At 43.2% G+C, this 288,358-nt stretch overlaps 1 protein-coding gene across 1 annotated transcript; it reads left to right on the plus strand.

Moving 5' to 3' along the window:
• Positions 1 to 21,900: 21,900 nt before the first annotated feature.
• Positions 21,901 to 174,244, plus strand: LOC124805454 (gonadotropin-releasing hormone II receptor-like). The gene is made up of 5 exons (XM_047266017.1): positions 21,901 to 22,431; positions 105,630 to 105,691; positions 143,297 to 143,502; positions 170,193 to 170,413; positions 174,116 to 174,244. Exons 1-5 carry the CDS (start codon positions 21,901 to 21,903, stop codon positions 174,242 to 174,244), a joined length of 1,149 nt encoding a protein of 382 aa, XP_047121973.1.
• Positions 174,245 to 288,358: the final 114,114 nt, after the last annotated feature.

The following is a 288,358-nucleotide window of genomic DNA, read 5'->3' on the forward strand; positions in this document are numbered from 1 at the left end:
TTGTAATCGTGTCAGAAAAAGTACAGATCTTGGAAGAGCAATTGAATACTGTGACACCCGCAATAGCCCATTAAAAATAGTGCTGAACGGTGCTTAAAAATGTTATTAGGAAAGCAAAAAAGATATAACACGCAAATAGAATAGCAAATTCTCAGGATGAAATTAAAGCCATGTGGTCAGTCATGAAGCAAGTGTCTGACCAACAAGAAAATGTAGAATATATAAACTCAGTACGTAGTAAATATATTTTTATTGATGATAAGCGAAATACATGCACAGTATTTAACAAATAATTTCTTAATAGAGCTGGTGAACTGAATAAAAACTTGTTTTCTGTAAAGAATCATTTATCATTCTTAGAAAATATCTTTCCAAGATTGCTATCTCAAATAAACATTAGTCGGAGTGATTAGGGGGCTATTTTCAGTGAATAAATCGCTAAACACTAAGTACTGTCATGGTTTGATGGGGTTTGCAGCAGAAAACTAAAGCACTGTGCTGTATCTGTTAACACATTAATGGCCGACGTTTGCTATTTTTCCTTTAGGAATGGTCTGTTTTTTGAACGGTTAAGGTTGTAAATGGCGAAACCGTTTTATAAAACGTTGGATTTGACAATTTAGACATTTGTAGAGTTTTATCTATGCTCCTGGTGTTTGCTAAAGTTATTGAAAATAATGGATCCATAAGGTAATTTATCATTTCACTTCAAGTAATTTTCTGTCAAACATAGAGTTTGGTTTCAGAAGTGGTTTAACAACTTAAAATGCTACATTCTCCTGTTTATGTGAGGCGCTGGGCGGGTTAAGCAAAATGATGAGAACACTAGGCTTCTTCTTTGGTTTAAGTAGCCTTTTGATTGTTTTGATCACAAAACATTACTGCAGAAGTTGAAGTAGTATGGAAAAAAATGGTAGATCACAATTAGTTCCTCTGATGCTTTAAGAACCGATATAAAAAAGTCATTCTCCACATTAATGAGAACGACTACGTCGTTAATAATGACTGGAGCACAGTTAAATGGTGGGTGTCTCAAGGGTAATCGGTGGTACCACTAGTAGTATGTTATAACATGAAAGGTGATTTCAAAACATTTCTGATTTGATATGACACTAGAGTGACAGTGAAGGATGTTGAGTTTAACATAGGCACTGTATGAAATAGCACACTTCAAGACAAAAATTCATTGTTTCTAGAAAATAAAATTATGCTAAATCACAGTAAGACTTAGTTTCTAACACACAATTAAACTAAAACTAACGTTCGAATTACGAAGAATGGACATACGACTAGTCAGTCTGACAATCCAAGTTCCTATGTGTTCAGGAAGTTGGTAAATTGTTGTATTCAGAACCTTGTTCAGAAATTGAATGTCACTATATTTACCACAAGAACGTTGTCTGCAATAAGTGATACTGCACACGAGCATTATTCTGCTTTGCTAATTTTTATTCTCTTGTGGCTTACGTCACTATTTTTTATGTGGTAACTGCTCATAATTACAAAGGGCATTGTTTGTCCAGAAACTGGCAATTCGAGCAATATGTGGTGTAAGTTCACAAACCTCACTGTTCAGGAATATGGGAATTCAAATGGCTTTAAGCACTATGGGACTTAACATCAGTCATCAGTCCCCTAGACTTAGAACTACTTAAACCTAACCAACCTAAGGACATCACACACATCCATGCTCGAGGCAGGATTCGAACATGCGACCTTAGCAGCAGCGCGGTTGCGGACTGCAGCGCCTAGAACCACTCTGCCACAGAGGCCGGCTAATCTGGGAATTCTGTCGTTGGTCTCTCAACATATATTATCCTTAAAATCCGTTGTTGTTAACAATATGAAATTTTTCTGGAGAATTAGCAGCCAGCACCTACTTACAGTAGGAAATTATCCAACCTGCAATCGGCTCGCACCTCCCTCTCTCTTGTGCAAAAAGGCATGCATTATTCCGTTCAACTCATTTTCAGTAAGCCACCTCAAGAAATTAAAAATCTTAGTTGTAATTCACGCAGTTTTAAACCCAGGCTGAAGAAGTTCCTGATGGCTCACGCCTGCTGCATTACTGGGGATTTCGTTAAAATAAATTAAGCAGTTTACAGTTGTACGTTGTTGATTACGGTAGTCAGCAGCTTGTAATCTCCATAGGATTCGTATAAATTTAATTTAATCTACTATTAAATTTATGTATCATTAACTTTTATCTGTTTTATGTTATCTGTTATAACCTTTTATGTATTGACTCGTTCATGAGCATGGACAGTAGCTCCTCAGTTTGGTCCAGCGGAACTACACGTGTGAAATAAAATTAATTTGCAGATGAAAATCAGATATACACGATGTGAAACATAGTATTGGTAGCAAGAGTTTCAAACATGGCATAACATAGACTTCGAGCTCAGACTGGATGATAAGTACAGTGACGTAATTGCACGCTCTTGCTTCAGCTCTAGCACTGAATTAGCCAGTTTTAAGGTTTGGGGCCTGCTGGTGTGCCAGTCTCTTGCCAAACTTTCACCACACGTTTTAAATGGCTTAGAGGTATGGAAGACATAATGGCCAGAGAAACACTCGTACCAAAGAACTTCAGGACGCAATGGGCAAGATGCGGCCGTGTGATACCTTGGTGAACGGTATTGTCACGGAGATATCGATCAGAGGATGCATCCAGCAGCGTTAATGCGTCGGAAATATAGAGGCTTCTATCCGAATTAATGTATTGTGCACCGAATTGGGCCCTTTCTATCAAGCTGTGTCTGAGCCAGTGTGACGATTATAAATGTAATCTAGCAAGGTTCTCGGAGCTTTGATGCTGCATACAGGAACGGGCTCTGTATGAAAGACGACGACGTGGCGCCACTCCAGGGTTCAGCGTGTGGTTGGCCGATCCACTGCCACTGTGCTTCTCTTCGCTGCCGCACCGACGGAGGCAGAACAATGGTCAGTCGTCTGGTTCTCGCTGACAGTGAGCGGTGCTCCACATGTTATTGCAATCTCCACGTGGGCACTTCTCTTACTGCAAAGAAACCCAGTTCCTTCATGACTGTTTGTAATGTCACTGTATGATCCTGCATGTTCCAGCCAATTGCGGTGCAATGTCTCCCTTCAGGAGCTCTGGTTGCACGGGGCTGTTGAGGTCCTGTATGGCGTCTAGCATGACCCTCCAGAACCATTGGATCCCATATTTCCAAGAAGTCGCCAGTTCCTAACCAACGGGAACTGTAGTGTCTTGGAACTACACGGCTGAGTCACATTAATGTGACCACCACCATATGTTCGAGGTCAACGAGTAAGAACCACTCACACACAGCATGTGGAAGCACTAACATTGGTACATATAGTGTCGGGGGTGTGGATAGGGGGTGAGGGGGGGGGGGGCGGGGACGCGATAAACAGTGCAGTCGTTGCCGTTGCCGTAAAGCCGAAAGGGAGTGATTTATCTGACGTCAAACAGGATATGATCATCACGATTACTGACTTTTGGGTCAAGGTTGGAAGCACTGCCGAAACGGCTACGAGTGCCGCCGTGGTTAAAGTACATCACGCATGGCAAAAGGGCGCCACACGATACTGGCGTCGAGGCAACCATCGTGCATCACTGGCAATAGATGGCGGGCGTCAACGATGACTGTGGGACGTGTGTGGACGAATAGATTTGCACGTGTCGAGCAACTGACCGCCCAGATGAACCAAGGGGCTACCAGCTGACAGCTGCTCATCAGTGACGACTGCTGAGATTTGCACGTGCATGGCAATACCGCAACTGGATGTCAACTGAGTGACACTTTCAGATGACTCACGCTTTGTGCTCAGTAGGACAGATGATCGTTGGTGTTTATGGCGTAAAGCGGTGAAACGCTTGAAAGCAAATGCCCTACAAAAATCGTCAGAACGGTCCAGGCTTGGTGAGGGAGCGTTATGGTCTGGGAATAATTTCGTAGGATTCACTGGGAGATATCGTCATTCTCGAAGGCATCAGAATGCATCGGCTAACGTATGTATCTATCCATGTGGACCATGTCCACTCCTACATGCAGTTTGTTTTTCCTTGGCACGACGGCATCTACCAGCAGGGCAATGCACCATGTCATACCGCTCGCCGTGTACGTGCGTGGTCCAAAGAGCACTAGCCCCTGGCCACCAAATTCTCTGAATTTAAACTGTATCGAGGATTGGTGGAACCACCTCGATTAGGCTATTCGCGCCGCGGAAGCCTCAACCGAAAAACCTAGCACAACCTGCCACGGTACCGCAATCTGTATAGCTACACGTACCTGTCGGTGTCTTCCAGAACCTCACTGACTCTTTTCCTCCACGTCTAGGCGTTTCAGTCCGTAATCGCGCTGCTGCTACGGTCGCAGGTTCGAATCCTGCCTCTGGCATGGATGTGTGTGACGTCCTTAGGTTGGTTAGGTTTAAGTAGTTCTAATTCTAGGGGATTATGACCTCAGCTCTTAAGTCCCATAGTTCTTAGAGGTGGTTAGTGAGGAATCCGACAGGTGGTCGTATTGAAGTGACAGAACACTGTATAAATCACATTACGTAGTAATTATCCCGTTAGACCCGTCTGCATACAAACTGAAAAACACTATACAGGGTGATTCAAAAAGAATACCACAACTTTAAAAATGTCTATTTAATGAAAGAAACATAATATAACCTTCTGTTACAAAGACTATTTAAAAAGGTTTTTTTTTCACTCAAAAACAAGTTCAGAGATGTTCAATATGGCCCCCTCCAGACACACGAGCAATATCAACCCGATTCTCCAACTCGCTCCACACTCTCTGTAGCATATCAGGCGTAACAGTTTGGATAGCTGCTGTTATTTCTCGTTTCAAATCATCAATGGTGGCTGGGAGAGGTGGCCGAAACACAATATCCTTAACATACCCCCATAAGAAAAAATTGCAGGGGGTAAGATCAGGGCTTCTTGGAGGCCAGTGATGAAGTACTCTGTCACGGGCTGCCTGGCGGCCGATCCATCGCCTCGGGTAGTTGACGTTCAGGTAGTTACGGACAGATAAGTGCCACTGTGGTGGCGCTCCATCCTGCTGAAATATGAATTGTTGTGCTTCTTGTTCGAGCTGAGGGAACAGCCAATTCTCTAACATCTCCAGATACTGTAGTCCAGTTACAGTAGCACCTTCGAAGAAAAAGGGACCAAAAACTTTATTGGCTGAAATGGCACAGAAAACGTTCACCTTAGGCGAGTCACGTTCATACTGAGTTGTTTCCCGCGGATTCTCAGTGCCCCATATACAGACATTGTGACGGTTGAACAACTGTCGTCGATTCACTTCTGCCGTACTCAATAACACAAAAAGCTTTCTGTTGAGCGGTCGCCATCTTAGCATCAACTGACGCTGACGCCTAGTCAACAGCGCCTCAAGCGAACAAATGTACAACTAAATGAAACTTTATAGCTCCCTTAATTCGCCGACAGATAGTGCTTAGCTCTGCCTTTTGTGGTTGCAGAGTTTTAAATTCCTGAAGTTGTGGTATTATTTTTGAATCAACCTGTATTTATCACGCCACACGGGTTTAGAAATTATGTTTTGAAAGGCATCATCAGCGACAAGGTTTGTAGCTGTGTCTCTACGTTCTTGTTCCGGCTTTAGAATGAGCACTGTTATGCCATACACTACTGAAGCATCTAGAAGTCACTATAGCGTCGTGTCAACTGATACGAAATTCCTTGAATGTCATCGGAACTGCGAATAAGGACAACCATCAGCTGTGAATGGAATGACGAGAACGAAAATTTGTGCCTGACCGGCACTCGAACCCGGATTTCCCGCTTATCGCGAGCGATCGCCTTACTACTTGGCTATCCGTGCACGGCCCACAGCCAGCGCCAAACCTCCATATGTCGTCATCCTGCACTCGTACATCCATTATGTATACACCCGTACCAATCAGACGTTGTGCATGCCCAGTTTCGGCAGATGAAGACGATACAGCAGTGCCTGCGTTATTCTGATTACGAAGCAAAGTTCATGTGGACGTGCATGCATGCATGTTATCGTAATCAGAATTACAGAGGAACTGCGGTATCGTAGATAAGTAATTGTTTAGAGTTGCTATTCTTTGAGACAGGTAGCACATCTATCAGTACGTCAGTGTTGTTCATATTTAATGTTGTTACCTGGTGTGATAGGATATGTAATAGGCGTGATCACGGTGAACGACACTGAGGTGCCTATTGCTTATATGGGGGCACCGTTACCAGTGCATAACCCATTTTGTAAGGGCTCTCACTGTGAGCGACCAATTGGATGTATGGCTAGATCACTCAGTATATGAGGCATTCGGATGTGACAGTGACCCGTTACTGGACGGCACAAGTGTATGAGGGCAGGCATACCCACTGTCAAGACACCAGTCGTCAAAGTCTGATGACCACAGGACAGAATGGCCGTATCGCGCAGTAAGCACGTGGTAGTCTCTTCTGATCTGTGCCTGCCATCCGGGGACAGGCAATGGTCACTATGGAACGTTGTGTGTCACTCGGCAGCATTTAGCAACAGCCGGAGTAGGGAATGCATATCCTACTGTTAACACGATAACGTGAACGGCTGCGTCTGGCGTGGTGCCGAGACTGGGAATCGTGGACTGCTGATGAATGAAGTCGCACTGTGTTCAGCGACGAATCGCGGTTCAGCTGCACCTCGGATGATCACTGGTGGCGACAACAGCACGGCCCGGGGAGAGATCCCATTCTTCCAAGGTTTTCCGGAGTCACGGCCGTGTCACTCCTAGCATCTTGGCGTTGGAAGCCGTCTGTTATGAACTGAGGTCACGACTAAGGGTAATTCAGGGAACTTTGGCGACGCAGAGGAACGTCACGGAATTCCTATGTCCCCATGTGTTACCTCTCTTCTGATAGTATCGAGGTAGCATGTTTCAACAGGACAATGTTCGTTCAAATACGACACGTGCCTACACGAAGTGGCTGCGTGACACTGAAGTTCTACCGTGGCCAGCAAGATCCCCAGATCCGCCTCCGATAGAAAATTCGTGGGGCCAGCTCGGATATCAGCTTCGTCCCATTGGCAGAATCCAAGACATCAAGCACGAGTTAAAACAGCCCAGCTTGTGTCATCCATAGGCTTTGTGAGAAGTTCCCCAAGCGAAACGGTGCATACATTCACACCGGAGGCGACGCAACTTGGAACTTATAAATGGGCTCATACTTTCAAGTTTTTTCAAAATCTGACTCGATACTGGAGTCACTGAAGTGACGTCACTTACTCTCTCAATCCGCGAAGTTTCATTTCGTTTCCTCCTTGTGTTCTGGGTGCTTCACTAATTTTGTCAGGCAGTGTACTACATGGAAATTAGGACGACACGACGACGATAGTTTAAGGCGCTGATACATGAATCTATTTCTCACATGAGGAATGACACAATATTCTGGCATACGATCAACATTTGTACGCAATTTCTAGATGAGAAACCTTATCTCCGTTATTTTTCCTCATATACATAACTAGCTGAGCACCCAACGCCACCAGAGTACATATTTATTGCAATCTCTACTGGTCTATCTCCTCCTCCTCCTCCTCTCTCTGTGCACCTCCAACTTCTCCTCTCTGTGTACACCTCCACCTATTTCCGTCCATTTTCTTCTATCCTGTCCACCTCTTCCACCTTCATACATATTAATGCGTGCTAACATGTCCGTAAGTACAGCCCACACTTGAAAGCAGAAGCTGTGATACATTGTATGTGAATTTAAGGTGGAAGGGGGAGGGGGATAAACGGAAGGAAAGGGAAGGGATTATTAATGTCGGCGGTATCAGCTGTGACGAGTGAGAATGTGTACCCGACTGGGATCCTAGCCCAAGATCTCCTGCTCACTAGGCAGGTGCCTTAACCACTGCGCCATTCGAAACACAGTTTTGATCGCAACTGCGCTGACTATCTCGACACTCCTCACTGCCGACCCACACTCCCACCAAGCGCCACCTATCTGCAGTCCCTGTCCATTTCCTCCATGCTCGCTACTCTGAGATTCCCACAGGAGGTGGGACGTACTAGTGCAACCACACTGAAGAAGGTGGATCCATTGCCCATCTTGGCCAATCAGTTATATTAATACGTGGTGTCTGTTCTTTCGCCGCTGATTCCACATAATGACCCCACGTAGCTGACATCAATGACCCCTTCCCTTTCATTTCATCTGTATCCCACCTCCCCTGCCCCCCCCCCCCAACTCCGCCTACAGTTCATATAACGTATCGCCGCTGTGTATTCAGACATGTCCGAAAGAGTAGTCACCACACATTAATATAATTGATTCGCTTAGATGGGCAATGAATACACCTTCTTCAGTGAGGAGGCAAAAATACATCCGACCTCATGTCGGAATCTCAGAGTAGTGAGGATGGAGGAATTGGACAGGCACTGCAGATAGGTGGCGCTCGGTGGGAGTGTGGGTCGGCCGTGAGGCGTGCAGCGGGAATCGGCTCAGTTGCCAAAGCAGTTGCCAGGGTGGCGTAGTGATTACCCAACCTGCCTAGCAAGCAGGATAGCCTGGATTTTTTTCACTCGTCACTGCTGATACCGCGTGATGTCCTGAAACTGCCGACATTAGTAATCCCTTCTCTTTCCTTTCATTTCTTCCCCCTCGACCTTCAATTTACATATAGTCATCCACCTTTCTTTTTCTGCACATCTGTTCCTTTCCCCTCCGTCCACTTCCTCCTCCCTCTCTAACCCCATCCCGTCCTCATCTATCTACTTCTCCTTCATCAGTCCCCTCACCCTCACCCTCCCTGTCTACTCTTTCCCGCCTCTCGCAAACCTCCTCCTCCTCCTCCTCCTCCTATCCTCCTCTTTCCTCTCTGCACATCTCCCCCTTCGCTCTGTCAAATTTCCCCCTTTCCCCACTCTGTGCCCATTTCTTTCTCCACTCCTATTTGTATGTATAACCTCCTTCTCGGTCTGTGCCTGCCGAATCTTCCAACTTATTATCTCTCCACGATATCAACTCTACCCTAATAGAAGGCTAACATTGTTAACTCCACATAATTTCTGATCAGACAGTAAGTAGTATGTGTACCAAGTCTGACTGAAATAGATCCAGATATTTAGGAAGAACCTTTTACCCGCGGCTTTGCCTGTGTACGCACATGTTTACATTCAGGGTGATTATAATTAAAGTTAAAATTTCAAACCGCTGTAGACATAACACCATTGGTCAGAATGACGTCAAATTGCAACAGAATATCGTCGGAAAAGAGGGAAAACATACGGCAGAAGAAAAAGATATTGCAAAAATTGATCAATAGATGGCGCTGTTTGTGTGAGAATACGTAAGTGAAAACACCTGTCATGCGCACGACCCCAAGCTGTATTACAAGAATGATGACTGTGCACGCGTCGCTCTGCAGAAGTCCCGGACACTGAAGGGTCTGAAAAAAGGCGTTGGTCCAATGACTGCCGTGGGTCTGGAGAAAATGATTCGGAAAATGGAAAAGACGGGTTCCTTTGGTGTGCAACCTGGTAGAGGGAGGAAACGAATTGATTCGCCGTCACTGGAAGCAGTGCCCCGGCAATGCAGGAGGAGACGAGCGGTGGTGTGCAAACGTGTAGTGCACAGAGAATTGTCCGAACATTGGACATACCAGCGAGCACGGTGCGTAAAATCCTACGAAATATTCTTCTTTGCTATCCATTGAAAATTACCCATGTGCACGAGTTGCTTCCTGTTGACCTAACAGCAAGAGAGACCTTTGCTTTAGAATTTCTTGCTCGCATAGAAGTGGAAAATGATTGGCCGTGAAAGATTGTGCGGACAAACGAAACCCACTTCCATCTGACAGCACTTGTCAATACACAGAATTGTCGAATATGGGCAACGGAAAATCCACACGCAAATCAGTTACTACCACTTCATTCTGAAAAGCTGCGGGTTTGTGGCATCATTTATCGTAAGGCCATACTTTTTCGAAGAAACGTGTGATTCAGGTCCTGTTACCTTTACCCTCGCTGGTAAGCGCCATGGGCATCTTTTGCGCAACCACGTCATTCCAACTCTCCAACAGCGTGGATGTGTGAATGCGATCATTTTTGTGCAAGCTGGCGCACCTCCGCACATTGAAAATCCAGTTAAGCAGCTGCTGAAGCGTCATTTCGGAAATGCTATAATTATCAGCCGCCATTTCCTTACAGCCATGCCGTCCCGATCACCTGATCTTAATCTGTGACACTTACGGTTACGTGGCTATCTGAAAGATGTTGTGTTCAGTTTTCTGACTGAAAACTTAGCTGCATTGAAGGCACGCATGGCGCAACACGTTCTGAACGTGACCCCGGAGACACTTCGATCAGTCGTGGAACATACTGTTTCTCGATTTCAAATTTCTGCAGATACGGTGGACAGCATATTGAATCCGATTTGATTTTCCTTTTTATGCCTCAGGACAATTAAAAACCGATGTGGGTGATCCTTTGTATGCGGTTTTTGGCTTCAGGACAATTAAAAACCGATTAATCCCATCCGATGTGATATGACCTTGCCGTGTTGGATGGGCTTACGTAACTAACAGTATCACACCTCTACACCCATGCATACTGAGCAGAACAGTTTGTTTAACGTCAAACGTACAACTTATGCATTGTCGTATGATTCATTTGTCATTTGTGGTCGACCTCTATTAAATTATGATGCTTACAGCGCCATCAATTGCATCATTTTGTAACTATTTATTTTTCTTCTGCCATACGTTTTCTCCCTTCTCCGATAACATTCCGTTGCAGTTTGACGTCATTTTGACCAGTGGTGTTATTTCTACAGCGGTATAAAAGATTAAATTTAATTATAATCACCCCTGTATATTTCACACACATTTAACATATTTCACACATACTTATACACGTAATTCACCCGTTTCTCTACCGAATTTCTCACTGCAGTTTCCTTTCCACGCATCTCAATCTTTATGACGTCATATCTCTTGAACTATATGTCGTACAACGATATAATTTTGCCGACACCATCACAGGTATACAGGGGAGGGAGAACACAATATTTTGAGTAGAAAACCATGTACAGAAACGTAGTGTTTCCGTCATAAGCCGGTTGAAATTCACGTGTGTAACGCCTCCATGTCTGCTGAGGCAAGCCGGCCGCGGTGGTCTAGCAGTTCTAGGCGCTCAGTCCGGAACCGCGCGACTGCTACGGTCGCAGGTTCGAATCCTGCCTCGGGCATGGATGTGTGTGATGTCCTTAGGTTAGTTAGGTTTAAGTAGTTCTAAGTTCTAGGGGACTGATGACCACAGATGTTAAGTCCCATAGTGCTCAGAGCCATTTGGACTATTTGATTTGCTGAGGCAAAGGTAAATATGTCTGAGTTGCTTGTACTTACATGATATACGGTAGACAGGATGACACGTACTATGTCAGACGGTCACTTAATGTCACTTTACGTCCGCCTTACAAAGTTAAATTTACGAGATTCCTGTAGAGACAGAAAAAGTCGAACTGGCCCGAGTTATGTCAGCTGCACTAGAAACTGAAGGGACAACAGGTGGAATGGAGAGTATGTACGAGAACATGTTTCATAGGTACAATGTCTGTAACAACGTTGGTGGTTGCCACATGCGAGACGCTGTTGTAAAAGGTCAGTACTCTTCTGTAGGTGGATTCCTTTTTTGTTGTCCAGTAATGTCAACACGTAATGTTTAAATGTCGAGGCGAAAAAATGTACTTAAGTGATAAATGGATGTTTCGTTGTGTTTCCTTTCGAATTGTGCCCTAATAATTGAACTACGTCACAGATAATTCAATTCCTCTAGCAGAAGTGGAATGAGTTAAACATCTGAATAGGAACCGTCACAGAACGGAAACTGTACTTTTCCGAACAAGGGGTTGCTCTTCAATATATGCTGTACTCACACCCCTCCACAAGTCTTAGAAGTTTGTACGGCGAATTTCCCAACATCGTGTGTATGAATACTGTCTGCGAAATGTGTTGTGAATACAATTAGTAGTAAATCAGTTACAAATTGATACGTCTTGCCTGATGCCACTGCTGTACTGCATAAACAGCGAAAGAGTAGTAAGCAAAAAATTTGTTTCGTTTGATCATTTTATGGTGAGAAAGGTGGTTGCCACCCCTTAATAATTCTCTCCAGACAGAAAGTGATATGTGCACCAAGTTTAGTTGACATCGGTCCAGTGGTTTAGGAGAAGGTGTAGAACACGCACGCGTGAATAGGAACCCCCAAATTTTATTACATATTCGTGTAGTACGTAAAGAAATATGAATGTTTTAGGTGGACCACTTTTTTCGCACTGTGATCTATGGCGCTGTAATAGTCACAAACGTATAAGTACGTGGTATCAGGTAACATTCCGCCAGTGCGGACAGTATTTGTTTCGTGATACATTACCCGTGTTAAAATGGACCGTTTACCAATTGCGGAAAAGGTCGATATCGTGTTGATGTATGGCTATTGTGATCAAAATGCCCAACGGGCGTGTGCTATGTATGCTGCTCGGTATCCTGGACGAGATCATCCAAGTGTCCGGACCGTTCGCCGGATAGTTATGTTATTTAAGGAAACAGTAAGTGTTCAGCGACGTGTGAAACGTCAACCACGACCTGCAACGAATGATGATGCCCAAGTAGGTGTTTTAGCTGCTGTCGCGGCTAATCCGCACATCAGTAGCAGACCAATTGCGCGAGAATCGGGAACCTCAAAAACGTCGGTTGTGAGAATGCTGTTGTGATTTGGCAAGACAGCCAAGCCACTATGAGGTGACCGAAAGGCACGCGTTTAAGCTCACGCAGGCTGGCGTGAGGTCTGGAACAGTTAAAGGAGTTGAGTCTAGTAAAAAAGTACGTAGCTTCTGGAATACTTAACTTTAATCCATAATTGGTGAACATCGGTCTGACGGTACATGCATCACAAGATAAATAGCAATTGATAATGGCGCCTTGGTAGGTCGTAGCAAATGACGTAGCTGAAGGCTATGCTAACTATCGTCTCGGCAAAGGAGAGCGTAATTTGTCAGTGAACCATCGCTAGCAAAGTCGGCTGCAGAACTGGGGCGAGTGCTAGGAAGTCTCTCTAGACCTGCCGTGTGGCGGCGCTCGGTCTGCAATCACTGATAGTGGCGACACGCAGATCCGACGTATACTACCGGACCGCGGCCGATTTAAAGGCTACCACCTAGCAAGTGTGGTGTCTGGCGGTGACACCACAAATGCTACATAAACATCAACTGCACCAGTACCATATTCCTATACACCAGCAATTGCACGAGGACGACTTTGAACGTCGCGTACAGTTCTGCCACTGGGCACAAGAGAAATTACGGGAAGATGACAGATTTTTTTGCACACGTTCTATTTAGCGACGAAGCGCCATTCACCAACAGCGGTAACGTAAATTGGCATAATATCCACTACTGGGCAACGGAAAATCCACGATGGCTGCGACGAGTGGAACAACAGCGACCTTGGTTGGTTGAGGTTTAAGGGACCAAACAGCAAGGTCATCAGTCCCTTGTTTCAAATATGCGCCATTCCGCTAATGGGACAACTCATTAAAGTCAGAACAATAAAACGGAAAAAGGGAAAAAACGTAAAAAGGCAGTCATGTTGTCATTGGTAAAAAACAAAATGAGGGAAGTCGGCAAGAGAACGAACCCAACACTATGTTGAAGCAGCATAGGCAAGACCACCTGTGACTTAAAAGGTACAACTGCTATAATGTAGAAAGTACGTATGGGAATAGAAAGACTAACCAAGCCTTAAAAAAAAGGGTAAAAGCAGAGTAAAAGGGGAAGAAAAGAGGATTCCGGTCAGGGAGGTGAACCGGGAATCTCCGAACACTGCCTACAGTGGCAGACACCCAGACACTCACCGCCCTGCCAGAACACCAGAGAGGTTAAAAACCTTAAAACTGAGAATAAAAACCACTTTCCCGGAGGAAACCGAGAACCAGAGAGACCATCCGGGAATCGTCAGCCAACATCAAAGGTAAAGTGTTGGGGAGCCTGTACTTAGCACGCAGAGCCAAAAGAAGGGGGCATTCAACCAAAATGTGGGCCACTGACTGGAAGGCTCCACAACCACATAGTGGGGGTGGCTCATCACGCAAAAGAAAACCATGGGTCAACCGAGTATGGCCAATGCGGGGACGACACAGTGTGGTCGAGTCCTTTCGGGAGATGCGAAAGGAAGAACGCCACGGGCCTGGTGTCACCTTAATTGCACGAAGTTAATTAGACAGGGGAGTAGCCTCCCAAGAATTGGCCCATGACTGTGCGAAGTGGGATTTGATGTGAAGCCGTAAATCCGCTGCAGGAGGGGCTACAGAAAACGGGGGGTAAGTAACTGCTCCCCCAGCGGGGGGTAAGTAACTGCTCCCCCAGCCAAACGATCAGCGAGATCATTACCCGGGATACCCACATGGCCAGGGACCCAAAGGAAGTCAATAGAACAAGCAGCACGGTGAATATCAGCGAGATGGTCATGGATGGCAGAGACCAAGGGATGGCGCGTAAAACACCGGTCAATAGCAAGAAGGCCACTCATCGAGTCCGTGCATAACAAAACGCGGTTGTGTTGGGACTGTTTAATAAAGGTAAGGGCCTGGGAAATTGCCATCAATTGCGCTTTAAACACCCCACATGTAGGTGGCAGCAGATAACTTTCCGTTCCAACAGAGGACGTGAAGGCATACCCAACACGATCAGCAGATTTAGAGCCATCAGTGCAAAAAACAACAGCATCCCGAAACTCCCATAAAATTTGGCGGAAAAAGGAACGGAACACCACCGGGGGGATGGAATCTTTCGAACCGCGGCGGAGATCCATCCGAATTCGAGGCCGAGGAACTAACGAAGGAGGGGTGGAGGGGAGGGAGCGAGGAAGACAGGACAAAGAAGGAAGCTGAAAATCACGGCAAAGAGACGCAAGGCGCAGCCCAACCGGTAAACCCGCCCGAGGGCGAGAGTCGGGTGGGCGACGTCCATGGTCTGGGAACAGAATATAATAGGAAGGATGAGTTGGAGAGGAACGGATAGTGAGGGCATAAGACACCAGAAGCTGGGACCGCCGAACAGAAAGGGGGGGGGGGATCCCAGCTTCAACCAGGAGACTATCAACAGGGCTAGTAGGGAAGGCACCGATGGCCAAACGAATACCACGATGGTGGACTGGATCGAGCACGTGCAGTGTGGAAGGAGCAGCTGAACCATAAACCATAGTCCAAGCGAGACAGAACTAGAGCACGATAAAGACTGAGGAGGAGGGAACGGTTCGCACCCCAAGAGGAGTGGGCAAGGAAGCGAAGGACATTGAGTTTACGGAAACATCCTACCTTCAGGTGTCTGATATGGGGCAGCCAAGTGAGCTTGTTGTCGAAAAGAAGACCCTGGAAACGAAACTGTGGGACCACAGGCAATCGTTGTGCAGCGAGATAGAGCTCTGGATCAGGGTGGATCGTAGTACGGCGACAGAAGTGGACCACTCGCGATTTTAAAGGAGAGAATTGAAACCCGTGTGAGAGGGTCCATGCAGAGGCACGCCGTATAGCTACCTGGAGCTGCCGCTCTGCAGATGCCATCGAGGAGGAACTAACCCAAATGCAGAAATCATCCACATACAGGGCAGGGGCGACCAAGGGACCGACAGAGGCTACAAGTCCATCGATAGCAATGAGGAAAAGAAGGACACTCAAGACAGAACCCTGTGGGATGCCCGTCTCCTGGGTCCGTGGAGAACTAAAAGCAGTACCTACTCAAACTCGGAATGACCGATGGATCAGGAACTGGCGGACAAAAATCGGGAGTGGGCCCCGAAGACCCCACTGATGAAGGGTAAGTAAGATGTGATGGCGCCAGGCCGCGACGTAGGCCTTGCGAAGGTCAAAAAACACTGCAACCAAATGGCGGCGCTGGGAAAAAGCCTGCCGAACTGCGGATTTCAAGCGAAGTAAATGATCGATTGAAAACCGTCCCTCTCGAAAGCCACACTGGTAAGGCGACAATAGAGCCCGAGATTCGAGGACCCAATGGAGCCGACGGGCTGCCATCCGTTCAAGTAACTTACAAACAACATTGGTCAAACTAATTGGCCGATAGCTGTCAACAGTTAGGGGGTTCTTACCAGGCTTAAGGACAGGAACCACAATGCTATCCCTCCACTGAGAAGGGAAGTCACCCTGGAGCCAGATACGGTTAAACACCCGAAGAAGATGTTGCTGTTGTGGAGCACTGAGATGTTGAAGCAGTTGGTTATGAATGGAATCTGGGCCAGGGGCCGTATCATGAGAAGAAGATAGAGCAGAAAGAAATTCCCATTCAGTAAAAGGTTCGTTGTAAGATTCTGACTCACAAGGGGTGAAACATAAGGTGGAAGCTTCAGCCAGCTTTTTTTGATGAAGGAAAGCAGTTGGATAGGAGGCTGACGCTGACGCCACTGCAAAATGGGTCGCAAGACGTTCTGCAAGAACTAATGGGTCCGTACAAATGCCATCAGGGAGGTGAAGGCCTGGGAGGGTGGACTGCCGATGGCAACCTTGGAGAGAACGAAGTGTAGCCCATACCCGTGACAGAGGGACAGTAGAACCAAGGGAAGAAACGAATCGTTCCCAACATATCCGCTTACCCTGTTTGATTAAATGACGGGCTTTAGCACGGAGGCGTTTAAAGATAGTAAGGCTGGCTACGGATGGGTGCCTCTTAAAGTGTTGCAAAGCTCGACGGCGATCACGGATGGCAATGACAATGCCCGTACTCCACCACAGGACTTGCCGGCGACAAAATGGTCCAGATGAGCGCGGGACAGCAAGGCTAGCAGCACGAACAATCGCGTCAGACACGTCACGTAGGACGTCATCAATACAACCCGACAAAGAGGGAGAAAACTCGACCTGTGCAGTGTATAGAGGCCAACCGGCGCGGTGGAAAGACCAACGAGGTAACCTGTCCATCGGGGAGCGGGAAGGGAGCGTGATAATCAACGGGAAATGGTCACTATCACAAAGGTCGTCGTGTGGCGACCAGTGTAATGAAGGGAGGAGAGAGGGAGAAGAAAGAGAAAGATCAATGGCAGAAAAGGTACCATGACCGGCACTGAAATGAGTAGGGGAGCCATCATTAAGAAGGCACAGGTCGTGGTCTGCAATAAATTGATCTATAAGAAGACCTCGTCTAGATGGAAAGGCACTGCCCCACAAAGGATGATGAGCATTAAAATCCCCAAGGAGGAGGAAGGGAGGAGGAAGTTGCTGAAGAAGGGTGGTTAAGGCAGCAGGTGTAAGAGTCGTGTCAGGAGGGAGATAAAGATTGCAAACGGTGACTGCAGAGTCTAAGTGGACCCTAACAGCAACCGCTTCCAATGTAGTTTGGAGAGGATTCCACGAGCTAGCAATGTCTGTACGGACCATCGTACAAACGCCACCAGAAGCCCGCAAGGGTCCGACCCGATTTCGACAGAAAACACGGAACCCACGGAGGGTCGGTGAGTGAGCATCAGTAAAATGAGATTCCTGGAGAACCACACAAGCTGCAGAGTAGGACGAAAGAAGGGATTTCAATTCCGGAAGGTGACAATAATATCCATTACAATTCCATTGGAGAACCACAGAACGATGGTTTAAATGAGAACTGAACACGCTAAATCCAGTCATACCGCCGGGTCCCCACCCGTCACCGACAAGGAGGGGGCGACATCCATGAACGACGGGTCAGAATCCGGTTGTGAAGTCGGGGAAGGGACCTCCGGTGACACCAGAGGCTCTTTGTCCCGGGACTTATGCTTCTTCTTCCGTTCAGGCTGAGATCGAGGAGGGCTGTGTGGCATGAAGGAGCCAGCTGCAGCAAGATCAGGAACAGAAAGAGACCGGGCGACCTGGGGGCCGACAGACCGCGGCTCTCGCGGTCGTCGCGCGGCAGCAGACCTTTGACCTGGAAGGTGCCGGGAAGGGGCATCCCGGGAGAGGCGCCCTTGACCGGCAGACGCCGAAGGAGTGGGACACTTCCCCGGCTGGGGAGGGGGAGCAGCGCCCATAGGAGAAGGTGGGGGGGGGGGAGGAGAGGGGTCCGGGATGGGGGTAAGGAAGGGGGGGAAGGCGAACTACTCACTGTTGAGAGGAATGTCGTTACACGTATTGCCAAATGCTGACGGACATCATTTTGAGCATTTATTGCATTAATGTGGTATTTACGGGTAATTAAGCTGTAACAGCATGCGTTCACAGGAAAGATAAGTTCAAAAAGGTTCATGTATCATATTGGAACAACAGAAATAAAATGTTCAAACGTACGTACATTCTGTATTTTAATTTTAAAAAAACCTACCTGTTAGCAACTGTTCGTCTAAAATTGTGAGCCATATGTTTATGACTATTACAGTGCCATCTATCACAAAGCGAAAAAAGTGGTCTAACTAAAGCATTCATATTCATGTAATAAAAAATGGGGGTTCCTATTTTAAAAAACGCAGTTGATTTATCGTTTGACCTATGGCAGCGCCATCTATCGGCCCAACCATAGCGCCATCTGGTTTCCCCCTTCAAGCTACACAAGTTTCGTTCTTTGTAGTTTCTTTCGTTTGACGCTTATTTCGTGAGATATTTGGCCCGGTCACCCTGTATATATTGCTTAACCATTACATACTGTGGAGATGCTGTGAAATACTGATGATTTTGATGCGCAAGCATGTGGTAGACTTCGTTTAGCGTTCGTCAGTTGCTGTATTTATAGTATTGTAATTTCACTGGTCGTATTTTGAGTGATAATTTACTTCGCGGCTCCTAATTTGTTCGAGCCGGTGGTGTTCGTGACGTCAGCAGAATGCTCCGAGCCTCCGCCTGGTGCGAGGGCAGCACCGTCGGGCGAAGCGTCGGGGGCGCCGGTGGCAGCGTCGGCGGCGGCGTCGGTGGCGGCGTCAGCGGGCAGTGCGCGCCGGCCGCCCGTCGCGACGCCCGCACACCGCGACGCACCCGCGCACCGACGCACGGCCGCGAAGCCTGTCTCCGTCCGCCTTCAGCAGCCCGCGTGTGACTACTTGCCGCGCCGCGCCGCGCTGCAGACGCTGTCGGCGGCGTCTCGTCCACACTTAGCTGCCACCATCTGTCTGGAGTGCTGAGTGCACAGTTCAAGCAGCACTACGCGTGGGTGAAAGTGTAAGAACGATGTTGCGAGACCAGCAAACACACTTAGTGTGAACTGCATTTGAGTTCCGCAGCTCTCCTTGCGTAAGCTAAAAGATAGCGGCAACTGTTCCCAGTTATAAAACTCTTGTCACCGTGACAACTCTGCTAGCAAGTGAATATTTTTCCCGACTGTTAGCCTGTAAAATAAATACCCCGGGTCAGTTAATAAATACTACACCACTTCCACGTAGCTTTCGTTACCGATTTTGCTATTAATATTTCACATTCACTTTTGGTACACTTTTACGACTTCAGCTTAAGTAATTTGTGAACCACTGATGAACCATAAATGTTGCTCATCGATGACGAGAACATAGATGCAACGGAAGTGGTCCTTGTATTCCTAATGACCAAAATGATGAACTAGACCACTTTAGTAGTTCTCTCGTTCATTGCTACGGCTACAGACTACGTTGTTACATCCTTGTGGCATTGAAAATGGAGACCAACTCATTTCCGCAAGTTCTATGTACGAAGCAGAGCTGTTTTAAAATTTCTCAAATAGCTTTAAATCGATTGTAATGTCTGCCACAGAGTGTAGTCTTTGGGGAAATGACTCAACATTATACAGTATTAGCTTTCACTTCGTACTAATTAATGTAGGTGCGTAGTAAATTCCAGTTGCTTGTGCTACATTTCCTCCTCACTTTACCAACTAATCCAACCTCCCAATTAACTCTCCCATCCCATCTCTCTCTCTCTCTCTCTCTCTCTCTCTCTCTCTCTCTCTCTCACACACACACACACACACACACACGCACACACACACACACACACAGCTGATTTCAAGGCTATCGAACTGAATGCTTAAGAGCCATATCACAGTTTACGTCGTCCATAAACGTTCAGGTGAATCCGCAGTTCTACAAAAACTCGTCTAAGTCATGATTGTGTGATAGACAGCTATTCATATCTGGTACGTTCGAAACATCAGATTGCACCGCCACTTGCATATCCGTTTTTGTAATGATAGTAGTGTAATAATATCATCAAAGTAGAATAGAAACGTATAGCACTGTGTAATCACGTCCCTGACATCTAAAAACTTCTCACGCTCGGTTTTATACTCATTATGGCACTACAGACCAAGGTGTGTAACAGGAAGAGCGTATCGCTACTATTATCTCATTTCTTATAGTCATTACACTGCAAAATACATTGACGCATGCCTCTACAGAGAAGAAGATTAGCAAATTTTCACTCCCGCATCAGTTTCAAGAAATCATATGCTATCTTCCTGCTTAAGGACTCTGGCGTTAGTGGAGGTCTTGTAAAATGTGTCCCATGTTTAGTAGCAACTTCCTGTTTAACAATTTAGGGAAAATAGAGCGATAGGAATCGAAGATTTTTTCGACTGTTCCACTTGTTCATGGTAATGCTTTCCTGCAGAATGGCATGCAGTGCATTTACGTTATGTTGATAAAACACAAATACCTCTGTCCTTTCACTGAGATCAAACAATGAATCAGTTTTGTTCCAATTGGATACGTTTCGCAGATGTGAAACATACGTCGGACGCGTGATTTTTGTACTCTGTCATCATACTGCAGGAGGTAGTGTGGGTTACCTTCTTGTCATGTGAGTAACATGCTCTGATTCACGTTTGGTTTCTGTTAGGTGCACAAGTACGAGTCTTACTTATGGTGCGTAAGATCAAGGCGGCAAGGTAGTTTGTGGAGAGGGATACTATCTGTACTGTGTACACAAACATGATGCACATCTTTCTGACCCAGAGTAACTGTGGAATTTCATGCTCTAGGAGTATTTTATAGATACCATTGTGGGTTACCTTTCATTTGTATCCTGTAGAGTCATCTGTGATGTCATTGTGGCTACTGAGAGAGTACAAGCCCGAGTGATATATTTGGTGCATGAGAAAACCTCAGTACGATATCCTGTGGCAACGGACTCGTCAAGAGTGTTCGAAACCGTTTCAGTTGGTCATCAGGACAAAGAAAACATATTTCGCTGGACTGGATGTGCCCAAATTTCGGGTCCCGATGAGGTACCTCTCCTCAGAAAGCGGTGGCTGGAATATGGCACGGTAGGCTGCGGAAAGCGAGTTGCCAACCTAGTGAACACTCTTCTTTCTTTTCCTAGCATTCATCCCTTCTAGTGCGTGGTTCACCTTTCCACTATGTGGCAGAGATTTAGTTTTATTACTTAACTTTCTAGCCGGCTGGCATACCTGATGGCATGATCGTCAGTGTAGCCTAAGAGAGGGAAATCGTGTGGAGCATCTGTTTAAATCGTGTGAACTTTGTCCCCTGTATTATAGCATTTAAGTATTTGTGCGTCGTATTCTCTGAGGCGGAATTTGCAGCGCAGTCCAGCCTTTTCCTAAACGAGCGTCGGAGATGGCCTAGATACCATACTCAGGCTAGTTGGTTTACGAAACATGGTCGTTAAACCGTCTCGCATATCGGACACGGATCTGGCTTACCTCCTGGTCTCGCAAGCTTGGGCGCAGTGCGTTACACTATAGAAGCGGGTCAGGCGAGTGCAGTGTTGGAAATAATTCTGGTCTACAGGCGAGAGGAAGAAAACACGCCTTATCAGACATGGAAACGACCACGTTTCGGCCTCATACATGGAACCTGTCATCAAACTGCGGTAATAGGAACAGGACACGATAGCCTGTTGCTCTAGCGGGTGCGCAGTGTTTCGAACAATTTCGCTCCGTCATCAGGAGATAGAAAACGCATCTCACCAGACATGGAAGTGACGACGTTTCGGCCCGAGGTGTGGAACGTGTCGTCAGTGGGCGGCGGAGGAGGGAACTGGAGCTGCGAGCCGGCGCCGACGCTGACGCAGGCGTCGTGGGTGCGCGCGTGGGTGCTGTCGGCGATGGCGGCGCTGTCGCTGCTGGGCAACGCGGCAACCATCGCCAGCATCCGCCGGCGGCACTGGGCGGCCGCGCCCGGCAGCAGCCGCCACCAGCCCTCGGCGGTGTACGCGCTCATCCTGCACCTGTCGGCCGCCGACCTGCTGGTGACGGTCTTCTGCATCGCCGGCGAGGCCGCCTGGAGCTACGCCGTGCAGTGGCTGGCCGGCAACGCCGCCTGCAAGCTCTTCAAGTTCGCGCAGGTGTTCAGCCTCTACCTGTCCACCTTCATCCTGGTGCTCATCGGCATCGACCGCTTCGTCGCCGTGCGCTACCCCATGCGCGCGCTCGGCGCCGCCAACCGGCTGGGCCGCCTCGTCTCGGCCGCCTGGGGCCTCAGCGCCCTGCTCAGCCTCCCGCAGGTAAGTCCCACCACGTTCTCTGCAGACTGTGCTGCACTAGTCCAGTTTCTACCACTGTAGAATCGCAGATAGGATATGGCATCCAGGCTATTCCGGAACTATTCGCTTGGGTTACTACAGCACGTAGAGAACATCAGAATAAATATATTTAGTTATGGCACATATGGTCCTCGACGGTAATTTCTGATGCTAGGGACGATTAACACACACGGTAGATTTTTCTTTTATATTTGGGTTTTCAGTCTTCTGACTGGTTTGATGCGGCCCGCCACGAATTTCTGTCCTGTGCAGACCGCAGCTCATGGTCTAGTGGCTAGCGTTGCTGCCTCTGGATCATGGGGTCCCAGGTTCGATTTCCGGCCGAGTTAGGGATTTTCTCTGCCCGGGGACTGAGTGTGTTCTCCTTGTCATTTCAGCATCATCATCAACATTCGTGACAGTGGCTGGATTGGACTGTGTAAAAATTTGGAGTTTGTGCGGGTGCTGATGACCACGCAGCTGAGCGCCCCACAAACCAACCAAAACCATCATCATCATCTTCTTCTTCTTCTACACCAACCTCTTCATCTCAGACGTCCTCAATCATCTGTTGGATGTGTGTGAAATCTTATGGGACTTAACTGCTAAGGTCATCAGTCCCTAAGCTTACACACTACGTAACCTAAATTATCCTAAGGACAAACACACACACCCACGCCCGAGGGAGGACTCGAACCTCCGCTGGGACCAGCCGCACAGTCCATGACTGCAGCGCCCGAGACCGCTCGGCTAATCCCGCGCGGCTCTCTGTCTTCCCCTACAGTTTTTGCCATTCCCTCCAGTACCATGGAAGTAAGTCCACGTCTCAACAAATGTCCTATCATCCTGTCCCTTCTCCTTGTCAGTGTTTTGCACGTATTCATTTCCTCTGCGATTCTGCGCAGAACCTCGTGATTCCTTACCTTATCAGTCCACTTAATTTTCAACATTCGTCCGTAGCACCACATCTCAAATGCTTCGATTGACTTCAGTTCTGGTTCTCCCACAGTCCATGTTTCACTACTGCAGAATGCCGTGATCCAAACGTATATTCTGACAAATTTCTTCTTCAAATTAAGGCCTACGTTTGATATTAGTAGACTTCTCTTGGCCAGTAATGGTCTTGTTGCCAGTGCTAGTCTGCTTTTGATGTCTCCCTTGCTCCGTCCGTCATTGTTTATTTTGCTGCCTAGGTAACAGAATTTCTTAATTTCATCTATTTCTTGACCATTAATCCTGATGTTAAGTTTTTCGCTGTTCTTATTTCTGCTACTTCTGATTAATTTCGTCCTTCTTCTATTTACTCTTAATCTGCACTCAGTTTTCATTAGACTCTTCATTCCGTTCAGCAGACCATGTGATTCTTCTTCACTTTCATTCAGGATAGGAACGTCATCAGCGAATCGTATCATTGATACCCTTTCATCTTGAATTTTAATTCTAGTCCTGAACATTTCTTTTATTTCCATCATTGCTTCTTCGATGTACAGATTGAACAGTAGGGGCGAAAGAATACATCCCTGTCTTACGCTCTTTTTAATACGAGCACTTCGTTCTTGCTTGTCCACTATTAATATTCTCTTTTGGTTCATAAACTGACGTATATCACCCTTCCCTATAGCTTACCCATATTTTGCTCAGAATTTCGAACATCTTGCACTATTTCAAACTGACTGTCGATTTTTCTAGGTGGACAAATCCTATGAACTTATCTTGATTTTTCTTTAGTCTTGCTTCCTTTATCAACTTCAACGTCAGAATTGGCTCTCTGGTGCCTTTACCTTTTCTAAAACCAAGCTGACGGTACTTTAGCAAGCTAATTACAGCCGCTGCATCCACAGGAACTGCTCGATTGCGCTTCGAATGGCCTCTATTCACCCAGTACAACGTCGAACCATATTCGTGCGAATGTTTCAGGCATGAGCACAGTAGTACCAGAAGCGGCGGCAGTTCTAGGGACGAGATGCTCTTGTGTTTCTACAACAGTTTCATACCCCAGCTGTTTCATACGACTCCGAAGAAAGAAATCCAGACATGTGAGGTCAGGTGACCTGGGTGGCCATGCCACAGGGCCACCTCGGCGCATCCACTGATAACCTAAGGTGGTTCTCAGATGATTCCTCACAGCAATACTGAATTTGTCTAGAGCCCCATCGTGAATGCCGGCCCATACATTAATATCGAACCGCTGTTTATGAGCACAAGATCGAATACCTCATTGAGTCACGTGTCCCCGAACATGTGAATTGTTGATACTTGAATGTCAGCAAACATTCCCTGTCAGTGACACCAACACAATAGCTTACTTCAGCACCACTAAGAAAATATTCCCTAACATTACAAGCTGACTTCAGAGATCATATGTTCCTCGATGATATATATTTGTTTTGATGTTTTCAAACTCCTGTATTAATTTAAACATATAGTTTCTGAACACACTATACAGGGAAGTGGTGGTCGGAGTAGGGAAGGACATCGTCATATCGAAGGAAGGCGAGAAAGACCACATCTCAAAGAGCTCAGGCGCAGAGGACTGCAGTAAATGACCTAAAAAGAAAGACAAACTAAGAAAGAAAGGTAGTTTTAGAGTTAACCAGGATATGTATGTCAGTTCTTTAACCTTTGTTTCAACTATTTGCTTATGAAAAAGGCAATTTCCTTGCACTGCGACCGTAAATGCATGTTGTTTCCACAGAGTCATTTCGTTCACGTAACGTCGTAAAGGAACGGCTACTCCTGAAGAGATGTCTATGGTAATGTGGTTTATGTAGTTACACTGCACTCGGTTCACCCCGCTGTCGCTTATAGAGCTCTTCAAACAACGGAGTTTCTGCTGATACTTCGCTACGGTATTGGCTCGTAGGCCGGCGAGCGGTTGCTGAAGCAAATATGCTACATGACCCAAGCCTACCGCTTACTGCCGACTCTTGATCGGAAAGAGACGCGCCGGTGAAGCACATAAGCTGAAAACAGGGGGACAGCATATATAGTGTACTTGCCTCACCAGCCAGTACTTACAATTCTTACAATTCTAACAGCTTGTAAGATCTACACAAAAAAAACAATACTAAGCCTTCGGTTGTTGATTAATAATTTTACTAGAGTAGCTAGCGTATATGCCTATATACAACTGCAATCTATACATCGAAGCTGAATACTCGTTTAAACAGACGTAAGCTGTGTCATCGGTTTCAATTCTCAAGCACTTCGTTAATGCAGATTCCTACGGTACTCTATCCTGAACAGGCCTCTTCACCTCTGAACAACAACTGCAACCTTCATCCTTCTCAATCTGCTTTACGTTTTCGTATCTTGGTCTCCCTCTACAAATTTTACCCGTCCCCCCCCCCACCCCCCCCCTCAACCCTCTCTCTCTCTCTCTCTCTCTCTCTCTCTCTCTCTCTCTCTCTCTCTCTCACACACACACACACACACACACACACACACACGCGCGCGCGCGCGCGCACTCTTCCCCCCAATACTAGATTGGTGATACTTTGACGTGTCAGAATGTGTCCTATGAATCGACCCCTTCGTTTAGTCAAGTTGTGCGACAAATTTCTTGTCTCCCCGGTTCTATTCAGTATGTCTTAATTAGCTGCGTGATCTACCCATCTAACCTTCAACATTTTTCTGTAGCACAAAATTTCTAATTGATCTATTCTGTTCTTTGTTTATTGTCCATATTTCCCTTTCATAACACTTGAATCTACAGGGTGAGTCACTAACTATGGCCACCAAGAATAATTCCGACAGTATGATCGGAGCTGAAACCTTTGTTGGACGAAAGTTGCATGGGGCAACGGGGGCCATTATATGACGTTGGTTTTTTGTTGCTAGGTGGGATCGCATCAGAGATATGAAGGTCAGTTTTTTTAAATAGTGTGCTTTAGTTCGGTACTTATTTTCAGACAGCGGCTAGCGAGACGAATCCAATGATGTGTAGCAGTAAGGTCTTTGAAGGTCAACGACGGTCACAAAGGTGGCATGAACATCCATTTACAAAAGGTGTACGAGGTGATGACCATTGGTATCAATGCAGTGCTCCAATCTTCTTATTATGTTTTGAGTACTACTCCTTATCACATCGGCACTTACCGAAGCACATGCTCTGACAATTGTCTCTCACATATCTTCTGGTGTGTTGGAACGTGTTAATAAACAATGTCGTTTACTAATCCCTACAAGAATAAATCCAGAGGCGTTAAGTCTGGCGAACGAGCCAGCCACGACACATCTCCTCCGCATCCAGTCCAACGATTTGGGAACTGTCTCTGCAACTCATTTCTAGCCATCAGCGAAAAATGTGCCGAACACCCATGGTGTTGATACCATATTCTGTTCCTTGTTTCTAAAAGTGTTCCTTCCAATGACAGCCCTAATGTTTCTTGCAGGTATGTGGTGTACTTCCTACCATTAAGATTTCCTTCGATGAAATGGGGGCTTATAATTCTGTCCTCCATAATCCTACACCATACATTCACGACCGCGGTTTGTGGTGTGCAACTTGCTGCAGCCAACACGAATTTTCAGTTGCCCAATAATGTATATTATGCAAATTAACATTTATTTGGTTCGTGAATGTAGCCTCGTAAGTAAATAAAATCAAATTAATAAATGTTTCATGCCTCTGAATCTGAAGTTGAACCCAGCGGCAGAATTCACTGCGACGCAAACAATCCGTACCAGTTAATTCTTGCTGGAGACTGGTATAGTAAGGATGATATTCATGGCGATGCAGAACACGAACAACACTATTCTGGCTCATGCCAGATTCCCTTGCGATTTTACGCGAACTAACGTAATGGTCTCGAACCACAGTGGCAAAAGTACCAATTTCCGTTCCCTCGTTAGTAACTTTCATTTGCCGGATGTGTTTGCGATGCGTTAAAGAGCCAGTTGTTCTCAATTTATCATACACATATTTAAATGAACGACGTGTAGGGTGAGTACGTTGTGGATATCTTTCAGCGTATAAGTCTCTAGATCTTACTGAATTTCGTTTCCATTCTCGGTAAATGAGAAGCATATCGACTTGTTCTTCGAAGGAATAAATCATTCACATTCGCTTGATTCGACAGCACTAGTCTTACCTTTCCTATTACTGTTGTATTGCGAAACCGTTGAATGGTGTCTAGATGTCAATGGCACGTTAGGTGGATACGCCGTATTCGACGAATATTTACTATTTGCGCGATATACGAGAGTGAACTGACAGAGCACGTGCTTCGATAAGTGTCGAAGTGGAAAGGAATAGCACTCAATCCATGATGAAAAGATAGCAGCATTGCATTAATACCATTGGTGATAACTTCGAAGACCTTCTGTAAATGGACGTTCATGCCACCTTTGTGACCTTCGTTGACCTTCAGCGACCTTACTGTTACACATCATTGGATTCGTCTCGAGAGCCACTATCAGAAAATAAGTACCAAACTGTAGCATCCCATTTAAAAAAACAAAGTTGACCTTCATATCTCTGACGCGACCCCGTATAGAAACAAAAAACACGCGTTATATTATGGTCCCCGATGTCCCATGTAATATTTGTGCCTCAAACTTTTCATCTACTATCATACTTTCAGAGTTATTATCTAGGTGGCAATAGTTAGTGACTCACCCTTAATATACGATGTTAACAAATTTCTCTTCTTTAGAAACGCTTTTCTTGCCATTGCTATTCTAAATTTTATATTTTCTCTACTCCAACCATCCTGCCCAAACAACCAAACTCATCTACTGCTTTAAATGTCTTGTTTCCTAAGGTAATTCCCTCAGCATCACCTAATTGAATTCGACTACATTCCACCACCCTCGTCTTGATTTTGTTGATGTTTATTTTATATCCTCCTTTCAAGACACTGTACATTCCGTTCAGCTGCTCTTCCAAGTCTCTTGCTGCCTCTGACAGAATTACGATGTCATCGCCAAACTTCAGAATTTTTATTTCTCCTGACCCTGTTTCAATTCCTACTCCAAACTTTTCTTTGCTTTCCTTTATCACTTGGCCAACGTACAGACGGAGTAACATCAGGGATAGGCTAAAAACTTGTCCCACTCTCTTTTCAACCACTGCCTCCCTTTCATGCCCTCTAATTCTCATCATTGCCTACTGGTTTCTGTACAAGCTGTAAATAGTCTTTCACCCCCTGTATTTGTTGTTATTCTAGCGTGAATGAAACTCTGAAATGGGTTAAAACAAGAGAAATCTTATGTTTCATCGCCAATCACTGTGATAAACGAATAACCTGTAAAGTATGGGAATCACTGGAGAGACAGTTCTTTTGTGCTTAATTTTTATTTTTTAAAAATATATGTAGGCAGAATTGTAGAGACGTACTTTTAAGGTCGGTCCGCAGCTCGTGGTCTGTGGTAGCGTTCTCGCTTCCCGCGTGCGGGGTCCCAGCTTCGATTCCCGGCCGGGGATTTTCCCGGCCTCGAGATTACTGGGTGTTGTTGTGTCGTCTTCGTCATCATCATTCACTACGGTTGTAGGAAGGCAATGGCAAACCACCTCCTCTAGGACCTTGCTTAGTCGGCGGTGTGTTTCTCCCGCATCGTCACCTACGCTCCTCGGATTATGGGACCTCATCGTCATCACTTTTAAGGTCAGTGATGCGCGGGGCGCAGCAATCACCTCCGTGCCGTTCTGGGGGAGGGCACATTCGGGTGTATGTACTAATTGCTCCACCTGGATTCTATGTTCCGTGACAGCTTATCCAACCTTTCTTACAGGGAGAAGGACTTTCTGGATGTTCCGGTCATATTTGCCTGCTCGATGCTTTCATTATATAGATTCGACGGCGTTGAGGGTATCAACAGCAGGCGATGAATTCCTCAGTACTAATACTAGTACGCCCCCTCAAAACTGCACATCATCTCATGGAGATCTCCTGCATGTTTTATAATTCCTTTTTCGAGTCTCGGTCTTGTACATAGTTAAATCAGCCAGGAAGACCAGCTATAATTTTGTTCGTAGAAAAATGTCGCCAATTTTGTGGCAGAGATAGTGGCCTTAATTTTGAAAGCACCTTCAATAATGGCTTTATGGAACAACCAAAAGGTGCTGTTATGTACGTTTAAGTTACAGATTAACAGTACATGAAATCAAATGAACATCTTTTGCTGTCCAATACAAAATTAGTCTGCAGCCCAGATTCTATTATGGACCTTGTTTTTTTAATTACGTACTTGAATTTTGCAATAAAAAGTTACTTCCCAAACGTTAATTTCTTTTCTATCATATCTAGGATGGTGATGCAGTTTCCGCAACTGTAGTATTTTGAACAAAACGTCAGCTCGAGTCCAAATGTTACTGGCATTTTATGTAAAATCTCTGCACGTTCCCTGATAAGTAATGCGTTTGTTTCAACTCAAAAAACGACGCATCGTCTGAAAAAGAAAGTCCTGGTATAAAGTCAATATTAGTAAAGTGGACATCCGTCTCTGCCACAACTGGCCACTTCCTAACCAGCCGTCAATGTGTGGGCGGGGTATACTTTGTATTTCCTAATGAGAACCCGCATTTTTATTGCATAGTCGAATTCTACGCCAACAAATACGTACAGTTTACTCAAACGGTTCGTGGTACATGTTGCTGCAATCGAATTTCAAGTGTTAACCTTTGTTCTAACGGTTGACACTCACATTCAAACGTTATTAGTTTGCTGCAAATGTAATTGCACAATACAAATAATACGGCTAGACACTGACGTTCACTGAACGGAAGAGAAGTGGTTAGTAGGTGGCCAGATTTCTGCTTCACTAATATTAACTTTTCACCTAGAGCTTTTTTTTTGTTCAATGTATGTTTTAGAGATAGTAAGTCACCTCAACTTAATACAAGCAATCGTTATATTATGCAGATCTCTTACCTTCTGGTTCTCAGGAATGAACGGTCCTGTGTCCAGAGAATATCAGTCTGGTTTCAATATGTCTGATATCGCTGGTATTTTATATACAGGGTGTCCCATTTACCTTCACCACCCTTAGTAACTGTTTTAAATGGAACCCTGTATTTTTTATTCAGTAATTCATTTCCTCTCCTAAATGCCTATTCAAAAATGTATCACAGTGCACCATTCACTGAAACACAACTTTATTGATTACGTAACCCAACACTGACTTTGAGCCTGGGATCACAAACTCGTCCACTTGCTGGAGTTTTCAGAAAATAAATGAAAACCAAGTAAAAACACAACATAAAATTGACTTTGACTCCCCTGTACCACTGTCCAGGAGTAGAACATTCAAAGGTGCTCAAAGCGGTGACCCTGTACAAATGTTCAAATGTGTGTGAAATCTTATGCGACTTAACTGCTAAGGTCATCGGTCCCTAAGCTTACACACTACTTAACCTAAATTATCCTAAGGACAAACACACACACCCATGTCCGAGGGAGGACTCGAACCTCCGCCGAGACCAGCCGCACAGTCCATTGACCCCGTACACCGATACACTGTTGCACGCATTGAATGAAAGAATTATTTACTGCTTCCAGTGTTACCTGCTGAAGAGAATTACAAGCATGATACGTTCCTGCATGTCCTCTGAAGTTGTTGGAATATCGCGATAGGCAACGTCCTTAATGCATACCCAAAGAGAAAAGTCCAGAGGGTTTAAATCAGGAGACCTAGTAGGCCATGTAACTGTTGCTCCTCGACCCAGTCCATCTGGCAGGATATCTTCGGGTCAGTACACGACGTGCACGGAAACCATTATGTGCTGGGCACCCACCGTGTTGACACGACACAAGTATTCTGGTTCTTAGCAGCACTTCATCCAGAAGAGAAGGAAGAATTCGTCTGAGAAAGTTGGAATACGCTGTGACTACCATTGATGAAAAACGGGTCAATGATTGTAATACCAAGCATCCCACACCAGACGTTAACTCTCCATTCACACTGATATTCCATCTGTCTAAGCCATCGTGGGTTGTCACTGGACCAATAATGCATGTTTCTTGTATTTACCTGTCCCTTGTTTGAGAAGGAACATTCATTGCGAAATAGAACATCAGAGGAGACGTTCGGGTTCAAGAGGATTTGCTGCTGTGCCCAATGACAGAACTGTACACGATTCTGTAAATCATTCCAATGTAATTCTTGATGTACGTGTACATGGTAAGGATGGAACCGGTGACGTGTACGAAAACGATGCACACTGATTTTAGGAATGCCAATCTCGTGTTCAAGCTGTCGTGTGCTCACATGTGGATTCATAGCAACGACAACAGTAACTTCGGCAGCTTCGTCTGTGCTAGTGCTGCGACGACTGCGTTGTCGTGGGTTGAAACTTCCCGTTTGCTGAAGCGTCGCAACAAGACGAGAAAACATCCGTCGGGAAGGTGGATTCTTGTCAGGATATCGCTCTCTGTACAGCTCGGCTACCTCCGTAGCATTTCGCCTAACTTCAACAATAACAATAAAAGAAACGTTATGTCGATGCAGTTTGTAGGAAGGACAGCCTTTAGTGTATGCATACTCTACATAACACTATTTAAAAGGACTTAACTACTGTACTAAATGTACCCGTGTATAAGAAAACAGTATTGCAATTACTGTTCTGCTAACTTACATTCTCCATAGACGAGTAGCCATTCTGCCTTCTGTACGTTGGTGTACATTCTACTGACAATGGGTGACGGAATGACGTGTGTGCATTCTACTAAAGTTTACATTTGTCCTCCGTCAACGTCAGCATGTACTCTGAGTACCTGCACTAAGCGCTGGGAGCGTCAACGTCAATGTTGTGTTATGTTGTCTTTCAGTGAATGGTACACTGTGATACATTTTTGAATAGGTCCTTAGAAAAGGAAATGAAGTACTGAATAAAATATATAGGAGAGATTTAATAAAGTCATATCGCTGTTCATATCTTTGTAAAAAACAAAGCTACAACAAAGTCAATCATGGTAATTGATGTCCCTCTGACGGTTAAAGAACATTTGCTTGAAACATTTTGTAATTTGCAGCTGGACAAACAGTTATTTGGGGTGGACAAGATAAATGGGACACCTGTACCGCTTAACGTTAATAAAACAAGAAGAAACGTATTAAAAATTAAATCAGTGAGTAAACTAAGGAACATGAAACTGATAAAAATTCAGAACCAGTAACACTACCTCTAGAGAGCAAACAGTACCTTTCGCACATTCCATTATAATAGAAGAAGATAGGATCTCCGCAGTCGCGCCCAATCCCTGCACGTAGGACACTATAATTCACCTGAAAAAGCTGGCTGGATAAGGTACCAGCGGACAGGGCAATTCGGGGAAAAGCATTAGCGGAATGGGTAGGGAAGGATGCACGCTCTCAAAATACCATAGCTGAATGGGCCTGCTCCCCCCCCCCCCCCCCCAATCTCCCTCCTCCTCTGCAGTCATCCAAATTCCCTGTGCTTTCCCTAGTAATTTCCAAACTTCTTAGACCCTGTCTTACAAATCATGCTTGACTAGCACTCCGGGAACAAATAGTATCGCCGAGAAACTGCTTAACCGAAGCATAGAGCTTTGTTCTCAGAATTAATCTTTCAATAAGCTGCAAAATGTGTCTGCCTCGAATGCTCCTGGTAGACTGTTATTCTGTGCTGGACAAGGAACTGAACCCAGGACTTACCTTTCACTAGAAAAGCAAGAGAGAATTACAGACAGAAGAGAAGCTGTGACGGTGAGTCATGTCTCCTGCGTTTACAGCTCCGTCCCAAGGACCCGGGTTCGAGTCACAGTGCAACACACAGTTTCGATCTGACATGAAGTTTCATAATAGTGTACTCTTCACTCCTTAGCGAAACCTTCGTTCGTGAAAACTTTTGTGTGTAACTGACGACAGTGATCCAAATTTAACCCTTGCACGCCACTTCGAAACCATGAACACGAGTCCCGCTCTACATTTCCTAAGTTTCAGTTCTGGCTGTGTCTGTTCTTTACAAATCTTCCATTCTACAGTAACGGTTGCAGATATCGCTGATTACCTTCTTCCTATTTCCGTTGTGGTACGTACTACACCCTAAAACTAATAACTTTTTCTCTCTTTCATCCAGCAGGTAGGTGTATACAGTTATGGATCTTACTGACAGGATAATCGTGTGTCGAACATGGACACTTGACTTTCTTGCGCAATGCAGGAATTGATGAAATTAGTCAAGGACACACGATCCGCTTTCGCTGCGTTCGGACCGTTGTAGAGAGGTCGCCGCTAACTGAGGATATGAATAGGACTCTGAGGTTGCACCTGGAGAGCTTAGTTTATAGGAGCTTTAGCCGCAGAAAGACAAGTGCCTGAGTAGCAGCAAATTAGCACCACTATGAGATTTGACGACATTTCTGGGCTAAGTATGATTAAAGACGGGACAGTTATAGCTGTTTAATGAAGTGAAATTGTAACGGTGGTCTATTACCAACAGATACAGATTCAGCGCTCTGCAGTATACATTATTAGCAGGAATGAATCTGTCCAAAGAGATCGTCTACTTCAGTGTCACGAGGCTTTCACTGTCACACCCTAATTACACGATGGCCCCTCCACAACGCCTTCTTCCACCGCAAAATGGCGGATATAGCTAACTTTTCCTAGGCAATGGAGCCAGAAGGTCGTGGGTTCAAATCCCCTCATGTTCAGTTTCCTTTAATTTCATCTTTTTGGCACAAATTTCTAAACATTTAATGTGCGACAGAGTCTTAGCCCAAGTGGACGACTGTAATACGTGTACCTACCGTGCGCTATTTCTCCAGTTGTTTAAACAAAATGATGGACGCACAATTGTTTAAGTGACAGTCGTTGTGGTGGTTTGTTTAAATGGAAGTCGTCGTTGTGTTTATGGTGATTCGTGGGCACCTCCGATAGTTACCGGACCATATAGAGCAATTGAGCTACTAGAATTGTGCAAAGAGTCTTATGCACATTAAGTATGTCGAAGCTCGTGGAACACTCATCAAATTTAAGAAAATTAGCTATGATAGGACTCGAACTCATAACTTTCCGTCTCCATTTCCTACTATAAGGCGGCTTTATCATCGTCTTGTATAAAGGGAGGATGGGGAATGGGAGGAGGATGGGGAGAAGGGACATTGATGTAATTAGCGCGTGACATTGACGTAGACTGTCTATAACAAGTCTTCGGACTGTCTTACGTCCACTATTTGAGTTCTAAGTATGCATGCACAAAAGCAGACTTCATCATTTTGGCGAATTACTGTTGTTTGTGGAAACACTGCCAGACGGCTTCCTCAGCGTGCATGTATAATGGCTCCTTCAGATACAAAATTTCTATTGTGCCTGGGGATATTTCGCACATTAGCTCTAACTCGCTGCAATCAACGGAATGTACGACACTTCCGGTTTGCACAGACGAATATATCGACTTCGTATTACACGCAAAAACAGAAATGGAATGCAGAAATGTAGCTGTAGACGCGGAACTAGTTGTGTTCTAAGATTTAGTGGGTCACAACCGGAAATTACGTTAGAGTTTTCAGCAACCCATTACGCAGACGTAGGTGAAATATACGCTTAATATCGTGCCCTCAACCAAATCGTTCATGTTCGGTCCTCAATAAAAAAAAGCTTAAACAAAATGGCTCTAAATATTATGAGATATGGTACCTCAAAATTGCAGCGTGGCATATGACAGTGCCGGTTTGCAGAGACGAAGATATCCACGTTGTAACAAACGTAAAACGGAGATGAAATAATGTGATTATAGAAGCACTAGCGTTGAGGCATTGCGAATAAGAGTCGAAGTGACGTAATTATGTTCTATAAGAGAATATTGAAAAGAAAAGTACAAGTCACCATGTACATTTCATAACAGTTTTGCTAGGAGAACAAGCACCCGATCCATTTGTTGTGTGCTCCAGCCATGTAATACCACGTTCTTTAGCCAAGGGGGCCATAGACGTTTTCCTGTAGTCTGTAAGATGGTTACCAACACCGTTGTCGCTGTATATGCGAGATGTCGCCTCCAAGCGAACCTTACACGGCACCTAGCAAAAACTTTATATAGAACTACGAAAGCATGCTGGTTGCGTTAATGTAGATTCAAAGTGTAGTTTCGTGAAATAGAATCATATGTGAATCCTACGTGTGCTGTGCAAAGATTAATGACGTCGTAGTATACGCCACAAAAAATAGCAGCGAATAATCACGCAGTGGGATAATTGAATGGTAAGTACAGTGACTTGTGTTTGTGAGAGTATCCAATAGCGACAGACACTGGCGGTATTTTGGGGAGCAACGCTTCTCCTCTTTAAATACAGTGCTTTTGTCGGAGTCAGAGCCGCTTATCTCGTAGTCTGAACATAAACTGCTCTGACTCCGACAGATGCACTGTACTGAAATAGAACCGTTGCTATTGAAAATAGCATCAGTGGTTTAGTGGTAGTCTGTCAGCGGCTATTTGATACTCTCTCTCAAACACAAATCCCGCTACTTACCATTCAGTTACCTCACTGAGTTCCCATTCACCGCTATTTTGTTTGTTTGTTTGTAGAATATGCTATGACCCCATTAATTTTCACAGTGCACGTTTAGGATTCACATACGAGACTACACTTTAAATCTACTTTAGCTAAACCAGCATGCTTTGGTTATTTTAGAAAGCTTTTGCTACGTGGGGAAAATTTTGCATTACAATATATATATATATATATATATATATATATATATATATATATATATATATATATATATATATATATACGAATCTGTGAACTATGGAGTTTTGTATGTTGCCTAACCAAGAAAGTGCACTATCTGCTGCTTGGTGATACTGTCTTAATTAGGTTAAGTGAATACTCTGACTGTAGATGCTATAGATCTCCAACATGCAACACGTGAGAAAATGGAGAGCATAAACTGAACACAGACAGCGACGATGTGTCCACATGGATGAAACATTGAAGAAAATTTTACGCAGAGGGGTACCCTCAATTACCTGCTGTTCGAATGAAACTGCTTTCTTCGGAATATCTGCCTCCAGTTTAATATTCGAGACAACGTTTGCTGTACACTTTTCGTTCCACAGATAGTACGCACAAAGTCAACACCATTTACATAAACGAGTCACATACGTTTGCAGTACCACAGAGTGTGTAATGTCCGTGGATGACCCTCACCATGCTAATGTTTCATCATCGGTACCGCTGTAAAAATACACCGCTTCATTTAGCTCATCTGGTCAGTGCTCAGTTACAAGAGGGCGCTCATCGAAAGATGCTAATCTATCCTCCTGTGTGGTGTATTTAGGCCACAATGGTCCTGGCACAATTTCAGCTAAACTGCATTGACGTGTTGATTTCGGAAAGGAATTTGGATGTATTGTGGAAAGGAGTCTGGACGTACTCTAGAAAGGTATTTGGACGTATATCCATCGCGTGCTGGTGTACCTCCTACACACACACACACACACACACACACACACACACACACATACACACCAGACACACACACACACACACACACACACAGATACACACACGCACACGCACACGCACACGTGGGGAGAGGGGAGGGCTGTTCCCCCGGCCCTGGCATATGGCAATATGTCATGGAGATAAGGAAGCGCTGATGATGCTGTCAGAGAAATATGGCATCCACAATTGCCTCACCTGTCATGACACCTGTGACAAAGGTGTTGACAGATGCTGAATCAGTGTTTTCCGCCAGAGCAGACAGTGCAACCCTAACAAATATCAAGAAATACCGGTTATTAAGAACTAAATACTGGTATCGGTTTTACCGGTTGCTTTTTCTCATCCCTAGCACTATCTTGTACCACCGACCAAATAACATGTCCGTCCACTCGAGTGCTGGTCACGCAGGTCCTTTGAGACTCTCCTGGCATCATCAATTACATATTCGTACTTCAGTCGTCGAAGCCTAGCCCATACTAGCAGCAATATCGGGGAACAATAAAGCGCACCTCGGTAAGTCATAATGGCGTCACTGTCGATTTACGACACGCGATGGTTGACGTTTCTTCTTCTTACACGTCACATAAGGATCTTTTCACGAGCAACAAAATTTGAAATGCGATTTCTGAATGAGAAAACCTGTTGCATAATCTTAGTTTGTGCACTCTAGCGGTCGTGCATTTACAGACTGAAAAAAACAACAGGATTAAATATTACTTTACTTATTTCTCTGGTGGCTTAACAAAATGGCGAGGAGTCTTCTGACCTCAGTGACTAGTTTGGGCTGGCGTATCTCGCTACGTCAGCACTGTTCTCACGCTGGTGACTGGTGTGGAAGGCGTGCCACAGAGGTGACTACGGTGCGCTTGTCTCTCACGCGCTGTTCTGGGAGTATTCTGTCCCACGTCACATTCCCTGTTTTCCCTTCATATGGATCATGATGTTGGAAACCATGAGTCGTGTAGTATGGTGATCCTAGCCAGCCAGTTCGTTTAACCGTCTGACCCAAGCAATGATGAAGTTTAGACCAATTTCTGCCCCAGGCTGGAACAGTATTGGTAGGCCCCAGGAATGCCCATGAGTGGCCGCTGGTATATCTGTCATCCGTGGTCCACCTGCTTAGCTGGGTGGTAACGTGCACGCCTCCTACGCAAGCGGTCCCGGGTTCGATTCCTGGCCGGGCTGGAGATTTTTCTCCGCTCGGGAACTGGGTGTTGTGTTGTCCTCATCATCATTTCATCCTCATCACGGACGCGCAAGTCGCCCACTGTGGCGTCGACTGAGGTAAGACTTGCACTTGGCGGCCGAACTTCCCCGAATGGGGCCTCCCGGCCAACGATGCCATACCCTCATTTCCATTTTTGTCATCCGTGGTTATTTGTCTGTGGTCATCTCTTGTGGCAGCAAGAGTATGAACGGTACTGAAGCAATCTCATGCATACGATCCTACAATACAATCAACAGAGTATCGATCTGACTGACTGACTGACTCTAGCGAGGCGGAGTCGAGGAGAGGTACTGCTTTCTGACGTTATTCGTCAAAACGAAATCGGTTCTGCTCTTTACAAAATGCCAGCAATCTCTCGTTCTACTACATTTCCTTAACCAAATTGTTTCGGTGTCTTACCTACTTTGTCAAATCCGTGATGGGTGCTGTTGCGTCCTCCTTACGGTTTATTACATGAAGCTACGAGAGTACGGAGCCAGATTGGTCTGCACTCGTCGAACCGTTTTCTGCTCAGCTCGCTCGCACTCACACACGCCATGTCTTGGTGACCAACTAACCGTGTTCCAATGTTTATACCGAGAAGCTTGCTCCTGTTGATACGTCTGTGTACTTGAGCAATGCCGTCCTGTTCGGACTTTGAAAATTTTTCATTCCCGTCCCCTTACTTTGTTGAGGCGTAACAATGCAGACTGCGGACTGAGTTACTTATACCTAGTGTGTGCTGTTGTACTGATCTGACAATCATTTGCACACTCAGGATTGCAACCTCATGCAATTTTGACGTTTGCTGCATCCATATTCATATTGCTGTAATTTTAATGCTCAGTAAAGTATTTACCTTTTGAGTCAGGTCAAGGATTAGGCAAGATAAGGAAATTATGTTGTTACGGATTCTGTTCAAATGGTTCAAATGGCTCTGAGCAGTATGGGACTTCACATCTGAGGTCATCAGTCCCCAAGAGTTACGTGCGGTTCTAGGCGTTACAGTCTGGAGCCGAGCGACCGCTACGGTCGCAGGTCCGAATCCTGCCTCGGGCATGGATGTGTGTGATGTCCTGAGGTTAGTTAGGTTTAATTAGTTCTAAGTTCTAGGCGACTGATGACCTCAGACGTTAAGTCGCATAGTACTCAGTGCCACTTGAACCATTTTGAACCCTAGAGTTAGAACTACTTAAACCTAACTAACCTAAGGACATCACACACATCCATGCCCGAGGCATGATTCGAACCTGCGACTGTAGCAGCAGCGCGGTTCCGGACTCAAGTGCCTAGAACCGCTCGGTCACAGCGGCCGGCTTATGGATTCTGTACACATGTTATTGTTTCATTAAGGGAAATGCAAATAGTGTTTCTCCATGGCAGGAAAGAATAGTGACTGAAAAGTTTACTTTAGGTGTAAACGTTCATTTCAGACTTTGTACCAGGCAAAGGTACAAATTAAAGCTCCAGCACACATCCAAATCAATTGGTTGAATGTAACACATTCAGCGATACTGTCTACCTGTGAGTCTTTGGCAGAGTGAATTATTAGTAGTAAACATCACTGACATTACTTTCACATTAATCTCAGGAAGATAGTGACCCTCCTCCCCCTCTCCCAGCAGCCTCATGGTGCTCTGTGTCACACACTTGAAACAAACTTGATCGCCTTAATACTGGACCTGCGTAGCTTGTGTGGGCGAGAACGAAATTTTCATAAAACTGTGTTCCGGACCGGCGCGAGACGTCTGGCTTTCGCGGTCAAGTGCTCTGCCGACTGTGCTACGGAAACAAGACTCACTACCCGCTTTACTTCCTTCTCTACCTCATTTCCCATCTTCCACACTTCATAGAAGCTCTCCTGCGAATCTGTAAGTCTAGCAGTCATGGTAGAAAGGACAGCCAGAGTGATGTTTCCAGATTGAAATTTTCTTTCTGGAAACGTCCCCCAGACTGCTGCTAACCCATGTCGTCGCAATATCCTTTCCTCCAGCATTACTAGTATTCCAAGTTTCACAGAAGAGTATCTGTGAAGCTTAGAAGGTAGGTGACCAGGTACTGAGAAAGTAAAGCTGTCAGGAAGGATCGCGAGTTGTGCTTGGGTATCTCAGTCGGTAGCGCATTTGCCCATGAAAGGCAAAGTTCCCCCGTTCGAGTCCTGGCCCGGCACACAGTTATAATCTGCCGGAAGATTTCTTGTCTACAAGAACTTCTATCACGAATACACACTTCACCTCTAGTCTCCATAATCACCTAAAGTGTGTTTCGATAATACTCATGTGTATGTGCTTGCAATGCTACGCCATCAGGTGTGTAAAAGTTGTGGAAAAGGGTGCCAAGTACTTTCACAGATGACGACTACCGCATAACATGACGTTTTCGAAGCATAAATGACAATCAGATTTAATATCTATAAGTTGTTTGAAATCTGATCTAGCTCCGCTGATGTTTCTCAGTTTTCAGTATCTTTTCTCATAGTTAATGGTGCTTATTCTCTAATCTGTATTCTCTAATCTGTATATTCTCTAATCTGTATATTGAGCAACCAGTGAAGGAAACAAACGAAAAATTCGGAGTAGGTATTAAAGTCCATGGAGAAGAAATAAAAACTTTGAGGTTCGCCGATGACATTGTAATTCTGTCAGAGACAGCAAAGGACTTGGAAGAGCAGTTGAACGGAATAGTGTCTTGAAAGGAGGGTATAAGATGAACATCAACAAAAGCAAAACGAGGATAATGGAATGTAGTCGAATTAAGTCGGGTGATGCTGAGGGAATTAGATTAGGAAATGAGACACTTAAAGTAGTAAAGGAATTTTGCTATTTGGGGAGCAAAATAACTGATGATGGTCGAAGTAGACAGGATATAAAATGTAGACTGGCAATGGCAAGGAAAGCGTTTCTGAAGAAGAGAAATTTGTTAACATCGGGTATAGATTTAAGTGTCAGGAAGTCATTTCTGAAAGTATTTGCATGGAGTGTAGCCATGTATGCAAGTGAAACATGGACGATAAATAGTTTGGACAAGAAGAGAATAGAAGCTTTTGAAATGTGGTGCTACAGAAGAATGCTGAAGATTAGATGGGTAGATCACATAACTAATGAGGAAATATTGAATAGGATTGGGGAGAAGAGAAGTTTGTGGCACAACTTGACCAGAAGAAGGGATCGGTTGGTAGGACATGTGTCGAGGCATCAAGGGATCACCAATTTAGTATTGGAGGGTAGCGTGGAGGGTAAAAATCGTAGGGGGAGACCAAGAGATGAATACACTAAGCAGATTCAGAAGGATGTAGGTTGCAGTAGGTACTGGGAGATGAAGAAGATTGCACAGGATAGAGTAGCATGGAAAACTGCATCAAACCAGTCTCAGGACTGAAGACCACAACAACATTCTCTAACCTCAGAGACACGTATTCAGAAACATGAATTCTACTACGCGGATTGATCAATTTGCGACACATTCTGGTACTACTTCCCATACATCAGCACGGTAATTCAATCACTCTTTATATCTGAAAAGTCTTAAGCTTGAGTCACCACTATACTTTAAACATATCAGTTTGATTCTACGTTGGCATACCTCCAGTCCTGAAGAAATACTTCCGTGAGCATGTGGTATTTTCTTCTTGCTTATTTTAGGCACATTTCTCTTCTGGAAATGGTTGACGTATTTGTGTACTGCATAGGGTACAGACCTGTTCTCCGTCCTGAGCTAAAAGTAACTGCTGGAAAGAGCTTTCATAATTCATAAGTGATCGATACTTTTTGCAAGGTACTTTGCAGCTGCTTCACAGAGAGAATATATGTTTTGTTTTCTCTAGTTGCCCCACATAAGGCTCTAAGGCACACCCTGAGACATGAATCTACGTCTGTACTTCATCTACATCTACGTGATTACTCTGTTATTCACAATAAAGTGCCCGGCAGAGGGTTCAATGCGCCATCTTCAAGCTATCACTCAACCGTTCCCCTCTCGAACTGTGCGCGGGAAAAACGGGCACATCACTGTAACTTCTTGTCAGTAAACCAAATATTGTTCTGGAAAACAGTATTCTTGTTTGTTCACTCCTTTGTAATCAATAGTCTGTCAGTTTGATGGTCTTATTAGTGTGTGTTTTACGAGAAACGACGGATTATATTTCGCGTCTTTGGATGCCCTTCAGATTGTCTTTGCCGATGACTCGGAATTTAAGAGCTCTATCAGTCCCACTAGAAGTTCAAAACGACGAAGCGGGCTCCTTTTAAGTCTGTACGTACTACCGCTTCCTGGAGCTGCTGTAGCCAGACCTCGCCTCCCTCCACTTTCAGCGCAACTTTGACACTGCAGCCAATGGACGGCGCTTCGCGCCGATGGCCAACCCTGCCTACGGCTTTTCCTAACTTTGAAAGAGATTTTCTTCCATCATGAAAACGAAAAGATTAAGTCTTCCTCCCTTCTGCTGTCGACTTCTCCATTTTCATCCCAGACTGGGAGTGTATAAACTGAAAGCTTACGTGTATTACTATGTTATTTTAGTTCACGTCGTGCATATGAATAAATTGACTCCATGACGCTGGCGCGTTAACAGACGACAATCTTTGCGCTACCACTGGCCACTGAAACGTACCTCCACCGCTTGGCTCCGAACAGAATACCACGGGGTCCAGCGCCGGTGCACGGACATTGGTTGCTGATCTCGACAACAAAGCAAGGTAAAACGTAGACTTATCGATGTTACATTGGTAAGCATAAATTGAGCCATATGGTTTGTGAAGCCTCAGAACTAAAGTAGATCATGTCCACTGAAGCAAATTTTGAGTTAACTACTTGCACTCGTTGACCATGGTGTTTTACTCGTTTTCAGGGTTAAGATATGTTTGGTACGTGTTTTAAATGGACTACCAGGGTAGTCGACTCTGTGGAAGCTCACAGGAAGCAGCTAAGCTCGAAACTAATTACATGTACAACTTATGGAATCATCGTGTGGAGAGATATTAGATATAAGAAGGATTTGGATACAGATGGCATAGTCCAACAAGATAAGGCCCCTCACTGCACTTCATACTGCAGATGGCCTGAGAATCCTTGAGTGACTTGTCAATCACAGAACGTGTCTAGGATGCAGCACAAAGACGTATACCTTCATAAAAGCCTTCATGCAGCGGAGCATGTGTTTCCGGCATGGCAAGAAATTCCCCAAGATGTCACTCGGAGACGGAAATATTCGCGCATGAGACGAAAGAAAAGTCACTGTCCGCAATCTTCGGTGAGGTCCCTAAAATCCATTATCGTATTCTCCTGATCCTCTATCCACGGTTTTACCCTCTTTTCATTCTGATATTTTATTTCCAGTAAGGTTGTTGGACGTGTGGCCCAACAGAATATGTGACTAAATATGACAGTAGTTTGCACATGATATGCCCTTCTTCTGATCTTGCTGGATGCTACATCCTGAGAATACTTAAACCGGCGTCTTCTATTGCACCGTCGTTTGATATGCGCATATAAAGATATCTGCTGCTGCGGTTTACTTGCAACTGCCAGACGATATTCCGCTTTCTCCCATTTTCCGCCGCCAGGAACAATGTATACATCGAAACGTTCGTGGTGTAACTGAAACAGGCATTCATGAATGACACCGAAATTTGGAGGGTGCTGAATTTTGTTCGGGTATTAACAACGACGCAACAGAAACAGTTTTCTCTTGGTTTAGAAAGTTAGCGATGTTATCTCTTTACCAGCGTGACGCAATACCATTACACACGCACCTGATGTGTGCGATCCATCTCGACAAGAACATGTGCGTGTAAAGAGTACCCAGACAATAGCCAGTGCATACGGACTCAGTCCCCATGCTACGATGAGTATACATCCTTTTCACCTCGCCCTGGTTATTTTCGCATCTCTAAAGTGAGGGAGAGTAAATGAGATGTAAGCTCAGAAGAAATCTGAGAAAACGTGGTTCCATTAACTGCCTCCCGTCTGCTCCACTGGTAGCATGAACTGTTCTTCTCGTCAAACACCGGAAAAATTTACTACCTAATCAGTGGTATTTTATGCACTTTTGTTGTGACTTCCGCATGTATGGATGAATGAACACCAATGCAAAAATGACGTGACGACTGATTTATTGTGGTGCGATTTTTGTAATTATTTGCGCTCATCTAACAAAAACTCGATCTTAATCTCCGTCCAAAGAGGCCCCGGAATCCTCTACAGTACCTATCGACGGATGTTTCAGCCTCAGTATACAGGGGTCACTGGATGTGGATATGGAGGGGCATGTGGCCAGCACACGGCTCTTCCAGTCGTTGTCAGCTTTCGTGGGCGGAATCTGGTGCCATTTAGCTGCTCAAGAATCTAGTAACTCAATACGCATTATTATCGTGTAATCTGTAGCAGCGTAGTAATCTGATAATATTTTGGTACCAAAATACGAAACTTCTGCCGAAGAGATGCGATACGCCGGCGGCTGTGGCCGACCGGTTCTAGGCGCTTCGGTTCGGAACCGCACTGATGCTACGGTTGCAGATTCGAATCCTGCCTCGGGCATGGATGCGTGTGTTTAAGTAGTTCTAAATCTAGGGGACTGATGACCTCAGATGTTAAGTTCCATAGCGCCTAGAGACATTTGAACCATTTTTTAAATGCGATACGTCCTTTAGCGTACACAAAATATTTCCAGTTGATTCCAGATAGAGGAGAAACACCGTTTTGCTTTAAGGGCGCACCATATCACAATAAAAAAAGCAAAAAAAATATTGTTTGGGACCTTTTAAGTTATGAATTTGATGCAGAGGGTAAAAGACAGTAAATTATAATCTCAATTTATGGAGATCCTAAACCGGAGATTTCCTGAATTATTCTTTTATCACACATACATCATGATCAGTGGTGTTGGTACATCTCACTGTACCAAGAAAACAACGTCGTTTGCATTGGATTTTCGTGAAAGTATATGATAGTTTTAGTTCTGAAGAAACTCGTGTTGTTTTTAGATTGAGAAATTCACGACAGGAATCAGGAGAGAGCCACAAAGAGAACTATGGAGCACATTTAGAGCAGCCGACACAATCTAACCGTCAGGATACGCGTTCAGACTGCTGGTGGAATCCAGCCGCCGAATTTTCGCGAGGTAGTTTGATTGACACTCATTATTAATGTTGCTGCTTCTTAACTTTTCGTAATGCTCTCAGCCTTGTAATTTGCTACCGTTCTGCTGTTAGTTTTTACTTCACCGGTACATAGCTCAAGTCTTAATTAGTAAGAAAATTTAGCGTCGCTGAGTGGTCGCGCGTTTAGAGGGACCATGTCACGAACTGCGCGGCCCCTCCCGCCGGAAGTTCGAGTCCTCCCTCGCGCATGGGTGTGTGTTGTTCTTAACATAAGTTAGTTAAAGTAGTGTGCAAGTGTAGGGACCGATGACCTCAGCAGTTTGGTCCCTTAGGAATTCACGCACATTTGAACATTGAAGACAGTTTAATTTTAATTTATTCCCCTTTGCAAATTACCTCCACTGGCAAACAGTAAGTGTGCCCACTCCAGCACATAATAGACTGTAACGCGGAACAACTTAAAATACTATACGCCTTCAGCCCTAAACATTTTGACACATCCTCAATAGCTTACCGCGTACACCTGAACAAAACGCAGTAAATGATATCCACAACATCTTAACTGGGCTCTATCCACGCAGATAAAAAGGGTACGAAAATTGATCTGCTAGAACGACTGGACATATTGCAACACAGAGTTAAACGTTTAGAAAATGCGTTCATCATCATCACCTTGGACAGTTTCCAGCCTCTGGCCGCGTTTGTATGATGGAACAGAGGCCTGTATATCGTCTTTTGTCTTGCCACCATCTCTCCGTCTTCACCTTGGACGTCTTCACCTTGGTCCGATCTTCTCCTTTCTTCTGACCGCATTCTTCCATTCAACAATCTGTCTCTTCGTCTTCCTCTTGGTCTCTTTCCTTCCAATTTCGTCTCAAGTAACCTCCAGAATGTCTTCTTCTCCTCCATTCACTTAACGTGTCCATACTATCTCAACCTTGGTTTCTCTATCTCCTCCTGTAATGGTTCCATCTTGATTAACTCTCTGATCCTCTCACTTCTTAACCTGTCTATCTACTGTTTCTCAAGAACTTCATCTCACTAGCTTGTGTTTTGCTTTTCTCTCTTCCACCTTCATTAACTCTCCGATCCTCTCACTTCTTAACCTGCCTATCTACTGTTTCTCAAGAATTTCATCTCACTAGCTTCTACTTTGCATTTCCCTCTTCCTTTCATAACCCAGGTTTCTGATGCATATGTCAGGATCGGGACATATTTTGACCGGCATATAACCATTTTACTGAATTTGCTAAAATGAAAATGCGTTAAACGTGCAAACTGTTACTAGTCACGGTTTTGTTTCCTAAAAAAGCAAGAATTTTATAGTTGAAACCATGTTGAAACGTAAGTCACATTAGACAATTAAAGGAAAAAGTTTTTTTGTTAGTAAATATTAATTTGATAGCTGTACATCATCTTATATACACTGGAAGGCCAAACAAATTGGTACATCTGTCTAATTTCGTGTAGCCCCCATCCCGCACAACACGGTATGCGACATGGTATGGACTCGACTAATGTCTACTGTAGTGCTAGAGCGAACTGACACCTTGAATCCGTAAGAGTACGAAGGAGAGGAGATCTCTTCTGAACAGAATGTTGCAAGGCATCCCAGATATGCTGAATAATGTTCATGTCTGGGGAGTTTGGTGGCCAGCGGAAGCGTTTAAACTCAGAAGAGTGCTCCTCGAGCCGCGCTAACAATTCTGGACGTCTGTATTGTCGACGACATTGAAGGTATATTTAGGGGAAGGAAGAATTGATGAGATACCATTGCATTAAAGAGAATAATAGTTGACCAGGGTCTGACGCCTGTCACATTGTTGAGAGAGCATGCTCCTAGAACGACTTTTGAATCCAACAGATAACACGAAGTTTTTGCTTCTCAAGTAGGTCTCAAACAATATCAGTTTAAGTTGTCACATTTTTCTGATCAATATGATCAAGTTGAGTTTGCCTAACTACTCACTCAGTTTAAACACGAACAATTTATTCCACTGCTTTGGATACAGCGAATAGGACGTTGACTGGCTGGTATAAAGTGGTTGTGAAATTTCCTCCTAAGGGCACGCCCAGCGGGGTGATGCACTTGTTAGCACAGTGGAATTGCATTCGGGAGGGCGACGGTTCGAATCCGCGTCCGGCCGTCCAGATTTAGGCCTTACGTGATTATTCTAGATCAGTGCAGGCAAATGGCAGAATGGTTCCTTTGAAAGGGCACGGCCGATTTCCTTCCCATGAATCCAAGCTTCTACTCCGTCTCTAATGACCTCACTGTCCACGGGACGTTAAACCGTGGGCTGCCTTCTGTAGGGACAGGTTGGATTATGCCATTAACGAAAGAAAATTATCTTTCTTTAAGACAGGTAGTAAGCTTTAAGCGGCACTCACGATGATGATTATACCGATACCATCGTTGCCGATCTTTTGGGTAGATATTCTAGTAACTTCTTTACTTTTTTGCGTGTTATAATAAATATCAGTACCTCCTCACCTCCCACCACCGGTATTATACAGAATCGATGCCTAATGCATAAAACAGAACTTTAAATGTTTGTTAGAAATCGCTAAGGGGTGTCATTGCCAAACACAAGATGAATACAGTCTAGGTAATTTGCTCTGCTTTTGAAGAACAGTTTTTCACGCAGTGTCTGTAATGTCGTGTTTCTTGAACTATGTGTTCTACAGTGATATAATTTTGTAGGTACAATCAGCGGTATTAATGGATACTGCGTGCAAAATGCAGTAAATGTTACGAATAAAGTTAGTAGTAAAGAGTAATAAATTAAAATGTCATGTCTGATTCTGAAGTTTACTACATGAACAAGGTAAATGTAGCAAACCATAAACCTTTTTCCTTTCATTTTTTGTGAGGCCTCATAGAAATAAAATGTTTCCACATGGTTTGAAATTATACACGAAGTTTGCTGGAATTCGCTAAGTGCTCCCATTCTTAAATACTGGTTGAATATAGTCTTGGTAATTTACGCACTCTATGTCATACTAGCTCAAGAGATGTACACAGTTTCTAATTTCAGTATTTGACTTAGCATGTTAAGCTAAAATATGGCTAAATGGCTCCGAGCACTATGGGACTTAATTCTGAGTTCATCAGTCACCTAGAACTTAGAACTACTTAAACCTAACTAACCTAAGGACATCACACACATCCATGCCCAAGACAGGATTCGAACCTGCGACCGTAGCGGTCACGCGACCCCAGACTGTAGCGCCTAGAACCGCTCGGCCACCCCGGCCGGCGCATGTTAAGCATTTAACTTTATACCTCTTAATGAGTACATTATGAGAGCATTTTAAATTTCTGAATTTGGGCAATAGTTACATAAATACCTAAAATTAAATTTTTATTGTCCATAGAAGTTGTTTTATTGGAACCTGAAATTGGAAATGTATGACCTTTTTAGCTCCTTAGTAACATAAATTAGACGAAAAGTGCCATGAAATGATCGTGTGGAATTATTATTGGCTGGCAGACCTCATCTGTAGTAATTCGGTTGCTTGGTGCTGCTCTTTCTATTTGACACACTTTGGTGACTTGCCTGTCGATGGTGATGAGATTAAGTGATGAGAACAGGACGACAACACATTGCTCGAGCGAAGAAAATTCCTGACTTGACCGCGAATCGAACCCGGGACGTGCATCTACAGGCAGCGGCACTATTCACTTTTTCAAGGGCTCTGATGACTTTTATTTGTGTTCTGAGGATTCTTGCGGCGTTTTTTGCAGCAAGGGGGCGACTGCCGCCGAACAACGATCCATACAGTTCGCCAAGTGAGGCCTGAAAACCGCTTTTTGATTTTCTTTCCGATACCCAAGCTGCAGAGATTCTCACACAGAATCTCGGGGCTTCCATCGCTGTACGCAGAGGTACACGCTCTCCCGAGTTTTCAGCTTTACGAACGCATTTTACCCTGTTTTTCAGTTTTCCGTATTTACTGCAGCATTTGATTAGAAACTTCCGTGTACAGCATCACCGTTGTAGATCATTTGCCGCAATTGATGCCTGGAACAGGAAGTTTCATTACCCAGTTTGCTTGGATAGCAGTCTGTTCGTCGTAGAGAGCCGTGAGCGCCAGGTTCAAAAATTTTACCACCAACATTGGACGCCCTGCTCCACTGATCGCATTGGAGATCTGAACAGTCTGCTGGCAGAAATATATTCTTTGCATGTTTAATGTTCCAGCACGTGATTTGACGCCACACCAGCTTTGGAGACTGACCACTGGACACGAATACCATATAATGTGCTGGAAAGCCTGGGGACAAAGACTGTCCGATATCACTTACATTGTCAATATTTTCGTTCACCCCAAGTGGCGACGGAGAACATACACGATATGCAGAGTAAAATGTCAAAGCAGGTTTTAAGTAACCAGTTCGTTAAACTACATTACAAAATTATGGTGTAAAACATGGATGCAAAGCGGCATGTACAGTAAAGGAGACAAAACAGAACATCGTCGAAAAACTCTTTGCTTGTTCTGCTTGAAGTAATTCGGTCATTAGTCTTAGCCTTTCGTTCAATACGAAAGACAGTTGTGGATAAAGATACACGGAATGTCTTGATTTGAGATCTGGTAGCCAGAAGGGCTGGAAATACAATGTCATGTACGTTTTTGAAAACCATGAAAGAGATTAGACTGTGTACAAGCACACTACCAGCTATGAAGGGGCCTCGCAATTACTAGCCCAAAGGATCATGACTATTCCAAGAAGCTACATGTGTTGTTCACGTAGCTCGCTCGTTGGTGACGTTTAGCCGTTCGTCTCTGGTGGGGGTCTCCCCGCACGCGTGCACGACGAACTGCGCCCCGTCTGTCAGGCTCAGCTGCTCTGGGCCGTTCCTCTTGCAGCGGCTCTACACGGTCGGGAAGCAGCCTAGCTCCTCTCTCTCTCTCTCTCTCTCTCTCTCTCTCACACACACACACACACACACACACACAAACACACACACAAACGCCCACATTCCCTGCTGTGCGGAGAGGAATTTCCCTCTCCCTGCTCCTCTCCACCGAATCTGAAAGCGACAAAATAGTGTGGGTCTTCTTCTCTCCGACGGAGGATTTATGGGGTTTCCAAACGAGATTCGCGTATTTTATTGCATTTACGGTTTTAAACCCAGCGGCTTACTTCTGTTATTCGGCCGCCTATTCTACCCACCTCCCTTTCTATAAAGCTCAGACCGGGTACTAGTTGACACTAGTCTGGTTGACAGCAGCAATTACCAGTCGATCGACATATTTCTGCCCACTTCACTTCTGTATAGTAGTTCATATTTTGCTACCAGGTGCCGTTTAGTCACGGTGCTTCTCGTGTGCCCTTCGCACCACATTTGCTGGAGACAGAACTTGCCAATATTAGTTTAGTGCCAGGCTGCACACCTCGCACATTTTGAGAGTGAGCACTGTCGCTTGCTCCTGCTGTTGCTCGCGAGAGCAGCAGTTGAGGTATGCTAGGGCGCGAGGGAAATTACGCACGCCACACGTGGCCGCGACAACACTGGTGAAGCTCCAGCTGTGATTTACGAGAGGCGGTGCCATCTGACAGCAGCAAAGATGGGACCGCATTGTGTAAATTCGAATGCACTTCAATCGGCAATGCAAGAAATGTTATTTTATACAAAAACGTGGCATCCCAAAATGTTTAGTGCAACGGAAGCCATTGAATACTTTCGAGTAGTTCAATTTTCAAAGACACTGCATGGATTGTCAAGTCAATGTATTCGGAAACGGAATTGTGAAATATCTAGCGTCTACAACATATTGTAAAATGTAAAAGGCAGCTCTTTGAGGAAGAGGGAGAAAAATCAAGTGAATGTGCCGTTCAGATAGGCTATAAAACTGAACGACTTTTAGGAAAGTCCTAGCGCCGTGTTACGATTGGTGATTTAATAAGAGAATACTCTTACAAATGAAAAGTGCTACTTTGCTTCTGTTCTAGAGTATTACTTTTATTGTGTTAACCGATTTTCGGTTTACAGCACCATCTCCAAACATTTACTGACAGTTGTCGCCAAAGAAGTTACAAGGTTTGTAAGCGACATTCAAAGAGAAGTTACACGGCTAGACTGAATCAGAAACATACAGCAAATAACCATCTCTCTGACAGTGTGGTGATAATGCAATGTAAAAAGAAAAAGATGAACAGTAAAGAAATATAAACGGAGTAAACAGGAAAGCCTGCATAACACTTTACATTAATAAACGAAACCAATAAAATTAAACAAAATTAGTACTTGATAAACCTACTTCAGCAGATATAAAACACCAGTTAAAAGTAGAAAGAATTATCAGTGTAACTACAGAATATATACGGAACATAACCGATATCAGTAGGATAAACAGAAGTGAATAAATGCAGGAAAATGGAGGAGTGTGAGTGAACTTACGGTAAATGCCATCTGCGAGAGTGTGGTGCTACTGCATTTCAAAAAATAAAACGTTGAACCGCATAAAAGGAGAAAAAACTTCCAATACCAAACTCTCTCACGTCTGCAGCTAGAAGTAACTGATCTGCAGTGCGATAGGGAATATAAAACACCAGTACTCACTGCCCGCAGGCCAGGCCTCAGTGTCTGCTCGCGGAGTGCGTTTTCTGTGAAACAATGGCTCCGTGGAAACAACAGCCACTCCAGCTCCGGGAAAGTAACGATGGTCTGTATCTCTGACTGTAAGAGCCCCTCCTCACTGACTTCCTGGAACACGGCTCAGTAATTGGCGCACAGCGTTGCAGTGGACACTTTGCAAGAACTGAAGCGCGCCTGAAGTTCAGACGCCCAGGAATGTTGACGGACGGCATCAGTTTATTGCAGGATTGTCAGTGTGATTGTCAGTACTGACAAAAACATTTTAAGTAATTTAATGTACATGGTCGTATAATATGCAAACGACAGAGTTCATTTTATAATGTTCATCATTACTCGAAATGGAACAAAATGAGCGAATAAACAGCTACAGTTCTTTTTCTTCTAAGCAGTCGCCATTGAGTGCATTAATTTAAATGCTATCATCCTCATTATTTGCAATCACAGTTCGTCTGAACATTTTATTGACTCTTCATGCTTTATTGCTAATTTACCACAGGCCACACCTCTATAATGAAGTGTGGGCGATTCTCCCTTCCGGTTAGGTAGGTGAGCTACAGCAACCAGCTGGGTCTTACCGCAGCCGGAACCCATATTACCAGTTCGATTTCGAATTTGAGATACCTTCGGGTCCAACCGGGTTTCTTGACAACACACAATAAAACTTCCTATGTATGGTTAGTTCCAGGCCGCACCTAGCGAAGTAGCTTACAAACACAACGCAACTTTTTCGAATATTAACGTCCAGTTGCACCTCTAACGAATTTAATGACACATGTGATCATGTCTTGTTGCGCTCCTCCTTTTGCCAATCTGTAAGTATTACCAGCTCATTTCCCTTAATGTCTCGCTTCCTTCTAAATTTCTCTGCGAATCTTAGTTTCTGTTCTTAGTTTCTGTGTCAAAGGTTCTATCGAGTTCCTGCATTCAGCCTCAGTCATGCTGGTAACATGGTCCAAAATCGTGACAAAAGCTTCTGCCAGTTACTAATTACAGATCTTTTCCTTGAGTGTAGAAATTCTAAGTTAGTCTCCATGGCAGACAGAACAAAATGCATGTCTTCATGGCTAAGTAGATTGGCAGCAGATTAAAAATCCAAATGTTAAGAGTTTGAATCTCGACAACACCTAGCCGTTTTATTCTCAAATATCGCTTTTTTCAGCTCTGGTGGTGTTTTATATCAGTGAGAAATATCTAGCTGCCCCGTACTCCGAAGACGGCGATGATCTGCAGGTCCACACGGTTGGGTCAGCTTCTTCGAACGTCGCAGGCCGACAAGGGCGAACCATCTGACTTGGTAGCGTGTACAGTAAAGCCCTGCTGTATTCAGACCAACCTTCGCAATGATGATAGTTCCGCCTTATACAGTGAAGTGCCAAAGACATTGGTGCACCTGCCTAATATCGTGTGGGGCCCCACGAGCACGCAGAAGTGCAGCAACACAACGTGGCTTGGACTCGACTGATGTCTGAAGTAGTCCTGCAGGGAACTGACACCATGGATCTTGCAAGGCTCTCCAAAAGTCAGTAAGAGTAAGAGGGGGTGGAGGTGTCTTACGAACACCACGTTGCAGTGCATACCAGTTATGCTCAATGATGTCCATGTCTGGGAAGTCTGGTGGCCAACGGAAGCGTTTAAACTCATAAGAGTGTTCCTGGAGCCACACTGTAGCAATTCTGGACGTGTGGCGTGTCGCATTGTCCTGGTGGAATCGCCGAAGTCCGCCGGAATGCACAATGGACATGAATGGATGCAGGTGATCAGACACGATGTTTAGGTATGTGTCACCCGCCAGAGTCGTATCTAGACGGATCAGGGTCCCATATCACTCGAAGTGCATACGACCCACACCATTACAGCGATCACGAAAGCTGCCAAACAAGTACTAAGTATTACTTCACTCTTATGCCATCCATAGGACGACACAGTCAACTCAGCTACATTCCTGCATTCCAACAGACCTTTGGTCTGGTGCAAAACAGTACAGTACCTCTGTAACACCACAGTCAATATGGAAATGCCAGGGTACTAGTGGCTGAAAGGCAATGGTCGGAAACTAAGGCCCGCAACTTGACCAAAACACCATAAAATGTTACCGAAACCCAGAACGACTAAAGAGGTGATCAACATGCAAAGCTTAAACTAAACAGTCCTCCAACTTAGGTCAACTCGGAGGACGCAGCAAGTTATGCAGTCCACGGGTGGAGTTAATGATACACACACATTACCCCGAATATGTCAGAAAGTATCCACAGTAGAACACCAGGTGGGCCTCCAGATTATTTGGATCAACACACGGAAGAGCCAAAAAAACTGCTACACATGACTACCATCTTGTAGTGCCCCTGCGAACATGCAGAAGTGCCGCAACACGACGTGGCATGGACTCGACTAATGTCTGACGTATTGGAGGCAATTGACACCATGAACCCTGCAGAGCTGTTCATAAATCCGAAAGAGTACGAGGGGGTGGAGATCTCTTGTGAACTGCACGTTGCGATTTATCCAAGATATGCTCAATAATATGAATGCCTGGGGAGTCTGGTGACCAGCAGAAGTGTTTCAACTCAGAAGAGGGTTCCTGGAGCCATTCTGTAGTAATTCTGGACGTGTGGGTTGGTCGCATTATCCTGCTGGGATTGGATAAGTCCGTCGGAATGCACAATGGATGCAGGTGATCAGACAGGATGCCTACCTACGTGTCACCTGTCAGAGTAGTATCTAGACATATCAGGGGTCCCATATCACTCCAGCTGCACATATCCGATACCATTACAGAGCCTCCACCAACTTGAACAGTTCTTTGCTGATAAGCACGGTCCATGCATTCATGAGATCGTCTCCATACCCGTGCACGTCCATCTGCTCGATAGAATTGAAACGAGACTCGTCCTATGAGGCTTGAACAGTCCAATGTCGGTGTTGGCAGGCCCAGGCGAGGCGGAAAGCTTCGTGTCGCGTAGACACCATGGGTACACGAGTGGGCCTCTGCTCCGAAAGCCCATTTTATGTTTCGTTGAATGGGCAGCACAATGACACTTGTTGATGGCCCATCATTGAAATCTGCAGCAATTTGCGGAAGAGTTCTGCCACGTTAAACTATTATCTTCAGTTGTCGTTGGTCCGGTTCTCGCAGGATCTTTTTCCGGCCTCAGCGATGTCAGAGGTTTGACGTTTTACCGGAATCCTGATATTCACTGGTGAAAGAGTCGTCACGAGAAATCCCCACTTTATCGCTACCTCGCAGATACTGTGTCACATCTCTCGTCCGGCGATTATAACACCGCGTTCAAACTCAATTAAATCTGCATAACCTGCTATTGTAGCAGCAGTAACCGATCTAACAACTGTGCCCGACATTCTTTATGTTATATAGGCGTTGACGATCGCTGCGCCGCATTCTGCCTCTTTAGGTGTCCCTGCATTTGAATACGCATGCCTGTACCGCTTTCTTTGGCGCTTCAGTGTATAACAACCACAGGCAAGGCGACATTATCCAGGCGTATTGTTCCAGGAATACACAAAAGCAAAAGGCCAAACCACAAGTCAAGTTGGTCACTATGATCAAAAATCGTATTCTGGATCACATCATATGGCCACTCCACCGAATAACGGAAATTATAGGAGGTCACTAACAAGGGAACCTCCCAATCGCTAACCACGGGACCACGGCGCTTCTGAGCTCATGCTATCCTTGATGTTGCCTATCTTGGACTACTCAGTTTGTATATTTTGCTTATTTTTTTCGTAGTTCCACACAACTTCTTCCTGTTTTCTCGATTGATCTATCTTCAGTTTTTCAAGGCCTGTCCACTGTGCCAACTTATAACTAAATCTGATGGGGTTGCGATTGGGAGGTTCCCTTGGAAACAGGACCAGGGCGGGCGATGATCCCCTTCTACCGGACGCCAATACCTGTGGTCCTCGTTCTAGAAAACGATCGAGCCGTCTCCTGTTTGTACTGATGGTCGTGTCATAACTCCTCTTGCCACCTCCGTCCTGCCAGAGGTGTTCCACTCGGGCACCCTGCGTCGATCGTTCTGTCCGCCGTACTATCTATCGCCTCCTCTGCGGCCACCGTCGCTAAAATCGGGCTGTCGCTGCGGAGCGAGCGCCTCCACCAGACCAAGAACACCCCAGAAGCGAATAAACAAACCCGGGGGTACGAAGGAAGCTGAGCTGCACGGCGCACAAGTCTTTCTGCAGATTCGCAGCACGAACATCTAGTTTCTATTACACGACCTCGTTGAAACTCTGTGAGGTGTTGAGAATGGCGTCTTCGTCGCCTTAAAGGCGTTCTTGACTCATCAACTCATCATGTGCAATCTCAGAGATGTATTTAAAGGAAACCTGCAGCGCATCCTCATTGTAGCGCTACCAACGCCACTCTTGTGTGACTGGAACAAAATATGAGTTGACGTCATCTTTCAGATGTAGAAATACGCCTCCCAATATTCGTTAATGTCACACAATCCTTCTTGGGATTCCGATTTCTTTTTCCATCGGCGTAGTTACCTTGATGAATGTATTTGCTCTAATCTTATCCCGTACAGTCGCAGCAACTGCTTTTCTTAAATAAATTTTTAAATAGGAATTTCTTAGTTGGTCATTAGTTTAGCTGATGAAAGTAAAAACTATATTTTGCAAGGATGCAATACACTCGGGGGATAAACTGTACAGATACCAGTAAAAAGTTTCGGTGTATCTAGAGATGCACAGGGGATGTCTGTAGTACGACGCGCTTAACCCTTTCTGCGTCTGCGATACCAAATGGCATCATTAAGTATTCCTGGCTTTTTTGAGCTTCCCAACGCTTCACTGATACCGTTTGGCATCACTTCACGTACTTCCAGGTTTGGTCAACAGATCACAGTGGCGTTTGCTTTCATGACACACCGTTTGTTTGAAGTGCAGAACAGAGAAATGTCGTGAGTTGTGCTACTGCGTTTGTGAGTGAACAATAACTGTTGTGACTTTTCATGCTTTCCCGACGGATCTGTTGCAAATACGCTTCTCGGGTTTGCCGCCGGATCGTATTGCGTAAATCGCACAATATTTCTTCGATGAAACTCCTCGACATCATCAGGTGGTGGTAGCTGCTGCTGTCACTGCTGAAAGGCGCGACTGATGATAATCGCGCGGCGCCGTCGGGATTTATTATGACGGGAGCACATGGAGTCTCAGATGAGCTACAACACGTGAAAACGGTATTCCAACAGAATGGCTATTCCGTTAGGCATATACGCCTTGCATTCCGTTCTCAGCAAACTCGAAGCAGGGATGTAAATGAAGATGCGGAGGCGCCCACTGCAACAGCGTTCTTGCCCTATTTTTGGGGCGTGTCTTCGAGAATAGAAAGAATCCTCAAAAAGCACGACGTCAAGTGTATTTGTCGGCCACCAGCAAATCTGAGAAATTTATTGTGCTCTGTCAAAGACGACCTTGGGCTCAGAAAACGGGGCGTGTATAAAATCCCATGCCAATGTGGAAAATCTTATATTGGACAGACATGCAGAACCGTGCAAGAACGTTGCGTCGAACATATTCGTCATACACGCCTGGGGCAACCTGATAAATCAGTGGTAGCGGAACATTGCCTGGACACGGGACATCGTATGCTTTACGAACAGACGGAAATTTTATCCCCAGCGTCATCTTTCTGGGACTGTGTTATTAAGGACGCCATACATATTCGCACGGCGGACAATCTTATCAACAGGGATGCAGGTTTTCAACTGAGCGCCGCCTGGAATCCAGCACTGGCTGCCATTAAATCAAAAACAGGGAAAACAAGAACTTCCGTTTCCTCAAGTGACGCAACGCGGAGCTGAGATTTAGTTCATACTTTAACCGCAGGAGCGCCCGGCAGCACAGTTATTGCCCTTAGCGCACGCGCGGATGGCCTTTCTGCGGCTCCCAGTATGGGGCAGCAGGAGCGCCGCTTCCTCCAACTTTGAGCGTCTTCCCGCGCACGCGTAGTGCCTTCTCCCGTACAGAGCGAGGTGGCGCAGTGGTTAGCAAACTGGACTCGGATTCGGGAGGACGACGGTTCAATCCCGTCTCCGGCCATCCTGATTTAGGTTTTCCGTGATTTTCCTAAATCGTTTCAGGCAAATGCCGGGATGGTTCTTTCGAAAGGGCACGGCCGATTTCCTTCCCAATCCTTCCCTAACCCGAGCTTGCGCTCCGTCTCTAATGACCTCGTTGTCGACGGGACGTTAAACACTAACCACCACCACCACCACCACCTTCTCCCGTCGTGATAAATTCCGACGCCGCCGCGCGATCATCATCAGCCGCGCCTTTCAGCAGTGACAGCAGCAGCTACCACTACCTGATGATGTCGAGCAGTTGCATCGATGAAATATTGTGCGATTTACGCAATACGATCCGGCGGCAAACCCGAGAAGCGTATTTGCAATAACTGTTGTGTTCAGTATTATTCTGTGTATACTGAATTTCTTGGTTATGGAACCAACTTTACGTAGTTTCTCTAGGACAAGGGAAAGAAATACGGTAAGTTTACAATACAGTTATGAATGCATTTTTTTGAGTAATTATTACGTAATTTCTAATGATGCCATTTGGAATCATAATTTTATTTATTAAGCAATAGCTTCAAAAGAACTTTTGCAATGGATATGGCATATGTGCAACATATACAGTAAATATTCACCACAAATTTCGCCAATTTTTTCCGAAATGTGACGCACAAACGGTTAAAATCCGCGCATATGCGCAAGTTGGGACTTCAACCAGAAATGGCCACATTTGGACGATAATCGTCTATCAGGGAAGCTTGTTAGTTGAAGTTATGTTTACATACCTGAGGAAAGAGCCCTCATCGCTGTCTTGAATAGCGTCTGTTTCTCTCTTAACCCTGTGAAAGGAAAAGTACATTGTGGATCTACTCGATAGCAGGCGTGTTTCCCTCCACGTGGTGGACGTCGCCCTGCCAGTGGCAGTGAATGGCGCTGATAAGTCACAGCGCCCTCCTACGCAACGTAACTGTCGCGCCCGCCGACCGTAATGCTGCGAGTTACGACCGGAACCCGGGTCTGTCAACATAAAAGCGACCGACCGTTTGCAGAGCTGGTCCGATATCAGCAGTGAAGGCAGCCCTTCAGCGAGCAATAACCACCCGCAATATCAGCGGAGGCGGAATAGCAGCAAGCAAATTACGAAAATTCAACAAACTGATATAAAATGTAACATCAGCAAGCAGCCTACAGGTGATCGGGGCGCTGCATGGCGCAAAAGATGACGGTTGCGCGGTAAACGTAGTCTGTAAAAAGTCAAGCTACGACATCAGTACCGGCAAACCACGGTGGTTGCAGGCAGGATCGCACAAAGAGTAGTCTTCTGATGGCTTTATACGTTAACAGCCTTGTTCTGATGTGCTTTTTTCTTTTGACGAGATTCACTTTGTAACGATGATGTGCCCTAAAAGTCTCCTTAGGTACCGATTCCTTAGTAAGCATGGTACGTCTCTTACTACACTCATCTTCAGAGAAAGCAGGACACCTTGAACGAGTAGAGACAGGACGTTCATATTCACAGGACATGTACATCAGTACGCACGTGGGATTTAGGGGAAGGCAGGATTTGGTTTGGACGGGGCCTTACTCAGTTACCGTTGGTTGCTCAGTATTTTTTAAAATCACGTACACTTTGTTTGGAACCAATTGCAAGTGAGATTGACAATAAGGAACAATATCAAATTTGATTGCTAAGACACAATATCAATAAAAGTTCTTCAGCAAATTGTACTCATGGCTGAAGGCCTTATTGACCAGAAACTCAAATTATTTGTCGGCTGAAGGCCCCAATACTGGTAACTGAAAAAGAATTTCACAGCTGAAGGTCTGCATAACAAATTCTTAAAAACAGTTAAACTTCTCTAAGGAATACCAAAATTTAAAGAAAAAAAATTTCACTATTAAGAGACAATGTCTAACTACAAATTCTTAAGACAGATCGCATTTATGGCTGAAGGCCTTATTTGTCGGCTGAAGGTCCCAACTGTAATAAAACAAAAAATAATTTAACGGCAGAAGGCCTGGATAGTCGATTCTTAAGAACCGTTAAACTTCTCCAACAGATACTATAATATTAAAAAAAACACAATCATCAAAATTTCACTATTAAGAGACAATATCTAACTAAATATTCTTAAGACAAATTGCATTGACGGCTTAAGGCCTTACTGTCCAATTATTTGTTGGCTGAAGGTCCCAATAGTAATAACTCAAAATTAATTTTTTTTGTAAAAAAAAAACAATCATCACAATCTGATCAAACCAAGAGAGAAGTGGACCTCAGACAATGCTCCAAGGATCGGCCTGGGAAAGACACTCAACTTCGTAAACAATGAGACATGCAGCCAAGAGTTGTATTCACTTAACTGAATGGCTACTCAAACTAGTGACAGCTTAAACGCAGACCAACACCCTTGCAAAATCCCCCTAGCGTCTGGTAACCAACACAACAATGCAATAACACAGGCCAGGCGGAACTGGCGGACAGCACTGCGTCTTCAGAGTCCATTGTTTAGAACATCCAGAAGCAGAAGAAACCACTACGACCAAGTCAGTCAAAGAGAACAAAATATTCGAACCACAATCAAGGAGGTTGTCGAACTACACGCCTTACAGGAGAGCAGCGGCAAGGCGAGGAGAGGTACACTGCCGCGAAGATACGCTAACCTACAGGGCAGGTAACTCAGGCTTTAGCGGCCACTTTCGGAAAAGCATCATCCACACAATTCCGAAGACGGCAAGAGCTGGCAAGTGCGAGAATTATCGCACAATCAGCTTAACAGCTCATGCATGGAAGCTGCTTACAAGAATAATATACAGAAGAATGGAAAAGAAAATTGATAATGCGCTAGGTGACGATCAGTTTGGCTTAAGGTAAAGTAAAACGAGAGAAACAATTCTGACGTTACGGCTAATAATGGAAGCAAGGCTAAAGAAAAATCAAAACACTTTCATAGGATTTGTCGACCTGGAAAAAGCATTCGACAATATAAAATGGTGCAAGCTGTTCGAGATTCTGAAAAAAGTAGGGGTAAGCTATAGGGAGAGACGGGTCATATACAATATGTACAACAACCAAGAGGGAATAATAAGAGTGGACGATCAAGGACGAAGTGCTCGTATTAAGAAGGGTGTAAGACAAGGCTGTAGCCTTTCGCCCCTATTCTTCAATCTGTACATCGAGGAAGCAATGATGGAAATAAAAGAAAGGTTCAGGAGTGGAATTAAAATACAAGGTGAAAGGATATCAATGATACAATTCGCTGATGACATTGCTATCCTGAGTGAAAGTGAAGAAGAATGTAATGAGAAGTAGTAGAAATGAGAACAGCGAGAAACTTAACATCAGGATTGATGCTCACGAAGTCAATGAAGTTAAGGAATTCTGCTACCTAGGCAGTAAAATAACCAATGACGGACGGAGCAAGGAGGACATCAAAAGCAGACTCGCTATGGCAAAAAAGGCATTTATGGCCAAGAGAAGTCTACTAATATCAAATACCTGCCTTAATGTGAGGAAGAAATTTCTGAGAATGTACGTCTGGTGTACAGCATTGTATGGTAGTGAAACATGGACTGTGGGAAAACCGGAACAGAAGAGAATTGAAGCTTCCAAAGGTTCAAATGGCTCTGAGCACTATGTGACTCAACTGCTGTGGTCATAAGTCCCCTAGAACTTAGAACTTCTTAAACCTAACTAACCTAAGGACATCACACACATCCATGCCCGAGGCAGGATTCGAACCTGCGACCGTAGCGGTCGTGCGGTTCCAGACTGTAGCGCCTTTAACCGCTCGGCCACTCCTGCCGGCCAGAATTGAAGCATTTGAGATGTGGTGCTATTGACGAAAATTAGGTGAACTGATAAGGTAAGGAATGAGGAGGATCTACGCAGAATCGGAGAGGAAAGGAATATGTGGAAAACACTGATAAGGAGAAGGGACAGGATGATAGGACATCTGCTAAGACATGAGGGAATGACTTCCATGGTACTAGAGGGAGCTGTAGAGGGCAAAAACTGTAGAGGAAGACAGAGATTGGAGTACGTCAAGCAAATAATTGAGGACGTAGGTTGCTACTCTGAGGTGAAGAGGTTAACACAGGAAAGGAATTCGTGGCGGGTCGCATCAAACCAGTCAGTAGACTGATGACCAAAAACAAAAAAAACTCCACTCGTTGCTCTTCGTCTCAGCGACCCTGCGAGCAGCAACACGTGATAAACAGCTTGATCTCAAAATAGTGGAGGTTTGACTACTGGTTAATGCTCACTCAACTAAAACGTCCTCGGTCCGGTGGAGAACGAGATTGTCGCCATCACAACAGCCCCTCGATCTAGCAGTGCCTGTGTCCCGCCAGCGGTCCCGGCATGTCCTCGTGCTGTCGGACCTCACTGCTGCTCCGTCCCAACTGAACTACCCGACACACTCCTATCCGGATAACACTTGACGCCCTTCCAAAGATAGTACTAGGGTATTAGATATTGATAACTGCTGCTGCTGCCACTCACAGACAGACAACACGAACAAATGTAGTGGCACCGGTAAACACGAGAAGAAAACGAGACGCGACTACCCCTATTACACGATGCCAACCTACCAACGGCACCAACGCGAGCAGCAACGTGGCTCAGAAATGATTAGCATTTGAACAACATCGGCCTGTGGGTTCGAGGTCATCATCGATATCGCGGCGCAGCACCACCTACCGGTAAAATCTGCCTTTGCTCTCATTATCGCTATAAACCAATGGATCATTGTGACTTGAGCAGACATGCACGATGCCTGACAGACATACGCGCGAACCGTAGTGTCAAATCAGTGGGTTTGTAAGCGGGCTCATTATTGGCATAAAGGAATGTGATGCATCCATCCAAGAAACTGCTGCTCGCGTGGGACGAAGTGTTTCGGCTGTGCAACGCGTGTGAGCAGACTGGTTCACGGAAGGCAATGGAACATGATGAGATTGGTCAGGTCGCACCACACAGACCATTTACTCCCTGAGAAGAACGATACCTCATCCGAATGGTTTCGGAGGACAGATCTGTGTCCTCCTCGACTCTGGCGAAACAGTGTAACAGAAACATGCAGAAGCATACTAGGAGGCAATGGTGTATGGAACTACGCTACTGGGGACGGGAATGGCATCAAATAGTGTTTTCGGACGAATCCAGGTTCTGTTTGTTTGAAGATGACGACCGCATTTCGGTTCGCCACCGACAGAGGGAGCGGCGTCACGGTGACAGTATTCGCACAAGACACACGGCGTCGACTCAGAGCTTTATGCTGTGGGGTACTACTGGGTAGAACCACAAACCACAGCTGGCGCATCTCCAGGGACCTGTGACCAGTGTCCTACGTGCTGCCACCTGTAGCCATATCGTCTCTGCACAACGCCCCATACGCCATTTTTCATCAAGCCAATGCACGATCACATGTTGCTGCACGAACACGAGCCTTCTTGGTGTGACAGGATATCAACCCCTTGCCCTTGTCCAACAGATCATTAGTCTTGTGGCCAATCGAAAATGTGTGGAATGTGGTGAAACAACGGCTGCAGCACTGCCAACCACCACAGATGAACTCTGGAACCAGGTCAATGCACCATGGATAGCTATACTACAGGGCGCCTCGATGCCATCACGCGTGAAACAAGTTATCAGGGCCGATGATGGTCCCTATGCCTGCTAAGCAACAGGAAACACGCTGACCGAGGTGGCTGAAATGCTATTCATTTCTGCAGGACATACTAAACTACATGTCTGTGAATATGAACATCCTATCTCTAATCGACCTTTGCAGTATGTTTTTCTGAATATGAATGTATTTCGTAAGTTTCTCTACTTTTACACGTCATTTATAATTATGAAGAGTGTTGAGTTTTCATATTAACCGAAAGGCAATTTTCCGTTTATTTCAACAGATCAGTGTTACACACAGTAACGGTGGTGTTACGGCCAGCATTTCACTTAGGTACTGGTTCCTTAGTGTGCATGGTACGCTTTTTACTATAAACTATTTATATCTTTGTACTTTTTAAATTAATCTATGTTTCCGAAAAGTAGTGCATGCATTATCTGAAAAGCAATTGTCTTTTTATGTTTATAGATCTCGAAAATGGCTCTAAGCACTATAGGACTTAACATATGAGGTCATCATCAGTCCCTAACTAACCTAAGGACATCACACACAACCATGCCCGAGGCAGGATTCGAACCTGCAACCGTAGCAGCAACGCGGTTCCGGAGTGATGCACCTAGAACCTCTTGGCCACAGCGGCCGGCTTATCTCGGTGATTAGTCCGCAATTTCTGCCTGCCTTCAGCTGAGCTGAAAACAGCCATTCAGGCGGTCATCGACAGCATCGATGTTCCGACACTTCAGTGGGTCATGCAGAATTTCGGTATTCGTCTGCGCCATATCGTCGCCACTGATGGCAGGCATATCGGTCATGTCATAACCAAATCCGAATATCTGTAGTGACGTTTACATGTTGAATAAAGTCTGTGCGTGCCGTAGCTTGCAACTAATTCACGTTTTCTTTTTTTTCATTTAGTTCAATAATTGTCACCCTCTACAACGGCATACCGTAAAATTTAAAGTCCTCTCTCGCGTTCTTCAGTCTGTATGCTGTCGCTAATCCCAGAAATTACTTCAGGGATTTATATACGGTTTTCATTCATGTGTAGACAGACTCACGAGAAACGCTTGTTTGTATTACTAAGCATTACGAACAAGTCTTTCGGCTGTAGGCACTTAGTGGTACCATTGTAAAACTTTGAGGGGTCTCTCTTATTAAAGTACGCCCTTTCTTGTTTATAAGGACTCGACAAATTCCAGGATGTCAAAAATTAGTAGCGAAACCTGATACTGTTGAAAGCAGACGATAAGAGAATCAAAAACGTTTCAGTAAATGAGCTGTTTACAGGATAATTACGAATGGTCTTTTCGAGCTGCCATTGACTTCTCATACACATTACAAATGTATTTCACCCGTAACCTTTTCGATTAAGCACACATTTAATAAGACTCAAATTGTGCTCCTGGCCAGTGGTTGGGAAATGTCATAGATGTATGGTCAGGCAATGTCATATTTTCTTGCTGATAAAAGACAACATGTAACACACCTATAACGTCCAAGATGGATAAGTCGGGAAGCGCCCCAACCTTTGCCTCCGAGGTCACCTGACTTCAATCCTCCGAATTTTTTATCTGGGGTCATCTCAATCCTCTCAGCGTTTTGACTTGGGGTCATCTCAAAAGTGAAGCGTGCAGTAGTCCCACTGATACGGTTGAAGAGCTGCACCAGTCAATTAGACAATCAGTCAGGATTTAAGAGGTGATGTGTGATTGTTTCAAGGAAATCGTACTCATTCCAAAGAGAGGTGCAGAATAACATGCACGAACGTGGCAGTAGTAAACTGTACCATGTTACTTGTCAAGCAATAATGTATTTCCTGCAGAATCTTCGTGAAATTTAAGCCTAATTCTGAGTATATGGGCACCTACGCGAAAAATTTGAACTTACATACATTTCTGCTAGAAACCTTTCTAAGTGTCAGTGAACGATCTCGATGTAAATGTTGGACAGAGAGGGCAAAATAATGGAAAATTTGTTTTTTGTTTCCCGCGAATTACACTTTTAAGGGGTAAAAAACACACCGAATAATAATTTAGAGGGAATATCTTCGAAACGGTGATGTATAAAAATGTTTTGAATGTAAAAGTTCATATCTAATTAATGTTGTGGAAAAATGTAAAATACACTTTAGTAATAATTTGTAGTGTTGCAAAATATCCCACCACCATGAATTATTGCGGGAAATTAAAACTTTCGTTACAATGTAAAATAAAGAAGCTTTCAAGCCACATACATCCCTGTCTGATAGAGCTAGTTCCTGAAATACCATTTTTAGAAAATAAGATGTACACAGTGTGGTATCGAGGTATTTTCAGCATGACTAATTAAAGACATTCAACACTATTCTAATTATTTGTTTCAGTTAAGTTTGTTTTTACGTATTAAATTATTATAATACGTTTTACATTCCAGTTGTATTTTGTTTTCTAATTTACTGTGTACATACTTCGTTTGCAGAGTAAATTGTGCCAAATCTCTCAAATGTAGTTGCGGCAACGTTCTGCTGAATTGGGAGTATCATTTCTGGTGAAGACCTGAGTAATCCCCCGTCTCTGTATTCCACGGAGTCCTTCCTTTGGTTTTTTTTTATCGTCTCAGGACGACACTCGGCAGTTTTCTGGTTTGTCGATGTGTGCGTTCATGCAGCTCTAACATTTTCCAATTTGTCATATTCTGTGGCGCTCCTCACACTCACGAGTATCTTACATAGGGGCGAAGTCTGCACATGTCTGTCCCTGGTCATATCGTATATATTGCTCACAAAGAGTCCGGTGCTACTGGATGGGGGAAGCTTATCATCACTTGGTTGCAGGACGAAGCACTGAGAGTCTGCCATAAGACAGAGATCGAGTGCTATGTAGATTCTTTGGGAGATTAAATATGCAAGACCCAATACTGCAGGCACATTAATTAATAGTGCAAACATTATGAGAAGCCAAGCCAGGAACTACAGCTTTCATTTTAAGAGAAACTAAATTGCCTTTGAATTGAAGAAATCTGTCAGTACAACTTAACGAAATACAGTTCCTTTTACTCTTCCCAAAAGCGAACAGCTGCCCATTTGCTTGCAGCGTAAGAAATATATCAAATGAATACTACAAAATTTAATAAGACACAATATAAATCTTTGCTACGAAAGCCTCTACATTGAGCACAGTAATGTACCAGTAATGAGTTCGATTGGTGTCCTCACTTGTCACCAGTCCTAGAAGACGCGGAACTAACAATCAGCTCGGTCAGCATCAGGAGATGACATATATACTGATCGACCAACACATGCCTGCGCATTCGTTTTGAGACCGATTATAGAACGCGGTACATTCCCGCAACGAAATGGCTCTGAGCACTATGGGACTTAACTTCTGAGGTCATCAGTCCCCTAGAACTTAGAACTACTTAAACCTAACTAACCTAAGGACATAACACACATCCATGCCCGAGGCAGGATTCGAACCTGCAACCGTAGCGGTCGCGCGGTTCCAGGGTCGGCTTCCCACAAGCAGCCTCAACTAATCGAATACCAGCTGTACTGCTGATTCCCCTCCCCTATGCAGACGTAGTAGAGCACTGTGTTATGGCTCGCACCACAGACGTAACAATACTACGGTAACAGTATGGCTTCGTGGGTTGTCGCTTCGATGCACAGAGGTCCGCGTTTCATATACGACTCCTGTCCCATCAAGGCTGTGCGTGTCACACCGTCCACATGGGATGCTAGATGTCGGAACCTACAGGACCATACCGCCACTTCACCGGATCTCTGGAGACAAAGGCTGTGACGCGCTCTTCGTGGTATAACTTTCAAATAAAATCGGAACATTAATCAAGTAGAAGCATTCTGTTCCGAGGTACTCACCTTTGCATCTATTTGGAAATTAAAATTTATTCCTGGATAGAAATCTATACGGTACTGGTCCATCCCCGTGCATTGGATTCACCTTGGTCTACTTTCAAAAGGTAGCCGAGACTTTGCTGCACAGGTCTGCCCTCTCCCGTCAGCGGCCGCCATTAGAAAACCCATTGTGTTACGAGGGTTCCTGCAACAACGCAGTGCAAGTCAGGTCTCTTTCCAGGACGCTCAGTCGGGTGCTTACCTGTACATTTCCTGGGCCATTCCTTAAGCTTGGAGACAGGTGATTTTCGTTTTTTGTTTTTTTCAACACGACGTCATTGCGGGAATGCTGACTGTAGGGAGAATAGGTTGGAGGATACTGTTCCAGGCCTACACAGGTTTGAAACTATCCTCGATAGCGATGAGAAGCTTCTGACATCGGTACCTATTACCAATCAGTTACACGACTGACCGACATACCCGCTACACCCAGGGCACTACATGCATGTCGCGTGCATTGATACTTCACCACCTCCACAATCTTCCTTCTACGACGACCATTAGGAGACATACAAATTGTAAACTCCTCTGCAACACATATCTCTGCAACACCCTCCTTCGCACACCATGGTAAGGGAAGGTGAAAGTAGAAGGTGGGGGGGGGGGGGGGGGGGGAGGGAAAGGGCAGGTGGCTGCTAGAGTGTGAGTGGCGTACACAGGTGATCTTAATGGATACTTACGATATCGATTGCATCTTGTCTCGTTCGACACACGCTTCTCAGCAGATTCCTCAAGGGTAACGTTTTGTTGTATTTTCCTCGGGTTACCTACGAGCTGATGGGCGAAGGTGGAGGAAGGGGGCGAAGAGAAAATTGGCAGAAGGGGGAGAGTGATGGGCAGGATGTGTGGCGAGAAGGGGTTCGCCGAGGTAGGAGGGCGAGGAGACGATAGGCAGAAAGGCGGAGGACGAGATATGCCAAGAGAAGGAGGGGAACACACGTTTGCATTATATGTGACATACACAAACTTGGGCGAATCCACGAGAAAAGAGCTAGGATAAGATGGCCATTTTGCGGTGAAGGATGACATAGGCCGAGGTACGGGAGGTGCACATACGTAGGAGGAGAGGAGGACATAGACAATTATAAGGCACATGGACAGCGAAATAGGTTGGGAGAGATGGGTAGATAGACTCTACACGTATTACAACGGCTATTGACGCATGTATCATGGCGACCACATATCCCAATAGCAGAAACAGCGTAAGGAAGGTCCTCATAGTAGGGAACGCTTCGGACAGCTTCGAACTGCGAATCAATATCGACCACACAATCACACCGATACTCGTCAACATAGAACCTCCAACACTGAGGCGTTTCCATGCAAATGTAAACAAACAACGAGCAACATTTAGCAGTTTCCACAGAGACGTACAGTTTACAACTTCGCCACACCTGATGTCAAAAATGGCTCTGAGGACTATGGGACTTAACATCTGAGGTCATCAGTCCACTAGAACTTAGAACTACTTAAACCTAACTAACCTAAGGGCATCACACACATCCATGCCCGAGGCAGGATTCGAACCTGCGACCGTATCGGTCGCGCGGTGCCAGACTGAAGCGCCTAGAACCGCTCGGCCACACTGGCCGGCACACCTGACGTCGTGAGTCACATTCGCGAGGTTTTAACGCCCTGAAGACTGCATCCGTTCGTAAACAAACCACGAGCAACACTTGGGAGCTTCCACAGAGAAGTACACAACTTTGACACAACTGATGTCGTTAGTCACGCTCGCAAGGTTTCTTCGCGCTGCGGACTGCGTTGGCCCGTATTCGTCTCGCGGCGCCGCAGAAATAGAATTATGCGTATGTTACATACAAACGTATGTGACACTGTCGATGGTGATCCTTCTGTCGGATCGGGACTTTACGCCTGGCGGGCTACCTTGATGCTATTTGCTCGGAGCAGGCTGTGTGTCGGCATCGGGTATCACCCGCCCCATTCTCTCATAATCATCATACAACCCAAACATTTCACTGCAGTCCACAAACACACACACATACACACACACATTAAAACGGATTACTTATTTCCTTACTATAGATGATATACCTACAGGGACCGGCCGCGGTGGTCTCGCGGTTCTAGGCGCGCAGTCCGGAACCGCGCGACTGCTACGGTCGCAGTTTCGAATCCTGCCTCGGGCATAGATGTGTGTGATTTCCTTAGGTTAGTTAGGTTTAAGTAGTTCTAAGTTCTAGGGGACTGATGACCACAGCTGTTAAGTCCCATAGTGCTCAGAGCCATTTGAACCATTTTATACCTACAGAGGCGCTCTGCCAATTGCATGTTTATCTCCGTGATTAGTCCGCAATTTCTACCTGCAGTCTCGACTACAATGTACTTGACATTTTCTCGGTACGACGCTGCACACACAGGTCACACTATTTGTGTACCAGTTACAGATTGGAATATGTAAAAGCTCCACATCTCCTGCGCATAGAGACGGGGAGAGAAAGAGATGGACACAGAGAGAAGGGAGGAAGGCCTAGACAGTGTGAGAATGGACAGTTTCCGTCAGACTAGCGTAGCACATGGCGTTCGTAATATCGTCAGGAAAAACCTAACTAATTCTCATAATACTGTTAACTCCGACAGAAAACTAATTAATACGATGAATACCAAGCTTGTAGAAAAAGATGCTTTGGTAATGAGATCTGATAAGGATAATACCACTGTCATTGCTACTAAACAAGAATATGTTACAAAAACTCTGCAGTTCTTCGAGGAAAACGATATTTCCGCGCTACATGAGGACCACACGCGAACTTTGCAGAAAGATGTTAGAGCCGCAATTAACGATGCCAAACCTCTTCTTAACCCTTTCGGTCAGGATTTATTTTTTTCCTAAAACAATCATGGCTTTGCTATCCAGTTCTTCGAATTAAATTATGATTTTTCAGATGTATAAAATATTCCGAGGTGCCCCGCAGCCGGCCGCTGTGGCCGAGCGGTTCTAGGCGCTTCAGTCCGGAACCGCTCTGCTGCTACGGTCGCAGGTTCGAATCCTGCCTTGGGCATGGATGTGTGTGATGTCCTTAGGTTAGTTAGGTTCAAGTAGTTCTACGTCTACGAGACTGGTGACCTCAGATATTGAGTCCCATAGTGCTTAGAACTATTTGAACCATTTTGGTGGCCCGCAAAGGGGGATACAACGCGTCGCCAAATGAGGACATTGTGTTCAGGTGGGTGCAGTATAAGTCGAAAAGTCAAATTATTTTGACTATATTTCATCAAAATACGTAAATGACAAAGCTTACTTAATGATTAGATACATAAACTTTGATTTTACACTTGTGAAGAATGATAATCAAAGAAACAATTTTTTTTTTCTATCCAGGCGTAAGTGAATGTCACATTTTACACAGTAAAATGTGGTTTTACCTTTGCAATCCGGTTTCTTGCACATGTCAAATGATTTTTTTGTCTCTGACCACTGGAAGATACCTAACGTTGTCCAAACGAACATCAGGTTCTGGACAAAGTTCTGTATGGGCTCGTTTCGAAGTTCTTGGAAATGGTATTGGACTCTCGCAAGTGGAACGTTCCCTTTTCCCCTAAGTTGGCTTATCTATTTTTGTCAGTACTTTGGCCACACATGCCCTAAAGTGAAGGAATTAGGAACACCTAATTCTGATGCATTTTTTTTGTACTCAATCCATGCATTTACACATGCAGTATCAATTACATGTGCAAGCGTCCACTTTCGCGATCTGATGAAAGTTTATGATAAATTGTGATCAGAAAATCCATCTTGTCGACCCATCCCATGTACTGATTGTAAACTTGAATAACTTCTGGCCGGTCGATTTCAACATATTTCCCCAGGCACTATAACAAAAAATGCTATTACGAAAAGAAAAACTGTAAAAAACGTGCATCCGAGTAACCCAGATGAAAAAAGGCGCTAAATTCATTTTATTTAGATTTTGAGGGGAGCCACAGCAGTATAGATTTTTTCAGCGGCTAACTGATAAGTTTCAGGCTGCAAAACCGGCTAAAAACCGTCGAAATGGCTGTCGGAAATCGTGTTCGCTTTCAAAAGTAGCTAACGGCATGTTGTCTTCGGGTGCAAAGCCCGCTAAATGCCCTATAAGCGTGGCTGTCGCCCTGCCATGTCCGGAAGCAAAGCATGTGAACACTCAGACTTACCAATCTGGACGTTAAACGCTACCTTTCAGTCTGTTACGATTAGAATGGATATTTTTCTTATTCAGCTTTACGTTGGCTGCGCTGTAACAAATTCGCATGCAACAGTAACATTCTCCCTGTCAATGCATTGTCGTTTTCATGGGACGAGTGTTTCGTGATTACCTCAGTGTCACTTATCATGCAGTTAGCGGGCTATTTGTCTATGCTACTCAACTTACAGTATACAGTATGATATAAAACGTCTAACATTACCTCCATCATTGTCCTCGTTTTCAAAATTATCGCCAGGATCATCGGATAGGTCGTCAGTTTCAGATGAATTAAGGAGCTCTATAATTTCTTCTCCTTTAAGTGGACTTCGTCTATCTTGAACTCGGGGCATTGCGAAATCACCGGAAGATGACTAGAACGACAGCGAAATAATGTCCTAACTTTCTATGCTATTACAACCTTTCAATCACAATGTCCTCATTTGGAGAGATGTGTAAAGTTATAAATATGCCAGTTATTTTTCGTTCTGAAAGACACCTCTAGTTTTCACCTTCAAGAAGGCACCTTACTACGCACAAATGAATTTTTTTAACTAAACTCAAAGGATATTAACCGGGTGATGGGAGGTACAAAGATTACTGGGAAGCGCCCATGTAACTGTGCACATTCAGTTTTGTTTTGTGGTACCACAGATACACAAGAGATGTCGACACTGTTCTCAAATAAACTCTCTGCTTGTGACAATATCAGTACAATAATCACAAATGGTAAAATTTAATGAATTTTAATTTACTAAGCATTTATTTAGTATGTCCTTATATGAGAACCGAAAGGCTTAAGCCTTTCCCAAAAAAGCAGCTAATTAACATGAATCCTCAACCGCCTAAGTTACGAGCTCAGTTTAAAGCCCATAAAAAAAACATCCCATTCGCCCAATTTTCAACAGTATGAACAGTGCCTATCACGACTTAGTCAAATTTCTGCAAGACATATTGAAAATACGTTCGTTTTCCACAATAATTAAACTGGTTCCAGTAATCAGGATTTAGTCAACAAAATTCAACAGGTTCACTGTGACAGAGATACGAAATTACTTTCATTTCACGTTCAAAATCTCTACACAAATGTGTCAGTATTTGCCTTAGAAATTGTAGAAAAAAATTTATGTTCATTGAGAAAAACGTCTCCGGTGGGAAAATCATCGATTTTATGAATTTATTTCGTATCATAGTGAAATACAATTATTTTGAGTTCAATGGAAAGCTATATCAACAACCAGATGGCCTAGCAATGTGGAACCCCTTAGCAGAAATCCTTGCAGATGTATTAATTAATTCCTTAGAAGTAAAATTATTCAGTAATTTTCCGGCCAGAGTGGCCGTGCGTTTCTAGGCGCTACAGTCTGGAACCAAGCGACCGCTACGGTCGCAGGTTCGAATCCGGCCTCGGGCATGGATGTGTGTGAAGTCCTTAGGTTAGTTAGGTTTAATTAGTCCTAAGTTCTAGGCGACTGATGACCTCAGAAGTTAAGTCGCATAGTGCTCAGAACCATTTATTTATTCAGTAATTTCTCAGCATCAGCTGTAGGCATTCGTTCATACGCTAGATACGACGACGATATCTTGATCATTTACAAAGGACCTAACGACGGTATTGATCGACTTTTCAAATTTTTAACGACTTTGATGAAAATATTTCTTTCACTTGTGTACTTGAAAATGAGTTACGGCAGTTAAACTATCTAGATCATTCATACCATAGTAGACAACAAAATTAGCTTCAATATCTTCCGTAAAGAAACCAGTTGTGATCAAATTATACCTTTCACCTCAGTACATCTCATTCTCATAAGAAATGTTTTTTTTTCATTCAGCTATCCATAAAGCCACGTCCACCCCCACCCCCCATTCTAGTGAAAATCTCAAATCTGAAATCAGTCTGATTAAAACTATTGCAGTCAATAATGGCTATGACGCTTCCATAGTAGAGGATATGAAATTCATACATTAATAAGACAGTCACCACCCCTGGGAATTTCAGATAATGAACCTAACGAAAAGAAAAAAAATTTTCTCTATACCATTTCGTGGTCCAGTTTCTTACAAAATACAGCCTCTGCTTCAAAATAAGTATAACTGTAGAGTAGCCTTTTTGACTAATAATTCTTTTAAAAATATTATCATGCATAATTTGAAACCTATGCTTTCCCATTTGCAAAATTCTGGCGTTTATAAAATTATTTGAGACAACTGTCCCGCCTATTACGTAGGTCAAACAGGCCGAGCTATTTAGATAAGATTCATGGAACGCCTTCTAGGGAGAAAAGGCACCAATGTTCATAATTTAACTTTCACCTATCATTTATTAATCACAGGGAATAATCCTAAAGATCTAAAAGACGTTCAGGTCTTGCATTCAGAGAAAAAAGGCTTTAGGCTTAACATCTTAGAAGAGCTAGAAATTTTTAAACACCTATCTCTGAAGGATGGTCTCATTCTTAACGAACAGTTGCAATTACGCATTAAAATTGTTTTTCAAAGTACACAGCCGCTAATTAAAATTGTCTGAATGGCGATACTTTCCTCAGTGTAGTCTCCTAAACATCTTTTATCCTCCCAATCTTATGTTTACTTTGTACACTATCTGAACTGTATTTTCTTTTGTAAACAGACTGTTACACTGGTTCCTATTTGGTACCGGTAATGTTTAAAATTGCGCTTGAAATGTCTCGTTTGCTCTTAAGTTATCTGTATGTCGATTACGTCCTGCCAGATGGAGCGAATTTGTTTTCGTGTCGATCTCGTGGTTTCCTCGGCATGTTAGCCGTTTAGTCCAACAGTAGCTGCTGTATTATGCCCTTCTTGGCCGTAAGCGACCTTGTGGTTGTCATTATATTCCACAGAGTATTTTATCTGGTTGACAGTTATGTTATACTTTCACATTTTAGTTTTTATTCCTGTGACATTTCTGTTTGACGAGAGCACTTTTGCTCATACGTTTTAAAGTATGGTGTGATTACGTGTTAAGTACCTTCTGTTTGTACGTAATTTATGGAAGTAATGCTATTAAGTATATATTATTTCAATCCATGTCATTATATTTTTGGGCAACGGCCTTGCCGCAGTGGTTGCACCGGTTCCCGTGAGATCACCTAATTTAAGTGGCGTCGGGCGTGGTCTACACTTGGATGGGTGACCGTCCAGGCCTCCATTAACTGTTGCCATTTTTCGGGGTGCACTCAGCCTCGTGATGCCAATTGAGGAGCTACTCGACCGAACAGTATCGGATCCGGTCAAGAATACCATCATAACGACCGGGAGAGCGGTGTGCTGACCACACGTCCCTCCTATCCGCATCCTCCACTGAGGATGACACGGCGGTCGGATGATCCCGATGGGCTACTTGTGGCCTGTAGACGGAGTGTTTTTTATGACATTATATTTTTAGGTATTCCATGTCATTTTTTATTCTGATGAAGTTTGGCCTTGTGCAATCGAAACCGCGGTCAACTGACAAAATTTTGTGCAACCGTAGTGGCTGTGTATACGTTCTGTAATGTCTTAACAATAGATTATGAAATTACGTGATAAATTTAATTAATCTGCATATCAGTTTCATAACAAAAGTGGGGGATAACTCTTCTCTCTAGGGCACAGTTACATCAGGTTTTTCCATTCAGAGGTGTGCCGAACATCCGGAAGTAAAGTTTCTGAAACACATTTTCCTTGTGGCATCTTTCGCCTAACGTCTCATGTCGAAAGTGCGGGATGCAACTACTGACGCCGATGACATTGCAATGGAGTGGTAATACATGTCCTATACATTTCTGTGGAAATTCAACATTTAGTAGATACGATGAGAAACATGTACTGTGTAGAATGTAACGAACGCCTGATCTCAGCACACAAACATAGAGAACTGAATGTCTAGAGCTCTTATTTCTTCTCATATTACACTTTAGATAAACTGTTCTGCATCTCTCATGATTTATATACGGAAAGATTAGATTTCTCTGAGAATATTAGCTCTATGTGCAGTGCTCGATAATTGAGCAGACGATCATGTGTATATCAACTTGAACAAAGCACAGGAAAACAATACGCCTACGTAGCACGGAATGTAACCGCAGGGACTCTTTAGATGCAAACACATACTCAGTGATATAAATCGCCAGTGTGGACAATACGACACACTTGATTTTACTTACTCTAGAGAAACGGTAGGAGCCGGCCGTAGTGGCCCAGCGGTTCTAGGCGCTACAGTCTGGGGCCGCGCGACTGCTACGGTCGCAGGTTCGAATCCTGCCTCGGGCATGGATGTTTGTGATGTCCTTAGGTTAGTTAGGTTTAAGTAGTTCTAAGTTCTAGGGGACTGATGACCTCAGAAGTTAAGTTCCATAGTGCTCAGAGCCATTTGAACCATTTTGAGAAACGGTAGGTATATACAGAAAGGAAGGCGCAGGTGCCCTCTCGTGGTGACTCTGCAGCTAACGTGGCGTCGGCCCTTCTCCATGTTTATTCATAGAATGTGGCTGTGATTCTCAATTTACATAACAACAAAAGTATGTCAACCACGTCAATCGATGCATATCGTGTATCTGCCCTTTAGGTCCATGTAAAAATACTGACCGTTGGCGTTCAACCGATCAATATTTTCACGTAAATCATGTCTGAGAGACTTTTGTTAACTGAGAAGTGGAGAGCGTTGTACTTGGAGCACATAGAGTACTGAAGAACACACGATGCATTCTGAACAGTGTTTTGCTCTAACGACCAATTTTAGACTCACATGGAGGAAAACTCACTGAGGCTGCAATGAGCAGCTTCCTGCGTTTTCTACTGTTTTTGTTGTTGTGAGACTTGAGGTTGCATTCCGTGCGGCGTTTGATAACATTATGTGGCCGGCCGTGGTGGCCGAGCGGTTCTAGGCGCTTCAGTCTGGAACCGCGCGACCGCTACGGTCGCAGGTTCGAATCCTGCCTCGGACATGGATGTGTGTGATGTCCTTAGGTTAGTTAGGTTTAAGTAGTTCGTTCTAGGGGACTGATGACATCAGCTATTAAGTCCCATACCGCTCAGAGCCATTTGAACCATAATATTATGTGTTGTACATATTTATGTGCTCAATATCACTGCAATGGTATTTTTTATTATATTGTCGATTCTTCAGTTACAGAGTTTTGTGGTGAGTGAAATTCTGTACATTTTTAAAACTACCTCCGCCTCCATTTTGTTAGGTGGTCGAATAGTGCATCACCCAGACTTGGAGAGGTATTCGGATGTGGAACTCTTTTAGTGTTGGATTACATGGGAACATGAGGCCACGTACAATCGTTCTCAAAGTTCGGGTCGACCACGTCTTGCCACCACAAGCGAGGATCGGTGTAGTGCGCACCAAGCAAGCATATCGTAACTCCTTACGTGTACACCTGCCATCCGTTAAAATGTCACGTGCTCTCTGCAACGTTCTTTGTCATTCCACTCTTCGGGGACTAGCACCAGCCGCACTAGGAAGTTACATTCTTATGGGAATGCTGCCGTTAACACCGCAACACAAGCGCCTGAGCTGTAAATTACTGGTGACTTTTAGATTAGATTAGATTAGATTAGTACTTGTTCCCTAGATCATGAATACGACACTTTGTAATGATGTGGAACGTGTCAGGTTAATAAAAGGCGTCTATACAAGATATTACATTAGATAAAACATTACATGACACTCAATATTAATATTATTATTATTTTCTGGAGGTTGGGGAATTACCCACTTACTATATCCAAAAATTCATCTAATGAGTAGAAGGAGTTGCCATTAAGAAATTCTTTTAATTTCCTTTTAAATGCTATATGGCAATCTGTCAGACTTTTGATGCTATTAGGTAAGTGACGAAAGACTTTTGTGGCAGCACAGTTTACCCCCTTCTGAGCCAAAGTTAGATTTAACCTTGAGTAGTGATGATCATCCTTTCTCCTAGTGTTGTAGCCATGTACACTGCTATTACTTTTGAATTCGTTCTGATTGTTAATAACAAATTTCATAAGTGAATATATATATTGTGAGGCTCCAGTGAATATTTCTAGCTCTTTAAATAAGTGTCTGCAGGATGATCTTGGATGAGCTCCAGCAATTATTCTGATTACACGCTTTTGTGCAATGAATACTCTTTTACTCAATGATGAGTTACCCCAGAATATGATGCCATACGAAAGCAGAGAATGGAAATAGGCGTGGAAAGCTAATTTACTCAGATGTATATCACCAAAATTTGCAATGACCCTAATAGCATAAGTAGCTGAACTCAAACATCTCAGCAGATCCTCAGTGTGTTTTTCCAGTTCAACCCCTCATCAATGCTTACATCTAGAAATTTTGAATATTCTACCTTAGCTACCGATTTCTGATTGAAGTCTATATTTATTAATGGGGTCATTCCATTTACTATGTGGAACTGTGTATACTGTGTTTTGTCAAAGTTTAATGAGAGCCCATTTGCAGAGAACCACTTAATGATTTTCTGAAAAACATCATTTACAATTTCACGAGTTAATTATTGTCTGTCAGGTGTGATAGTTATACTTGTATCATCAGCAAAAAGTACCAGCTTTGCATCTTCGTGAATATAGGATGGCAAGTCATTAATATATATTAAGAACAGTAGAGGACCCAAGACTGAGCCTTGTGGCACCCCATTCTTGATTGTTCCCCAGTTTGAGAAATCACCAGTTTTTTGCATTTTATGTGAATTTATTTCAACTTTCAGCACTCTTCCCGTTAGGTATGACTTAAACCATTTGAGCACTTTCCCATTCATACCACAGTACTTGAGCTTATCTAGAAATATTCCATAATTTACACAGTCAAAAGCCTTTGATAGATCACAAAAAATCCCAATGGGTGACTTCCAGTTACTCAGAGCATTTAATATTTCATTAGTGAAAGTATATATAGCATTTTCCGTTGAAAAACCCTTCTGGAAACCAAACTGACATTTTGTTAAAACTTTATCTTCACAAAGGTGTGAAGCTACTCTACAATACATTACTTTTTCAAGAATTTTGGATAAGGCAGTCAGAAGAGAGATTAGGCAGTAGTTGTTGACATCAAACGTATCCACTTTTTTATGCAGTGGTATAATAATGGCATACTTCAGTCTATCTGGGAAAATACGCTGCTTCAGAGAGCTATTACATATGTGGCTAAGAATCCCACTTATTTCTTGGGAACAAGCTTTTATTATCCTGCTGGAAATGCCATCAATCCCATGTGAGCTTTTATTCTTGAGAGACTTTATTATCTTCCTAATTTCAGATGGAGAGGGGGTGGAATTTCAATTGTATCAAATGGTGTGGGTAAGGCCTCTCCCAGTAACTGTCTTGCTTCTTCTAATGAACATTTAGATCCTATTTTATCTACAACATTTAAAAAATGATTATTAAAAATTTTTTCATCTTCTGGCTTGTTGTTTATCAAGTTTCCATTCACTTTGATGGTGATGCCATCATCCTGTACTCTTGGTTGCCCTGTCTCCCTTGTAATAATATTCCAAATTGTTTTGATTTTGTTATCAGAGGTATTAATCTCAGACATGATGCACATGCTTCTGGACTTTTTAATTACCTTTGTTAATGTAGCACAGTAGTTTTTATAATATTTGGCTGTTTCTGGGTCATTACTCTGTCTTGTTGTTAGATATAGTTCGCTTTTGTGGTTACAAGATACTTTTAATCCTTTAGTAAGCCAAGGTTTTTTACATAGTTTCTTATAATTAGATTTAACTAGTTTCTTGGGGAAACAGTTTTCAAATTCTCTTACAAGTGTATCATGAAATAAGTTATATTTTAAATTAGCATTGGGTTCCTTGTACACCTCATCCCAGTCTAACTGCTGAAGATATTCTCTGAAATTTCTAATTGTTGAGTCATTAATTGAATGCACAACTTTGGAGGGTAGTTTTGAATTACTGAATGGAGCTATGTCATATACTGTAACTAGCTGATCATCATGATCAGAAAGCCCATTCTCAACACGACAAGAATTTATGTTTTTAAACCTATCTTGGTCTATAAAAGTGTTATCTATCAATGTGCTGCTGTCCTTTACTACCCAAGTAGGAAAATTAATAGCAGATGTCAAATTGAAAGAACCGAGCAAGACTTCCAGGTCATTCTTCCTATTACACTTCAGTCATAGCCTATTACAGTTCAGATAATATACAAAAAAAACATAAGATTGGGAGGATAAAAGATGTTTAGGAGACTACACTGAGGAAAGTATCGCCATTCAGACAATTTTAATTAGCGGCTGTGTACTTTGAAAAACAATTTTAATGCGTAATTGCAACTGTTCGTTAAGAATGAGACCATCCTTCAGAGATAGGTGTTTAAAAATTTCTAGCTCTTCTAAGATGTTAAGCCTAAAGCCTTTTTTTCTCTGAATGCAAGACCTGAACGTCTTTTAGATCTTTAGGATTATGCCCTGTGATTAATAAATGATAGGTGAAAGTTAAATTATGAACATTGGTGCCTTTTCTCCCTAGAAGGCGTTCCATGAATCTTATCGAAATAGCTCGGCCTGTTTGACCTACGTAATAGGCGGGACAGTTGTCTCGAATAATTTTATAAACGCCAGAATTTTGCAAATGGGAAAGCATAGGTTTCAAATTATGCATGATAATATTTTTAAAAGAGTTATTAGTCAAAAAGGCTACTCTACAGTTATACTTATTTTGAAGCAGAGGCTGTATTTTGTAAGAAACTGGACCACGAAATGGGATAGAGAAATTTTTTTTTCTTTTCGTTAGGTTCATTATCTGAAATGCCCAGGGGTGGTGACTGTCTTATTAGTGTATGAAATTCATATTCTCTACTATGGAAGCGTCATAGCCATTATTGACTGCAATAGTTTTAATCAGACTGATTTCAGATTTGAGATTTTCACTAGAATGGGGGGGGGGGGTGGACGTGGCTTTATGGATAGCTGAATGAAAAAAAACATTTCTTATGAGAATGAGATGTACTGAGGTGAAAGGTATAATTTGATCACAACTGGTTTCTTTACGGAAGATAGTGAAGCTAATTTTGTTGTCTACTATGGTATGAATGATGTAGATAGTTTAACTGCCGTAACTCATTTTCAAGTACACAAGTGAAAGAAATATTTTCATCAAAGTCGTTAAAAATTTGAAAAGTCGATCAATACCGTCGTTAGGTCCTTTGTAAATGATCAAGATATCGTCGTCGTATCTAGCGTATGAACGAATGCCTACAGCTGATGCTGAGAAATTACTGAATAAATAAATGGTTCTGAGCACTATGCGTCTTAACTTCTGAGGTCATCAGTCGCCTAGAACTTAGAACTAATTAAACCTAACTAACCTAAGGACATTCACAAATTATAATTTGCTTTCCCCTATCTGACAGATAGCACAACAAGTCATCCAAGTTTTCCAAGAATAAATGAAAGTTTCCTGAAGGGGACCTATATACTGTTACAATTATAAAAGAGCCCTCCTTCAGTTTAAGTTGACAGGCACATGCTTCTATATGTTGTTCTAGACAAAACGTTTTTGTATCTAAGCTTTCTACACAGTGATAACTTTTGATATATGTGGCAATTCCTCCTCCCACCTTATTCTCTCTACTCATATGTGCAGCTAGTTTATAACCACTGATATTTACCTTTTGCATATCAGACACAATGTGATGCTCAGACAGGCATAGTATATCTATTACATTATCAGATTCAATGTCATCTAAACAGGCCAGGAGCTCATCTACTTTATTCCTTAATACAAAATATTTTGGTGAAAAATGGTAACATTATTTTCTGCTTTACTTTTCTGCGAATCTACTTTTTTCTTTAATCCACCAATATTTTGGTTAAATATGGCAACATTATTATTTACTTTCCTGTTGTGAGAATTGTGTGAGTATTGGACCTCTTTAGCACCTGCCTGCCTGAACTTCTCATTGGACACTGATAGTAGCCTAAAAAGTGGTACATCCATGAGTACTAGTGTCCCCCCTAATGGATTTCGCTAACAATCCTGCCAGTTTATCCTTCTCTTTCCTATTGAGATGTAGGACATGCCTTTTGGAATCCCACCAATCAATAGCCTCGACAGGAGCCAATCCAACGTCTGACAGAGTGGCCACCCTACGCAACTGATCCAACCCCATATTTACCCTCCTGACAGAGCGGTTCAACTGGGGCTGACCATGCCGCACGAAAGCAGGAACCAGCCCAACACTGGTATGGGTCGTTGCTGAGGCTGTTTTCACCAGGTCACACTCAATGCTGTAGCCCTGATCCCAATCAATACTGTTTCCCACTCCACCCACTACAATCACATATTACTGCTTTGTGAATCCCTTGCACAAGGAACCTATATCCTCTACCATCTGGCTAAGACTTGCACTTGGCTTGAAAAGATTGTGACCTGGTACCTGTCACCTAATTTTTCCTGCAAAATCTGGCCCACACCTCTTCCATGGCTGCTACCTAGCAACAGAACTTTCCTCTTACTTTTTACTTTTTTTGAAACGGTTGGTTTCCTAGTGAAATTCTGTTGCATCTTAACTACATCTACTTCTACTGGAGCCTCTTCCTTACTTAACTGTGGTAACAAAGCAAATCTATTGGTTGTGCCAATTGGGTAACTGTCAGACACAGTCCTCTTTCTGTGGCCCTTGTTCCCAGCTACCACTTCCCACCGCTGTTTGCCCTCCTCCCCCCTTAACCTCTTCAGTTCCTCCCTCGCTCTGTCCAAATCAGCCTGAAGGGCTTTAATTTTCTCCTCCTGTTCAGCTATAATCCTATCTCTTGAGCAAACCCTGCAAGAGAATGGAAGAGTCTCGTTTGTTTCCCCAATTCCCACGCCGCTACAATTTCCCCAGTGAAACCACCTGTCACAATAGCTGCACAAAACCCCTGCACTAACTTTCCTACTGCAGCTCACACACTTAGTATCCATGGTAGTTTGGAAATTAGTTAAGAGATTTACTACGTGATAACAATACTATATTAAATACATATGCAAAAGGACACTAAATATGTTTTGGAAACTAATATGTAAGTAAGCTATTACCAAATGCACTCGAATTTGTGGTATAACACTAAATATGCACGATCAAAAATTAGGCCTAAACAGCCGAATGTAACCAAAACGAACTTTTTGCGATAAGTGGAAGAATACGTAAATAAAAGAAAAACCTTTAATGGCAAGCTTGAAGAACGCACTAATGAATGTATTTAATTAGTTAATCTATACCAAATGCATTTAAGATTGCGGTATAACGCTAAGTATGCACACTCGGAAAGTAAGGCAAAGCAGCGATCTTTTCGCGATTGCTGTAACAATACGCAAATAAAAGAAAAACCTTTAATGGTGAGCTTGAAAGGTACCCTAATGAACGTATTTGGCTCAAATGGCTCTGAGCACTATGGGACTTAACGTCTTAGGTCATCAGTCTTCTAGAACTTAGAACTACTTAAACCTAACTAACCTAGGGACATCACACACACCCATGCCCCAGGCAGGATTCGAACCTGCTACCGTAGATGTCGCGCGGTTCCAGACTGAAGCGTCTAGAATCGCTCGGCCACATCGGCCGGCTGAAAGTAAAGTACAGCAAATGCACTTCCAATTGCGTTATAATGCTAAATATGCACACTCGAAAAATTAGGCCTAAGCAGCAGTAAGTAAACAAACGAACTTCTCGCGATTACTAGAACACTACGCAAATAAGAGAAAAGCTTTTAATGGTGAGCTTGAAGAGTTCACTAAAGAACGTAATTAATTAGTTAAAAGTGTTCAACTACAATTAATTACAACCTAAATAACTTATCTTTCACGAGAGCTCTGTCTCCGTACGTGCGGCCTTGTGCAGGGCTGTTCGCATTGTGTTCAGCAAAGAATCACGTTTCTGAACTACCCCGAATGACCATGGTCTGCGAGCGCGACGGCGACTTGAGACGTCGTGTTCTTGCAGTGTTTTGGAGAGGCACAGCGGCGTCACTCTTCTTCTCGCAGTGTGGGGCGCCATCGTGTATGACTCCAGGTGGAGGCTGGGCGGTGCCTGGTGGTACGTCACGGACATCTCAGTCCCCATGCGTTACCTCTCGTGCGACACTGCTGTGGTGCCATTTTTCTGGAGGACAGATTTCGTTCACTCGTGGAACGATTTTCCATGAAGTGTTTGTGCGATGATGAGGTAGGCTGCTTCCGCTGCCAGCAAAACCCGCAGATCTGTCACCAATAGAACATCCGTGGATCCACCTCCTACATCGTCCCAGAGCCAGAATCGAGGACGTCAAGGAGGAGTTACAACAGCTGTGGGCCAGCTTGAGACAGGAGAGGCTACAACAGCTGTGTGATACCCTTCCCAGACTTCAGTGCTCGCATTCCGACCAGACTGAGTATATCACCGCATTGGTAACTGGGCTCATACTCCAAAGTTATTTGTAAATACAGTTAGATCTTGTGGCTGCTGAAGCAACTTCACATTCGCTTTTAGCCCACGACATTTTATTTTGTTTACTCCTTCCTTTCTAATTCCTTCTCTTTTTTGTCACGCAGTATAGGAGCAAAATACTTCCGGTGAACATTGGTCCGCCAACTTCACGTCTGCGAGACAACTGCGAATGTGTCGCAACGATCTGCCGCGGACTTCGGTATGGAATGTTGACCAAGTTACTACAAATGAATTTAAAATATAAACATTTCGATCAAGCTAAATTCTAATTCGGTTTATGTTACACGAATGGAATTTGGTTAGGGAACGTCTTAGACACCCTTTTTCTTTTGCTAATGTAAGCGGTCAGTGTTTGCGCCATTATATGACAAATGTACACCACTTGTCCTCATGTAGATGAAAAATTGGAGCAACAGGCAGTAATGACTAGTGAACACTTACGAGATGATCCGATGTTACTTGGAAGAATTCGAAGCTCACCGCAGAGACAAGGACGGTATTGCATGTGGATGCGACGACGCATCATGGAAAACCACAGGTATCAGTGTGCATTAAATTGCAACACGTAACATTCTGAATTGCAACTGTACTTTTTGTTAAGGTAGACCGTCAATCAAACTTGAGTCCAGGTACATGGGGATTGAACCAAAAAAGTTTGCATTTCAAACATATTTGCAGTAACTAGGTCAATATTTCATGTTGAAGCCAATGACGGCTCCTAAACAAGTTTCATAATTCTGTCTAAATTGTCTGTTTAGGGATCCACGTGTAAGGAGCCTTTCTCCTTTCGTATCCTTTAACCCTTCATCTTTCGCTATTAGTTACGATACGTCACTGAAGAAACTGCAAAGAGGGGACGGATTCGAATAAATTGAAAGTACTAGACGTTTTTAAAAGTTAGCAGAGGGAGCATTAGGGAACGATGGCCTGAAACAGGGGAAAAAAGAGTACAATAGAATATATCATGTCGCTCTACTAATCAGGCATTTTGTTACCAAACTGTTGCCATTTCTCCTTCCTCAGAATATTTTCCGCTGCTGACAAACGTTTTTCAACTCGCTAGCTTCATTTGACTCCTCGTAGGTTATCTGGCTGGTGCCTCTAAGGTCATCGATAGCTTCAGTCGGCCACTCAGGTGTGCCGCGCCAGACATTCGATCAGTCCATTTGCTCGCGCACGCTGCTACTACCGCCGTTGAAGTCGGCGAGCGCCGCCTGTGTCTTTGGGAACATCGTGGCAAGTAGCTTCTGGGCGAAGACAGCGAGCAGTGAATGTGCTCACTGGAGTGGTTTTTCGTGAAAATCGCCGAACAACCATCCACGGCGGCGACGACACAGCACTCACATACAGTTCCTGTGATCCTAGAGGTCCTCCTGCAGTGGATTTGCGTACTGCACCGAACTGTGTTATAAGGCGATGTAATAACATCAGTGATCTTGTCATCGGTGCATATGAGCATTGATCAGGAACTATGGCTGATTATTAATGTCAGAGAAGAACGCACTGGTCGCGAATTAAGAGCGTCCTCTACAATATACATAATGAAGTATTTCAATGGACATACGTATCTAGAAAAGTTTTGCTCAACCTGATCATCTTTTAATTTTCACTAAAAGCAATGAACTCTTCAGTACTCAAAAAACATTTGTCAAGTAACATTTTTCTCAGTCTTCTCTGCCGATGTGGATAATCATTGTAATATGTCTGGAGAAGTCTTTCACATTTACGAAATGAATATCTTTTCTGACTAATTACCTCGTAAGGTTCAAATGGTTCAAATGGCTCTGAGCACTATGGGACTTAACATCTATGGTCATCAGTCCCCTAGAACTTAGAACTACTTAAACCTAACTAACCTAAGGACATCACACAACACCCAGCCATCACGAGGCAGAGAAAATCCCTGGCCCCGCCGGGAATCGAACCCGGGAACCCCTCGTAAGGAAACAGACAAGTCATCGAGTACAAAGTTAGAACTATTGCGAGATTTAAAGCTTACCATGGGTAAAAAATATTCAGTAATGGTTTCACACTAATTTCTCGAACAACATTCTTAAAAAATAAATTTTAAATGTTTATGAGACTTAAACCTGATCATGTTACTAAAAGACTTCGCCTCGCCTATTTTCTTGAAATTAACACCACATTATAAGATTACGATGAAAGTGTAAGACTCACAGATAAATGTTCTCGTAGCATTTACGGAAAGCGGCCGTCGTGTATATTATTTCCAAACCTTTAAATCCTGTTTCGAGACCTGCATAAAAGATCAAATGCAGCGTTTTTACTAAATAAAGGTCGTTTCTCCTAGTCAACTGTACAACATTCTTAACTTTTACAGTTTCTATGATCTTATCTGTAAGCATTGTAAGCGCAAAGGACAAATAAATTTACTTCCTTTAATGCGGCTGTCCATTACGGTGTGACATCCTACACACCGCGTTGTCGGTCAACCAAACTACAGCACCATCGTCTTTAGTGGCCACTAAAGCCAACCATGGTCGTGACTCTTCAAGGCTGACGTAGCCCCATGTAAGTAGTATGAGGAGACTTTTCTCTGACTGCTTTCCTCTTCCCAATTGCAGTATACGCTCAAATCTCCTGGTGAGCATATTTTGAGAAAAATAAGGTGAAAATCCCTCTCCGTCGCTACTGCGTTAGGATTTCCAAAAAAACGTTTCAGTCACACATCTAGAAGCTTCTTCAAACGAGAATTCAGCTAGTGGGCAGATTCTAATGAGCTCTGTTCTGGACATCAACATTATTGTTCGCTGGTCTTTTGACTCTGGTGTACATATGGCCCTGTCTAAACAGGAACAGAAGCGGAATACAAATTGTCCTCCTGCAATTACTCAGTGTGAAATAATTGATTTGTACTTCTAAAACGCCCTGCTGATATACACTTTTGGTAAACGTATTATATGGTGTAGCAAATACAGCGCGTATCGAAATATTAATCTCACTTTCACATATTGTAATGGTATAAACGCTGGTTTAATAAATTATATAATCATATACTTAAAACCAGTGCTTGATTTATAAAAAAAAGATTCCGGTGCTGTGACCTTCCGAAGGAAGTTTTAGAAATTTAGACTTAGTAAAACGTTAACGATTTTAAGAGCATTTCAGAAGTGTGAATACAACATTAGTTTAACATCACTTCAACTGCAGAATAAGTTCTATCGTATCACATCTCAAAATCCGCAGCTATAATCATTTTTTTGCTTGAGTGTTACCGTTGCGTACTGTCACAAATCAGGCACTGCCTAATTAAAAAGAAAGAAAAAAATTCGTTTAGTAAATTAAGAAGAAATTTCGTAACATGTTTACGTTGTAGAGACAAAAATGAAACGCAAGAGCAAGGCGGGAGGCGGTGAAATCGTTAACTGAAGTCAAATTGCGTTCGCTCACTAAGAAAATTACCACATATCTACAGCGCGTGGGAAAGCGTCATTTCGCGGAAATATCGCGAAACGAAACGGTAAGTATTATGAGAAGGATCCCCATACCTAACCTAACCGAGCAAGGTGGCGCAGCTGTTAGCACACTCGACTCGCATTTTTGAGGACGACGGTTCAAACCCGCGTCCGGCCAACCTGATTTAGATTTTCCGAGATGTCCCTAAATCACTTAAGGCAAATGCCGGGGTGGTTCCTTCGAAAGGGCTCGGCCCCTTTTCTTCTCCCTTTCCCTAAACCGAGCTAGTGCTCACTCTCTAATGGCCTCGATGTTGACTGGACGTTAAACACTGAATCTTTTCCTCCGTCTAACATGCAGCTGCCTTTGCGTAAAGCTTGCTGCTAGAGGGATCGGTTGAATTTCTGGTCTCGGTTTCACTGACAGCAGAGCGTATACGACTCTCAACTAACCTATTGCGCATCTCTTATCGCGCAGATACCACATCTGCGCCAGCTGACGTCACTAGCACAGCCCAGAGGGAGATGAGGGAAGATCTGTGAGCCTTGCCTCAGTCAAGTTGGTCTGTCTCGGAGCGAGTGGGAAGCGACAGGAGGGGAGCGAGGACCGTGCTGAATGGCTGAGTCCCCAGAAATACCTTCCTAAGACTGCACATTCCAGCGAGGCGGCTGCCTGTCTTGTACCGCACTTCTCTAATGTCGTATGCCGTGGGCGCCCTACACAGTAGTTCCTAAACCAAGCTTAACGAAGGTTGGAATGATGAAGCATATATACTACTAAGATTTTAACAAGTCTAGAACGTCAGGAAATGAACGGATCTACAGCGCGTAAAACTTAAATTTAAAGTGTAAAGAAACACCTACACAAAAAACTCCAAAAAACAAATCAAAAAATTAGTATGTATTGCCCTTTAAGTTTAATGTAAGTACTAATATTCTGAACCAAGCGTCAATGCATCGGAGGACCGCTACGAAATTTAAAAAAGAGGAGCTAACAGCGCGTTTCCTTTTTAGAACAGCATACTTTCTTTATTGCTGGCTGTCAACCTTTTCTGTTCGGCATCATCTCTCAGTAGCTAGTGAATTTAGTATTAGTTATACACTGTAGCACCAAAGAAACTGGTATGGGCATGAGTATTCAAATTCAGAGATATGTAACCAGGCAGAATACGGCGCTGCGGTCGGCGACGCTTATATACAACGAGTGTCTTGCGCAATTGTTAGATCGGTTACTGCTGCTACAATAGCAGGTTATCAAGATTTAAGAGAGCTTGAACGTGATGTTATAATCAGCGCACGAGCGATGGGACGCAGCATCCCAGATGTAGCGATGGATTGGCGATTTTCCCCTGCGATCATTTCACGAGTGTACTGTGAATATCAGGAATCCGGTAAAACATCACATTTCCAACATCGCTGCTGCCGGGAAAAGATCCTGCAAGAACGGGGCCAACGACGACTGAAGAGAGTCGTTCAACACGAAAGCCCGCCGGAGTGGCCCAGCAGTTCTAGTCTGGAACCGCGCGACCGCTACGCTCGCGGGTTCGAATCCTGCCTCGGGCATGCATATGTGTGATGTCCTAAGGTTAGTTAGGTTTAAGTAGTTCTAAGTTCTAGGGGACTGATGACCTGAGCTGTTGTCCCATAGTGATCAGAGCCATTTGAACCATTTTTTCAACGTGAAAGACGTGCAACCCTTCCGCAAATTGCTGCAGATTTGAATGCTGGGCCGTTAACAAGTGTCAGCGTGCGAACCATTCAACGAAACATCATCGATACGGGCTTTCGAAGCCCGAGTCCCACTCGTGACCGTTGATGATTCCACGACACAAAGCTTTACACCTCTCTCGGGCCCGTCAACACCGTCATTGGACTGTTGATGACAGGAAACATGTTGTCAGACGAGTCTCGTTTCAAATTGTATCGAGCGGATGGACGTGTACGGGTGTGGAGACAACCTCATGAATCCAAGGACCTTGCATGTCAGTAGGGGACTGCTGAAGCTGGTGGAGGCTCTGTAATCGTGTGGGAGTAATATCGGACCCCTGATCCGTCTAGATACGACTCTGACAGGTGACACATACATAAACATCCTGTCTGATCACCTGCATCCATTCATGTCCACTGTGAATTCCAGCAGGACAATGCGACACCCCACAAGTGCAGAAATGCTGCAGAGTGGCTTCAGGGTCACCTTTCTGAGTGTAAACTCTTGCGCTGGCCACCAGACTCCTCAGACATGAACATTATTGAGCATATCTGGCATGCCTTGCAACGTTCTGTTCAGAAGAGATCTCCACCTCCTCGTGCTGGTACGGATTTATGCACAGCCCTGCAGCATTCATGGTGTGAGTTCCCTCCAGCAGTACTTCAGACATCAGTCGAGTCCATGTCACGTCGTGTTGCGGCACTTCTGCGTGCTCGCGAGGGCTCTACACGATATTAGGCTGGTGTATCAGTTTCTTTGGCTCTTCAGTGTATATGATGTGAAAACCAATACGTCTTTAATTACCTTAACATTGTTAAAGACTAGAGTTCTCTATTTATTTAATAGTCTGCAGCTCGTGGTCTTGCGGTAGCGTTCTCACTTCCCGCGCACGGGATCCCGGTTTCGATTGCCGACAGGGTCAGGGATTTTCCCTGCCTCGAGATAACTGGGTGTTGTCGTGTTGTCTTCACCATTCATCCCCATTACGGTCGGAGGAAGGCAATGGCAAACCACCTCCGCTACGACCTTGCCTAGTCGGCATTGCGGGTCTCCCGCATCGTTCCATACGCACCTCGGAATATGGGACCTAATCATCATCATTTATTTTATCATATTTTTACATAATTAGGTGGCCCATGTCGTGATGTGGTCAAATGATAGCGTACTGACTTAACGCTTCATTAAACCGCGAACGCGAGCCGCGAGGTGGGCGGAATGTGGACCGGGGTGTGAGGTGAACCGAGTGCTGCGACCCGAACAAGCAGTCGCGTGGGGGCAGGCGTCTTTGATGGTTGCGTCTATATTGCGAAGATTTCGCAGTAAATTAATTGAGACTTAGACTCAACAATTTGATATTGTTATTCTGATATTTACGTACGTTGCCTAGGAAGATTGTTTGTATTCTAATTTCATACTCTTATTACTTTTAAATTTATTGGTGTTATTTACTTAGATGTACCTATGCTCTCTCGGACTTTTATTTATATCTTCTTGGCCTTCTAATGTTACTAAAATACGTCTCATAATGACAGATTCATCGTAGTATGAGAGTCATGTAGTTTTTGCAGTGGAATAAATAGCTTTCAACCGTCGAATCTCCTCCACCAATGAAGACCATTACGGGATGTACTCTCCTGGAAATGGATTAAAGAACACATAGACACCGGTGTGTCAGACCCACCATACTTGCTCCGGACACTGCGAGAGGGCTGTACAAGCAATGATCACACGCACGGCACAGCGGACACACCAGGAACCGCGGTGTTGGCCGTCGAATGGCGCTAGCTGCGCAGCATTTGTGCACCGCCGCCGTCAGTGTCAGCCAGTTTGCCGTGGCATACGGAGCTCCATCGCAGTCTTTAACACTGGTAGCATGCTGCGACAGCGTGGACGTGAACCGTATGTGCAGGTGACGGACTTTGAGCGAGGGCGTATAGTGGGCATGCGGGAGGCCGGGTGGACGTTCCGCCGAATTGCTCAACACGTGGGGCGTGAGGTCTCCACAGTACATCGATGTTGTCGCCAGTGGTCGGCGGAAGGTGCACGTGCCCGTCGACCTGGGACCGGACCGCAGCGACGCACGGATGCACGCCAAGACTGTAGGATCCTACGCAGTGCCGTAGGGGACCGCACCGCCACTTCCCAGCAAATTAGGGACACTGTTGCTCCTGGGGTATCGGCGAGGACCATTCGAAACCGTCTCCATGAAGCTGGGCTACGGTCCCGCACACCGTTAGGCCGTCTTCCGCTCACGCCCCAACATCGTGCAGCCCGCCTCCAGTGGTGTCGCGACAGGCGTGAATGGAGGGACGAATGGAGACGTGTCGTCGTCAGCGATGAGAGTCGCTTCTGCCTTGGTGCCAATGATGGTCGTATGCGTGTTTGGCGCCGTGCAGGTGAGCGCCACAATCAGGACTGCATACGACCGAGGCACACAGGGCCAACACCCGGCATCATGGTGTGGGGAGTGATCTCCTACACTGGCCGTACACCACTGGTGATCGTCGAGGGGACACTGAATAGTGCACGGTACATCCAAACCGTCATCGAACCCATCGTTCTACCATTCCTAGACCGGCAAGGGAACTTGCTGTTCCAACAGGACAATGCACGTCCGCATGTATCCCGTGCCACCCAACGTGCTCTAGAAGGTGTAAGTCAACTACCCTGGCCAGCAAGATCTCCGGATCTGTCCCCCATTGAGCATGTTTGGGACTGGATGAAGCGTCGTCTCACGCGGTCTGCACGTCCAGCACGAACGCTGGTCCAACTGAGGCGCCAGGTGGAAATGGCATGGCAAGCCGTTCCACAGGACTACATCCAGCATCTCTACGATCGTCTCCATGGGAGAATAGCAGCCTGCATTGCTGCGAAAGGTGGATATACACTGTACTAGTGCCGACATTGTGCATGCTCTGTTGCCTGTGTCTATGTGCCTGTGGTTCTGTCAGTGTGATCATGTGATGTATCTGACCCCAGGAATGTGTCAATAAAGTTTCCCCTTCCTGGGACAATGAATTCACGGTGTTCTTATTTCAATTTCCAGGAGTGTATATTGTAGATCTGTCCGGATTTCAGGCATGATCAAAACATGGATGTTAAAATAAGTTTTCCAAAACACTGACGAATACTTTTCACAGCAGACGTATTTTCCGTAAGTGTTTACAAAGATGTTCGCACATAAACTGTTTTCTACCAACATGACTGAGAAAACGGCAACTGATACACTCTTTGGGTAATTACATTGCCCAAACTGCAACTGACTAAGTGCTTTGCACAGCTCAATATAAACCCTATCTTAACCACGTATGTTCTTTGGCATATTGTCAAGTACAATTAAATTCGCTGATTGATAATGAAGAGTTAATGATTTACAACAAACTGTTAATAAGGTTTTGAAAACACTAAATGATGATTCAGTCCGAACAGATTTATAAATATTGTTCTTCTGATTTTTGTGTGGAAATTTGTTTATGAAGTTATAATAACGATACCTACCGTAAAATCATAAACTACATCATTATTTCACACTGGGTTTTATACCTGACATTAATTGTGGGACAGCAGAAATTGCCAAAACGGGATTTGAGGTTAAAGTTCTGCATGATAAGTTCGTAGTATCAAAATGACTGAAAATCAATGATGTTTAATTCAGAATGGTCGAGAACCGAATGAAAAAGTTAATTACAACTGATCTAATTATTGTTTCGTTATTGACATGATTCATTAATTGCACAAGTCAAGTTTAATACATCAGATGACTGATAAATGTTCCAAAAGTCTGTTTTTAGGTAAGCTGAAATTTTGGAATTTTCGTAGTTAATTACTGTTTTAATTGCAACATAGATATTGCTCCTAACACCTCTATAGCAGTGTAATAAGACATTCACGAGAATTAAGTTATAAATTTGATTGAAATTTATGGCACTATATTATTTCACGACATCAGGTTTTCTAACTAACTATAAATTTCTGGTAACTACAGTTAAACGTTCTGAAATAATGTTAATGATGTCGATTCTGTGTATAAGTCAACCGTACAGTTGATATTGGTGATAGAAATTAAGAAAAATCATACTTTGTTGTTTTTGTCCATTACACATTGTGGGTCGGGTAATATACAATCTGTTAAATTTTTGGTGGTATCGAAGTATTCGTTAACTACCTTAGAACTAGTCTTACCATAAGCTCTAATCTGGTGTTACGTAACTTGATGTAGCTCTTATGTATTGCTTGGAGTTTCTCAAGAAACACGGCTGTCGGAAGATAATTTTTACTTAATTTAACTGATGAAACTTAAATAGTTGTCTTTCATGGCACATAGCTAAGAACCATCCCGATTGAACCAGGTTGTAAACAAAAAAACTGCATTAAAATCAGACCTGTCGTTTGAGAGCTACGATGTCACACACAGATACACACGTTAATCTTAATAACACCCCTCTGCGTCGGGGGTTAAGAACTTCACTGCGTGGATAAATCAGACCTAAGTCACAGACATAAGTCAAATTACTATCTCACACATGGATAAAGGTTTGTCTCATATTTTACCCGCTTTTGTCAATCCCATGCCACCGTTGCCGTGTTAATCTTAAAAACAACATAACAGAGTATGTCCTCCTACATTAGCACAGTATAATGCAGTATTTGTAGGTCTTAGGACGAAAGCTAACAGACAACACGAAAAGTTTTCTTAAATTTTTGTTTAACCCAGTCATCCGAAAGTTTCTAAACACAATATTTTCGGTACTTGATTATAATTATGCTTATGATGTACATACTTAAATTTCGATGACAAGTACACAGCATGTTTCAGAATTCCTGTTAAAGGCTGTTTGGGTTTGTAGAGGTGTCTTACCAAATAATGTTTTGATAAGGAACCCGTGTCCGGAAATGAGCCGTTTGGAGGTAAATTAATTTATACATTTGATTACTTTCAAAAAAATGTTCATATATGTGTGAAATCTTGTGGGACTTAACTGCTAAGGTCATCAGTCCCTAAGCTTACACACTACTTAACCTAAATTATCCTAAGGACAAACACACACACCCATGCCCGAGGGAGGAGGACTCGAACTTCCGCCGGGACCAGCCGCACAGTCCATGACTGCAGCGCCTTAGACCGTTCGGCTCGCTTTGAAATATCCCGTTATACAGTACATAGACAGCGGGACAAAGAGCTCTACAGGAGTTCTGGTACAGCAGTGTTTCGAACACTCGTCGTCGGATCGCCTTCCACGTGACGTCGGACGTCGCTAGGTCCGTCGAGCCCCCCAAGCTGCGGACGCACCGTACCAGTACCTAGCAACAGTGGTAGTTGGACGAAAATGGCGTGTCTTGTCGCAATCACGCAATTACAATTAGACAGGGACTTACTACGGCGCACTCTTCTCAGTTTGTATACGTAAGGTGAAGCGTGAGATCTCAAAGTGACCTGATCATCAAACTGTACATTTCCGTACAGGGATTCCTTAGCAAAATTCTCTCTGATAAGTCTGTCTAGGAACCGTGAAAAATCCTGTATATGTATTTATGCGTAATATGTTTCACGTGTACTTGGTAATGGCCATAAAACCGAAACTGCGATAGTGGATATACTAAAAAAATATTACTGCCAAGTGAAGAAAACGTAGCAATTTCCAAACTTCAAAAAGTGGCCACGAGAGCCTGATTCATTCACTGACTTTTTGTTACTCATTCTGCAAAGCATACTGATCAGGCAGTACATTATGAATACTTACCTAATAGCCGGTACGTCCACCTTTGGGGCGGATAACAGTGGCGACGCGTCGTGGAATTGAAGCAATGAGGCCTTGGTAGGTCGGTGGAGGGAGCTGACGCCACATCCGCACACACAATTAGCCTAATTCCCGTAGATTCCAGGGAGGGTGGCGATGAGCTCTGACGCAAAGTTCAGTCACATCCCATATCTGTTTGGTCGGGTTCAGGTTGAAACGTCCCCTTAGAACAATTACACAAGACTGTGCTTAAACTGACACACAATATTTTTAGCGCAACACAATCTGACTTTCAATAATCCCTACATAAGAATAGCCCTGACTAACATTAACCTATATCTTTCACAAATCACTTACCTCACAAAAACCTTCGTTACTCTAACTACTGCAATACAGCGAGCGCCACTACTGCCAGCTAAATAAAAGATTCAAACTACTGAAGGCACTAACTACTGATAGGCATAGTTAGCAAATGAAAGATTTTAATAGAGAACAAACAATGTATTTACCTTAATAGTGTTGAAAAATCATAATATACATAGCAGTTCATGACATCCAGTCTTACAAATTTAAAAACTCCGCCGTTTCTCTCCCCACATCCACCACTGCTGGCGGCTCACCTCCAACTGCGCAACGCTACGCGCTGTTCACATCCAGCTGCCCAACACTACAATGGCAGACAACAATGCAAACTGGCCACAGACTGCACACAGCACAGCCAGTGATTTTCATACAGAGCGCTACGTAACGTTGCCAATAAGAAAACATAAACAGCATACTTACAAGGTCTGGCGAGTTTGGAGGCCAGCACAACAATTAGAACTCGTTACTGTGTTCCTCGAGCCACTCAGTTACAGTCCTGGCTTTGCGATATGGTGCGTTATGTGGTTGAAAGATGGCACTGCCGTCGCGAAACATGACCATCATGAGGGAATGTACGTGGTCTGCAACCAGTGTACGACACTCGTCGGCCATCGTGGTGCCTCGCACGAGCTCCACTGCACCCACTGATGCCCACATGAATCCTTCCCAGAGCACAAGGAGATGTTCCCCTGGAAGAAGAAGAAGAAGAAGAATTCGCGTCCTCCCATTGGTGTGATGAGGAAGTTATCAGGATTCATCACACCATGCAACGCTCTGCCACTGCACAAACGTCCAGTGCCGATGATCACTTGCCCATTTCAGTCTCAGTTGCCGTTGACGTGGTGTTAACATTGGCACGTGCATGGGTCGTCGGCTGCGGAGGACTATTGTTAGAAGTGTTTGATGCACTGTGTGATCAGACACACTTGTACTCTGCCCAGCATTAAAGTCTCTTGTCAGCTATGTCACAGTTCGCCGCCTGTCCTGTTTGATCACTCTGCTCAGACTACGACGTCCGACATGCTTAATGAGGGGTGACCGCCGAATCCCATGACGTCTGGACGTGGTTTCACCACGTGTTGAAGAAACTCGCCACGACACTCCTCGAACACCCGACGAGTCGCGCAGTTCCCGAAATGCTCGTGCCGAGCCTCCGGGCCACCACAATCTGCACTCGATCGAACTCAGATAGATTGCGCGCTTTCCCCATTCTATACGGACAGCATGCTCACTGGTACTACATGCGCTGTGCGTGAGTCTAACAGTCATTCCTCTCCAGGTGACGCTGCTACTATCGCCTGGACGGGTTTATATCGATAGCAGGTCGATGGTTATAATGTTCTTGCTGATCAGTGTGTGGGCTGGATAAAAAATAGTGTCAATACTGACGTAAAATGAATGATGTGTGTCACGTGGCATGTCTGCTTTCTGTGGGTGATACCGAAGTAGTGGAGACAGCCGCAAAGGCTGTATTGAAGTCCGTTTCAGTGCGAAATGTCTGAAAGTGCAGGAGATTAGCTGAAGCACCTCAGAAACATGTTTAGGAAACACGAACAACGTTCATTGGTAAGACTGAAGTGCCACGTGGTCGGAGCTCACAACATTTTTGTTTTCTGGCATTGCATCCCATCATCCTTCATAACAATGCGCGATGCCACACGGCGAACCCCATGCAGGAGCTCCTGCATACGTGGGGGTGGGATTTATTGGAACATCCACCGTATTACCCGATGCCTGTGGGTCAAAATAAAGGAATCTCTTCGTGGCATGCGCTACACAACCAACAAAAGACACCATCCGTGCCATAGGGCGGCCATTGAGAGATGTAGGTAAAGATGGATCCGTTGCGGTTGTGGGGGAAGGTGATCGAGACGGAGGGTATTATATTAAGGATATATAATACGGTGAGCTTCTGCGGATAAAGTTTTGCTTGAATAATAACTACATTGCCACACATTTTTATCCAACTCAAGTATAAATAATATCACCAGCCGTCGAATTTTTTTTTTCTCTCGCATAGTGTTAGTTCTCTGACTGCGCAGCGTTTCGCTATTGAAATAAGCTTCTTTTGGAGATTTCATATTCCCGAAACATCTGAGTGATTCATGCTAAGCAGGTCACAAAAAGCACGTACAGCGGAAGGGTGGCAGAAAGCTTTCGCCAGCGCCCGTTGGCGGCCCCCGCGCTACACATTAAATCCCCGACACAAAGCAGGCTGCACGCAGACCACACCACGCCGAGTAGCCCGGGATGGCCTCTGCGCCTCCGGCCACCAGCTACTCGTCATTCATGCCGCGTCCGGCGGCGCGCGAAAGAGTTTCGGCGACAATGCGAGCAACCGTCCGCAGTGGTCACCCCCACCCCTCCCAACCTAACGCACAACTTCTGATTCACACTCCCCCTCGCCTACTGCACCTTCACAAGCCAGTATTGTTCCGTTCTCTCTCCAGTCGACCCCACATGCCCTCTCCACACACCATACCTGGTGTAATCTCGTGTAACTCCTAATCGGAGAATTCGTATTGCGTTTTCCTATAAACCTACCACACGATCTAAAACTACAGAAAAAAATATATAATAGCTAAATACTAGCTCCATTCGTGCCCGGAGAAATGCACAGGAAACATGGGATGTGCAGAACTATAGACGTATATCTCTAACGTCGATCAGTTGTAGAATTTTGTAACACTTATATGTTCGAGTGTAATGACTTTTCTGGAGACTAGAAATCTACTCTGTAGGAATCAGCATGGGTTTCGAAAAAGACGATCGTGTGAAACCCATCTCGCGCTACTCGTCCACGAGATTCAGAGGGCCATAGACACAGGTTCCCAGGTAGATGCCGTGTTTCTTGACTTCCGGAAGGTGTTCTATACAGCTCCCCACAGTCGTTTATTGAACAAAGTAAGAGCATATGGACTATAAGACCAACTGTGTGATTGGACTGAAGAGTTCCTAGATAACTGAATGCAGCATGTCATTCTCAATGGAGATAAGTCTTCCGTAGTAAGAGTGATTTCAGGTGTGCCGCAGGGCAGTGTCGTAGGACCGTTGCTGTTCAAAATATACATAAATGACCTTGTGGATAACATCGGAAGTTCACTGAGCCTTTTTGTGGATGATGCTGTAGTATATCGAGAGGTTGTAACAATGGAAAATTGTACTGAAATGCACGAGGATCTGCAACGAATTGAGGCATGGTGCAGGGAATGGCAATTGAATCTCAATGTAGCCAAGTGATTTGTGCTGCGAATACATAGAAAGAAATATCCTTTGCCATTTAGCTACAATATAGCAGCTCAGCAACTGGAAGCAATTAATTCCATAAATTATCTGGGCTTAAGCATCATCCGTAAATTATCTGGGCGTAGCCATCAGGAATGATTTAATGTGGAATGACCATATAAAATTAATCGTCGGTAAAGCAGATACCAGACTGACACTCGTTGGAAGAATCCTAACGAAATGCAACCCGAAAACAAAGGAAGTAGGTTACAGTAGACTTGTTCGCCCACTGCTTGAATACTGCTCAGCGGTGTGGCATCCGCACCAGATATGGTTGACAGAAGAGATAGAGAAGATCCAACGGAGAGCAGCTCGCTTCGTTACAGGATCATTTAATAAGCGTTACGGAGATGGTAGATAAACTCCAGTGGAAGACTCTGCAAGAGAGACGCTCAGTAGCTCGGTACGGGCTTTTGTTGAAGTTTCGAGAACGTACCTTCACCGAGGAGTCAAGCAGCATATTGCTCCTTCCTACGTATATCTCGCGAAGAGACCATGAGAATAAAATCAGAGAGATTAGAGCCTACACAGAGGCATACCGACAATCTTTCTTTCAACGAACAATACGAGACTGGAATAGAAGGGAGAACCGACAGAGGTACTCAAAGTTCCCTCCGCCACACACCGTGAGATGGCATGCGAAGCATGGATGTAGATTTAAATGTAGACTACTTCTCCAAAAACGAGAAAAATTGAAATAATATCTGTCGGACTAGCTACAGTCTGTACACTGCACTTTTTACTGTTGTTTTCAACGTTGCCTATGACATCAGCTTATCAAAGTAGTTCTGTAACGACAAGTCGCTATTTATAAGGAATGTTGAAATCGAAAGGTACGAAATGACGTAACAACCATGCTGAATGAAACTCGCATATACGGCTTGAGGATGTAATGAGACGTCTAGGACGCATGGTAGTGTAGATGCGTGGGCACTTGACGCAAGTGAGAAGCAGCGTAAATGGGCGAACCATGTCATGTGTCCAGCGAATCAGTGAGAAAGTGGAGTGCCCACTTAACTGAAGGGAGTGCTTGAGTGGTGATCCGAAACAGGCCAGGGAAACACTCTAATCAGTGTCCAACTTACCGACAAAATGAACGGCTTGGTGAGAAGTAATCGTTGTGTCACAAAGGTAAATGTTGGCGGTGATAGCCGGCCACAGTGGCCGAGCTGTTCTAGCCGCTTCAGTCCGGAACCGCTCTTCTGCTACGGTCGCAGGTTCGAATCCTGCCTCGGACATGGATGTGTGTGATGTCCTTAGGTTAGTTAGGTTTAAGTAGTTCTAAGTCTAGGGGACTGATGACCTCAGATATTAAGTCCCATAGTGCTCAGAGCCATTTGAACCACTTGGTGGTGATAGTGGGGGCTAGTGTTGGAGCAGGATGGATAGTTGTCCACAGCAGGTTGGGTTTCAAAGAAGCTTAGCGACCGCAAAAGGAACTAAGACTGGGGCTAGGATTCTAACTTCTGTTCTGGTATCATCAAGACCCCCATTTCCTGTAGCGGATCGCCGCGGTGACGAGAGCCGGTACCACCACTTCGAGGTAGATACTAAGTGGACAGTGTGCAACGGAAGCATGTGTCGTCATATCCATCTTCATTTGAAACTGTGCCCTCAGCAGGCAAGGGATGCTCACCCTCGTTCTCAACGTCCGAAGTCCTATATTCATCTAATTCCTCGAGCACGGAAAGACCACTAACAATGATGCGTACTCTGTGCTTCTCTGTAGCCTACTCAAGTCCATCAAGAGCAAACGGCCTGGGATGCCGACGGAAGGGGTGATTCTGCTCCACGATAACGTCTCGTGGGTCACACAAAGGGTAGTGACCAAGTCCAAGTGAGAGACGCTGGAGCATCCGCTACACTGACCGAACATGTCATGCTGGAAGTTCCACGTGTTGGTCCGATAAAACAACAAAGGGAAGCGCTTCAATTCGGACGACGAACTGGATGGCACTGTGGAGAACTGGCTCGTTTCACAGCCACAGGAATTTTGGGAACTGGGAATCCTTAGTCTCGTGAAACAGTGCGATAGTTGTGCTCACACGTCTGACAAATTACTTTTGAGTAAAGGCTTCAATTATACCCACATTTTTGTTTCGTACCTTTTCTTTTCAACGCCTCCCATATATCACTAAACACAGAAATGGGTCACTCATTATCAATCTCTGACAGCCTCTCTAACGGTCAACAAAAATTTGAATTTCAGTGCTTCATTTAATTACTGACCTAATTTAAAAATTTAAAATTCTATCATAATCTAATCATTGAGGATTATAAACTTACGTTAAAGATCTAATATGACAAGTATTACAGTTTCAAACTTATAATCATCCATTATTTGAGAATGCGAGTACTTAGAGACTTCCAACAAACTTAACACGTACTTTCCAACCTTTTTGAAACTCATTCTCGCTGTCATTTCCCTGATACTAATGACATGAGAAAAGCTTATCAGGTATTATATGTTTGCTTTTCTTGCAGTAAAATATCAGATTCAGGCATGGTGTTCGAATTTATTACTTGTTTCCTACTAACTCTACTCGCAACAACCAATAGTCACGTACGCCACTGAATGTAACTACGAGATCGTATCATTCAACAAGACACAGTTCAGGTTATATGACACCGTATATATCAAGATGAGTGATAAACTAGCTTTTCTTAAAATCGTTCGCAAATTACCTATAGTAAGTTTGATAATGAGCGCATTTAAAGTCCCCCAACGAACTCTGTACGTCATGTTTGAAGGTGTAAGTATTCTGTTTAGGTTTTTATGTTGGTAACGTCACGTAGCACTCTGTATGAAAATCACTGACTGTGCTGTGTGCGGTCTGTGGCTGGTTTGCATTGTTGGAATTTGCTATTGTAGTGTTGGCCGGTTGGCTGTTAACAGCGCGTACCTTCGCGCAGTTGGAGGTGAGCCCCCAGCAGTGATGGAAGTGGGGAGTGAGATGGAGTTTTGAGAGCGGATGATCTAGACGTGTGTCCATCAGAGACAGTAAATCTGTAAGACTGGATGTCATGAACTGATATATATATATATATATATATATATATATATATATATATATATATATATATATATATACATATATATATGATGACTTTTGAACACTATTAAGGTAAATACATTGTTTGTTCTCTATCAAAATCTTTCATTTGCTTAGTATGCCTATCAGTAGTTAGTGCCTTCAGTAGTTAGAATCTTTTATTTAGCTGGCAGTATTGGCGCTCGCTGTATTGCAGTAGTTAGAGTAATGAAGATTTTTGTGAGGTAAGTGATTCATGAAAGGTATAGGTTGTTGTTAGTCAGGGCCATTCTTTTGTAGGGATTATTGAAAGTCAGATTGCGTTGCGCTATAAATATTGTGTGTCAGTTTAAGCACAGTCATTTATAATTTTTCTAAGGGGACGTTTCAAAGGTTTTACATCTTTAACTTTAAATTAAATCATCTGTAAAGTTATCAGATATTTGAAGGTTTTTCGTATACGGAACTTCGATTCATTAAAGAATCGTGAAGGGGGCGGGGGGCGAGACGAGGATTACTAATGTGTAAGATTCATTGTTGCCATACGCGGTAGAAGAGTGACCTTAGACACTGATCACCAAATCTTCACTAGTGACACTTTATCTACAGAATATATGATGCGAAGGAACGTTCTATCCTGTATTCATTTTCACTGCGTAACTGTTGACTTATTTTCGAAGAAGGAATATTATAACACGACGTTCACCTACAATATTAGGCATTCCTAGTGTCACAATTTTGATTTCTCAGAAGACACTGGGTTTCTTAATGAGGGAGGCAGAAAACTCCTGCAAGTTGTAAGTGGGTTCTTCATCGCTCATATCCAAGAGACGCTTGTCTCCTGTTGTGTAAAAGTGCATAATACGAACACATGATCTTAAGAGACACTAAACACATATATTGATTATTACAAACACAAGGGTCGCTTATTCTGTAAGCTAACTGTGTTCTTCCTTTTATCAGCTATTTAGTCAAAAACAGCGTTAACCACTTGCTATTAATACATACGTTTATCCAGTAAACGCTGGCTAAAAATCTGTATGACCATAAGTTATTTGGGGGAACACAGAGAGATTTGTCTCAGAAAGAAATAACTGTTCAGTTTTACAAAACAAATAAGTGGAACTAAGTGAGTGCAAAGATTGTGAAATTCAGCGTAACGGAACTCGCTTTATATACAATCTTACCTGCAACGCACTTGTTTATGGCACTTTCATACTCTGAAACTACACTGAATCTCACTTAAATGCAAAAATCCTGACCTCTGAACACCAGAGAGCTTTCCTTGGCTAATGTAGTAATTGTACTCAATTACTTACCGAGAAATGCTTAAAAGTCACGTAATATAAAATCATATTCGTGATTTTTTCAGCTCTAGCGGGTATTTAGGAGTGTCGATGCAACCGAATAGGGAATGCAACAATCGTGTGATGTGTTGCAGACATTGAGTATAGTTGCAAAAGGAATGACAATGATCTCAACAGAAACGGGATCATGGGCGCCATATTTCGTAATAACGTACTGATTACCTCTTCAACCAAAATCGAAATTTACGCTGACTACAAATGTGGTAAATTATATTATAGTATGTAAAACGTTATGATATGAACGAATCGAACTGACGTGCTACTGAAAGAGAAAGTATCTTGAAATCTAACACAATCATCGATGGCGATAATATTGCACTCCAATGCATAACCTGTCTGCTACAGTCCTTGTAAACCAAGGCGATGTAAGTGAAAAGACCTTGTCCAGGTAAGCATTAACAGGACACCGGAATTTCAGGTTTATTTCCAATCCAGTATCAGATCGTGGACGACTTCGACTATATCCCTACTTGCAGGGAGCCAGTGATTTGTTTGGATACTGGGGAAAGGTGTCAGTGATTCACAATACTAAGAAGAAAACGATGAAGAAGTACTAAAAATACATATTTATTCTGAAACTTGAATAGGACAGATCGCTGTTTAGCTGAGGACGGACAGCCTTCGGTGATTTTGAACAAACATAAAACAGTATAGAAAGCAAGTATTGGTCTACAGCTACACAAACACACACACACACACACACACACACACACACATACACACACACACACACACACACACACACACACACACACACACACACACAGATACTCACTCAGACCGACACTTCGGAGAGAGAAAGCTGAACCATGAGACTCAAATGTAGGCCACAAAAAGGGAGGAGGACTAGGATGGATCTCTCCGGTCGGTTGGCGTCGCTGCTCTGCAGTAGTATCACGAAATATTCGCGATCACCAAGCGAACGAAATGGTGATCGAGGTCGGATGATGTTACTAAGCTCTGTACAAAGTAATGAACTCTCAGCTGAACTAAAGCGCGACAGGGAATGCTTGTAGCAATATACGGTGGCAGGTGAGAATGCACTGCTGGTCTTTCCAGTGAGATCTCAGAGAATGGGACGCGGGCAACGGCTGTTAAAAGTTGACCACAGCCATGACTTCACAGACTAGCGCTGATGCCAACCTGATGGGCAGATAAGCGGCTAGTACTCGCCTGTTGGGAAACAGAAGTTGGGCACTTCCTTTCGGCTCCATAGGCTCCCTAGCCTGAAGCAGGCTCGGACATCAGAATGTCGCGCTTTTCTGAATTTCTACGCATCTCACAATCAAGAAGACTCTCCTTCAACACTCAAATAGTTTTTAACTGTCACCACCTCCCCAGTAAAAAATCAAGTTCCTCAAAATAACGGCAGCTGAAATTTGATTCCAGATTTCTATTTCTCCATACATCAGAAATTACTATACTAAAGCTTCTTTCCTCTCAAATTTCTTTAATGGCTTAATTCGCGAATGAATTCTTATCTACTTCGATATATTTAACATATATGTAATATAACATACGTAAAGTACTAACACACCAGGGGTTGTTCGTCATCTAAGGATCCATAATCTGTCACCTGATTTATTACATATTGATTTACACTCGACTCATACTTTGTTTTCACACCTGTGTCGCTGCACATGAAAGGTCGCGCCATTTGGCGGTCTTGGTGCAAGTTTTACCTCGTGGTGTTACAGTATATACGGATATTCTGTTCCAATAGACACACAAGTCATCCGGTATCAAAAAGTAACTACTCTCTGTTTCATATCGGAAGGCCAACTAATGACGAGGTATTTGCCGTACCTAACCACGACTTTGGAGAACATTCATTCTAAACTAAAGCAATTACATTCGCAATACGGTAGTTAAGCCAGTAGCATTTAGCGATCTCATCTCCGCGGGACAACGACTAACTGGAGCCTCACCACAGCGCAACAGAACGAATCCTTGCGCAAGTCGTCCTATCAGCTGTTGCAATCCAAGGAATGTCACACTTTTACCCAACCCAAAGAACTCCTCTTGGCAGTGCATCGTCGATGCCTCTTTGGATTTAATTTTATTTTATCGTGTCAGAGAACAAACATCATATAATCAAAACAAGTCTGGTACCATAAGCATTACCAGCTTTCTACAAACATGTTACATAATGACACCCATTTTGATTGCTATGTGGCCTATATTTAGCCATTCACGGCAGCTTCCATCAGTTCTTTTAGGAAGCATGTAGCTGGACACAGCTTGCAGCTCAGGAGATGACCGGTGGTTTGATCGTCTCTGCATTTGCGCAGGGTGGAGTCACAAGGAAATCCCCACTTCTTCAAGTTGCTCTTACAAATGCCGACTTCACATTGTAGCCCGTATGACATTTTCCATGTCGGCAAGCTTTCTGAAAGTATGTTGTCACACCATTCTGTGACGTTATGATCTTGATCGTGCCAGGAATTTAGTCTGAAGCTGGAAGTTGTTCAGTGAAGGTTTCTGTGGCAGGGAGGAAACATTGTCTTGATTTGAGTCAGGTAGTTGCAGTGGAGTACGCATATAGAGAATGGATCTCCACATTTATTGCTTTTTTTTTAATTTTTAGTCAGGTGATATATTCACGGCGGATGTCTGGGTTTGGGATACCCGCTAGACAGAAGACCTTTCGGAATCGAGTTTGTCTCAGGAAGCCTCTGGTGATACTGGAAGTCTCGTTTTGGGCAATCTCAGCCTGTCTGGCATGAATGGGGCTGTATCAGAAAGAACAGGCAAATTCTGCTGCAGAACAATAGAGGGCAACAGCTGATGTTCTCCGAACACAAGGAAGTGTCCCGCAAGATGTACCAGTTAGTTTACAGAGGATGATATTTCTTGGTGGTGCCTTTCTTTCGTCTTTCAGGCAGTGGACCTTGCCGTTGGTGGGGAGGCTTGCGTGCCTCAGCGATACAGATAGCCGTACCGTAGGTGCAACCACAACGGAGGGGTATCTGTTGAGAGGCCAGACAAACGTGTGGTTCCTGAAGAGGGGCAGCAGCCTTTTCAGTAGTTGCAAGGGCAACAGTCTGGATGATTGACTGATCTGGCCTTGTAACAATAACCAAAACGGCCTTGCTGTGCTGGTACTGCGAACGGCTGAAAGCAAGGGGAAACTACAGCCGTAATTTTTCCCGAGGGCATGCAGCTTTACTGTATGATTATATGATGATGGCGTTCTCTTGGGTAAAATATTCCGGAGGTAAAATAGTCCCCCATTCGGATCTCCAGGCGGGGACTACTCAAGAGGATGTCGTTATCAGGAGAAAGAAAACTGGCGTTCTACGGATCGGAGCGTGGAATGTCAGATCCCTTAATCGGGCAGGTAGGTTAGAAAATTTAAAAAGGGAAATGGATAAGTTGAAGTTAGATATAGTGGGAATTAGTGAAGTTCGGTGGCAGGAGGAACAAGACTTCTGGTCAGGTGACTACAGGGTTATAAACACAAAATCAAATAGGGGTAATGCAGGAGTAGGTTTAATAATGAATAGGAAAATAGGAATGCGGGTGAGATACTACAAACAGCATAGTGAACGCATCATTGTGGCCAAGATAGATACGAAGCCCACACCTACTACAGTAGTACAAGTTTATATGCCAACTAGCTCTGCAGATGACGAAGAAATTGAAGAAATGTATGATGAAATAAAAGAAATTATTCAGATTGTGAAGGGAGACGAAAATTTAATAGTCATGGGTGACTGGAATTCGAGTGTAGGAAAAGGGAGAGAAGGAAACATAGTAGGTGAATATGGATTGGGGGACAGAAACGAAAGAGGAAGCCGCCTGGTAGAATTTTGCACAGAGCACAACATAATCATAACTAACGCTTGGTTTAAGAATCATGAAAGAAGGTTGTATACATGGAAGAACCCTGGAGATACTAAAAGGTATCAGATAGATTATATAATGGTAAGACAGAGATTTAGGAACCAGGTTTTAAATTGTAAGACATTTCCAGGGGCAGATGTGGACTCTGACCACAATCTATTGGTTATGACCTGTAGATTAAAACTGACGAAACTGCAAAAAGGTGGGAATTTAAGGAGATGGGACCTGGATAAACTAAAAGAACCAGAGGTTGTACAGAGATTCAGGGAGAGCATAAGGGAGCAATTGACAGGAATGGGGGAAATAAATACAGTAGAAGAAGAATGGGTAGCTTTGAGGGATGAAGTAGTGAAGGCAGCAGAGGATCAAGTAGGTAAAAAGACGAGGGCTAGTAGAAATCCTTGGGTAACAGAAGAAATATTGAATTTAATTGATGAAAGGAGAAAATATAAAAATGCAGTAAATGAAGCAGGCAAAAAGGAATACAAACGTCTCAAAAATGAGATCGACAGGAAGTGCAAAATGGCTAAGCAGGGATGGCTAGAGGACAAATGTAAGAATGTAGAGGCCTATCTCACTAGGGGTAAGATAGATACTGCCTACAGGAAAATTAAAGAGACCTTTGGAGATAAGAGAACGACTTGTACGAATATCAAGAGCTCAGACGGAAACCCAGTTCTAAGCAAAGAAGGCAAAGCAGAAAGGTGGAAGGAGTGTATAGAGCGTCTATACAAGGGCGATGTACTTGAGGACAATATTATGGAAATGGAAGAGGATGTAGATGAAGATGAAATGGGAGATACGATACTGCGTGAAGAGTTTGACAGAGCACTGAAAGACCTGAGTCGAAACAAGGCCCCCGGAGTAGACAATATTCCATTGGAACTACTGACGGCCGTGGGAGAGCCAGTCCTGACAAAACCCTACCATCTGGTGAGCAAGATGAATGAAACAGGCGAAATACCCTCAGACCTCAAGAAGAATATAATAATTCCAATCCCAAAGAAAGCAGGTGTTGACAGATGTGAAAATTACCGAACTATCAGCTTAATAAGTCACAGCTGCAAAATACTAACACGAATTCTTTACAGACGAATGGAAAAACTAGTTGAAGCCAATCTCGGGGAAGATCAGTTTGGATTCCGTAGAAACACTGGAACACGTGAGGCAATACTGACCTTACGACTTATCTTAGAAGAAAGATTAAGGAAAGGCAAACCTACGTTTCTAGCATTTGTAGACTTAGAGAAAGCTTTTGACAATGTTGACTGGAATACTCTCTTTCAAATTCTAAAGGTGGCAGAGGTAAAATACAGGGAGCGAAAGGCTATTTACAATTTGTACAGAAACCAGATGGCAGTTATAAGAGTCGAGGGACATGAAAGGGAAGCAGTGGTTGGGAAGGGAGTAAGACAGGGTTGTAGCCTGTTCCCGATGTTGTTCAATCTGTATATTGAGCAAGCAGTAAAGGAAACAAAAGAAAAATTCGGAGTAGGTATTAAAATTCATGGAGAAGAAATAAAAACTTTGAGGTTCGCCGATGACATTGTAATTCTGTCAGAGACAGCAAAGGACTTGGAAGAGCAGTTGAATGGAATGGACAGTGTCTTGAAAGGAGGATATAAGATGAACATCAACAAAAGCAAAACATGGATAATGGAATGTAGTCTAATTAAGTCGGGTGATGCTGAGGGAATTAGATTAGGAAATGAGGCACTTAAAGTAGTAAAGGGGTTTTGCTATTTGGGGAGCAAAATAACTGATGATGGTCGGAGTAGAGAGGATATAAAATGTAGGCTGGCAATGGCAAGGAAAGCGTTTCTGAAGAAGAGAAATTTGTTAACATCCAGTATTGATTTAAGTGTCAGGAAGTCATTTCTGAAAGTATTCGTATGGAGTGTAGCCATGTATGGAAGTGAAACATGGACGATAAATAGTTTGGACAAGAAGAGAATAGAAGCTTTCGAAATGTGGTGCTACAGAAGAATGCTGAAGATTAGATGGGTAGATCACATAACTAATGAGGAAGTATTGAATAGGATTGGGGAGAAGAGAAATTTGTGGCACAACTTGACCAGAAGAAGGGATCGGTTGGTAGGACATGTTCTGAGGCATCAAGGGATCACCAATTTAGTATTGGAGGGTAGCGTGGAGGGTAAAAATCGTAGGGGGAGACCAAGAGATGAATACACTAAGCAGATTCAGAAGGATGTAGGTTGCAGTAGGTACTGGGAGATGAAGAAGCTTGCACAGGATAGAGTAGCATGGAGAGCTGCATCAAACCAGTCTCAGGACTGAAGACCACAACAACAACAATGCTGTGTTGAGTATTTTATCAGATGACCTTGAATTTCTTCATACTTAGCTGTTCTTTTAAGTTGAAGCCGCATGCTAAAGTGTTTATCGACTCCGTTTCAACTGGTATAATGGTAGTAGTTATTGAGGTCTTCCTTTCAACATGTTGGAAACTTGTCCCTTGTTCTGTTATTTTACGGTCGTCCGCATAGGTGACACTGTTTGTTCCTGCTAGGCACGGTTGGTCGTTGTTGTAAATGTTGAACAGGACGGGAGCTAGGATGCTTCCTTATGGGAGGCCATTTTCCTGGTTCTTTCATCTACCTCTGTGGCCTTCTATCTCAACAACAAAAATTTGCTTCTGTAGTAGGCATTCTAATATCCAAGCTAGTTTATGATCGTTGTTATTTCATAGAGCTTCATTAGCAATATGGAATGGTAAGCTGTTCCTATGTTTCTGTCAGACCGACGCAAACTACACCGGTAATTAATTTTATTGTTATGGCCACTGCGTTAGGTGTAACACTTGAAGGTGCAACCTTTCCATGGTCGGAAATCTGCTTGTTCCGGTATGAGTACTGGTTCTATAATTTTTGACAGTCTGTTCAGTGTCGTTCATTCGAGAACTTTGTATAGATAACATAACAAGGAGATTGGTCTATAGCTTTTTATATCTTTTGAAGTTTTACCAGGCTTTAAAACTACAAATATTCTGGCATTTCTCCATAGATGGGAATTCCCTAGTTCTTTATGCAGTTGTTTAGTAAATCTAAGAGCCATTGTTTGCCTTTGGGGCCAAAACCTTTGAGTTGTTCAATACAAATGCTTTGCAATTTTTGCATTTGTTGGTGCTCTATTAAGATCAATCATCATGAAAGATCTTGCAGAGTGTTTTTGATATGTTCATAAAATGATTCTGTTTCTCTCTTTGATTTGTCTAAAGTTTCGCTTTGTTTGCCGCTTGCCATAAACTTATTTGCTCTTTGGTTTGCAGATATGTTGCTTGGGATTGCATAATTAGTGAGGGGTTTTAGTAACCCCACGGCTTGTAGATGTTTCTTCCCAAATTTACCTCCTCCCTTAATATACTGGGTACGTTTTGACTCGGAAACAGAGGAAATGACACGTTGACCACTAGCGCTGGTTTCTGCACTTAATGATTTTCGAAACAGTCCATCTGTTAGTTCAAGAGGATGTATGTTGCTGGAGTAAGTCCCTGTAAGGACACATTCTGCAGCCTCTAGGAATAGCCTCACGGGAACAGAACCTGTGGTCGGACAGCTGATATTAACGGACCCTTATTGGCCGGTGTTGTGAATGTGGATTTGGTACGCATATTGAACTGACAGTTTGTTGGGATAGGTTCTCACTAACAAAAATGAGGTCAGGATTGTAATCACTTTGCCATCTGTCACAGTAGAAAGATGGGGATAGTTTGCTGTGGCGGCTGATGATGTTCTGCCCATTCTAGACCGGCCTGTCCGCGTACGTCGTCTTCAGGGTATCGCTTGGCAGTGCTGCGGCTGTTGTAAACGCGGTATGGAGGAGGATGTAAGTCTGCAGGCTTTCGTGACCGTTGTCACTAATAGCAGTAGACACCAGAAGATCCTGAGGAAGGTCCCAGCATAGGGGTCGAAACGTCGATCATTTTAGAAGAAACATGACGCGGCCTAATAACCCTGAAGATTTTCAAGGATGATGATGATTTAAAGCAGTCCTCGACTGGAGGTTTGATGATGGATGAAACTACCTGGTCACCAGTTTCGACCGTGATAATTTCAATGTTATTGTGTTTTGTAATTGAAAGTGAGAGATTCACAGGTACCGTTTGGCAAAAATGGCGCTACTATAGTGGGCATGAGGTCTTTCTGCGATTAGTTTCATTCCTGGGATCTTTCGACTGTGCTGGTTACAGTGCCTATGACTTTCTTGTGCGTGCAGTAGGTCACATTTATTGGTGTGGCAGAGCTTTGTAACAGCTCTTCCTTAGAGTTTAATACTCCTTCGATATTATTAGAAATGACTGTAATGTCTCGATCTACGAGCCTCTCCCGGATTTTGGAGATACTCATTAACTTCATTCTCCGATATACACTGAACAGCCAAAACATTATGATCACTGCCCACCGCGACGTTGGTTGACGCGGTAACAAAAGCATGTAAGCGGAACAGACACTTATGGGCGATCACCCCATGGATAAATCCATTGAGATAAGCAACTTAGGGCAGATTATTAATAGGCAGAGCCTGCGAACGAGTATCTCGAAAACGACGAAGCTGGTCGAATGTTCACGAGCTATTGTAGAAGAGGTAGAAGGATTGAAACTACCGCTAGGCGCTAAATGGTTGGACGTGCACGACTCTTCAGAGAATGTGCGGTTCTGAAGCTCATCCGCTCTGTAAAGTAGGACAGATGACGATCTGTGGCAGCTCTACGCTAAAAAGAGGACAATGATAGTGTACGCACAAGTGTTTCAGAGCACTGCATCCATCGTAGTGTTGAACATGGAGCTCCGCAGCAGGCTACCCCTACGTGTTTATATGTTGGTCCAACGACATCGTCAATTACGACTGCAGTGGGCATTGGGCATCGGGGTTCGACCGTCGATCAACGGAAATGCGTCGGCTCGTCGGCTGAATGGCATTTTTGCTACACCAGGTCGCTGGTCGTTTCCTCAAATGTCGCCATCGAAATGAACGGCCGCTCAAAACGTGGAGCGCCAATGATTCAGGATTGTGGGAGCAGTATTATTCCATGGGAGATATCCCCTTTCGCTTGCATGTAAACTGTGGTAGTAATCAAAGACATCCTGACACCTGATGTCATTTTTCAGTAGTATAGTTATCCACGTCTCGGAGCCAGGACCGCGTAACAGTGGTTGGAGGAGCGTTATAGTGGACTCAGGTTGATGTCTCAGACACTAAATTCGCCAGATTAAAATCTTATGTGATATGTCTGCGTAAGCAGAAGAAACTAACGATCAAAGTCCGAAAACAATTTATTGGAATGTTCCATTAGCCTAAACAAATTCTCCAAATATAACACCAACACAAAACAGTGATCCGTCTTCGAATCACAACTACATACAAGAATAATATAGAAAACAACTGAAATGATTTCCTACTAGTCTCCGCCAGAGACTTCTCCACTATACCAAACCTAATCCAGAGATCAGCGAGAAGATCCAACCCCAGTTGCCGGGGCGGCAGCTATCCACATCTGCTGGCGGTGGATTACCTGCCGATACGCGGCCGAGCGCCGGCCTTTATAGCGCACCGGCGGATGAGTACCTCGGAACTATTTTCCATCACGTGGCTGGATGTGTGAAAATAGTTCCGGGATCTGCAGCGACCTCTTCCTTATGTTTATGTGGGCCGCTGGTGTCCTTGCTGTGTTGTTGTTGTTGTTGTGGCCGTTCATCAATATTGCCTGTCGGTTGGGTAGTGCTTCGGTGTGCCCGCGAAGTGGGCAACCCGCGGCTGCAGGCTGTCAGTTTGGTTGCTGATACTCTAGGCGCCGTGATGTCTGGTGGAGAACGCCATAACACTATGGAACCCATCTGGGTCGCCATCGGGTGCCATCACTACGTACACAAATCAGTGGCTCGTCATTTACGCGAATTACTTGACCTGTGCGTAGACATCTGATACCACGTTTCTCCACAAACCTACCAACAAACTGTCGGATCTCTGATATGCAGAATCAGTGATGTATTTCGTTCCAGAGACGGACAAACAAGCTAATAAGCAGGAGAAGCTGGAAGTTTAGCAGTGGTCGCGTATTCGACATCATTCATTACTTGAAAAGGTGTTTTAGTCTGCCACTCCTCGGACATACTGCGTGTAATATCTACTGTCACTGAGAGGCAACGTGAAACGCAGCATGGCTGGCCGGTGCTAGGCGTTGTGCAGTGGTCTGTTATGTAATTTTGGTCGTTTTTCTTGTCGTTGTTAGCAACAGGGCAACAACTGTAATTTACTGTAGTACGAACAACGAAAATTTCAGTAATTTCATTAAAAGAAACTATCTGTGGTAGATATTGGCTGTTTACCTTTTGTGCAAGAAGCCCTTTGTAATTATCAAATATTATGAACTCTGTAGTGAAAGCTTTAGTTTTTTGTGCATATATTCGTTAAATTACTAACTTCAAAGGCACCTAAATGGATACTCACTTGTAAATAATCTTCACGGTTTTGTGCCAATTCCACAATATTTCCGCGAAACAACCGTCCGACATCTTCATGTGGTTCAGCCTTGCTCGTGGCTAGGCACGACTGACGGTATCCGCACACCGACGCCCCGTTTTTAGAACACGCGTGCGAAGAATGCGCAACCGCGTAAATTGCGCATGCGCAGTGATTTGCCATATTCAAACTCCCTCTGCCGAAAATCGCAGAGCTGCTCTCCCGCTCGTGAGCGCTGTACGCTGCGTTACTCACCAACGGCCGTACTAGGCCAGTGTAATGACGGGCCTGTTATCGAACAATCTGGATTTTCGCGTCGTGACTTAATAGCAGCCAATGCAGGATTCCAGGCTGTGCTCCGTTGAAATCCAGTATCCTTGTTGATGAGATTATCGGCTGTACGGATATGTTTTGCTTCGTAAATGACGCAGTCCCAGAAAGATGATGCCGGGGATAAAACTTGCGTCTTGTCATAAATCATACGATGTCTTCTATTCAGGCAGTGTTCCGCAGTTGCCGACTTTTCCGGTTGACGAAAGCGTGTATGACGCTGGTGCTCATCGCAGCGTTCTTGTACTGTCCGGCATGTCTGACCTATATACGCTGCGCTGCCCCACACTGACAAGCAATTTGGTACACACATTTCCTCACTCCAAGGTCATCCTTAACCGAACCCAACAGGATTCTCAGTTTTGCAGATGGATGATATTCACTTACTGAAATTGTGTCTGGAGTAATAGTGTTATCAGGAAGTGAAAAAATACAAATTCTCTGACTGAAATATTGCTGTCTACAAATGTCAACGTTACGAGGAACCTGATTTCTTGCCGCATCTCGAAAATTATGTGTTATCGTAAAACTGAAGAATTACCAATAGGCTAGTATTCTACCAGCAACTATTACCAAAATTTGCTATAAAAATTTTTCACCAAGTAAGTTTAGCAACATATTAGTTTTACCATAATTAATGCAGACTAAATCCGCAATTCCGCGAAGATATTTGGCTCTTCCACTTCTGGTTAACCGTATTGAGTGTTATGAGTTAACAATTGCAATTCTGAAAGTGCACGTTCTCTTTCAATTTCACAGCATATAGCGAAGTGTTTCTCTCTCGTATCAGAATAGTTTAACTTCGTTGATGACTTCTAAATTCAGAGAATATTTAAATACTCGACAAAGATTTTGCTGCTAACATCTCTTTCTTCCTCCGAAGCGGACACTCGTGTGCTACACAGATTTGAAATTGCAATAACATGAAAAAAATTCAAGAGTACTAATGTATACAAATCATTCATTAAAGCTGATATTTCTGATATCAGCACCTGAAGAAGTCGAGTTTCTAGCAGGCGAGGTTCGCTGCTAAGTGGTCTGTCAGGGGCCCGATGTTCAGTTTTGTGTAAGTAGTTGGGCAGAGCGGGCTTGTGGAAGGGATGTTATACTATTGAGGGTTGCGATGTTGAAGCTTCTGTGGTTCTACTCGAGGTGATTTTCTGGCGCTCGGTGTTCATATTTCAGTAAATGGATACAGCGATAAATTGCGATGGGGTGCGGATTTGGGGTATAAGTATCTAGCAGATGATGGAACTACTAGATTAGCACTGCCGTTTTTGGTTTAATGGAACATGATCTCGCTCTTGTTACGATAGGTACTGGGCGCAGCAGGACTGGATATGCTGTGCAAGCTACGGTGATATTATGCAAGATGATATAGGTTCGAGAGTGTGACATAGGTGAGGTTCTGGCAGTTACGGTCAGTTATGTGGTGTGCAGTCAGACTGATCGGTTACAGTGTACAAATCAGTTCAAAGAGGTGGATAGCTTGGAAGGTATTCGCAACAAAAAATGGTTCAAATAGCTCTGAGCACTATGGGATTTAACTTCTGAGGTCATCAAGCCCCTAGAATTTAGAACTACTTAAACCTAACTAACCTAAGGACATCACACACATCATGCCCGAGGCAGGATTCGAACCTGCGACCGTAGCGGTCACGCGGCTCCACAATGTAGCACCTAGAACCGCACGGCCAACCCGGCCGGCTATTCGCAACAGTGTTAGTGGCGACGGAGTATGGAGTTGATTAGGTTACTGTTACTCACGACAGAAAAATGATGATCCCTTGCAGCCAAATCTAACTGCGTAAAGTATTGAGGCAAGCTGAGCAAGAACGGTGACACTGCGCAAAACTGCGTATACGACAAGGGCCGTGCAGGCTGTGTCGTCACTACATTTGCGTTGGGCCATGAGAACGTAACTAATTTGGAGGTAATGTGAAATTCATTTGCAACCTGTGAATACGGTTGTACAACGGTTACACGATTTACTACTAACATTTGAAAATTTATGCCGGACTAGGAGTCGAAACCGGATTTTCAGTAGTAGACTTAGCCGCCTTTTTTATATATTTTTAATGCAGAAAAAATATAAACTTAAAAAGAAAGGAAAGATGACCAGGAGACAGGCCAATGACCCACCGATTTTTCCCTGCTTTTTTTCTTGGGGAGGGTAGGGGGTGAATCGGAGTATCCACTTTATTCTTTTAATGGACGTAAAACCTCATTTTCTTTTCGTGTTCACATGTCATTTCGAGGGAAAACATATTTCAAATGCTTTTACTTCAGCAAGACACAGAGCTTCTATTCATTTGCAGGAAATTTCATTTTCCTTCTACAGAGAATTCCAGCAACATTTAAACAGGAGCTAAATAGAACAACAAAACTGTCTTCGTGTTGCAGTTTACAGAATGAGATTAAAAATATTTTATGTGAAGCTTAACAGTGATAATACTAAACCAGACTAGCATAAAAATAACATTGTAATAAATTATTATACTTTGCAAAGTTAAACACAATAAAATTATATTAAAAAAATACTTCTCCATTTATGCTTGGAACTTTAATGAAAATTTCTTACATATTAAATCAAATACTGGTACACATATTACAGTTAAGTAAAGTTGAATTTCAGTAGCAATTACTCCATTGTCATACAACAACATCTCCGTGTCCTTGAAAGCTACATAAACGTAACACAATTCTCGCATAACATAAAGAAGGAAACACGCAGTACACTGGATAATTTGATTTCCAATATCCCCACTGCTGTTTCATCAGGATACGTCTTCTCGTATGTATGTGGTATTTTTATCTTCCATTGATTCTTCCATCGTACCGTTCTATCCTGTACGTCACAGCTATGCGGGGGTCATGAAACGCGCTCCATAGAAATTAGAGAAATGCTGCTGGTATTTCGGATTGCTCACTATCTTCAGATATCGTCTCTGTAATAACGCGCAAAGTCTGTCACATTCTGCGGGCCATCCTTGAAGAAACAGTGCACAGTCTGGCCTCGAAGTCAAGTTACCACATTCGTTTTAGCTGATGAATAGCACGTCAGAGTCCCGTTCGGGAAGAATACACCCCGGTCCAATACTGCCTTGTCCCATTCGAAGAGAGTATGTGACTACTTTGTCACCAAACGCCACGCTTCTGGCAAGGGGCCGCATATAAGACGACGTCCATCGTTATTCAAGAGTTTGACACTGGGGGCATAATGGTGAATCTGTCGTATGAACCACAAGGAGTCTGGATAGTGTGGCAAATTTACCGTTAACTGTTAGCTGCTACATTACACGCACCTCTGTACATGTGGTATCGACAGCCATACTACATGCCACCATTCAGTCGGATTGCTAAGTCGTCAAGTTGTTAGTATCCGATAGATGTCACGTACCGTTTCAGGTCTGATTTCCAGTGGAGCCATCCGAACGTGGTTGTACGCCATAATAAACTGGTGCTAGTCCTTGTATTAAGATTCCTGTCGTCTCCACAGTTTTAACAAAGTGCTGATACGCAGCGCCGCCGCTCGATCGTGTACACCGACAAGACCCAACCCATCCTCACCGAGATGGAGGATGTGTCGTATCTTACTTTAAACAGTAGACTTGATTCACGAAGGAACCGAAAGCCGCCTGTATGGGTGTTGTTATTACCACCGTCATTTGGAGTACTTGGGCAGAGTGAAGAATTCGTGACGTTAGGTAGGTGTTTAAGTATGAGTCTCTCTGAATCATGTCTAATGCCCTTGTGACATGTCCTTTGACGTCTATCCGGGCTGATTGCAATAGTCTCTTACAGTTAAACGCTGCTGTGTGATATGTCGTCGGTTAAAACAATCCCTAGGCATTTCAAGGTATCCATGATCGTTAAAGGTGCTACACATTCTTTCGATAGATCAAAACCAATATTCATCGCTGCCAGGTGCACCTAATCTGAAGGCACAAGCATGTCGTTTTCATTTCGCACTTTCGGTACCATGTCATCTGCACATGATTTGCACTTAACTGTGCATCCTCGCGAAGTCAGTCCTGTGAAGTGGTGACGAAGGCCGCAGAGTAACGGATCGAGGGTCAGTGCATTTAATATTGTAGATAAGGGATATCGTTGTCTGACCTACTTCGCTGCGGTAACAGATTCCGCCGTCCGTCCGCTGACGAGCACTTTGGAGAAGGCGTTGCTCTAGGACTTGTGCAAGATAGGTATGGCTCACTCTATCAGAGTCTTGATCAAAAGCTATCGACGCTAGTGCGGCACGTGTTTTCTAGATCGATCAGATCACGGTCTTTTACTAAGCGCCGTCTGAATTTTGTTATCTCGCCGAGTGACATGCGACACAGCGAGATCACTTGGCGCAATGACTTTCGAACGTGCTGCTAATAATGTGGTGAATATTTTAAACTCGCAGTTAAGAAGCGTCAGTGACCGGTAGTCCCGTATCTGTGTGCCACCAGAGGGTTTGTATATTGCGATAATCAGCCATCCACAAAAACGGGCGGTAAGAGCCTCCAGGAGACATTAATTCGCGGCAGATAGCAGTCAATCGGGGTATCATTATACAGCTAAAGCTACTACAACATTCCAAATGGAGCTCATCTGGTCCCAGAGATTTATTCACCTCTCCCCTACCAATGGCCTCAGTCACTTCCTACCCTGTGTAAGACGTTGTCCTGTGTACGTATTTAACAGTCGTTCGACCGAGTGAGGCGTCGTTTGTTGTGCCTTTTCGCGTATAGTTGCTTATGCGTGTGCATTTCTGCATCCGAAAGTGGTCGTGTGTCCCTGTCGCCAATGCAGTTTGAGACGAAGACAGCTACTGGCACCATTCGACTGTCGATGACAAATTTTCTCTTCTGGTGTCTTTAGTGTTGGTATCGGCCACTTCTGCTCAGCGGGGGAGTGTCGCCGCTGTCACCATGCCCATGTCATCATCCGCGGTCATTGGCTCTTTGACGGGACTGTTCAATGGAGCATCTTTCCGGAACACATTTGCAAATTTGAGAGGGAGAGACGTTGCCATAAGTGTTGCTCCAGCTTCACCTGTCGGTGCTTGTGTAATTCTCCACTGGAGACGTGTTGACTCGACAAGACCTCCCTGACCAGAAGCTGAGCAAATTTTCGCCTGACCATCATAAATATCGCTCTGCAGCCTCCAATTGTGAGATAAGATGCCACATGTTTTGATAGCTCGATCTGTAATTGTTTCACCTCATTAAGTACCGGCTACATCATTAATTTCTTCCATTTTTATGCTATGTGACTGAGTATCGTACCACAAGGTTGTAGTGTGGTAACCAAGATGTCAGCTAGAACCTCATATGGCAAACTGAATAGTTCTTAATCGAAGCCACACTGATCGGTGGCTACCGCTTTGATATGGCCGTCAGAATGTGGTTTTTTTTTTTTCGGCCCGTCGATGATCAAACCTGGGACTGAAGTTGGCAGAGCTGAAACCTGGGCCTACCCCACCGTTTCTCGTCAGGAGGCCAAGCAAGTTCAATAGCGCCCAGGGGCAGTGCAGAGTGATACAGACGTATTCAGAAGTATTCCTTTATTCAGCTGGTTTACAGAAGCGTAATGTCGGCGTGCGGCCCACGCGCTGTTCCGCAAGTCGGACCGTCTCAGCAACTCCCTGTTATGCCGACACCGCTGCTGCCGTCATCAAGGCCGCTCAGCTGGAAGCCGGCCGTGCTCTATCTGGTCGCCGCCCGCCAATGCGTCGCGTCTTGCGTCGCATAACTGCCCGCGATTCCGGAGACTGCTACTGTCCCTGGTCCTCGCCGCCCTCGACCCTGTTTGGCCTGCTCTGTCTGACCGTGAGACGAAGGTGGTTGTACTGGTCTCCCGTGGCCCTTGGCCACTGCTGCTCCCAGGACAAGACCGCTAGTGGTGCTTGCCAGATGGCAACACCCGCCACCGTCCCTGGCGCTGGTGCGAGGCTGCCACGCCTCCCGCAGCGTCCACCTCGCCTCAACCCCAGCACGCCAGGTGGGAAGCGAACGTAACCCATCGTGGACCCCCTGCAGACCACTGTCACTGCCCTCCTTCAAGCAGACCGTGCAATCTCCAAGTACCCGGCTACCGATCCGTCCCGCTTCGGTGTTGTCGCCCTGTGGTGGAATACAGCCCGAACAAGTACATAGAAACAAAGTACAGTAAAGGTTTACACAGAATATTTACATCACTGCCACACTGACCCCTGTAAGTGTAGACCAGCACAGACCTGAACCGACTCTCGACTGACGTGCCACACGCCCCTCAAGCTAAAAGTGCCTGACTCTTTATACTGCTTTTTCTTCTCGCTTCCGACATTGTGTCAGAGAGAGACAGAAACAATGGCAGCGGAAATTCCCATACGTCAACCACTTACACATCGCCACTCCCGGCTCTGGCCTACTGCCTTGTCTCATACATCGCAATAACTTAAAGCAATGCTGCAGGTCCTTGCTTCACTGTTGCCCCACTCAAAACAAATCGTACATGCAATATGCTGCTGCAGCTCAGCGCCATGTTTACTCTGCCTGGCCTGCTATTATCGTGGATAAACTTGTCACACACCGTGTCACTGATAGGTTTGACGTAGATCACACTGATTGTTATAGGGAAGTCGATTACAGTCATAAAATGGCTCTGAGCACTATGGGACTTAACATCTGAGGTCATCAGTCCCCTAGAACTTAGAACTATTTAAACCTAACTAACCTAAGGACATCGCACACATCCATGCCCGAGGCAGGATTCTAACCTGCAGCCGTAGCGGTCGCGCGTTTCCAGACTGAAGCGCCTAGAACTACTCGGCCACTCCGTCCGGCTTACAGTCATATCTTGTGGTCCAATTTTAATTTTTTCTCTTATAATTCGTTCTACTTCATATGTCTTCGGTCAAGCAGGTTCATTATTAAAGCTGATCTTGATGGTAGACTGTGGCTACAGATAAGCCCTTCTACAGGATGACGGTTGTGGAACTACATGAAATAAAATCGTCACAACTTCTGAACAGTTAGGGCTAGGACGTTCACACTGCTCGGCTGGCCGCAGAGCATGATGGGAATTAGTATGAGCATGAACACGCGCCTTGTAGTCATGGAGGTAAGAATGAGGGGAGATGGCTCAACGTATCCCAGCAGTACTACGTTTTGAAGCCATGGTGGCGTGGCTCGCTGCCATGACACTCTGGCCAAAACATTGCCAGTGTGCTATAACGCTGTGTGTATTAAAGTCGCTAATTGCACCATATACGCATGTAACATCATCAAATTGGTTGTTTCAAAGTTTTTGTTTAAAATAAAATGTTGTAAAGGCGAAATTCCGCGTTTCTTCTGATTAAAAATAGTTTTTAATGTAATATTACGAATAGTACATGGCGGTCTTCAATGTAAACGATACAATTTTGTTAATTCAGTAATAAACGTGTATCACAATCTCGGGTACTTTCTTTACTTATTCTTCCGATCATCTGATACAACCATCTGATTGGACGAAGCAATGCCAGATCTACGAAAAGTGACGACGTCTTTTCCGATTTTCGTGACATACAAACCAAAACTTTTCAGTTGTTTGAGTTCAGAATGATGTATTGGAACACTGTTATACTGCCTTGGCTAACAGACATGTCATGTAGGTGCTGCTGGCGCAGTTGATTTGTTAGTTACAAAAAAAAAGTGCCCTAGTCTCATACTAGAGCTGCTGCATACCACTTAAGAGAAGAAATGTGGGTATGTGTTGAAGTGTGTATGAACTGTATGGCAAACAGTTTTGTTTTCTTCCTCAGGGTCAATGTTATCCAAACTGAAAGTACCTTTTTTGTGTATAACAAATACCTAATTTATATTTCTTGGGATTCTCCGCAGTTCTATTCCACTTGATAACAGAATGAAGTTGTGCACAATGTGACAGGTTGTTGACTAAACATTAACTCACACTGAGTTATTTTATCAGACTTATTTATCTGCTGCTTCATTGTTTAAATAATTAACAACAAAGACAGATCATTTGGTTACCCCTTCATATATGTGTGGTGGTCAGAACCGCAATCAGTCTGTTACACATTAGTAAATAACTGCTACAATAGTTGTAAAATCACACTTAGGGAGACAACTTACACATGAAATGTTATTCCCTTCGATTTCGCATCACAATCGGAACGATTCGTACACCCGAAAACAACACAAGTCACCATAATAGCGCAAAAATCCTTCCATAAGCGAGCGACAAGCCTATACACACAAGCTTACAGCAGCAATGTTTTGGTCGGATTGAGATGGCTACCCTCGGCTTCACATAGCTTCGCAGCTGTGACGTCACGGCGTCTCCCTCTATTCTTACCTCCATGCTTGTAGTAGTTGGCCATTTTCACGTGAAAATGTCGCGGTACAGCGTGCCTGAGCGTATAGCGCTAGTGAAGACCTTCTGTGCGAGCAGTGAGAGCCCTTCTGCGGCTCAAAGGAAGTTCGCGAGCGAGTTCAAGGTGAAGACAACCGGTCCAAGTGTCGTAACAATCAAGTATTTGATTCTCAAGTTTGAAAGAACTGTTAGTATCCGTAATGACAGTTTTGGCAACATCGGTCTTCCAAAAAAGGTGAAAACGCCTGAAAACGTCGAGAGAAAATGCACTGTGTTTCAAACCAGTTCCAGGATAACGATGAGGCGAGCTGCACAATATATGGGAATCAGCCGGGAGATACTGCGACATATTGTTGTTGAAGATCTGCAGTTCTTCCCATACAACACATCAGCCATTAAGCCACAGAGCCATGGAACAGCGGTTGTGTTTCGCCAACAGTATTGAGGAACAGGACTTTGATATGAACATAGTTTGAGTTGGCGACGAAGCCCATTTTTATTTTAATGGGTTCATCAATAAGCAAACCTGGCGTACTTGGAGGACTGAGAATCCGCATTTCACGATCGACAAATCTCTTCACCCTCAACGGGTGACTGTGTGGTGTGCTATGTCCAGTCACGGAATAATCGGTGCGATTTTCCTTTATGGCACGGTGCCTATCGAACGGGACGTGAAGGTTTTGGAAGGTTATTTCATCCCCATTATCCAAAGTGACCCTGATTTCAACAAGATGAGGTTCATGCAAGACATAGCTCGTGCCCATCGAAGCAGGAGAGTGATGACCTGGAGGTGCACTTTGGGGACCGCATTCCGGCTCTGGGGTACCTAGAGGCCACTGGCATGGGTCCCGATTGGCCGCCATATTGTCGGGATCTGAACACATGCCACCCCTTTTTGTGGGTCTATATAAAGACAAGGTGTACAGCAATAACACCAAAACCATTTCTGAGCTGAAAACAGCCATTCAGGATATCGACAGCATCAGTGTTGCAACACTTCAGCGGGTCATGTAAAATTTCGCTATTTGTCTGCGCCAGTTCATCGCTAATGAAATAAAATGAAATGATCGTATGGCGCTGATGACCGGGAGGCCCAAATCGGGGGGAATTCGGCCGCCGTATTGCAAGACCTTTTCATTTGACGCCACTTTTCGACTTCCGAGTCATCGCTAATGATGGCAGGCAAATCGAACATGTCATAACCTAGATCTGAATATCTGCAGAGACGTTTAAATGTTGAATGAAGTGTGTGCACGTTATAGTTTGTAACTAACTTACGTTTTTTCGTATAGTTTAGTAAATTGTCTCACTGTAGATCGAAAGTGTAAGCACTCACTTACAGGAAACAAACAACTGCATGCACGCGAAGCTCCGCGGCAGGAACAAAAATCAGAAGTCCGATACGCACAACGTCCATTGGCAATCCAACCCCGCCTCCAGGACCACCCCAAACTTCCATTGTCCCAGTACCTATATGGCTGTCAATTGCCAGCAGTGTCTGTTCCTTCGGATATGTATCCATGTCCGAGGGAACATTGCATCGAACTGTTCAGACACTATAAAATACAGACGCTGCCCTAAAGTTATCAGACGTACAGTTATTCATTACATAAAAGCTACCATGACCCTCTGAAAGTTAATACAAGTAATTGAAAACTATTTTCTTTATTGTTCCTTTTTAAATTAGTGGGTTACTTCCTGATCAGCAGAATCTTTTATGTCAACTCCATTCCTTCACTAATTTCTTTCCATTTGTGTTCTAAAATAATTTTTGCAATGACAGCTTTTCACTATATTAAAATAAGAAATAAATCACGTTACGCAATTGCGTTGTGTTACACTGTACCACACTGTTCGTCCTTGTATATTTGCCGAGAAGATATACTGTCCTTGCACTTGCTCTATACTGCGTGATATGGGCACGTGGTAAGTACTCAGACTTTCTACAAATTAGGGACTAATGTCGTAATGGTGACTGCTGTGACTAATACTAGGGTTGGAACTTAAATAGTGGCAACTATTTATTCACAATCGATACAAAAGGGTTACATGTTTGCGCCTGTTACTGTCCTTCAAAGTAGTCACCAGCGTTTTGTAGAACCCGTTGCCACCGATGTGGAAGGCGTCGTACACCGTCAGCAGAGCCTGTCTACTGCCTTCCTTCATCTTCGGACTCAAATCAAAGTCACAAGGACTTACGTCCGGGGAGTATGGTGGATGGTGCATACGTCTCAGTCCCATCGACCGAACAGAGCAGCCACAGCTTGCTGCCGCGCATTGTCGTGCAATGTGATGGGTGGGTTGTGCGGAAAGTGTCGCCGCTTCTTTCGCAAAGCTAGTCGCAGGTGATGCTCCAAGAACGAACAGTGATACTGCGCATTGAAGGTAGCATTCGCTTCAGAACTGTTCCAGAGATTCGAGAGGCAGCAGACCTCTCCATTCGCACCATCAACAGAACAGGCTTTGCTAACGGTATACTATGCCTTCCAAATCGCTGGCAACAGGTTCTACACAACGCTGGTGACTATTTTGAAAAAGAGAATAACAGGAGATAACTTGTAACACTTTTGTATCTGTTGTGAATAAATAGTTGCCACTATTTAATTTGCTACCCTCTCACATTTTCCAACTGTTTATTAACAAACGAAATCACTAATTTTATCACTTTCGATCTTGTGCTTCTAATCTTAAAAAATGAACGCTAATAACGTGCAGAACAATGCATCAGCAATAAGTTACTGATGTTTGTATTTGCGTGTATCTTTTCTGATAGTTAATGCCAGAAATCTGCTAGATCGAGCTGTCCAATGGAAGAGCCGTCAGTCGCACTGATAACGGAACGAAGTGTCAGTTTTCGGAGCTCAGTTGGGGTGGATGCGGATAGAGAGGCGACGTGAATTTCATCATGAGTTTCTCGATCGCTGCTGCCCCAACACCTCCGCTCACATATCAGACACCTGCCTCATGACATTACTGCAATACCAGATCAGATACGTCGAGCGTTTTTGATATACCTACGCGTAACACCATATCTTTCTCCATTTCTTCCGTGTGACTGTAGAACAAACTATTCACAAGGGGAGGCCACGACGTTGGGATCACACATTTACTTCCCACTTTGTACACCTTTAGTAGGCCATTAAAACAACATAATGTGCAAGTAGTACGGTGCACTACTCTGGCAATTCCGAAAAATCGCAAGAGAAGTTTTATGCGTGTATTTTGTGATTTACATATCTGAGCCTAAGTGCCAGACGTTGGAGCTCATGGTGGTCAAGTGGACGTCCAATCCGTCTGGTATATCACTGTCGATGGCGAACAGGTTAACCAGTTTCATTTGCACCGCATCTGTCTCGCTGACACACCACTACGTGTTCACCGTGGTGTGGACGACACAGACGTCCACAGATTCTCATGTGGTCCGTCGTCAGACGTCTGGAGGCTCGCGCAGCGCATCTTGGCTTTCCTTACCCGACAGACACCTGCTCAGATCACTTTCCTGACGCTTTTATTTCCAGATGTGATTCATTACCTCGCAACAAACACTAACTCTGCGAATTCGGTACGCGGCCATACGGTCCGCTACCTTTTTGGCCCCGACGCGAAGTCGGAACCGGGTTATAGGACGTACCTTAATGATCAACACTCTGCCCTCGTTCGTAACCGCAGATACTAACAGTTCTTTTCCAATTTCCTATGGAGCGCCTTTCATGATCCGCTTTCCAGCTGGAACGTCCAGGATATGAGACACCGATGCTTGTTTTGCCGACCTGACGCTCTGAGCGAACTACGAATGGTATCTCCTTTAAAAATTTCAAGAAGAGACGTTTGGATGTTCGATTATCTGAAGTCACGAGTGACTCCTGTAATTCTGGTAAGAAAAGTAAAAAATATAAAATAAATTAAAAATAAAAGTGTTGTGTCTAGACAACACAGCCTAGACACAATGAGAGGAAGCCGAAAGGCACGCGCTTCAACTCACGCAGGCTGGCGTGAGGTCTGAAACAGGATACGTAATGAATGCTATAAAGAAAAGTACGTAGCTTCTGGAATACTTAACTTTAATCCACATTTGTAGAACATCGCTCTTGATGATACATTATAAGAATCTCAATATCAATTGAATACGGCGCCTTGCTAGGTCGTAGCAAATGTAGCTGAAGGCTATGCTAACTATCGTCTCGACAAATGAGAGCGTAGTTGTCAGTGAACCATTGCTATGAACGTCGGCTGTACAACTGGGGAGAGTGCCAGGACGTCTCTCTAGACCTGCCGTGTGGTGGCGCTCGGTCTGCAATTACTGACAGTGGCGACACGCGGGTCCGCCGTATACTAACGGACCGCGGCCGATTTAAAGGCTACCACCTAGCAAGTGTGGTGTCTGGCGGTGACACCACAAAAAGTAAAACAAAAAAAGAATGAAATAACAAAATAAAAAAGCCTTTTTTTCTTCGCTCCTCTGTGCGTTCGCTGTTCCTACTTTCTTTCTAGGCTACCCTATATCTGGGTTAGGAATAGATAGGCACCAGTGCTTGAAGAGGTGCAGTTCTTTTTCTTTTATTTTCCCGTAGGACATAAGTGGCGGATGCTAGTGAATCTACATCTACATCTAAATTCATACTCCGCAAGCCACCTGACGCTGTGTGGCGGAGGGTACCTTGAGTACCTCTGTCGGTTATCCCTTCTATTCCAGTCTCGTATTGTTCGTGGAAAGAAGGATTGTCGGTATGCTTCTGTGTCGGCTCTAATCTCTCTGATTTTATCCTCATGGTGTCTTCGCGAGATATACGTAGGAGGGAGAAATACACTGCTTGACTCTTCGGTGAAGGTATGTTCTCGAAACTTGAACAAAAGTCCGTACCGAGCTACTGAGCGTCTTTCCTACAGAGTCTTCCACTGGAGTTTTTCTATCATCTCCGTAACGCTTTCGCGATTACTATATGATCCTGTAACGAAGCGCGCTGCTCTCCGTGGGATCTTCTCTATCTCTTCTATCAACCATATCTGGTACGGATCCCACACTGCTGAGCAGTATTCAAGCAGTGGGCGAACAAGCGTACTGTAACCTACTTCCTTTGTTTTCGGATTGCATTTACTTAGGATTCTTCCAATGAATCTTTAGTGTAGTTTCCTTCTCCTGCCCACAGGCGATTAAAAAGAGAAGGTCGTTTGCGTTCGAGTTTCGTAAGACAAATATGTATGCGGCGAATGTTAGACTTCTACTCAGACTTCATTTTTAATCTATATTTTTTTCATCACTGGTCATATTATTTAATTTATATGACTTTTAGAGATAATACGTTTTAAAAAACTGTTATGATGACGACGAACGAATAGTTGCCAATGAGAATAACTGGTGGCCAATGCTAAATAGAGACATACAAATCTTGTCAGTGAAGTCTATAAGGAGCTGGCTGTATGGTCTGAGTCTACAACGACTAAAATAATTAGAAGCCTTTGGTAAAAATAATATATTGTACTTAACTGGTGGTACAGGAGTCTTCATAGTCAGGAGGAATATAATTACAAACAGAGAGCTATAGAGGCATCACATAGGCCATATTTTAACTAAGCGCCTTGTTAGAGGTTGCTTCCTATCAGCTGAAGGTTATATTACTTTCCTACTTGACGTTCCGAGCAAGAGTGGACGAGTGTACGCTAGAGACATGTTGCAAGCCGCGGAGCGGCGCTAGTCTCGACTCGCGGGTGCAGCGATACTAGTACGGACCGCGGTCGATAACTGCAACCCCTAACGAGTGTGGTATCGAACGTTATTACCACAAAAGCCACATGTATTTGCATCAAGTTTTAGTGAATTTCATGCTGTTTGACTACTTACTGTATTAATTAAATTTAATTATTAGACCAAACACATTTGAAACTATCGACAAGTAAACGAAGAAACGCATAGAGTTTTCCTGAAAATGTATGCCTGTCTTGATTTGATAAATCTGGTAAACTGCTCGGAACTACTTTGCACACAACTGCAGACATGGAGGCAGTCAACCTGCGTAGGGGTGAGACGTAGCTAATGTAGCAAGAACGAATAGTGTAGGTGAAAATTTTTCAAATATCACAGAATTTATACTCGTGTTACGAAAAATAAGGCTGAGCGCCAGGCGAACCGTCGCCTCATACAGGTTTCTCTTACGAAACTCGAACGCTATCAACTTGAGCACTACTATGAAGAGACTTCACCTAACAACAAAAAACTAACGTCATATTATGGCCCCCGTTGTCCCATGCAACACTTGTCCCACAAACTTTTCAGCCACTATCATACTTTCGAAGTTATTGTAGGTGGCAATAGTTAGTGACTCACCCTGTATAATCAATTGCTAGACATACAGCTACGTCTCCATTTACATGTACATGATCACTCTGCAATTGACAATTAAGTGCCTGGCAGAGGGTTCGTCGAACCAGCTTTAAGCTACTTCTCTGCCGTTCCACTCTCGAAAAGCGCGGGAGAAACGAACACTTAAATCTTCAGTGCAAACTTTCATGCTGTAATGAAACGATATTGGTATTATTATTATCATTATTATTATTGCAAACTGTTCATGTACTACAGAGATCAATGAAGTTTTCTGCAAGTGGGAGGAAGAAAGTTTTCATCTTGACTGGTCAAATAAATTCATCAAAAACAAATAAATATTATGATTACGTTCCCAGAACCTGTAAGTCAGCCGTATCATCTTACAGACGACTTTACACAATGCTGGATTGTATGACTCTGGGAAATGTATTTACTACAGCACGAAATTTCGGTTTATGCAGCACATACGGCAACAATCGTGATCCACATGTGATACCAGTGTGTAGGACTGTCATACTGCGCAAATAGCATATATTGTAGTAAACAGTGGGGTCACAATATGGCATGGCTGGATTACCCACTTGACTATAATGGGAAGTCCAGATCCGACCATTCGGCGCGGCCTAAGAGCACCATACCACGTGGGTTATTTCACGTGTTTATTTCCAAGGATACATGTCAAACCGAGTGTAGGAAGTCTACTGTTTGGTCACTTCCTCTGTCCGTAAAGTACAAACTGTCTCGGCCTGGAATGCCTGGTGACCACGTCTTTTGCGTGCTTCCTTTTTTCGGTGAGACAGTGTACATTGTTACAGAACGATACTAAACAAATTTCAAGAAGGTGTAGAGGGTGTCGTTAGGAAGAAATTGAGGGTAGGAACCTGTGTCCGGTTCAAATGGCTCTGAGCACTATGGGACTTAACATCTGTGGTCATCAGTCCCCTAGAACTTAGAACTACTTAAACCTAACTAACCTAAGGACATCACAGACATCCATGCCCGAGGCAGGATTCGAACCTGCGACCGTAGCAGTCGCGCGGTTCGGACTGCGCGCCTAGTACCGCCCCCCCCCCCCCCCCCCCCCCCCGTGTGCGGGAACAACATCAAACGGCGCTGTAGAGTGTCTAATTTACAGGCGCCGAAGTCAACCGCTAGGTCACTCCTTCGCAGGAAACGTGACGTTGTACCCCAGACGGTCCGTAGGGGGAACGTCTGGCAACGTTGTTTGTTATTCAGTTATTACGACAGTTTGCCACGATCTCCTGTGGGGGACACGGAGCTAATTGCGTAGAGAGGGCTTCGCTCCTATGAATGCGTGTTGCCTCGGTGGATGCGGGTTTCCATCCGCGGTTCATTTTTCTCTTGTATACGGAAGAACACTGGAGAGTCTTGAGCGTTTCAGGAGAAAAATGAAATGCGGATAGAAACCAGTGTGTGCGAAAAAAATAATTGTGTAAGATAAGGCTGCTCGCGAGGAATGTCATGACCTGATACGCCCACTAAAGTAAAGTACAGGCAATGCAATTGAGTGTATCGCATATACGTGGGCCAACCGTGAACAATAGCGGAACTTCCCCACCATGTATATTTTTCTATGGATTTCTGCCTCGCCTCGTTAACACAGCCAACCTCAAACTGTAGTTCGGAAATAAACTAGTAACAGTTCTCCCCAGAAACTGAAATTATATAACCAGCACTAACGAACTGGTACAGGGAAAAAGCGGTGAACGGACGAGTTCTGTGACAAACAGCAGAGGCGTCAGCCGCAATATAGGCCGCTGTGCGCCTGCCGCAGCACTAAATTTCTCTTTCGGGAGACGTCAGGGGTGCGACGAACAGCGAGCGGAAGTCACAGCGGCTGACACACAGCCAGCCATCCGCCCATTCACGCACCCACGCACCCACGAATGCGCCGCACACGCCCACTCACCCACGAATGCGGGCACGCGCTTACACACACACACACACACACACACACACACACAGCCCCTCTGGCCGGCTTTCGCTGCTGTTCGTCACCGCCAGAGAACTCGCAAGACGTCCACATGAATTATAACGGAGGTTCCCGCTGCCCGCCCATGCGGAGCCATCCAACTCCTGCCTCGACTTTCCCGCCTGCTGGCCTATACTTTAAGAATTCAGCAGTTTCTTTCGAACGTGGAATCGACTCGCCTGATCCAGTCCTTTACGTACACACGTCCTGACCGTTGTCAGCTTGGAATTTTAATATGAGTACTGTAATATCAAAAGATGATAGAAGAATCTTTATTTAAACAGCGCAGCTCGTGTTCTACTCGTACATTAGGCATTAATAACGTTGCAATAAGAAACAAAGAATGCGATGTACTGCATCATCAGAGAGACTGTAACTGTCCTCCATAACTGAGGTAGCTAATGGACGCCTGCACTTGGTGCAGTATTTGCCTGGAATCCGGATGGTGCTAAAAAGTTTCAAACTCTATCAGTGACCGCCAACGGGAAGAAAGTTGGTACTATAAATTTCACCAGCACCTGATTATGTGCCAGCCTCGTAGAATAAATTCAAAACTTTTCCACAATCGCACATAAAGTTAGGATATGCACCACTCTGATTAACCTAGCATTGGAGTGGGTTGTCAAGTTCGACAACCCTCTTCAGACTATTCAACGCGAGTACAAGACGTGCCAGCACCGAAATTCATGCTCTCACTTCTCTTATCCGCACAGAGGAACGGTCTTGACATCATACTATAGACACATCCATCAGTCAGCCACAAGCAAGAGATACATTTAAGATACAAAACTCTCATACCTCACGAGCAAAAATGCTACTTTATCTGCTGGAAGAAAATTGTTTTCCCTTTGGTGGCTGAATGTACCCATACGATACAATCTAATATGAATGGCTCTTTTCTCAGAGAAAACGTACACTGATTTCAATTATGGAAGCCTTGTACACAACAATTACAGTCAAGCACGACAAGCTAACCATAGTTACAAAGAGTGTGACCTGATCGCACTACTGTAGATTTTTCTCGCTCCACAATAGATGGTAAAATATGCACTTTTACATCTTATACATACAAATGTTAATTTTTACACTAGTAAATGTTTAATATTAGAAACTAGAAAGCGTTTTTCTTTTTTCTTTTTCGTACCAACATTACGGAGGTTGGGTGAGGGCTAACGGCTAAGAATCGCGCGGCACGAAAATTTCACGTCATTGGATTAAATCTTCACGTGGAGGACGGCAGTCTAGGTAGACATGAAAATTATTGATTGTCAGAAATAGATAACCTCTATCGAAAACCGAAGCTATAATCTACAATTCAATTGAATAACATACAAACTTAATCCAATACAAATAAAATGGTGTGTTTTTGTTTACTCCACCTCCACCATCAAGAAATGTACGTGACCATCAAACAAAAACAGGTCACTGAAAAACATCTGTTTCTGTTGCAAGGGCCTTATCGATCATAAGCCTGCTCTACAAGCCTTTTCCATTTCCTTCTGTTGAGTGCACTGTTTGACCATTCAGTGTTCATGATCATCCTAGTTGCGTCCTCCCAGATGTTATCTCTCCACCTACTTCTGTGTCTTCCTCTTCCTCTCGTTCCATCTATTGTCTTTCCGAATACTCTTCTGGGTAGTCTGTATTCTGTCATTCTTGCTATCTTGCCATATGGCCTTCCCTGATCAGCTTTCTCATTTTTACCACGTCTACGTTGTTATCGTGTTTAACAGGAATAAGTGATCTTTTCTGTAAGATTTTAATAAACCTAAAGAGTGTTTTGTTCGTTGTTGCCAGCCGGGTACCTACTTCTATATTCATTCCATTATTGTTACTAAACAGGCTGCTTAAATGCTTGAAACGGTCATCTGTTTTGAAAGTGAATCCATCTACAGCCAAAGACGCATCACTTTGGTTTTTCTTACTTATGACCAGATACGAGGGTGAGTCAAATGAAAACCTTAAATATTTTTTTAAATATTATTTACTGTGCAGAAGTGGTACAAAGCTGTACCACTTTTCAACACAACTCCCCTAGTTCAATGCAAGTCCTCCAGTGCTTAAAAAGTGCAAAAATTCCTATAGAAAAAAATTCTTTGGTAGTGCACGCAACAACTCTTGCACCGCGTGGCGTACCTCTTCATCAGAACGGAACTTCTTTCCTCCCATTGCGTCTATGAGTGGTCCAGACATATGGAAATCACTTGGGACAAGGTCTGGTGAGTATGGTGGATGAGGAAGACACTGAAAATGCAGGTCTGTGATTGTTGCAACTGTTGTACTGGTAGTGTGGGGCCTTGCATTGTCATGTTGCAAAAGGCACCTGCTGACAGCAATCCACGTCGCTTTGATTTAATTGCAGTCCGCAGATGATTTTTTAGGCGAACTGTGTATGATGCACTGGTGACAGTGGTCCCTCTGGGCATGTAATGCTCCTAAATGACGCCTTTTTCGTCCCAAAAGAGAGTCAGCATAACCTTCCCTGTTCGAAACTTCTTTGGTTTTGGTGATGAGGAATGGGGCCATTTATTGCACACTCTCTTCATTTTCGGTTCGTGGAAGTGAACCCAGGTTTAGTCCCCAGTAACAATTCTTGCAAGGAAGCCATCACCTTCTCGTTCAAAGCGCCGAAGAAGTTCTTCACAAGCATCAACACGACGTTCTCTCATTTCAGGAGTCAGCTGCCGTGGCACCCATCTTGCAGACACTTTGTGAAACTGGAGCACATCATGCACAATGTGGTGTGCTGACCCATGAATAATCTGTAAACATGCTGCAATGTCATTCAGTGTCACTCGTTTTCCTTCACTACGGCTTCAACTGCTGCAATGTTCTGTGGAGTCACAACTCGTTGTGCCTGACCTGGACGAGGAGCATCTTCCACTGAAGTCACACCATTTGCGAACTTCGCACTCCATTCGTAGATTTGCTGCTGTGACAGACATGCGTCACCGTACTGAACCTTTATTCGTCCATGAATTTCAATGGGTTTCATACCTTCACTACCCAAAAACCGAATACCAGAACGCTGTTCTTCTCTAGTGCAAATCACAAGTGTGGCGGCCATCTTTATACTGATGCTGGGACGGTATGTGTGCATCTGCACTATGCTGCCACCTACAGGCCATTCTGCTCGCTGTTTGTAGCACGCTTACCAACTTACACGATAACGGCGCGAAATTTCGATTTGTTATTACAAATTTAAGGTTTTCATTTGACTCACCCTCGTATTATGTCTTTTCTTCACTAACTTGTAATCCTGATTTCTCAGCAATTTTGTAATAATTTTCCATCATTTTGACTAATTCTGTTTTGGAACTACTTATCAACGCTACGTTATCTGTGTAGGCAAGTCTAGTAGCATTCATCTCCTGTATTTGGATCCCGTGTGGATAAGTTTTCCTAAATTCTCTATCGATCTTCTCTAAGACGAGGTTAACTAAAATATGTGAAATGACGTCTCCTTGTCTCAGTCCAGTCAAACCTTAAAATTTTTTGTATCTCCTACAGGTATACTGAAATGACATAAAGTTTCATCTGTACTGATTTTGATTACTATGATTAGCTTTGAAGGTATTTCAAATTCCCTCATTATATTTAGAAGTGTTCATCGGTGTATGCTATCGTAGGCCTCTTTTCCATCATTTTGACTAATTCTGTTTTGGAACTACTTATCAACGCTACGTTATCTGTGTAGGCAAGTCTAGCAGCATTCATCTCCTGTATTTGGATCCCGTATGGATAAGTTTTCCTAAATTCTCTATCGATCTTCTCTAAGACGAGGTTAACTAAAATATGTGAAATGACGTCTCCTTGTCTCAGTCCAGTCAAACCTTAAAATTTTTTGTATCTCCTACAGGTATACTGAAATGACATAAAGTTTCATCTGTACTGATTTTGATTACTATGATTAGCTTTGAAGGTATTTCAAATTCCCTCATTTTATTTAGAAGTGTTCATCGGTGTATGCTATCGTAGGCCTCTTCGAAATCTACAAATCATATCTGTACATCTGCATTGAATTCATACGCCTGTTCAGTCATCTGTCTTGGAGTGAAAAGATGATATAATGTGGATCTGTTTCTGCGGATGTCAGTCACCAATTAACATTTTAGTAATTGGGATCAGTCTGTTTAATAGGCATGTCGATAGGATTTTATAATTAACATCCAGTAAAACAATTCCTTTAATAGTTATCGCACACAGGGGGATTATTCTTCTTAAATACGGAGTATATAATTGCGATTTTCCAGTCTGCAGATATAGTTTCTGTCTTCCAGATTGTTTCTATTAAATATTTTAGTTCTACTTCCGGTTGTGGTCCTCCATTCTTTAATAACTCAGCGTATATCTGCTCATCACCACAAGCCTTGTTATTATTTAATTTCTATATGGCTTCTTTTTTTTTCATTTACTGATTGGGTGCTAACTTGTACGACTGTATTAGGTTCTTCAAATTTGAAGTAAGACTATGGATCATTGCAGTTGAGTAATTGTGAAAACTATGTCTTACATATTCTTTGTATGTCACTCTTGTTGGTCAGAGTTTTTCCATGCTTATCCTTTATAAACTGTTTACTTTTAGTAACTTTACCCAAAGATTTTTTAATGTTTTGGTGCATCTTCCTTGCTCTGTCGTACTTGAAATCATCCTTCGCTTCTTTTATCATATTGTTTTAGTATTACCTTTCTCTTGTTTAGGGTTCTTTGTGTTTCAAGGCGGATTTTGTAATATCTTTCCTTCTTTGTCATATTGTTCCTTTCTGTAAGCCACACTTTTCTCTCATTCGTTCTCTCCAGAACTTGTTGGAACTTTTTGTTAAACCAAATTTTGTTAGGTTGTTTTCTTTTTCCTATAACTTTGGAAGATACTTCCTGAGTATTGTTCTTCTGGTCTTCGTTTTGCTCTGACGTCTTGTTGTTTCCTGTTGTATAGTCTAGTTTTTGTTAGGCTGCTTTCCATTTCCTTGATAAAGTTTCCTTATGTAGAGTCTTCAGCCAGGTTTCCTAAGTTATATCTAGTAATTTCCGCTCTATTTCTATTTATTTTCTTTTTAATTTTATTTTCATTTTTGGTATGATTAGCATATGGTCCGTGTAAAATCGGTGCCATAAAGATTCTAATATTTTTAATACTGTTCTGGAATCTGTTCTGGATAGCGACATGGTCAATCTGATTCACTACTTCTCCATCTGGTGATATCCATCCTCTTGTCCCCTTTCTATGTACTGCCGTAACGGATTTGGAAATATGCAGGAAGTGTCTCTATTGCGTGTGTGTGTGTGTGTGTGTTCAAAAATGTTTCTGAGCGCTATGGGACTTAACATCTGAGGTCATCAGTCCGCTAGAACTTAGAACTACTTAAACCTAAGTAGCCTAAGGACAACACACACATCTATGCCCGAGGCAGGATTCGAACCTGCGACAGTAGCTGTCGCGCGGTTCCAGACTGAAGCGCCTAGAACCGCTCGGCCACATCGGCCGGTTGTGTGTGTGTGTGTGTGTGTGTGTGTGTGTGTGTGTGTGTGTGTGTGTGTATGTGTGTGTGTGTGTGTGTAATTGCCGTACCTCCTCTGAGTAGAGATTAAATATTAAAATAAATTCACATCCGTCTTTGAAAATATTTGATACGCACGTATACACGACTTCGTATATATATGTACTGAAAAAACACAGTAGTGTGGGACAGTGAATAGCACAATGCCGAACGAGGGTTCAAATGCACATCTTGTCATCTAGGCTAAGGTTTCCTCTGATTTCCCTAAATCATTGCAAGCAAATGAGCAGATGGTTCCTTTGAAAGGGAACAGGCGATTTCATTCCCCATCCTTGGAACATTCTGAGCTTGTGCCCAATCTCTAATGAACACGATGTCGGCAGGACACTGAAAGTGGGGAGGGGGGGTTAGAAAATTTAATGTGGGTTGTAATTAAATAACTCGTGCACAAGTTAATGAAAAGTTCCTGGGCACAGATTCTGAACTAGGGGCTCTAAAATTTCCTGTACAAGCTGATGGTGTATTAATAAATACGTAATGTTCACTTACCTCGAATAATTATATTAATTAAATTATGGTTTGGCACAATGGATGACGTGAATTGACACGAGCATATCAGGGAAGGTAAGTTATTGCAAGCCACTCTAGGTACTTTTGTACTGTACATTTCATTCAGTATTTCACTTCTCTGCCTCAGCGTTGCAGGTACGTTTATCTCATGGTGTTTAGTAATCTGCATGGAACAAGTAATGGTATGGGCATTAGTAATACCTTTTTATAGCCAACGGAGTTCTTTTTTATCAACAGTAGAGAATATTTATTACTTAGGACCAATGAGGTGACAGCAATAAATTTTAAAATATATTTAGTATCCTGCATTCATTACACAAGAGGTGCATCAAATCGTACTTGAATACGTGGTCCTACGACTGGAATAGAATTATTTATGTTCGTGAGGTACGGCGGTGGCAATAGCCTCGGTTTGGCAACATCACTCCTCAGCATTAGAGGGTAAAACAACAAAAACCACTCACGCGCTCAGGCGAAAAGGTAAATAAAAGGTAACGATTAATTGTACTGACTACTGTGGGATCCGTACCAGATAAGGTTGATAGAAGAGATAGAGAAGATCCAACGGAGAGCAGTGCGCTTCGTTACAGGATCATTTAGTAATGCGAAAGCGTTACGGAGATGATAGATAAACTCCAGTGGCAGACTTTGCAGGAGAGACGCTCAGTAGCTCGGTACGGGCTTTTGTTCAAGTTTCGAGAACATACCTTCACCGAGGAGTCAAGCAGTATATTTCTCCCTCCTACGTATATCTCGCGAAGAGACCATGAGGATAAAATCAGAGAGATTAGAGCGCACACAGAGGCATACCGAAAATCTTTCTTTCCACGAACAATACGAGACTGGAATAGAAGAGAGAACCGATAGAAGTACACAAAGTACCCTCCGCCAAACACCATCTGGTGGCATCCAGTGTATGGATGTAGATGTAGATGTAGATGTACTGTTAGCAAGCAGAGCAAAGGATGTACACAATGAATGGTGGGTGAATGCCGTATCAAAGAAAGATGCACGTAGACAAATTTTTTGAATAAAGAAAAAGTAGTCACCAGATAATAATACACTCAGCATGTAGGTAGTCATTCCACATAGATTTTAACGTACTGCACAGTGGAGGAGGCTTTGACTCATTATTTGTGAAACCATGACCGATGGTGCTCAAAACACTTCCATAATAGTTACAAAAAAGAAAATCGTTAGCAAGAGGATAAATTTCGCACGAATTTCAATACAGGCTAATGTTGGCCAAAAAGTAACTGTCTATGAACTGCCAGTGCTTAAATCATTGCGTAATTCGGCATGGATCGATGGCTCAGTCCCATACTAAGCAATGACCATCAAACAGCATGCTTGCACTAAAATATAATGAAATGGACAAAATAATGGACCACGACTGATTTCTCTAACATAGATGAATTTCAAAGAGAAAACACTAAGTGACTGTACAAGTAAATAAATCCCGGTGCCTGTATCCTCAAGTTAGATAGGACAGTTCAAGAGACCATGTTTTTCTGCTTACCAAGACTGAGGCAGAATGCTCATCATGGTGGACGCCGAGAAATGGCTTCACTTTCAAAACAGTAGTTGGGGAAAAAGGAACTGTTGTGGCTGACATCTACAGCATTACGTTGTTCCATCTGAATGTATATCTTTGACTCCTGTTTTAGCCTTTGTTCTCTACTTATCTAGACTCAAATTTAGGTTGGCAATGGTTCTACACGACTCATGCTCCTCTGGCTGTCTGTGCAGCCATTCAAATTTATGACACACTAATATCCACTCACTCATAGTCACAGAAAGGGACCACAGTACTGGAAAGTGGGCGTACAAATAAATAATCGAATGAGTTGACGCATTACTTCTCTATATGCTGCCAGCCTGCTGAATATTTAACTACACAACACGAAAATCAATTTATAGATATGCAAAATACATCAAGTGTGAGTAAACATAAAACATCTTATGACCCATTTCGACACTTACATATGCACGGTGAGTCACGTAAGACGTAACACCCTTTTGTTTAATGAACGGTTAACATATCGAAACGTGGTTTTGGGAAAATGTTAAAGCGTCACGGGGCACGGAGGTTTTTGTATGGTTAATGTTTTTAGCTTTGGTATCAACAGAGATATTGAAGTAATCCACTCACTCATAGTCACAGAAAGGGACCACAGTACTGGAAAGTGGGCGTACAAATAAATAATCGAATGAGTTGACGCATTACTTCTCTATATGCTGCCAGCCTGCTGAATATTTAACTACACAACACGAAAATCAATTTATAGATATGCGAAATACATCAAGTGTGAGTAAACATAAAACATCTTATGACCCATTTCGACACTTACATATGCACGGTGAGTCACGTAAGACGTAACACCCTTTTGTTTAATGAACGGTTAACATATCGAAACGTGGTTTTGGGAAAATGTTAAAGCGTCACGGGGCACGGAGGTTTTTGTATGGTTAATGTTTTTAGCTTTGGTATCAACAGAGATATTGAAGTAAGTATGGCTTTTTTATGGGATAGAATACTTTTCATGCTTGCATTCGATGGCTCTTGAGAAGACAGTTACAGTGACATAGCGTTTGTTAATGTTGACGTTGAAACATGTCGTGCGAAATTCGAGAAATATCCTACAGTGTGGGAGCACGGCAGCTGGAAACGGCATTCGTGCTGCTAACACCCCCAAGCGGGTGTGTCGTACCAGGCTACGTAGTTGTATACCGTAAGGTAGGCCTGCGCAACGAGAATAAAACTTTATTTCCCCTTGAACCAACTCACGATCTACATGTATCTACGAATGTTGTATGTGGAAATACGACATAGGCTAGTATCTAGAGTATATCCTCCCAGATTTACGTGAAATAAAGAAACAGAGAAATAACTGTTCGTTCTTATGTAAAAAAAAAATATATTTTCCTGTACGTGGCTCTGCGCTTCTTAGAGGTAAAATACAAGTTCTTTGACAATCCTACCTACAGTGCTCTATATTATATCATACGAGATACATTCGCTGAACTAATCATTTTATTAAAAATATTTTGATGACCACCTGTACACAGCAAAATAAATATTCTTCTTAACTAAACTTCGTTTCATGCTTAACGGTAGCACATAACAACAGTTTTACCACCTACGTGTAAACACGCTGTTGACTTATTTGATACTGTAATGTAATTTCGTACAAACGTAAATGAAATAAACAGTTTAATAATAATGATTTGGTACTACCCAAATCGCAAAACATAAATTTTGTCTTCCAAAAAAATAACGTTATCCTTTATTTGAACTGTTCAAATTGTTGACCATGCACTGAAAGTTATATTTCGAATCGCTGTTCGAAAGAACGACGAACGGATGTAATTACAGTGGATGATACGGTAGAGCATGCGCTGGCGATTCGACAACACATTTCGTCTGACGTAGTTGGGGCTTCGTCATAGATGCATCTTTGAGATATCTCCAAAGAAAGCAATCAGGAGGAGTCAAATCGGCGGACATTGCAGTCCATTTGACAACAGAATTTCGTCATATCCAACGTCCAGGAAAGTTCTCATTCAGTATTTGCGTTTCAGCACGGGATAAGTGAGCTGGATAACCGTCGCGTTGCAGCCATATACACAGTCGAATATCCAGGGGTACCTCTTCTAGAAGAACCGGCAGAATGTTGCTCAGAAAGTGTGCGTACGAATGTCCACTTAGAACGCCGGATTTGAAGTAAGGTGCCAAATGTAAATTCCTATGATGCCGCACCATACGTTTACGCTCCACGGCCGTTAATGTTGCACTGGGCTGCCCACTAGTGCATGTTACGAAAATTTTCATTAGCGTGAAGCCGGCCGAGGTGGCCGAGTGGTTCTAGGCGCTTCAGTCCGGAACCGCGCGACTGCTACGGTCGCAGGTTCGAATCCTGCCTCGGACATGGTTGTGTGTGATGTCCTTAGGTTAGTTATGTCTAAGTAGTTCTAAGTTCTAGGGGACTGATGACCTCAGATATCAAGTCTCATAGTGCTCAGAGTTATTTGAACCATTTTTTTCTCATTAGCGTGGTTAGTAAACGTTGTATCATCGGTAAAGCGAACACGATGGAAAAACGTAGGGTCGTCTTGCAGTTGCTGAAGGGCTAACCGACAAAATTCTGTACGACGTTCGAAATCACGGTCGTCGAGTGCCTGATGTAGTGACAGATGACGGTGATAGAAGTTCTGTCGATGCAGGGTGCGAATGACACTCGCCTGGCTGACTCCAAATTCTTTGGCAATATATCTTCAAATGGCTCTGAGCACTATGGGACTTAACACCTGAGGTCATCAGTCCCCTAGAACTTAGAACTACTTAAACCTAACTAACCTAAGGACATCACACACATCCATGCCCGAGGCAGGATTCGAACCTGCGACCGTAGCGGTCGCTCGGTTTCAGACCTCAGCGCCTAGAACCGCTTGGCCACTCCGCCCAGCGGCAATATCTCTCGTACCACTATGTGGTCTCATTAGCGACGTAGTCAGAAGAGCTTCTTCCTGTTGTCTGTCAGTTGCAGTCTACTTTGTTGTCCTCTTTTTGACGTTCAACCTGCCTGTCAGCGCTAGCGTCTAAATAATTCGTGAAATTGGCTGGCGCGTCGGACATTCGCGATCCACATAGATACCCCTGTACATCTGTCCTGTTTTTATGGTATTTCTTTTACATTCACCACATAAAAGTAATACTCCTCACTGGTGTACATGTCTAGGCAACTAATGGTGAAGCAGAAATGAGTGGCATGCACTGCAGACAAGCAAACAGGCAAATGTGTTGACATTAGGACACAGCGTAGCGCTAGAGTTGCGTTGGCAGTGTATTCCCGATTCTGGTCACCGTGCTCTCAAATTCTAGTGCTTTTCTCAAATTTTTGTAATACAGGTTTCAATATAAACATTAACAAGCGCTATATCACCGAAACTGGCTTCTCAAGAGCTATCGAAAGCAGGTATAAAAAGTATACGGATCTATTTAAAAACACGTACTTGCTTCAATATCTCCTTTGAAACCTGCGCTAAAAACATTAACCGAACAAAAATATACGTGCCCCTCGACGCTCTAACATTTACTGCTATCCGATATGTAGAACCGTTCACAAAACGGAAAGCGTGTTATTGCTTACTGACTCACTCTGTATGTGTAGACAGATACTCGTGTACAAAAAATGGCTCTGAGTACTATGCGACTTAACTTCTGAGGTCATCAGAACTACTTAAACCTAACTAAGGACATCACACACATATCCATGCCCGAGGCAGGATTCGAACCTGCGACCGTAGCGGTCGCTCGGTTCCAGACTGTAGCGCCTAGAACCGTCACTCCGGCCGGCACTCGTGTACCTACAGGGTGTAATTGGTATAATTGTATGTATTTTTGTATGTGTTACCGTAATAGGTACGCTCGTCAGTGTGTTGGTTGTCTTTTGTCTGCACGCAACAGTCTTCCGACAAACACGTCACAGCCCTTGTTACCCAATGTTTTCAGCACAGTCGTAACTGCAGCGCTAGGTGAAATACGGCTCTCAGTATAAACTCACCGTTTTGCACCCACGCGTATACACATGAACAACTGACCTACTCCCCAAAGCAAAATAAACATTAGTGGCTTGGTCTTGCTAGACGTAACTGAAGGTTCTAACCAATCTAAAAACGTACTACTCCTATTAGCTATAATTATTAGTCTGCAAATTAAGTAAACATTGATGCATTGTGGTTCAGTATACTGTCCTCAATCGCCTGAAAAGTATGTGTTACATCTTGTATATACATATGCATATAGTCACACCTACCACCCCTCCTACACACACACATAGCTCAAAGTGCCCCAGGAAAGTTCAAATCCTCATGGCAGAGCGTGGACACACATTATTTTCCACCACTAGGGGTCCTGACACTTTTGGTAAGATAGTGTATATTATGCTGCTATAAATTATTTAAATTATTTCTATTTCCGCAATGTCTGCTTTTAGTTGTCGTGATCTTCCTGAGATTAGTGCAAGATGCAGAACATCATCTTTATACGACACACTACCGTGAAGTACGGCAACGTCCAGATTGTGCTTACGATGACGTGGTTTGGTTGTGTCTAGGAAGCCTGCATACTCGATTCGCTAGACAAACATTCAAATAAATCTTATTAATGAGTTTTATTGCAAAAAGAAATTACAATACTTAACTTTTGTAATTGCACAGATGTGACGCAAGCAACGGGCGACATACAAAATAACGTCTTCGTCAGTATAGACCAGGGGTTCCCAACAAAATTTTCTTGAGTATCCCCTCATCGAGCATGATTGGTACCTTGTCATATCACAGTATCAAGTACCTAAAAATGGCAAATCTAGTCTTTTAATACGTTTTCTATTTTTGGTACTTATAAAAAACATTGACATATTCGTTATTGAAAAAATATTGAGCTGCCAAAACAAAAAAATCTGTTATCATACAAAATATGTTTAATATATTTTTATTCTAATAGCATCTTGCTGACACCTCTGGCATAGCTCGCGGACCCCTGGGGGTGCGCGGACCACCTGTTGGGAACCACTGGTATAGACAATCCCAAGTCTGTGCTGCATAGAGAGTACAAGCGAAATGACTAGAGTTGACGCTGCTAATCTTGAATGGTTCAAATGGCTCTGAGCACTATGGGACTTACCTTCTGAGGTCATCAGTCCCCTAGAACTTAGAACTACTTAAACCTAACTAACCTAAGGACATCACACACATCCATGCCCGAGGCAGGATTCAAACCTGCGACTGTAGCGCTCTCGCGGTTCCAGACTGTAGCGCCTGGAACCGCTCGTCCACCCCAGGCCGGCGCTAATCTTGAAGCTGCTGTTGAACAGGGCTGTTACCAGCCGGTCGCGGCGCTGATGTCCTCTTCATGCAGGGGCCGTAGCTGTCGCGTTGTCGTCCTGGAGGGAGGTCGGGGAAGCGTGGCATTGGCTGACTTCTTTTCACAGCCATCCCTTCTCTATCGTTCCCGATTGGCGTGCCGGCGCTTGACTTTGCGCCGTAACAGTTCGTGTCACTTGCTGTTGCAGATAGCCATCTTCCACGTGGAGAGGGGCCCGTTCTGCGAGCTGTTCCTGCAGTGCGTGACGTACGGCTTCTACACGGAGCCGTGGCAGGAGCAGCTGTACGCCGCATTCAGCCTCATGTGCATGTTCGTGCTGCCGCTCGCCATCCTGATCGGAACATACGTCTCCACTTTCATCACCATCTCACGTGAGTTATCGCTGCTTAATATGCCATTGCATATTTGCAGCTACATGTGTCATATGGTCTATTCCCCATACTAAGTATTACTGTGGCTCACACTGCCAATACAAGGGATGATGAGATCACTGCCACACCGACGTAATAACTGCGATGTCCTGTCTCGAACACTGAAATCATCACTAACTACAACATCGTCACCAACAGTAAACATCAATCCTAAGAATATTCAAATTATTTCATTCATAGTCTCCAGTCACAAGTATCTGAAAGTTTCACCGATTAATTTGCTTTAGCAGTGCACACCTGCAGATCTGTTTAATTTTGAATTTGGCTTATGTCAGTACTTTCGTTGCATTTTGTTGTGCAAGTGTCTGATTGTGAAATTTTGATTGTTTCTACACAGGTACGAGCTCTCAACTACGGAAATTTACGTTTGTACATAAATGGTTTTTTAATTTAGATTTAGTGAACACTGGTATTGTACGTGTCTCTAGTTGGTTACCCTTATATTTTGCCACATTTTAATAGCGTAATCACTGCAAAAAGCAAATACTTGGTCCTTTAAAGAATTTGAACAAAGGCTGTGGCTAAAATAATTGGGTTGGAATTACCCTTAGTTCAGTTGCTAATAAGTATATATTAGTTGCGTAGACTGCAGGCAGACACATTTCTTGGAACAAGCATAGTTTTGGGTGTATTTATTTTATTGTTAATGTTTTCATTAAGAAGCTTGCGGCGAAGCTATGATAATGACGCCAATTTTAAACCTTCATGAGATACCTCCTAATGTGGTGTCGGAACTCCATTTAGCCGACGTAGCGTAACAACTCGATGTGGCATGCGCTCAACTAATAGTTGAAAGACTGCTGCAGAAAACTGAGCTATACTTTCTCTATAGCCGTACATAACTACGGAAGTATGGCGCGCAGCAGGACCTGACACCACGATAATGCCCCATAAATATTCGATGGGATTCATGTCGGGTGATCTTGGTGCTCAAAACATTCGCTAGGGTCGTTCAGAATGTTCTTCAAAATAATCGCGAACAATACTAACCTGGTGGCATGGTACATTGCCATCCATAAAAAAATCCATCGTTGAATTTCTGCAAATGGTCTGCAGGTTGCCGAACATAGCCATTTTTAGTCAATGATCGGTTCAGTTGGGTCAGAGTACCCAGTCCAAGGCATATAAACACAGTCTGCACAATTATGGAGCCACCAAAAGCTTTAACGGTGCCCTGTTGACAACTTGGGTCCATGGCTGCGTAGGGTTTACGCCACACTCGAACACTACTGTCAGCTCTTATCAACTGAAATCGGGACTTCTCTGACCAGGACACGGTTTTCCAGTCGTCTAGGTCCATCTGATATGATCACGATCCGAAAATACATTCGTCGTACGTCCCACATTGTTTCCTGTAGTTATTTAATGCCGTGTTGCTTGTCTATTAGCACTGACAACTTTACGCAGACGCCGCTGCTCTTGGTCGTTAAGTGAAGGCCGTCGGCAACTGCGTTGTCCGTGGTGAGAGATAACGCCTGAAATTTGGTGTTCTCAGCACACTCTTGACACTGCGGATAGAGGAATATTGAATTACTAAATGATTTCCGAAAAGGAATGTTCCATGAACCTAGCTCCAACTACCATCCCGCGTTCGAAGTCTCTTAATTCCCGTCGTGCGGACACAGGCATGTTAAAAATATTTCCACGTAAATCAGCTGAGTAGAAATGACAGTTCCGCCTGTACACTGTCCTTTTACACCTTGTGTACGCGATATTACCGCTGTGCATGTCGCTACCCCATGACTTGCCAACTCATTGCAAATATAAGTGACTTGCTTTGGGTTAGAATTCATCTGATCTGTACCACGTCGGTGTCGTACAGGAGATCACCTCTCTCTCAAGGAATTGATTCTTTACATTGCCTGCTGAACCTAAAGAAAGTGTGGGTCATTCTGTGACAGATCGCTTAGGTCCACACACCTTTACAATGTAAGCTGGAGCCTCACCTACAAGTTTGAATACAAGGAAACATTTCCTGTACGTTTGCAATACCCAACATAAACCTACGTCGAAATCTACGACGACCGACACAATATTTCTTGTAGAGTTGAGGGTGTCTTTTGAATCTGAATCACGTGGACACTATTTCTGTCAAACAATCTGGAAGCTAATGAATGTCTTAATAGGTGCTACTACTTCCTGATGTGAAGCTACCTCAATGAGAAGTCGGGTTATTGTTTATGCAGGGAACTACAAAGTAACGAATATGTAAATTAGTGAGAGACACAATGAAAATTTAAAATTTTAATTAAAATCGATGAAAAGAATTTGAGGTTTCCAGTTTATAATTAACGATTTTGTGAAGTATTCGGGGAACAAGACATTAAATTTACGCTTAGAAGCTTCTATTTGTTACAATTCGCGTTGTTCAGCACTCTGACACTAAACAATAATGGCCTCAGTTCGAAGCGCTGTTCCGTTACTTAGAGTAATTTTTATTAAGACCTCTCCTTAAATGCAGAATTACTCTCTCCTTACATACACATTTTTATGGCAATGTGATACACACTGTTTGGAAACTTGTCATTCCTCCTACAGGTTGTAAACCATCGCGAATGGTAGAATACCGTGTGAATACTCTGTCATTTCATGTATGTGACAGCACATTCTAGTGAGCACTCAAAGTGGATGTACCGGGTGATAAAAAAGTCAGTATAAATTTGAAAACTGAATAAATCAGGGAATAATGTAGACAGAGAGGTACAAATTGACACAAATGCTTGGAATGACATGGGGGTTTTTAGAACCAAAAGAATACAAATATTTAAAAAATGTCCGACAGATGGCGCTTGATCCGATCAGAATAGCAATAATTAGCATAACAAAGTAAGACAAAGCAAAGATGATGTTCTTTATAGGAAATGTTCAATATGTGACCATCGTTCCTCAACAATAGCTGTAGTCGAGGAATAATGTTGTTAACAGCACTGTAAAGCATGTCCGAACTTATGGTGAGGCATTGGCGTCGGATGTTGTCTTTCAGTATCCCTAGGGATGTCGGTCGATCACGATACACTTGCGATTTCAAGTAACCCCAAAGCCAATAATCGCACCGACTGACGTCTTGGGACCTGGGAGGCCAAGCATGACGAAAGTGGCGGCTGAGCACACGATCATGTCCAAACGACGCACGCAAGGGATCTATCACGTGTCTAGCAATATGGGGTGGTTCTAATAAAACCCCATGTCATTCCAAGCATGTGTGTCAATTTTTACCTGTCTATCTACATTATTCCGTGGTTTATTTAAGTTTTCAACTGACTTTTTGATCACCTGGTACTTGTGTTACTCAGAGAACATCTTAATAAACATTAAGATTTAGTACAGAAAACGTCCCTTCTCTCGTTGATAAAGAACCCCTTGTGTTTTACTTAGAAAACAGGGTTTAACCTTTGTTACAACTCATGCTCACATACCCACATCTAAGTACCGCGACGCACTGCTCGCCCACAGCTGAACTTATCAAAACCGATCATCCTAATAACGAAATGTACGAAGTGACCCACACCGTCGCTTTCTTCATTACAGTTACGTGTGGTTACGGTCCCCTTATTTGTCAAGGTGTCAGTCACGGAACTCTACGTTCTTCTCTTGGTGAGATCATACTGGACGTGCGTTACCAGTATACTCCTCAGTCCTATCGACGGCGTCTTACATGAACAGTGTGTACGTCCCACATTAATTTCTGCAGTTATTGCATGCAGTGTCGCTTGTCCTTCAGCACTGATAACTCAATGCAGACGCCGCTGCTCTCTGTACTCGCCGGCTACTGCGTTGCCTTCGTGGTAATGCCTGGAATTTGTTATTCTCGGCACGCTCTTAACACTAGGGGTCTCAGAATACTGAATTCCCATGCGTCTAGCTCAGACTACTACATCGCATTTATACCCCGTTAATTAACGCTGTGCGGCCATAATCATATCGGAAACATTTTCACATGAATTACCTGATTACAAATAATAGCTCCGGCAATGCACTGAACTTGTGTCAAAAAAAAAAAAAAAACCTCTAAAAATTCTTTACCGATTTACTCCACATTTTTACACGATATTCCAATGAACATTCGAAGGGACATTGGCTATATACTTCTTTTATGGGCATAATACATAAATACGGAATATGTAGTATATGAAGGGGATGTGTTGTTACGATCTGTTTGACCGATTCACTTCAAACTTTTACACGATACTCTAATTAACGTTGGGACGAATATAAGCTATATATTTTTTAAATACATATAATATGCTAATACATAAGTTGCATGTACAGGATAGAGTTGCTACTAACAGGCCCTAAAAGTTCGTGACCGATTTACTTTCAGTAATTACACCATACTTTAATGTATATATCGACGTACATATAACACATATTTTAATGCATATAATACACAAATATGTATGAAAGGTATCGTTAGATCTTTGTAAGTCTACCCATCCAAAGACTACAATTATGCGAGATACTGCCGCTGAAGCTACTATCGTCACAAACTCAGCAGCTAGAGACGTGTCTTTCATGGTATGCAACGATACCAACCGATTTACACATTAATTTTAAGCGACATGAGTTCCAACTCAAGGTTTCGTTTCCAATAACAACAAATAGGCTTAAGGTCAGAGAGAGGGACAATGGGAGAGAGAAAAGGAAGGAGGAAAGGGACATGGAGAAGAAAGAAATAGAGAGATGATTGAGAGGGAGGGGGGGAGGGAAGGAGGAGATGAACAAAGGGAGGGGGCACCGGAAGGTGGACAGGGAAAGTGCGGAAGAAGTTGAGGGTGTATATCCCCTTCCCATACAGATGTAGCAACTGCGATACTTTGCTGCGTTCACTAGTGTAAATTCTGTAACCTCAAAACTGTCACGTATTATAATTCATAAATTTCTTCTGTATCATTTAAGACAGAGAAAATGAACCCACTGGAGATGGAAAATCCTCTCTGGGAATGTTTGGCCACTTAAACAAGGAACATTATGTTTGCTCAAGGCATAAGTACACGTCATTACTACATAAATACGAAGCAAATGCTGAGAGGAAAAGAGCTTCAACCACAACAGGAATGTGTGTTTCACAGGATAGGTTGTCCCTGATCCCGCGTTGATTGTTTGAGAGAAGCTTGTTTCCTACATGTAAATAATAATATATGAGCTTAGAATATGCTTCAGTGTCCAGAAACACACGGAAATCAGTGATATTTTTCTCTGTAATTCTGTAGATTCTATCTTTTATGCATTTTTTAAACAGTAGAGCTCTTCCCTCCTCACTAGCCGCGAGGGACGATTATTCGCTGTACGAGAGATTGTCGATAAATTTGAGCTAGGAGAGGAACTAGTTCCGAGACTTACTCCAGTGTGAAATCTAACGGCTGCTCCATTAGGGTCTGGCGTCTTGTTCGCTTCAAGTACTGTTAATGGTTTTTCAATACCGGGTATGTCATCTCTTATAGAAGAGGCTTTATAAGGTTCTCTAACACTGCTTGATTTCCTCCTAAACATGTTCTTTCGTCGATAGTAGGCGAGTCGACCCGCTTACTTCCAAATACAGAAAAAAAGGTGCGGATTAATGATAAATGCGAGGGCTAGTTTTTTCAAGATCCTATCGTTCGCGAAATTAAAAACCATACCAAAATTCTGATGAAGCTTTGCGAAGATGTGTTGTGCAGTGCCTCCGGTATGGCCGTAACTGTCACGAATGACAGTGAAGCGTAGCAGTGATGCACGAGCTATGAAACAGGGCGGACGGCCGTTCATGACGCACGCTGCGCCATGACACTGCTCGGCAGCAAACAGCAGCTGCAGCAAAAACGGTTCTGCAGCGTTTGATCACTCACCGTACAACCCGGACTTGTGTTCCTCTGATTTTTGACTCTCACAGTGGTCTCTATTTCACAAGTGATCGGACCTCTTTTGAAACAAACAAAAAAATAAATAACAAGCTCTCGTAATTTAGACGACGCGTCATTTTTTAACTCAACTGTTTTTGTCAGTGGCGTGTTTTGGGAAATATCTGCGTTGCTACAAAAACGTCTCCAACGCTCAACGCCAAAAGAAAAAAAATCATCCATTCAGAATTTTATATCATTTGTTTCTCTGGATAAATAATCTTAATGTACCACTTTTTGTTTATCGTTGAGTGGAGCTTACGTATTTGTAGTAATGGAGAACATTTCCTGAAGACAACAAAACACCACGAACAGAAACTGATAAACTACAAAAATTATCTCTGCTAAATTATTAAATATTGTTTAATATTGATCAATACCTTTTGCTATATTTACAAGTCAGCCGCTCGACCCGCCTAGTAGTTATATATCTGTAGGAGAAAGTCAAGGAGTGTCCCATAAAAAATATCAAACCGGTGCAATAACGGCTAGAAAACTGCTTAGACGCAGGCATTCGGATTACTGGAAGCACATTGCAATTATCAGGCATCACGGTATTGAGAGCTGCCCCTGTGGCAATGGACTCTGTTCCCCAGTCAAGTCTTTGATCGATAGCCAGTGCAACCTCGCAAATAATGGCTGCGGTTTCGGAGGATTTACGGCTTACACATTCCTTCCACACCGTAAGATTGATCGGACGGAAAGTAAATACATCAGGCGAATCCGCAACCCAGCTGCTAAGGAAACTCTAAGCGCAACGTGTTACAAACTTGCCGAAAAATTTTCTGTTCACCAGTAAGCAGAGCAATTACAATAGTTAAGTAGATAAACAGGTTGAGCAAATTGTGTATCAAGTCTGCACTCAGTCGCTGTGAATACAAACTTTGTACTTCAGTTGCCACTGACAGTTCAGTTCGTCGATGACGTCAGGAGCCAAGTTAGTACTCCCTGGTTCCCAATTCAGATTTAGTGACTGGTTTGCACATAAGAGAGCTATAACCATTTGCAATTAAATTCTCCAGGATACAAATCAGCGAATTATACCTATGCTCGGTGAAGTACTGGAAGATTTCAAGTGGGGAGTTGCGTATCGTTTTATAGTTGTTATTCCATTTCACCTTTCTTTCCAAGTCATTACCATCTAACAGAAATATGTAGCTAGCCATTTAATATGTAGATAAATTTATTACAGGAACATAACGTAATGTAGCTCAGTAACACAGCTGATGTTAAACACAAAGCTGTGGACAGCTGAAAACAAAATACTTTCTTTGCGTGTTAATGAAAAGAATTTCTCATAAAATCTTGTGTAAAGTGAACGAGAGCATTTCCTAACCAGAAGAATTACGGAGAAAACGAAAAAAGTAACCTGGAACTATATGGTTAAGAATACGGTACTGAAACAGCAACAAAATTGTTTAGAGAGAGTAAAATTTGTCACTATACATTTTTATATGAGTAAAATTGACTCTTAAAGGATACAATGTTACAGAAACGGTGGGGGACGTATAATGAACATAACATGATTATAAATGTAATTTCATGAACGAAATATTTTTCAGTAGGCCTACTCGGAAAATAAATGGAAGTGGTAAGTCACAGCAAATAAAAATAGTGACTATTAATAAATCCTTTAATGCAAAAGTAGTATAGTAACTGGGAACTATTCTTCCGTGAATAAGTTTGAGTATGACTGCAGATTTGGCGGAGATTATGTGTTGGTAGGACATGACAATATCCAGTCAATGACCACTTCAGCTGGACGAGAGGGCCCAAGTCCTTCCCTTGTAAACAAAGCTCAGATCATTGTGCAGCCAACACCAGTTTGCACAGTGCCTTGTTGACAGCATGGTTCCCTGGCTTCGTGGGGTCAGCAGTTACCAATTGAAATGGGGACTGATCCGACACGTCCAAGACTGTTCAGTCGTATAGGGTCCACCCGATATGGTCACGAGAACAGGAGAGTCGCTGCCGGCTATCTCATACTGTTAACAAAGGCACTCGCGTCGATCATCTGCTGCCATAGCCCACTAACATCAGATTCCGCCGCACTGTGTTAACGGATACGATCGTCGTACGTCCCACATTGATATATGCGGTTATTGCACGCAGTGTTGCTTGTCTCTCAGCACTGACAACACAATGCAAACGCCGCTGCTCTCTGTCGTTAAGTTAAGGGCGTCAGCCACTGCGTTGTCTGTGATGAGAGACAATGCCCGGAATTTGGTATTCTCAGCACACTCTTCACACTGTGGATCTCGGAACTTTGAATCCCCGTGCATCTAGCTCCAACTACCATATCGCATTCAAAGTTCGTTTATTACCGTAGTGAGGCCATAATTGTATCTGAAAGCTTTTCACATGAATTACCCGAATACAAATGACAGCTCTGCAATGCATGCAAATGACTATAAATCTAACAGAGGTCACATATTGGTACAATATGACGAGAGGAGCAGCATATTGTCTTTAACACAAGCTGTAAGGACTAAAGCAGAGAAAAAAATAGATGTGGCAAGAGCTACATGGAACTAATAATGAAACTGAGTATGTTTTAATGTACATTATGTAAATTGTACAAGATGTGACAGTAGTGCAGAAATTAGAAAGCTGATGGAGTTCGCACCCTATATTTAACCTATAGCACCACAAAGCCACACACTCGTAAACAGCCCAATTGCATAAATAAATCCCCCATTGGCATCGAGGGTCGACATGGCTACTACATGCAAAACCAATATCAGAATGTACTTACACTGCAAAGGACATCATTCACACAGTATCTCTGCAGAAAACTTTAACAAGATGGCGCAAGATTTATACTGAAACTCAATTAACAACAAAGATATAGTTTCATCCTGAAGGAAGCATCTTTTTGCACGAAGCAGAACATACTATCCATTTGAAAATCTTGACATCAATAGACATCATGTTGCTACAAAAGAAGAGTGTATACAGTTAATTTATGTATATAATTAACCATTATAGCTGTAGACACACCATGATAAATGAGCAATACCTGATAGTTATTCATAAGCTGCGTTCTTTACACACTATATTTAGCAGGTTATGTATGTACGTAGCATCATCATTCTGCCACAACAAGAGGAGAAAGGCACAATGACAAATCTGTATGCAAATGGTTACGTATATATAACTGGTTTAGCTATAGCGTGTATATTACAGGCCGTATTTGATTGCTTAAATATAAGTTCCATCGTTAAAATTTAAGAACTGGTTCTACAAGCGGGAATCGTTGTCAATTTGTAGCGCTGGGAGCCTGTAACATAAGCTCTTTATCAGGTAGAAGGACTGCGCAAATACACATGTACAAATTGCACACATTACACTTTTCAGTCATAAACCAATATCAGGCAGAACATCATTACCATATCCTTACTGCTCCTCTGCTTCATCATCATCATCACTGTCATGATCATTAGAAGGTATGGCAAGCAGGCTGCCAACGAAATGGTCTCTGTATTTATAAGTACTCAAGAGACATTGTGAACCATGTAAGTTTCTGTACATAACTATATTGGTTAAAATAATCTGAATGGCCAAATATCAGCACAGTTTTCACATGCGTATTGCCCTGATTGATCATATAATTTTATGTAATACATGCTAAACATAGAATACGTTGTCCTACAAATCGGTGAATTGGGTGTACAGGAGGTACATGATACGTAGCCATTGTGCTCACTGATACAGTTCTCCATAATATCTTGCCCAGTCGATTGTTTAGATAATAGTAAGTGTGAAACGATTTAAAAGTTGAAATAGGACATTTAGACCTATCACCCTGATATCGCAGTCGACGAAACCCAAAATACGTTCACCGGACGCAAAAATTCATGCAGTGGCAAAATTTTACACAGTGTTAGTGGGGAGTGTCATGAACAACATACAAAAACTCCTGACCAATAAAGCGTGAGCTTAGGGTTGGGGGGGGGGGGGGGTGGGGAAGGCACGTCAAGGTCACATTTTTGGATTTCGCGAAAATGCTTATGCATACAAAATTAAACTGCATTACATTTCCTACAAAGAAGACCTCTTCATTTTTATTCCTCTAGTACTAAGAGTTTCCACATTGCAGGGGATAGGAGAATAACAGATTATTAAAGATAGTGTTTTAATTGTATAATAGTAATGTTTATTATTAAATGAAGCGTGTTAAGAACACGTATTAAACGTATCACATCTAAAGCAGCAGAATCGTATTAATGGACAAATTGTGTTCTGGGGGTGTAACAGTGTAGAAAGGCAGCAGAGGAAGCTACAAGCATCAGGGAAGGTAATTCGCCGGATTGTGGTCATGTATATACGTCTGTAAAATGAGAGCGAGCAGGCAATTCCCCATTCTCTCTACCGCACTACATCACAAAATCCAATTGCGAGCTATACTACAATGTTGTACCGACCTTTTCGCAGGTCGCCTTATGAATCGCTACCTACAGAGTATGCAGACACTCCTGGGCTGAGGATCTGTTTACTTTCCACAAACTGTCTTGACACTACATTGACTACAGGTATTAACTGCTAATAATACAAATGCAAGAAAGGCATATGGACACATTCTACGTATATCCCAGCACATGCTTCTACACTGATACAGCGGAACCTGATCCTTACTCATCTTTTAGGCACCTGTAGCGCTCTATCCGGAAAGGTGACTTTTTCCATCACACTGCTGATTGCTTTTTCATTTTACACGCAGACTGTATTCCCAACCGTTTCTTGTTCATTTGTCTTATGAAAGTAGAAAAGAAAAAGTCACTAAGCTTGTGTTTATACTATTATAATAGTATTATACTATTATATAATACTATAATAATATAATAGTATATTATAATATAGTAGTGTACTACTATTATAGTAGAGTTTATTAAGTGGGTAATTATTTTCATTTGCTATGTGAGATATAATGTAAAATACTTTCCAATAAGAAACGGTTGAGAAGTGCTTAATTTGGAAGTGTGATTTGGCAAGTGTCGAGTGTAGCATCGGTGGGAAAAGGAATTGATTGTTAAATGTGGTATCTTGATGCTGTCTGTCGTCGACAGCATATTGTAAAGCCATGCAAATGTGTTGTAGTCGCTTGGTGGTGAATTAATGAATAACTATAAAGTTACTACACTTCTATCAGCATTAATTTATTATTGGTAGGCTGGACAAATCCCTTTTATTCAGAAACTTCTGGCACTTGAAGAGTGGCCTGCAATGAGTGGAGCAACGTACCACACATCCACATTGTATCTTGGAAGACGGCTGTCAGTATTTCTGATGGAATAGGACTGGTCATGTTGAAATCTAGAACAGTAATCTGCTGTAACCCATTGCTTGACCTGTGCTGAAATATTCGAAGTTCAGTTACACCTAGCTCACCTACTTCTGTTAGAGAAGGATTCAATCTAAGCCTCTTGGCCTCTTTAGAAGTTGTGAGTGGTGAATGTGAGGCTGCTAAAAGTATACCAGCCACTGATAGTGGAGATGGGAAATCGATATCGTCAAACACATAGTGACACCGTGTTAGAGTCTGGCCAGGGTATTCACTGTGGGAGACAGCTGACAGCTCCAGCTATTGACCTTTTCAATATGACAGCTCATTTAACAACTGCAAATAAATACTCTATAAGCTGAAAGTAGCTCAGCCATATACACAACACTTCAGTGAAGTTATTTTGCTTACTAACACGAAAGAACTGTACACGAAACGCTGGCGAGGTATAGACTGTATGTAAAATAAAGTGAGCAACACCCACGGAAGGGGAAAATTACTGTTGCTAAAAGAATGTTACAGTTACTGTACAGTGTGACCAAGTAACAATTTCCCTCTGGCACTGTAGTAGAGTACTCAGAGATTTACAAACATTCTGTCCACTTCCATTTCTTGCGTCAGTCTAGCAATTCATATTTTTATTCCATGTAGAGTTAACGCATTCCGTGGGAAATAAACACCTTTGGGCATGTCTGCACATTGAATCACCAGTGATTTGTAAGATGAGCTGCAGAAAGGGTGGTATAACTTTGTCAAAAGAGCCTGTAGTTGCTTTTTTTGACATGGTGTAGTAGAGACAATGGGGAACTGCCTCCTCACTCCTCATTTTTGGAGACCTGTTGAGGAGGTAAGTAGACGACCATAATCCTGCAACCTACCGTTCCTCATGATTCTAATTTCCACTAGCACGTTTCCACCCCGTTACATCTCCAATACTGTTCTACTGGACTCAGATGTGATACACACATTTAATATTTGTTATAAATCCACTTCATTTACCAATAAACATTAATTCTATATGAATAACATTATTTTAATAATCTATGACTTTCCCGTTTCCTACTTGTGTTTTGTAGAGTTTTCTGTGCGTTGAAGTAACTTAGTAAATTTCGTCCTTTGGATTCCAGATGCCGTTTCTTATTGTTTCTAGTGAAATACTTCAGTAAAATTTTCATTCAGTGTTTTAACTTCGTTGAGTGTTCCAATGGCCGATTGAATTTTTGGTTCTAGCTAATAATTTTGTGAAGTTTTTTTGGTATTGGTATTAGTTGTGGTGTAGTATTATTAATACAAGCAGTTGCTTTCTCAGTATACAGATAATTTGGAGACCGCTATTGTTAATTCTATAATAGTTCTACTGGTGTAACTGAACTTAGGTGACATAGACGTATAGTTTTTTTCAGTAACTGTAAAATTTTACCATGAGTGAGAAGTGTGGGCTCTGTCATAGGTTTGTGAGTAGTGGGTTACGGTGTGGAATTTGTTCAAAGTATTTTCATTGGGGGGGAATGCAATGGGGAAGCCAGTGGGCATTCTAGCGATATACTCTTTTTACAGAATCTGTAGTAGAAACAAGTTGATAGAGGAGCAGGAGCACATATTCTGTGGCCTTAGGGTGCTGTAACAATGCGCGAAGGAGGAACTAGATAGAATGAGGAGGGTGAAGGGTGGTGGGAATGGGAACTGGGAGTTAGCAAGAAGGCAGCTAGGAGGAGGAGATATTCAGTTATACTTTGCATATATGCAATAGATCTGACCAACTGTCAGAGTTGAGTGGAGAGGAGCCTCGTGTAGCTGCAGATGTAGGGAACATGCAGCAGTTCTCAACAGTTAGGAGGCCTAGGTCAGTTGCAAAGTCTAACAGAAAGAAGAAGGTTCTGCTGCTAGGTAGTTCGCACGGTAGAGGTGTGGGCCAGCAGTTGCAGGAAGTTTTGGGGAGTGAGTACCAGGTCACCAGCATTGTGAAACCTAGTGCAGGGTTGGCTCAGGTGACTGACAGCATAGGGGAGTTACGTAGGAATTTTACAAAGGAGGATCAGGTTGTGATAGTGGGTGGAGGAGGGAACAGTCTTGATAGGGACGGGGAATTGATGTAGGTGGTGACCTATTAAAGATAGCTACTCAAACTGGTGGCACTAATCTTAATGCGGCGGTTAGGCGCGTTAACATGAGGACGGAAAAGACGTTGACGGCAGAGGGCATGGTTCACATTTCAGTGGTGCCAGTGGGGTCTATCAGTAGATCGAGTTTCACTAGGCATGGCCTGCACCTCAACAGGTATGGGAGGGGTAGGCTGGCCAAGGTTATAGGTGGCAGTGTAGTGGGTGGTGGTGGGATCATTCATGGAAAAATTCCTCTGCACATGTTTTAGATTCAAGTCAGCTGAGAGGTATACCTGCTTAACGTAAGTCCCCCTAACCAAAGGCTCACCTTCAGAGGACGTCATATTTCCAAGCAGAGAAGGAATTAGCATATTTCATCAAAATATAAGAGGTATTAGACATAGTGAACTGCTTATAGATGTTGACTCTGAAATTATTGGTATATCGGAGCACCACTTAAATAATTTGGCAATTCAGAGGCTTCCCTCACCAGGATACATATTAGCTGACTGTTTTTCAAGGAGTTCCTTGTGTAGTGGGGTAGTGGCTATGTACGTAAGAAACAGTATTCCATTTGAGTCCATAGACGTATCACGGCACTGCACTGAACAGATAATTGAATGTTTTGCAGGGGCAGTTGAATTTAACGAAAATAAACTTCTGATTGTTGTTGTTTATAGGTGCCCTAACTCTTACTTCAGAGAATTTTTGCTCAAGCTAGAGAGGGTTATATGTGCTGACTTCAGTATAAATTTTGTATATGATGGTGCAAGAAAAATGATGTTGGTAGATCTCCTAAATTCATGTGATCTGATGCAAAATGTATTTTTTCCAACTAGGGAGCAGGGGAACAGTAGCACAGCCATAGACAATATTTTTATTCATTCTTCATTACTAGATGGGCATTCAGTTATTAAAAGGGTGAATGTCCTTTCTGGCCATGATGCACAAATGGGTTTTGGACTCAAGAAAATGTCACATATAATTACAAACTATGTAGGAAAGTTAATCCAACAGCAATAGAGAATTCTTTAAACCCTGACAAGGGACAAGAGTGGCAAGATATTTATGTGGCTTATAACATAGATGATAAATAAATTGCTTGCCTTAACACATTTCTCATGCTGTTGCTCTTGCTCTTGCTTTCCATTAGAACATTTTAAACGGGGTTCTAGCAGTAAGTGGCAGCCTGAATGGCTGACTAGTGGGATAAGGATATCATGTAGAACAAAGCGGGAATTATTTCAAAATGTTAGAAGTAGTCACAATCAAGCTACAGTAGCGCATTACAAACGGTATTGCAACGTGCTTGAAAATGTTATTAGGAAGGCAGAGAGTATGTGGTATGCAAATAGAATAGCTAATACACATGGTAAAATTAAAACTATGCAGTCAGTTGTGAAGGAAGTGTCTGGTAGCAGCACAGGGTCAACGATATAAGGTCAGTTCGTAGTAAAAATATTTCTGTTTCTGATAAATCAATCATTTTCTTAGCATTGCTGGTGAATGAAATAAAAACTTAGTTTCCACAGCAAATCACATTACTTTCTTGGCAAATGCCTTTCTGAGATTGATGTCTGAAATACTCCTCTGTAATACAGACAAGGGGGAGATTGAGTTAGTAATTAAATCACTGAAGACTAAATACTGTAATGGATATGACGGAGTGCGTAGCAGAATATTAAAGTACTTTGCTGCGCTTGTTAGCCTTGTATTTAGCCATACTTGCAAGTTTTTCCTTTAGGAATGGTCAGTCTCCTGAACGATTAAAGTACTCAGTAGTAAAGCCGTTTTATAGAAAAGGGAGAAAAGGATAATTTAGACAATTCGAGACCTTTTTCTATGCTATCAGTGTTTGCTAAAGTTATTGGAAAGGCTGTGTATGTAAGGATAATTGATCATTTTATGTCACACGTTTTGCTATCAAATGTACAGTTCGGCTTTAGAATTCGTTTCACAACTGAAAATGCTATATTTTCTTTTCTCTGTGATGTACTGGATGAGTTCAACAACAGGTTTCGAACGCTAGGCATACTTTTTGATTTAACTAAGGCGTTTCATTGTGTTGATCACAAAATATTGTATCAGAATTTGGACCATTACGGTATAGAGGGAGTAGCTCACGATTGGTTCAACTCTTCATCTTTTACTTTAGCAACATACAGCAAAAGGTCTTTATTCACAATGTTGAGAATGGTTGTGATGTGGGGTCTGAGTGGGGTAAATGGGCATTGATTAATGAAACTGAACAGTTCAAACTTCTAGGAATTCAGGTAGATAGTAAACTGTCATGGAAAGTCCACCACGTTCAGGATCTTGTTCAAAGGCTTAATGCTGCCATTTTTGCTATTCGAAAAGTATGTGAAGTGAGTGATCGTTCGACGGGAAAATTAGTCTACTTTACTTGTTTTCAGTAGCTTATGTCGTATGGTATTATATTTTGGGGTAACTCTTCCCATTCTAAAAGGATATTTTCGGCTCAGAAGCGGGCGGTTTGGGCAATAGGTGGTGTAAGCTTACGTACATCTTGTCGACCCCTGTTCACAAGTCTGAGTATTTTGACACTGGGAACTCAGTTTTATTATTATTACTAACATAAATTCCCATTTAGGAGAGCGTTAAAACACAATCAATTTTCATGGAACTTTTTTTGTCTCTTTCTTTTCTCTTCCCAAAAACCTCTCATATATCCACTGTGTTTCTTCTTTCTCTCTTCTGTCCACTTCTTTCCTGGCTTCTTCCCTTTTGTGTTTCCTCGAATTTCTGTTTTCGGATTTTTTTTCTCTGTGTTTTTCTCTGTTTGTTATTTCTTCTGTGGAGATATTTAGTTTCTTGCGGTCTTCCATGATTTCCTTTGCCCATTTAATTTTCATCGTATTACTCATCACTACGTTAAAATTTTTTTGTCAGCCTGTTTTCGTTCATCCTGTAAACGTAGCCATAGAAGTTAACCCTTCTATTTTCTGATGTTGTCTGTAATTGTCTCTGTCTGTTTGTACAGTTCTTTTGTCGCTCTTTTTACCCATAACCCTTATCTCTGAACTGGCCCGTAGATCTTTCTCAGAATTTTCGTCTCTTCCTTTTCCGTTTCTTAATTTTCGTTCTTCCCCTGATTACTGTCGCTTCTGAGGCATACAAGGCTTCTGGTAAGACTACTGTTTTGTAATGTCTTAACTTGGGATTAACGGAAATATTTTTTGTTGTAATGGTTCCATGTACGTCTGCAAGCTTTTTGTAGTTTTACAACTCTTTCTTCATTGGCTGTCGAGTTTAGTCCTGTATCCTATATAATCTCTCCCACGTATCTTAAACTTTCTACTTGTGCTATATTTTCATACTTTGTTACCAATGGGTTTCTTTCCGTGGATTTTGCGTCCATGTACTGTTTTTTTTCTTTCATACGAAATTTGTAGTCCTGTTCTGGCTGTGATTTCATTTAGTGTCTCTAGGGCTTCTTTGGCTTCTTTTCTAAAGTTTGTTATTATGGCTATATCATCGGCAAAGGCCAGACATTTTATGTTGATGGTTCTATTTTTGTGTCTCCCCATCATTACCCCATTGACACGTTTGTCCCATTTCTGATTATTTTCTCAAAAACTGCGTTAAATGAAATGGATGGCAGGCCAACTCCGTGACTCACTCCTGTCTTGATTTCGAACATTTCCGAGATCTTTCCCGTGAACTTCGGATTTTGGATTTGCTAATGTTTCCTGGATTATTTTTCTGGTCTTGTTGTCTACCTTCATTTCTTCCAGTGTATTTAAAACTGTTTCCCTGTCTATGGAATCGTAGACCTTCTTGAAATCAGCAAATGTTATTTCGGTGTTTATGCGCTTTCTCGTTATTAATATTGCTCTTAGACACCAGATCTGTTCACTGCACGATCTTCCCTTCCTGAACCCTACTTAGTACTCTCCGATATGTCGATCTATCTGATGTTCTAGGCGGTTTAACAGAGCTTGGGATAGAATTTTGTATGGCGCAGGCAGTAACGAAATTCCTCTATAGTTATTAGGGTCTGTTTTGTCTCCTTTCTTGTGGAGCGGGTGTCTTAGGGCTAACTTCCATTCTTCTGCTACCTTTTCTGTTTCCCACATGTTTTTGATTATTCTGTGTATTTTGGGTGTAATATTTTCATGGTCTAATATCCGTATTTCTGCAATCAGTCCACCTTCTCCTGGTGCTCTGTTATTTTTCAATGATTTTATTATTTTCACTATTTCTTCGTGTGTTGAGGGTTCGGAGTCCTGGTTAGGTTCTGGTTTTGTAAGCTGTAAACTCTGTTTTTGATCATCGCAGTTGAGTAATGAGTCAAAGTATCGAGCCAATATTTCACAGTTTTTCTTCTGATGTGTCTCCAGTGTTCCATCTTGTCTTTTGAAGCATAAGCTTGGCGGTTGATATCCTGTCATATTTTCTCGGAATGTTCTGTAAACATTCCGTATGTTGTTTCTGGTGAAGTAATCTTCTGTCTCTTTCTACCTGCTGTTTTCGTAACCTTTTTTTCCTCTACGGATTATTATTGAAGTGTTTTCCTCTATCCTGTTGAATTCTTCCCATTTATCTTGTGTTCTATGGCTGTTAAATTTTTTCCATATGTCCCACAATCGATGTTTCCTTTTTCTCGTTGGTTGCACCAATTTTATAAGTTCTCTAATGTTTTGACAGTTTTGTCCAGTTGTTGCTGTTGATTTTCGTAATGTCTCCTATTATTTCTTTCTTGTTTAGTTCCAGGTACTCTGGATCTATTAGAAAGGTCTGTTGGTTCTCTTGATTTGTCTGTGGGTATAAATTTTGCTTTGATTTGGAGAAGATGATGATCAGACTCAAAAACTCCTTTCCTAGTTCTTACGTTCATTATTTCTCTAGCGATTTTCATGCACATTGGTATGTAGTCTATCAGAAATTCTCCTAGAGTATTGTTAGGGGATTTACAAGTTACTAGTTTTCTGTGTGATTTCTGGAACTGCGTTGGCATGATTTTCAGCTCAAAATACCTGCAGAAATTTATCAAGTTCTCTCCATTTTTGTTTGTTCTGTTGTGGGTCGTGTGTTTCCCTGTCGTGTCTCGAAATTTTCTTTCCTTACCTAACTGGGCATGGAAGTCCCCTAGTAAAACTTTTGCGTCGTTCTTGGGGATTTTGCTGGTAGTTTCTTCCAGATCCTTCCAGAGTTCCTCTATCATCTCTGGGTTCTTCTTGTTATAATTATTTGTAGGGGCGTGTGCACTAATTAGTGTATAGGCTTTGTTTCAGATCGTATACTTAGTGTCGAAATTTTTTCTGATTTTGAGGTGAAATCTATTACAGAGTCCAGTATCGATTTATTTACTACAAATCCTATTCAGAAGAGTTTGAGATTACTTCCTGGAATGGGTATCGCTGGTTTCCCTTCATATATTCTGTAATTTCCGAATCAAAGTGGTTCTCATCTGCAAATTGCGTTTCCTGTATTGCCATAATTTTGATATAGAATTTATCCATGGTGTTGGTTAATTGTTTCAATTTACCTGGTTTTAGTAGTGTGTTTGTGTTGAGTGTTCCCATGTAAAATATTATCTTTGTCTTGAGGGTTTTTCAGAAGCTCCAATTCTTCTCTTCACTACATGCCTGATCCCCTGGAATCCGATGATCAAGTCTATTACCCAGTCTGCAAGGATTTCACATAATTTCGAGTGGAGTTTTGAGTACCAGAAGATTCAATGACAGCCGAGCTCACAGGGCTAACAGATGCTGACCTGAGTATCGGTGGCTACCACACAGACGTGTCTGGATATTGGAGCTTCACCTGTAACCCTAGGCAGGGGCCCTCGCAGGGTGCTACAATCCGGAGCCAGATGGACCCAGGTTCTTTTACGAGGTGTTATTCCTCAGCCTCCTCCTTCCTCATCACTTGAGAGATGCGGCCCCAGGCTTGGAACGGGCAATGGCGGGGTTGGTTATTGTCATTTCTTGTTAACAATATTAGCTTATTCCCAAGAATAAGCAGCTGTCACTCTGGGTAATACTCGGCAGAAATCAAACCCGTATTTGGATCGGACTTCCTTAACTATTGCACAGAAAGGTGTGCAGTATACTGCTGCAAATATTTTCAATAAGCTACCACTGGAATTAAAAAATTTTAGCAGTAATACACGCGCTTTCAAAACGAAACTGAAGAGTTTCCTCGTGGGTCACTCCTATTCTGTCGAAGAGTTCCTTGAAAAACGAAGCTGATTCTTGTGGTAGTGTCGATTGCGTTTACTTAAACTTATGGACTGGCTTTTCTCGGGTTCATAAACACTTCATTTTTATCTGTTATTACTTTTGTGTTGTATGTCCAAGTACTGACATGTTCCATGACCTTGGAGATCTGCTCCTCAATTTGGTCCTACGGTACTTCACGTGTAAATAAAATAAAATAAATACGTCACTGCCAGTACTAGAGAAAAAGTTAACAGGACGCTCTTTCTAAGAAATGTAATGTAGGTTAATAGTTTTGGGGAAAACATTGACTCTACGTGTCCCGTTTATTAAGATATTTAAGAAAAAACGCGTAAAGAGACGCTTAGAAGATGCTCACACCACACCAATCAGGATTTTTAGTATGATGTTCATTACATTCCCGCTACCACAATACAAAAATTGGCAACTTTGCGACTCTTTTCTCCTAATTTTTCTACGTTTATTGAACTATAATATCTAGTCACGAAATCAATTTCAGTGAGATATGGGATCTCTACGTCAAAAGTGTCATATGCTGTATGAAAACTAGCACTCTCTCTATCACAAGATATTACACATAACACATCCTATAATAGACAGAATAGACAGTATACGTGCTGCACCTTCTAATAATGTTAATGACGTTTTCAGTTTATAAAGCACAATTAATCATAGTTACTGATGTAGAAGATTTCCTGCTTTTTCAAATATTCTGGAAGAACTTGTGTGTCTGTAGACGGTGTCTGTACGTGAAATGTTATCGAGAGTTATTGCTATGAATAGACAGTATACGTGCTGCACCTTCTAATAATGTTAATGACGTTTTCAGTTTATAAAGCACAATTAATCATAGTTACTGATGTAGAAGATTTCCTGCTTTTTCAAATATTCTGGAAGAACTTGTGTGTCTGTAGACAGTGTCTGTACGTGAAATGTTATCGAGAGTTATTGCTATGAATGGATTTTCTATGTATATGAATTTTAGCACTGACTTACACAACCATACTAAGCTTCCAGCATGAGCCACATCAACTTGTACATCTTTTTTAACACTTCTGTATCTGTAGAAAGAGTTTTGCAGAGTGCATCATAACATGTTACAATCATCATTCACAACTGTTGAGGAGTTGAGATAGGTGCTGTATATGCACACACTGCATGGTGGGTACCACAACGACGTTTTTAAATTCAAAACGGTTATTCATCACCCATTTTAAAAGTAAATGTACAATTTCATATGAATACATAAAGGCATCACTTTTACTTTTCAGTTGATGTAGCTCAGGACCATTACACTGTTCAAAGTTTCACGTTGATTCGTGTTTACAAATTTCTCAGTCCAAAATACTTTTTCAGTCCCTTTCACACAAACGATCACATTTGTTTATCTGCATGTCTTAATTGTTGGTGTCATATTTCTATGGTCGATGATGGGCTTGTTCCAGTGCAAATTGGGAGAATTATGTTAACCACATTGCAATTTCTCCTGTGTTGAATCACTTGACGTCTTGGAACAACTTTGTTGTTTTGCACTTTTGTGCTGAATGTTGTAATAATACTCCTTTCATACCCAAATGCAATAAAATTAGTGAATTTCGCCATAAACTCATTCCATTTCCTTACAGTATTCTTGGAGGGCAAGGACGATGATAACACCTTGAGATACTATTGTGTAATTCTTTAGAAGTTCTTTCTAAACAACTATTTGTACTATTGCTATGAGTAGTGAGTTAATAATCAAATATGACGATATAAAATTAAGATATATGCAACCGTGTTTGTAGGAAAGTTGTCTGCAGCTTTGAATTCAACACTTGCAGCCATTGGTCCTTAGTTGACTGTCTCATTTTCTTTTGTACAGTCAATTAGGAAAGTTGGTGCTGTTTTCTTAAACTCTGTCATGATATTGTTTTTAATACTTTCATAATATGAACCGTAAAAGTTGAATACGCGTCAAGCAACACAATGTAAATGCTATAATTTTAATCCTCTTGTAAACAGTCATATGGATACATTTCAGAATTAAGGTACACTTTGGTGTTCTTTAATTTAGAGTTACTGAATTCGCTAAACTAGGTTTTTATATTTCCTTCAATTATTATGAAGTATGGTGTTTCGAGCTGAACCAATATTCTAACAGTCCTTTATGTTTGTCGAATGCAGATAGGCAGTAGAGGTTATTGACGAGCTCCCATGACCGAAATTTTTAGGGCAATGGAATTCCCCGCCCCCCCAAACTATTTTGAACAAATATAAGTATTCCTCCCTTCTTACTGAAAATGGGGTATTTTCCATATCAGCTTTTTAATGACGATTTTATTGTATTCATCTGCGCTATTTAGTCCTTGAATGTTCGAAATATTTTCTGTTGTGCTTCATAATAGGATCAGTTCTAGTTTCACTATTACTAAATCACATTTCATGATTTCAAAGTACTCTATTATTATATGCAGTCGCACACGTGCATTTATACACTTATATTCAGGTATAGCTTCCTGAACTGTTTTCTCTGTTTTCTAACCAGTATTTTCCTGCCTATTTAGGTCTTATTACGTTACAGAAACTATGTGTACAGAGTATTTGCACACCGATCTATCCACATCTTATTCAATGAAACAGAAATGTGAATTCATTGCATGTTATTAGCGAACATGACCGAGGCATAAGACTGCGACGAAAACTCATATCGGACTCAATATTAGCCTTTTAGAGAGTGCACAGAGACATTTATGCAATCATTCTGCATATGCTCCATACGCGAATGGAATGGGGAAAAACCCTGAAAACTGGGAATTACTATCCGCCATTGAGTTCACTGTCGTTTGCGGAATCTTGATATAGGTGTGAATGCATAGATACACAGAGTTGACAAAAGTAAAGGGATACCTCCTCATCTCAGGTCAGATCTCTTTATTCCCAGCGTAGTGCAACAACTCGAAGTTGCATGGACTCTACAGGTCGTTGGAAGTCCCTTGGAGAAATATTGAGTGATGCTGCCTGTACAGCCTTCCATGATTGCGAAAGTGCTGCCAGAACAGGATTTTGTGCATGAACTGACCTACTGATTATTTGGCATAAACATTCGATGGGAATAATGTCGGGCGATCTGAGTGGCCAAATCATTCGCTTGAATTGTCCCTAAGGTGATGCATTATTACCCATAAAAATTTCATATTTCTTTTGGAACAAGAATTCCATGGGTGGCACCAGATGGCTCCCAAGTAGTCGAACATAACCATTTCCAATCAGTGATCGGTTCAGTTGGATCAGAGGATCCAGTCCATTCCATGCAAACATAGCCCACATGATTATGATGGAGTCACCACCAGCTTGCACAGTGTCTTGTTGACAACTTGGGTCCATGGCTTCCAGGGATCTGCGCCACACCCAAAACCTACCAACAGTTCTTACCAACTGAAATCGGGACTCATCTGATCAGGACATGGTTTTCCAGTCGTCTAGGGCCCAGTCGATACAGTCACGGGTTCAGAAGAGGCGCTGTTCGGTGCTGTCGCGCTGTTAGCAAAGGCGCGAGGGCCGTCTGCTGCCAAATTTCGCCGCACTGTCCTAACGGATACTTTCGTCGTACGTCTCGCATTGATTTCTGAGGTTACTTAACGCAGTGTTGTTTGTCTGTTAGCCCTTACAACTCTATGCTAACGCCGCTATTCTTGGTCATTAATTGAAGCCCATCAGCCACTGTGTTGTTCGCACTGGCGAGATTTAATGCCTGAAACCTGGTATTCTCTGCACGCTCTTGATACTGTGGACATCGGAATATTGGAGTCCGAAATGGAATTTCCCATGTGTCAACTACCATTTTGCGTTGAAAGTCTCTTAATTACTGTCGTGCGGCCGAAATCACGACGGAAAGTCTTTCACATGAACCACCTGCGTCAAAATGACAGGTCCGCCAATGCAATGTCCTTTTATGGACAGCGTACGCGATACTACCGTCATCTGTATACGTGCATATCGCTTTTTGTCACCTCTTTGTAGAGCCAGAGGTTGGCAGCATTTTGTAGCAGTGTCTGTAACATAATTTCTTTGTTAGGAAAATATTCAAACATCTATTTCAGCTTCACGGCTGCAACACCTTCTAACAATACCACCACTTGCAAAGTAGGTTAGAAATCAGATTAATAATGTTGCTCAAGCAGCATATGTTCGCTTTATCGGGCAACAACAAAGTTATTAACTGTGGATGGTATCGTTAGACTGGAATGAATGAAGTCACTGTAAAAAGGTCATTAATTTTGGCACTTACCTTGAATGGATTTCCACGTAGATTTCGTCGAAGTTGTTATGGCTCATCTTGTTGGTTCTAGGGTGATTCCACTTTGACTGCTAGAAGGTCCAGATCTGCATTTTAGCAATATTTAAAAACCTAACAAATGCGTTTTTCAGGAAATTGTTAATGATCAAACAATCCCAGATCAGAACAATGGTATGGTAGAAATGATTTTTGACTTGGTGTTCACGATCCACATTTTTATTAAACTTCTTGTAAATTCACATATACTTCTTCTTAATTGTTACATCATCAAGAAAACAGTTTTGTATCAATCTTCATATATTTAATTTCCACTTTAACCGAACACAAGACTTGACTGTTCTTTTACAAAGCGAAGTAACAACTTAACGTCTGCAAAGTGAAACAAAGACTGCCCTGTGAGTGGTGGTTGTTAGTGTTTAACGTCTCGTCGACAACGAGGTCATTAGAGACGGAGCGCAAGCTCGTGTTAGGGAAGGATTGGGAAGGAAATCAGCCGTGCCCTTTCAGAGGAACCATCCCGGCATTTGCCTGAAACGATTTAGGGAAATCACGGAAAACCTAAATCAGGATGGCTGGAGACGGGATTGAACCGTCGTCCTCCCGAATGCGAGTTCAGTGTACTAACCACTGCGCCACCTCGCTCGGTGCCCTGTGAGCTTTCGCGCCAAAACGGTTACAAGTAAGTCAAAGATTATGACAGTCTCACAGAAATGAATACACACAAGAACCGTATCACTGTAATACATCGATACATCGGAGTACCTATACATTAATAAAAGCAAATATGAATATTGTTACAAAAATATGTCTGTTACTTCGCAGAAAAGTAGTACGATATTGCTGGTATCGAGAACTGGGGTTAGAGTGCCGTAATGGTCACGCAAATAAAGAACAATTACAACCTGTGCAACTCCTCCTCATAGTATGTTCGGTATTCTCCAAGTTACACATAAATGTCCTTGTCAGGTACTGAAGCCACTACAAATCACTTTGAAGACCATGTTATTCGCTTTCAGCAGTAGGAGCTGCTTTTCGTCCCTTGTTTTAGAGTGCTGTAGGACTGTGACGAGGCCTAAGAAAAAGACAGGCCGCGGCAAGTACGTCACGAAGGCAGGCTTGCGCTCGCTCGCTCGCTCAACTTAGGAAACTATGTTTCTACACATGTTAACTCGTAACTAGGTGTGTACGTGCAAACGAGAATAGCATCATTTGCTGGAATCCGATATTATGGAATCTTTCTGTTATTAGACCTACAATGATCGGAAGTCCATAGACATACTTACAATTATTTGCAGCTGTACTGGGGTAGAAGAAAATTAAAATCTGGCCAAAATAATTGGGGGGGATTAAAGGGACCAGACTACTTCGGTCATCGGACCGCAAAATAATTATCAGTTGCAGGAGGCACCTCTTCTTGTATGAAATGTGGACTGTTAAGCAGAGGAGGGTAAATGCTATAAACAAGCGGTTATACCATTTATATCGAAATTGATCTTGAATTAATTTTTTTGTAGTACTCTTAATCAGGAAGACTTCATAGTAACAGATTCCAGTAGAAGATGCAATTGTCGTGTGGTGTGCGTACTGTAAGACCTTCGGTACGCACACCATCACACCATCAGATTATTTGACTCGTCGCTCTAACGAAGTAGGAGAGTGACAGCAATATGTCTCGTGGTCTTATCGTGGCGTGTTTATCTTCTGCCGTTAGGTCAAACGATAGAAAAGCGTTTAGAGTAGCAGATTGACGGTGACCAAATTCAAACAGAACTTGATTAATTTTCACACACATTTATTAAAAATAACAAGCATAAAAATAACTTAACTTGGTTCCGGATGCTATTTACAATGGACAATCTGAAGTTCCTTTGGTCTTGGTACGTTAATCTTATGCTCAGATCTCTTATCCTGACAAAGTATCTATACAATTCTCTTCATGGCTATGTACAGGAATATGATAATCTTATTAGGCGCAGACTGAAACTTGACTACACAGTAATGCAGACAAATGCAGACTGACTAATCGGAGGTCTGTACACTCGTTATAATACCTCGCGCGTTCATGTATTACTGCGCGAGTGTGATCCGCGAGGAGAAAAGGTTCTACGTTAGCAGTTATCTCATTGGCTGCGTTACATATTAATACGCGGATCGGCGGAAGCAGAATTTGGTCCGTCTTTATGGCAGCGCCATCTCGTAGAGCGAAGACGGACGAGCGCTGCGCCTGCGCTGTTGTGCTTAGCGGGGCGCGCTCTAGTGGGAAAGTTGTGTACGCCCTGACTACGCGGAACTATGTACACAACATGTCGTTAGTACATACACAACGAGCTGCGAACTGACAGGTTTAGAAACTCATTTTGTGTGCTGAGTCCGCCCCGGCCGGCACGGTAGCTCAGCGTGTTAGTTCATAGTGTTAGCTACCGTCTGTTATAAAAAAAACTGAGTAAACGGATCAACAAGCAACCTGAACGAACAAATTCAACGAACAAGATAGAACAAAAAGAGATAGACAAAAAAAAAGTGGACAGTGTGGCGGTCTGTCACGCGAAGGGGCCCGGGTTCGATTCCCAGCTGGGTCGGAGATTTTCTCCGCTCAGGGATTGAGTGTTGTGTTGCCCTCAATATCATTTCATCACCACCAGTGGAAGGCAACGGGAAACCACCGCTGGAATCACTCCCCTTGACGCTCATGCGGTGGACCTATCTGACGAGGCTTCCCCCATGAAAACCCTGCTGAGGGCAGAACACAAAAGTAAAGTTGTCTGCTGAGCTGAGCGAGCGAGCGAGTTGAGGCCTACCTCCGTGAGTTACGCGCCAGGCTTGTCTGTCTCGTGGAACTCGGGCTATGATAAGTGACGGCTGCTGGGAGTCGCATTTCTCGTGCATGCGTAGGCAGCGAGCGCGCGTTCCGGCTGGAGGCGGAGCGCGGCAGCAAGGGCGGCGGCGGCGGCGGGGGCGGCGACGCGGCGGGCGACAACCGGCGCCGCCTCATCCGGCGCGCCAAGGCCACCTCGGTGCGCATCTCGCTGCTCATCGTGGCCGCCTTCGTCGTCTGCTGGACGCCCTACTACACCATGATGATCATCTTCCTCTTCCTCAACCCGGACAAGCACGTACGTCGCGCTCCGCGCCCGCTCATGTGTTATCCACTTCCGTCATGCACACTAGTCGTAGTATTACTAGGGTGGAGACTTGTTACTCACTACAGACTTGTTAGATATTTTCTATCATTCAAGACTATTACTAAACATACTGTTGTAAGGATCAAATTTGTCAAATGAAGCAACGTGTTGCTCTTTGTTGGTAAATGTCTTGAATGGTCAGTATTGCCGGCCGATGTGGCCGAGCGGTTCTAGGCGCTACGGTCTGGAACAGCGCGACCGCTACGGTCGGAGGTTCGAATCCTGCCTCGGGCATGGTTGTGTGTGATGTCCTTAGGTTAGTTAGGTTTAAATAGTTCTAAGTTCTAGGGGACTGATGACCTCAGAAGTTAAGCCCCATAGTGCTCAGAGCCATTTGAACCATTTTTGATCAGTATGTCACATTTAACTGAAATGGATACCTTTCATTTTCGCGTCTGGGCGTCTTTTCATGTCACACTCATTATCTTTGTCACTTTTTCCAAATTTTAGGCCGAGTATCGGGCGACATAAATAGCAGCATTGGTCCTCAGCCATAGATATTCGGGACTGCACACAGAATAACTGATAGGACACTTCACCACAATCACAGAAAATTTTGCTGTTAAATTACAGCTTCCACCTTCACGGCTGCAACACCTGTGTGTTCAGGTCCGCCCCCGGTAGCTGAGTGGTCAGCGCGACAGAAAGTCAATCCTAAAGGCCCGGGTTCGATTCCCGGCTAGGTCGGAGATTTTCTCCGCTCAGGGACTGGGTCTTGTGTTGGCCTAATCATCATCATTTCATCCCCATCGACGCGCAAGTCGCCGACGTGGCTCAGATCGAAAGACTTGCACCAGGCGAACGGTCTACTCGACGGGAGGCCCTAGTCACACGACAGGATTCTCCAAGTTACCCACTTCCTTTGGATACTTGTTGGCTCCATTTCTTGTGAGGGGAACCATATCGCTGTAAGGGAGGAACCTCACTAAAGATTACTTTTTGAGTCGTGTATACACACGCCAACGCTTCCTTGTTGTCGATGACAGATCATTTCATCACTGCGCGATGACTAAAGGAACATGAGCAGCAAACAAAATGGCTAGAAATAGTTCTTTTCAGGACCAATACTACCTATTCTGAGCATACATATTTGCTAGGATCTGGAGAAATAAGGAAGACATTTTGTCAGAAATATGCACAAATAATGGTTCAAACGGATAATGACAAGTATCATGTGAAGGAAAACGATTTTTTTAAATCTGACTGAAGCCCAAGTACAAAGTAACTTGAGACAAACTTGATGTGATTACTCAGAACAGTGCATTACTAGAGAAATAGACAGAGAGAATGTCGTACTCCCGCTGAAATTCCTGTAATCACAAGAGTACATTTTTAACTAACATTTCTGACATTGTAAGACGATAGGCTTCTCATATAATTGGGTGTACACCAAAATGCGTTTGGAGAAACGGAATGCTTGGTGGATGTAGCATTTCTTGACCCCAGCCCCAACGCTTTAGGAAAGCTAATTCAGAACTGGTCATGAAATATCTGAAGCTTTATTTCAAGAATGTCTGCAGCTTCTGTGTGACTAAAGACAAAACATATGTGAACCGTAATAGCACGAGGAAAACTTGTCAACTTTTTAAATTGTCCAAAGCGAAAATCCACTGAAAAGAACTATAACCATTTTGTTAGAGTGGATATGATTATCTTTTTAAATCAGAGAGCATTATCATTATCGATTCGTTAGAAAAACGTAAGTGGGTTTCCTACCTCTCTAGTCTATTGGAACATTTGCGTAGTGCAGTGAACTAGAAGTGGCCTATCTAGGGACTTTGGGACGTAAGTTAAGGTATTGGACTCGGATGACTGCGAAGGGCGAAACAACTACACCAAGGATGGTGCTAGATAATAACGAGCTGATAGAAATGCGGTGGTTGGAAAAATAAAATTTCCATCGACAGAAACGCTTAATAGTCAGTTAGACAAATTCTACGTGATTCTGACGAAGTATTTGGGACAGATGAACAAAGTGGCACCTAGAAGAGTTAGTGCAAGTCACGAGTTTGTAGAACTACACGCCATTGTCTTTTGAACGTACAATCAACGAACCTATAAAAATAAGTCATAGAGAAATTAAGAGCAAGGAGAGATGAAAATCTTACGTCAGATTTCTATGTAGTTGGAGCCTTGGACATAAATACCTGGACAGCAGTTGGTCGGTTGGAATCCTAGAGAAATCAGGTTGGTTAACCAGCCACTGCTGTTTTCTAAGGACATCTTCGCCAACGACAGCCACTGCCGTCTGCTCGACATGCTGATGTTGGCGGTGTGACTGCTATCGCGATAGTGTCGTAGTTGCGCCGCGGTCTGCGATTCGAAACGCTTCTGCTGAGCCACCGGCCGAAGAACTCTTACCAACAATCTCCGAGAAGCGGAGTCGAGTCGGATGTGGACGGAATCTTCTGCACCTCTTAAGCCTCGTTCCGCTATAAGGAATTTGTAAACCCATACAACATGTCTCGTGAGTGATTACCCAGGCAAAGTTCCACAGCGGAATTTTGCTCTTTGAGAGCAGGTATTCGATATAGTTCTTTTCTAACGCATTCAGGCACTGCAAAGATATTATCATGTGGTTTGCGCTCGGATCCAATGATTTTATACATGAATTAATACTTCATTGCATGATGCCCTAGATTTCTCAATCATTTCCCTACAATTTTCTCGTCGGGATTGCATACACATGGCATCATTTTTTAAAGAGTTATCCTACTGCCCAGATGAAAGTATTATTTGAACTGTTGACCTGAAGTAATCTCATTGTTATCTATTATCCTGCAAATTACAGTCATACGCTTCATTAGTTCAATGAGAATGTAGTTACTCGAGACGAGTAGGCTACGTGCAGGAACTACCTTTAACTTCACCTATATCCCGCCATCGTCGTCATCAACTCCACTAACACAGCCCTGCCCTTTACATGCATTTGTCACAGTCACCCGCACTTGAGGCGCACAATACTCGCCCTAACTGACGTTGATACTGAAGAATAACTTTAAAAATTAGAAACGTGACACTAAATGTTCATAACGGAAAATGATGGCATCTATCTTCACACTTCACTTGGTATCAGTCTGTTTGTAAATAGTAGCATGTTCTAGAAGAAAAGTGTACGAAATTTGCTGAGAGATGTTCGGAGCTCGTGAAACGAAACTCAGAAACATTTCAAGGGAGGAAGTGCTAATCATTTTCCGGCGATGAAGTTGACAAGAAAACCTTACATAGTTAATTATATCGTGTCCTTAGTTCCCCATACGTGTGTCTAACTAATATGCGCACAGAATTCAGCTTTCTTCAAATCCAGCAAAAATAGAATTTCCAATACCGCCCTCCAGCTGGTATACTCATTTTACAATATATGTGTAAAACAATATAAAATGAATTCCAAGCCTTGGAATTACTAATAAAATCTTTATGCAAGTGATTTGTATCGTATCGTACAAGTAGTTTCGTTTTTATATTACCGTGAGTAATGCGCAAAGTTTCTTTAGCCCAGTGAATTCTAAAATACATTAAGTTTCCAAACGTTTAGATTGCTACACCTATGAGTCACTAAAAATATTTCAAAGATGTGGTATTGTGCAGAGAAGCTACTGTGACTTGTAATTCGTTTATTACTCATTATTCCAGCTGAGCGAGGATTTGCAGTCGGGGATCTTCTTCTTTGGGATGTCCAACAGCTTGGTGAATCCTATCATCTACGGTGCCTTCCACCTGTGGAGACCAAGACGTAAAAGTAGAAGTGAATATCGCAGGTAAGATATCTTTATTTATACTTGGTCTAATAGAAATTTACACTTATAATATTGAATTACTTTTGAATGCATTACGGGAACAGCAGTGATCAATGTCTTGTAAATAATTACTATTAAAAACAGTCTTGATCACGATTTATTTAACAAGGTGACCGGTTTCGACCACTACTGTGGTCATCTTCAGACCATTGAGTAGGAACCCCTCTCTGCTGGAGAATCACAACTAGTTGTGATTCTCCAACAGAGAGGGGTTCCTACTCAATGGTCTGAAGATGACCACAGTAGTGGTCGAAACCGGTCACCTTGTTAAATAAATCGTGATCAAGACTGTTTTTAATAGTAATTATAATATTGAAACTTCCTGGCAGATTAAAACTGTGTGCCCGACCGAGACTCGAACTCGGGACCTTTGCCTTTCGCGGGCAAGTGCTCTACCATCTGAGCTACCGAAGCACGACTCACGCCCGGTACTCACAGCTTTACTTCTGCCAGTATCTCGTCTCCTACCTTCCAAACTTTACAGAAGCTCTCCTGCGAACCTTGCAGAACTAGCACTCCTGAAAGAAAGGATACTGCGGAGACATGGCTTAGCCACAGCCTGGGGGGTGTTTCCAGAATGAAATTTTCACTCTGCAGCGGAGTGTGCGCTGATATGAAACTTCCTGGCAGATTAAAACAAAAGGCAAAGGTCCCGAGTTCGAGTCTCGGTCGGGCACACAGTTTTAATCTGCCAGGAAGTTTCATATCAGCGCACACTCCGCTGAAGAGTGAAAATTTGATTCTGGAGTTATAATATTTGTGAATTATAGTGGCTTTAGCGTGTTACATTATCGTAAAATATTTCAAAAGAACTCCACAAAAGTCGTAAGGTTCTACTGCGGAATTACAGTTGATGTAACTGATAAAGGAAAAGCGTTAGAGAATATGCAGAAGGAAATGAAACATGACTTAACAACCCAAATAGTCTGTATAACTAAATTATTTCTGAAAATAAGCTCAGTAAGTACAGCAGAAATCTTCAGATTTTTCCTGGTTGGTGATTCAGATACCGTTTTGTGACAGAAGAAAACGAAATTCATTTGAGTTACAGTATTAAGTTTTACTTGGTAGTTCCTTCACGGCGACGGGAGAAAAATTCATTATTAAAATCGCAGAGACGTCACTTTTGAAGTTGCAAAACACATTAAAGCATGTCTCTCATGAAATGGTACATTTTGCTGCTGCATAGTGTTTTATCCCACAAGTTATGGCATCTTTGATGGTTCTTATAATTAATAATCAACTCTCGATACCAAACAAGTGTAAAATTCCTACTGCGAATACTTCAGATAACGGCATCTTTTCCTAGCTGGTCATATTTCTGATTGTCAATTACTGCAATATTCCTTGTAATAAAGATAATTAATGTTGCTTTATTGAAATTTGTAGAGACTATAGTCTCTTCTTTACGACAAGATACACTAGGGTGACAGGAGTCATGGGATAGCTACTAATACCGTGCCGGACCTATCGATAATGTCCCATAAATGTTCCGTGGGATTCATTTCGGACGTTCTCGGTGCTCAAATCACTCGCTAGAATTGTCCAGAATGTTTTTCAAGCCAACCGTGAACAATTGTGTCTAGGTTACATGGTGCACTGTCATCCATCCTTCGATGGAATCATGTCAGGCGACCTGAGTGGCCAAATCATTCGCTTGAATTGCCTCCGACATGGTGCACAGGCATCCACAAAAATTGCCTCTTTTATTGGAAACAAGAAGTCCATAAATGGCAGCAGATGGTCTATAAGTAGCCGAACATGTCAATTTCCAGTCAATGGTCGGTTCAGTTGGGACAGAAGACCCAGTCCATTCCACGTAAACAGAACCCACACCATTGTGGAGCCACCGCCAACTTGCACAGTGTCTTATTGAAACATTGGGACCATGGCTTGGATTTGGGTGGGGTGTCTGTGCCACACTCGATCCCTAGCATGGGTTTTCAAATACAAGATTTAGTTAACGGAACACCTAACAGTATTCTGTTCAATGATTTAGATACTTTATGTAAGCAATGTTCTGGCTCATTTGCATCTAACCTGGTTTGCGCAAAATATTTTGTTGGACCCATTGGATTAAAACATAATGTTACTCCAGATTTTACTCGTTGACAGGCCTAAGCCGTTTCCTATGATGTAAGTAATTAAAGCTTTAAACATGGCTGCGTTGGCAGCGACCGTTACAAGATAGAATTAAAACAGTTGCAGCCCTCGGTCACCAAAATGAAGTCTTCTTTACCTAGGTTTCGGCCACTTCTAAGAGTGCCTTCATCAGAAATAAAACATTTAAAACTGCCGTGTGACGTGTAAAATAAATATGAAGCGATATCGCTTTAGTCACAAAATATTAAAATAGAAATCTTAGAGGCAGGTCACTAAGGGCTGCACCACATGTCGAGCTACGGCAGCATCAGACTCTGATGGCTCCATATTTATTTTATACGTGACATACCAGATTTAAATTATTTACTTCTGATGAAGGAACTCTTAGAAGAGGCCGAAACCTAGGTCAAAAACATTTTCACGACCGTGGGCTGCAACTGTTTTAATTTTGTAAGTAGTTAAAGTGGAACTTGGTCCTTTTGGTGGCATCGTTAGTTGTGACACCAGTCGCATGTAGCACATAAGTGACAATCATGTAGGTAACCTAAAGACACAGTTGTGATTTGAAGAAATTTTAAAACGTCCATCATCATTCAATCTAGCATGGTGGTGGGTCTATTAAAGCACACCCTGAGTTCGACTTACTCTTCATATAGGTGGAGAGTATTCCTAGTAGATGAACGAAGTTGCCTTGGAACATAAAATCAAACATCTTTCAGCTGTATAACTTCCAAACTGTTATTTGCTAGAGCTGCCAATTTCAGCGATATATTACGCCATCATCAGGCTCACTGACCATGAGTAAGCAGATTACAACCTCAGTGCCAGTCAAAATAGGGGCCAGCATTGAAAGATTGGTACCTGTAGATGCTTGGTAGAACGATCGCTTGACACATCATCTGCCAACTATGGCACAAGTTGGCAGATGACGTTTGAAGTGATCGCTCTGTGAAAAGTCTACACATATCAGCCTTTGAATGCTGGACCCTATTTAGACCGGAATTGAGGCTGGAATCTTCCTACACTTCGGTTAGGGGGCCTGAAGATGGCATAGTATATCGCCGAAACTGGCAGCCTCATGAAATAACAGTTTGTAAATTAGATGGCTGAAAGGTGTTCGATTTGACATTCTGTACGGAACAGCTGAGGTCCTGTAACGATCTCTGAAAAGATGGACTTACAGAGGGAATTGCCATGGGTGGCGTATTAGATCCAGCGGCACCTTATAAGATGGCAGAATAAATTAAGGTCAATTTCTCACCGTAGATAAGAGTTATATACGTCATAACAGGAAGGTGAATATGACACCAAACTTACTTTGGTGGTAACGAGCAGATATGCTTTTAAGTATGTAATGCAAAAGGGATGACACTCAATCGATGGTATTAACACTCCGCTCGTATATAATGCATGTCAATGAGCAGATGGTGAAACAAAGAGTGAGAGGAAACGTTTTGTGTGGAAGCAGGGACCACACCACGGGAGGCACCACGGAAACCCTTTATGGCGTCCCTCGGCGGGAGTCAGCGACCGGTCAGGTGACGCTTACTGGAGAGCAGGTATTGGGCCACCAGAAGTAGGACAGAAAGAAGCTTTAGAAAGCTGTGTTTCCGAATTCCAAATGGTTACAATCAAAACCAGCGACGCAATTGATCACGTGAGCAGCGAGTGATACACATGTGATGTACACATGTAACTTTTAGGCCTCTGGAGCAGGCACAAAACGTCCGATTGCGGAAACGAACTAGAAGGGAGTAAAGTGCCAAGATTTTGATGCTGTTTAATGGTAGGGACCTTGTGATTGGCAGAGAAAGATTCCACAAAAATAAGAGGAACGCTCATATTGGTCGAAAAAAGCGGTGATTTGGAGAACAAAAGAACACAGGTGGGGAGACAGTTGGGCTACAACAAAGAAAAGAGCTAAATTTTCAGGGACTCTTCTCTGAAATTGCGTCAAGTGCAGAATGGTGCACATAACGCTCTGTACGATGCAGAGGAGAAATTTGTGTGAACACTGCGTTCACTGCAGCTGACATTCAGCTAGAGATTAGCTGTAGCGTCACTGAGCTCCAACTGTGGAGAAACGAACCAGCCAGATAGTTAAGTGTTCTTGCGAGGACTGAGAGGGCATTTTAATATGCAAGCTATTCCAGCCATGCGCGTGCATATTGCCATATTCCAAGACTAGGGATGAGTACATGTTTTCTCGCCTAACGGGAAACATAAGGAGGGTTTCTGCTGGAAAAATTAGCAAAGGCTTACTTAGTTTTCATAGGAATTTGAGGATGAGAGCAGCCATGAAGACGACAGCTCATCGCAGCTAAGGCAAATATCGCGAGCAGAGGTGTAAACTTGTTGGTTAACCAGCTTGCATCCACTGTAAACTCGAGCGACCTTGGGTAATCTTTTGCTTAATTTGTCACATAACTAACCATCCCCAGTAGACTTGATTGTCATCCTAAATAGTACTGAACTTTGAACCGAAATTGGATGACTTATCGTAGTACTGGCCAACATCATGACATAGTCGTAAGAATAATTTTGTAAAGAAACTTCTAGTTAAAATTTACCAGTGTTGTGTTTAGGATTATTTCACTTTCTGAGGATGATATGCGTTCGTTTGACAACTGTCGTAACATTGTCACATTGTAAACTGTCTAAATGCATGTATTTCTCTGATAAGTTTGCAACATTAAACCAAAAATATTTACAGCTTACACATTAGTTGTTCTGTCCTCAAAACCTTACAAGCTCACCTGCTCTTGGAAACCTTAGCGGGTATCTATGAGGGTGTGCTGAAAAGTAATGCTTCCGAATTTTTTATGTAAAATCTCTTACAGATTTTTAAATAAACCAAATGCTATTAACATTATAAAACTTTACTCTATATGTCTATATATTTTCAGTCCTCTGCATCTAGAAGGGTCCGAATAGGTGCAGTGTGTTATAATACTGTGTCGGTGCATGAGAAACAGTGTGCTGTAATCGAGTTTCGAATTCTAAGAGTTCGTCCACACACGGGGCACCCATTTTTCAGTACGACAATGCCAGGCTAACATACCAGTGTTTCTACGTGTGCAATAGTCCGACGCCCTGCGTTCACTGTCATCCATCATACTCCATACAGTCCCGACTTGGCCTCAACAGATTATCATGTGTTTCCAAAACTCAAAGAACATCTCCGAGGACCTGACCTTGACTGCGATGAAGCGGTGCAAGCAGACGTCATGTTGTGGCTCCAATAACAAAGCCAGACGTTCTAAAGTTACGGTATTAACAATCTGGTCTCTTGTTGGAAGAAATGTATTAGTCTCCAGGATGACTATTTTGGGAAATATTGTGTAGGCATGAAGAATAAAGATGTAGACTATTAATAACGTTTGTAAGAAATTCGGAGACGTTACTATCAGCACTTCCTCGTAATTGGACGAAACTTCCGCAGTGACGACCTATATTTAGTGCCGTGTTGACGACACATTCGCTTCCTGGATACATGGGCTTGAAAAACACATCTCTTGTACTTTTTACCCCATCATGTTCACGAGAAGGCTGAATAACACGATATATCGCCTTTCTTTAACGTTCTCGTCCGCCGAGAACGCAGCGCTTGTGTCAACCGAAGTGCATACTGGAAACAAACTCATATGGACCGGTAACTACAAGCTTTCAACCATCACCCGGCCCAAAGCAGCACTATTAAAAAGAGCTTGGTTCATGAAGTGAAAGCCGTACGAAATATCTTCCGCTGTTGGATTCGGGTGATGGTATTTAAACAAACCAAAAAATCCTTAAAAATGGCTTCGTTATATTTACTCATTAAACGTAACACTATCCATCTATGAATCAGCTCATTTTACATGAAATCATCTCTTTTGTAGGTGTAGTCTGGGTATCGTTACGCCCAAGAATTTTGAACTGGTGCAGTAAGTTGACAGACTAATTACTGGCCGCTTAAAATAGCAGAATGGTATCACGTATTTTTTTTTTAATGAATTAAATTGAATACTGATTCATACAACGATAACTGTGCCGTTATTCCTATTGTATGAAATGGTTTTGAAAGTACTCTTTTATGTTTGTTAAAAGCCACGGCTAATTTTTCTCAGGGCACTATCGCCAGAAATATCATACGCGTCCCAATATTAAGACATCCGTCTTACTCACGAGGGATTAAAAATCTTTCATTAATATTATGCGATAATCCATTTAAACAATGCAAGCAATACTTAATTATTTTTTTCTGGGAGGCTGGATGCTACAGGATAGCTGCCTATGTCCAACGACAGTGTAAGGATTTATAGATATTACTATTAATAAAGAAGCTGTACCTCTGGCCTAATATGAAAGGGAAAATATTACAAGACGCCGTTTTCAATTTATTGAGATTATTCAATGCTTTTAGTGTTAAATGACTGTTAAAAGAAATTATGTAATTTTTGTCATCAATGACTTCGCTACAATAATGAGCGTACACAAAATGGCCAAGGCAATATTTAATTATTACTTACTGAATCATATGCAGGATATATTACAATTGCTAATTTCATATATGTTCAGCAAAATTCTATTACTGCTACAGATAATTGTATCAGTTACTGACTGTGAACAATTAGCGTCCGTCAGCTAGAACATCAGAATCGAAATATAATGAAACAAAAAATACGCTCATTCTTCTTGTACAAAGGGATAAAGATAATAGTAATTGCGATTCTAAGAGCGCAGGTAGCGCTTCTGCATTGTTGAGTATCAACAACTGATTTATACTCTTTTTTACCGGAGGCTATGCTATAATGGTCTCCTCAGGGCGCTAGATGGTGTAGAACTGGAGGCAGCTGACCATGCGACACCGGCCCTGACGTTAGTCAGCAAGACCGAACTCACTGACTGACTGTTGTGCTCGTTATTACAAGTCTTGCCTTGCTGATGTGCAATCACTGTAATACGTCGCACTGTGAAACACACATGGGCACTAAAGCATAAAGTACACGTGGAATCGAGTGCCTCACAACAGCGGATTGATCACAGCAGCATAAGGAGAAACTCTTCTTCAGTGGGCCACGCAACACCAAAACTGGGCAGTAGCTGACATGAAGGGTGTAGTGTGGTGCCACTAATCGTAATTTCTCATCTTTCCAGATGAAGCAAAGCATCGGTGCATGAGCAGCCCCTTCACAGGACATTAATTAAAAATAAATTATACTTACTTAAAGACAACTGACACAATCACCCATGCGTCCATTTCAAGCTAAACATACTAACTTGGAGGGATAATTTTTCAAAGTAATTTCTGAGTGTGTTCGGCTGTGCTCGGCTGGTCGAGCTTGTGTAAAGTGAAAGATGCTGTGGAGTACACTTATGATAATGTGCTAGTAACACGTTGGAATGGTTGCTTCATGCCGACTGTCAAAATGAGTATGAGAAACCTTATCAGCTTTTCTCTACTGTCACTTGCGGTAGTCTCTGCAATTGCACCATCATAGCAGGCAGTGATGTTTCGCATGTAAATGCCAGAGCTGCACACAGGATACCTAGTTAGGCGGCTAGTCTATTTAGTAACTAGTGCACATGGAACCAACTCCTGTTCCAGTGAAACTCTGTTACATTATGATCAAATTCGTGACCCAACTAAACAATTATGTAACGCTTTCTGACTTTGGTAATGAAGAAGAAAATTGAATGAGTTGCTCACACTTGCATAAATCATGCAACTTAATGAATGGCAGACGGAGAATGAATGACTGTCAAAATTAATAACGTGTAATAGTGACCAACTTATAAACCACTGTGCAGAAGGGATCGAGAAACCCCTCCCACCCTCGCCCCTTTCCGTTCGTCATTATAAAAACTGAACAACTACTGACACTAAGTCTCAATAACATCTGAATAATGTGCAGTTAGAAAAATTTGAATATGTGTGACCTATTAAGTAACTCTGAACACATTTATGCAACAAAACATGTAGTTTAATTTTCGAGCATGAACATGTACACTTTATGGAATCAGCCATTGCACTTCTTCATGCAGCGACTATTATTAAGACCTGTCTTCACAACTGGAATACGTGCACAACAACTGCTTTTTAATATTACTGAGGCTTGTTTCTTTATTAGTTGCGCGTGCAGTGCGCTCTGGACATGCATTATGATGTGACGTTGTTGTAAAAATATTGGTTATAGCTTCTGAATACTGCAAGATCCTTAGGCAAATTATCACGTAACAACAAACAGCAACCTTATAATCCTAAAGGCAACCGACGCAACGTTCCTGTGGTGTCACCGCCAGACACCACACTTGCTAGGTGGTAGCCTTTAAATCGGCCGCGGTCCGTTAGTATACGTCGGACCTGCGTGTCGCCACTATCAGTGATTGCAGACCGAGCGCCGCCACACGGCAGGTCTAGAGAGACGTCCTAACACTCGCCCAGTTGTACAGCCGACTTTGCTAGCGATGGTTCACTGACAAATTACGCTCTCATTTGCCGAGACGATAGTTAGCATAGCCTTCAGCTACGTCATTTGCTACGACCTAGCAAGGCGCCATTATCATTTGCTATTTATCTTGTGATGCATGTACCGTCAGACCGATGTTTACCAATTATGGATTTAAGTATTCCAGAAGTTACGTACTTTTTTTACTAGATTCAACTCCTTTAACTGTTCCAGACCTCACGCCAGCCTGCGTGAGCTTAAACGCGTGCCTTTCGGCTATCTCATAGTGGCTTGGCTGTCTGACCAAGTCTCAACAGTTCCATAGACAACAAACAAATTTATTATCACACATGACGAGAGAGCAAATGTCCTTTAACCTCCATGAATGATAACTGATGGCTGAGATTGGGCACTGAACACAATAATATACTAATTGGAGCAACAAACGTAGATGTACAACAGTTTGTATTTATTATTAGTGGTTTCCTTAACCAACACACAAGACGAGAGAGGAAATGTTCCTTAACCTCTATGAATAATAACTGATGGCTGAGACTGGCCACTGAACACAATAATATAATAATTTGAGCAACAAACGTAGACGTACAACAGTTTATATTTGTTATTAGTGGTTTCCTTAACCATGTAAAAGTTGTGGAACAATTAAAGAATCTTGAATTTTAATCATGTCTGGGTTCAACAGATTTTTATTTGCTCCAAATCTTACACACAATTTACAAGATATTGGCAGAGAATGATGTTCTCTAAAACTGCTTGTTCATCTGACGCAAATTGTCGCTAACACTATTGGGTGGTACTAAATTATATGGAAGAAAGCACAGACAAAAGACAATAATAAGTTAAAAAGTTCGCTGATTCAAAGTTAATGAGACAAAACAACAAATTATAATCAAATGGGCATCTGAAGATGGATACCTGAGCAATTAAGTAATGAGCTGCTCAGAATACAGATGGGACTACCGAGGAATGCGACACTTAGATTTCCCTAAAAACAGCAAAGCGTGAACTCAACAGAACTAGATGGTGTGAGGGAGACCCAGTAACAGACGGCCAGGAGACGAATACCACAAATGTCCGTTCTTTGCCCTAACACTGTACTTTTCGGTAACACTCTATACGGATAGGGTAGCTCAGCGATGTACCCATTGTGACAGATGAGAAGCTGGAGAACACAGCAGATACTTCGCATCCTTGGGATAGGAGCGGCCCTTTAACGAACAAAAATTTGATTCCGGCCTGGAGCAATGTCTCCCGATTGGTGGGCATACCTTCAGTGTCGCACAGTGCTGGGACAACGCATTTTATTGAATAAACAAATTTTGTTTCAGCAAAGACAATCAAATTTCTCATACTGGCTGCTCAATGTTGTGTGGCTTCCTTTGAGGTTCGTCCAGAAAGGGCAGAATTAGCTTGCTCAATTATTACCCGCAAATAACAGTGGCGAAACAGATTCGTCCGACCTCAGTGTAGACAGGTGCCACCTCGGCCCTGTTCTGTCGAGTGACGTGATTTTCGAAGAAGAGCCCCAACATTATTCTGTAAGCATTTCGGAAGCGACGCCGTACTGTTCTAGCAAACCGAGACGCTGTTGCCAGCGCTCTTCGCGCCAACCAATCAAAAGGAATCTGACTCACATGTGCGCATGTGCACTGCAGCGCCACAGCGGCTCGAACCCCAAGTGGTTAGCAGGCGAACCAGGAATTACCAAAAAGTGTATTTAAACTACGTAGTTCTGTTCTAATTTCGCTGACAACGTGTTTCCATGCATGCATAATAACGACATGATACACTCCTGGAAATTGAAATAAGAACACCGTGAATTCATTGTCCCAGGAAGGGGAAACTTTATTGACACATTCCTCGGGTGAGATACATCACATGATCACGCTGACAGAACCACAGGCACATAGACACAGGCAACAGAGCATGCACAATGTCGGCACTAGTACAGTGTATATCCACCTTTCGCAGCAATGCAGCCTGCTATTCTCCCATGGAGACGATCGTAGAGATGCTGGATGTAGTCCTGTGGAACGGCTTGCCATGCCATTTCCACCTGGCGCCTCAGTTGGACCAGCGTTCGTGCTGGACGTGCAGACCGCGTGAGACGACGCTTCATCCAGTCCCCAACATGCTCAATGGGGGAAAGATCCGGAGATCTTGCTGGCCAGGGTAGTTGACTTACACCTTCTAGAGCACGTTGGGTGGCACGGGATACATGCGGACGTGCATTGTCCTGTTGGAACAGCAAGTTCCCTTGCCAGTTTAGGAATGGTAGAACGATGGGTTCGATGACGGTTTGGATGTACCGTGCACTATTCAGTGTCCCCTCGACGATCACCAGTGGTGTACGGCCAGTGTAGGAGATCGCTCCCCACACCATGATGCCGGGTGTTGGCCCTGTGTGCCTCGGTCGTATGCAGTCCTGATTGTGGCGCTCACCTGCACGGCGCCAAACACGCATACGACCATCATTGGCACCAAGGCAGAAGCGACTCTCATCGCTGAAGACGACACGTCTCCATTCGTCCCTCCATTCACGCCTGTCGCGACACCACTGGAGGCGGGCTGCACGATGTTGGGGCGTGAGCGGAAGACGGCCTAACGGTGTGCGGGACTGTAGCCCAGCTTCATGGAGACGGTTGCGAATGGTCCTCGCGGATACCCCAGGAGCAACAGTGTCCCTAATTTGCTGGGAAGTGGTGGTGCGGTCCCCTACGGCACTGCGTAGGATCCTACGGTCTTGGCGTGCATCCGTGCGTCGCTGCGGTCCGGTCCCAGGTCGACGGGCACCTGCACCTTCCGCCGACCACTGGCGACAACATCGATGTACTGTGGAGACCTCACGTGCCACGTGTTGAGCAATTCGGCGGTACGTCCACCCGGCCTCCCGCATGCCCACTACATGCCCTCGCTCAAAGTCCGTCAACTGCACATACGGTTCACGTCCACGCTGTCGCGGCATGCTACCAGTGTTAAAGACTGCGCTGGAGCTCCGTATGCCACGGCAAACTGGCTGATACTGACGGCGGCGAGGCACAAATGCTGCGCAGCTAGCGCCATTCGACGGCCAACACCGCGGTTCCTGGTGTGTCCGCTGTGCCGTGCGTGTGATCATTGCTTGTACAGCCCTCTCGCAGTGTCCGGAGCAAGTATGGTGGGTCTGACACACCGGTGTCAATGTGTTCTTTTTTCCATTTCCAGGAGTGTATTTGACTGTGCTCTGGAAACTGTGATAAATGTCATATTACTTCATTTTACTCTCATTCACATCGACGTCTTGTTTTGAATTTTATGTATCAGAATACGAGTTAGGAATGGTGTGTAGTTTCACACTGTATAAATACATCTATAAAAACACCCGAGAAATTCGTTACATTTTCTGTTTCCGTCGTACCTTAGTTGCTTCAAAATTAACTGCATCAGAATCATAGAATCCAGCAAAACACACATTGCAGAGATGAGGCCATAGGTCAACAGGGTGCAGCACAAGGCCATATCGAGCTGGTACATCATTACCTGTCTCGGTTTCTGATACTTCTGTTGATGTGCTCAAATATTTCAAAAATCCTTGCAATGTTTGTTACAATTTTCCCTCTTTTGTTATTGTCTACTTCATCTGTCACCTGCATTTCTTAAATGTGATGTCCACACAACATGAGCTTTTTCTTTTGCTCTTACTTTACTTCTTTTTTCAATCATCTCATTTACCAGCTAGCTCAAACGCATTTGTGATGTCTTTTGATTAATTTGATGTATTCTCTTACATTCCTATGATAGTTTTCGTGAAACATTCGTATTTCTTTAATAGCAGGTTCATTCCATTTCAAATTTTCCTTTTTTAGCTTTTTCACTCCTGCACCTTCTTCAGCTGTTTTGATAGTTAGATAATATAATCTGGTATACCAACTTTTTCTTAAAGGCTACGCTAACCGGGAACAGGTATCACTTGAGTAATGTATACATAATGAGGAGTGACTTAGCTGAAAACTTGGATACTTCGAATTTTTGTACAAAGCGTCTCAGTCAAAACGCAAAAAGCACTGTGTTTCTATTTCAGTGCTCTGTATTCACAGTTTGGCGGTATTCTCACTCGTAAATTTGTGCCCCCGCCCTCAAATTCATTTTGTGAGGCTTCCTCGCGTAAAGGAACATAATTTTTGCCTGAAAAATCGTAAATGACTGGAGAATCAGCTTAATTAAAAACGTTATCAGTGTAGTTCTTCACCATAAAATAGAAACGTCGGTTATTTTAGTGTTTGAGTACTTAATTTACAGCGCGCTGGTACGCAAGAAGGATTTTGATGAAAGTAACACAGGTCGCGGAAGACAGCGTCTCCATTTCCTTGACGATCACAGCAGAGCTTGTAGCTTTGCAATTTGAAACATTTAAGTTAACTGACAAGGGGAGGCCGCCAATTGTGAAATTCAGATTCGATTCATACTGCGCATAATAAAAGCTCATGGCCAGAGGTGTAACATGGCAAAGCACCAAGATGCACTTCTCAGCCGTTGTCGAGAAAATCGACAATTAAAAGAAACCGTTGCGGTGAAATACTGTCTACGATTAATAGTTTTCTACAGCGTCGTGGCGCAGTGGTAAACGCTCGGGTTCGTAATCCGAAGGTCGCCGGATCGAATCTCGCACCATGAGCATGTTTGGGACTGGATGAAGCGTCGTCTCACGCGGTCTGCACGTCCAGCACGAACGCTGGTCCAACTGAGGCGCCAGGTGGAAATGGCATGGCAAGCCGTTCCACAGGACTGCATCTAGCATCTCTACGATCGTCTCCATGGGAGAATGGCAGCCTGCATTGCTGCGAAAGGTGGATATACACTGTACTAGTGCCGACATTGTGCATGCTCTGTTGCCTGTGTCTATGTGCCTGTGGTTCTGTCAGTGTGATCATGTGATGTATCTGACCCCAGGAATGTGTCAATAAAGTTTCCCCTTCCTGGGACAATGAATTCACGGTGTTCTCATTTCAATTTCCAGGAGTGTATTTATCAGCTGAAGGTCACAATAGTCATAATTTAAAACATTTTCATAGCTGAAGGCTTGAATAGCAATCTTTTAACAACCAGTTAACTTCTTCAGCTTGCAATTACAGTTATTAAACTGTCTTTAAAAGAAGAATCATAAAAATCTCACTGCTAGAATACAATTGTGTAATTAAGATTTTAAAGCAAGTAGCACCCACAGCTGAAGGTCTTAATGACAACAAATTCAAACTACTTCTTGGCTGAAGGCTCAAATAGTAATAATTTAAAAACCGTTTCACGGCCGATGACCTGACTAGCAATCCTTTATGAACCAGTTAAATATCTTCAAACTCGAAATTAAAGTTATTACTTCGCAAGTGATGAGACTGGCAGCCAAGAGTTGCATTCACTTCATGAGATGGTAATTCAGACTAGTGTCAGTTTAAACGTATGACCAATAATCATTTGCCGAATCTACCTGAAGTCCAATGACCAATGCAACGATGGAATAACACACCCAAGCCGGAACCGGTGGTCAGCACCATGTCTTTAGACTCCGGTGATTTGAGCATCCAGAAGCAGCAAGGAACCACTACTACTGCCAGAGTAGGAAAAAAAAAAAAAAATAAAAAAACACCACCGAGCCCACAAACCAAGAAAGCTGTCGAACTACACGCCTTACTGGACAGCAGGGGCAATGCGAGGAAAGGTACACTGTCGTAACATACACTAAGCTCCAGGGCAGGTAACAGGGGCGTTAGGGATCACTAGACAGGAAAAATACCACTGGTTGAACTTTACAAATAATAACATACAGAACGCAACAGTTAATAATAAATGGTTCAAATGGCTCTGAGCACTATGGGACTTAACTTCTGAGGTCATCAGACCCCTAGAACTTAGAACTAATTAAACCTAACTAACCTAAGGACATCACACACACCCATGCCCGAGGCAGGTTTCGAACCTGCGGCCGTAGCGGTCGCGTCGTTCCAGACTGTAGCGCCTAGAACCGCTCCGCCACGCCGGCCGGCAGTTAATGATAAGAAGTGGAGGAAGACTAATAAGGTTCGCCTTCCCCAAACGCTCCACTCGATGTTCTTCGTTTCGGCAACACTGCGAGCAGCAACACGCAGGCAAATGGCGAGATCTCACATTGGTGGAGGTTTCACTACCTGAATTAAGGTCCACTCAACATAAACGTCCTGGGTCCGGTTGACAACGAGGTTGTACCCCTCGCGACTACAGATGTTCCATCTGGCAGTGCATTCGTGCCGCCAGTCGTCCTGGCGTGTTGTCGCACTGCGCGGACCTGGCTGCTAGTCCGTCTCCAACCGAACTGCCGGCTCACACCGCATGTAAACACGAAAACGTCGCCCCAAAGATAGTACCACCGTTACTAGACATCGATTACCGCCGCTGCTGCCAATAGCGGACAGAAAACGCTTGCAAACGAAGTGGCGCCAATGAACACAAGAAGAGGACAACAACCGTAACTGTACCAGCTAAACGATGCCATCCTAGCAACGGCACCAACCTGAGCCGCAGCACGGCTTAATAATGTAAACACGCACACACACACACACACACACACACACACACACACACACACACACACACAGAACCTTCCACACTAAATTAATTAATTTCAGGCATAGCCATAGCAGTTTCCAAATCGTAATTTTTGCTTAAATAATTTGTCTGCATTAAGTTGTATACGGTGCAGACGACAAACTGTGAAAGAAAACAGCCACTATAGAAACATAATACCTCAGGAAAACCACACCATGTCGTAAAAAGGTATGGATACATAACTTTATTGCGTTCTTCAAAAACTTGTAATTACGATTTTAAAAATTTATGATGACGTGTGTACAAACAGTAAATAACATTATGTTTAACAGCCGTAAAACAAAAGCCCACTGATGATGCTGCAACTGCAGTGAAACATGTTTGGGGTATAAAACAAAATGTGTGTTTTGGTAAAGGTGGACCCCATCGAAAAACATATGTATAAAAATTAGAAGTTTATGTGAAGTTTAGAAGAGACTAAGTATTAAAATGTATCTCGTCATTTAAAATTTGATCTGCTCTGTGCGATAGATGTTTGTTACTTACCAGAGCTTCCTGTAGACAGAGATTTTTGGCCTTATTTTGCTAAGTAAAGAATATGCGACTCTGGCTGGTAGTTGTGGCCCTCACTCAGTAAATGCTCAGCAAATGTGGAGTCAGAATTCTACAACCTCCAGCTGCGCTCATGTTTAGCCAGCCAGCTGTAAAACTTGTCAAATTCAGAACAGGTAATTCTGTATACCCCACTGTTGGCTAATAGCTGGGATGTGTTGTTCTTATTAGGAAATCCTATTTCAGTGATTTGCTACATCCGTGATATCTCCACTAGATGCTGTCGGTGCCTGTGGTCTAGGGGTAGCGTCTTTGACTCATAACCAAAACGTCTTTGGTCCCGGGTTCGATCCGCACCACTGCCTAAATTATGATAAATAATCAGCATTGGCGGCCGAAGGCTTCCGACATAAGAAGTCAGCCTCATTCTGCCAACGGCCTTGTCAAAGAGGGCGGAGGAGCGGATAGAGGTTCAGGGCACTCTCTTGTCCTAAGGCAGGGAAATTGCCCCTAAAGGCGGAAGAATCAGCAATGATCAACGACATAAGGATGCAGAAGGCAATGGAAACCACTGCATTAAAGTAACGTGTATCCATAGGACATGTGGCCTGTATTTGAAGAAGTGTCATAATGATCTCTCCATTGGAAAAAGATTCCACACGCTTTGGATACGTGTGTTGGACTATAGGCACACTCGTACTTGGACGTGCTGTGTGAACCATGGCACAGCCCCGCTGAAGCCAAATGTTTTCAGACAGCCTCTTTCCTGCAAACCCCAATTGAGGGAATTCTGCAGCATATATCGGGTTGGATGGCATTCTCTGTAGCTATATATCTGGCGTGATCCATAATCCCAGACATCAGCAGTTGGAGAAACAGTGGTTGTTTGTCAATCGATCCCAAAACTGTCAGTGCAGCAGGCGTCTGTGATTTGCCTGTCAGTGTCTTACAAGTTTTGGAACGCTTGTAATTTATGTCCACGAAACTTCGAATTATCCGGTAAGCCGCACTGCGAACGTCGCGGCTGTTGTAACGTGCCGAATGGCTGAGACTCTATTCAAGTGAAACGTGATCTCGTTCCATGTTCTCAACGTTCGAAAACTTGTCCCCTGACATGGAGTCTGCAGTTTCAAAACACTACCAGTGGCCGTGTGCTGTGTCCGTCGCAATATTCGTTGGGCCTCTTTGGCAGAACCAACCCGGATAAAGACTTCCATTGCTGCAATTCGCGTCTGCACAGACCACCGCTCTTAGGCTTACTACTTGCCTGATTCCTTCCTCTTCATCGATGTACGCACGGGCACCAATCGCCGTGCATTTTGCCATGGTTGCCAGTTATAATTCGTCGGTACGCTACGTGGCACCCAGTATGTAAATCTAAATAAACAACCAAAAGTGATTCAAAGATGTGAGTGGAGCGTCAAAGAATGCTAAAACTAACATGCAAACATTGCATGAAAAATAGAAACGGCCAATGTTTGGCAGTACTAATTTATTTTGTGATCAGTTTTCGTCTTACATTGCCCTCATCAGGAAATTAATATCGTCATATAGGTACGTTGACAGTTATTTCAGTTTCATCCAGCATTAAAGAAGTTTTTCAAAAGCACTGTTAAGTGTCTATAATCATTTAAGCAATAATGTGTTACACCAGTTCAGTCTAATCGGACGCGTTTCAGAAATTTATTGGAGTTTTCAAGTGACGTGGGAGTTTATATTACTGTTGGATCTAATATTTGCGTATGTATTCTTCTTCTCCCTGTCTGAAGTCTTCTTTTTGTAGTTTTAAGGTGTTCTGCTTTCTTGAAAAAGAAGAAACTCACACACACGCAACACATAATTCACATTTTGCCTTACGTTAACTGTTAATTTAATTCGAAACAGGACTACTAGTTCGCCTTATCTTCGGGTACCTTATCTTTCTCTTAACTATAAAGCACAGATTGCCGAGATGGCATTTTTAAACTTTACTGTGCCTTATCTTCGCATTCCTTACCTTTTTCTTAAGTCGTAAATTACGGATAATCGAGATGGCATTTCTAAATTTTACTTGCCCTTGTACACAGTCTCTACAGGTTGTGATTTCAGGGGAAATATTTCCTACGTGGCTATCCGACTTAAGATCCGCTAGCATCTTCTAAAAGCAAAACAGAAACATCTTTAATGTCAGTGCTGAAGCTGTTATTTTGTAAAGTGAGGTAAGCAAACTTAATACACTAAATCAGCAAACATTCATTATGGCTTAACCCGCATGAAACGAACGATTACACAAGTGAAAAGCTGTGGCAAGTTAACGACTGCAGAATTACAACCGTATTGCTGTGTGATCACTGCAGCATCGCTGTTCAACCATGTTATTTATAACAGCCGAGCCCGCCACAAATTGTAGACTATGCGGTAGATTACAGCCAGCGCGCCAGATAGCTACCACTGGCTGCATATATATACCGGGTCCTGTGGAATGTCTGTCCAATTATGGTCTTGTAATAACGATCTGCCACTCAGGTGAATCCTCCCTCCCTCTGTGGCCACTCCTCGATGAACACAAAACGCAAAACTTCAGGTAATAAGTGCTACACTATACGAAGGGGGAAGTCGAGAGGACGAACAAATCACGCAACCAGGGAACTAAAATTAATAGACCTGTTGCTAACTTCGAGGGTTATTCCAGTCTGTAGTATTAAGTATACTGTTTAGCAGTTTGTATCAGTTTGAATCGCTCATTGCACCCTAATCCGTATATCTGTTTTCGGCACGTACAGAAATATCCACGTCCATATAGCTTGTCGTTTGAACCGAGAAATTAGATCACGACTTTTAACTGAAATCTGAGGCTCACACAGCAGGTGAATGAATAGACAGCTAATGAGTAACGTGTGCCACAAGTGTGTACACACAAAAGCGCATGTGAAGCTGCGGAAAAGCCACACGTAGCGTCCAGCAGCACATTATGTTCGTGCAGATTTCTCTCACATATCCTGTGGATTTCAATAGGAGGGGTGAAGCCGTCTGCAGGGAGGATATTGGTTCTGACGCCGCATTCACGAACCACTTCCACTAAAATGAAGCGTTCTGTGGATTTACAACACAAATCTGTGTGAAATGCTTTCTGAGAAGAGCTTTCCAGTACACATCACAGAATTTACGTAAATGGTGAACAGACGCCACGCTATTTTAATAGACATGCTATTTTAATAGACATATTGACGATGTTAATACACAAGGCGATTCAGTGAGAATGTTACCAAGTCTCAGGGATGGTGGAGACGGACAAATTTGAGTAAAGGAACCCTCGTCCATTTACGACCACGTCGAAAGTACTCTGTCAAACTTATCAGAACGATTTTCGCCTGTAATTTTCGACTTTGTCGTTTCCCGAACAGAGCCTCTTACCTCACATTGATACATTTCTGTTTCCCCGTCGTCTCTGAAAGTTTGTAACATCACCACAGATCACCCTCCACATACCATAACAAACAAGATGGTCTTACAAGGCAACAGTGGGGTTCACTTTATACATTGGCGATAAGTTTCAAGAGTGTAAAACAGAACCACCTGATGGGGCTAAACCAAGCAGCAGAAGGCGATAAATATACGTTCTTACCGCCAGATGACCAGTCAATTTCACTGACCCTGAAACATGACTTACAGGAATCCATTTACCTACTGCAAAAATTTTCTGAAAGCTACAACTGCAAAATTTCTACAAAAAAGTGATATCATGGCATTTTAGGGGGCATATTCCAAACGATCAAAAATCAGTATCTACAGTGCGTTGGTAGAAGCGGCCACACATTTCAAATTACCTTTTTTACATTAATATCACATAGGATGCACAGATGAATAAGTAATACTAAATTTTGCAACCTGCACTGTCAGAGGACCCACTCATATAGAAACTATATTATTTACTACTGAGGCTGAAACTCCCGCACTCACTGAAACTACAAGACTGAAAGAAATCTCGAAGTTATATGTGTGTGTGTGTGTGTGTGTGTGTGTGTGTGTGTGTGTGTGTGTGTATGTGTGTGTGTGTGTGTGTGTGTGTGAAATCGTATGGTACTTAACTGCTAAGGTCATCAGTTCCTAAGCTTACACACTACTTAACCTAAATTATCCTCAGGACAAACACACACACCCATGCCCGAGGGAGGACTCGAACCTGCGCCGGGACCAGCCACACAGTCCAACGAAGTTACATAATTTTCTGCGGAGCACCCCAGCGACAAAGCGCTCCTGCTGTATTTTCCATTTGAATACAGAAAAGTTGAAGAGCAGAGTACATTCACACACTTTTATAAATGGATAAATAATTAGAGGGTACGTCTGAACATTATCCTTGAACGTACGAGAGGGAGGTAGGACACAAAACGGACATAGAATTTAATCGACAGCTTCTAGCAGTAATAGACAGCACTGATAAAAACTGTTAGTGGTTCGTAGTAGGCGATTTAAATGCCAGACGGAGTAAATATAGTAGGTGCAGAAGGAAAAATTGTCCTGAATAGCAATGGGGAAACATTATCTGGGTGTGATTCACGTACTGAATTAGTATGTGTCAGAATCTGTTGAAGGCAATAGCGATAAATTTACATGGGTTGTGCACACCAACAGGCCTAAACATGATGTCGATGCTTCTGCTGCTGCTGATGGTGATAACATGAACGAGACACTGTATGTAGGGTTTTGATTTTGTCTAAACTTTCTGGGAGACAAACATACACATTACACAAATCAGTTTCTCTCTAGTTTGAGAATGAATCACGAGCGTTAAAATCTAAGATTTGAGCAGCAGAAATAAATTTTTCTGTTTGCACTTACTATAGACTACTTCAAAAGAGGCAACGTAAGGAATGAGGAAACCACAGATTAAACAGACATTTGTTCTGTAAGAGCCAAAGGTAATTAACATTAAAACAAAATGTTCAAATGTTACTAGAATTGATGAAAATAACGTCTCACATTTACTTATACGTTACAATCCGCAGCAGTAGCTACCTGAACCGGAACTGCCCAGACGCACTTGACGCGAAGATGCCAAAGATGATAGTCACAAGAGAAACAGGCGATCAGCCGTCGACAGATATGATGGAAATAATAAGTAACCGAAGGCAACTTATCGTAGGGCCGACTGTGATTTGCATTCCTGACGACTGAACTTTTATCCAGACACTTTCCATCGCAGCTACTGAGCCGTACTCTAGTAACTGCGACAAATTGTGAGTGCAACAGTGCTACGCATAAATATCAACTTTAAGTTAGCAGTTTTGAATAACAACAAGAGATACGAGAGTAAAGTCGCTACAGGTGTTCGGTAAAATTATCCATGAGTACAAAATACACAATTAATTTCTGAAGATACTCTAATGGTGGAAACGGAGAGTAGATGACTTGCCCCCTTTTTTGTCGATCATAATCAAGTATAACATACACTGAAGCCCCAAAGAAACTGGTATAGGCATGCGTATTCAAATACAAAGATATGTAAACAGGCAGAGTACTGTGTTGCGATCTACAACGCCTATATAAGATAACAAGTGTCAGGCGCTATTATTAGATAGGCTACTGCTACCACAATGCTAGGTTCTTAAGATTTAAGTGAGTTTGAACGTGGTGTTGTAGCCGGCGCACGAGCGATGGGCACAGAATCTCCGAGGTAGCGATAAAGTAGGAATTTTCCCGTACGACCATTTCACAAATGTTCCGTGTTCCAGGAAAACATCAAATCCCCGGAAAAAGATCCTACAAGAACGGGACCAACGACGACTGAAGAGAATCGTTCAGCGTGGCAGAAATGCAACGCTTCCGCAAATTGCTGCACATTTAGTGCTGGGTCATCAACAAGTGTCAACGTTCGAACCATTCAATTAAACATCATCGATATCGGCTATCCGAGCCGAAGGCCCACTCGTGTACCCTTGATGACTGCACGACACAAAGCTTTACGCCTCGCCTGGGACCGTCAACACCGACATTGGACTGTTGATGACCGGAAACATTTTGTCAGGTAGGACGAGTCTCGTTTCAAATTGTATCGAACTGATGGACATGTACTGAGAAATTGATCAATGGAGTAGAAGGAGTTGGCCACCAATAAATCCTTTAGGCTTCTCTTAAACTGAATTTCATTGATTGTTAAGCTTTTTATGGCTGCTGGCAAGTTATTGAAAATGTGTGTTCCTGAATAATGCACACCTTTTTGTACAAGACTAAGCGACTTTAAATCCTTGTGAAGATTATTCTTATTTCTAGTATTGATTCCATAAATTGAGCTGTTGGTTTGAAAAAGTGATATATTTTTAATGACAAATTTCATTAAGGAATAAATATATTGGGATGCAGTAGATAGTATCCCTAGTTCCCTAAACAGGCTTCTGCAGGATGTTCTTGAGTTCACACCACTTATAACTCTTACTGCGCGTTTCTGTGCCTGGAAAACTTTAGTTTGGCTTGATGAATTACCCCAAAAAATAATCCCATATGACGTTATGGAATGAAAGTAAGCATAGTATGCCAGCTTTTTCATTTTTATATCCCCTATGTCTGACAAAATTCGCATTGCAAACATAGATTTGTTAAGACGCTTCAGCAGTTCTGTGGTGTGCTCCTCCCAGTTCAATTTATTATCAAGCTGTAATCCCAAGAATGTAACACTGTCCACTTCTTCTATCTTCTTGTCGTCGTATGTTAGACATATACTCCTGGGACACCCCTTACAAGTTCTGAACTGCATATAGTGTGTTTTTTCAAAGTTTAGTGACAGAGAATTGGAACCAGTGATTAATGTCCACAAATATTTTATTAGCTGATATTTCTAAGACTACGCTTGATTTGGTATTTATTGCAATGTTTGTATCATCGGCAAACAAAACGAACTTGGCATCTGGTAATGTTTCTGATGAAAGGTCATTGATATACACAAGAAAAAGTAAGGGCCCCAAAATGGAACCTTGTGGGACCCCAGTTGGATGATGTCTGATAGCTGGATACATGTCTCTTTCCTAATGACACCCTTTGTTTCCTGCCAGAGATATAAGATTTGAACTATTTTGCAGCATTTCCTGTTACACTATAATACTCTAATTTACTTAAAAGGATATTGTGATTTACACAGTCAAATATCTTTGACAGATCACAAAATATACCAGTTGCCTGCAATTTTTTGTCTAATGAATTAAGCACATTTTCACTGTAAGTGTAGATAGCGTTCTCAATATCAGAACCTTTTAGAAATCCAAACTGTGACTTTGACAGTGTGTTATTTGAGATAAGATGGTTATAAAGCCGACGGTACATTACTTTTTCTAAAATTTTTGAGAATGCTGGCAACAGTGAAATTGGACGGAAATTTGATGCTATTTCTTTATCTCCCTTCTTAAACAGTTGCTTAACTTCAGCATATTTCAGCCATTCAGGAAATAATCCACTGATATATGACTGGTTACACAGATAGCTTAATATGTTACTTAGGTCAGAATCACATTCTTTAATTAACTTTGTTGATATTTCATCATACCCACTAGATGTTTTTGATTTTAAAGATTTTATGATGGACATTATTTCTGTTGGGGTAGTGAGGGTCAAATTCATATTATGGAAGTTGCTTGAAATTTCTGGTCTGAGGTATTCCATAGCAGCCTTTCTGTTCACGTGCTTCCTTTCATGTCCATTGTGCATTCCGCCAGGGTCCGCTCCCCCTCTTCTCCCCCATGCCGCCACCGCTAGCTCACTCTTCCACTATTAGTAGTCTCCGGTTGGCGACGCCACTCATACACGTCAACAGGGGACACTCAATTCACGTGAACTCTTTGCAACGACACTGGTTGGCCAACGTCTTTCTTTAAATAGCAGTACTCAGAACTTCGTCCCAGATTCAGTGGACCTACAGGCTTGTTTTAAACTTATAACGGAAGACTGTAGTGAGAAATCACATCCACGTAGTAAGATGTCACTAAGCATTACTACTAGCCAGAGACACTCGAACTATATCAGCCTTCAAGGCTACTTGTTTCTGTTAATGACATCATTCTCATCACATATTACTTAGCACCGCTGAAGAACTCACAGAAATTCAAAGTTATGTATATCTCAGTTATAAAGTGTACATATTGTAAAGAAACATATTAATGTGTTACGTTTTTGTATATGTCTACCTGTATTTCTTGGTCACCTTAATTACGGACACAGCATTGACATAATAAAATGTAATACTGATCAACATGAAAATATTTCTTACGACAGCGACAATATGGGTCAACAACAGTATAAAAATATTTTAAACATAGCTGCGCAACAGCAACGGTTCCACGTAATAAGATTAAAAACAGCCGACCAGTTGCAATGGATAAAGTAATCTTTACCTAGATTTCGACAGATTTAAATCTATCTTCTTCAGAAGGCGGCTGTATTACATTAATATGGAATAATATGTCATTGTCGTTTTTACAAATATCTGCTTAGATCCATTAGTCCAAAATAAAATATAGCCCTGAAAATAGGGTTTGTCATGTAAATAAAAATTAGTGCATGGAAGTTGCAGAGCTCACAAGCGACTGTTTTCAGGGCTATATTTTATTTTGGACTAATGGATCTATGTAGATATTTGTAAAAACGACAATGACATATTATTCCATATTAATGTAATACTGCCGCCTTCTGAAGAAGATAGATTTAAATCTGTCGAAACCTAGGTAAGGATTACTTTATCCATTGCAACTGGTCGGCTGTTTTTAATCTTATTAGTATAAAAATAAATAGTGCTCTCATTTGTATTTCCACCAGTACTTTCACATACCGATAAACTAACAAGGAAACACAGTTCTGCAAAAAAATTAAAGAACGTGAGTCTGCAGTGAGATGAATATAGACTCTGTTTAGGCACTTGACCTAAGATAGTCAATTCCAGGAAATTCTGACGCTGCAGTCATCATACAAGTAAACCTACTCAACAGATACACTTCGATATTGATCGGTTTCGAATATGTTCCAGCGTAGGGCAAAATAAGAGACACATCACAGCCGTTAACGGAGTGAAACACGTCTTTAAATATTTAATGTTTCTGAATGACTACAGTTGAAACGTTAACGGATATAAAACAAAACTTCAAATACATGTTCTATGGTTTTTAGTGTAAGCCACTACTGTGTGCCCAGATCTGTCTAAACAGTCACTTTTATCGCAATCCGCTTCCCAGTACTATTTTGACATTTGACTAACAGCAAAAGATTTAACATCATCTGTACAGTAGATTTACAATAATATTGCAACAATAATGTACAAAAAGTTTCGAAAATAACAATTAAATGTGGAAAGATTACAGCATGAAAACAAAACAAGAAAGAAATTACATGTAATGCAAAAATTAAACATAAATACAACAGAAGATATTTTATATTTCAAACATCAATAGAAAATACATAAACAGAACAGTATAAAAAATGGTTCAAATAGCTCTGAGCACTATGCGACTTAACTACTGAGGTCATCAGTCGCCTAGAACTTAGAACTAATTAAACCTAACTAACCTAAGGACATCACACACATCCATGCCCGAGGCAGGCTTGGAACCTGCGACCGTAGCGGTCGCTCGGCTCCAGACTGTAGCGCCTAGAACCGCACGGCCACTCCGGCCGGCAGAGCAGTATATGTAGACTATATATCTGGAATATATTTATCTATGAAAGATTTTTTTAAAGAACCCAATATGACAATTATCATTGAAGGGACACGTAATCGGAACACATAGAGCGAAAACGATATACACTCCTGGAAATGGAAAAAAGAACACATTGACACCGGTGTGTCAGACCCACCATAGTTGCTCCGAACACTGCGAGAGGGCTGTACAAGCAATGATCACACGCACGGCACAGCGGACACACCAGGAACCGCGGTGTTGGCCGTCGAATGGCGCTAGCTGCGCAGCATTTGTGCACCGCCGCCGTCAGTGTCAGCCAGTTTGCCGTGGCATACGGAGCTCCATCGCAGTCTTTAACACTGGTAGCATGCCGCGACAGCGTGGACGTGAACCGTATGTGCAGTTGACGGACTTTGAGCGAGGGCGTATAGTGGGCATGCGGGAGGCCGGGTGGACGTACCGCCGAATTGCTCAACACGTGGGGCGTGAGGTCTCCACAGTACATCGATGTTGTCGCCAGTGGTCGGCGGAAGGTGCACGTGCCCGGCGACCTGGGACCGGACCGCAGCGACGCACGGATGCACGCCAAGACCGTAGGATCGTACGCAGTGCCGTAGGGGACCGCACCGCCACTTCCCAGCAAATTAGGGACACTGTTGCTCCTGGGGTATCGGCGAGGACCATTCGCAACTGTCTCGATGAAGCTGTGCTACGGTCCCGCACACCATTAGGCCGTCTTCCGCTCCCGCCCCAACATCGTGCAGCCCGCCTCCAGTGGTGTCGCGACAGGCGTGAATGGAGGGACGAATGGAGACGTGTCGTCTTCAGCGATGAGAGTCGCTTCTGTCTTGGTGCCAATGATGGTCGTATGCGTGTTTGGCGCCGTGCAGGTGAGCGCCACAATCAGGACTGCATACGACCGAGGCACACAGGGCCAACACCCGGCATCATGGTGTGGGGAGCGATCTCCTACACTGGCCGTACACCACTGGTGATCGTCGAGGGGACACTGAATAGTGCACGGTACATCCAAACCGTCATCGAACCCATCGTTCTACCATTCCTAGACCGGCAAGGGAACTTGTTGTTCCAACAGGACAATGCACGTCCGCATGTATCCCGTGCCACCCAACGTGCTCTAGAAGGTGTAAGTCAACTACCCTGGCCAGCAAGATCTCCGGATCTGTCCCCATTGAGCATGTTTGGGACTGGATGAAGCGTCGTCTCACGCGGTCTGCACGTCCAGCACGAACGCTGGTCCAACTGAGGCGCCAGGTGGAAATGGCATGGCAAGCCGTTCCACAGGACTACATCCAGCATCTCTACGATCGTCTCCATGGGAGAATAGCAGCCTGCATTGCTGCGAAAAGTGGATATGCACTGTACTAGTGCCGACATTGTGCATGCTCTGTTGCCTGTGTCTATGTGCCTGTGGTTCTGTCAGTGTGATCATGTGATGTATCTGACCCCAGGAATGTGTCAATAAAGTTTCCCCTTCCTGGGACAATGAATTCACGGTGTTCTTATTTCAATTTCCAGGAGTGTATTTCTAGCTTCTTTCTGACAAATATGTCTTTGGAATACCACTTCGTCATGTATGATTTAATTCAATATTATCGATGCTGTCATTTAAATGTCGAAATGAAAAACAAAATAGTGGGGGGAAAGGACTAAAAGAATGACTTTTTCCACAAATCTGGCTGCACCACTGCTCCTTTCATTACAGACCATAGAACTTTTATTTGACGTATTTTATATATATCTGCTACCGTTTCAACGTATTCGTTCAGAAATACTGAACTCAGTTATTTTTGTTGTGGTGTTTAACACCCTTAACGCATCAGTCATCTCAGACACCGGATCAACTGTTGCTTAAAAGGTTTCAGCCTGAAATATTACGAGCAGCTACTATGATTAAGATGTCTCGAATGCGATTGTAAAAATTGCTGTTATGAAATTTCGCGTGGTAGCCGGATATTTGATTAGGATTCTTGAAATGTAATATTAAGTACACTGCTACGGTATTAGTCGTTCTGAAACCCTTGTTTCTAAGCGATTTCTAATTCAATGTGAGAAGTGGCATCTCTTTACAGTTCTTATAGTTCTGTCCAGCAGCAGAACTCTGCGGCCAGACTCCAGAGCAGTCTGAGGAAAATGCTCTCGCTTCGTCCGCTAGCCGTCCAGAATTAACGGAGCGAGTTCATTGCGTTTACTGCGTGGCTGGATACGTGTGTGGAACATATCACATCTACCCTCCAGCGACACGCTCACGGCCTCTGCTTTCTCTCGTTCTTACCTCTGGCTGACTTTAACCGTGCGACAATGCTGCCGTGCATACTCCTTCACTTTCCAAAATTCTTTACGTACAAGAACAAATAATCATGAGCCAAAAGGTTATGACCACTGCTCACCACCAGACTGAATGTCACCTAATAACGTTGTGGCCACCTGGCGCGGTAAAAACAGAGCATGTAAGCTGAGAAGATGCGAATGAAGTATCACTCTAACTACGACACGGGCAACAAATGGGAAAATCCACCAACATTTGCGGCTCTGTAAGGGGGAAAATTATTAGGGTTCAACGCATGGGAAAGAGCATCTCGGAAACGTTCGTGTGCTTATGGCTCAAAATGGCTCTGAGCACTATGGGACTCAACTGCTGTGGTCATAAGTCCCCTAGAACGTAGAACTACTTAAACCTAACTAACCTAAGGACATCACACACATCCATGCCCGAGGCAGGATTCGAACCTGCGACCGCAGCGGTCGTGCGGTTCCAGACTGTAGCGCCTTTAACCGCTCGGCCACTCCGGCCAGCGTGTGCTTATGTCGGGAGCATGTATGTAAAGTTGTGGAATGACGGTATAGCCACGAGTAGGTGACAAAGTTTTGGACGTCTACGCCTAATCGCATTACAAGAAGGTTACAGACTAGCGCGCCCTGTAAAGCAGGACAGGCGTCGATATGGGACGGATTACGAAACTGCTGCAGGCTCCACTGTTTCGGAGCACATTGTTGAACGTGGGACTTTAGGGCTGACGGCCGTAGCGTGTTACAGCGTAGACCCAACAACACTGTGTTACGAACGCATTGGGCTTGGTATCAGAGACTGGACGTGTCACCCGGTGGGATGAATAACGGTTTTTTTTTTGGTTATTCCAGCTCGATAGTCATGTCCGTATACGAAGTCCAGAACAGCAATTGATCGAAACCTCTACCATGCGAGGAGCGCAAGCCGTTGGGAGCAGTACGGGCTGACATTCACCCGGGCTCCATGTGACCTGTGGTAAGAATCATGATGGCTCAGTATCTTCCACCATAACCGAGTGCATCAAATATGAAGTAACCAAGTAGGCGGAAACGAGTGTTCTACTATGCCAAGACGAACTTCCTGGCACATTAAAACTGTGTGTCGCACCGAGACTCGAACTCCTTTGACTTTCGAGCGCAAGTGCTCTACCAACTGAGTTACCCATGATCGATTCACGCCCCGTCCTCACAGCTTTACTTCCGCCGGTACCTCGTCTCCTACCTTCCAAACTTTACAGAAGCTCTTCTGCGAACCTTGCAGAACTAGCACTTCTGAATGCCAAGACTGCTTGGTAGCTACAGGAAAACACAGTTAATTATCAGCAGTGCAAAATAAGAAAGTATTTATGATTTAACTTTTTAGCAGCCCATGATCTATTGGTTGACAATCATAGAAGACGCGACTAGACTAAGCGTCTGTAAGATGACATAGTTTATGTGTCACAAACCTTGCAGTGACGAACTAATCTCTGGTAATCCTAAATGTCGTATCCAGTGAATTTGAAGACTAACTTGGAACTGGGCTACAAAGACTTGTTGGCAGCAATGACTGAGCTGCAGACGATGACTAACATCGGCGCTGGCTGACCACTGAGCGCGGCTACGAACTGTAGACTCGCACAACTGCACTACACTTCTGCTGCACATGAAGTGGCCTAGCGGCGAGCGTAAGTACTGCGACTGGCTATGTACTCTTTGGTTAGCACAGCCGTTCTTCTGTTCCGTTTATCGAGTAAATCGCATCCGACTGAAGACATCACAAATCAAAGGCATCATGCTAACTGTGCACGGTGTCAACACCTATATACCTTAATGTTTGATATCTTCTACGACGGTGATGGCGTCTTCTAGCAAGGAAACTGCCCCTGTCAGAAGACTAGGGTCTTGCTTCTGTGAATTATGGAGCACATTAGTGAACTCACGTTGATGTCTTCGCAGTAAAATTCGCCAGAACTGATCCCAATAAATCATATCTGGGCCGCTTTTTGGAGACAGCTCATTAGTGTAGCTTCGTTTTTTTTTTTTTTTTGGTCATCAGTCTACTGACTGGTTTGATGCGGCCCGCCACGAATTCCTTTCCTGTGCCAACCTCTTCATCTCAGAGTAGCAATTGCAACCTACGTCCTCAATTATTTGCTTTACGTATTCCAGTCTCTGTCTTCCTCTACAGTTTTTGCCCTCTACAGCTCCCTCTAGTAATATGGAAGTCATTCCCTCATGTCTTAGCAGATGTCCTATCATCCTGTCCCTTCTCCTTATTAGTATTTTCCACATATTCCTTTCCTCTCCGATTCTGCGTAGAACCTCCTCATTCCTTACCTTATCAGTCTACCTAATTTTCAACATTCGTCTGTAGCACCACATCTTAAATGCTTCGATTCTCTTCTGTTCCCGTTTTCCCACAGTCCATGTTTCACTACCATACAATGCTGTACTCCAGACGCACATCCTCAGAAATTTCTTCCTCAAATTAAGGCCGGTTTTTGATATTAGTAGACTTCTCTTGGCCAGAAATGCCTTTTTTGCCATAGCGAGTCTGCTTTTGATGTCCTCTTTACTCCGTTCGTCATTGGTTATTTTACTGCCTAGGTAGCAGAGTTCCTTAACTTCATTGACTTCGTGACCATCAATCCTGATGTTAAGTTTCTCGCTGTTCTCATTTCTACTACTTCTCATTACCTTCGTCTTTCTCCGATTTACTCTCAGACCATACTGTGTACTCATTAGACTGTTCATTCCGTTCAGCAGATCATTTAATTCTTCTTCACTTTCACTCAGGATAGCAATGTCATCAGCGAATCGCATCATTGATATCCTTTCACCTTGTATTTTAATTCCACTCCTGAACCTTTCTTTTATTTCCATCATTGCTTCCTCGATGTACAGATTGAAGAGTAGGGGCGAAAGGCTACAACCTTGTCTTGCACCCTTCTTAATACGAGCACTTCGTTCTTGATCGTCCACTCTTATTATTCCCTCTTGGTTGTTGTACATATTGTATACGACCCGTCTCTCCCTATTGCTTACCCCTACTTTTTTCAGAATCTCGTACAGCTTGCACCATTTTATGTTGTAGAACGCTTTTTCCAGGTCGACAAATCCTATGAAAGTGTCTTGATTTTTCTTTAGCCTTGCTTCCATTATTAGCCGTAACGTCAGAATTGCCTCTCTCGTCCCTTTACTTTTCCTAAAGCCAAACTGATCGTCACCTAGCGCATTCTCACTTAACTTTCCCATTCTTCTGTATATTATTCTTGTAAGCAGCTTCGATGCATGAGCTGTTAAGCTGATTGTGCGATAATTGTCGCACTTGTCAGCCCTTGCCGTCTTCGGAACTGTGTGGATGATGCTTTTCCGAAAGTCAGATGGTATATCGCCAGACTCATATTCTACACACCAACGTGAATAGTCGTTTTGTTGCCACTTCCCCTAATGATTTTAGAAATTCTGATGGAATGTTATCTATCCCTTCTGCCATATTTGACCGTAAGTCCTCCAAAGCTCTTTTAAATTGCGATTCTAATACTGGATTTCCTATCTCTTCTAAATCGACTCCTGTTTCTTCTTCTATCACATCAGACAAATCTTCACCCTCATAGAGGCTTTCAATGTATTCTTTCCACCTATCTGCTCTCTCCTCTGCATTTAACAGTGGAATTCCCGTTGCACTCTTAATGTTACCACCGTTGCTTTTAATGTCACCAAAGGTTGTTTTGACTTTCCTGTATGCTGAGTCTGTCCTTCCGACAATCATACCTTTTTCGATGGCTTCACATTTTTCCTGCAGCCATTTCGTCTTAGCTTCCCTGCACTTCCTATTTATTTCATTCCTCAGCGACTTGTATATCTGTATTCCTGATTTTCCCGGAACATGTTTGTACTTCCTCCTTTCATCAATCAACTGAAGTATTTCTTCTGTTACCCTTGGTTTCTTCGCAGCTACCTTCTTTGTACCTATGTTTTCCTTCCCAACTTCTGTGATGGCCCTTTTTAGAGATGTCCATTCCTCTTCAACTGTACTGCCTACTGCGCTATTCCTTATTGCTGTATCTATAGCGTTAGATAACTTCAAACGTATATCGTCATTCCTTAGTAATTCCGTATCCCACTTCTTTGCGTATTGATTCTTCCTGACTAATGTCTTCAACTTCAGCCTACTCTTCATCACTACTATATTGTGATCTGAGTCTATATCTGCTCCTGGGTACACCTTACAATCCAGTATCTGATTTCGGAATCTCTGTCTGACCATGATGTAATCTAATTGAAATCTTCCCGTACCTCCCGGCCTTTTCCAAGTATGCCTCCTCTTGTGATTCTTGAACAGGGTATTCGCTATTACTAGCTGAAACTTGTTACAGAACTCAATTAGTCTTTCTCCTCTTTCATTCCTCGTCCCAAGCCCATATTCTCCTGTAACCTTTTCTTCTACTCCTTCCCCTACAACTACATTCCATGACTATTAGATTTTCGTCCCCCTTTACATACTGCATTACCCTTTTAATATCCTCATACACTTTCTCTCTCTGTTCATCTTCAGCTTGCGACGTCACCATGTATACATGAACTATCGTTGTCGGTGTTGGTCTGCTGTCGATTCTGATTAGAACAACCCGGTCACTGAACTGTTCACAGTAACACACCCTCTGTCCTACCTTCTATTCATAACGAATCCTACCCCTGATATATCATTTTCTGCTGCTGTTGATATTACCCGATACTCATCTGACCAGAAATCATTGTCTTCCTTCCACTTCACTTCACTCACCCCCACTATATCTAGATTGAGCCTTTGCATTTGCCTTTTCAGATTTTCTAGTTTCCCTACCACGTTGAAGGTTCTGACATTCCACGCCCCGACTCGTAGAGCGTTATCCTTACGTTGATTATTCAATCTTTTTCTCATGGTAACCTCCCCCTTGGCAGTCCCCTCCCGGAGATCCGAATGGGGGACTATTCCGGACTCTTTTTCCAATGGAGAGATCATTATGACACTTCTTCAAATACAGGCCACATGTCCTATAGATACACGTTACTTTAATGCAGTGGTTTCCATTGCCTTCTGCATCCTCATGTCGTTGATCAACGCTGATTCTTCCGCCTTTAGGTGAAATTTCCCACCCCTAGGACAAGAGAGTGCCCTGAACCTTCTATCCGCTCCTCCGCCATCTTTGACAAGGTCGTTGGCAGAATGAGGCTGACTTCTTATGCCGGAAGTCTTCGGCCGCCAATGCTGATTATTTATCATAATTTACGCAGTGGCGGGGATCGAACCCGGGACCGAAGACGATTTGATTATGAATCAAAGACGCTACCCCTAGACCACGGGTACAGTAGCTTCGTTACTACACCAATAAAACGAATCTTATTTTTATATAGCCTATAAAGAGATGACCAACTTTAGAAAGTAATACGGTAGAGTGACACCTTTTCCGCGATGTTACTACTGGATAGCAGCTAGTTGTTTATGCTTTATTTGAAATACTGTACACCTCCATTGAACTGATAATTTCGCCATTAACAAATATCTGGGGAAGTGTAAGACCTGCTCTAGAGTTAAGTAAGACGACCTGACTTATTAGTGGAGAGTAGCATACTTAAAAATTGATCAATGTAAATAAGATTCATCTTGTCTGCAAAACAGCATCACGTTCATGACAGATGGTACTACCAGCTCGATACGTTCCCTGGTAGTCATCACAGTGCACTCTTAAGTGCATGTCTATTTGAGGAACATCTGAAAATATCTCACATCAACGTTTAAATTGTTCGAAAGATGGATATTTACAGCGGCGCCATTGTTACCGAATTACGTTGCGAATAAAACCATCTGTGTCTTGTGTTTCCTTTCCTGTATGATACCGGCTATAAAATTTGGCAAATGTTTTTCATCGATTGGCTTATTTCGTTTGATTATCACGAAGAACGAACGGCAGCCACGCTGAAAGCAACGGTCCCGTCTATAAAGACGGGAATCGAGAAGGCTGAGTTATGAAAGTAGGCAGCAGCTCGATGTCGTAAGGTTTGCACTCTCCTTTGATATCCTGTCGTGCCCATCAAAAGGAAAATATACTACTTCTGACGAGATTTATATACATATATATAGGTTCACAGAGAAGAGATGGAGTTTCGACACTGGTGACCGCAAGTATAATTCCAAAAACTATCGCCAAACCAGATAAGTATAACTGTAACGAATCAGATCAGTGCTATTAAAATTTGATTATGGGGCTTTAACCTAGCTTTGCGTGTGAAAGGCACAGACTACAGAAATGCTAAACCATAAAAGTGTAAATAACGTTGATAGCTTATTCATTATGTTTACATACTTTTTGCATGCGAATCTTCCTTCTTTGTTCAATATTATTAGTAATTTCATGTAGAGTTTATTGTGATATCAGATTTCTTCGTGCATTTTTGGTCGTGTTTCACTTGTAAGTATGTCATACTAAAAACCGGCCCTGAAATAAGACTGTTCTAATACAAATAATCTGGTTTAAACAGTCTTTTGTTTTAATTATATTACATTTATTGCAGTGACAGACAACTTTTACGTTGCCTAGAAAATGCAATCAGAACGAAAACAGCAATCACAAGAGAAGTAACTTTTATTAAAACAAGATGTTTTGTAAAGGGTCAAAGAAAGCCAAAAACTAGGGATGGAAAAAGACACGACAAATGACTCAAGGGAACTTAAGGAACAAAACAAAGACAAATTAGGTAGTTACTATGCGAAGAGTTCAGCGAAGGGAAAGCACCAGCAGAACAGTTATTGTTTTGACATGAGCATCGAGCGTAGAAACTCTACAGCACATACGTTAACACAGCCGCGCGGGGTAGCCGTGCGGTCTCAGGCGTCTTGAGACGGTTCGCTCGGGTCCCAGCATCGGAGCTTCGTATTCTCCCTCGGGAATGGGTGTGTGTGTGTGTATGTATGTGTGTGTGTGTGTGTGTGTGTGTGTGTGTGTGTGTGTGTGTGTGTGTGTTGTCCTAAGTGTAAGATAATTTAAGTTAGATTAAGTAGTGCGTAAGCCTTGGGACCGAAGACCTTAGCAGTTTGGTCCCATAGTCTTTACCACAAATTTCCATTACGTTAACAGAACAAAACACACAAAGTCAATGTCATTCAAGCAACGATGGGATCAGTGCTTGGAGGCACGCCAGTTGGATACACAACACACAGAATACGGAGGAGATCTGCACGTACAGTAAAAATGTAGAAGTCTAGTGACGTGATTGGATGGGATATTCCACGAACTGTGTCCAGCCGCCTGTAGCCAAATGGTTTACCACGTTCCAGATAGAGCTCGGGCCGTTCTTGTAAGCTCACAGTCGACGACGCGTGGCACTGAGCGACGTGTCTCACCGATTTACTGCTTCACGCGCAGCCTCGTTGGCCGCTCGGTGACGTTGTCGGAATTCTAGCACTTTCTATCGGTCTCATATTTCTGGAGCACACAGCCTCTGGCAGCCTGTCCTCTTGTTGTAGAAGAAGGCGGTCTACACTGAGTCTAGTGACGTGATTGGATGGGATATTCCACGAACTGTGTCCAGCCGCCTGTAGCCAAATGGTTTACCACGTTCCAGATAGAGCTCGGGCCGTTCTTGTAAGCTCACAGTCGACGACGCGTGGCACTGAGCGACGTGTCTCACCGATTTACTGCTTCACGCGCAGCCTCGTTGGCCGCTCGGTGACGTTGTCGGAATTCTAGCACTTTCTATCGGTCTCATATTTCTGGAGCACACAGCCTCTGGCAGCCTGTCCTCTTGTTGTAGAAGAAGGCGGTCTACACTGAGATGCAACAGGCCTGTGCCCCTAATGTTTTTTTTTTTTTTTTTTGGTTGGGTTTAAGGGCGCTCAACTGCTGAGGTCATTAGCGCCCAGTCACTGTTGGTAGAGCACATGGAATCTGGTAAAACTCAAGGGGATGGGGGGGACACCAGAAGGACCTGACAAAGATGCAGATAAAATAAGTAAAAAGGTTAAATGTCTTTGGACAAGCCAGTTAAAGTTATAAAACGCAGAATACGAGCAGCTGCTCGAGCGTCATCAGCTAAAACATCCGGTAAAGTAGATGGCAGGTACAGGAGAACACGAAATTGACTAAAACGGGGACACGACAATAAAACATGGCGCACTGTTAATGCCTGACCACAAGGGCACTGCGGGGCTGGGTCACCGGAGAGCAGGTAGCGGTGGCTAAACCGGCAATGCCCAATCCGCAACCTGGTCAGAAGGACCTCCTCGCGCCGAGATGGTTGGGAGGATGTTGTCCAAGCAGTTGGAAGCGGTTTTACTGCCCGGAGCTTGTTTCCTTGGAGGGATGACCAAGCATCCCACCACAACGACACAAGCCTCTTACATACATCCCCACGAACGTCAGATGACGGGAAACAATGGGAGGCTGGCCGAGGCAGGAGGACTGCAGCCTTGGCTGCAGCATCCGCAGCCTCATTCCCAGGCACTCCTACATGTCCGGGAACCCACAGAAAGCTGACAGAACCACCATTATCAGCGAAAGAATGGAGGGACTGCTGTATCCGTTGAATCAAGGGATGGACCGGATAGGGAGCTCCAAGGCTCTGAAGAGCACTGAGTGAGTCAGAGCAGAGTACATACGATGAATGGCGGTGGCGGCGGGCATACTGAACGGCCTGATGGAGAGCAAAAAGCTCGGCCGTAAAGCTGGAACATTGGTCGAGGAGCCGGTATTTAAAGGTGGCGGCCCCGACGACAATGGCACAGCCGACACCATCGTCAGTTTTGGAGCCATCGGTGTAAATAAAGGTGTGACCGGCAAGTCAAGCACGAAGTTCGACAAACCGTGAGCAATACACTGCAGCCGAAGTACCCTCCTTCGGGAGTGAGCTGAGGTCGAGATAAATATGAACCGGAGCCTGGAGCCAAGGTGGTGTCGGGCTCTCACCCTCTCTGAAGGTGGTAGGGAGGGCAAAATCCAATTGTCGAAGCAGGCGACGGAAGCGGACTCTGGGGGGCAGCAGGGCAGACACATACAACCCGTACTGACGGTCGAGAGAATCAGCGAAGAAGGACTTGTAAGAGGGGTGGTCGGGCATAGACAACAGCCGGCAGGCACACCGGCACAGCAGTACGTCGCGCCCATAGGTCAATGGTAACTCGCCAGCTTCAACGTAAAGGCTCTCGACAGGACTAGTGTAGAAGGCTCCGGTCGCAAAACGTATCCCCCGATGGTGGATGGAGTTGAGCCGGCGTAAGAGGGATGGCCGAGCGGACGAGTAGACGAAGCTCCCATAATCCAGCTTCGATTGGACTATGGACCGATTTAAGCGAAGCAGGACAGTGCGAACCGCTCCCCAAGATGAACCGCTAAGAACTCTGAGGACATTAAGGGAACGTGTACAACGGGCCGCCAAATAAGAGACATGTGGAGACCAACACAGGTTCCTGTCCAACGTGAGCCCTAGAAACTTAGTTGTGTCCACGAATGGGAGAACAACGGGACCGAGATGTAAGGATGGCGGAAGGAACGCTTTATATCGCCAAAAGTTGATACAAACCGTCTTCTCTTCAGAGAACCGGAAGCCATTTGCCACGCTCGATGAGTAGAGGCTGTCTAGACAACGCTGAAGGCAGCGCTCCAGGAGGCATGTTCTCTGGGCACTGCAGTAGATCGCGAAGTCATCGACAAAGAGAGAGCCTGAGACATTAGGTGGAATGCAATCCATAATTGGATTGATCGCGATGGCAAAAAGGGCTACGCTCAAGATGGAGCCCTGAGGCACTCCGCTCTCCTGGAGGAAGACGTCGGACAATACGGAACCCACACGTACCCTAAACTTTCGATCCGTTAAAAAGGAATCAATAAAAAGGGGCAGGCGACCGCATAGGCCCCACCTGTGCATAGTGCGGAGGATACCTCCTCTCCAACAGGTATCATAAGCCTTCTCCAAGTCGAAGAACACGGCTACCGTTTGGCGCCTTCGCAAAAAGTTGTTCATGATGAATGTCGACAAGGTCACAAGGTGGTCAACAGCGGAGCGGCGGCGACGAAAGCCGCATTGGACATTAGTAAGTAGCCGTCGAGATTCAAGAATCCAGACTAACCGAGCATTAACCATGCGCTCCATCACCTTACAGACACAGCTTGTAAGAGAAATGGGGCGGTAACTAGAAGGTGTCTATCCTTCCCGGGTTTGGGTATAGGAACAACAACGGCGTCTCGCCAACGCATGGGGACTTGACCTTCGGTCCGGACGCGATTGTAGGTACGAAGAAGGAAGCTTTTGCCCGCCGGAGAAAGGTGTGCCAGCATCTGAACGTGAATGGCATCTGGCCCCGGAGCAGAGGACTGGGACAGTGCAAGCGCACATTCGAGTTCCCGCATAGTAAAGTGGGCATTATAAGTTTCCAGATTCAGCGAGTGGAAGGAAGGTCGCCGAGCCTCTTCTGCCTCTTTCCTGGGAAGGAAGGCAGGATGGTAATGGGTGGAGCTTGAAACCTCCGCGAAAAAGCGGCCAAATGCGTTGGAGACAGCCACAGGATCAACAAGGACCTCATTACCTGAGGTCAGGCCAGGTACAGAGGAGTGGGCCTTAATGCCCGACAGCCGGCGCAGGCTACCCCAAACGACGGAAGAGGGAGTAAAACTGTTAAAGGAGCTGGTGAAAGAGGCTCAACAAGCTTTTTTGCTGTCTTTGATGACTCTACGGCATTGCGCTCGGAGTCGTTTGTATTCAATACAATTCGCCAACGGAGGATGGCGGCGAAAGGTGCGTAAAGCACGTCGTCGAGCACGGATAGCGTCCCTACAAGCCTCGTTCCACCAGGGGACGGAAACGCGACGTGAAGAAGAAGTAGTACGAGGAATGGAACGTTCGGCAGCATTGACGATAACAGCCGTGAGGTATTCGACCTGACTGTCACAACTGGGAAAATCGTGGTCCGGAAAGGTCGCCAGGGAGGAGTAAAGTCCCCAGTCAGCTTTCAGTATGTTCCAGCTCGAAGGACGTGGGGATGGGGTGTGGTGCAGGAGACGAACGACACAGGGGAAGTGGTCGCTCGAATAGGTGTCAGAAAGTACATACCACTCGAACCGACGGGCAAGAGTGGTAGAACAGATCGAGAGGTCCAAGTGGGAGTAGGTATGAGTAGAGTCCGAGAGGAAAGTCGGGCGCTGGTATTGAGGCAGACAAGATTGAGATGGTTGAAGACATCCGCCAAGAGTGAGCCTCTTTGACAGGATGCAGGAGAGCCCCAAAGGGGATAATGGGCATTGAAGTCGCCAAACAACAAAAACGGCGGGGGAAGCTGAGAGATCAGGTGCATCATGTCAGCCCGACTAACAGCAGATGACAGTGGAGTGTAGATGGTACAAACTGAAAAAGTAAAAGCAGAAAGAGTAATGCGGACAGCTATTGCTTGGAGTGGGGTGGTCAATGGGATGGGATGGTAATAGACATCGTCCCGAACGAGCAACATGACCCCACCATGAGCTGGGATACCGTCCACAGGGGTGAGGTCATACCGCTCTGAGGTATAGTGGGTAAAGGCAATATGGTCACTCGGGCGCAACTTGGTTTCCTGGAGAGCAAGGATGAGCGGACAGTGCAGGCGGAGGAGCAGTTGTAATTCCTCCTGATTAGATCGAATACCTCTTATGTTCCAATGAAACAACGCCATCGCTAGTCAAAAAGTTGGGGGAACGAGACGGAAGAAGAGCTGGTTACCTCGACGGCCGCGGAGGGCCAGGTTGCGAGGGAACAACGCTACAACTGACGGGAGGCGGATCCGGTTCCATCAACTCGTCGCCAGCTGTGGCCGCTGTCCCTGGTTGTGTAGGAGGGGCAGCATCATTTGCCGACGAAAGGCCAGCTGAGCACCTGGCAGCAGAGCGTCCCGGCGAAACTGAGGACGGCCGGGAGCAGCGACTCACGGATGGAGTGTCAGACGAAACGCGCCGGGGTGGAGAGGGGGATAGAGACTTCTTCTTGGAGGCCTTCCAAGAAGGCCGAGGAGGCACAGGGATGGTGGGCTGGACCCGAAGAAGGTCCTCACGCGCGGGGTCAGTTTTGGAACGCGAGACCTCGGAAGCTGGGGTCCGGAACGTTTCCCTGATGGACGCCTGAGAAGAGGATCGCTTCTCAGGCGGTGGGGGGGGGGGAGGAGGAGGAAGGGTGGCCCCTGGGGCAGAGGGGGTGAGGGCCACGGGGGAGGAGTATTTGGAAGGGAGGGATTTGGGAGGTGGAGGCAGAGCCCCCTGATGGGCGGAGGAGGCGGAGGGGGGACAGGATAGGGGTGAGGATACCGCGGAAGGAGTGGACGCAACTGAGGCAAACAAAGTGGTCAATGGCACGGGATGGAGGCGGTCATACTTCTTCCTGGCCTCAGAATAAGAGAGCCGATCCAAAGATTTGATTTCTTGTATCTTCTTCTCCTTCTGATATGCGGGGCAGTCTGAGGATCTAGGCGAGTGGACGCCAGGACAATTAATGCACCGAGGTGGTGGGGTGCATGTATGTTCCTCACGAAGAGGACGTCCACAATCGCCACAAAGGGGCTCAGCCTCACACCGTGACGACATGTGCCCAAAGTGCAAACACCTAAAACAGCGCATAGGAGGCGGGACGTAAGGTCGCACGTCACACCGGTAGCACATCACCTTTACCTTCTCCGGGAGAACGTCCTCCTCGAAGGCGAGGATAAAGGCCCCGGTGTCGATGCGACGGTCTTTGGGGCCGCGCTGGACTCGCCGGACGAAATGCACGCCTCGGCGCTCCAGGTTGGCCCTGAGCTCCTCATCAGATTGTAGCAGGAGGTCACGATGAAAAATAACCCCTGCGTCCTATTTAGTGCCAGATGTGGGACAATGGATACTGGGATGTCCCCTAGGCGGTCGCACGCCTGGAGCGCCGCCGACTGTGTGGCGGAGGTGGTCTTGATAAGAACGGACCCTGAACGCATCTTGCTGAGAGCCTTGATTTCCCCGAAGATGTCCTCAATGTGCTGAACAAAGAACATGGGCTTGGAGGTGGCGAATGTCCCCCCATCGGTTCGAGAACAGACCAAATAGCGGGGGAAGTACATCGCCCGAAGCCGGCAGGCCTGTCCCTCCTCCCTTGGAGTGGCCAAGGGGGAAAGGGCAGGAGAACCAGAACTAGAAATGGTACCTTTTCTTTTGAAAGACTCGGCCGCAGAGCGACCTGATGCGTGTTGACGTTTCATCTGCGAAACATCCGCCCCGATACCATCCACTCCGACCAGGGGCTCTCCCCACGGGCGCCACCCAGCCGCAGCAAGGGCCACCTGGCAGGATGACCATTGCCGGGAGTCCTGATGCCCCAAGGAGACGGGCATCTACTCCTTGGCCGACGTGGGGAGGGTGCAGCTCAGGTATCGGCAGTACGATCCCTGTGTTGTCAGGGGGCTACAACCTAGAGGGTACATGACGACCCCACCACAACGGGCTGGCTACCGTGCTGGATTTCTGGTGCCATGGAAAGTCCATCATGATCGCTGGTGCAGATGGAGATGCACTATGGGCGTAACTTGGACAACCCATCAGGCGTTTAGGCCCAATTTGAGGAATAGTGGGTATGGTTACAACGCCGGTGCAATGCTGAGTGCCAAGGTCTTAGTGCACTTAGGACCAGTGGTACACCACGTAAGGTGTCCTTCCCCAAAAGGCTCGTACTTCTGTAGAATTTTGAAAAATGGAGGTCAAACCCCAAGGGGGACCATCACATGGAAGGCCGAAACGGTTGAAACTCCTTTTAGTCGCCTCGTACGACAGGCAGGAATACCTCGAGCCTATTCTTACCCCGGACCCGCAGGGGGGCCCCTAATGTGACAGAAGTACCCGCACCACAGGTGGCACAATATATGGCGGCCTGTGAACGCCCGTTTTCTTGATACAACTGCATGCTCCATGTGGTACGTCACGGTCAACGGGAAACAACCAGATCGTTCTCCTCTCTACCAAGTTCACTCCGCTTTGCATCGAGTGCCGGCTGTCGGACACTGACCATCAACGCTTCGGACGTAAATGTCAGGCGCTTGGTCCGACGAATTCTGACCCTCCTCAAACGTCCCACTTCTGACCAAGTAACAACACACTCGATGTTGTTCCCATGTGACGTGTACAACCCACAGACGAAGACTCACCCTGTGAATTGGATCCGCGGCCTTGCTGTTCGATATTTTTTTGCCACTGACGAGAAGAGTAGTCTCGATTTTTGGACCAACGATATTGCGCCATTGTCCGTAATCTGCAATGGAGGCAATACCTTTTCAGCTTCCTTTGGAGTGGTTTTTATGACCCGCCGCGTAACTGCGAAGTGTCTGCAATGAGCAGTTAATCTGACGCACTATTTTCAATACTACGATCACCAACGGTATTCCCCTTTATTTCGAGAAGACGAATTTCTTTCTTCACAACTATGGGCAGCTTCCATGAACTTCACTACACAAATTTAGGTACAACTGATGGGATAGACGTAGTTAAGATCCAACGACTGAACTGTTGCAGATATGTTGTTTTAGGGTCAAATTGGCTGTAGCAAATAGACCACTTTTTCAGGTTCCCGTTAAAAATGTTAGTTAGCGTCGCTGTCTCGGATGCGGGAAGATCCAGGATCGGTTTCTGAGCTACGGAGATCTGGAACATGGTCCACTTAGCCATATGAGGCCAAATGAGGAGCTGCTTAAATAAAGAAGGAGCTGCATCATAAGGATTCCTCCTCTGGGAAGAAAGGCTCAACGATATTGCGTCAAGCTGATCACGTGTTCCAAGATCAAAGATCGCTCCTCGTACTGCCTTTTAGGTGACAGTGCCTACGGCTTAGCCCGTGCCCGTGAGAGATGTTTATGCTGACACTTTTAAGATCACTGTAATGAATCCTGTGGAAAGGGGCCGAGTTATGTCAACATACCTGTTCTGCGGGCAAATCTTGACACACGTCCTCCTGAGCTTCCAACAGTATGTATTGTAGTCAAATAATGGCTCCTTTCTATTTTCCCTCAACTTCTTTGTTTATTGCTTGGTACACTTCCTGCATCATGGTCGACATAATTTCGTATAATCCCTTCAGTGGGCGCGTTTGACTTTATGCTAAAACTGGATTCTTTCTCTCCATCATCGCTCAGATTCCATACCTAATTTTCGTGTACGACGCAATTCTGTAACCTCTTAGGAACTGATTACTTCGTCAGAAAATGGCAACAAAATACAATATAACAAATTAAAAAAATAAAGTGGAAGAAATAAGTTGTATGAGCAACGTTGAAGAATGGTTGAAGTGACATACACCAGAAATATCATGCAGTTATCTCTGAAAGCACTTCTTCCGTTCACCTGCCGGTTTACCACTTACACAGGTGTACATAAAGTCCGGGAACACTTTCAGTTATTTATTGTACACTGTCATTGGAGCCATTTCGAGTTCACGGGATGGACGACAGACCGATTTCTTTGGACTCCTTATGAATGTACTCGCTCCGCATTCACTTCATTCACACTGGAATGTCCGCTTCTCTTTGCTGGGCACAAGCAACTCGTCGTAATGATTTTGTTGTGAGAGTGGTAAATGGCTTTCCATGTTGGTCGCTTCTTACCGCATGTGGTTCTAAACATCCACTGAACAACTGTAGCACACTTGTTTTTGTCGAACTCCAATACACAGAAAGCTCGCTCCGCACCTGAACTCGCTGTGTTTGCAACTAGCGCTACCGGAAAATTACCAAACTACACAGTGACGGTATACATGAAAAAATCTTTCAGGGTGTCTCTTCAAAATGACATATGTATGATATCTGTACAATGTTTGGTTCTTGTGCAATAAATAATTGAAAGTGTTACCGGACTTTATGTAACCCTGTATAAAGGGACAAGAACGAAGTATGTATTCGGAGTCATTTCGGAACACAACATGCGATGCAGTCAGTAGCTTTGCAGAAATGCGTTTAATCCTGTGATCCGCTGTGGTCGCTTCGCAAAACCCGGTGTCTAACCAATATTTACGCACAGGAGCAAATTACTTCACACAGCGGTAAACCGCTACAACCGAAACGCATCGCATCGTGTGATCAATGAAACGGCTGAAGTCGCGAATGGATTACGCATTTAAAGTAGAGCAACATGTAGGTGGGACTCCAGTATAACGTTTACGATTTGGGGGCAGCGCTAGGGGAGCTGAAGGGGAAATAACTATATAGAAACTGTTTGTACATCTCGCTGGAAGATGTGCAGATATCGTGAACCAGTACCTTATGTTGCTGAGTACTATTATATAAAAATGACATACAAAAATTCACGATTTTATGGGTTGTTAACATTAGCTAACTCGGGAAGTTAACGTAGTTTCCATTTCATCGTTTGCATTTCTTGGCGACGGTTGCATGTGACACTATTCAAACTGGGATAAGAAACCATAACCCTAACGTGCGTGACAATTAGGATGGGGTCTGAAAACGTTTGTTCCAATGTGATACATGTACCTTTGTGAACTTATGATTTCTGAGAACGCATGCTGTTACAGCGTGATTACCTGTAAACACCACATTAATACAATAAATGCTCAAAATGATGTCCATCAACCTCAATGCATTTTACAATACGTGTAACGATACTCCTCTCAACAGAGAGTGGTTCGCCTTCCGTAATGTTCGCACATGCATTGACAATGCCCTGACGCATGTTGTCAGGCGTTGTCGGTGGATCAAATAGCAAATATCCTTCAACTTTCCCCACAGCCAGATATCCGGGGACGTCAGATCCAGTGAACGTGCGGGCCATGGTATGGTGCTTCGACGACCAGTTCGTTAGTCATGAAATATGCTATTCAGTACCGCTTCAACCGCACGCGAGCTGTGCGCCGGACATCCATCATGTTGGAAGTACATCGCCATTCTGTCATTCAGTGAAACACCTTGTAGTAACATCGGTAGAACATTACGTAGGAAATGAGCATACATTGCACCATTTAGATTGCCATCGATAAAATGGGGGCCAATTATCCTTCCTCCCATAATGCCGCCAAATACATTAACCCGCCAAGGTCGCTGATGTTCCACTTGTCGCAGCAATCGTGGATTTTCCGTTGCCCAATAGTGCATATTATGCCGGTTTACGTTACCGCTGTTGGTGAATGACGCTTCGTCTCTAAATAGAATACGTGCAAAAAATCTGTCATCGTCCCGTAATTTCTCTTGTGCCCAGTGTCATAGCTGTACACGACGTTCAAAGTCGTCGCCATGCAATTCCTGGTGCAGAGAAATATGGTACGGGTGCAATCGATGTTGATGTAGCATTTTCAACACCGACGTTTTTGAGATTCCAGATTCTCGCGCAGTTTGTCTGCCACTGATGTGCGGATTAGCCGCGACAGCAGCTAAAACACCTACTTGGGCATCATCATTTGTTGCAGGTCGTAGCTGATGTTTCACATGTGGCTGAACACTTCCTTTTTCCTTAAATGACGTAACGATCCGCCGAACGGTCCGGACAGTTGGATGATGTCGTCCAAGATACCGAGCAGCATACATAGCACACGCCCGTTGGGCTTTTTGATCACAATAGCCATACGTCAACACGATACCGACCTTTTGCGCAGTTGCTAAACGTTCCATTTTAACACGGGTAATGTATCACGAAGCACTGGCGGAATGTTACGTGATAGGATGTAGGTTGCAGTAGGTACTGGGAGATGAAGAAGCTTGCACAGGATAGAATAGCATGGAGAGCTGCATCAAACCAGTCTCAGGACTGAAGACCACAACAACAACAACAACCACGTACTTATACGTTTACGACTATTACAGCGCCATCTGTCACAAAGCGAAAAAAGTGTTCTGACTAAAACATACATATTTCCTTACGTACTACACTAATATGTAGTAAGAATGGGTGTTCCTGTTTAAAAAAAAACGCAGTTGATATCTGTTTAACCTATGGCAGCGCCATCTAGAGGGCGAACCATAGCGCCATCTGGTTTCCCCCTTCAAGCTAGACAAGTTTCGTTCTTTGAATTTTTTATGTCTGAAGCCTATTTCGTGAGATATTTGGCCCGGTCACGATCAATGGACCATCCTGTGTATAGGCATTTCCTAGCGTTTACCACACGCTCTCGGTGACTGATGGTAGCCCTATGTTTTAGTTGTTTCTGTAATTTGGGCCAATATGTTTCTAATACCCTATTCAAATTTTCCTTCTTCCAATACATAGGCACCAGTGAGATGAGCCGCGCGGAATGTCCAAGCGGTTCAAGGCGCCATGTCACGAATCGCGCGGCTCCTCCCGTCTGAGGTTCCGCCGGAGGTTCGAGTCCTGCCTCGGACGTGTGTGTGTGTGTGTGTGTGTGTGTGTGTGTGTGTGTGTGTGTGTGTGTGTGTGTGTGTGTGTCTTGTCCTTAATGTAAGTTAGTTTAATTATATGGGAACGTGAATAGCTGTAAATGGACTCAATGATGCTGAACCTTTATCAGTCAAGGATCCATGTAAACACAGCCCACACCATTATGCAGAGCGCCTTGTTGACAGCTTGGTTCCATGGCTTCGTGGGCTTTGCACCACACTCGACCCTTCCCATCAGCTCTTACCAACTGAAATACGGACTCATCTGACCAGGCCACGGTTTTTCAACCATCTAGGGTCGAACCGAAGTGATGACGAGCCCAGGGCACGCGCTGCAGGCGATGTCCGTTTAGCAAAGGCACTTGCGCCTGTCTTCTGCTTCCACAGTCCATTAACGTCAAATTTCAGCGCACTGTCCTAACGGTTACCTTCGTCGAACGTCCGACATTGAGTTTTTCGGTTGTGTCACGTAGTGTTGCTTATGTGTTAGTACTGACAACTCTTCGCAAACGCCCTTGCTCTCCGTCCGTTGTGAGAGGTAATGCCAGAAATCTGGTATTCTCGGCACATCTTGACACTGTAGATCTCGGTATATCGAATTTCCTAACGATTTTCGTAATCGAATGTACATGCGTGTAGTCCCAACAAGCATTTGCGTTCAGAGTCTGTTAATTCCCGTCGTACGTCCATAGCCACGTTGGAGACCTTTTCACATGAATCACGAGAGTGAAAGTGACAGCTCCACCACTACACTGTCCTTTTATACCTTTTTACACGACACTATCGCCATCTGCATAGGTGCATATCGCTATCGAATCACTTTTTTTCACCTCAGAGCAAATTCTGCTCGTAATTGCAGACAACAATGCTTCCGATGACCAACTCCCGTCCTACTCCATCTTCTTTGCATTCACCTTAATAACTGCAAATCCGCCATGTTTGTATAACTTTACTGAGAAGAACCCTACGACCTTTTACGACAGTATTATATCCTTACCAAGGTCCATACCTATGCACTGGCAGATAATTATGTTTGACAAATTGGTTTGCTTCTATGTAAATACCAGATTTTTGTGAGTGTTCGTACACTACCGGCCATTAAAATTGCTACACCAAGAAGTAATGCAGATGATAAACGGGTATTGATTGGACAAATATATTGTACTAGAAATGACATGTGACTACATTTTCACGCAACTTGGGTGCACAGATCCTGAGAAATCAGTACCCAGAACAATCACCTCTGGCCGTAATAACGGCCTTGATACGCCTGGGCACTGAGTCAAACAGCGCTTGGATGGCGTGTACAGGTACAACTGCGCATGCAGCTTCAACACGATACCACAGTCCATCAAGAGTAGTGACTGGCGTATTGTGACGAGCCAGTTGCTCGGCCACCATTGACCAGACGTTTACAATTGGTGATAGATCTGGAGAATGTGCTGGCCAAGGCAGCAGTCGAACATTTTCTGTATCCAGAAAGGCCTGTACAGGACCTGCAGCATGCGGTCGTGCATTATCCTGCTGAAATGTAGGGTTTCGCAGGGATCGAATGAAGGGTAGAGCCACGGGTCGTAATACATCTGGAATGTAACGTCCACTGTTCAAAGTGCCGTCAATCCGAACAAGAGGTGACCGAGACGTGTAACCAATGGCACCCTACACCATCACGCAGGGGGATACGCCAGGACGGTGATGACGAATACACGCTTCCAATGTGCGTTCACAGTGATGACGCCAAACACGGATGCGACCATCAGGTTCGCCGTTGAGTACACCATCGCAGGCGCTCCTGTCCGTGATGCAGCGACAAGGGTAACCGCAGCCATGCTCTCCGAGCTGAAAGTCCATGCTGCTGCAAACGTCGTCGACCTGTTCGTGCAGATGGTTGTTGTCTTGCAAACGTCCCCATCTGTTGACTCAGGGATCGAGACGTGGCTGCACGATCCGTTACAGGCATGCGGATGACTGTCATCTCGACTGCTAGTGATACGAAACCGTTGGGATCCAGCACGGCGTTCCGTATTACCCTCCTGCCCCACCGATTCCATATTCTGCTAACAGTCATTGGATCTCGACCAACGCGAGCAGCAATGTCGCGATACGATAAACCACAATCGCTATAGGCTACAATCCGACCTTTATCAAAGTCGGAAACGTGATGGTTCTCCTCCTTACACGAGGCATGACAATAACTTTTCACCAGGCAACGCCAGTCAACTGCTGTTTGTGTATGAGAAATCGGTTGGAAAAGTTCCTCACGTCAGCACGTTGTAGGTGTCCCACAGTCGCCAACCTTGTGTGAAAGCTCTGAAGAGCTAATCATTTGCATATCACAGCATATTCTTCCTGTCGGTTGAATTTCGCGTCTCTACTACGTCATCTTCGTGGTGTGGGAAGTTTAATGGCCAGTGGTGTAACGGCAGCCCCGTGCCTCGTACATTAGCGCAGGGGTGCCCTGAGGCTCTGTCGTCTCTCCACTACTATACATCCTTTGGTGGTATGCCTCACACTCACCACCTGTCCATCTCGTGTAGTATTCCGAAGACAGTGTTTCCTGTCCTCGTGCCCCAGTTATTCTCCAGAATTCCCAGAATTCGTAAATCCCCTTCCTCCAGATCCAACTCAACTGTAAGGATAGAAGCTGAAGTAATGAATTAAAATTAGTGCAAGGCTGGGCATGTCGAAATGAACAGGCATTTCGGTTTCTCCAGCCGTTGTGAAAGACAGGAAATGTATTCACAGTTGTGATTATAGTCAACTGTCAGCTGTACATTGGATTGACGAGAATGAAATTTTGATCAGCATTGGGACTCGAACCCGGATTTGCCTCTTGTCGTGTGCTGTATCCTTATCACTAGGCTATCCAAGCACTACAGACACCAAAACTTCCATATGTCGTCAAGCATAGGTCTACAACCCGCACGTTCCCGGGTTCGATTCCCGGCGGGGTCAGGGATTTTCTCTGCCTCGTGATGGCTGGGTGTTGTGTGATGTCCTTAGGTTAGTTAGGTTTAAGTGGTTCTAAGTTCTAGGGGACTGATAACCATAGATGTTAAGTCCCATAGTGCTCAGAGCCATTTGAACCATTTTTTACAACTCGCACTCGTACATCCATTATCTATATTCCCGTACAGTGGAAACATTTTACTTCAATACGATATTGCAATGCCTGTGTTATTATGAACTGCGATGCGAAGATGCATGTCCGAAGGAACTTTGCACCGCAATTCAGAACAATACAGGCACTGCAATATCGTTTTATGTGCCGACACCGTGTAACGTCCCACCGGTTACTGACTAGTTAAAAAATGGTTTAAATACTAGTGAATATCTTGCCTTCGGTGTCCCTCGACGAATGCATAAATGAGCTAAAATACAAGGAGCGTTTGAAAAGTCCGTGCAAAAATGAAAGCTACTTACATGTTTGTAAGTCGACATAGTCTTATTTGTCGACATAGTCCCCTTTCAGACTTATACACTTCGTCCAATGCTGTTCTAATTTGTTGATCCCTTCCGAATAATACGATTTTTCCAAGTCTGCAAAATAGCAATTAGTTGCTGCAATCACCTCCACATTTGAATAAAATTTCTGTCCCGCCAGACATTTCTTCAAATTTTTCAACGATGGGGACGTTAACACAGTCGTTCTCGGAAGTCGCTGTGAGAAAGAAGCGGATTTCTATAACCGAGAATCTGAACAATTGGTAGAATCTTCCCACTGTTGTTTACAGTGACTTCGTAACAATATATCGTTGTCACATTGCAGTGCAGCGCAACTGTAATTACATTTGAAGTCTCCTCGTATGACCATACTATCTAGTTAATAAACACAGTAAAATATTTCGGATTTACTGTAAACTAACATGGCAACCAAACCTATTAGCCATTCAGTTGCAAGCTCACAACATACTAAAACTACACAGCAGCCATACATGTGGATTACATTCCTCGATAGTCCTACACACTTACCAAATCTTTATCTAATCTATGTCGCAAACTTTGTGTGGATATCTGTTCCAGCAACATTCTACCAATTCCACTAAACCCTTGAGTGCAACAACACTTTACGATTTCCACCCCCCAGCCCCCCACCCCCCCGCTCCCCCCCCCCCCCCTCCGAAGTTCCATTCAGTGGCTGATGTCCTTTCCCCAAGTGTTCGCCCACAAAACCTTCGTGTATCCCATTCTTCCAGTAGATTCGAGTTTAACAACCATACTGTTTTCCCCTAATCAGAAATCATCAGGCGCTGCCGCTCATATATCAACGCATTCCACATACTCTACACTTACACCTTCTCCACATCTTCAACCAAGACAATTTTAACATGCTAACAACGAAATCTGAACTTACATCTGCCGCTCCTCCTCATCCCTTTCCAATTTCTGGACTCCATTCCTCGCCATTCCCCCCTTTTCAATCCTCCTTCTAACCTTCGCCTGACCACCACATGAACTACGTGCATCCCAAATCCCGTGGTTTGCTACCATGCACTCTCCCATATTACACCTGTCTCCACCACCCTACATACCTGAACCCCAAAGCTCACTACTCGTCTCATTACTCTTACATGCAGGTCCCTCCCATCAAGTGGTAGTGAAGTGTAATACAGCCCAGTGTTTGTTTTAACTTCCTCGAAATTCATGTCTCAAATATGATACAATGATATTTTATGAGTTATTTTTTATGTCAACAATAACAATTTGTTTCCTTCTTTTCTAAACGTATGTATAGAGGTCATTCACGTATATCTCAGCTCTGGACCGTCCGCCCCCGGTAGCTGGGTGGTCAGCGAGACAAAATGTCAATCCTACGGGCCAGAGTTCGATTTCTGGCTGGGTCGGAGATTTTCTCCGCTCAAGGTCTGGGTGTTGTGTTGTCCTAATCATCATCATCATTTCATCGCCATCGATCTGCAAGTCGCCGAAGCGGCGTCAAATCGAAAGACTTGCACCCGGCGAATGGTCTACCCGACAGGACGCCCTAGTCACAAGACATTTACATTTATCTCTGTACCTTCTAAATTCTTTGGGCTGAGTAGCATAGTACTGTTGTGATGCCATCACCATCATGTCCCGCAGGAAGAGGAAACGAAATTACAACTAGCAGAAAGAAATGTCAATCGTATTTGAAGATGACTTATTCATGAGCAGCAGTATGACAGACACTTCGTTAAATTCACGAACTTTGTCTTGATAATGGTATTCTTTCGGGATATTGATCAAATGTGGAGAATACAATTTTTTTTACATTCGTGGCGAAGCGTATTCCTTCATGAGACTTTGTACGAATGTGACGCACTCAAAACGTACAATATGTCAACATTCCGTGATTTTCCTAAATCGTTTAAGGCAAATTTCGGAATGTTTCCTTTGAGAAGGAGATTCTTCCACTATACAAGGCGAGGCAGCTAAGACAGGTCCCCCCAAATATATACAGAATGAACATATACATCGAGGTGTGATTTTCGTCAAGTTATAGCGGACAATATGGAGAATTCCCTGACGTTCGCAACTAATTTTGGTGTTTTATATTCGCCCAATTAAGACACCGACTATTTTTTCTAATGTAACTATGTACTTTTCTCATTTCTGTAAGAGTACATCAGCGACCTAACATGAATGGGGCTTGACGAAACACTATCAAGATAACAGCGTCGCAAACCACTGTTCCGCACAAACGTCTGCCCCATTATAGCAAACGTAAACTAACACTGACTTCGGTGTGCTGTTTAACTGTGCACTTAAAGCCCATTAGTACTGCTGCTGTTGTAGCAATCAAATAGCTTGCTTGTAAAGCTACTGAGACTTTCACAACGTATACGATGGTCGAAAAAGTAAATATCGTCTACACGGAATGTCACCGAACTCTTACAGCTGTGGTGCATCTGTGTGCTAAAGAATACCCAGATCGTGACAAGTAAACAGGATTGAAGATATTATAAAATGTTTCTATAAACTGGACAGGTGGAGAGTAAAATACGACAAAGAAACAGAAGAGCAACTGATCAAAGAAATGGAACTAACATTTTAAGAGGAGTAACACACAATGAAAATGTCACTAAGATTCGTTTCTGAAGTAGAAGAGGGATCAACTAAACGAATGTTCTACGAACACTCCATCCTATCGCATTTCATCCTCTTCACATTTCGCTTCATCTAAAGCTTGAAGGCAGTGATTTGCAAAATTGGTTACAGTTATCCGAATGTTATCTATGCAAAATTTTGTTTCAGGAAGAAAAATCATTTGCAAACCAAGGGCAAGTCAATCTTTGCAATATGAACTAATGTTCAGTTCATAATCTACACTGACTGAAAGAAGGAAAATAAAGCTCTTGGTCTGTAACTGTCCGGCGCGTGTTTTTCAAGACGCACATCATTGTTGCCTGTTTTATTGATGAGAAGCTAAATTCACGCAAATACTGCGAGTTTCTAAGATACGCTGCCACTGCAGTTTTCGGAAGACATCCCACCGTAGTATCAACATGACGGATGTATCTCCCATTCGTCACATGTAAAGACAGACCCTCTTAAGAAAACAATAGTTGAAAAGTACTGGATCGGGGATTCGGGATACGCAAAATGGTCTGCACACTCACCAAACGTAACGCTTTTATGTTCATATATGTGACGAAAATTAAAGGAAGAACTCCATTAGGAAGTACCGACGACTCCCGAAGGCAAGAGATGCCTTATAGCACGAGCCTGTGCTGCTGTTAACTCCAGATGAAACTGGACGTGCATTATTGTTTCTCCGGAAACACTTTATAGCGTCTAGCAATGCTCAAAGTCATCATTCTAAGCACTTGGTACGACAGCGTTGATAATAAATACATGAACCCTACCACAGTTACTTGTTTCCTGGCCTTTGTTATAATAGGGGAGACGTTCGTGAGACATCTCCTCGCGAGCAGAGGCGCAGCGACCAGAGGGCTAAGTGGGGCAGAGCTCAAGAGGCCTCCATGAACGACGTTCGAAAACGTTATATAATATCTCATTTGAATAAAAAATTTTCGACTTTTAACTTTTTGGACCTTGGCCAACAAACCTCGAACAGCACGACCTGAAACCACAGAAATTCCTACCATCTCCAGAATATAAACATAAGAGGGTATATTGCTTGTCCGCTAAGACGTGTACCCTGCCAGCATTTGAGTGTTGTCGGTTTGCCATGGCTGCCAATCTATGCGAATTGAAGACTGGTTGACAGTACAGTGTATGACCATATTTGAATAAGAAGTCTGTGCAACGTATTATTACGGAATATTGCTACTGCCGCGCGGTATTCCCAACGTCGGAAACGACAGGTACTGCACGCGAAATTGCGGGCCTTGCAAAGCACCGACCTTTTCACCCCGCGTCAGCCAAACCCTTGTTCCGTGCGGTCCCAGAATCCTCCGCGGCAACGAGGATGCACATCGTACCGGACAAGCAATAATACGGCATTAACCATGGTAACTCACACTGTTTGTGTAGGGAATTACCTAAGCGAATGATCCTTAATCGCGGATCTCGATAAAGTGTTGTAACCAACTGCACTCCAACTGCACTCTGAATTACATAAAAGAAGAAGAGAAAATGTGGAACTGGGTCTTGGATGATTTTTTGGATTGTGTTAGGGACCGGCTCGCCATCAGTGTAGCGAACAACCGCTCCTGTACAGCTGTATCCACCGGGTTCAGATGTCCATAGAGTTAAAAGATTACAGAATGTGTTATGACGGTAAGTACTGACTTCAGCGGCTTCACTTTTGTTTACCTGTTAGAACAAAATTGAAGCATCATCGTTTTTCGCCATCATAACGAACACTACATAGGATATTTCGAAGGTCAATCAGCTAAAATATGGTACGTTATGCAGGTGATGTTCCTATAGTCACAGAGACTAGAGGAAGTCCTCAGGACAATGGAAAAGATTCTATACAATCAGTACGGAATAAGAACAAACAAGAAAAAGACAGAAGGTTCGTACGCAGTACAGGGGCAGAATATGAAGCTCTGAGAATGAGGATTAGAAGAGAGGAGCTGCAAGTGATAGAGGAATTTTCTTACCTGGGAAGCAAAATCACAAGGGATGGTAGAATAATTGCTAGCAGAATACAAAAGGCCAAAATTGCATTCAATCGGACGAGGAAGTTACTCACCAGCCAGAACATATCTGAAAATAAGGAAACGTATCTTTAAACATTTCGTTTGGAGTGTGGCCCTATACGGATGTGAAACTTGAGCAATTGGAAGAGAAGAGAGGAAACGGCTAGAGGCCCCGGGGATGTGGTGCTATAGACGGATGATCAGCTGCAGAGATAAAGTAACAAATGACCAGATCTCTCTGGAGGCACATCCAGACAAGAAGAGACAAACTTGTAGGGCTCATCCTACGGCACGACAACATCATTGAAACAATAGCAGAAGGAGCTATTGGGGGAAGGAATCGGCGGGGGCGACCAAGGATATCATACATGCAACAGACCATGAGTGACGATGGATGTAACATATACGTGGAAGTGAAGAGGAAGGCAGACAGAAGAGAGGAATGACCCTCTGCTGCAAACCAACCTCAGGATTGAACACAGAGAATCAGCTAAGCATTATTCTGAAACAAGCAGTAGTAACAAGATCGAAAAATGGACAACCAATCGATATAGAAGTAAAGGAATTATTACTAGGCCTTTATGAGGTCACCAAACATGGGCAGCAGATTTGATCAAGCAGGTGACTACATCATTTTTGTTAACAAAAATATTTGTTTAAAAAGGTGTATGGGTCAAGGTTAACCAATCGATATAGAAGTAAAGGAATTATTACTAGGCCTTTATGAGGTCACCAAACATGGGCAGCAGATTTGATCATGCAGGTGACTACATCATTTTTGTTAACAAAAATATTTGTTTAAAAAGGTGTATGGGTCAAGGTTACGGTGGGGCTAGCGTGATGGTGTACAAAAACAGTTTAAGAATATTCACTAAATGAGGAGGATTATAACACTCCCCGTCTGTTAACTACTGTACCATAACCTCAATGCCAGAAGCAGGTTGTAACATAAAACAATTTTGTAAAAGTAGTTATGGCACAAAGCAACAGAGCAGTGTTATCCTCTGAGAGGAATTTTGTTGAGTTGACCGTATTGTTCCTAATGGAAGTGGCTTATCGGAAATGAAAGTCAGAATTACGTTAATATTGGAATAGTGACAAACAAAATTTTGCCTAGCTATACTGTTTATAGAATAAGGGAAACGGTCGCCAGCCTAATTAGGCAAGAGAAAGATTAACATTCTCGTTTATGAAAGTAGGTATAAGTAACTATAATGGACAACACAACAGACACAACCTAGACTTAGCAACACGCGAGTGCAATGAACTCTAACACACATATGTTTTAAGATTGAAGCTAACAGTTAGAGCAGCAGGAACTATTTTCAAAATTATAACAGGTACAGAAAAACACTATCACTTTCAGGGTTTACACAAACTGAGTGGTCTTTATACTGTTAATATGCACACAAGAGAGACAAACACTTGGCATACATGAGAATGTAACGTTTCACAACTGAGCTTTCTCACTTTTACTACAACGAAACACAATGTTGACAAAATTGCAAGGAACTGACTCTGCTTTTTTTTTAGAATTTACTACAGACAACAACGTGATCATTTACTTTATAAGACTCAGCCTAAAGTTTGAAGTTGGTAACAGCACTTTAAATAACAGTTTCAATAGGAAAATTATTATTGGACAAATAACATTTGCTTTAACTCACTCTGTTACCACATTAGCTTTAACTATCTTTCAAATAAGTTCAAGAGGCATTATTTAACAAAGCTCTAGGCTTCAACGTACTTTGAGTAAGGACACTCGGTAATCACTTTACTTCAAACGGAGAGGACCCTGAGAGGTGTTATGATGAGGAGTAAAATCAAGGTAGGTAAATAAATTCCGATATGAATTACCTTATATTTCAGCACACTAACACATCCATTAGGCTGATCCTTCACTGTACATCAATATAGTATTACGTTACAGTGATTGCGCAATGTGGTGGCAACTGCATGTTGGTAGGTGGAATTACAGGTAGAATTGCCGGACTTTATCGTATCTTCATGGCGATGATTCATACAAATTCCAGAATAGATCCAGCTATTTATCCACCCATCCGAGGCATTGGAAAGAAGCAGTAAAAGCCTCTCTCTGAATCAGCATGATATACACCTTTACATTGACAGTGCACAGACTGGTACCTCGTCTCCGACTACTGCTCGTCTCCGACTGACTATCAGTTCCACCTTTTCCACCTAGGCCAACCACAATTTGCGCGCGCTACACAGTTCCGTTCCCGAGGGGAACCACTACACCATTTACATACAAACTAACTAAGAACCCTAAGTGAGGATCAGCAATTTACATAACAGCAAACAAATACATTAAATAAAACAGAACATTTTCACATATTGACACTTCTACAAAAAATTACAATTACATATAATAAGTTCTGTTCCCTCCAAATGGGACAAAGAATATAAATTGCAGATACACTACTTTGCATAGAATCAAATCATGACATCAAAGGTTTGACAAAGAAAAGAGTACACAATTTTATGCTATCGATTTGAACACATTCACAGGCGATCAACAATGTAACATTAAATAAAGCAAAATGAATCCATACAGCATAAGAGCTGTGGTGTTACAGGATGTACATTGCGCCAGTCGTAATTTGAATTTGGTGATAAATGATGCCGCTAACAGTTATGTGGAAGTACAGATTTTTTCGCAAAAATGCATGATATATACAATTTTTTTTTGGGGGGGGGGGGGGGAAATAGCATAAAGCGTTGGGATCTACTGTTGAAATTCATTGGCGAATCAGAGACCACTGTAAAAAATTAAATCCGGCTAGATGGTCTAGTAGACCTAATACGGTATCTGCAATAAAACTTTGTCTCTATTAATAGGGGTCAGTGAAGTGAAGTGGAAGCAAGACAAGGATTTCTGGTCAGATGAGTATCGGGTAATATCAACAGCAGCAGAAAATGGTATAACAGGTGTAGATTTCGTTATGAATAGGAAGGTAGGGTAGAGGGTGTGTTACTGTGAACAGTTCAGTGACCGGATTGTTCTAATCAGAATCGACAGCAGACCAACACCGACAACGATAGTTCATGTATACATGCCGAAGCCGCAAGCTGAAGATGAACAGATAGAGAAAGTGTATGAGGATATTGAAAGGGTAATGCAGTATGTAAAGGGGGACGAAAATCTAATAGTCATGGGCGACTGGAATGCAGTTGTAGGGGAAGGAGTAGAAGAAAAGGTTACAGGAGAATATGGGCTTGGGACAAGGAATGAAAGAGGAGAAAGACTAATTGAGTTCTGTAACAAGTTTCAGCTAGTAATAGCGAATACCCTGTTCAAGAATCACAAGAGGAGGAGGTAAACTTGGAAAAGGTCGGGAGATACGGGAAGATTTCAATTAGATTACATCATGGTCAGACAGAGATTCCGAAATCAGATACTGGATTGTAAGGCGTACCCAGGAGCAGATATAGACTCAGATCACAAAATAGTAGTGATGAAGAGTAGGCTGAAGTTCAAGACATTAGTCAGGAAGAATCAATACGCAAAGAAGTGGGATACGGAAGTACTAAGGAATGACGAGATACGTTTGAAGTTCTCTAACGCTATAGATACAGCAATAAGGAATAGCGCAGTAGGCAGTACAGTTGAAGAGGAATGGACATCTCTAAAAAGGGCCATCACAGAAGTTGGGAAGGTAAACATAGGTACAAAGAAGGTAGCTGCGAAGAAACCATGGGTAACAGAAGAAATACTTCATTTTATTGATGAAAGGAGGAAGTACAAACATGTTCCGGCAAAATCAGGAATACAGAAATACAAGTCGCTGAGGAATGAAATAGATAGGAAGTGCAGGGAAGCTAAGACGAAACGGTTGTAGGAAAAATGTGAAAACATCGAAAAAGATATGATTGTCGGAAGGACAGACTCAGCATACAGGAAAGTCAAAACAACCTTTGGTGACATTAAAAGCAACGGTGGTAACATTAAGAGTGCAACGGGAATTCCACTGTTAAATGCAGAGGAGAGAGCAGATAGGTGGAAAGAATACATTGAAAGCCTCTATGAGGGTGAGGATTTGTCTGATGTGATAGAAGAAGAAACAGGAGTCGATTTAGAAGAGATAGGGGATCCAGTATTAGAATCGGAATTTAAAAGGGCTTTGGAGGACTTACGGTCAAATAAGGCAGAAGGGATAGATAACATTCCATCAAAATTTCTAAAATCGTTGGGGGAAGTGGCAACAAAACGACCACGTTGGTGTGTAGAATATATGAGTCTGGCGATATACCATCTGACTTTCGGAAAAGCATCATCCACACAATTCCGAAGGCGGCAAGAGCTGACAAGTGCGAGAATTATCGCACAATCAGCTTAACAGCTCATGCATCGAAGCTGCTTACAAGAATAATATACAGAAGAATGGGAAAAAAATTGAGAATGCGCTAGGTGACTATCAGTTTGGCTTTAGGAAAAGTAAGGGGACGAGAGAGGCAATTCTGACGTTACAGCTAATAATGGAAGCCAGACTAAAGAAAAATCAAGACTCTTTCATAGGATTTGTCGACCTGGAGAAAGCGTTCTACAATATAAAATGGTACAAGCTGTTCGAGATTCTGAAAAGAGTAGGGGTAAGCTATAGGGAGAGACGGGTCATAAACAATATGTACAACAACCAAGAGGGAATAATAAGAGTGGACGATCAAGAACGAAGTGCTCGTATTAAGAAGGGTGTAAGACAAGGCTGTAGCCTTTCGTCCCTACTCTTCAATCTGTACATCGAGGAAGCAATGATGGAAATAAAAGAAAGGTTCAGGAGTGGAATTAAAATACAAGGTGAAAGGATATCAATGATACGATTCGCTGATATAATTGCTATCCTGAGTGAAATTGAAGAAGAATTAAATGATCTGCTGAACGGAATGAACAGTCCAATGAGTACACAGTATGGTTTGAGAGTAAATTGGAGAAAGACGAAGATAATGAGAAGTAGCAGAAATGAGAACAGCGAGAAACTTAACATCAGGATTGATGGTCACGAAGTCAATGAAGTTAAGGAATTCTGTTACCTAGGCAGTAAAATAACCAATTTCGGACGGAGCAAGGAGGACATCAAAAGGAGGCTCGCTATGGCAAGAAAGGCATTTCTGGCCAAGAGAAGTCTACTAATATCAAATACCGGCCTGAATTTGAGGAAGAAATTTCTGAGGATGTAAGTCTGGAGTACAGCATTGTATGGTAGTGAAACATGGACTGTGGGAAAACCGGAACAGAAGAGAATCGAAGCATTTGAGATGTGGTGCTATAGACGAATGTTGAAAATTAAGTGGACTGATAAGGTAAGGAATGAGGAGGTTCTACGCAGAATCGGAGAGGAAAGGAATATGTGGGAAACACTGATAAGGAGAAGGGACAGGATGATAGGACATTTGCTAATACATGAGGGAATGACTTCCATGGTACTATATGGAGCTGTAGAGGGCAAAAACTGTAGAGGAAGACAGAGATTGGAATACGTCAAGCAAATAATTGAGGACGTAGGTTGCAAGTGATACTCTGAGATGAAGAGGTTAGCACAGGAAACACGAGGTGCATTCAAGTTCTAAGGCCTCCGATTTTTTTTCTAATTAACTACTCACCCGAAATCCATGAAACTGGCGTTACTTCTCGACGTAATCGCCCTGCAGACGTACACATTTTTCACAACGCTGACGCCATGATTCCATGGCAGCGGTTAAGGCTTCTTTAGGAGTCTATTTTGACCATTGGAAAATCGCTGAGGCAATAGCAGCACGGCTGGTGAATGTGCGGCCACGGAGAGTGTCTTTCATTGTTGGAAAAAGCCAAAAGTCACTAGGAGCCAGGTCATGTGAGTAAGGAGCATGAGGAATCACTTCAAAGTCGTTATCACGAAGAAACTGTTGCGTTACGTTAGCTCGATGTGCGGGTGCGTTGTCTTGGTGAAACAGCACATGCGCAGCCCTTCCCGGACGCTTTTGTTGCAGTGCAGGAATGAATTTGTTCTTCAAAACATTTTCGTAGGATGCACCTGTTACCGTAGTGCCCTTTGGAACGCAATGGGTAAGGATTACGCCCTCGCTGTCCCAGAACATGGACACCATCATTTTTTCAGCACTGGCGGTTACTCGAAATTTTTTTGGTGGCGGTGAATCTGTGTGCTTCCATTGAGCTGACTGGCACCTTGTTTCTGGATTGAAAAATGGCATCCACGTCTCATCCATTCTCACAACCGACGAAAAGAAAGTCCCATTCATGCTGTCGTTGCGCGTCAACATTGCTTGGCAACATGCCACAGGGGCAGCCATGTGGTCGTCCGTCAGCATTTGTGGCACCCACCTGGTTGACACTTTCCGCATTTTCAGGTCGTCATCCAGGATTGTGTGCACAGAACTCACAGAAATGCCAACTCTGGAGGCGATCTGTTCAACAATCATTCGGCGATCCCCCAAAACAATTCTCTCCACTTTCTCGATCATGTCGTCAGACCAGCTTGTGCGAGCCCAAGGTTGTTTCGGTTTGTTGTCACACGATGTTCTGCCTTCATTAAACTGTCGCACCCACGAACGCACTTTCGACACATCCACAACTCCATCACCACATGTCTCCTTCAACTGTCGATGAATTTCAATTGATTTCGCACCACGCAAATTCAGAAAACGAATGATTGCACGCTGTTCAAGTAAGGAAAATGTCGCCATTTTAAGTATTTAAAACAGTTCTCAGTCTCGACGCTGGCGGTAAAATTCCATCTGCCGTACGGTGCTGCCATCTCTGGGACGCATTGACTATGAACGCGGCTTCATTTTAAAACAATGTGCATGTTTCTATCTCTTTCCAGTCCGGAGATAAAAAATCAGAGGCCTTAGAACTTGAATGCACCTCGTAAATTCGTGGCGGGCCGCATCAAACCAGTCAGTAGACTGATGACAAAAAAATATATGTATATAATCAAGGCCTTATCAGAAATAGCACTGAAGAGTTCCAGTAAAGATGAGAGTAACGAGGCGGAAAGTATTAAAACCAAAATGATAAATTTAGAGTTCGTATTCCTTTGTGACTTCATGCACCAAATGTTGAATGTCATCAATTATTCATTCAAAATTTTACAAAAACCGCGACATCTATTTGAATGAAGTAAGTGTAGTTTCAGCAGATGTTAAAGTAAGACCGATATTTTATAGAAATGTTTTCGAATCATTCAAGTGCAAACTACCGAAACTAAAAATATGACGTAGATCCCAATTTTCACGAAAAACGGCGAAAGAACGCTAAAAAACGTTTTGATGAACTAGCTTCTGATCACCGATTTCGAAAGAGGAAAGAAATATTTAACGTTCTTATTTTCAAAATTGTACCAGACACAACAATACCTCAGTTAAAAACACCTTCTACTGGCATGAATGCAATCTGTAAAATACTTAATTTCCTAACATCGTCAGTTTTGCTCACTTAGATGAAGCAACTTTGTTACAAATATGTGACCAAATCCAAACTAAATATTTTGATATAATTGGCCTTAATTTTTCACTTACGTTTATTAATTCCTACCACGTAGCTCTGCCTTAATTGACTCTCACATGGACTGTTCACCAGTTACGAAAGGAAATTATAACTAAATATTCATAATGCGATATTAAGAGAGTATTTACTGCAGTGTTCTTATTATATATCTTATCTGCTCCTTCTGCACCAGCCGAAAGATCATTCAACAAATCAAAATTAATCTGAACTTATTTAAGGGTTAATATGGGTCAAGCTCGACTCAGACATTTGACACTCATAGCAGTCGAAAGTAAGGCCGCACCAAGCCTAGATTTAACGGTACCTATTGAAGATTTTGCAAAATCTAAAGTCATAAAAAGATTGTAAAATAAATGGTTAAAATAAATTTGTCTACTTCGTTTTATTGTCCACCTATATTATTCACTGTAATCTACTAGAGCAACGAAAACAGGTTCGCTGCCTCCGACGCTCACCGACAATTACCGATAGGAAATCGTAGCTCTAAACAAAGTCAGGCTGATGGGTACAGCGCGCTGAGCTCACAGCGCACTAGTTTAGCCAGAGTGAGTTGCCGACACTGACAGCAGCTCACCTCCGCGCACTCTGTACCACCGTGGATGCGGAACTCATGAGTTGACTGTTCCCAGAGTTTTCCGCGGCAAAGGGCCGTGTTTTCGTGGCTAAAAATTATTTTTCATTATTTTTTACTACCTTCTACTCGCGGCTTCGTTCGCCTAGTATGGACCAACATTGAAAATTATCCCACGGGATCCTTTATCGTTATGAAAATATCCCCTGTCCTACCCAGGTCGAACTCTATCCATGTGCAGAATTTCATCCAGATCCAGCCAATATCGTTTGCCTGCAAGCGTAACAGACAAACAAACCTTCACATTTAATAGTATTAAGAAGTACGATTAAATATTATCTGCTACTGAACTGTGATTTATTTTCAAAGGTTATTCTTATGAATTTACTTTATTTACTAGCGATTCATCAAGATCATTAACACTTTTAATCACACTATGTAAGCATGGAAGTAGTTGCCAGGGAGTAACTGATGAAATCATAACCAAATTCCTTTTAACATTTGGGAATTTTATTCACTTTAATAGTGCCTAAAAGCATTTTTTTAAGAAACAAATTTAAAATTATAATCAGAAAGCACCCTCTAAGTAACAAAGCTACAATTTATTCAGAGGCAGAAAGAAACAAGTTTTGACTGTATGAGATATTGGGCAGAGTACCTTGCCGCTCCCTTTTGACACGGCCGTAGTTACGACCGCTCACAACAGCCTCTGAAAGACTACACTGCTGCAAATCTGCAACACACCAGATAACTTTAAACTAAGAGTTTTAACAATTTACACAAGCACTCAAACTATGTCACCCCTCCCCCTGTAGGAGTGACGGAAATGGTACAAAACACTAACAATTAAAATATTAATCTTGAAACCGAAGGTGCAACTTGATTTTAACTTCTAAGAAAGGTCTTACGGTGAAAGGGTGGCAACTTTGTATGTTAAAATAATCATTTAAATAAAAGCCCATGAAATGCAATCTTATATAAAATTCTACAAGGTTGCGAAACCATAGTTAAGATTCTCTACAGTACACAGATACCGCCTCTCAAGATCATAGGCAATAACATCAAAGTTTCCTCAGATGAAAACATATGTCAGGTACTAGGCCGTTACACTCCAGGCAATAAATTCGTTAACACACCAAATCCGACAAACATGACAGAGGCAGCTACTAACGTACGGTAGATTGATAGGGAGTTTACCGAACAACCCAAACCGCAGGTTGCTCTAACCCGGCCCTACTCCACAAGGGAAAAACGGACCACCCAATTTAACCACCTTCCCACGAGTAGGCAAACGGAGAAGAATGGTGGAACGACCCCAAAGCAAAACGGCTGGTGACCTCACCAAGAAAACAAGTGGAGTTTAACAAGAGTAAATCAAACAACATATCACCAATCACTTAACTTCTAATAAACTGCGATTGCTTGAAAAGACCAGGCGCAGCACCCCCAAATCGCTCTCCCGAACCGTCCATTACCAGCCGCTTCAACGGACGCAGGAAGGCGCGCCGATCTCCCGTCTCACGGCGTCGCAGTTCGCACCGGCCAGACTGATGTCGTGCGTTGACTCCTGTTGCTCTCGTGTCGACCGCGTAGTCACTACCCCTCGCTATACGCCGCGGCCCACTGGATGAGGTAGTGTGTACGATTAGCGACCGATGACCTCAGCAGTTTGTTCCCATAAGATCTTACCACAAATTTCCAAATTTAGCAATTGTATACAACCGCTCGCTCACGGAAGGATCCGTACCTAAAGACTGGAAAATTGCTCACGTTAGACCAATACCCAAAAAGGGAAGTAGGAGTAATCCGCTGAATTACAGGTCCATATCACTAACGTTGATTTGCAGTAGGGTTTTGGAACATAACACTGTATTCTAACATTATGCCGCGTGGGATTAGCCGAGCGGTCTAAGGCGCTGCCGTCATGGACTGTGCGGCTAGTCCCGGCGGAGGTTCGAGTCCCCTCTCGGGCATGGGTGTGTGTGTTTGTCCTTAGGATAATTTAGGTTAAGCAGTGTGTAAGCTTAGGGACTGATGACCTTAGCAGTTAAGTCCCGTAAGATTTCACACACATTTGAACTAACATTATGAAGTACCTCGAAGAAAACGATTTATTGACACATGGTCAGCACGGATTCAGAAAATATCATTCTTGCGAAACACAACTAGTTCTTTATATTCATGAAGTAGTGAGTGCAATCGGCAGAGGATGCCAAATTGCCTCCACATTATTAGATTTCCAGAAGGCTTTCGATACCGTTCCTCACAGGCGTCTTCTAACCAAACTCTGTGCCTATGGAATATCGCTTCAGTTGTGATTTCCTGTCAGAAAGATCACAATTTTCTTTTAAATTTATGGTAAGCTTCTGTGGGACCAAACTGTTGAGGTCATCGCTCCCTAGACTTGCACACTACTTAACCTAAGCTAAACTAACTTACGCTAAGGGCAAGACACACACCCATGAACAAGGGAGGACGCGAACCTCCGATGGGGGTAAGTTCACATTTCGCAGTAATGTGGTTCAAATGGCTCTGAGCACTCTGGGACTTAAACATCTGTGGTCATCAGTCCCCTAGAACTTAGAACTACTTAAATCTAACTAACCTAAGGACATCACACACATCCATGCCCGAGGCAGGATTCGAACCTGCGACCATAGCAGTCGCGCGGTTCCGGACTGCGCGCCTAGAACCGCTAGACCACCGCGGCCGGCTCGCAGTAATTGACGGAAAGTCATCGAGTAAAACAGATGTCATATCCGGCGTTACCCAAGGAAGTGTTGTAGGCCTTCTATTGTTCCTGATCGATATTAACGACATAGGAAACAATCTGAGTAGCCCTCTTAGATTGTTTTCAGATGATACTGTCATTTACCGTCTTGAAAAGTCATTAGACGGCCGAAACGAATCGCAAAATGATTTAGATAAGATGTCTGTATAGTGCGAAAAGTGGCAATCAACCCTGAATAAGGAAAAGTGTGAAGTTATTCACATGAGTACTGAAAGAAATCATTTTCTTCATGCCTGTGGCTGTTATCACTCAAAAATAAAATCCTACATTTCCTTAAGTAGTAATTATTGTTGTACTTATGATGTACAGTTATAAACAGTCAGTACTATTGTAACTTTCATTTTCTAAATACAGCAAAACGTAATTACTGCGATACATAAAAAAAGAATGCTATACCACGCAGGAATTATCTGAATTGGAAGGAAATCGGTAGATGTGCATATACAGACAAATTAATAACAATTTCAGAAAAATTGGATGATTCATTAAAGAGAAAAAGTTTCACAAATCCAAGAAGTCTGATTTACGTGGAACCATTGCTGCAGCGCAGCTATGTTTAAAATACTGAAATTCATGCCTGCCGAGGTATCAAAAGCTGCATCCAGGTATATGGACATCAAATTAAAAATTGTGATATTACGATGTTCATTGTCCCCAGGTGTCTTCTGAAGAAGATAGATTTATATCTATTGAAACCTAGGTAAAGATTACTTTATCCTTTGCAATTGGTCGGCTGTTCTTAGTCTGATTTACGTGGAACCATTGCTGCAGCGCAGCTATGTTTAAAATACTGAAATTCATGCCTGCCGAGGTATCAAAAGCTGCATCCAGGTATATGGACATCAAATTAAAAATTGTGATATTACGATGTTCATTGTCCCCAGGTGTCTTCTGAAGAAGATAGATTTATATCTATTGAAACCTAGGTAAAGATTACTTTATCCTTTGCAATTGGTCGGCTGTTCTTAGTCTGATTTACGTGGAACCATTGCTGCAGCGCAGCTATGTTTAAAATACTTATTATTCTATTGCTTCAACTAATTTCACTATCGTACAGTTGGTAATAAATTTAGTAATTTGTTGAAACCGAATCTGCACAGTAAACAGGTAGAATTACACTGTAAATGCGTTTAACCTGGACGTTGGGTTACGTGAATCGTATGTTGCAACTTTATATTAGTCTTCACCACGTCTGTAAATGCCAATCGTGGTCTTGCTCTGGTTCCGTGGTTGCCAAGCTGCATACTTTTCTCTGGGAATTCCGCCCACGTCTATTCTTATCATACGCCCATATTACGTAAGACTACGTGCAACACTTGTGTTCTGCGCAAATATGGGCAGGGTAATTCTCTTTTTTATTCATTGCTTTGTGGTTCATGGTCACATCGACTGGTGGAAATTTGGAAATACGGAGAATGATAGTACCACGTAATCCATTGGTATTTTCTCGCCTATAAACAATATTGTGCAACTTTCTTGCTGAACGAATCTCTTAAATTAACTGTGGGGATACAGTTTCTGAAATGTAAACAATTACTCTACCTCACATGTAATGGAATACCATTCGGTGATATGAAAATTAATGGCCTTCCCCATCCTACATATATCGCGGAAGTGCGAATGTAGAGAGTAGATCTTGGGGCGCGCGTGACTGCAATACATCTCGCACGGAATGCAGTGACAAAATCTTTGCTCATCGAAGATTCAGTACCACAGGCGAATAGCAAAACGACCTTACTTTCTTCCCACGGTCGCAGAAGGAAGAAATAACACGAGAAACTAGCATTCCAGTAGAGACTAGAAACGCTTCGCAGTATCACAGCTGATAGCCATTCGCACTATCTGTACTGGCAGACTCTGTTGTGTTGCTATTGAAGAAACGAAATGCGGCTGTTTATTGATTTATTTAGCCTGACAAAATTAGCGGCACCTGGTCCATCTTTTACATCTAACCAGCCGTTCTACAAATTATACATTCCATATACGCCATCAGACAAAAAAAGAAAAAAAAGAAGGACGCATCAGGAAAGAATTATCCGAATGGGACGAATATCGGTGCATGTGATGTACATGTACAGGCTAACTAACGGCTATAATTTCAGAAAAATTGTCTGATTCTTTCAGTAGAAAGAGTTTCACAATTTTAACAAATCAATAACATGACTGTCCATCTCTGGCTCTTACACGAACTATTATTCGGCTTGGCACTGAGTGATAGATTTGTTGTTTGTCCTCCTGAGGGATATTGTGCAAATTCTGTAGAACTGACGCATTAGTGATTAGATAGTCAGAATCCCGTGATGATTGGTTGGCCTTGCCCATAAAGTTCCAAACTTTCTCAATTGGAGAGAGATCCTGTTATCTTGCCGGGCAATCACAAAGACGAACAGCACAAATTCTCGCCATGTGCGGACTGGTATTATCTTGCTGAAATGTAAGTACTCCCAGGACGGCTTGCACGAAGGACAATAAAACAGGGCATAGAATATCGTCGACTAACCACTGTATGGGTGCCTCGGATGCCAACCGAAGGAGTCCTGCAGTGAAATGTAACCGCACCCTGGATCATCTCTCCAGGCTGCCGCGCCGTATGGCGGGCGGCAGCCGGGTTGGTTCCACACTGCTTCTGGGGACTCTCGAGGCGCTTCTTTTCTGGACATGGGGGCTCGATTCGAAGGGGGACTCACCAAAGAAAGTTCTACTTCGGTCAGTGAGATTCCAATTCAGAACGTTTGGAGCAATATCGGCAGGGTCCTCCAACCAATTCGGTATTTCGGCAATCTAAAGTGCCGGTTGGACAGAGTTTGGCACGACGTCCCTAAGGAGGACCTGAAACAACTCTGCCACTCAGTGCGAAGCCGATTAACTGCTTGGTCGGCTGTTCTTAGTCTGATTTACGTGGAACCATTGCTGCAGCGCAGCTATGTTTAAAATACTGAAATTCATGCCTGCCGAGGTATCAAAAGCTGCATCCAGGTATATGGACACCAAATTAAAAATTGTGATATTACGATGTTCATTGTCCCCAGGTGTCTTCTGAAGAAGATAGATTTATATCTATTGAAACCTAGGTAAAGATTACTTTATCCTTTGCAATTGGTCGGCTGTTCTTAGTCTGAGAATAATAAGTGTTATTGCTATATATAGGGTGCCCCATTCATCTTGACCACCCTAAATAACTGTTGTCCAGATGCAAATTATAAAGTGTTTGAAACATATGTTCTTTATCCTTCAGGGGGGCATCAGTCAGCATGATTACCTTCGTTGTAGCTTTGTTTGTTACAAAGATATGAACAGCGGTATGACTTTTTTAAATTCCTCCCTGTATATTTTATTCGGTTATTAAATTCCTCTCCTAAAGACCTTTTCAAAAATCTATCACAGTGTACTGTTCACTGAAACACAACGTTATTAATTACGTAACACAACATTGACGTTGACGCTCCCAGCGCTTAGTGCAGGTGCTCGGGGTAATGGAACACATCCAAGTTCTGAGGTTGACAGACGACAAATGTTAACGTAAGTACAATGCACATATATATATATATATATATATATATATATATATATATATATATATATATATATTTTGTGCTTAACTACACTAGAAAACTAATGAAAACCACATATCATTACAATCGTGAAATTTATGATCAAACAGCTAAATCTTCATGACATTCGGAACAGACTATGTGTTGAAATCAGCATTATTTTGAGTATGACTACTATAATGGTCTTGGAGTATACTGCATTTACCCCTCAGTACCCTCTGAATAACGTTTTACGTGAAACAGGTTGTGCTTTCAAAAATAATTCGGCTAACAATTTGCTTTTCATGGAGTAATTTGTGAACACAGAAGTAGGTTCAATTTAAAAAGTTTGAAGATGCGAGTATTTACGGGTAGGTCACTGAAAGGAATTAACTAGAATTTTAACAACGCAGTATGGTAACACTAACTCGGAAATGTCGCATAAATCGAAATCCTACTGCAGACGAATGCATAACAAACTTTCAGAAGTCAGTTTTCGCGGATTGGTACTGAATGCAGAGCTGTATTGAGTTGCACCATTCGTGAAACTTTGATCACAGTTACTTGCTGAACTGTAACAGAATGATTTTACGACTTCTAGCCAAGTTCGGTCGTGAACTAAAACTGGTTTCTATACGAGTATACTAACGAATGATGGCACGTAGGAAACTGTTAGATTTGTTTTATTGTTCTCTTCTCAGACCAGGATAGACATCACTGTAATGTTTGGTGAAAATACTCGTATTACGTGTAGTTTCAGTAATTGTGAAGAAAATATGAAAAAACTAAGTTTCTTGTCGATTTGAGGGTCCCTTCTGCAGAGCTTTAGACTCAGCATTTAAAGTTTTGCACAAAGCGACAAAAATAGACACTACACGAACGTCTTATTCTGAGAATAACGGTAATCATTTGAATCACAGTCGGGCAGTTTTATGAACAACGGATTCATCACTGATACCATTTACTTCTGTAATTGTAACAATTTATTTTCCCTTGAGAATCGCTTTCTAATTTTTATCACCCTTATTATTCACTTATCCACTTGCTTGTCAAAGTTTTTTGGCACATTAGTTCCTTTTTTGAACTGCAGTTTCCTTAACCTTTAATATAAAGGTAGTGAAAGGACATGACCTATACAGTGACCATTTCACTTCAACATATTTATTTGCGTCATAGACAAAACATTAAGAGAATTACAGTCATAAATCAGATAATAATTTCTTTAAGAAACACCATTCAGGCAAACTTTACAAACTGCTTGTTATATAAATCCGCAAATGAATTAATCTCTTTGAAAACATTTAAAAACACGCCACTCAGGCCAATTTTACAAACTGCTTGTTATATGATACCACAAGCGAATTAATCTCTTTTGCAAACATTTAAAAAAAACGCCACACGGGCCAAGTAAATCATTTAAAATAAACTTTACATCAAATAACCAGGAAATCAATTATTATTTCGACATATATTGAAAACCGTCCTTCCCGGGCGAAATATTACCAAACAACTTCACAAGGTTATAGACAGTTTGATCAATAACAACCCAGTTACTTCCCCATCAAAATTGACATACGCCACTAAGGCTGAATTGCGCAGCAATTTTAGAAAACGGTTTCAATGAAGACACATTCTTCTAGAAATCCCTCAAAATTCTTTAGACAAATATTTAAAATATTTGATCCGGACAACCTTGCAAATCCACCACAAGTTTTAGAAAATTGCAGCTTGTACACTAACTTAGTCCCGAGATTGTGAGGCCGCGACTTGGCCACGAACGGTGGAGGCGACTGAGTACTTATGTTCGAATTAAGATGTGAACTCCTTTTGTACTTCCACCCCGTTCAAAACACCGAAATCGGAACCAGACAGCACTCGCGAGTTCAGGCGAAGTCCACCACCCGTACACCCGCTAGTAATTTAAAAGGGGAGGCTGTGCACTTCGGCGGCTCACTGCTTCCGATCTCTGAAACATAAATCAGAAGTGACAACAGGGAAACGAACAACCCTTCCTTCACCTTAATACTCAAACTTATACAGAAAACTATTTCGATTAAATTGACAATAATAAAACTGATTTCATTCCTTTAAGCAGAACCACGTACACGAATGATGCAAACGGAACTGGCTCATTAAAACCCAAGCATCACATGGAGCACCTAATGTGGGCCTGTAACGTACCACTCTGCAATCGCCGAGGTTACTTAGGTTTAAGTAGTTCTAAGTTCTAGAGGACTGATGATCTCGGAAGTTAAGTCCCATAGTGCTCAGAGCCATTTGAACCATTTGAGCCCGGCAATCTTTGGACACGGATTGTAGATCGTTCGGTAAGGCTGCGTACACGTATCAATATTTTAGACACTTGCCAGCTCAAGTAAGAACAATACTATTAAGGAGGCAAGCACACACTTAATAAGAGGCATGAAACATCACATCACAGTCCTTGCAACACTTTGCTGCCTCAAGAGCAATCATCATTATATTTCACTAATCGCTGGTAGGACTTGAATCACTTAACTTTATGGCAGCTGCTGAATCGATGTGGTGAAGACGTTGCTTAGTCCGATAGTAACAGCGTGTTCCTTCACGGAAGCGAACACATGCGTAGCTTTACGAGGTTGCCAAAAAGCCACAGCGCCGGCCCGCTGTTACTGGCCCCAGTACGATCAAGCGCCAACTGCCGCCCCTACTCAGGCACACCGCGCTCGCTGTCGTCTCTCCAACGTCTCGCTAATACGCGCACTTTCGCGTGCCGTGCCCAACGGTCACTTTCCACTCCGTACTGCCCGCTATATGCTGAACCGGCTCAGGCTGCAAAGAGAAACTTCTGCCAGAGGGAATCGATAGGGACTAACCAAAGACAGCCCTGGCACCAGTCCCGCCACGGCTCATTTTTCAGTATAGTTTTCGACAAGGCTGGTGTTACTATTAAGTATAACGATATTCGTAATATTTCTTGGTCGTCCCTCTATCATTTATAGAAGGATATAATAATACACTGATGGAAGAAAAATGCTCTTCATGAATGGCAACACATCAGGTCGCATCGCCAGACTGACGTTCAGATTTGCAGTCAGGGTGCGTGGGGTAACCTCGAGAGTGCTCGTGCTGTCATACTAAATCGCACGCCAGACCATAACTCCAGGGGTAGGTCCAGTGCTTCTAGCACGAAGGCGGGTTGGGTGTAGACCCTGAACTGGCCTTATTCTAACCAACACACAGCCATCACTGAAACCAAGACTGAACCAGCTTTCATCGGGAAACACAACAAATCTCCACCCCGCCTTCCTCGAGTTCTCGTTTGACACCACTGAAGTCGCAGATGGCGTTGGTTTGGGGTCAGTTGTACGCACGCTACATGCCGTCTGGGTCAGAGCTGTTCTTGAAGCAAACAATTTTTGACATTTCGTTGTGTCACTCTGCTGCCAGCTGCTGCTGAAATTGCTGCCAGAGCCATACACCGAACACGACGGTCTTCGCTCTCGGTAAAACCGCATGACCGTCTGGAGCCCAGACTTCTTGTGACCGTACACTCACGTGACCACAGCTGCCACCGTTCATTTACAGCGGCTGCATTCTTTCCATATCTTTGTGCGATATCGGAGAAGGAATACTCAGCTTCTCGTAGCCCTATTACAGAACCTCGTTCAAACTCGTTGGGATGTTGACAATGGCGTCTTCATTTTCTTAAAGGCATTCTTGACTGCCATCAACGCACTACTTCCAGTCTCAAATGTAACTAACTCTCACGACTGTTATAACGTGTATTTATGGCAAGCCTGGTTTACATCCTCACAATGGTGCTTCTAGAACCCCTCTTATGTAAGATGAATGGATATCATCCTACAGATGTACAAACACGGCTGCCAACTTTCGTTTATGTGACACATATTATTCTTGATATTTCGATTTTTCTCAATGAGAGTGGTTATTAAAGTAGTGCAATGCACAATAACGAATTTTCATAAGATATTTTCTCTCTATAGAATCTTTTTCCAACAGAAAAAGTGTTCATCTTTTTCCGCTAAATTCGTTCTCACCATATCAAAACAGACCAAGCATATTCTTAAATATTTAACTTCCTCGGATATGAACCGACTCTCCTCTGAGTTATTTGTGAAGGTGAACATACTTGTTTAGAATTCGTGCGATACAACTTAATGGTTACCACTTATATACCTTAATTGAGAGGGTATGAGTTCCCAATTCAGTCCAGGGAATGTACTTCAGTTTCTTCGTGCTTGCCCTAAATAAATTTAGTTAAAAGGTAGCATATATCTTTATTTACCTACGCATGAATAAAATTTCTTACATTATTAGAATTCGTGTCTAAATGCCTCAGGGTCAAGTACCACAGCACTAGTATACTTTATGTCAAGATATTATGATTCTTTTTCCTACATAAGAGATCCCAAATAAATGCAGTTCGTTGTGCCACTGTGCTACCACCTGCTGCTGAAATTGCTGCCAGAGCCATACATTAATATTCCTTTTTTTATTTTATTTTATATGTGATGTTCCGCAGGACCAAATTGAGAAGCAATTCTCCATGATCACGGAACAAGTCAGTCCATGAAATTATAGCAGATGAGTAATAATAGAAGAAGTGAAACGTATATAAAATCTATGCAGACAAGCCATAAGTTTAAATGAACGTAACACAGGAATTGGCTTAGTTTTGTAATTTTTGTAGGAGTTCCTCGACAGAATAGAAGGAATGAGCCATTAGGAAGCTCTTCAGTTTAAACGTGAAAATGCGTGGATTACTGAGAAGATTTTTGACTTTTTATGGCAGCTTACCGAAAATGGATGCTGCACAATACTGCACACGTTTCTGCACAAGAGTCAAAGAGGTGAGTTCCAAATGCAGATTGGATTTCTGCCTAGTATTAAGTGACTGAAAATTGCTAACTCTTCGGGATAAGCTGATATTTTTAACAACAATCGACATTAAAGAAAATTCCTATTGAGGGACCAGCATGATAATTCTCAGACTACCGAACAGAGGCCGACAAGAGGTTCCCGAACGGCTCGACCGGCCAGGTTCTCAGCCAAAAATATCCGTTTTGAATCAGAAGGGTTAACCTAAAACTAATGTCAGATATCATAAGCTAATGTAAATAAACAAAGTAGTCTACTTTTCGTAAAGCTTATTTCAGATACTGTTCTGATGGTAAATGAAGTAGCATTTGGTTTTTGAACCAGAGCTTTCCACAGCAGCTTACTACCTATATGAACGCCTGGGAGATGGAACTCTTCAATCTCACTAATCATATGCCAATTCTGTGTAATCAAAATGTTAGTTTTTGTTGAATTGTGAGTTAGAAACTGTAAAATTGAGTCTTACTGTGGTTTGGCATAAATTTGTTTTCTACAAGCTACAAACTTGTATTTTAACTGCATTATTTGATACTGTGTGAATATTGCACGCACCATGCTTTACTACTAAGTTTATGTCTAAAGGTCGTCTTTTGAGAATCGTTAAATACTAATAAATTAAAACTGCGGTTAACGTTGTCGGAATTTATATACAGGTGCTATTCCATGCATCTGTATTTTCTAATTGATTTACCAGTTGTTAAAGTTCCGTGCGCACTTTCTCATGCTAAAATGTAAATGTCGTGCGACTAGGGCCTCCCGTCGTGTAGATTGTTCGCCGGTTGCAGGTCTTTCGATTTGACGTCACTTCAGCGACATTTGCGTCGATGGGGATGAAATGATGATGATTAGGACAACACAACACCTAGTCCCTGAGCGGACCGGGATGGGAATCGAACCCGGTCCGTTAAGATTGACATAATGTCACGCTGGCCACTCAGGTGCTGGGGGCGGACTTTTTCATGCTGAGGATGTATCTTTAAATCCTAATTCTCAGGCGCTGCACCATAAAGCATCCGCCTGATATTTATTAAATTTTGTGGAGATGCTCATTACATAACAATTTTTAAATGTTTAAACTTTCATTTCATTACGAACTGATGTGCAACATCAGCGTCAGTAGCAGGTGTACGCCCACCGGCCACGAATACGGTCTTGTGTTCCGTGGAGCGAAACACTCTTCGTATTTCATCTTCAGAAATATACTACTGTGCTCCAAACATGCTGTGTCAGCTCATAAACACTGATGACGGGAGACTCGCATGAAAGTATACATCTTCTCATTTAAGATATGCTTCTTTTGGAGGGGGAGGGGGGGAGGGGGGGTCGTGTACATCAGTCTTCTGACTGGTTTGATGCGGCCCGCCACGAATTCCTCAGTGCCAACCTCCGAGCAGCACTTGCAACCTACGTCCTCAATTATTTGCTGAATGTATTCCAGTCTCTGCCTTGCTGTACAGATTTTGGTCTCTACAGCTCCCTCTAGACCATGTGTAATGTCCCCACAGCAAACACCTTCTACCACGCACCAATTAATCATTTTCAATCAAACCATCCACATTCATTCACTTTGGAAAAGTTATCTGATCTGATTTTCTCAGAATATATGCGGCGACAGCTCGTCGACGCCAAAGTATTTTCTAGTGCATTTATTCTTTGAAATAGCGGAGACGCATTTAGGCATTCTCCATGGTTGTTAGAGGGTAACTAGGAGAGCTTCTGGAGTATCTGTTGAGCGATCGACGTGTTTCTGAGAGATACATATTCTGCTTTTCTTCTCGCAAAAGCGAGCCAATTAACATTTGTGCAGCTAGCGGTTTGTTTTGAAGAGAAAGAGATTGTAAAAGGAAAATAATTAAGGCGTGGAATCACCGGAGATCTGGACATGTAATGGAGATGGATTTAATACACGATTTCCTCCATAAATAAGGTTTGTGACTTTTTTTCTGGAGTGAATGAACGAATGATTTTTTTCTGAATCATTTGTTGATCATGTTGGCCCTGTAATTAGTGGGGAAGTTTCAGTTGTGTCGAAGAGAGCCTGCAATTACTGAGTCTGTGTTAAATCGTCCAAAAAGGCTTTGTACACATCTGGAATTCGCCATCTTTCGTAAAAGGAACAAATTGTCCAAACGATTGATTCTCCTGACTGACTGCAGTGTTTAACAGTAATAATAAATGTAAAGATCTCTTACAGCAAGCCAGCCGCTGATTACCAAGACGAAGGACTCCACCAAAGATTGTATTTGGCTGAATCCCTTTATCACGTAATGAAATATTATATTAAAACCTGTACACAGATAAAGGAGAGAAAGAGAGAGAGCGAATGAAAATAGAGATAATACTACTAATCCTCCATTAGTCTAATTTTTCGCCTGTCTTATCACGGATCAGCCAAGAACTGAGAGGGCCTTACTCTACTGTATAGACTTAGGTGTGAAGGTGAAGGGATCTTAAAGACAACAGATACACGTCTATACAGACAAGACATTACACAGAGATAGTGGCTAGCTGCATTGATAATCTATTCTGAGATTAAAGAGACGGCAACTTATTATCCGAACATTTAAAAATGTTAAACATGGAAGTCATTCCCTGATGTCTTCACAGATGTCCTTTCCTCCTGTACCTTATCCTTGTCAATGTTTTCCTTATCTTTCTCTCCGATCCTGCGCAGAGCCTCCTCATTCAGTACCTTATCAGACCAGCTAATTTTCAACATTCTTCTGTAGCAGCACATCTCAAATGCTTCGATTCTCTTCTGTTCCGGTTTTCGCCCAGTCCACGTTTCACCGCCCTACAATGCTGTGCTCCAGACGTATGTTCTCAGCAACTTTCTCCTTAAATTAAGGCCTGCGTTTGATACTAGTAGACTTCTCTTGGTGAGGAATGCCCTTTTTTCCAGTGCTAGTCTGCTTTTGATGTCCTCCTTGCTCCGTCCGTCATTGGTTAGATTACTGCCTAGGTAGCAGAAATCCTTAATTCATCTACTTCGTGACCATCAGTCCTGATGTTAAGTTTCTAGATGTTTTCATTTCTGCTACTTCTCAGTACTTTTGTCTTCCTTCGATTAAATCTCAATCCGTATTTTTCACTGATTAGATTGTTCATTTCATTCAACAGATTGTGTATTCTTCTTTCACTCAGGATAGCAATGTCACCAGCGAATCGTGTCATTGACATTCTTTCATACTTGAATTTTAATTACACTCCTGAACATATCTTTTATTTTCGTTATTGCTTCTTTGACGTACAGATTGAAAAGTAGGGGGCAAAGACTACATTCCTATCTTACACCCTATTTAATCCGAGCACTTCGTTCTTGGTCGTCCACTCTTATTATTCCCTTTTCGCTCTTGAACATATTGGGTATTACCCGTCTCTCTCTACAGCTTACCCCAGTTTCTCTCTGAATTTCCAACATTTTGCACCATTTTGCAATGTCGAATGCTTTTTCTAGATCGACAAATCCTATGAACGTTTTTTGATTTTTCTCTAGTCTTGTTTCCATTGTCAACCGCAACGTCAGGATTGCCTCTCGGGTACCTTTGCCTTTCCTAAAGCCAAACTGATCATCTAGCGCATCCTCAATTTTCTTTTCATGCTTCTGTATATTATTCTTGTCAGCAACTTGGATGCATGAGCCGTTAAGCTGATTGTGTGATAATTCTCGCATTTGTCAGCTCTTGCAGTCTTCGGAATTGTGTGTATGATATTTTTCCGAAAGGAAGAGGTTACGTTGATAGACTGCCACATTACACACACTAGCGTCAATAGTCATTTTGTTGCCACTTCCCCAAATGATTTTAGAAATTCTGATGGAATATTATCTATCCCTTCTGTCCTTTTTGATCTTAACTCCACCAAAGCTCTTTTAAATTCTGATTCTAAAACTGGATCCCCCATATCTTCTAAATCGACTCCTCTTTCTTCTTCTATCACATCAGAGAAATCTTCCCCCTCATAGACGCTTTCAGTGTATTCTTTCCACATATCCGCTCTCTCCTCTGTATTTAATTATGGGATTCCAGTTGCACTCATAATGTTACCACCCTTGCTTTTAATGACACTGAAAGTTGTTTTGACTTTCGTATATGCTACGTCTGTCGTTCCGACAATCATTTATTTTTCGGTTTCTTCACATTTTTAATGCAGCCATTTCATCTCAGCTTCCCTGTACTTCCTATTTATTTCATTCCTCAGCGACTTCTATTTCTGTAGTTTCCTGGAACATTTTTGTATTTTCTACTTTCATCGATCAACTGAAGTATTTCTTCTGTTGCCCATGGTATCTTCGCACTTACCATCATAGACATACTGTATGAGTGCCGATCAGGCGACAATTCAGGCCAGTGAAAAATGCGTACATTTCTCATGGCGTTTCCTGTGTGAACTTCAGTATGTTGAATGCCTTAGCCTTCAGTAAGATGCCACTTGATGCCCCGGCCGTGAGGTTTGTAATAAGGGGGTACTCAGTCTTCCCGCATACTGTCTTGGACATCCATTGAGCAATTCAGAATCAGTCCTGTGCTCGTATCCAACACCTCCCCATGAGCTGAGAAGCTGGAGAACCGCTGCTTCCTTTGGCATTTCTACTCTGCGTAGTAGACGTCTCTGTTGCCTGCGGTGTGGTGTCAGTGCTGAGCGATGACGGGCAACTCGAGATATCAACCCATTTTCCGGTGATCTGTTCCCAACGTTTCATGGGGCTGCCCGTAAACACCGCCTGATTTGAGCTTGTTCGGTCCGTCAGTTCTTCAAATCCAGTCGAACAATCCTACGATCTTCTCGTAGCGTAATCCATCTGGTATGACCTCCGCTTAATCTTCTTGTCACACTGCTGCCCTGAGTCCACGTCGTCACCGCTCGTTCAGCAGTCGTTGCACTAGTGCTGTATCTCTGTGCTGTCTGGTCGTACGGTGCTCCAATGTTCATATCAGTGATCAGACATTCCTCAAAGTCCGATGTTCTTCGATATTTTGCTATTGCACGTCGTCTAAGCATGCTGCATTGTGATCTCCACTTGAAGGCTTCCAGTAATGTTAGACACACCTGATAGCCATTATTGCGGTATCGTTCAGAGATCGCGGTACCACACCGAATCGATTCCACAGGTATTAGCGAGGGCTCGCTGCAATCCGCAGCAATCAATGGGAGGCACTCAAGAAGATATGCCCTCCCTCTTAGCATAGCAACGCCCTCGCGCTGAAGTCAATGTAGTGTCGAGAATGCAAGAGTTCAGTCCAGTTAGTGATATTAGCTACAGCAGTCAACATCACCGTGTAGGACAGTGAGAACTGTTAAAGTTTCTGACGAATTGTGCTTCCGTAATGTTGTATTCGGTACTGCAGAAGAATAATTGTTAGTAAGTGCATCAAGTGATGCTTTGCTAATAACTGACGTAATTTATACAGCAATCCTGTAGCAGAGAGCTCTACCTAAGCTACTTAAATCTTTTATTTATTTATGCAATAAGGTGAACTAATATTTCGTGTTTCTAGTTTGATAAGCCGTCTCCCAGAGCACTCAAAGCATCCACACTTGTGGCCAGACGAAAATATTCTGGCCTTGTTTCAACACATTATGTACTCACACCGTCCTTCATCTGTATCATCTACATCTGCAATGAAAGTATTCGAAATAAGGGCGAAAGTTTAACCAACATACATTACCGGTCTGTAAATACTGCATTTCTGCCACTGTATTTTCGACTGTACATACATTAATACTAAAGTAATGATGCCATCTATTTACAACTCTGTAACATTAGTGAAGGTTATCTTTCGCACACGAATTGCTCTTGAACAAACAAACCTCTTGCAGGAAGCAAATTGGCAATTCCATACTAGCACTTACAATCAAATATGTATTGCAGAAGGGCTTAGACTTAGTCAATTCTAGTTTCACGTTAATTCGTCCTGCGTTACCAACTTACATATCGTAGGGAAATACGTTTGTTTCCCATCTCGTCCGCCGGCAGCTGTCGCCGAGCGGTCCTAGGCGCTTCAGTCTGGAACCGCGCAACCGCTACGGTCGCTGGTTCGAATCCTACCTCAGGCATGGATGTGTGTGATGTCCTTAGGTTAGTTAGGTTTAAGTAGTTCTAAGTTCTAGGGGACTGATGACCTCAGATGTTAAGTCCCATAGTGCTCAGAGCCATTTGCAACATTTTTTAACCATCTCGTCCTTACGTGATCTGCAGCTGTAAGGGCCCACTGATTGCTAGAAATGCGCTGGTGTTTCTTCGCTTCTTGTTTGTAGTTCTTCCTTCCTCTTAAGGGGGTATACCAAGGTAATGTTCGATTTCGGAACCGATATTCACGATTTTTTTCACTAAAATAAAAAAAACTAATTTCGAAACCGGGTTTATGGCTCTACTGTGCACCGTTAAATCGTAATATGTATTTTTTAAGTAAAAAGCTTTCACGCAGATGACGGAGTATGAAGTTGACGTAAGGCCCTGATGAAGTGCGAGGGCGGTTACTTTGACTCTGAACGCCACAGTTTTCAACAGCAACAAATTTTAAAAAATGCTTTGAAACTGAAAATATTGTCAGACACTTAAAGTAGACATATTTTTAAAATTGCTTTTTAACATAAAAGGCGAGATTCTGAAATGTTTTCAACAAAAAAAATCGCTATAGAAAGGTGTACCACAAAACTAAAATATATCGTGAAAAATCTTACGTACTAGTAGAAAACTCACTGACCTACGTTACGAGAAGAGTAATGTAAATGCACATAATTTCATGAGTTTCCCGCCAACTAGTACAATGCTGTTTTGAAAAGACAAGCATTTATAATTTCAGCTTATGCTTTTTAGTACTGAAATTTAAGAATCCTTTAATCGGCAATGTCAGCACCGCATAGTTGGCCTTTTTTTCGTCGATATCGAAATACTCTCACTTTGACGAAGTTATATGGATTAACTGGCTTCCCCTTAGCAATCGAAGCATTGTTTGCACGATTATGATTACTTTTCGAATCTTTTCTATCCGTATAAATACATTTGTTTGTCATTTTCCATTACACACACTTTTTACTTCGCACAAAAAAAAAAATCGATATGACGAGTTAACCAGATGTGAGACAAGCACGTCCTTTCAAACTGTTTACAGTGTTACGAAGACAAATTCTGTTGTGAACAGTATTTCGGTTAATGCCTTCTGTGGTACTATCCGAAAGACAAACCGCTGTTAGTCAGGGACTATTACAGTATTAAATCGATTCCATTCAAGCGCTCGGATGCACTAGAACAGCATGCAGTAAATCATTGTTACAACATATTTTAACATTTACGGCACCCTCTATATGAATGAGTCCTAAAAATAGAACTGTAAGGAATATTTTCACGGAATAAAAAATTTGTCTCAAAAAAAAAAAAAAAAAAAAAAAAACAAAAAACCTACCCTGCTCTACCGCCTTAACTGAGCAAACGCAAGAGATACAAAACCGCGACAAATATACACACTGTCCATTAAAATTGCTACACCAAGAAGTAATGCAGATGATTAACGGGTATTCTTTGGACAAATATATTACACTAGAACTGACATGTGATTACATTTTCACGCAGTTTGGGTGCATAGATCCCGAAAAATCAGTACCCAGAACAACCACCTCTGGCCGTAATAACGGCCTTGATACGCCTGGGCATTGAGTCAAACAGAGCTTGGATGGCGTGTACAGGTACAACTGCCCATGCAGCTTCTACACGATACCACAGTTCATCAAGAGTAGTGACTGGCGTATTGTGACGAACCAGTTGCTCGGCCACCATAGACCAGACGTTTTCAATTGGTGAGAGATCTGGAGAATGTGCTGGCCAGGGCAGCAGTCGAACATTTTCTGTATCCAGAAAGGCCGGTACAGGACCTGCAACATGCTGTCGTGCATTATCCTGTTGAAATGTAGGGTTTCGCAGGGATCGAGTGAAGGGTAGAGCCACGGGTCATTACACATCGGGAATGTAACGTCCACTGTTCAAAGTGCCGTCAATGTGAACAAGAGGTGACCGAGACGTGTAACCAATGGCACCCCATACCATCACGCCGGGTGATACGCCAGTATGGCGATGACGAATACACGCTTCCAATATGCGTTCACCGCGATGACGCCAAACACGGATGCGACCATCATGACGCTGTAAACAAAACCTGGATTCATCCGAATAAATGACGTTTTGCCATTCGCGCATCCAGGTTCGACGTTGAGTACACCATCGCAGGCGCTCCTGTCTGTGATGCAGCGTCAAGGGTAACCGCAGCCCTGGTCTCCAAGCTGATAGTCCATGCTGCTGAAAACGTCGTCGAACTGTTCGTGCAGATGGTTGTTGTCCCCATCTGTTGACTCAGGGATCGAGACGTGGGTGCACGATCCGTTACACCCATGCGGATAAGATGCCTTTCATCTCGACTACTAGTGATACGAGGCCGTTGGGATCCAGCACGGCGTTCCTTATTACCCTCCTGAACCCACCGATTTCATATTCTGCTAACAGTCATTGGATCTAGACCAACGCGAGCAGCAGTGTCGTGATACGATAAACCGCAATCGCGATAGGCTACAATGCGACCTTTATCAAAGTCGGGAACGTGATGGTACGCATTTCTCCTCCTTACACGAGGCATCACAACAACGTTTCACCAGGCAGCGCCGGTCAACTGCTGTTTGTGTATGAGAAGTCGATTGGAATCTTTCCTCATGTCAGCAAGTTTTAGGTGTCACCAGCGGCGCCAACATTGTGTGAATGCTCTGAAAAGCTAATCATTTGCATATCACAGCATCTTCTTCCTGTTGGTTAAATTTCACGTCTGTAGCACGTCATCTTCGTGGTGTAGCAATTTTAATGGCCAGTAGTTTAGTTGAAGGTCAGGTCAGTTACTGTTTCAGTGGATGTTGTATGAACTGTCTCCGTACTTTGAGGAAAGACAGGCATGTTTAATGAAGAATAGATAAATGTTCGACGGAAACACGTTTCCCGATCAACAGTGAACCAGTTTTCGTTCCTGTAGTTGGTGATTTTGCTTGCAAACATCCGAAAGCCTCTCTGTGGGAGACATTTTCCGTCCTCAAATCTTGGCTACCAAATTAGAGTTTTTGAAACAAAACACTGCATATGAAATGTTTGAATCAATTGTAGAAAACTGAAAACCTTCTATTGCATTTAATTTTGTTGTTAGAAGTTACGTCTACATTTCATAAACTAGTATAAGAATTTGATTTAGTATCCTCTGAACACTACTTTTTCTCTCTATCACGCTCACGTTAAACGCTAAGCTTCCACCCTTCCTTCTTTCTTTCCTTCCTTCCTTCTGTCTTGTTCTACTCAGAAAACAACCAACATTTTTTCGAACACCTGGACATCTAGACACGTACAGAATTAACCCCAAGTCCACCGACCAAATTTCCGGCTTATTTTCATGGATATTTTCTCAGCGTTTTGGTATAAGGAACCGTGCCCTCCAAGAACTTGCTATAATAACGTAGTTATGATTTACTCGGTTTGTGACATCGTTTACCACTGTTTCTGTGCTACCACAATTGCAACGGTAGAAGACGCTGTAATATGTTGTCACCAAAACAGTGAAGCAACAACCATGCATCCAAATTTATAATGCTACACGATAACCGTTAGCACTGAAATAGTCTGCTAAACAACAAGCTGCAGGCGAGACACTTATATTTTTGGACTGATTTATCCCATGTTCTTGGTGCATCATAGCATAACTATCCATACTGTTGTATGTCAACGACTTACGCTGCCGGAATAACAAGCCAGAGACAGAAGCCAACAGCACTGATTGCAATCTTGAGGACGAACAGTAACGTGGGTGATATTCTAATAAACAGGAAGAATGTACAGGCGAACTGATTACCTGGCCATACCGGGAACTAGTGGACCTAGTTGATAGAGTACGTAGGTTTTTTTTTTTTTTTTTTTGGTTGGGGTTTAAGGGCGCTCAACTACTGAGGTCATTAGCGCCCAGTCACAATTGTTAGAGCACATGGAATCTAATAAAACTCAAGGGGAGGGGGGGGACACCAGAAAGTCCTTACAAAGAGGCAGATAAAACAAGGAAAAGAGTTAGATGTCTTTGGACAAGCCAGTCAAAGTTATAAAACGAAGAACACGAGCAGCTGCTCGAGCGTCATCAGCTAAAATATCCGGTAAAGTAGATGGCAGGGACAGGACAACACGAGATTGACTAAAGCGGGGACACGACAATAAAACATGGCGCACTGTTAATGGTTGACCACAAGGGCACTGCGGGGCTGGGTCACTGGAGAGCAGGTAGCGGTGGCTAAACCGGCAATGCCCAATCCGCAACCTGGTCAGAAGGACCTCTTCTCGCCGAGATGGTCGGGAGGAGGTTGTCCAAGCAGTTAGGAACGATTTTACTGCCCGGAGGTTGTTTCCTTGAAGTGAGGACCAAGTATCCCACCACAAGGACACAAGCCTCTTACAAACAACCCCACTAACGTCAGATGACGGGACACAATGGGAGGCTGGCCGAGGCAGGAGGACTGCAGCCTTGGCTGCAGCATCAGCAGCCTCATTCCCAGGCACTCCTACATGTCCGGGAACCCACATAAAGCTGACAGGAGAGCCATCATCAGCAAAAAAAAAAAAAAAAAATGGAGGGACTGCTGGATCCGTTGCACCAAGGGATGGACCGGATAGGGAGCTCCAAGGCTCTGAAGAGCACTGAGTGAATCAGAGCAGAGTACATACGATGAATGGTGGTGGCGGCGGGCATACTGAACGGCCTGATGAAGAGCAAAAAGCTCGGCCGTAAAGCTGGAACATTGGTCGAGGAGCCGGTATTTAAAGGTGACGGCCCCGACGACAAAGGCACGAGCTGCAGTTCAAAGTAGCTCGTGTTATCTCCCACTGCGAGCACGTAAAGTAGTTCGGGAAAATACGTTCGAAAGAGGCCGCGACACTTAGGTATTAATGTCACCTACACTGCAATTGAACACCGACTACAAATAATACACTGATGGCTTGGATCAACGTCTTATGTGAAATCTTGTGGGACTTAACTGCTAAGGTCATCAGACCCTAAGCTTACACACTACTTAAGGTAAATTTTCGTAAGGGCAAACACAGACACCCATGCCAGAGGGAGGACTCGAACCTCCGCCGCGACGATGTATGTCTTAAAAGATAGATTTCTGTGGTATTATGAGCAGTACAAGGAAATACCAACTTCAGAAAATCTTCACAGGATCTGACGTGTAGAACTGGATTTTCCGGTTAGGAAATAAAATGAAAAAAAAAAAAAAAAAGAAACTTATCCATCTGTGAGATTTGATGTTAAAACGTCCCACAGTGAACATATCGACATGTGCAGATGAAAAAATATATTTACAAAAAGAGCATACTACATTAGATACTTTACGAAAGAATGAAGCTTCAGTTTAAAGTGGCCAGTGGTTCTTTTAGATGAAGTCAGAACTCATACGCATTACAGCGTAACTAAGCGACAATCGACGAAGGACTTCGAGGAACAACAGTGAAAAGCGAACTTTCATGGATATGAATACAGAGTTTCCCTTTGCGTTCACTTCTGCTCTATAACCATAACAGGAAATTTCGGACTAGCTTGTAGAAATGGTCGCGAAAGATGGGTAGTCCAACACGTAGCATTAATTAAGGAGCACCATCTGCTTCCTCTTTATTTCAATGGCAGAATTTTGCAAGAGAAAGATTCTTCTCTTACCCCCGCTATACATTCTAGACGTAAGAAAATATGATAATTAAATCAAGACCCTACGCTGTCGACAGGCGTTGATATACATCAACGGGGAAAGTTGAAAATGTGTGCCCCGGCCGGGATTCGAACCCGGCATCGCCTGCTGACATGGCAGGCGCTCTATCCATCTGAGCCACCGAAGTCACAGAGGATAGTGCGACTGCAGGGACTTACCCCTTGCGCGCTCCCTGTGAGACCCACATTCCCAACTTGATGTCCACACACTACATTCGTAGTGCCCCTGTTCACTACACTCATTACTCGCAGCAGACAATCTTACCGAGTCCCATAATAGTTCGGGCAATGAGGGTGCATCCGCACAGAAGAAGAAGGTCATGGCCGGTCAGCCTGAACTATATATGGAGATGGTATCTCGAGCGGTCTGAGGCGCTGCAGTCATGGACTGTGCGGCTGGTCCCGGCGGCGGTTGGAGTCCTCCCTCGTGCATGGGGGTGTGTGTTTGTCCTTAGGATAATTTAAGTTAAGTCTGTGTGTAAGCTTAGGGACTGATGACCTTAGCAGTTGTCCCATAAGATTTCACACACATTTTTTGGAGATGGTATCTGTTCTTTCGGACATGTCCGAAAGAATAACGCAATTCGGACATGTGTAATTGTTTCCTTGATTCCGAAAGTTCTAGCATTGGCTATCAACAAGAGCAAATCATTTGCGAAAGATTAATCGCAAGATGGATTAAGAGGACAAGAATATACTGCTGCGCTTTTTCCCATTGGGAGCATACATCGAGAGCAGTCTTCACGCTAGTAGTGTAGTAAATTTCGGTTCTTAACAGCGGTTTGCTGTTTGCCCAACCAAAGTCAGTAGCTCGCACTGCCATGTGGCGAAGTACTGGAAATTACGCCGTCTGTTTCACAACGTGAAGTTTAGTCGAGTAAACAGTACCTTCTGCTTATTTTCAGCTAGCAGTTGCTAAGTAGCTTATAAGGACTCCAATCGTGACATAGTGGCAGTTCATGTCTGACGTGGAAGGGAGGAAGTCGGCCACGATGTTGTCAATTTTTCTGGCAAGTTGGTTCAGTTTCCGGCACACACTGTGGTCACGCTTCATATCAGAGGCGAATGTCACCTTACCGTCAGTTGGACTTCTGGTAATAGGACAGATCCCCTTAAGGTGCATTTACAACAGTCGCAAGTATTCCATATTACCGACAATATAGCGTAGCAATGTTGCTCGGCGAGATTGTTGGCCACGTGAATTGCAGCCACATGGCAGCAATATTGTCGGCCATTGTTATGGACCATTGTTTGTTGCAAGGCGAGATTTTTTCCACTGGCCTCAGGATCGCCGTGAAATAGACGTTACAGGATGAATAGAAATTCGTGTTACTGTCTTGATTTCGCGTTGCACGAGGAAAACACTAAGAAAGTAACTATACATAGAGGAATGTTATCAATCCATGACAGTTATTTTATGTACAGCGTGTTGCATAGACAGCTAAAGCTTTAAACTTTTTTAGTTCCGTAACTAAAGTCGATAAAAATATAATTTAACTCGATCTGTAGAGAACTGGATTAAGCACATCAGCCACGTGATAGAAAAAATAATGTTTTATTTAAAAATTAGAACTCGTTACTCTAACAACTTCTTGTGATGTCTATTTTCCCAGGAGCAGTTTATAAATTCAGCGATTTAAAAGATGAACGCCTTTTCCACGCTGTATATTAGGTTTCTTTATTTAACTTGTGCACTCAAACACGTTTCGCATTGTGTACAAGGCATCTTCAATGGGTAAAATATTGCACTACTTTATCTTTTAAACATACCGTAGTAGAAATCACAGCACAGGCTCAGTTCCTACGAAAGTAATATGCAATGTCTGAAGCATACATGTATCTAACTTGTTATAAGAGTGGTAGATACATATAAGACATAAACACTCATGGCGGCATTAGATAGTTTCTTTTATAATACGAGAAACAAAATAAGACGTTTGCATTTTCTGGATGAAAATTGACATAAAGGCGCTTACTGTCCTGTTGTGTTATTGCATTGTCAGTACTTTTTCCGACCTCTGTGCTTCCTAATTACCTCAAAAAATCTCTTCGGCTTTGATTTTGCAAGGGTTTGTAATTTTTACGGTCAAATTGTCTCCCACTCTTCTAGTATCGCTCTTTCCAGCTCACATCCGGCCTCAAATTGTCTTCCATTGCGATAAGCAGGCCTTGCTAGTATTCCCCAATGGTTTCCCACGGGGTTCAAATCCAGGCTACGTGCAGGCAAGGGCAAGACATCGATAGTTGTATCTTCAAACCACTTTTTCCTTGCATCAAAAACATCCACATATATATAATATTTTGAAAACATTAGACTCGTCATCTAGGTTTTCACTTATTCTAATCCGTTCTGTCTCTAGGATCTCAGTGTGCATATTAGAGTTCATTCTAGCTTTCACCAAAGCAAAGCGTGATTTACCTGATGCTCTGTTTTCAGATCATATCAATCATATTGAAATCCACCAAAACCATATAACTTAAACTTCTTCTCATCACTGAAGATCACATTATCTCGTTCTCAAGTCCATGTCATCTGTTTTTCAGCAAACTCCAATCTACCCCATTTATGTTTGGGCGTTAGAGCAGGTTTTTGAAGTCCTAAATACAAGGTATTTTCATTTCATAAAACTTCTCGTACAGGACTGACCGTTACTGGCAACTGCAAATCAAAGAGAAGTTGAGAAGACTAATGGTTTGTGGCCTTTGCTTTACGCAAAAGTAACGTTTTCGATGTCTCAAATACTTTTCTACTTTGCCTTTATTTTCCGTTCTGTCCACATCGCGCGTCTAATCTAACGAAATTAGAAATCACGGGACTTGAACGTTTCAATTTCTTGGTCATTAGACGATTACAGAGCCATTTCCTCCCATGCAACCGATTTTTCCTTTTTCTTCACATGATACCTGTTTTCCAAGGGGCAGTGTGACAATCATGGTCTACGTACACAATACCCATTGTCATTTAAAGTGCTTGTTTGCTATCTACAGAAAAGGCACGTAAGAAACACACGAACACATTTCAGAGTCAACGCTTTCTTACCGAGTTCCACACACTACCTCCTGAATCATATATGACCTGTTATGTACTGTACTATCGACACCAAATGTGATACTGTTTTACTGAATTTGTCAGTATTCTGAATCTCATACTGCGGCATATACTCTGCGCTCAAGTACTCCAGCTGACAATTTTAATTTTGCTATAAATGCCCATGCCTTTCTCTGATTTCGACTACTGTATAGGTTCTCTTTTGCACATATAGTCTACAGATTTAAAACAGTTCACTTAAGATTTTATAGATCAGTGTCAAATTGATTATTTCTAACCGAAACGGCTTTCTCTCATGTGGCAAACTGGTCGAAAAACCGAAGTTTTCTTGTGGTCACTGTTTTCTGGATATAGTACTGTAATTGCCACCTGCTGTGTCCATAGTGTAAGTTGTTTCTGTAAGTGTTGCCAACTTTCTTAGGTTTGCTTTGAATTGTTCATTTTTCACTTTTTACATTTTGTAGTTTTCATTTATATATTTATCGTTATTTATTACATTTTGTTATAGCTTTCATTATTAATACATTTCTTCATTTCTATTTTGCTCTACCTCTGCATGAAGCAACTAAATTAACCATGTTCATAATTCTGCAGAAAGAGTAACCTTCCTTATGTTCAATTATCTAAATAAATATACCTTTCTCGTATTATTTTGTAGACAACAGAAAACAACAGCTCATGTGGAACGCCTCACATATATTTACATAGAATGTCGTGCAACTGTAAAAGTTTCAGCACAGTCTGCATAGTTGCCATATTTCTCGTAACATCATTGATTATGTCATCATGCAACTATGAAAGATTCACCCTCCCCTATCACCGTCCCTCCCCTCCTATGATGTCATAGTAGACATAGGCCACTATCGCCCTACATAAAAATGGTGGAAAATTCAGTAATTGGGGGGAAATTCCAAATAACTCAGCTGTGCTATGCGGTCTCTAATGTCAAAGGCCACTTGTGTAAGTATAAAATGGCAGGAATTCAAAAATCCAAATTGAGCAGTTGCTGTAGTAGTAAAATTAAAAAAAAAACATCACGATAGTGATGCGAGATGGCGGATCTGGGGTTAATGGCACAGTCTACATGGTTTCCAGGTTGCTTAAATCCAAGACGATGGTCCCAGATGTCTGAGAAGGACGCTAGGAGAGTTAGCATGGTTTTCATGTTTCCTATGATGTCAAAATCGATAATAGGTGACCTAAGGATACTGGAACAACCTACAACGCTTGTGGTGATATCACAGATGACAATAGAATTTATGATGGCGATAGAAGATGACAGATTCGCTGATGCTGGAGCAACTTGCTTGGTTGCTGGATCATTTGTGTTAAGTTTGGAATCCTGTCCTTAGTTTAAAATAGTGGGAAAACAATACTGTATTTCCTAAGGTCAAGCTGTTCTAAGGTGAAAAGCTTTAGTTTCTTAAGTATTTGGGGTAGGGCAGGATAGGAACAGTTGCCTCTCTATTTAAAGAAAAATGCAGGAGTGGTTTCGTCCACCAATCCCACACCATTTCTGCCACCTGAGTGCCTGCTTGCACTCTGTGCTGGAAAGGGCTGTGCACCGTCCGAAGTTTGTGGGTTCATGCTGTCCATGGCAGGCTGCATCTACACCGTTGGCCACAACCAAGTCAGCTAAATCATGGCAGTGTATATTTCGTAGCTGACAGAGTCTGGTATACTCCCCTTACGTTGCTTCTGTCACACCCAACGGTCACAGACGTAGAGTGTCTCTTCTTACAAGAAGATGCATATAATGCAGATGTATCAGCACACTCTATGGTCTAGCGATCTCATATAAGAGCCAATAATTTGACACGATTGAGGTAGAAGAAAGAAAGAAAATGTCTGATCAGAGCTCAGTCAAATAGATCTATATGTAATATCTTTTCCCTTCAAAACAAATTTTACGCTTTACCAGTTAGTGTGACTTTTTTTATAAAAATCTGTGACTTCCAATTTCCATCAGTTCATGCAGTTTTATATATAATTATATGATTTTACAGATATTCAGTGTACAAAAATTATATAGAATATTTACAACATAATTTAATGATGCACAGAAAAAAATTACTAAACAAGAAGTCTCGCATGTCTGAAATGTTTCAGAGATTGAAGTGCTTATATATCGCCAACAGGTTGGAATACAATCAAACCACTGTGTCATCTAGTTGATGTTGACAAAGCTTGGATTCTGTAATACATGTCCTTGAATATTTACAGTTTGAATGTGAGACATAACATAAATAAACTAAGTATAATCCCAATTTTGTAAGGCCACCAGCAGGAAAAGAATTTCACCTACAAAAAAAAAAAAAAATTGCTCTGAGCACTATGGGACTTAACATCTGTGGTCATCAGTCCCCTAGAACTTAGAACTGCTTAAACCTAACTAAGGACATCACACACATCCATGCCCGAGGCAGGATTCGAACCTGCGACCGCAGCAGTCCCGCGGTTATTTCACCTACACACATCGCGTGCACTATATCCAGCATACACAGTACGCACTCACATTCACATACATATGTGTGTACGCAAATGTGCAGAGTGTGTACCAGTTAAACTGCACACTATGGGCTTGAATTTGTTGTAGTTATTTTCCTGCTACTGTACTTACAAAATCAGGAACATTTCTAGATAATTTATTTGCTATTTCTGGTTACGTCTCACAGACAGACTGAGAAACTCTCTCTATAGAGTGATATAAGAACGTAGGGTTCCGCGGCCGGTGTAATAGTTACTAAAATTCTTCTGGGTATTATGCCGCGTCATTGCTAAAAACTAACGTCAACAATAAACTAAAACCGACGTAAAGGACTCGAGAATTCGACATAAAAGTTTTCTGGGTATAGTACCGCGTCATAATGTAAAAACTACTGCTGCTGCTGCAGGGGAAAAAAAAAAACCAACGTTTTGGCCAAGATTGCAGCGGCGTTCTTCTGGGTCTGATCCTGACACAGCCAAGAGAATAATCACCAAGATTCCTGTTCCTCCTAGAATCTACGGAGTACCTAAGCTCCATAAGGAGGGTTATCCGCTGAGCCACATACTGAACGGAATAGATTCACCCACGTATTATGTTGCGAAACATCTGGCACCTAAGTTACGCCGTCTTGTGCGACAAACAGTCTCCTACGTAAAAGACTCTTCCCACTTCATACAACTGATTAGGGAACAGCGAATAAAGCCATCAGTCATTATGGTCAGTTTTGACATCAAGTCTCTCTACACTAACGTACTTATTGAGGAGACTCTGCGCGTTCTAAAGGATCAGACCCCACCAGATATCTACGATCTGGTGCGCTTATGCCTGTCATCTACGTACTTCACCTGGCGGGGAAAATATTACGAACAGTTAGAGTGGCAATGGGTTCCCCACTCGCCACTGTAGCTGCGGACATCTTCAGGGAAGCCTCTGAGCTAACGGCCCTCGCTTCTGCTCCGTTACGTCCCAGTTGTTGGCTACGATATGTGGACGACAAATTCGTTATCTGGCCCCACGGTGAAGCAGCATCGGAGACTCCCTCTAGCACTTAAATAGCCTGCTCAAAAATATAAAGTTCACACATGAGACTGAAAACAATGGTACCTTGCCATTTCTGGATGTGGAAGTATACAGAGCTGCCTAAGGTAAACTGGGACACAAAGTGTACCGGAAAACAACGCACACTAATCGCTACCTGCACGTGGAGAGCCCCCACCACCCAGCTCCAAAGTATTCTGTTCTGCATACGTCAACTGCCCGAGCCTACCGAATAACCGATGAAAATAACATCAAAGAAGAATTAAAGGAGCTACGTTTCGTGCCAACGGCTATGATGACAACATCATAAGAAAGGTAGCTAAAACCAAAGGGAGCAGAACACGAGAAAAAGGCAAAGCAGAGAATCTTCCGCTGGTACACTTATCATATGTAAAAGGTGTCAGAAAACGGCTAGGCAACGTCCTACGCCGACGAGGTTTCAAACCGATTTTTCGAAGCAGTCACAGGATCCACGAAATGATAGGTTCTACCAAGGATGCAGTCAACAATCTTAACACTGCAGGTGTTTACGACCTGCGGTGTGAGTGCGCAGCTGCCTACATACGAGAAACGGAGACCTGTCAGCTTACAAGTAGCTGATCACGAACGCTATGTACGGTTACAACAACATAACAAATCGGCGATAGCGGCACACCACCGTGACTGTGGGCAACCTATCAGGTTCCAGGAAGCCTGAGTACTGGCGAAAGAATCGTCGATGCGAGAACGCAAAATACGGGGGGCGATCGAAATTGTTAAGCAGCTTGGCAACATCAACTCAGAGAAGATTGCTACAAACTCCCGGCTACCGGCTACCGGCTACCGGCTACCGGCTACCGGCTACCGGCTATTCCAGTCCAACGGGCCGCGGGGCAGAAGCTACACGGACGTATCTGCACAGAGAGCTGTAGAGCAACTGTCGCCGGCCACGGTGGCCGCGCGGTTCTGTCGCTGCAGTCCGGAACCGCGGGACTGCTACGGTCGCAGGTTCGAATCCTGCCTCGGGCATGGGTGTGTGTGTGTGTGGTGTCCTTAGGTTAGTTAGGTTTAAGTAGTTCTAAGTTCTGGGGGACTTATGACCTAAGATGTTGAGTCCCATAGTGCTCAGAGCCATTTGAACCATTTGAGCAAGTGTCAGTCTACTTCCGCGCACACCAGGAGGAAAACTTGCCGACCAGAAGCCGAACGTTGACTGGCGGACAGCTACCAATCGTTGACGACATGCACATCCACGAATAGCCTCTTTCTTACCATCTTCCCTTACGTCATGACTAGCCAATCATATTAGAGGGCGAATCAAAGTTTTACAGCATTTACGTCAGACGTCGATAGTCTGTAATAAACAGAACCACCTATCCCCATGCAAAAACAGTCGTGACCTGAGAAAGGCCGTTGCAATTCGGCCGAAACGTCGGTTTTAGTTCATTATTGTCGTTATTTTTTAGCAATGACGAAGCATAATACACAGAAGAATTTTAATCACTCTCTCTATTCTGGTTGATTCGACTGCTCCAACCGCTGTTACTTTGTGCAACCCGCAGTGTTATATCTGTCCTTCAAAAACCGCCTGGTGGATTTTCATATGCACTCGCTCCCTACATCCGAAGTATTAGTCCTTCCGAAAAAAGTGAGCAGGATATTCTGTAGGAAATTTAATGTAGTTAAATTTTTTACTCGGGTGCGTTTTCGCTGAAGACTACAGTTTTCAAGTTATTTAAGAAGAACATACAAAAGCAACCATCAAATTTCTCCCCCCCCCCCCCCCCCCGCACTCCCACCTGTAAGCATTTCAAGTGTGATGTTCGTGGTACTCACTCCTACCACCGGACAAAAAGTTCCGACTACATGATTTCCGATACGGTACCTTTTCTGGTCTTCACTGACCGGCGTCATTACGCCACCGGGTCAGTCGAGCACCTACAAGCTGTAAAATTGACGTTTCTGTATATTTTACCTAACTGTTTTGTCAATTTTAGCAGCATAAATTAAACAATTATATCGTTGTATTCGTTAGAACTTCTGACTACTAAACTATTATGCCTGTAAAGCTACAGTTTGAACCGAATTGTCAACATAATTAGTTTTAGAGTGACGTTTAAAAAAATCGTTTTCCTCTTATTACCCTCACAAGCAAGTTCAAATTAACAATGTTAACAGAATAGCCGACTATACTGGTGGCGTAGTAGCCCAATCAACACAAACCAAAACAGGTCACATATCGGGAATATTTCGTGTAATCTGACATTTTTCTACATTGGTAGGAAAGCACTGTGATCTACAAGTAAGCTTACGGGAAACCACAACTCTTCAGCCGCAAAATGGAATTGCCACACGTTAACAACGTAACCATAGACACCGATCCACGTCCTTAATACCCCGATCGGAGCTTGCTCGTGTCGATCACCGCCAATTAACTTAAACATAAACACATCAGCGGCAGACAACATTCTGACGCAACAGATACACACGGATATTAACCCAACCAGTTATCAATAAACCTTTAATTCTACGCAGCACCAATGAACCTTAAGCAGACTTAACATACGTGACAGTGGCTCTTAATATTTCATTAGACAAACTCTAATACAAAAATAACATAATAAAATAGAAAAGGAATTAGGGAAAATATTTCGGCTCGCTTCTGTACGCCAGGAACAAACTTACGCACTACTTGGTATGCATTAAACACGGCTTCATGTCTATTGGTTGTTCATCACTAGCACTCCCTTAAATGCCGTCAACATATCAGGCAGCAACATCAAAGGTAACTGAAACAGCCAAGATAGTTACCAGTGCACAGGGGTATTCAGTTATCATAAACAGAACCCACCGATGATCGCTTCGACGACTCCAGTTCACTGACTGAATCACATGCAAGAGACACGAAGGAAATCTGTCCTTCACATATCCAGGAAACCCCAATCACCGCCGGCAGTGGATCTGCATTACAACGGCTAAACAGGCCGCAGCAGCAGCCCACGCTCCTTCGTCGAACCGACTCTGCCACTCGCCACACTGCATATAGGCGCAACGCCACACGTGACTGTCGCTGACACAGCTGATACCCGAATTGAAGACCCAGAGAGCGCATGCCCCGCAGTTAAACAGCCATCCGCCAAAGATACGAAGCAAAGCAGGCGTCGAAAATCAACTAAGACGATCGTGACGAGAATCGATGGAGACCGGCGACAGCAGCGCACCAGCTCAGTATCTACCTGCTTCTACCAGAGATGGCAGCTCTTCGTACTACAGGCATTTCCCACCCTGCATACCCACAAATCACCTACTTAATTTGGCATGTCTGGTTTCAACTACTCTTCACAGACGTCGTTGTGCCGGAAAGAAATTCAGTCGCTGTTACGACGATGGTTTGTTTAGTTTGCTCTGGGAGGAGGCCAAGTGGATACTACAGCACATAATGTATTAGTTCACTTTGTTACAACATATATAAGAAGGATTACTTAAGTTTGTACAATCCATTTCCACAGCAATATCATGAGTATTGACAACTGTCTACGACCAGTAACGTATCATTTGATGGAGACAAAATGCAAGTTTTTCGCTCAGAGTACATTAAACAATAATTTGCACGTTGTGATCACACTAATACACAGTTCAGACAGGTGGCCTACTGGAATAAGATGCTGTCGTCTTACTCGAAGATCGCAGAACGAGCCAGAGTGGTACTGCGCTCGGCCGTAAGTAGAAGAGCAGATGCGACGGCGTAGCGAAGCGTTTGTGGGCGTGGCTTTGTCGGTGCCGTCCACTGGGCACTGTGACTTGCAGCGACTACCGCTTCTTGTGGTTGTGTTGTGAGGTACCAACCTTGCTTTGCCACCTCGTTCTTCGGACGATACCACAGGCACATAAAGGAAACTGCAATAACAAACTGTCTTTGCTTGTTTCCCATCTTACTGCTGTGGCTTTAATGCCAATAGTGTAGCGGAATTCGAATGGCTCTGAGCACTATGGGACTTAACTTCTGAGATCATCAGTCCCCTAGAAGTTAGAACTGCTTAAACGTAACTAAGGACATCACACACATCCATGTCCGAGGCAGGATTCGAGCCTGCGACGGTAGCGGTCGCGCTGTTCCAGACTGTAGTGCCTAGAACCGCTCGGCCATTCCGGCCGATTAGCCCATGGGCACGGCCCGAATAAGATTCGTTACAAGCTGTGGTTGCTTATCTATTTCATAACTGAAGATTTCTTGTAAGAGAATGTTATCCTCGACGCAAATGAAAGATTTCACGCTACATTCAGGAATTATATCTGGCCTACAATTCTATCAAATATTATGAGGGGAAAGTTGCATGGGTTCAGGGACCCGTTTACTTTGATTTCGGTACAGGGTGAACCTTAACGAGCCTGAAGAAGCTGTGCAACGAAATCAACAATAACTTTCTAGCTGATCCTACACTGGTAATCCAAAAATAAAGCAACAAACGGAACTTTTACACCATAGAGTTTACTTTGCCACAAAACAGTGTAAATAATTGATAATAAAGTAGAAACAATGGAAATAACACAGAACGTAAATTACTGAAACATGTATAATGATAGATAAAAACGTTCTTCATCTTTTAAAACTTATTGGATTTGCACACACATTCAGACAACTGATTATGTGCTCATCATGGGGTGTTAGCACCTCTGGCAGCAATATAGGCCTGACAACGACGTAACATGCCGTGGGTGATGTCATTCTCATTTTGAGGCAATAACGCCCATTCTAGCTGCAGAGCTGCTAGCAAGTCTTGGAGAGTGGTTGGTGGATGCTGACGTGATGCAACCTGTCTCCCTAGCACATCTCAGACATGCTCTATGGGATTGAAATCGGGAGAGCGAGCAGGCCACGCCATGCATGCAATATCTTTCGTTTCCAGGGAAATATCAGCCACCCGTGCTCTACGAGATCGAGCATTACCGGCCATCAATACGAAATCTGGGCTCACAGAACCTCTCAACAACCGCACATTACGTCCCAAGATCTGAGCGCGATACCTGACAGCAGTTAAGCCTTGCCGATTCACCCTTACAGTCTCATGAAGAGGTGTTGGGGTGGTCAATCTAATCCCTGCCCATACAATGAAGGTTCCTCCTCTATATCGGTCTCTTTTCAAAATGTTTGGATTCAGAAATCCATGTTCCACGTTCCCTTCAGATGCAACGAGAATCATTATCAAAACCAAACCGGATCTCATCTGCGAAATAACATTGGCCCAGTTTTTCACCGTCCACGATCACTTGGCATGTTGACGACTCCACTCTAGACGTTCCTTCGGTGAAGATGCATCAGAGGTACACATACAGAAGGTCTCCGACGACAAAGACTACTCTGTTGAAGCCTTCTGTACGCCGTTTGTCTCGATACAACACGTCCAGCAGCTGCTGCGAGCTCAGACGCCAGTTGCCGTGCAATACTAAGGCTGTACCGTCGTGCCCTTACGGCCAAATATCGGTGCTCTCATTTTGGTATTACACGTGGTCGGCGCTGCCCTGGTCGTCAGGATACTGTTTCGGTTTCTATAAACTGTCTCCACATCCCAGAAACACCAGAACGATTCACATTAGGCCTTTGAGTCACATCAGTTTGCGACTGTCCTGCTTCCATTCTTCTTATGGCCTTCCACCGCAGAGAGTCTGGTAGGTGTGTTCTCTGTGCCTACTGCACCGTCTGTGACTGTGTACGCAACCATTGTGGACGTGGTACTACCCAGCATACATTACCCCGTTTGATAGGTCTCCTGACGTCATCGTTGACGTGGTTGTCCATTGACCGGAATGCCATCTTCCGTACAGAGCACGGTTGTCGGACATCTGTTGATATTTTGTGTGATTATGCCGTGAATTAGACACAACACTGGGAAATAGCGGTTTGTTGCTTTAGTTCAAATGGTTCAAATGGCTCTGAGCACTATGGGACTCAACTGCTGTGGTCATAAGTCCCCTAGAACTTAGAACTACTTAAACCTATCTAACCTAAGGACATCACACACATCTGTGCCCGAGGCAGGATTCGAACCTGCGACCGTAGCGGTCGTGCGGTTCCAGACTGTAGCGCCTTTAACCGCTCGGCCACTCCGGCCGGCTGTTGCTTTAGTTTTGGACATCAGTGTATATAGGTGAATCTAAACTTTCGTTACTGGGGGGGGGGGGGGGGTAGGGGGAACTCAAACCAAGAACCTCTTCAATGTGAACCACTGTGTTCGGCAGGCCATCCATGTCGTTGACTCGGATCTTATTCATGGTGAAACTCTCTGCTCTTAAGTATCACGTCTAGAGGGCGCTGGTCGTCGCCAGTGAGCTGCACACACGCCTTCAAAGCCGCAACTCCTTGAGGGGATTGGGGCGCGCTACTGCACGCACATGCCTATCTCACACCGCACCCGCAGTCTCTCCCGGCCTCGTACGTGGAGCGCGTGCTGCCAGACGCGAGCGCCCCCTGAGCTATGCAAGCAGGGCTTGAGCGTAACGGTCTTCCAGTCCACAGAACAAGCCCTCACACGTGAGCCGACAGCACTCGCGCTGTCTAATGGTCTCTGGGATCTGCCTCCTGCATCCACGTGTCCGCTTGCTACGCCAATTTTCTACACATCAATACGAGTATCAAATACAGATCTATTATCGGAAGATTCAGGATGGTGCACTGGCAGAACTGGAACGAAGTTTATAGTAGACAGCTACCTGATTCGCTGCTATGGCACATCGGATTGAACTGCCGCAGATTGATCTGAATACCAGAAGTGTCTTCCACTATCTCTTCTACAGATCTTACGATCCTGACACATTTCTCGTATTAAAAAATGTCTGAGATTTCTGTTTTACAAAACCATTACGAAAAGCATTTTTTAACGCTCACTTCTTTTTTTCAATACTTAGTGATCCTGGCAGACTTAGGGCCACCATCTAATCGAGAATTGTGATCACTTGCTTATTTTGCGTTACATGCCCAACGACTAGCGAGTTGTATGCTACATGTAATACATAAGCAAACATCTAGGAATTACTGTGACATTAATTGTGTAAACAGTTTCAAATACACATGTTTCGTAAGATATTTTCCTGACTGCCTATTTCAAATGATTTAAATGGCTCTAAGCACTGTGGGACTTAACATCTGAGGTCATCAGTCCCCTAGACTTTGATCTACTTAAACCTAACTAATCTAAACACATCACATACCCCCACGCCCCAGGCAGGATTCGAACCTGCGATCGTAGCAGCAGCGCGGTTCCGGACTAAAGCGCCTAGAACCGCTCGGCCACAGCGGACGGAGACTCCCCATTTAAAATATAAGCAAACACACAAGGTAACCAGCTAGCGAACAGTGCATGTGTTAAGTTGAAATGCACTGCTCTGCAGAAAAGCACACAATGACGTACAAGACTGGATGTGAACAACAGCAGTTCCAAAGCATTGATTCTTACAAATGCACAGAAAGTATTGTATAGTCAAACAGGTAAACATAAAACATTCTCAATATTTCGATACCATTGGTTTAGGAACAATGCACATCGGAACTGCCACCCCTTGAAGGAAATAGACCTGGGAGATGCACTTTAAATAAAAAGCTTTGTAGATGGTGGATGGTTACATTTAGTAGTAGTTATCGTAAGAACGAAAGACAGTCTCGTTTCGTTGACAGAGAATAACACAAGAAATAGAGATTACAGGCAGGCCCAGAAATAAGCATGAAAAAGGAGTGGAGAGGGAGAAGGTTGATGAACGCTATAAGGTGCCCGTAATGAAGACAGGATAAAATAAATTGGAGCAACTGATTGAGAAATGAAAAGAGGAAAAAGCGTAACTGGCGGACGATGTGAGAAGACACTAAGTTAATTGGTTAGGGGAAATGTAGTGAGGTTCACATAGCGAAGTGATACAGCTTTTTGTGCGCAGACCTCATGGTAGTTTGTTCCATAGTCGGACAGCAGTAACAGCGGAGCAGTTGTACGTTTCTGCTTAACAGGCGGGCAGATCTAGAACACTAGACAAGCGAGACCTTGTGTAGCGATTATCTCGAGACAACCGGTACTTAACTCTGATGTGAGATGCTGGTGCGAATGTGGCTTTACGTGGTTTTCCACGATGCTACAGGCGATTTCCTGGGGAAGCTGATAACTGCGTAAACAGAAGAAATTAACGATCAAGTCCGAAGACAATTTATTGGACTGTTCAAATAACCAAAACAAATTCTATAACACCAACACAAAACATTGATCCGTATTCGAACCACAACTACATGCAAGAACAATGTAGAAAACAACTGAAATAATTTCCTACTAGTCTCCGCCAGAAACTTCTCCGATATACCAAGCCTAATCCAGAGATCAGCGAAAAGATCCAAGCCAGGCTGCCGGGGCGGCAGCTATCCGTATCTGCTAGCGGTCGATGAACTGCCGATGTGCTGCCGAGCGCCGGCCTTTATAGCGCTTCGGCGGATGAGTACCTCGGAACTATTTTCCATCACGTGGTTGACGTGTGAAAATAGTTCCGGGATCTGCAGCGACCTCTTCCTTATGTTTATGTGGGCCGGTAGTGGCCTCTAGTGGCCGCTAGTGTCTTTGCCGTGGTGGTGTTGTTGTTGTGGCCGTTCATCAATATTACCCGTCGGTTGTGTAGTGCTTCGGTGGGCCCGCGAGGCGGGCAACCGCGGCTGCAGGCTGTCAGTTTGGTTGCTATACTCTAGGCGCCGTGATGTCTGGTGGAGAAGGCCACAGCAGAAGCAACATAACTGCATTCACCAGATACGAACGCCGGCAAGCAAGGAAGCACCCGAGTTCATCAGCTGCCCCTTCCTCCGCCTCTAGGGGAGGTGTCATGTATCGGCTTAAGGGAGCTCGTAAAATACCGAGACAGCCCTGCCACCATAGATGCACAACCAGTCGCTTGGTGCCTCTCAGTTCCCACCAGCAGCCTCCAGATAGCTGTCACACAATGGACCATTTTCTGCTTCCGCACCATTTCCAATAGATCGTCGTACCTGTTCGCTGATAGTGTGAAAAGACGTGAAAGAGGGTGCTGCCAATGATGGGCATGGCGGGCGTGGAAATTCTTCTACCGACAGGTACAAAACAGGAACCGCCGCGGACACTATATCAAATACGGTACAGCCGTTGGACAGTTTCGGTCAGTGCCTGCATCTAGCTCAGTATAGTTCTCGAAAGCGACGCCAACGCGACTCCGCGATCTTACGCATCAATCTGACGAAGTCAGGAACCGACCGTTGCATGGATACACACAAACAGTTCTGCTTGCTGAGTGTGATTGGGTCTGTAACTGCTGTCTCAGTCGTTAAAGGCTCTGATGACGTCTCCAGCAATGGTAGACGAATCGTTAGGAAGAGAATTATGTCTTGGACCATAGCCCACTGCCCATAGCAGAAATAGCAGAAGGACCAAAAAATAGTGGTTTCAACCGAGGGTAGAGAGATACAAAATGCTATTTCTCTAAATGACAGCAGGACATTATGCTGTGTCGTTTTAGAACTTACTGGTGCGCATAGCTCAATCGGTCCCATAAAGGATATTAGTGGCAAACTTATGATCACTAAAGATGAACAAGTTACTAAATGGGTTGATTATTTTAATGAAACAGTAAATCAACCCAACCAATTTAATGTCCACCTCCGAAAATCAGCCAAAAATGTAAGGGTTAATAGTAAATGTAGGTGATATCACAAGAACAGAGGTGCTTGCAAGGATCACAACACCAAAACACTTAAAAGCAATGAAGCAGTTGGTCTGGATGAAATCTGATTCGAAATTCTTTATTCACCATCATAATAAACCGTGCAGGTCGGTTTCCAAAAAATGGTTCAAATGGCTCTGAGCACTATGCGACTTAACTTCTGAGGTCATCAGTCGCCTAGAACTTAGAACTAATTAAACCTAAGTAACCTAAGGACATCACACATCCATGCCCGAGGCAGGATGCGAACCTGTGACCGTAGCGGTCGCTCGGTTCCGGACTGTAGCGGCTAGAACCACACGGCCACATCGGCCGGCGGTCGGTTTCCAAAAACGGCAAACCCTAGAAGGCAGGAGGGGCAGTGATATTAAACTACAGAAAAAAGTAAATCCAACCGAGTGTACAAACTGGATAGGTGGAGCTATCACGCTTCTCTGGGTCCAAGGCAATTGCTGCAAGGATACAAGGAACAGCAGGTTTTCGCATACGAGAAGGACAGGCTGGCTTTCGCTGCAGAATATCCTGTTCTGAATGAATATTTATTCTGCGAAACGCAATAGAACACTGCGTAGACGTCTGTTGCCCAGTGCACGTAGACTTCGTTCACTTTAAAAAAGCATTTAATATTATACACGGAGAATCAGTGCGGAATACTGCAAGCCTATATGAAATTCCTAAACATGACACTGATGTTTAGAGAAATATTTGTCTAGTTTAGAGGTTCTAAATAAGAACAGAACAGGGGAACACCCCTTTCTTTCGTATTTTGACACACATTAGGCAAGGATGCAAACTGATCGTAGACCTCATAATGAGAAAAACTATGGACAACTCCAACACGGGCATACGTTTGAATGAGGAATCCGGGCTTGCGGATCTGGATTTTGATGATGATGTCATTTTTCTGGCAGGATCCCCACAAAGTTTACAACTAATGACTATCAAGCTGGATCTAAGAGCTATTTTTTGCAGGGCGAAAAGTAAATAGTGATAAAACAAAAGCAATCTGCTTAAAAGTGGAAATGTATCCACTCAAATTACAGTTCAACAGAAGGTACTACGAGATGTTAGCCCATTTCCAAATTAATAGCGTGGAGGTAAATCCAGACATCAGTAGTAGAATTGGGAAACCTTCTGCAGTCTTCAAAAAAATGCGATTCCTGTGGTAATCACATTCTATTAGCATGTAAGCAAAGTTCTGGAAATGATCTGCTGAGAAGATAATTCAACGAATTGATAATACCGATTTAAAAGTTAGATGTCAATAACGACGCTACAGTGTTATTGTATACTTACCTTTCGTCGTAAAACATTACAACTATTTGAATTTAACATTGAATAGTTTTATGTTGGTTAAAGTATAGGGGCAGTCATTGTTTATCAGTGAAAGGTATAGTAGTTCAGTGACTCAAAAATAATTAAAGTAGACACGAACTTTAAAATAAGAATTAACAATGGGCTGAAATTAACTGTTACACTTACCACAGATATTTGCATGCTGCTACACCACAGTCATAGATTGTCTCTGGTTGACACAACGATGCAATCAACTGCGCCTCTAGCAAGCTATACTCTATTCGTCAATTTTGATATTTGTTATCCTGAAGGAAAGGGAAGTTGTGCTCACTTAAACGCAAGAAAGCGATGAAGTACCAGCATCGAGGCAATTTAAATCTTCGGAAGCCAGTTCAGTTAGATCATAAGGGTCGTAACAACTGCGACATTAAAACGGCGATATTGATTTCATGTCCCACAGAGCATAATCAATACTCTACTACCCACATCAAAATAGTCCTACCACTGTAGGAGACCTCATAACTCATGGAGACGAACTTTTGCAAAAGATCTTCACTTCATGGACATGAAATGGGAGGAGGATGAAAACACGGCAGCTGTTCGAGTTCGCTGGAGGTAACTTGTTGCCCTATATGCTGTCTAGTATTGTGAAAATAAATCTTACTACTTGTTTGGTGCTCATGCAATAAAACTATAGTATGAGGCATGAAGCTTTAATTTATTACATGTTTATTACTAAATACATTTGCAACACATTTTGCAGGCATGCAGACGGTATCCATTTATACAACTGAATGTATATGCAAAATTATAGCATTCTTATAGCTCAGGAGATATGGCGTCATAAAGACTCCTTGAAATGGAGCGCAGCTTAGCTAGGCTATAGTCATACAGAGTTTGATAATCAGAGCATACAGTGATTTCAAACAACTTTTGAAAATTTTATACACGAGAGTTCGATTCTGTACAGAATCGAGGGTTCACTGGTAGAAAATACGTATATCTCATTATCACTTCTTCTCCGAAACGCATCTGTTAATTGGCTGGGATTAAGTGACTCTATAGTGTGTGAAAATAGCAGCTTTAAACAGTTTCAACAAAACCTTCTGTTGTTTTAATATTGCATCACCTGCAGTTTAATTTCATACTTCATAATACTCACAAAATGTATTTCTACTATGTGATGCGCCAAACTTTCTTAATACATGTTACGTTTTAAACATATGTTCCCTCTTTACCTCTGATTTTAAATTTTTAAGTTATACTGAAGTGTGACCGGTATGAACATCAATGGATAAATGCACATGTGCAATCAAGTCAGTGACAAGATGCAGCAAAGTTAGATCGAACTGTGACCTTTTGATGCCGGCCGGTGTGGCCGTGCGGTCTAGGCGCTTCAGTGTGGAACCGCGTGACCACTCCGCTCGCAGGTTCGAATCCTGCCTCGGGCATGGATGTGTGTGATGTCCTTAGGTTAGTTAGGTTTAAGTAGTTCTAAGTTCTAGGGGACTGATGACCACAGGTGTTAAGTCCCATAGCGCTCAGAGCCATTTGAACCATTTGACCTTTTGATATCCTACAGCAAATAAAAGCGACCTGTTATCTGTATTATGAGAACGTGATTATGACACAGGTTATTATAACTAATAGTGTATAAAATTCGCGAACGCTTTAAGCACGTTACAGCGCTTTCAACAAGTACTTCGCGTCAATTGAAAACCGGAAGCGGTGAACTGGGAACATGGTGAGTTGTTGCCGCCGTAAACCATCACACCGATAGTGTTCTAGTTGTACATTTTCACTTCCTGAAATAAACATCTATTGATGATGAGAGAACTGTGCTGTGTCGTGTTTCGCTTTAAAGATTAAAAAATCAACTGCCACAGTACAGAAATGCATTTACAAAATTGGCGACGCCTTTTATGTAAGAGACAAATACGTTTAGTCAGTTTGCGACATTTAGTTTTCCCGTCAACAGCGAGGTTGTAATAAATCAAGCACTGCTCCAGGTTTTGACAATAAATAAGTGATTTGTTGCTGTTTTCATCAGCTATGATCAACCACAATTAGTTTCACTTAAATCTATTTAATGTCAAAAGTGTGGTGTCACCGCCAGACACCACACTTGCTAAGTGGTAGTCTTTAAATCGGCCGCGGTCCGTTAGTATACGTCGGACCCGCGTGTCGCCACTATCAGTGATTGCAGACCGAGCGCCGCCACACGGCAGGTCTAGAGACACTTCCTAGCACTCGCCCCAGTTAGGCAGCCGACTTTGCTAGCGATGGTTCACTCACAAATTACGCTCTCATTTGCCGAGACGATAGTTAGCATAGCCTTCAGCTACGTCATTTGCTACGACCTAGCAAGGCGCCATTACCAGTTACTATTGATGCTGTAAAACATGTACCGTCAAGAGCGATGTTCACCATTTACGGATTAAAGTTAAGTATTCCAACAGCTACGTCCTTTTTTGCGAAAGTCTAACTTCCTTGTCCTGTTCCAGACCTCACGCCAGACTGCGTGAGCTAAAACGCGTGCCTTTCGGCTTCCTCATAGTGGCTTGGCTGTCTTGCCAAGCCACAACAAACAGCACTGACTGCGTTTCTCGTGTTCGAGTATGGTCGTCCAATAAAACGACTCAGGAGTTTCATTAAAGGACTACAAAGTTATTAAAATACCTGGATTAAACAACACAAGACCCAATTTCTTTTTCTATAGGTTTTCTGCGGAGTTTCTCTGAATCAGAGTGATTGCAATCTGACCCTTTGTGTTCGGAAAAATTGAAACACGCATGGGGGCCAGCGTAAAATAAACACACGCCGCTGTTTCAATTTCCTGTGCTTTATTCTGTGTTCGCTTCTCTATAGGGAGTCTCGGAAATAACTCAGTGCAAAAGGTGCTTGTGGTGGGAGTTCCTGCGTTAGAAAGCAACACCTGGAACACTTGTCATTTTACAGAACTATACTTACAGCTTTTTAACATAAATTGGTATGAGATTTCTAGAATACAGAATATTTGTAGCATTCATAGAGTCACAACACTCTCAACAGATGTTTCTTACATTACATTCACTTATTCCTTTCTGCTTTATTGCGTTAATCGCTCAGTAAGCTCCACAGAAATTTCATTCTTTCCACCCAATTTTAGCGACAAATACGTAAAATACCGCAGTAAACTGTTGCTCCCTGTAGAAATAAAAAGGAAGAAAATTATTTAATAGTAACTCGAAATAATGATATTTACAACTAAAAATGGACGTAACAATTAATTTGGTCAGAGATACGAACTGTTATTATATTGCAGCTGCACAAGCTGTGCTTGGTTATGTAATAGAAAATCAAAAGTTTGGACAATTCATTAATTTTTGAAATTTAAATTTCGTCACTTCACTACTTGAACTGTTTATTACCTTAACAATAATGTAGAGGAAAAATAACTTCCATGTTTTACACAGGCATTCCTGTCATTAATTGCCCTGGAGAAGACAACTTTTTAGCTCTTATTTCATCATTATACTTTGGCTGAATAAACAGATAAACTGTATTCTCCGAAACTACTTCGTGTTAACATAACGTTACGAAAACCCGTTAAAGGTGTGCATTCCCATCGACCAATACTTGAAATATACATTTAAATAAGCTAATAAACATTACGAGACTAGTCGAATTTACAAATAGCGATCAGTATCTTGCAGGCAGTAAATTTATATTCTCGATTGAGATGTATTCAAAACACTTTTGTTTTTAGCAGAAACAACTTTATTTCTTACAAAATACTCTACTGTTACGTAGCATATGTATTTCGACAAAAATCAAGGTACACTAATGGCTGGCTATACAAGGTGTTCACTAGCGCCTAAGACCCAGCTAATAATTCGTCTTATGACCAATTTATTGGTCTATAGCGGCTGGGTTTGGTGATCGCAATGATGGGTGTTGAGGATGGCTGTGAGGGTGGCTGCGTTACGTTACTATGGCTGCAGTGGTTGACAGTGGCTGTCAGGTCGTTATCTAACGATCCAACAGGAAAACAGTATTGTCATGTAAGTACTTCACTGCATGACAGACGACGCAGTGACGATGGTACTGGAAGGCGGTCAGCGCCCTCCATGGTGCAGACTGGACTCGGCGGACAGAAGCGTACTGATGTCATCAACGGCCCCCCATACGGACAGCGCCAGATGTCCTATCACAGACGGTGGCGTAAGCATGCTGTCATTAGCGTGGCGGCCGCAGTGCTGGTGTACGTCTGGGGCAGGGTGCCTGCGGGAGTTTGCTATTGCCAGCTGATCAGCAAGAAGTGCACCGGGACAGGTGAAACACAACCAATGTATGCAGCTTGAACGATGGTGGCTCAAGGAGGTGACGTGTGGCAGCATAGGGTGATGGCGACACCGTCATTGTGTGCGCGCCCAGGCCGATGAAAAACGACATTGTTTGCATGCTCAGGTTGCCACAGCATATCAGCTAGATGGCCCAAGCTCGAACCACAGTCCATCAGGGTAGGTGGCTAACAGCAAATGACATTCACTCAGCAGGTGGCTTGCCGGTGGAAAGGCATCAAGCCAGCAGCATTCAAGGCACTGGCCTGCACCTATGTGAAGAGAAAGCCTGGAGTTGTCAGACTGGCGACACGTCTTAGCTCGTGGACTAACCTGGACGTCCATCACGGCTTGCGGCTGGTGATGACTGACAATGCGTGTCTATGTTTGGCAGTATACAGGGTGGTCCACTGATCGTGACCGGGCCAAATATGTCACGAAATAAGCGTCAAACGAAAAAACTACAAAGAACGAAACTTGTCTAGCTTGATGGGGGAAACCAGATGGCGCTATGGTTGGCCCACTAGATGGCGCTGCCATAGGCAAAGGGATATCGTCTGTGTTTTTAAATAGGAACCCCCATTTTTTATTACATATTCGTGTAGTACATAAAGAAGTATGAATGTTTTAGTTGGACCACTTTTTTCGCTTTGTGATAGATGGCGCTGTATTAGTCACAAACATATGGCTCGCCATTTTAGATGAACAGTTGGTAACAGGTGGGTCTTTAAATTAAAATACAGAACGTAGGTACGTTTGAACATTTTATTTCGGTTGTTTCAATGTGATACATGTACCTTTGTCAACTTATAATTTCTGAGAACGCATGCTGTTACATCGTGGTTACCTGTAAATACCACATTAATGCAATAAATGCTCAAAATGATGCCCGTCAACCTCAATGCATTTGGCTATACGTGTAACCACATTCCTCTCAACAGCAAGTACTTCGCCTTCCGTAATGTTCGCACTTGCATTGACAATGCGCTGCCGCATGTTGTCAGGCGTTGTCGGTGGCTCACGATGGCAAATATCCTTCAACTTTTCCCACAGAAAGAAATCTGGCGACGTCAGATCCGGTGAAAGTGCGGGCCATGGCATGGTGCTTTGACGACCCATCCACCTGTCATGAAATATGCTATTAAATACCGCTTCAAGCGCACGCAAGCTATGTGCCGGACATCCATCATGTTGGAAGTACATCGCCATTCTGTCATGCAGTGAAACATTTTGTAGTAATATCGTAGAACATTACGTGGGAAATCAGCATACATTGTACCATTTAGATTGCCATCGATAAAATGGGGGCAAATTATCCTTCCTCCCATAATACTGCACCATACATTAACCCACCAGGGTCGCTGATGTTCCACTTGCCGCAGCCTTCGTGGATTTTCAGTTGCCCAATAGTGCATATTATGCCGGTTTACGTTACCGCTGTTGGTGAATGACGCTTCGTCGCTAAATAGAACGCGTGCAAAAAATCCGTCATCGTCCCGTAATTTCTCTTGTGCCCAGTTGCAGAACTGTACACGAGGTTCAAAGTCGTCGCCATGCCATTCCTGGTGCATAGAAATATGGTACGGGTGCAATCGATGTTGATGTAGCATTCTCAACACCGACGTTTTTGAGATTCCCGATTCTCGAGCAATTCGTCTGCTTCTGATGTGCAGATTAGCCGCGGCAGCAGCTAAAACACCTGCTTGGGCATTATCATTTGTTGCAGGTCGTGGTTGACGTTTCACATGTGGCTGAACACTTCCTGTTTCCTTAAGTAACGTAACTATCCGGCGAACGGTCCGGACACTTGGATGATGTCGTCCAGGATACCGAGCAGCATACATAGCACACGTCGGTTGGGCATTTTGACCACAATAGCCATACATCAAAACGATATCGACCTTTTTTCGCAATTGGTGAACGGTCAATTTTAACACGGGTGATGTATCACGAAGCAAATACCGTCCGCGCTGGCGGAATATTACGTGATACCACGTATTTTTACGTTTGTGGCTATTACAACGCCATCTATCACAAAGCGAAAATAGTGGTCCGACTAAAACATTCACATTTCTGTACGTACTACACGAAATGTAATAAAAAATTGGGGTTCCTCTTTTTTTAAAAAAAAGCGCAGTTGATATCCCTTTGCCTATGGCAGCGCCATCCCGCGGGCCAACCATAGCGCCATCTGGTTTCCGCCTTCAAGGTAGACGAGTTTCGTTCTTTGTAGTTTTTTCGTTTGATGCTTATTTCGTGAGATATTTGGCCTGGTCTCTGTCAATGGACCACCCTGTGTATGAAAACCTGGTCGGATCCTGTACTTAAACAGCAGCGTTTCTGCTCGCTAAGCATCACCAACTTCGAGCAGAAGTCAGGTACCACATGGCGTGCGGAACACGTTTTTGCGCCAGTGCACCTACTTACCTTGATGTCATGCAACATCTTTCCTACGACACTTTTTAGTGGAATCAATCCCGGGGCTAGTTGCTTTGCAAGCCGGAATCGACAAACAAATAGTTATAACTGGGAAATGCTGCCCATTGTTCCATCAGCCAATGATAAATCGGGAAAAATTTTGTCAATACGTCATGTCTTGACATGTATTAACAATATATTTCAAGTAACCTTGTTCTAATCCACTGTGATCCAAAATATCCATTGGTTTATTGTTAAATTAACTTTTACTTTCAAATATTACGCCAGTCTACTGGCAACTAATGCTCTGGGAACTCAAGTGATTGTGCGGTTATCTAGCTAAAATAAATATATGTTACAGAACGTTTAGTTAGAACAACAACAGTACGAGCATTTGAGCCACACATTGTCATGGTTTTTCTGTGTCAGTTACTATTACATTTCTGTACATGCTATAGCCTCTGCTTCACGATTATGCCTTTATTTACTAACTATAGATTTGTCCAGCGAATGATGAAGGTCTAGTTCCAAGGTATCGTTATTTAGCTTAAGTTCATGCCTGGAATTACGTCCAATGGTTTATTTGGCCAGTGCAACGAACACTGCGCCACAGTCACAACAGTGGTTTCATTTATGAAAGCGGGACCGTAAAGATGCTTTCGTCAACAAACAATCCACTGACTTCTAGTTCTAGTTGTGTCATGCCCCTAGGTCGACTTCACTTACAGTAATTTTCGATAACCACTTTAGGTATATTCGTAGGTACGTAAATGTACATAGGTATATATCCAATGTGCACCGGCCCTTTGGAAGCAAGGGTGTGGTTCCACGATATCCTGTGGGCCTCCTCCTGCTCCTAAGTTTCCTAAAAATTGTTGGATCTCTTATGCCTTAGCATAATTCTCTCTCACTCATGATGGGCTTATCGAGACATACGCTCTCTGACAGTGATGGAGTTTTCCGCTGTCATTAGCGCAAAACTCTTTCTTTCTGTATATAAAACAACATCATCTTTTGTGTTTGTATCTCTGTGCACTTTCCCAAAGCTCCACATTTTATTGGTGAACTGTTAGACATTTGCATCGTACGTTGATACATACTATTTGGTACTGCAACATCACATGGAGTGAGGCTGTAATGGTGCTGATCCCGTCATTTCTTTGAGTAGTGATTAATCTGAGATAAAACATAGCTTCCCTTCTTTCATATATATAAACGGCTGTTCGTGTCCCGACCACTGCTTCACAATTAACAGGTCCATTACAATCCAGCATTAGTTTATGTCGGTCCACAGAAATACAACACAATATCAGCTTTTACACCTGAAAGAGCTCAGTATTGGAGATTTCCATATACAGTCTCTTTCAGCCAGTAACACAGTTATTGTTTCAACTTTAATCATTCTAGCAACTGCAATGGCTTAACACCAGCTTGCTAATAATGGTTTCAAGAAATGGACCTGAGATAGTTGCTTATGTACTACTATCCCCATGACACAATAGAATTTAGCAAGTTCTGAGCCTCTTTATAGTCTCTAAAATAAAGTTGCAAAAGTACAGAATATCAGTTTTAGTCACGAAGGTTCCACTACACTGGTGCAAGGAACTCTTGCCATCCTATTTCAGCTTTTGCCAACACAGATTAAAATGCCGTACACGGAACACTGCCTCCATTACTACCACTACAGCGTAACACATAGAGTCGTGACATTCCTGCTCATTGTTTTTATAATCTGCGACAGTAGCTCTCCAAGTGTCCAGCAAGCACCCCTTCTGAATACAATATCACATGGGTGCGAATAGTACCGTTTCTATTGGTTTGTAACATTGTTTCTACAATAGAGAGTGTTTGTACGGCCATAAAAATGAAAAATAATTAAAATGACACCACATTTGTTTTTTTTTTTTTGCTAAGGGCCCTAGGGGGTATGAAACGGTACATAACAGAACAGTTTTTTCCCGATTCTATTGTGACCTACAGATATTTATTGAAGAGTGTTGTTTTCTTTTAAGAACAAAAAGTAGTTATTAAACACTAGAAGACTTGGCCTTTTGCAGAAAGACTTTTTATATTCCCTTGACAACATTAAATTTTGTTCACCACATTTCTAGCCAAATCAGTGGATGCGGAACTTGAGAAAGTTGTATGAAATACAATTCCTACATTATGTACCGAGTAAGCCAACACAACTGTAGCTGAAGGGAAGAACCACACAGACCTATTTTTTCCCCCATGAAGAAGAAACCAATTCCACTATTGTTGCTACATCTGAGCCACAAACGGCAAGAATCCGCAATACTTACGTTTTTGAAGCAAAGATAATTACTTTTACAAAAATATTCGGGCATTGGAAAATCGAGTCAAGTGTAATAATGCGCGGTCATTAGACTCCAAACAACAGTGTTAGACGTCAAGAAAAGTGCCGATCATAGTGAAAAATGACAGCAAAAATACTTGTTTTTCATGCATGAAATGTATGTCTATATACTCCTGATTTCAGCAGTATAAGCTGCAATTATACACATATTCGAAAGTATTTATTCATGAATAAGATGTAGCTTATGACACTGGATCAGTTAGATTCGGCTGTTGTACATTTATTTCATGATAATTCGCGTCTCTCTATAATTTCATAACATTTAAACGCAAAAAATGTAATAACTATTTCGTTAATGCAGTGGATAAATAATTAAATCGAAACGTTAGCTACTACACTCCGGACAGACAAAACCAACCATATCCGCAAAATCAGGAATATATCAAAACAACGTCTGACTGGACGCGATTTCAACACTCGATACCGAGAACATAGATAGCGACAGTAGGCCACCAATTTTCTACTATCCCTTCAAAACAGAACGATTTACTGCAGACGAGACAGAATGGGCAGTTGAAGTTTTAAACAATGCACAAAAAGAACCACTAATCAGTTTTCTTTAAGAAATCCAAATATTTTCACATACAAAATTGCCCTCAATAAATTCTAAACAAACAGGTCGATTTGAAACATAAACATTACACACATAATTTTATTGAAATTAAGCTTCCAAACAAGACATGAGTAGGAAAACAAAATGTTACACAGATATACCAGAGATCATGTTACCACGAAATTAAAAGAAACCACTGGAAAGCTTCCTTTTACATAAACAACATTGTTACAAATCCCGCACACCACAACACTATCTCGGTATTACCAGCTCGATAAAAAACAACAGGATTAATTTACATGATCGTAGAACCACATAAACAAGAATCATACAATCAATGCAAAAATGTGATCTAGAAAATATCACATAAGCAAACTGCGTGTAACCATGTAACATTGTTAACTTAGCTCTCAGTATAGTTGTCACGAAACATTATTATCAAATAAACATTCATAATTTGAGAATTACATAAATATGTTATCCAACAAAACTGAACACCTAAAATAGCTTCAACAGCATCAAAGGAGCAGACTTATGAAACAGTATGACATCAGCTGAGACATCAATATTATATGGATACTGAGACCAAGTGATGTACGTAGATAACCATAATTCTATAATTGGTTGAATTATCTACTTAATAATACTAAATATTGTCCGAAACTATGTAGTTTTCACAGACAACTTGAAAATGGCTGTCACGTCGAAATAGGCGTATTGTAATAAATAACAATCCAGAGCTGATAGAGAGCATCATGACTAATACAGGGATTAGTGATCACAAGGTCGTTGTCGCTAGGCTCAATACCGTTTCTTCCAAATCCACCAGAAACAAACGCAAAATAATTTTATTTAAAATAGCGGGTAAAATGTCACTAGAAGCCTTCCTAAGAGACAATCTCCATTCCTCCCGAACTAACTATGCAAATGTAGACGAGATGTGGTTCAAATTCAAAGATATAGTAGTAACAGCAATTGAGAGATTCATACCTCATAAATTGGTAATAAATGGAACTGATCCCCCATGGTACACAAAACAGGTCCGAACGCTGTTGAAGAGACAACGGAAAAAGCATGCGAAGTTCAGAAGAACGCGAAATCCCGAAGATTGGCTAAAATTTACAGACGCGCGAAATTTGGCACGGACTTCAATGCGAGATGCCTTTAATACGTTCCACAACGAAACATTGTCTCGAAATTTGGTAGAAAATCCGAAGAAATTCTGGTCGTATATAAAGTACACAAGCGGCAAGACGCAGTCAATACCTTCGCTGCGCAGTGCCGATGGTACTGTTACCGATGACTGTGCCGCTAAAGCGGAGTTATTGAACGCAGTTTTCCGAAATTCCTTCACCAGGGAAGACGAATGGAATATTCCAGAATTTGAAACACGAACAGCTGCTAGCATAAGTTTCTTAGAAGTAGATACCTTAGGGGTTACGAAGCAATTGAAATCGCTTGATACGGGCAAGTCTTCAGGTCCAGATTGTATACCAATTAGGTTCCTTTCAGTTTACGCTGATACAATAGCTCCCTAGTTAGCAATCATATACAACCGCTCGCTCACCGATAGATCTGTACCTACAGAATGGAAAATTGCGCAGGTCGCACCAGTGTTTAAGAAGGGTAGTAGGAGTAATCCATCGAACTACAGACCTATATAATTGACGTCGGTTTGCAGAAGGGTTTTGGAGCATATACTGTATTCAAACATTATGAATCACCTCGAAGGGAACGATCTATTGATACGTAAT

The sequence above is a fragment of the Schistocerca piceifrons genome, chromosome 7, assembly GCF_021461385.2.
Source record: "Schistocerca piceifrons isolate TAMUIC-IGC-003096 chromosome 7, iqSchPice1.1, whole genome shotgun sequence".
Taxonomy (NCBI): domain Eukaryota; kingdom Metazoa; phylum Arthropoda; class Insecta; order Orthoptera; family Acrididae; genus Schistocerca; species Schistocerca piceifrons.

What these genes read in the sequence shown, in the direction of transcription:
- LOC124805454 (XM_047266017.1), top strand. Translation starts at nt 21,901, where the DNA reads ATGGAAGTGACGACGTTTCGGCCCGAGGTGTGGAACGTGTCGTCAGTG. An exon ending in GTGTCCCGCAAGATGTACCA is followed by an intron (nt 105,692 to 143,296) that starts GTTAGTTTACAG and finishes GCGCCGTAACAG; the next exon opens with TTCGTGTCACTTGCTGTTGC. An exon ending in TCCTCAACCCGGACAAGCAC is followed by an intron (nt 170,414 to 174,115) that starts GTACGTCGCGCT and finishes TCATTATTCCAG; the next exon opens with CTGAGCGAGGATTTGCAGTC.